Below are 274,097 nucleotides of genomic sequence, written 5' to 3' on the forward strand. Positions count from 1 at the left end.
ATCTGTTTCCTCATTTACATGTAAGTAATATTTATATATATAAGTAACTGGAATGTAGATTGAATTTATAAATAAACTAAATGTAGCTCTACTTCCTCATTTTGAAATGCATCATGGTTTTGGATCGTGATTAAGTTCGACATTTCTATGGTGGAGCATTCCTTCATTCGACAAATTACTAACCATTCATTAAATCTTCTTCTTTTCGTTGGGTATTCAATATAGAAAACGTAACTTGACCAGTTGTATCTCAAAAATGAAGGGTTCAAACTTGTTAAGTCTCTTGTTTGTATGAATTTCAACTAAATTGTAATTTGAATATAGTATAGTACTTATTCTTGGAGTCGAATCATACCATGAATATTTGAATAATACACATATCTTTATGGATAAAATAGGATATTTACCTCAATGATTTTCATCAAATTTACCATGCGCACTCGATGACCCGAACATCGCTGCATGTGTGGTTGACTGCTCGGCCATGGCTACAGTACATGTGGTCGACCACCCAACCATGCCCGCAAGCGCTCGACCTGCTGGCAAGGACTCCTAGCAGCCTACGATTGCACGACCAGCTGCCTAGCTGCACAACCTCCCTGCAAGAGCAGCGTAATGATCGCAACTAGCCTCGCGAGCTTAACGCGAGGCCATGGCCGACCCGTGAGCTCAATGTGAGGCCTTGCGAGCTCATGGTTGCAGTCGGAAAGGAAGGGGAGAGGAGAGGAGGGAGGGATTACCCACTGAAGAAGATGCGAAGAGAGCTGACAATTGATCGAGATTGGGAGGGAAAGAAAAAAAATGATCGGGAACCTTAATTTTATTCAAATTTAGTGACTAAAATAATTTTTCGTCGCTAATTCAGGATAAAAATAAATTTTGAGACTCATTAAATAAATACAATTTAATTTTTTGTATTAATAACGACTGATATAGAGACCAAATTAAAATTTCGTCACTAAATTAGCAATTGAAATAAACTTTGATCACTAAATAACGATCGAAATAAAATTCGATTGTTAATTAATGATAGAATTAAAATTTTATCATTAATTTCATCGTTAATATATGATTCTCCTGTTGTGGTAGTCTAATTGGACTGTCATCCATGTAGTAGTTTTTGAATCCTTATAGCTCTTAGTTTTGAAATCAAGAGAGTTGCAAAGTAAGTGTAAATTTGAATTTTAATTATTTTTTCCCTCAACAATGATCATGAATGTGAGTAATTTATTTTTGATTTATGTAGTTTATTTTATTTAGGGATGTAAAAGTGGAATCAAGCAGTGTAATATTCAAGCTTATTTGATAAGATAGTCAAGTCAAGTAAGTTAAATTTAAAATGAACCAAGCCGCAGAAATAATTGTTCAAGCTTAATTTGATTTTATTTTTATGAGTTTAAACTTGATTCAAACTTAGTTTAAGCCTAATTTATTTAAATGCTATCGAGTTCTTAATATTTGAAATTTTTATATTTTAAATTTATTTGATTGATTATTATACTTAATAATATAAACTTATTTATTCATTTTAAAAACATTTTATTTATTTAGTATGCTAAGAATTTTATTGATGAACATGATATATGAACATTATTCATCAATATTATTCATGAATATTGTTATAAAGATTAACGAGCTAACACGTATATATTAAAGTTTATTTATTTAATTTAATAAATTATTTAAAAATATTTATTTAATTGATTGGTATGTATTGAACCAAACATAATTAAATTTTTATTAAATTTAACATCGAACTTATTTAAGAATGTTGGATCCCTTTAGTATTCTAATTTTATTTATGAAAACTTAGTTTCTTCAAACAACATGATGTTATTGTTGGATATTGGGGCCTTATTGGACCAATACGATTTTGTAGAAAAATCGAAATGCCATCAATTGATGAAAATCGTAATTGACTTCAAAATCGAAATCTACGTTTCGCGTAAATAGATTTAGACTATTAATTTGCTCAAAATCGATTAAGGGTGAATGAGAAATTAATTGTTTAGAGTTAGTCGAATAACATTAATTATTAATTAATGTTATATATAAGGAAATTCATGGGGAATAGTCCCACATCAGAAATTTTTGATGTGTTTTCTTTCCTTATTAATGATGTTGTGTTAATGAAGTTAGCACAAAAAGACCAAGTGCTCTCTTCTCAAGGGCGTGTGCCCGCCACTCGCCACGCGTGCAATGGGCACTTTGTAAGCGCACTTTGCACTTCACCTTTCAGATCTGATGGATGAGATTAAAGTTGTTATGTGAAGGGTTACAACCCTTCAGATTGTACGATCCAGATCGATCCAGTCCAAAGAACACATCCTCTCATCCAAAGGACATTCAACCTCTTCATTTGGTATAAATATATCCCTCCAGATTGGAAATTTCATCCTACGAGACGTTCGTCATTGTATCTTGGAAACGAATACGATCCATATCAGTTTATTTACAAATGCTAGTGTTCAATTTTACCTACACAATACACAATGAAGCATGAACACTCATGTCTCATCGGTTAACATTTTCATGTAGGACTAAATCAATCTTTTTCTTTTGTTTGAAAAATTAGGACTTTCTTTTTTTTTTTGTCGAAGATTGACCAAATCCTTCGGTGGATTTTGACCAAAACCATTCTCCATCCTAAAGTTTTTTTAAAAAATAATTAATTTCAAATCTCCACTTGATTATTTATATTCTAATCTGAATTTTAAAAAATAGGGAAAAATTAAATCGAATAATAAATAAATAGATTAGTCGCGTTCAAATTTTATAAATAATTTACTAAATTTAAAAAATATATTTACACCCGTTTGTTACTTACCCACACGTATACCCATCTGCAGCCCCGACCCGCCGGCCCATTTATTACTCGCCTAAACCACCGCATACGCAGCCCAGCTCCAGACTTACCCAAGTGTCATGCATCGGATGAAGCATAGGGCCCCGAAGCTCCTTTAGATGACCACCGCGTTGATGCCGTGACTAAATCGGGTATATTAAGAGATGCGAAGCGTCTCCTTGCCCGACCATTTTAATTGCCTTTGCCGTCGCATCCTTCCATCTCTCTCTCTCTCTCTCTCTCTCTCTCTGGAAGCGAGCGATCAGGTCGCCGTTAATGGCGGACAACCACCCCGATCTCTTCCTGCTGCTTCCCCACTTCGCCGGCGACGCCGATCCCGCTCCTCCGCCGCCGCCCTTCTGGTCTCCCCCTTTCGCTTCCCTTTCCTCCTCCTCCGCCGACCTCGACACCGCCTCCGACTACTCCGACGACGACCACGCCTCTCTCTCCCTGGACCTCTTCCGACGCCGCCCAAGATCCCCTTCCCGCCATCGCCCCTTCATCCCTCCCGTGTTTTGGTCCCACAACGACCTCGAAGAGCTCGAGCGCCCTGGGTGCCTTGGCCTCGATTCCGTGTTCGACGGGGAAGAGGACGAGAGCGAAGCGGCGGACGTCGTGGATCGGGGAATGTTCGTCCCGGATTGGGCCTCCGACGACTCCTTCGTTGGGCGGAGACGCTGCCCTTCCGAGTCGACCGAGTTCTCCAGGGCCCGGCTTATGGGTGAAGGTGGCCTTAGGGTTACTGGAATCGACTCCGATTCAGATTCCGATGAACAAATCGTCGCCATGTTCGACGAGCAAATGGTGGCTGAAATGGGCATGGACTCCGATGATGGCGTGGGGCAGTACGGGCTCACCGATGAGTTCGATGTTCCTCTCCGTTGGGACAGCCTCCAACTGGGCGACGGCCGGAGGGACGTCAACGAGGGATTTGAGTGGGAGGAGATCGACGGCCAGGACGAAGAAAGAGATACTATTGATGTAATGGTTCTTGGCCACGACGTGAGGTCGGATGAGAGCGGAGTGTTGACGGTTACTGAGGTTGAAGATGAAGCGGTGGTCAGAAACGTCGATTGGCAGATTCTCTTGGCCATGAACGATCTGGGGAGGAGTCCACTCGATCCTGACGAAGTCGGAGCCTACTTTGAGGACCAGGATGGTCTCGCCTATGCCTCCGATTACGAGCCCTATGAGGTACTATTCGGGCAACTGTTCGAGCAAAATAGCAACTCCAAGGGCAGTCCTCCGGCGGCTAAGTCAGTGGTCGAGAACCTCCCTTCAGTGGTGTTAAGGAAAGAAGATACCACTGAGATCGATGCTGTTTGTGCTGTTTGCAAGGATGGAATTCAAGCGGAGGAGCAAGTCAAGAGGCTGCCTTGCCTTCACCATTACCACGAGGACTGCATCCTGCCATGGCTGGGTATCCGAAATACCTGTCCCCTTTGTAGATTCGAATTGCCAACGGATGATCCTGAATATGAGAAGCGGAAAGCCAGGAGGGCAAATGGTGTCATCTCCCTTGATGAATCACAGCTCAGGTATGATTTTGAAATGTTACCTGAAGCTTCGATCCTGTAAGGCCAAAGGTTCTGCTCTAAGATGCACACAAGATTGTGGTAAGCTTCTTTTCTGATGTTGCCATGTGGAGCTATGGCCTTTGATCTTATGCTTTATGTCGACTTTAGGGAATGATAAGCTACTTATTATAGTTCATCAATTGTTCTTGTGACAATTGGTTTTTTAAGCAGCTACCACATATACCAATAACCATCCAAATAACTGGTGGCTTCTGTTTTAGCTTCTGAATTGTCATGTTCCAGTCACTGAATTGGCTGCTTGCTTATGCTAATGTTTCATGTCACATACTGTTCTAGTTCGATTAAGGAACATTTGATCTTAGTATATCATCCGGAGCTTAGACAACAGTGTGCTTCAGGAAGTGTTGAACAGCGAAATTGCTAATTTGTTGGTATTGTAGTATCCATTGATTTGTAGTTGCACACAGCAAAAAAATGCTTGATCTATTCACCAAGTGTTTGCATTTCATGCGTGCTACATAACCTGCGGCTGTTTGTGGAAATGCAGAATTCATTTCTTCTGTATTTTATGTGTTTCCCTTTCTCAGTGTTGTTAATAAAAGCAAACGGGCATAATTCTGCGCTTTGATTTTATCTTTTCTGAGTTCTTCAATGATAGTTTTTCATGGGTTGATTGCTGCTCGTCACTGGACATAAATTGATAGATCATACTCCACGGTCCATAGAGTTTCTTCATGTGACTTGAAATTGAGTTCTGTGTTGATCATATATGTATCAGATGATGCCTCCATCAATTGTTGATCTGTTTTATCATGTTTCCCTGAGTTAGTGTTTTTTTTTAATTGTTTGCCAGAGATAACTTTGTTGCCATTTGTTGCCATCTTTAGATGGCATGTAAAAGAGAAGACGATGTTTCACTGTCTGCTTGTAGTTCCTCTTCTGTTTTCTACAAAATCTCCAGAGTTCTTTAAAGACTTTTGTTCTTCGCAAGCTAAACTCATATTCAACGATTCATTCTGTTTTTTTTAATATAAACCTGCTTTACTTTTTCTTCTGAAATAGATAAAGTAGCTTTGGTTAACACTGCAGATGCAAATCCTTCAATATTGTTGAAACATCAACTAATGATCTGGTTGAACATGATGTTTGTTTACTAGAATAACTTGCCCCGATTGTTCTAGTTTCTGATTCGATCAAAATAACAAAAATATATAGATATTCATCGTAATGAGAAAAACCATTAAGATTATTTTTTCTCCAGGTTCTTTATCAAGTTGGCATGCGCCCTGCTTATCTGATAAGTTCATACTTTTTCTGACTTGATTTTGTGGAATTGTGTTGTTTCTTTTATCCCACTCCACTTAGATTGCACTCATGGAGAATCATTTTAAAGAATGTTTTATTTATTTATTTTTTAGATCAGGCTTGTCATGTTGAAATACACAGCAACGCATTTCTTTACAATGTTATTCTATATGCAATCTGTCAATAGTATTATTATAAGCGAAGGAAATTCCAACTCCTTGAAGATTCTTTTTCTTGCTTTTTTTTTTTATAATAATAATTCAATCGTATAATTACTTTTGGGGCTTTTGACTGTGCATACAAAATGAGAAGCCCATCCAATGGTAATACGAGTGGGCCTTGACACCTTAGATACCGATATAATAACTGATATGAATGGCTACTCGTTATTCAAGCAAACTTGAATCTGATCATAGCACAAGTTGAAAGTAGCCTATCAAGTTTATTAATTAAGTAGAAAATGAGTTCGATCAAGGTGCCTTATGAGGTTGTTGAGTCTAGCCAGAGTGGAATGTGCTTGGAGCAAGGTATATACAGGCCATCTAGAGTGAATCTTTTGTGGTCGTTCAACACGTGAGAGCAACAACCCCAGGTCACATGTTAAGTTGCCGACATCCAACAGGGGCGGCCATCAGCACACATTTAATGGTAAAGTGGCACGCTACTAGTTATAATCCCTGCAGCAGCACCTTCTGGCCATTCGAGATCAACAATGCTTGTGGGTTAGCATCATCCTTCGCTCGCCCACTACATATCAATCGTTAATTTTGACTGGAAACGCAGTTCAAGTATTGTGAAACAGTGACGCGTAATTGATTCAATTTTGGGCACACTGACCAGCCAAAGTAGCGGCCAATTTGTTTGGCCGAGGCAACTCCAACCTTAGCTGTTAAGCTGCATGTTTAAGGAGCTCAAATTGATCTCTACTGTACGGTCATGAAGCAGTTTCATCTTAAACCTACAAAATGCAAACGACTTGGAGATGGAGTGAGGGAAGTGACTGGAGGTGTGCCGGCTAAGGCACTTGCAATGGAAGGGTCCATCGCATCATCTTGATGTCCCTCTCCTATATGGCAGACACTACGCCTCTGTCCAATCAAAACCTTCTCATCCCTTCATTAACACATTAATTGACCCCTTGTTTGCTGCGCTGGTACCTTATTGAACGCAGATGAATTACTTCTTGGCCATGTCAGGGAAATGGTAAGGTCACCGACCTTTTGAACAAACGCAAACTTCAATCTCTCTATGTATGTGACTTACGCTAATTTGATAACACAATCTTAGTGGAACCAAGCAACTAAATGAATGCCTTGTTGATCAGGAAGGAAGAAGGCTCAAAAAGGAGGATCCTTGCTTCTGAACAATTAGACATCATTAAACCTCCAAAAAGGAGAACCAATTTATGAAATTCATTACCGGAGGTTCTCTGACATCCTTTTTTGCTGCACAAGATCAATAATTAATGGCCTCCGAAAGATTGTTATTCAGTCTCCTAACGAATGATTCCATTGAATGCGTTGGCCACTACCTTTGGAAGACCAAGGGAATGGAGTCAAAAGTTAGTGTCTGTCGTTCCAAAGCATCCACCAAAGAGTAAAAGTTAGGAGTAAATGTGTCAACCTCTGAAGCCAAAAAAAAAACATCATGTTCTCCTAGCTCCAGCCCTTTTGGCCAATTCCACATAGCCCGATCAGGTTAAGATGCAAGAACAATGTTAGCAAATGAAGTTGACATTAACCTAAAGCCAAAGCCATCACAAAGATTTGCTTGTCTCCCGTTCAAACACCGGATTGAGAGTGCTTAGAAAGATTTACTGCTAAATTACACCTTTACACGCCCCCCAAAATGACAGGAATTGGTTGTGGCATAAATCTTTGTCAACCAGTAAAAACTAGATTCAAGGTTGTAGAAAGAAACAATTGTAAGACAAGACAAAGAGACAGATAAATAGATGAGCTCATAATGACCAGGAGAGTCAAAATTTTAAGAAGTGAGGTATTTATACCGGGCATTCTTATTTTGAATAAATCCAGTCTCCTAACCCAACAGAAAGAGGGGGAAAAAAATTGTCTTCTTTCCAGGGAGGATTAAGGAAATTATATTCACTGTTGCTTTCTCTAATCTCCTAGAAAAGCATGAAAAAAAAAGCTTGAATTGTATTTTGGTTCCACTAAGAATTGATACAAATAAACGTAACTTACCTCTCTAACACCCACCAATGGCAAATCCATCAATATTTTTACTGTTTACTTCCGGATACCATTGTAGCAATTTGGAAGATATAGAATCCCTCTTGCTCTTTTGGCTTAAGCTAACTACTACCTTTTGCTCAGAACCCTCTGTTAATTCGAATTCAATCCTTGCGATCAAGTCTTTGATTATCTCTGCAATCTGACTCATATATTGGCAAAATACTTGTATTTTTGTTGTCATTTTCAAGTACAAACTGCTGCAAAATATTTTTCAAGTAAAGCCAACAAGAAAAGCAAATGTTCCACCCAATCTGCATAAACTAACTTTTCAGTGAGAGGTACCCTTGCTAGAATCAAAAGAAATCTTGCTAACAAAAAGCTGCAAATGGATATTTTGTATAAATGCCTTTGCTTCATGTATAATTGCCCCAAAGGCATGTTGACAATAATATAATCAGTGATGCAAGAAAGACATGCATTTTATTGGAGATCATCGTCAGACACAGAAAAGGAGGAAGACTGGCAATGCCATTATCTCTGTATTTTACTTTAATTTTACCTTTCCATATACTTGCATACAGTTCAACAGCGGACTCATATAGCTGATCTAAACTAGTTGGAAAACAAAGAAAGAGCTTGTAGTCAGATATGGAGAATATATCTAATACTGAGTGTTGGAGTATTGTGCCGGATATACATGGGTACAGTGATAGATGAGGAATGTGAGAATCAAAAGGTGAATTCGATATGTGACATGATTAGTGAATCATAGCACTAAAAAAAGTCATAATCCACCAAATCAGATTCACAGTAATCAGAATCAGCGGCAAGATACTTTTGTATGGATACCATACACAGTCGTAGAATAAGTAGAATTTGCAAGTGCAATAAATTGTGGATAAACTGAACCAATGGATAAGTGAAATTAGAAGAAACTTCACTATAAGCAGGTACTGAACAAAGCATAACACAAGAATTTAGGCTTCAGCAAAAGATTTTTCAAAAATAAATAAATACAAAGCACTTGTACTGTATGAGCATATCTTGCTTGCTTTGGGAAAAGTTATTTTTTAATAAAAAAATGATTGTCCTACTCTAAGCAATAGAACCTCCTTTATGAAGGACTGAATAATTCTACAATTGTTCAAGAGAATTGGTAGCACTTGTTTCCTACTTCTTCATTCTCTTCCAATCGAGAGGGGTCCATAATGATGCACTCAAATGACTGATACTGTTTCTTCACTTTATGAATACTGACTCCCATTGCACTGTCATGCAAATTAAATCCATGTTCGCCATGTCAAATAACACAACTCTTCTCAAAAAATTTAGCTTCTTTCCAAAATTGAACATTCTTGGAGTACTGATACCATCCCTAATGCGGGTCTAATATGGGTTCAATCTTTCAAAAACCTCAAACATCAACTGATGAACTCCACACGTAACACATAGAATTACAATGAGACAGCAAGATAATCTATGGTAATAAACTGAAGACAACGAATAAGTCTATAGAAGAGGAGCTCTCCAATAATTGAAAAAAAAAAATCCTTCTTCAAAAGCTTTTTAAGCCTATGCACAACCTCGCCTTAAGCTTTCCACAGCCTTTTCAGAGTATTGGCAGTTTTAACAGCTTGCAGCCAAAAGGAAAGGACAAAGGATGAGCCTCACGATCCTATTCTCATTCAAAACTAAGTTATACCAAGTGCTCTACTGCACCTCGTACAAACCTACCTCATCCCATCTTCATTTAGTGGGGCTGAACTACATCCTACTTGATAAGTTAGAGTCCACCTCAACCCAACATCATCTAGGACATGTACTTCCCATCTCAGACAAACTCAATCCAGACCCTGCATGACTCTGGGCCAAGTTGCTTCCCATGGGTAGATCTGACCAAGACAAAAACCCCTTCGAGCCAAATTGCAACCAACTCGGCAAAGCAAACTGAATTCCGAATTGCTGTCAGATGGAAACAAACTATATTCAACTCAGATAAGCACAGTTAATTCTCAAGCAACATCTACCAAATCCAACCTTCTTGAAGCTACCATCCCAAATTACAGTCCGAGCTAAATGAATATAACTAGCTGAACAGTCTAATACGTTATAAAATCACATAACACCACATAAAATTTAACCACTCTACTGAAGCATGACCTTACTAATGCATTAAAATTACCATGATCCATTAATCACTAATAATCCATAATTAAATCATAAAACACCATGATATTATTATCCTGGTACTCCCACTTATGGCAAATGCCTGTCCCTATTAGCCAATCAGAAATTGTCTTAATGGTGGTAGCACCGTGTAATTGTTATGAGAAGGTCATCACTGCTTGAAGACCTTCAGACAGTTCATAATGGTGAGCACATAATTTTTTCTTCAAAAAAAAATCACTATAAAGGCATTCATTACCTGCATCATATCTCCATCAGGCAGTAGGCTGATCTCATGGAAGTGTTTTCAGTTTCCACCGCAAATTAGTCACCAACCTTCAAAATTTTCTCCCATTTCCCTTGAACATCTCTTTGTATCATCTTCTTTCTGTTCTTGTTCAGATATCATAATCCATCATGAAATCTGGAGAGGTTGCCAGCTTTAGCTACCTTTCACCTTCGTACTCCAATATGCCTCATATTTCAAAACACTCGGAGATCATTCCGGTGATGTGTGGCGTGATCATTTCAGATGAAGTATTTCATCGTGAGCAAGTAGTCAGCCAAGCTGAAGAAAGGAGGAAGAGGAGGATGATATCAAACCGAGAATCAGCACGCCGGTCACGGATGAGGAAGCAGAACCATATCAGTGAGTTGTACTCGCAGGTCGTCCATCTCCGGTCAGCAAACTGCCAGCTTCTCAATGAGCTGAACCGAGTGATTAGAAAGTATGATCAGATGGTTGACAAGAATAGCCAGCTCAAGAATGAAGAAGCTGAGCTGCAAAAGAAACTTGAAAAGTGTGATGCAGAGAGATCTAAATGAGTGCACGAGAGATGTTGTTGACATGTTACACTATCCTTGCTCTTCGCATCAACTATGTGCGACTTCAACACTAGTCTGCTTTTGTTGCATTCAAACCTAATTTGGCTGCACCGAGATATTTAAGCAATGATATCAAATGGACGAACTTCAGTATTGAGCCTTCCAACTAAAGCAATATAAATTTATTTTGACCATCAAGACAGATGTGTTCTCATTCCACCTCATCAAAGCCAGGCAGCTCAAAAATCAAAAGAGAGAATATGAAATTTGTAGTCATTGGTTACCACTAGAGTCAAATAACAAGAGATGAAAGGAAGAATCAGAATCAATAACTTGAATTTAGATTGAATCAAGATAGTATTTACTTCAAGTGGAAGCTTTTATAAATCTAAACATAAATGGACGAGGGCCATGTCTACGGCTCAGGTAGCTACAAAGCAAACATGGGCTAATCTATGCAGCAGTATATCCAGCATCAGTATTGATCATTCAATTAATTCCAACTAAATGTTACTCTATTTCAATTGCCATTCTATTCTATCAAATATAGTATGGCAACTCGAGTACCCTTTTCCAACTTTACAAACTCTGCAACAGCAAAAATTTCCTTTGATGTTATGTATTCAAGTATATGATGTTTGACTTGTACATAAACATGACACAAGATGACTACATTTGGATTTAGTTATACACTTGCAGGATTATGAATAATTTGACAAATATATCGTGCTATGCAACCAAGACTTGGAAACTCCCGTCCCTTACCTTAGAAGATTACATTCTGCAAGTTCTAATCTTAACTTTTGATCTTTCTTTATTGTAGAATAGCTTGAGCAATGCAACAAAAACGGCAGTGCTTTTCTACAGTAGTGAATTTAGACAATCCTCTATGATCATGAAGATGGGGTTGTCATTCGATGCATTCGACGCACTTTCAAATAGAATGCCATCAATTCTAGCTTGAACTCCATTCAAGTAGTTTAGACCCAACAATGCTTCCTTCACTGTCTTGTCCAGCCCTAGGAGAGTGTTTCCAATCCCAGTTATTATTTCGGGTATTGTCGGTGAAGGTCTTGACACCTCAACTAGCTTAACCTGGTGGTGTCACAAACACGTTATCATCTGAACTCTAAAGATTATGCACAAAATAACTGTATATGCATATATAGTTGCAATCAACACTTAAGAAATTTTGCTAGTGCAATTATGGGGGCTTAAGAGTACAAAAATCCAATGTCAACGAAAATCAAGAATAGAATAGAAAAGGAATGAAACAACTATTTCAAAGGAATGTAAAAGATAATGAATAGAGTACACTAAGCATTGATTACTTGGGTTTATAGATAAGATATCCTACTTGAAATGTACCCAGTATGGTGTGAATAGTCTACCTATTCGACTCAGCATTCAGCTCAACCAACTTGTTCTACCTAATTGGCCTAATTGATCTACGTCAAATCCATCGAACCACTCTCCCTAACTCACTTGACCATCTGCCTTGTTGCTCCATACCCTAACAGCCCGTCTACTAACTTAATCAACTAGATCGACCCAACCAATTCAACCAACCCGATCAGCTCAACATGTTCAATCGATCAATTGATTTATTTAGCTAGCATAACTCACTCCCCCAACTTGCATGTTTGACCCATTAAGTCTAATTGGCCTAGACTAGTCGACTAATCAACTAACCCACCGAACCCTAACCCAAATTAGTCCTAACACTCCATCTGTCCAGTGTAATCCAATTGTTTGAACCACTAAGCCCAATCACATCGAACTCTCTCCGCTTGATCAACACAATCAACTGATAAGGCTCGGCCTACCAACTCAACCTAGTTGACTCAATCAGCCTGATGAGCATAACCGCCCCAATCAAAACAAGGTTCCTCACAAATGGTTCGACCAACTATTTTAACCCCATAGACACATTTGACACAAATGGTTAAATATAGTAAGAAATATTTCACAAGTAAATATTTTTAAAATGGAATAGATAAGAAATAATTATTCTTGAAATATAGAAAACAATAGCTACTCATTATGAATTAGGAATCACAATTTGTGGAATTGTTATTATGAGCTAATTTTTTGCAACTAAATATAAAAATATTTATTCCATATAAACTTGTATGTTAACGAATAGTTGTTCCTATGAGCCAAATGCACCATATTTGCATCAAGCATTTTTTTACGGATGCATTACCACTGTGACTTGTTTATTAGAGAGAGATGGAAGGAAAGAGTTCTATAAATAACCTCACTATTTTCTACATTGTTTTTTTTTTATTTTCTTTTGGTGCAAATTTGTATAAGATTCACTTTTCATGCTGTGTCATGCACAACATGAGTAGAAAACAGATACAAACCTGCCTCTCTTGTGGTATTTTTGCCTTGTGTTTTGCAATGGCAAGAGCTTGGGAGAACCCACCAATTGCATCAACCAATCCACGAGATGCAGCATCTTTTCCACTCCATACCCGTCCTTGAGCAACCTCCTCCATTCTTTCCACCTTTTCACAAGTGATATATCAAGAGGACTATCTTAGGAAGATATAGTACAGCTTATTAAAGCATATATAAGATCTTACAGGCATTGACCGTGAGAATGCTGCTTTATCTCGAAATAGACGGTAAGCATTCTGTGCTGACTTTTCGAAGAGTTCTGCTTCATCTGGTCTGGATGAATAACAATAAATATATGTCATAATATATACTGCAAACAAAATTATACTTTCCCGGGAGAGGAAATAAGTAATGATATGAAAGGCAAATATATCTCTGTCTGGAAGGAGATGTTCAGTAACATCCGAGACCTTTTGCCTCAGAGAGTCCTCAAATCTACAAATGTTACTTGAAGAAAGCATATATGTTTACCGGAAAGGCCGCTGGTCAGCAGCAATGAGCTCCGCATATCTTCCCCGTGAAATAATCTCCTTGTTGAAGCCAATCCTCTCATACAGCTTGTTTAAGCTAAACCTACCTATGATTTGTTTTAAGTGATGTTAAACAAGTTCCAGCAACCCAAATTGCCTTGGTACCATAAGAAGTTTGATTAATTAACCATTAACCCAAAAGTATAAGATATTAGAAAATTGTCAAATCTATACTTAGATAACCTTAACAAATAGAATAATAACTCTGATTTTTCTTTTACATGGCGGTTCAACAAATCAACCATTTAGCTAATAAATAATTTATCAGATAAAGATAAGCATGTCAAGCAAAGTTGTAGACTAGCAGTTTAAGTTCTTCCAGTGGTAAGTAAAAGAATCAAGAAGGGAAGAGAGTGCAGGTAAGTTTTATGTAGTTACGTAACCAGACATATTAACCAGTTTCAATAGAGTCAAAACCAGTAAAAGCTAGAATCGTTTTGTCATAGTTAGTGTTTTTAGTAAGTCATTAGGGTTTTTTTCTACAATTTTTTTGTTAATTTTAAATATGTTATTACCTTTTAAAAGTTTGTTACAACTTAGAGATAAGTTAAGAGTTTTTTTCACGACCCAGTCATATTATGAGTATATAAAAAGAGGTTAGGATCCCTTGTACATTCTATCTTAAGTTTATAATATTATTCGCTTCCTTGTTTGTTTGTCGAGAGTTGAGTTGCTTTAGTGGCACAATTAATTCATGCAACATCTAGTATACTTTGTATATGTATATATTGCAAATAATTACCTTTAGTAGGAGAAAAGTGAATCGTAAATTTCATGCTATAGATAGATCATTTTGTCATGCATTGTTAGGATGAGAATATAATTACAGTTGGTAAGAAAAAAATAATGAATCATAAATTTCATGCTATAGATAAAACCATTTGTCATGGCATTATTAGGATGAGAATTCTAAGTCACAATTTAGAGATCAACGCTAAAACCAAATTAAGAGTTTTTTCTCGAGATGTGCTCTTTTGGATCCCCAACTTAAGAGAGAAAATAAAAGATTAATGTGCTTCACCATCATGTTGAAGTAGAAAAATGAGAGAAGAGGAGGTTTAAAGTTAAACCTAAGATGGACAACAGGAATGTTGAACCAAAGATGGTAATGTTATAATTATTATCAAAAAGAATATTCATATAACACTCGAGAACTTTTACTTTATGTATTTTTTTGAGACTAAAGCTTTGCACATCTTAATAACATTATAAACTTTTCAAAAGGACAACAATCAACAATAATCAATTTAACTACCTGTGACAACTCCAATAGAACCTGTCAAAGTAAGCTTTTCAGCCACAATAGCATCAGCAGCCATAGCCATGTAGTAACCTCCACTTGCAGCAACATCAGACATTGTTGCAATCACAGGCTTAGAAGCAGCAAGAAGCTTTATCTCCCTCCACATGCTAAATCATGGATGCAATGTTTATTATGTTGCAACAGAAACAATAACAAACATTAGATCATAGAAATGAAAAATAACATGAAAATAACACAACAGTGAAACCTGCAGTCTTAATCATCAAAAGGGAAGAAGAAATGTGCCACTGGAGCATTTTTGGCAGTCTTAATCATCTCCTAGATGTCAAATGTGCACGTACAACACTTGGACAGATGCAGTTATTCTTACTATTCAAGTGCAAATGATGCATAATATGGTTAATGTTCTCATTTGAAAAGTAATCATCCAACGGATATGATTGTCATGAAAGATGGTTTTGCCAAATAATTTTTCTAAAGCATTACGCTCACAGATCAATGTGACTATTGGAGGATGCACTGACACAAAACATAGGCAACCTCCTTTAGCATTGCTAGAGCTTCTAATGAGATCAGACCAATGTTTGAAGTTAGAATAATTATCAACACGTGCATAGGTAGTTTACATTCACTGCAAATTTTTAAACACATAGGTAACTTGAATGCACTCCCACCAGCTTGCATCCCCCCTATTGTTGCATAATTTATAAAAGATACACTATGACATCAAGATGTGACCATACTTGATAAGATTTGAAATATGTAAACCACTTAGATGCCAATTCTTTGCTCCGATCAGCTGTCATAAAAAGGCAACCCGGTGCATGAAGCTCCTGCAATGCGGGGTCCCGGAGAAGAGTCTATTGTACACAGTCTTACCCTGCTTTGCAAGAGGCTGTTTTCGAGACTCAAATCCGTGACCTTCATGTCACACAGCAGCAACTTTACCATTGCACCAAAGTTCCCTTTCATCGATCAGCTGCCATCTTAAATAATATCAATGTCCAGGATTTATAGCACTTACAGGTCAGAAGCAAGAGCATCGCCACCAGGGCTGTCAATTCGCAAAATGACAGCTTTATACCTTTTTGATTCTGTGGCAAAAGAATCGAACAATTTCAACTCTTAAACAGTCAAAAAGCATAGGGAAAAAACTGAAATTAAAGAAATCCAATGTTAAATTTTACAAGAGTTAAATATCAGCAGAAAACTTAAAACCAATTCAACTGGCATGAACAGGCACAGAAAATACAAAATTGTTAAGTATTTCTATCATTGTCTATCTGGGAGAGTCCAGCCCTACTTGATTAGACATCTATGAATTGACAGATCTTAAAAGTCCATTTTCTATTTGGAAGAGTTCGATGTCTTTTTGACACAATTAACACCAGAATAGACTTTCTTGCCATGGACCTCTTCTAAGGATTCTCCATCAATCATTTTCTTAGTCCCTAGCACCTACAGTACAATTTTGTTCTGTTCAAACATGAAAAGGATTAACATATTCATGCTCAAATGCAAATGCTTTGGTATTACTAGAAGACCTAATTACAAAAACTATGAGACTCACCTATTCTAAGCTTGAACTGGATAAGAACATAAAGTATGGCCATGGAACTTTATAGAATATGTTCAATTTGAACATCCCAAACCTCTGTAAACCTTCTAAGGATATACAGAAGTTTGCATTTATATACAAATTGAGTTCATGGATTTCCACCCAACAATCAAAAATAAAAAATTTCAGAACAAACCTCTAGCTCCCTGAATCTTCTCAATTAGTTGCTCACTAACAATGCCAGAACCAGAGACACTCAAAGGGCTACGAACGCGACTTATGCTTCCAGAGGCTCTAATAATAGCAATTTGCTCTTTGCCTCCTTCCAACCCAAGGGTCCATTTTCGTACTTTAGAATACTTCCTGTTGAAAGTAAAAGAATTTAGTATCTTGTTACGTACTCCAAATGAAACAAGTAAAACAGTTGCAATATGATGAGCACTCAAAGGACATTCAAATATGGGCTTCAGATTAAGCGACAACTGAATGCAATCTCCCCTGTGATATCAGTAATTATCGACCTAAGATAATAATTACCTATAATCAACCATCAAAAGATCCTTTTCATCCTTTTGACCCAATCTTTTCTTTAGCATTGACTTAACCTGCAGCAAGAAGGCATGGAGAAGGGATAAGAGTATGAAAGAAATGATAGTATACCAACTGATTGTAAGTTGAAACAAATGATTTCCACTTTCATATAGCTAAAGAAAATTAGTTGCCATGTGAAGGACAACACCAAATAAAAGGGGAGAAAAAGATGCACTCTAACTAGACGCATGATTATATCTTTGAAAATATGTACATCAAAGCCCAAACTAGATGCATGGATATATCTTCAAGTTTTATTTCAAGACAAGAAATTGAAGGATCTCAGAACTTCAGGTTCTTAAGGGAACAAATATAATGTGTAGCATTCACAAGTAATATATTGATTCTGATGAAACAAGGCTAAAAAAATTGAAGTACTTTCTATGTTAGATTTGTTTCTAACACATGAAACAAACAGAAGTTTGCACCTCATCATCATATGATATATTTGTTATATAACCTTCTTCTTTAAGCCTCTCAACTTGGTAAACTCCTGAGTTCAGGAAGTCCTCAATTTCCTCCCTTCTCTTTCCTGTAACAAAGCAAAATCGTGATTGTAAGAGGCAGACATGTTGAATTTGAAATTATACGATTTAATTCAAAAGACGCAACACCTAGAGTTGAAGAAATGGTTTCTAGCCAATTCTCATATATATTATCAAGCAAAGTTGTAAGCATCTCACAAACTTCCTTTGACATGCTTTTCTGAGATAATTGGTCCCCAGCACTTTTATATCTTCCAATTCGCTGAATTTCTGGTTGAATTCCTATTTTGTCAAGCACACCTGGGAATTAAAATAATGGTTAGTTCAAGTCAAGCTGAAGCGAATCTGATATCAGATACCATACAAAACTATTTAATCTAATAATAAGTGGTTGAATTTCGGTTTTGGCAGATTATCTCCCCTTATCAAACAACATATATTTCTTGCTAATAGAATTACCCCCAAGGAATGATGATTGAACAGTCAAACCATATAATGCAACATAAGCACTAGGTGGGACATAGCATTCTCCGCAGGAAGATGCAAGATAGTACTCTTTCTCCCCACATATGGGTATGTAGCTCACAATGAACTTACCTGGAGAGAGAAAATATCAACGTTAAGTATCCAACTGTATAGAAAAACTACAGACTGAAGTCAACTTTCAATCATTGTATCAAATGAAGTTGCATTCCATGCATATTAAAAGGTATACCAAGCAAAAGAGCTCCATTGGTATATGAAGCAAAAGAGCAGACAATCTTAATGGATCCATAATCATCTTTAACAAGAAGAGCTTAAACAATGCAAATCAATCCATAAAGCATGCAATCAAGTTGTCTTCGTGAGACATGCAATGTCACTCAAGTTCATCTCCTTAATCAACCATATTTTTGTTCTTGTTTTCACCAGTTTAGGTTCATATTGGTTCATTTGTCAACATTAAGGTCTTATTCATAAATCAGACTGTTACATAGCCCACTATACGCATTTTCACAATAATAAGATGATTTTTCCTTTACATTTTCAGAACACATGTAATAAAGGAATGTTGATAGATAACAGCTCAGCATGATTCTCACCTACTAGTGGTATGGTTATGCAAGCACTAATACACTTATTAGTTGGTTGGTATGCTTCCAAAGTTCTTTTATTCATGCACATTAAGTAATCCTGATAACATAACAAATTGGTACCATTCACCATGCTTCCTCTATTTTCTTAATAAAAGAAACCACTTGAGAGTCAAAACTATGAAAAGCAAAGGTGTGCTTGAAACCAATTGTAGAAGGTGCAAAGTCTAAAGTTGTTTTCATCATTTGCAGCAAGCCACTAGATCTCATCAACTGAGTTGGACAATTAAGTAAATTATTCAATATACTATAGCAGTGAGAATATAAGGTCAGGATGAATACAAAAAGATAGAGGGATGGGATCATAAGATCCCAACTACCAGTTGGCTTGGCAAAGAGAATGAAATGGCTCTCAGCATAGCCCAAGCTTAAGGCCAAGCTATGTCCATCACAGATTTACAGCTAGACTTGTGGATCTATGTCAGGAAAGGGATTCCCAACCTCATGTCATGGCCGGCGTGACCAATCATGTGTTGAGTTGCGGCATGATCTAAGCACAAGTCCATTCGAAATTCTCCCAAAAAAATGAATTCAAACTCTAGCAACAACAAGTTTACCCCTCAAATGGTCAAAAAATTTAAAATCCTCACAACATAATGATCATTTGGCTGTAAAAAATGATACCCAACCCTTAAAAAAACCTTAATAAATTACATTTCTCTATAACTATCCTCTTACCCCAACCATCATCCTCCATCCAAAACAATCTTCTCATCTCAAGCTCTCAACTCTTGTTCTCTCATGATTACCTGTATATGAATGAGCAAGGAATGAATTTCTGCTCATTCTAAGGAATCATCTGGGAGAAAAAATAAACAAAAAAATATAATTATCTTAGACTCACAAAATCATTTTTCATACCATTTTTATCACCACTACTTTTCAAGAATTAACAAGATTGACTTCACTGCAGTAATTTTCATTACCTGACTTCTTGAAATTCAATATATGTCGTCGTATTTCATCAATCTTGGCCCATCCACAGCTTAATGGTTCAATTTCAAGATAAATTCCAGATACCCGAGGATCATATGCTGCTTTTATGAAATTCTCACAAATTTGAGGTAGAGATAACCCAGAAGAGAAGCGTGATTTTAGCTGATCAGATATCTGCACTAAAACAAAGTAAATGCAACATGGTGGTGCATTTAATCTGTCTAATATCTACTTATGCATAACAACCAGTTGTGAATCTCAGCCAATGTCATAAAAGGTGCAAGAGGCCAAAGGTCCCATATTGTCTGAGGCCAAGTCATTTGTGGCGCTTATAAATATTACTATTGATTAAACCAAAAATAGCAATGAAGGCTCAAGTTTTAGATGTTAGAAGTTCACCATAGTTGGAACACACGTTGGTAGACTGGGTTCAAACTAGTATGTACACTCGCCAACTTTTGTGGTAACATTCCATGTATTTTTGCCCCATTTTCATCCCAATTTGTCTATTTAATTAGAGAAAGTAAAGTAAGGCAACAAAGGTTAAATGTCTACATTATGTCAAATAGTTTTTCGAATCATGGGTTTAGGCATTGTATCATGGTCTGGCAAAGCAGGGCAAGGTGTTTCAGTAGGCAAATTCTACTGTGGTCGAACTTAAAAATGGCGCACAGGCAACAACAGTTGGGCACTTATTAAGCCGCATATTTTGATGAATTCAAGTCTAGGAGGCAACAAAATACCCCACGTCTATGGGCACACTCATGACTCATTTATCGGCATCAGGACTCGACTCACGATCCTAATGAACAAATCGGAGGAGTCCCTGGTACTCGACTTTTTTTCATCAGGAATGCAAATCCCTACAAAAACAAAGAAAAGAAAGCAGGAGAACCAGTAAGACCCACCTGGCCGCGAAGTTTCATGCAGAGCACACTCCCTTTCTTGACGCGCTCCCAGGGAAGCGCGAAGAGCATCCTCGTCTTCACCACGAAGCGCCGCCACCAATCGAACTCCTCCATCTCGAACTCCTCTTCCACGGGGAACTCCCCACCCTCCGCCTCCCCGACGGCGCCGGTTGCCTTCCCCGCCACGGATCCATCGGAATCGAAACCCTCCCCATTCTTTGACGCCTCCTCCTCGTTCTCGTCTTCGGTCTTGTGGGCCGCAGAGGAGGATTCGAGGGCTCGGACACGGTATCGGCAGAGAATGGGACGGGAGGCGAGGCGGAGGAGAGGACGGCGGCAGGAAACGGACGAGGAGCGGAGGCTGGCGAAGCGGAGGAGGGAGAGGGAGGAGGGTGGTGGATTGACGAGAATCGCGGCCATGGAAACCCTCTTCCTCCTCCTCCGCATCTTCACCCCGTATTTATAGGCGCGAGGAGGAAGAAGGAGATAGAGAACTGGAAAAAGTGGAGACAAGGTTGCTCCACAGCCACGTCATCACTATGGAAATTTTCATTTCCCCACCTGAAGTTTGTATCTGATGTTTTTATGATTTTTTAGGTGTTGTATCAGAATTTGTACTTATATTTAGCACGAAATCTCTCAGTTGCACTGAATCAGAAAATCCTTCACTTTCATTCCTTCAGAGAAAAAAAAAAAGGCTACATACAACAAAAATCCATTGAAACAGCAAATTGTTCTTGAGTTCCTTCATCACTCACTGAACAATCATCAAAGATCAAACTTTTTAACAATCTCACAACTATTTTATCCATCTCATCCTGCTCCAAGTCTGAGCTTGCTGTTTTTATGGGATGCCCACATCCGACTTGGCACGCCCACAGGTTCAGGATCAAGCATGGTGTTCGCTTTGCGATTACTGTTTTCACTAGCTGTCACCTTGGCCCGGAGAGTTCGATCGCTTGGACAAGCAACGACGAATCATCGGTAAGGTTAGAGTAGCATCTCTCCGCGAAACTGAATTCAGGCATCTTGAAGCTCTGGGAGTTGACTCTCTGTGAGGCTTCCCATCTCTCCACCAGGCCATCGCCTTCGAGCATTCGGACGACTTCAGACATTTTGGGCCTGTGGCCAGGGAGGAACTGTGTGCACAAGAGCGCAACTTGCACAATCTCTTCAAGCTCAATCAGATCGTAGTTGCTCTTCAAGTTCTTATCGATGAGCATATCGAGCTTCTTCTCTTGATGGATCATCTTCACCTGAATTCATGGTGAAGCAAGCATAAGCGACTAATCTATATGATTAATCTAACAATTGAGATTCTCATCATTCTTTACCCAATCGAGCATGGTGCCTTTCTGGTTCACAGACTTGCCGAATTCTAAAGCTGTCCTGCCAGTGATGAGCTCGAGTAGGAGTATTCCGAACCCAAAAACATCTGTTTTTTCGGACGACTGTCCAGTAGAGAGATACTCCGGAGCAATGTGTCCAACGGTGCCTCGAACAGCAGTAGTTACATGTGAGTCCCGGTGATCCAAGAGCTTTGCTAGTCCAAAGTCACCTACGATGGCTTCGCAATAATCGTCTAGCAAAATGTTACCAGCCTTTACGTCTCTGTGAATTATCTTCGGATCACACTGCTCGTGAAGGTAGAGTAGACCTCTTCCAGCTCCCAGTGCTATCCTCTTTCGAGTAGTCCAATCCAATGGGGGTTTTCCTATATCAACAAGAAATGGATTAAAGGATTTACCAGATTTATGTATCAGGAAGTGAATGTTGACCGACTAAATAATCACTTTTTAAATTTCCTCATAACTTCAACTGCGTGAATCATTTGAAGCAACTATAAATCTAATTATAGTAACCATTAGGTTTTGTTCTTCAGTGGTTACCTTTGAGTCGAGAAGCAACACTTCCATTTGACATATATGGGTATACAAGCAGCCTCTCGGTCCCAGTCATACAGAATCCACAGAGTCTCAGGAGGTTCCGGTGAACAGCCAGACTAATCATCTCAACTTCAGTCTGAAACTGGATCTCACCACCGACGGCGCTTCCATCCTTGAGCCTTTTGACAGCTACTAGAGTCCCGTCTTTTAGATGACCTTTATAAACTATTCCGAAGCCACCTTTACCGAGTATGTTCTTGCTGCTGAAGTTATCTGTCGCAATCTGAAGTTCCCGAAATTGAAACCGCTTTAGATTTCCAAGGCAGACTTCCTCATCATGTTGTTCTGTGCCAATTGATAAGATGATGTTCTTGAGTCAGCACTGATGTAGTATTTAAATGATCATGATGCTAATACATCTTACTCATTACTCACCATCGACATGGTAAAGAATTTGCTGGGTATGTCTTTGCTTCCACCAAAGAAGTATTCCGACACCAAGAACTACTAAACCGAAGAAACCAAAGCTGAATCCAACTGCCATAGCAACTTTATGGTTTCTTGGTTTTGCTACAGTCGTAGTGCCTTCATGATATATGAATGGAAGTTAAAATTGAAAGCCAGAAGACAAAAAACACAAATTAAGAAGCAAAAACATACTATAACATCTATAAACACCAAGTACACTATGTCAAAGATCAAAATCTGAATTAAATCTGTCACATGATCTTGTTTTTGATACATTTAAACAAAATATTCCCTAAAACAAAGAAAAAGAAATCACAAGATTCAAGTTTGACTAACTCTCTGAATTATTCAAGTCGTAGGACATCGGTATGGGGGTCATCCCGAAGCACTCTTTCTCCGAATCAATAGAACAAATTAAAGGATTTCCAACAATGCTGCAAAATTCAAAATATTGAGGTTATATAACAATCAAACAAGAGGGAACATTACTATTCTATCGAATACTGAAGTACCATTCTCAGTAGAAAATCAAAATTTTACACTGTTGAGTAGCAACAGTTCATATATTTGCCAACCTTATATAAATCTTAATTATCACATACAAAAGAGACATCAATTTCCAATGATAGTAGTATTCACAACATTGAGGTTATGAACGATACAAATTTTTAGAAACTGAGGGTCTACTCAATTGAATGCTCACTGACTATTCCATATGAGCAGACACAGCTCAAACAGTATACCACGTTTCAAATGATAAAACTAAAGACAAAGATGGAGAAGAGAAGCCAAATTTTCTTACTTGAATGTCTTTGCCGGAAAACTTGGCACAGGCCCACTCAAGTTGTTGTAAGACAAGTCCCTGAATCATGAAACAGAAAGTTCTCAGCCAAACAGTTCTTGTAGGGTAGTTCATCGAATAACAAGCTCATGTGATGGCTTACAAGAAAGCAAGTTGTGTCAGATTGGTCAAAGACATAGGGAATGCTCCTGAGAGACTGTTATTATTAAGCCTCCTGGTTTCATTTCACAAAGTATATAATCAAATCATGGATCCATAGCCTAAAAGGGCAAAATTAGGGCACACTACACCACTTTGTTCTTACAAGTACTGTAGATCTTTCAGCAGGCTTATGGAAGAAGGGATTTCACCAGTGAAGTAATTGTTGGAGAGGTCAAGCGTTTTGAGCTTTGAGAGCCTTCCAATCTCTTTAGGCATGGGTCCTGATATGTTGTTGTTTTGGAGGAGCCTGCAAAGTAACATGTCCAAGATGAGCAATGAAGAAAATATTCCCTAAACCAGTTCTAGTTATCCAAATCAGAACTCACACAATCTCAAGATTTGTCAGATTGCCAATGCTTGGAGAGAGTGTGCCGGATAAATTTTGGCTTGGAGTTCCTCTGAGAAGATGAAACTAGGAATCACTTGTAAAAACAAAGCAAGAACAAGAGAAAGGAGGAAAGAATGTGTGTAAGGCACTCACAGGCCGATGACTAAGTTCTCAGACGAACAGGTAACCATGGTCCAGCTACAAGGATCCACAGAGTTCTGATCCCAGTTCTCAAGAACACTGTGGGGGTCCTTCAAAGAGGCTTTGATTCCCATCAGCGCTTGAACTGTGAAAGCAAAACCCGAAGAAGAACACATCAAAGGGGAAGAAGGAACTGAAACCAAAACAGGTCGGCGCGTTACCTTCATAGTTGACGCCTTTAGGGGAGAGAAGCCCAGCAGAGGGAGCCCAAGAGAAGAGGAAAGCCACAAGAAACAGCTCGTGTGCATATTTACTCCTCCTTGGTCTCATTGAACCACCAGACTTCAGTAAGAAGCTTCCCATGATGAAGTGCTGAGTCCTGGATCAAATCATTAATGGCCTCTTCTTGTGGATTCTAGTCTTCTTCTCATGAATTGGAAGAAGAAGACTGCAGGCTTTGGTAGCCCTCTCTTTCTTCTTCCTCCTGATGCAGTCAGTGGTGAGTAAAGGAAGAGGAAAAGCAAGGGACACACATGCCTGCCACCTTATGATGCTGGAATGCTAGAATCTGGAAATGAGTGTATAAATAAACCAAAAAAATGAGGAAAATCCTTGCTTTATGGGAATGAGTGAGATATATACTTGGTCGAATGACTGCTATAAAGAGCAAATACCATGCGGATGCAAGCTGACAATTGCTGTGCAAGTGTGTTGAAGGGGAATTGTTCTGGCAGAGTAAACAATTGGATAAGAACTTGGACTGGGATGGGATACAGTTCATAAACAAATTGTTTGAAAAACAAAAATGGCATAAAGATAGGATTTTGGCAGTTGGGAGCGAGCAAACGGCGGATTTAGTTGGATATTAAAAAACTATACGAAATTCCAGAGCTGGTTTGTACGAGACCGAATCTAGAAGCAACAAAATATCACAAGAAAACTTAGAACAGAAAAGAAATAGGGCCAGAATAAAAGTTACAATTTATTGATAAAAGTGAAGCCATCTGCATGAGAAGAGGACAAAAGAGAGCAAGAGTGAAGATGGACAAGGCAACTTTGTTCAGTACCTTTCTCTCGAGCTGTCACAACTCGAAGACAAAATAGATGGATTGTGAAGCACCGTTGGATCTTGATCATGTCATTTTGGGATTCCTCAAACGAGGGAGGATACAGATGGAAAATGGCACGAGAACGGACTTTAATAATGTGTGTCATAGCTCATCTGAGAGCTCCACTCCACTGACTGGAAAATGGGAAACGCTATCTACAAACTGTGAAATGAGAGAGATCGATCATTCAGTATTTTAAATTGACAAATAGAAATCAGTAGTTAGTTTTGGTCAGTTTTAGAAAAAAAAATAACATGCAAACTGCAGTTGGAACTACACTTCAGGGATCTAAAATTCTAATAAACAATAATTTCTCTCGATCATGGTTAACAGTCAGTTAGAATGTTCACTTGTATGGTATAGTTTTGTTCTCTTTCTAAACCTTGATTGACTTTATGAAAATGGTGGAGACCAACAAACTTCTTTCAGGATGTGATGAACTTGTTCAATCTTTTGAAGCTCACACAATTGTGAACGAGATTATGGTTCACCTGGCTGACTTGGTGTCAGGTAAAGCTTTGCCTAGCATGTAGAAAGTAAGAAAGATTGATTTATATTGGTCCAAAGCATTAGAGCATCCAATTCACTAAATCATTTTATCATTTCATTTTAATAATGTTTCCAGCAGCATGTGATCACAAGAACAGTATAAACTATCCTTCTTTGATTTGATAGCCTAAGCAAACCTAGGCATTGTTTAAAACATTAGTTCATCCCAATGGCATTGTTTAATCCATCCCATTCAAGGCTCGCACGCCACTATGATTCCATAATTCCTTCCTGTGTGTCGAGCTGTTGGTGGGGCAAACTCACTCCAAAAGAATGGCGAGAAGCTCAAGAAGAATGGGCGAAGGCAGCATCTTTGTTGGGCTCTCTTTCCATCATTTCCATCCATAAAATATCGCCAAAGTGCTGCCTTCAAGCTCGCCAGAGCTGAGTGCGTCCATCTACTGTTTTCTTTTGGTTTATTTATTCTCCCGATGAAAGTTTCTCCTCAAACATGCACAGAACACTTGCCTCGGCGCACAGGGGCAAGCCAGCAGACTGTCAATCAGCGTGAAAGAGACAGCAAAAGCAGAGTAAGAGAGAGGGAAAAAGAACAACGGGAAAAAAAGAGAGAAAAGGACCAAGTGGGAGACCATGCAGATTGCAAGGAAAAAAAAAGATAATTGGACAAGAAATTTAGCATTTTAATTGGATTTTTTTCATAGTTTTTTACGCGTAGACATTTTTTACGGCTTGAGAAAAATTTCCTTGCAAGTTTAAAGAGCATGAAATTTTCATAGTTTTTAGCGAAGGTTGAAGAGTATGAACAGCTTCTGTTCCCTGGATTTTATAGCAGAGCATTTGTATCCGTGTTACTTTAAATTACTGTGATTTGTTGTATATTATTTTCGTTGAAAGCTTCAGATGTGTCATCGGCTTCTTAACACCAAAATGAAACAGAATCGATTAAAGGAGGATCGTGAAGCCAAATGAACCTGCAAACACTACTCTCGTGAGAAGGAAGGTCATGGGTGTCATAGTGCGACCACTCCAATACTTAAGTCAGCGAGCGAAGAAGAAGAAGACCAATAGAAATGGATTGTTTGTATGTACACGTACCTAACCTTGAAGAGAGATCTTTCCTATATATGCGAGAGGGATGTCATATCCCATCCTAATTACGGAGAATGTTACATTATCAGTGATTACCTTGTCAGAAGAAATGAAGTGGTCAGAGTGGAAGTTTCATCGTTGGCATGCAATTGAAGGGTCATTTCGAGCGTGCTTGTTAGAGTATGGACTATGATTGATGGCAAAGGCATGTCAAGGGGAATGATGATCTTTATGTATGATAAGAATAATAATGTTTAATGAAACAGGGCGCCAAGAGTTGAAGATTGTCTGAATCGAATCTGAGCCGAGTCCGTGTAGGGATGATGCAACCAAATTGACTGAGAAAAATCGGTCCTCACGAGGAGTCGGCTCGGGTCTAGGAGTCTGTCTCCACGAGGATTCGACTCGGGCTTAGGAGTCTGTTTTCACGAGGATTCGACTTGGGTCAGGGAGCCTGTCTCCATGAGGATTCGGCTCGGGTCTAAGAGCCTATCTCCATGAGGATTCGGCTCGGGTCTAGGAGCCAAGTCGAGTTCGGGGATGCAAGAGACTCGGTGGTTGAAATCGTGGACCAAGGATTTACTCTAATTATCCGTCAAGTCGACTGCTGAGGGCCGACACGAGGATCGGGCCGATAAATTGCCGAATCCTATGTCTCCCACTCAATCTACTCCTCACGGCCGTAACATATATGTTAGCGAAAGTGTTGCACACGGTTGCTAAATTAGCGTGAGGGACAAAAAAAAAAGAAGAAAATTATGAAACTAACCTTCTTTCACTTTTTGATCTTTAACTTCTTCAATCTCTATCTGACTTTGCTGAGATGCAACGACCATCAGCAGACCTTTCCAGCCTCCATCGTCAATCTCGTAGATGACGGACCTTGTTCGACCTCATTGACAGGAAGATCGCTACTGAACTATACACAGTTTCTCTTGAACTTTTTAGTGTCGTCATCTATCTACAGATCCTGAAAACAAAGGATATGTTCATCAATAAACAAACTTCCCAGCACAAAATAGCCCCAGCCTTCGTATTTCATTGAATGAGATAGTCCAAACTCCATAGATTATCACAGATATGATGCGGTACAATGACCAGCGGAATCACAGCTGTCTCCTTGCAGCAATCATGCAGTACAGTGATAGCCACCATTCCGAGATTCTGCTACGGCCAAACGTCTGCAAGAATCCAGCGACACTCTGGATGTTTCCTCAAGTATGGCCACGGCTATTCATGGACGTTGCCAAATCTTGCCATGAACAGAGGAGAAAGAGCAGAACAGGTAGATTCATATTTTTTTTTAGAATTTTAAAAAATGCTGAAGATTTCAGTTTTTTTTTTTGGGAAAAAAAGGAGTAAATTTTAGCATGTGAAAAAATTTCTTGACGTTTTATTCTTTAATTAATTCCAAACGAGTAAGATAAAGTCGCGAAGATCTTGGAACCTCTCCTTAATGGCGATGGTGATTGATCCCAGCACGCCATCGCAGACGCCAAAGTCGCCTTCGTTGCCATCGCAGACTCTCTCTCTCTCTCTCTTTCGTCCCTGTCGTCGCCGGCTCCACCGCCCTCGTCTCCTCTCTCGCCGGCTTCTTCCAGGTTGGTCGTCCCCTCTCCGCTCCCTTTTACCACATGAACGATCCATCACTCATTAGGGTATCCCTGTCGAGTTCCTTTAACTTGTCGATCTCAGATACTGTTTCCAGTTCCCATTTTACGATCTTCTTTGGTTATGATGTTTTACTTGATGGTTATCTTGCGGGTTTTGCTGTTGAAAAAGATCAGAAGAGAAGTAATTGTTGCTAGAATTTTAATTTGCACAAATATTCTCAAATCTGGCCTTGAATCTTGAGAAATCATTAACACTATACTTTTTTATGTTTAATCTTTATTTTAAAAAAAGTAATAATGCATTCTCTTTGCAGTGTTTAAACATTGAAGAGCAGGTCGAAGAGATAAACGCACACTATAGCAGCCTTCACATCATTTTGGAATAGCCCTATGGGACCAAGAACAAGTCACTTTTGGGGACCAGGCGCAAATTAGGGCTCCGTTGTTTCTGTATGTTCCCTACCTTTTTCGATGTGCTATTTCTCATATAGTTGTAGAAAAATATCTGCTCTGAATCTGCATTGAGTCACTAGATAGAATTGATGAGAAACGATAATAGCGAATTGGTTAAATAACTTAATCCTTTCATGTTGTGGCATCCGTACGTGTATAAATTATTTGATTTGATCATAGTTGTGATCGACATCATCGAGGGATGAGTGATTACAGACAGAGTGCTCTATAGAATTTCTGTCCGTTAATGTGCATCTTTGTGTTGTTCAACTTTGTTTAATGATTGAGGGTGAAAAATTATTTGCACATGTATTTATCAATTGATTGTTGATGGTGTCCTTTTTCTCTCGCTCGGGCTCCTCCTCTCCCTTTGCCTTTGGGGCAGCCACTTAGATCCTCCAATGTGCTCTCGGTGGCCTCCAAGTCAAAATGGATTGATGGGGAGCAACGTTGCCGGCATGGCCCTTTTGATGGTTAAGTTAGCCTTGAACTGAAAGACGAAACTTGTAGCAATGCGAGGGAAAGAAATGCTCAAAAGAAAGAGAAGAGAGATTGGTGGTGGAGAAGAGTTGCCTCCGTGTACAATAAGAAAACCATCATCCCTTTTACTTCCGTTGATCCTTATAGAGTCAACGGAAGGAAATCTCCACGTAGTACCTAATATTGTAGGGTCGTTGAAGGATCAAGGGTGATAGCCGTTAGACCGTATACTGACATTGTCGGACCATTGGTAGACAAATTGTTAGAGGTTGTCAGGTTGTTCAGAGTTGTCGGAGGTTGAGGTCGAGTTTCTGAATTTCCTGAGTCCAAATGGTAAATCGTTGGATGAATACCGAGTGCTCTGGAGAACATACTCTAAATGACTTTCTCGAGCATTGTAACTTTGTGAATACTGTAACATCTCAAGAACTGTAGCTCTGGTGGTACCGTAGCATCCCGAGAACTATAATTTCGCGGGTACTGTAGCATCCTGAGAACTATAGCAACGCCCTGAGTAATATAGCTTCGTAGGTTTTGTAGCATCCCGAGAACTATAGCTCCCGAGTCCAAGTAGGAAGCCATAGGATGAAGGCAGAATACTCGGGTGAGCAGATTGACTAGTCGATAGTGCTTGGGAAATGAGATTGACCTATTGAGAAGTGAGGCTAAGTGCTCAGGAATAACTCCGAATACCATCAATTGTGTTACAAAATCAATTCTTTTTTCTTCATTCATTGAGCTGGGCTATGTAGCCCGGCTGCATGCATCTTTTTAATATGATTTCTAGACGCAAGTTCTGTTTTCTTGAAAACTACATGCTTCCTATTTTTCTTGAATAAGTTGGTGGACTCCAAATCATTTGACTGCTTGGATAATTATTTTTGTTTAGAATAAATAATTTCAAGTTCTTTAAAGAAGCTCCGATTCAAGGTTATCTTATTCTTTCCACTGATCTTTGTCGTTTTCTCCTTATACTTGTTAGTCACCATTCAAAGACTTGAATCCAGTATGCTTTTAGCAATTCCTTCATTTACTATCACAGTCCATATTTTTCATCAAAAGTTCATTATACAATTTTCTTGATTTTCGAAAATTGTTGAGGCTCTTGAAGATTAAGGGCTTAAGGGCTGAATGACAATTAAATCAGAAATAACAATTATGTGTTTGCTCTTGCCCTGAACTGAAAATTTATTCTATTGTGCTGCAGAGCCATGTGTGTACTTTGCATGAGATTTGCATGGATGATAGGATGTTGTAGCTACCTGCTTCTCGCCTGGTGCAAGGGTGAGTTCCTTGTTCCTTGTCAAACTTATTCTATGCCTGAGAAAAACCAATCAGGAAAACTCAAGTTATTATATTTACTATTCGAAGGTAATGATGCTTCCTAGTATTTTTATAGTTATCAAGGATAACTTGTTTATTGAATTTAGAACTACTGCTTTGTTCATCTTAACTTTCAGATTACTCGAGTTTTTCATTTTAGCATCTCGCTTAGTATCAGTAAAAATAAATTTTGCTTCCTGTGGATCAATGATCGCTTAGTATCAGTAAAAGCTAATGTATATTCAGCAACTTGCAGGAAAATGTTATACTTGTTTATTATTTATGTATTCTGTCATTAATGACTGCATCCTTGATGGATAGAGGAGCCTTCCTTCCTTCCTTCCTTCCTTTTTAATAACAATTAATTCTGCAAAATTATTAAGCGGTTTGTATTTTTTTAGTGCAACTTCTGGAGCCTTTCCCTATTTCCCTTCACCCAACGCAATAAGTAGACAAAAAAAGGGGGCCTTTTATTTTAAAAAATTTTGGTCGGCGACTTAAAATTAAATGAATCTGTTGTGGACGATCACCCATTTTGATATTTGTTTGACATCCAAATAAATAACTCTGAAAATCCAACCACGAGCTGTTCGCTACCTCTACCCATCATGATTCTTTAAACATATGATTTTCTTTTCGTTGGAGATATAAAGTCTTTATTATTTTGTGTTATTATTAAAAATATAGTTCTAAAAATTGGAAGCAATCCAGTAAATAAATCGAGAGTTTATAGATTTCGTCTCATGTATCATCTTTTAAACAGTTTGGAACGGAAATCTTAACACGATGATACAGTGGTAGAAATCTACTTCGGATTACGGAGTGATAACGTCAAAGTCTTTTCTTCATTTTTTTTCGTGATGTGGTGTAGTTGATCTTGTGGAGAATAACATACATCATAATGCTCATCGAGAGTTATTCCGGTGAAATTCCTTCGATACTTAAGTCATCACGGAATCTCAAAAGAGTATAATAAAAAGACAATAAATAAAGAATGAAATAAAAGTAAATGAGATCATACCTCTTTAGACAATCCTCTTTGTATTACACAGAGAAAAACTTATTTTATAGAGAAAAGCTTAAAGGGCATATTCATTGAGAAAAATCCAAAAGACGCAGGAGGGCTCTATTGACTATTGTAACCGCTGTATCCCTTTGCGTATTATGATAACTATCGCGTCTCTTTGCATGGCGTGAGGTCAGATCGGCGATAAGTCAGGAGATTGACTCAGCTCAACGGGTCGAGAGATCAACTTTGCTTAACAAGTCATAAAATCAGACTAACTCGACAACTCAAGATGGGACCCGTAAATATATTCTGTTGATCTAGAATTAACTAGATAACTATAACCTCCTCAATTCATTACACTTGAATGCCAATGATCAGGAATTCAATTTTTTTTTAGTATTTGATTTATACGACAAACAAAAAAGAGGTTAAAATTGTGGTTTGCTAATTAAACTCTGTCCCGCGTAGAGACCACCACTCCCCGTCTGCCACGTGTCTCAATTATTTCCAATACTGTTGTTATCATATTTCCATGACAACGATAATACCTTACTAACTTCTGTATTAGGATCCGGATGTCATCATTCAGACACAATTTTTTTCCCTTCTGAACTAGATCTCTACACGCGCTCGTACCGAGCACCTGTAAGTTTACCATTGGAGTCTAACGTGGCTGGTGTTGTAGAGACAACAGCAAGGGTTCGCCACTGTCGGCCGCGATTAAAGAAACACGAAGGGGTTGATCCAATAGGCCACGTGTCCGGAGCCGTCCGCGCCTACACGGGTGACGGTACCCTTGCACCCACCTAAAATAATACTAAACTGCGCGGGCACGTGTCCCTCTTCTTCTTGTGATATCCGCTCGTCGACCGACACGTGTTGTTCCGCAGCCTCCTCGCTTTCTATATATATATATATATGGATCTCGAATGGCAAAGAGGGCTACTAGATTTGTTTCTTCTTAAGTCAATTTCAGCATCGCGATGTCAGTCGCGACTACAGGTAGCCGGAAGATCTTCAGCCTTCCGGCGGTGACTCCCAGCACGTCCGTCGACCCCGTGTCTCTCATTGACGTCCTGTCCCTGCTCGCCGACGACGTTCTCGCCCTCCGCGGCGCCGCCTTCCCCGTACACCGCAAGTGCGCCCGCGAGGCGCTCCGCCAGGTCGTCGTGATCCGCGAGTTCCTTGCCGACGTCGTCGCCGAGGGCCTCCCTGCCTCCGCCTCTGTTGGGCTGGCGGAGCTCTACGTCGCGCTGCAGAAGCTCGGGCATCTCCTTCGCGACCTCGTCCGCCCCGGTGCCCGTCTCTGGGTGCTGGTTCACTCGGATCGGGCGTCGAACGACTTCCGAGCGCTGTTCAGATCCGTGGCCACCGCCCTCGACGTCCTTCCTGTCGACGCTGCGTCGCCGGAAGTGATGGAGCTGGTTCAGCTCGTGTCCGAGCAAGCGTGGAAGGCGGAGGGCGGGACCTTGCCGTCTGACGCGCTCGCCGCGCGGAGTGTGTGGTCAGCGCTTGCCCTTTTCAAGAATGGCATTGAGCCCGATCCGATCGATCTCAATGATCTCATGGAACACTTGCAAATCCGAAGCTGGTCGGATTGCAGTGAGGAGATCGCCTTCCTCGAGGATTTATTCTTCGATTGCGAAGAAAAGGAAGCAGCTTTAATAGGTAGCTTGGAGGCGCTCATGGCCTACTGCCGGGCGACTTTATTTGAAGCCGGAGACGACAAGAAGAGTATTGGTGGAAACCAATTCAAGGCTCTGCATAGACCAGTGAATCATGTGAACTTGGACGACCTCCGCTGCCCGATCTCTCTGGAGCTCATGTTCGACCCCGTGACGATCGCCACGGGGCAGACCTACGACCGCGCCTCCATATCCAAGTGGCTCAAGTCCGGCTGCCTTACCTGCCCCGTCACCGGCAAGAAGCTCGCCGACACCACTCTCGTCTCCAATTACGCCGTCCAGCATTTGGTCGAACAGCTCTGCGCCAGCAAGAACCTCTCCTTCCCCGATCCCAATTCAAAGCAAAAGCGTGATGGGAGCAAAACTGCGACGCCGCCGAGCCCCGCTGCGGCTGGGGCGATGAAGATGGCTGCGGCTTTCCTCGTCCGCAAGCTCGCGTCCCCGACGAATCTGGAACAAAGCAGGGCTGCGTTCGAGATCAGGAAGCTCTCGAAATCCAACGTATTCAACAGGGCTTGTTTGGTGGAGGCCGGCGCCGTGCCGTGGCTCCTCCATCTCTCCTCCTCGCCGGACTCGTCAACGCAGGACAACGCGGTGGCGGCGCTGCTGAATCTCTCGAAGCACCAAAGCGGCGCGAGGGCAATCATGGAGGTCGGTGGACTCAGCCTCGTTGTGGACATCATCAGACTAGCTTTCAAGGTGGAGGCGCAGCAGAACGCCGCGGGCATCCTATTCTACCTCTCGTCGGTAGAGGAATACCGCGCCGAAATCGGGAGTTTGCCAGAGGCGATTCCCTTGCTGGTGGAGTTGATGAGGGAAGGATCTTACCGTGGAAAGAAGAACGCCGTCGTTACAATCTTCGGTCTCTCACTCTGTTCAAGCAACAAAGTTAAGATTTTGGAAGCAGGGGCAGTGCCAGCACTAATGGCTCTTCTCTCTGGCCAAGAAAGGGGGGACCTTGCTAACGACTCGATGGCGGTGCTCGCAAAGATCGCCGAGCATCCGGACGGAACGGCGAAGATCCTAAGCTGCGACGGGGCAATCTCTCGCCTAGTGGAGTTCTTCCGGTCTACGGGGACGTCGCGGTCAGGGAGGGAAAGCTGCGTGTCGGCGTTGTTATCGCTGTGCGTGAATGGCGGGGCGGAGGTGGTGGAATTGCTGAGGCGGATGCCGGTGGTGATGCCGCCGTTGTACTCGATGGTGACCGAGGGGTCGCCGCAGGCAGGGAAGAAGGCGAGATCGCTGCTCAACAGAATACACGAGGCGTGACGCCAATAGATTCCACAATTTGGAGATTTTTTTTCTTTAAATTTATCAGATTTAAATCACTGCTCGTATTTTAAAAGAGCTGTGAATTTGAGAGATTAGTTAGAAATACATTCCTGTATATAATTTATACGAATATATTAATTGTATAGATATTCTGTATTTATATACTTGATTGTAATTTGATGTATAATATGGATGCAATAAAAGAGAAATTTATGCATTTTCTCTTTTCACTCATTTTTAAAATATTTCATTTCACTGAAAATAAAAATCAAAGAATAATTTATGGGAAAGAAGATCACTGGCATGCACGGCACGTGATCTGGGAGGGCTTGAAATTGGGCCGACTCAGCAATTAGACCAGGCCCAATAAGAGTGCCATGGCGGTTTGGTTTGTTTATTAGGGATCCTGCGATCGAATCGGAGTACAGCAAGGCGAACCCCATGGAAGGAAGCGTCGGCGAGGAGCTTGCCGTGGGCTGCGTGCTTTCCCTCAGAACCACCCTCAACGATGAAATCGAAGGCCAAATCGTCGCCTACGATCGCCCCTCCAACATTCTCGTCATCCATATCCGCCTCCTACCTTCATCTATTACTTTACTTCTTCGATTTTGCTTTAGATTTGTATCCTTGACTGCTTGTTGGTGAAGCGCACAAGAGGGAAGTTCTAAGGCGGGGGCTCGAAGGAATGTCCGGCTTCTTAAAGCCAACTATGTCAAGGACTTCACGTTTCTGAAGAAGGCGGAGGATCCACTTGACGTCGGCAAGTGCTTCATCGACCTCGCGGGCCTCCAGGCCAGGGAAGATGCCGCCTTGAGGTGCTATTTATTCTTTTAATATTTGTATCAATTTAGGTTCTATTGCTTGAGTCTCTTCAACCTTTGGTTATCTGTTTGTTGACGAATTAATTATTCACAACGTGCAAGGGAAAATTTTGGATAAGTTTTGTTAGGTAAATTTGTCAACGAATGAAATTATGCTGCGAAATTTTGTTTCCGGTTGAAGGGACGCCTTCATCGGTGTATTTTCTTACTCATGATCTTCTGTGTGATGTGGTGCAGACAAGCAGAGATTGAAGCTGAGAGGATTGGAGTCGGGGTGACTAGTGAGGCGCAGAACATTTTTGATGCATTATCTAAGACGTAAGTAAAAAAGTTGTTTATTCATTCATCTCTTTAACGTCTGTATTTGCAAATTTGGCTGTGAACGGATATCCAGACTGCATTTCTTCCAAGAATGGAACAATTACATTTTCTTTTTAGTAGAAGTAAAACCTTGTTTTACTATGTAAAGTATGATTATTGGTATAAAGTAAAGAAGCTCTAGCAATACTCGTGGGGAAAAGATTTAGAAGCTAATTGATTAATAAAATAGGGATAAACAGGGGAGGTTAGACAAATTGCTATCTTTTTTTTTAACTTTTCCCACATTGGCATTGAAGCATCTCTTGTCAACAAGCAAGCGATGTCGCTTGCACAATATTGTCGCACACAGGCAACACCTTAGCCGAGCACAATATTGCAAGCACTCTAACACTCAAACTAAGGTTGCCTGTGCTTAAGCCACCTTGTTTGTGCCACACTCTACTATTTATCCAGTGCTTATGCTGCCCATATTTGCATCCTCTTGATTTCCTATGCATGTTACCTCATCACTGGCTTGGTCACCCGTCCTTTGTAGTTATAGCTTGATGATTGTATCTTTATAATTTGTAGGTTAATTGGTATGCTGTATGTGATTAATGTGAGTTCACTTAGCATCCTAGAAGCATGTATTCTCTAAGTGAATATCAAAGGGAAAAGAGTCCTAATGTTGTTTGTATAAATGTTTAGGAACTATGTTGCTTAAGTTAGTTAATGGCCATCAGTGGTTTGTTAGATTTGTTAACAGATTAAGTATGGCTATTAGAATCGTATTTCCTAGTATCTTATAGCTGACTACTTTAATGAGTTCCACAAGATTGTTGGCGCACAATTTGCTGCTATAGTCAAAGTAATTAGATTTGTTAATGAAATCTAGTATAGCAATTAGAATTATTATAAACATCTTGTTCTCATGATATCTTACAGCTGAGTACTTTTATGTGTTGATCCTCTTGCACAAATGATGTTGCCATATACCTGTTAGAACTTCAAAGTCACTTGGTCTTTGTTTTTTTTCAAGGTTTTAAAAGGGGTTTCAAGTGATAGACAGTTTGCCCACTATATAGCACCTAGGTGATAGGTGGAGGCCTAGGTGGATGACTTTAAATATTCTAAAATAAAATAGATTGATATTAACATTAAAAATACTAACATATTTACTTAACAGAGTTTGTTAATGATTAAATTTAAGTGTACAATCACATGAAAAAAGTGACAATTGATAAGTAAACTCATACAACAACAAAACTTGTCATATTCCATATTGCTACGAAGAATACACACAATAAACATAGAAGTACATAACACATAGGCACATTGTAACAAAAAAAGCATGACAATATAACATAACAACCAAGTCCCATAATCAGTATTTTGTTACAATACCAAGTAATGAACGACTAGTATGATGCTACAATTAAGTCATCACAATTAAATTATATGTAGAGTCTAATCCTCTAGAAAAACTATTTAAAAGGTCCTCATTAGATTCCTCCTCATTCACTTTGTTAAAGTCAACTAAGGTTAGTCGGTTGGATAACTAAGGTTTTACTGTTGTGTTCAAGTGAATCAAACTTTTTTATTTCTAGTGAATTGTCTAGGCCGCCTAAACTCTAAACCCTAAAGTGAACTAGGGTTTTACTATTCTATTCAAGTAAACCAATTGATAAAAAAAAATTCTAGCAAACCTCCTAGGCTGCCTAGGAATGTTGTTTGGACTGTTTTTCGACAGACACAAAATAGTGAGTGCTTAAACACTAAATGAAGAGGTCTCTTTTCAACTTCCTAGGCATAGACTGTCTTTAGAATAATGCTTTCTCAATAAATATGCAAATTGTTAGGAGCTGAATCTCTTTTTTACTTCTACTTCATTAATGGAGTACCGTCTCAAACTTTTGACTTTAAATCCTTTGTGGTGCCTCCTAAAGTGTTCAGGCACGCATATTTTCATGTTCATCTGCCATCTTTTAGTAAGTTGGATCCTTGCTTATCTATTTTTGTTGGTAGTTCTGCTTGTTAAAACAAGCTCTGTACTTTTATCCTCCAGAATAAAAGGCAATTGTCATTTCTATGTGCAATTTTTCCCCATTGGACCTGATAATATTTTTTGTTCTCTATCATGTATCCTATTAATGCTTGTCTACAAGGGGAGATATATTGACGTAATGATATTTCTCTAGTTAATATCCTAAGGGAGACAGATTGAGGGCATGATGTTGATACCCTTCATATAATTGATAGTTACGGCCAATTCATTTAGCTAATTGCCTTGAGATGTTGCAGACACTTCAATTCGTATAATTGATAGCCAGGAGGCATCAACATCCATGAGGCTTCTCGAGATGCTGTTGGTGTTGAGAAGACCTTTATGCATTCAAGATTCCCTTATCTTGAGTATTTTCTTTCTGTGGGTCTTCTTAATTTACATGCTAATTACCATGAAACTAATTGATATGACAAATGGACGAAAATTTTAGCTAAGAATCAGACTGGATCTCGAACACTCCTAGAGAACATTTTGTAGCTGGCAAATGGGTGTACTTTAGATGGAAAAGTGGATTTTGATGAAACATTTACTCCAGTTGCAAATTGCCAATTCTATAAGGGTCCTTGTTTCTTGTACAACCATCTTTAACCAGAGACTAAAGCAATTAGATGCAAAGTAGGCATTTTTCTTGATGATTACGTGAGGCAATTTGCATGGAAATATCTGATGGATTTAATAGAGAAACAACAACTGGAAAAGTTTTTCATTTGAGGCAGTCATTATATGGGTTAAGGGTTGATCTATTTTATAGAGATGTGAATTCCTAGCGGCTGCAAACAGTTACTTCTTATCACACTATTTTTCAAGCCTAATCAAGATAAGATTGTTATCTTCAGTTTATTATATGAATGATATCATTTTCAAAGGAGATGATATGGAAGAAATTAACCTTAACTCTCAATTTGTAGGAAAGTTGATTTATCTTTTTATACTCACCTTGATTTTGCTTCTGCTTTATGATTAGTAGGTACATGGAATCATGCATGATCCTCACGAGGGTCGTATCGAAGCCACTTACACAATTTTGAGATATTGGAATAGTTGTCCTGGACAAAGTCTTATTTTCTCTCAATATTATGGTTTTGAATATAGAATGCTATTTTCTGATGCTAACTAACTGAGCAAGAATTTTTTTTATTATTATCCCTCTGCCATTGGCTAACTGACCTTTGTTGGTGATAATTTGATAACTTGGTGAAATGAGAAACAAGTAGTGCTTGCAAGTTCTAGTGGCATAGTAGAATTAGAGCTATTATCCAATGTTTTTTGGGAGTTTTTGTGGTTAAAATGCTTTTATTTTCTACTGAGGAAAAAATCCTTTCTAATTCATTGGATAAATTGAAATGAGAAATATGTTAGTGTCATTTTATATGATTTCAGTATAGCTTATTTTCATTTTCCCCCTCATTTTACTGAATCAACTTTGGTTACATGTCAGGCTCCCTGTCCATTGGGATAAGACTGTTATTGTGGTTATGAATGAAGTCCGTGTTAGCAGCCCATACCTCCCAGAAAATGTCACTGGAGGAACACCAGCTGCCAATGATCGGGTGAAGAAAGTGGTATTTTTCTTACTTGGCCTTTGTGAAACCTTGGTGCTTTCATAAAATATTTCTGTTGATCTTATCTCTCTTATGTCTCTGCCCTTGTAGCTTGAGCTTGAAAGGAAAAGGCTACAGGCTCGGAGTTCCAGCCAGTTCTGATTTCTTCAGCCTGTGTAGAGTTGGCTTCTGGAATCTGGTATCCTAGGTTTAAGATAATAGAAAAGAACTTGTTTATTCATCATTCTGCGCAAAATGCACGTTATGAGAAAAATTGGAAGCGCTTACTGTTTGTATTACCTTGAAAATTTGAGTTGTAGTTGCTCAATTATAATACAGTAAATCAAATACTAGCAAGACTTCATTCCATTGTAACAACTCTCATATGGTTCCGTTTTAACAAATCTACGTTTGATATCGAGCCTTCTTTATTTTCATTTGTATCAGCTCAACTTCTCTGCATCTTTTCCCCCCTAACCAAGCCCCTAGAAAGGTCATAAGAATGCTACATGTTTGATCCATTCATCATCATTCGCAATTCTAGGTTGATAAACCTTTATTTGAATTAATCCTTAGAGTTGCTGTGTATTTCATTGTGAAGCTTTCAACGCAAATGTATGCTCTAGATTTGGATTTTTACCTCTCTGCTTGAGTCCAATAAAATACTCTGTATGTTTCTATTAGTACTGCTTTTCCATGAAGATGCAAATCATGTCAATCAAAATTTGAAATTTCATGAGAATGTTAAGACTGATTCGGAAATGTCAAAGATTAATTTGTCTATGGTACTTGAACTAGCTCCGCTTCCAACATCTTGCTTTCAGCCAAAGTAGTCAATTACTAGGGCATGGTTGCCGCCTTGGAACTTTCAAAAAAAAAATCATTATCTGTACCCTTTACCTCTCTATCTTTTTTCCATCAATCTTAAGCTGTCAACTCGCAATCTTGAATTCTCATTCTCACAAGGCTTCTGATCTAGAAACTAATACAATATTCATGTTCTAGTTAAATATAGCAACAGTTTTTCTTTTGTTAGGCAATGCATTTGCTTCCAAGAAAATCATACTTTATGATGATGGAAGATAAGGTGCCAACTCAGGTAGCAGCAGATTCATCCTCTTTGGTCAAAATTTATAGAGTGCAGATCTGATGGTGAAGGATGCCAATGTGCCACGAAGCTTCTCAAAATCCAACCTAAAGCCTCAATCATGCTTCCAAATTTTCCAGCATATTTTTTTTTTTTGGATTTATCAGCACTTTGTGATGAGTGATTGGTAGGTCACTTGTCGCATCACTTTCACAACTTGGCCATCTCATCCTGCCGCATCCCATCACCCAATGCAGTTACCCAGCTGTGTGATAATTGAGGAGAAGGTATCCCATGCAACTATTATTATGTTTCTTGGTGGAAGTTTCATTTTGCCACATTCTTTATAAAACTCTCATCATTTCATCTCCTAACTATTAACATCATTTATTCATCTAGCTGTATAAAAGGGTTGCAGGCACTCTACATGGGTGCCACATCACTTACCAGTCCAATAAATTATGACATTAACCATTAATAGTGTACTTTCTTTAATGTTCTATGCAGTTTCACTTTATCTTTCAATTAAAGGTAAGTGACATTTTGAAGTTAAGTATTGAAATGCCAATGTATGAGTTTGGCAGTTAGTTTTCTGAGTATTTTGTTGGTTTCAAATTGTGATGGATATTTTTGAAAAAAGAGATCAAATTTAGGAGAGCTGAATGAATAATGGGTTAAAGTAGGAGAGAGGTAAAGCTAGTTTTGAGATAGACGCCCTTGGCCCACCTTAAGGTGACAATGAAAAGGGTTTGGGGGCAAGAGTTGAATGGTAGGTATTAAAGTAAGAGCCTTCTTTTTCTAAACTCATTAACACCTAAACCGAGGTTTTTGTTTTATTTTTTTGGATAATATATATGTTTAAATTTAATGCAACTAATTAATGAATTTATTATCAATTTGCTAAATTGTATTATAGTAACTGCACCTTTATCTCAGTGCTGGCGGTTGAATGATAAAGCAAATGTTAACAACCATTGCGTTCACTTTTAGTTAGAAACTTAACTTAATTAATTAATTTAAGATGCAAAAAAATATTGGAACTTGGTTTATGAACGTTTCCACTCATTTAGTATTGTGTCATGTGGAATATGAAATTTATGAATATTTTGTCATTTGATATTTCTATATGCACTATAATGAAGTTTAGTTAAATATCATCAAATATCGAACATCTTAACTCTTATTTGTTTATATACCCTTTTTTTTGTATTTAATGAAGTTTCACAAAATTGTATTGCATAATTAATGCAATAATTTTTTTTATTGTATCATAAAAGTCCAACCTACATCCATAATAAAAACTTAGTGTGATATATATTTCTATAATAAAACATCTCTCTTCTTCTCTTCCATTCTGTTCATACTTAGGCTATGAAAGAAAAAAGAATGATTTTTCATTCCAACTATTTGCTCTAAACTGGTTATAGCAATCTAGATGATCTTTCTTCAATAATCGCTATCGGTATTGCATAACTTCGATTCAATGTTTCTCTCTAAATTTGCCATCGATGATCATTTGTTATTGGCTATGTATCAACCATCAAAATCAAATCTCGATTGAATGGGATGTTTAAAAGGAATCCATAAAAATAATTATTAGTCACTAAAGAACCCATCCATTGATCACCAATCAACCTTTATTCAAGCCTTGAAATCCTATTCTTCTTGTCTTCTTTCCTCGCACCTTTTACCACTAAATTGTCTGTTTCACTTTTATTTAAAAAAAAATCCCCCTTTTTTTAAGAATAAATAATTGTCTGCTACACATTTTTCTGGAAGAAACTAGAAAACTTTTCTTCTTTAAAAAAAATATATTGCGAGGGGAAATAAAATTAGTTGTTTTCTCAAGAATTTAACTCTTTAACATGTAAAAAATTGTAAAACAAAGGAGAATTAGCTACAATAAAATTAAGAGAAACCAAGTGTGGAATAAGATATGGAAATGCATCATTTATCGAAAAGATATTAAAATAAATTACCCAATGATTAAAAGATCAGATGAATATTGATTAATAAACATCTTTCCTTTAATAAAAATATTTTCCTAACCTTATTAATGTACTATTATCCTAGAGTATTCATGCATCTTTGGAATTTAGATGATTTTAATTTTGGCATAAAATAAAATGGAACTGAAAATAGAAAAATGGTTTAATTTAGTAATGTTAACAAAAGATTAATGTTCATTTTTTTTAAAGTCGTCCTAGAAAAACAAGAATAGTTCGCACAATGTTTTCTTACAATATTATTTGTTTTATTTTTCAGTTTTCAATTTTATAAAGAAATTTTGTTTTTTCAGTTGGAAAGATATTATATAATAAGAAATAAAATCTAAGCAACAAATTCTCTTTTACACCCTTAAAATTCGATATTCCATTTCAAATAAATACGATCTACAAATTATAAAGCAAAGTGCGGCTGCTCCAGAGCAGATCAAGAGCAGAGCTGAAGTTTGGAGTGCGATCTACCCAAACCCTACTGGATTTTAGCTTCGTTGATCCTTTTCTCTTTGGTTTTTGTTGCTGTTCTCGAGATATTCCAGGTTTGTTTCTGAATCTTCGTCGCCGTTTAATCTGTCTGTCCCACTTTTTTGAGCAATACTCGTCGCAGTTGGTGTGCACAATAAATGCAGTGGAAGAACGGGCTTTTGTGTTTCGTTTTGGTTTGCAGAATTAGGGTTCTCGAGTTAAGTGGTGGGTGGAAGTAGAGGAGCGGAGAAATGGCCGGAGGTGGTGCGGCGCCGGCGCCGAAGCAGGACGAGTTGCAGCCCCACCCGGTGAGGGAGCAGCTCCCCAATGTGTCATTCTGCATCACCAGCCCTCCTCCCTGGCGTGAGTGCTTCCTCATCTTCTTAGCTTCCTAAGAGATCTGATGCCTTTTGATCACCTTTTGAACTTTTCTGCTTCTTAGTCTTCTAGCTGTTATTTCAGTGTCCTTGATCTAGTTTTCTTCACCTTTGGGTTGCAGCCGAGGCCGTACTTCTTGGTTTCCAACATTTTCTTGTCATGCTGGGAACTACTGTTATTATCCCCACTGCACTTGTTCCTCAAATGGGCGGAGGAAATGTAAGAGTAGATCAGTTTGTGGGGGAAATCTTATTATTTTCCCCCCATTCAAACACATTATATTGATTATGTTCATTGCTGTGTTTGATTTTTTAGCTTGTAATGACTTGACAAAAATTTCATCATAAACAAAACAGGACGACAAAGCCAGGGTAGTCCAAACAATATTGTTTGTGTCTGGCCTCAACACTCTTTTTCAAACTTTCTTTGGGACACGCCTGCCCGCTGTGATCGGAGGTTCATATACTTTTGTTGTGCCGACCATCTCTATCATCTTGGCTGGTCGTTATAGTGACATTGTGGATCCTCATGAGGTTGGTAGAAAGATTAAACTATGGTTCATACTTGCATTCTTTGAACATGCTCACGTGATTTCTTTTCTACGCAGAAATTTTTACATATAATGCGTGGAACCCAAGGTGCTCTAATTGTTGCTTCGACATTTCAGATTATTGTTGGTTTCAGTGGTCTTTGGCGAAATGTCACTCGGTTAGTAAGCTTTTATCCTGTCTATGCTAGTTGTTGTCTGCCATTTTTGTTGTTGTTGATCTTCTTAAATTTATTGCGCCTCATGTCAGATTCTTAAGTCCATTGGCTGCTGTACCCCTTGTTGCACTTTCTGGTTTTGGGCTTTATGAGTTTGGCTTCCCAGGGGTAACATTTTACCATTTTATGGAAATTTAAGTTTTAAAGTTCTAAAGTCCTATCGTGGTTCTGGTTATTTGTCATTCCACGATCTATTTTATATCTATGATCCTAACTTGGTACATTTTGGATGATAGGTTGCCAAATGCATTGAAATTGGGCTTCCACAGATAATTCTTTTGGTCTTATTCTCACAGGTATAGTTGATACATGAAGAAAAAAAAAAAATTTCAGCTGCTTTGGCATTGTTGTATCTGTACCTTCATTGAGGTTTAATGAATCATTTCTTAGCATCCATGTTCAACTGCTTTATGTGCTCTATGACAGTATCTTCCTCATGCTCTTCACTCGGACAAGCCTGTTTTTCACAGATTCTCTGTCATATTTTCAATTACAATTGTATGGTTTTATGCATACTTGCTTACTGTTGGAGGGGCATATAGACATTCGCCACCAAAGACACAATTACATTGTCGTACAGACCGTTCAGGACTCATTGGTGGCGCTCCTTGGTAGGGTGTATATATATATATATATATATAACATTCTTATGTTGCTATGTTTGTAATTTTTGATATCCTGATTGTAACAAAAATAGGATAAGAGTTCCATATCCTTTTCAATGGGGTGCACCAACATTTGATGCTGGTGAAGCTTTTGCAATGATGGCCGCATCATTTGTTGCTCTTGTCGAGGTAAATTCTCTTTATCTTGAATCTTATGCTAGAATTGACTGGAACTGTTCTTATAGTGATTTAATTATTCAAGTTGTCTTAGCCAATTTGAATATCTTTATGATTTTGTATCTTGTTACTCTGGACAGTCTACTGGAACTTTTATTGCAGTAACAAGATATGCAAGTGCAACGCCATGCCCGCCTTCTGTTCTCAGCCGTGGTATTGGGTGGCAGGTATATGATCATCAATTGCTTTTAACTGATTTCTAACAGAAACTATCTTCTTAGTATCTCAATTCCCATGAAGCATATAACAATAGTCCAAACTTCAGGGCATAGGCATCTTACTGGATGGAATTTTTGGAACTGCGAATGGCTCTTCAGTGTCAGTGTAAGTTTCATGGCATGACTTGCCTTTCTGTTGTTTCCTGGTTTATCTCGAATGTATAATTCTTCCCTTGTTATATAATATTTTTTAATCATTTATGTGCAGCGAGAATGCTGGTTTACTAGCCTTGACACGCATTGGCAGCAGAAGAGTTGTGCAGATATCTGCCGGATTCATGATATTCTTTTCCATTCTTGGTAAGCTTCTTTTTTCTCTAAGTTTTGGTTTCCAACTTATTTGCTACTTGTTTCTGTCTTTTCTCTAATTAAATAACTTATTTATTAAATATGTGGTATGTCTATGATGATTAGCATGGTTTCTTTGAAATGTGTTGCATTATGTCTTTAAAAAAAGGACCAGAGTCACCTTTTATTCTGTTCTCGTTTTTTTACTTAAACGAATGATCTCTTAACATTGAAATGCAGCTCCTTTACTCGTTGTCTACTCAATGAAGGTTCAAATGAAATCGTATATTTCTTTTATCATTTGATATGCGTATCTCGTTGCATCATCTAATTCCCTGTTTTTGTGTTGAGTAATCATTCAGGAGAATTGATGTATTTCATTACAGAATAACTTGTTTACGTGAACTTGATTTTCATAATAGTTAGATCGACTAATCAACTGATTTTCTTTGCCAACTAGGAAAATTTGGAGCTGTTTTCGCCTCAATTCCCGCACCAATTTTTGCAGCTCTCTACTGCATTTTTTTCGCATATGTCGGTATGTCTTCTGATGCAATACAACTTCTCAGTTTCCTCATTCGAGATTATACGTTGCATTCAATTTTGTATTTGTCCTCAAACAGGTTCAGTTGGCCTTAGCTTTCTTCAATTCTGCAATCTCAACAGCTTCAGAACTTTGTTCATCATAGGATTCTCAATTTTTATGGGTCTGTCAGTTCCACAATACTTCAACGAGTACACTTCGGTCGCCGGCTATGGTCCAGTTCACGTCGGAGCCAGATGGGTCAGTCAAGAACTAAGTGAATTCCTAATTCCTTGAGATTGTCCATCCATTGCTTCATTTTTCTTTCTTTTCTTTTCCTTTTGCAGTTTAACGATATGGTCAATGTGATATTCTCTTCAAAGCCATTTGTCGCGGGTTTAGTGGCATTCTTCTTGGACAACACATTGCATAGGCACGATCCTACCACGAAAAGGGACAGAGGTTATTATTGGTGGAAGAAGTTTCGAAGCTTCAAAGCCGATATGAGAACTGCGGAATTCTACGAATTGCCATTTAACCTCAATAAGTTTTTCCCATCCGTTTGAGACTCCAGGAATAGAGGTAACTGCCGAATCTACTACTAGTAGTTGAATTAGAGAGTTCTTCTGTCAGAGTCGGTTGTAGTTCATTTTGCTTATTCGCCCAAGTTACTGTGGAGTGAATCCTGAGTCGATTAATAGTTTACAGTTTTATCTCGTGTATAAGTTTTATTCACTCGATGGAATTGCCTGTGTTACCACTAAGCTTATAATTTCCCCTAGTGACCAGTCCTTTTTAATGATGCTTGATCAATTGCCAACAGACCTTTTCTCTCTGGGCGACGGCGGTTCATTCAACTACTTTGTAGTATAATTTATCTAATGAAATTAAAATTAATATTCTATTTTAATAATAATGATGTGAGATTGAGCACACGTCTCAATTAGGTTCAAGCATGTATTGTTTTGCCGATCATATTGCCCATGATCTCTCTCTAATATCTTCCATGAGAAAGATCCGTGGAATCTACAGGTAAATTCGAACTGTTAAAATTAATAATTAAATGATTTAAAAGTAAATCGAGAAATTATAATTAGTCGTTGTGAAAGAGGGTATTACTTAATTTTATCAAAGATTTAACGTTTTATTCTCTTCTACAAATTTATTCTATCATAATCAATTCAGTTATAGAGGTAAATGATTAAACTTTTTCGTTTCTTATCTATGTAACGTCGCCTGTTGCCCATGAACTCATTGATCTAGTGGGAATACAATATAAAATATAAATATATCAAATCTAAGTTAAATGAATACAATGTAATTTCCTTTCCACCGAAATAAATAAGTGGGCATTTATAGTAATTTTTTCCGACATTTTATTGAACCAAATATATAGATTCGTAATATTAAAATTACACAATGCATTTTCCATTATACCCTCTTTTCCATTGTCCTAATTTCTCTTTCTTCTTTAAATTTTGATTCTAGTCATTTAAAAATTTATTACTTATAATTTATTTATACTATCGAATTCAGATTGAAGACATAAATTAATTAATAATCTAAAAAATTTTAAATTATTTTAAATTAAAATTAATATACTTTGAGAAATTTTTTTAATGTATCTATATTTTTAAATTTGAATTTGACGAAGTAAATTGAGAAAGTAAATTTTTAAATTTGTAAAGGTTTGATAAAATTTATCATAAATTTATTATAAGACTAATTAATCAACATCACCAACTTAAGACTCGTTCGAAAAATATCAAACTTTTAAATTTTTAAATGGTGTATGTCGAGACTAACTGATGGATCTAAAAAATTCGGAATTCTTTCAAATCAAAATTAATGAACTCTTGAAAACTATTGAATATATCTATGCTCCTAAATTTGAGTTCCATAGCTTGAATTGAGTATAATGAAATTTTAAATTAGGTTAGATAAAAATTATCACAAGTTTATTATAAAATTTAAGATAATGATATTCACTAACCAACACATCATTGAGTTTCTAAGACTCCATTAGTTTAAATAATAATAAATTTTTAAAATTTTGAATAGTATATGTCTATTAGTCAATTTTCAAAATTGATTAATGGAATTTGAGAATTTCAAATCACTTAAAAGTAAAATTAATGTACTCTTAAAAATTTTCTTAATGTATATATATGTTTTTAGATTTAAATTTGACCGTGTAAATTAAAAATGATAAATATTTAAATGGATAAAATAAAAATTTATAAAAGAAAAAAAACTTTTGAAAATAATGGAAGGAGGAGTACAATGGAAATACGATTTTGATATTATAAAAGTTATCCGAAATGAAAATTTTCTAAATCTGCATCAACGGTTCGCCTTTTTGTTTTTCTATCCACCTCTTGATATCATGGGTACGGAATTCAGACCGGGCAACGAAACGGTTCGATCTACTGGTTCAATAGAGACAATCTAGAACAGTCAAACTCAGAGCGGAAACCACTTGATCTCCTACAGCATCGCCCGCAACTTCTCTATAAATTCTCTCCCGGTCTCAGAAACCCTACCAGCATGATCTGAGTTAGATCGGAGGATGATTCGCAACGGCCTCTCTCGAATATCGCTTCCCGCCATCGTATCGTCGTCGTCGACGGCAGTTTCTTCTCTGCTGGATTCCACTTTTCCGTCGTACCGTACGCCGACCCGGTTCGAGCCTGCCAGCGTGGTCGACGCCTTGGATGTCGACTGCCAACCGCCTTCCAAGGTTGCCGCGGAGCCGACCGTCCTCCAGCCGCGCGTCGTGATCTACGACGGCGTCTGCCATCTCTGCCATCGAGGTGAAAAAAATGTTTTCCTTTGGTGGAATTGGGATGGGATTTATGTTGGTTGTCGTTGATCGTTTTGTCTTGCGGAATTTCTCGCTGTCTCGACATTGTAGTTATGAAGACAATAATCCTAATAATCTTAATTAATTCAGTGCAATGAAGCAAGAAATTTGGGAAGCACAATAATCCCAATTAATTGACTGTCTAAAATAAATATAGCAAACCAAAGATAAAAAAAAACCAAACAGTCAAGTAATTTCCAGATATTTGGAAATTGAAAATTCAATCAAATTATTTGTTGATTTTTGTCAGGTGATTTTTGTAATATAATTTGAGAAATAGGAATCAACAAGGAGAATAATCATGTTAGGCTTGTAGTTCACCATCCAACAACTGTCTTGAGCCTCAATTTTTTTCAGAGTTCATCCAGAGAATCATGCAAAAGGAGAAGAGATCTTTCAATACTCATGCTTTTTGATACCATGTTGTACAATGTAACTAAAATGACCAAGTTTATTGCTGTTCGATCATCAGTTCGTAGTCACTTGTGTGAATTTGTCAGTCCAGCTCAATTCCTTTTGCATTTTGCTGTTCAATAGTTTATGGGATTTCTCCCTAGATTTTAGGAGTTAAACAAATGACATCTCTCTCTCTCTCTCTCATGCCTTAAGAACTTATATCATAAACTCCAAAAAACATCACTATGCAATTTATACATTCACAAAAGCTGAAAACCAATATCTTTGTTGTGGATATTGGATTACAGGGGTAAAGTGGATCATCAAGAAAGACAAGGATAAGAAGATTAAATTCTGTTGTGTCCAATCAAAGACTGCTGAACCATACTTGAGATTATGCCATGTGGATCGAGAGGATGTATTAAAACGTTTTCTGTTTGTTGAAGGACCAGGAGCATATTATGAAGGATCCACAGGTTAGCATGCTTGAAGCTGGTTGATTGGTTACTTGTTCACTTGTGACTCTTGTTTCTTGTTGACTTAGTTAAAGATTATTTCGATCCTGCATTGCTTGATGCTAGAAGTTACACAAGTTGATTACTTTATGTAGTTTTTTACTATGAACTTTCATTTTCAATAAATAACTATAGTAGATGAAGCCCACCATCATTTTTCCTGAAATTTGGTTATTCTTCTCAAATTCTCAACAGAAACATTCAGCATCATACATGCATTAGAGCTTCCAAACTGTAGTTTTTATTTGCCAAAGTTAACAAAAAGTTTTGTAAATTTGTTTATCTGCTACCATGTAGGTCTATGTAATTGCTTACTTGTTCTTCATGTCACAGTTTTAAATCGAGACAGAACACCCATAAGACTGGCCATTGCCCTTTACTGTGTACTTACGTTAAGTTTGCTTCATGCAATTGCATGGAATTTAATTGTATTGTTCATTAGGGATTTGAACTGATAGGGAAGTCCTTAGGAAATAAACCAAGAATATGCATTTCCTTAATTTGGTTCATGGAATGAAGTTGATAGATCAAATTTGTTCCTAGTTTGATTCGTAGAAATGCCATAAGTATTTGTTAAGGAATAAGTCTCCACAATGATAATGTATCTTTCCAAGCAATGGTTCGTTCAATCATCGGTCTCTGCCAACCAGGAGAAGACTCAACTGGCAAGTCATGTCTGCTCACTCTGCTTGACTGGTTTGCTCGACTTGATAGACTCTTGGCCTGTGTTGCCCACTTTGCCCCCATTGATCATCTTGTCTTACCCCATTTATTATATGGATTTGTTGGAAAATTAAGAAAGTAGATTTGGGTATTCTTTGGCTAATAAACTCGAATAAGAATAAACATTCTTTAAAGAATGAAACATAATAAGAATAGATATTCCTTAAAATGGAGTATAAGGAATAGCTGAGAAAAATGATCAAAGACTACCAATTCCATGAGCTGTGGTGTTATGAGTTTATTTTTGTAACTAAATATAACAATATTTATTCCGTAAAATTTCAGAAAGAATAAAAGAATTACTTCTTTGAATGTAATTTGCCATTGATAGTGTAAACACTTACAGTTGAACAAGATGAATATGACAAAAATCTGAATATGCATCAGTAACGTGGCATGCAGAGGTCTCATCAAAATCACACAGATTAATATGTAGCATAATAAATGATTATTTCTATGAACGAAACTACTCTTAATAGTGTAAGCTTATAGTTGAACATGCTGAATTTGAAATAATTGGAATAGCCACTAACAACGTTCTGAGGGCTCAGTAAAATCAAGCTTTTAATGTATAAAATACAATTATGTGCAGTTAACAAAGCATGATTACTTGCATATAATCTCCCAAGTTTTTTCATCTTCCACTACCTAAACTCTCCCTTTTACTCTCTTTTCAGCTGCACTCAAAGTTGCTTCTTATTTGCCATTCCCATACTCAGCGCTGAGTGCTATGCTGATTCTCCCTGCACCTCTAAGAGATGCAGCTTATGATTATGTCGCCAAGCATCGATACAATTGGTTCGGGAAGGAGGATGAGTGCATTGTGATGCAGGAGAAGGATTTGCTTGAGCGTTTCATCGACATGCATGAGTTGCTCGACAATGGTGGTGGTGCTAGCGACTAATTCTTCTGACCTCACGCAACATACACTTGTTTTGTGGTTCTGCTACTGTGGCGAGATCGGCTCTTCTGTCCAAATTGACTGAACGACCTCAAAACTTTTGGATTTTTAGATGAGAGAACACAGTTTTGTTCATTATCTATTGCTTCTGCTGCTATAGATCTTGAATTGGTTGAGAGTGCTGTTATATATATCTATAGTGCTCCAACAAACCTCAACTTGATTTTTGGGCTAGTTTGAAAATATACGATTTAATATGATCAGATTTATGCATCTTGTTTGGTTCCTAGAAATGTTTGTATTTCCTAATTTAGTTTTGTAAACAATAAAATTAATTTGTTTTTAGATAGGTGCCAATTTACAAGTGAGGGGAATATAGAACAAACTGAGTTAAAGGATGAGTTAATTGTGTTTATTTATTTTTATTTTTAATTATAAAATATTCTCGTGTCACATATTAAACATGAGATTAACCTTCTCCTCTCCTCTTCCTTTCAAACTGCTGGTAAACGGTGCTTTATATCCTCTTTTACACATTTAACGGTTCCGATTTGATCAAGGGGATCCAATCCGGACGGTCCGTACTGTCAAACTAAAGCATAAATATGCGCCTTGGGCACCGCCTCACTCCTTGCGTTCTCCCTCGCTCATCGCCTGTCCTTTGTCGTCGAATCCCTCCGCTTCCATTAACACTTTTCCTTGGAAATTTGCAGATCTAGGTTTCCAGATCGCTGATCTCACACCGCTCGGCGCGGTCGCTTACGATGCCGCTCTTCCTCTCGGAGGAGGAGTTCCGACTCATCTCAGATGACGCCGCCGCTGTCGCAGAGCGCGCTGACGCCGCCATCCGCGACCTCCACCGCCAGCTAGACACCTTGAAGGCAGAGTCCGATGCCTCTTCCATCTCAACCGAGCAGAACTGCGCCCTCCTTGAGCAACGCTACGAGACCCTTTCGTCTGACTTTGCGCGGGTTCGAGCGGAGAACGCTCAGCTATCTGCATCCCTTGAGAAGAGATTATTAGAGATTGCTGATGCGCAAGCTGAGAAGCACCAGCTTCATCTCAAGGCTGTGAGACCTTTTTCGCCTATCCTTGCCATATTCCTTTTATCTGTATCGTTTCCTTTTCTACTCTGAACATTTCCACCTCTTTATTTATTTATTTATTTTTTATGTTCTCAGATTGCAAAGGACGGAGAGACTGAAAGGCTCTCATTAGAAGTAGGTGAACTCAACAAGTCTAAACGGCATTTGCTGGAATTGCTGGAACAGAAAGATGCAGAGGTCAGAGAGAAAAACACCACACTTCAGAGCTATTTAGACAAGACTGTAAGTCTATATGCTCCATCGTTCTGATTGTTTAATGAAAAGAATGTGTCCTTCGGTCTTGAATTTTGAGGATACATCTTCGGAACATGAGTACACATTTTTCATTTTCAAAGAGCAAATAGTTTTTTATTTATTCCATCTATTTATGTTCAGCATTTATAGGTCAGATAGTCTGTATATGAAACTTGGCTAATGCAGTCAGACATGTAGCCTAGCTTATACTATAATTGAAATTGAACCACTGGGACATTCTCCTCCCCTGAGTTTACTGTGATATTAAAATGCAATTGCTATGCAAAATTTCCAATATTGCAAAAATATGGGTGAACATTGATCGAGTTACTATGTCAAGAAAGTCACCTTTGAAGAGCATGTGTATTAATGTTTACCTGTTAAACATGTCCTTATTGGCAGGTAAAAGCTCATTTTATTAATACTTTTCTTTTTTTTGCTTTCTCTTTTTTTGGTTATTTATAAGAACACGTGCAGGTGCATGACTTCTTAGTGGAATCATTTACAAGACCTAACCCTAATAAAATCATATGATGGTGTTGAACTTGAATCAAAAGCATCTGTATCTTGTGACTATGTTAGTATTCAATAATTGCTGCATCTAACTAGTAACCTCAGGTGGCTAATAAGCAGGTGGAATTAGTTTGTTTTTAGCTTTATGCAGTGGCCTGAAGCTGTTGCTAGATCGTGAGGTAGCACTATACTTTGTTAGAATTGCAGTTCCATAGCAGCAAACAAAGCCTTTTCTGCTGGCTAACTAGCCTTGACTTTATCAGTACTTTGCCTCATGTCAATTAGAACGAAACAGAGAGGAAACACATGTAGTCTTATTTCCGAAAGGAAATTGTATGTCTATTGATATGTCTTGTAGCAATGCATTCTATTACTTTCATTTTTGTCTCTAGGTGAGGTTGATGACATGTTTTGATTTATAAACTGTCAAAGTTTGCCTGTGTGGTCAAATGGTTGTGTATGCATTCTGGATTAACTATCTTGTTTTAGTTTGTGATTTATGAGTTGATAATGTAGAATTTGTTTGTATCAAATTTGTACCATTAGAGAAAATTTAGCTATATTTTGGTGTTTGTGTTATGTCACCCAATCAAGCTAACTTCAATCTTTCTGCAGTACTGAGTTTTGATCTTACTTGCACTAGCATTGATTTTTGTTTGTGACCTTTTTGCTGTATTTTTATGTCACAGTGCATTTGGCTCACACATACTGGACCTAACTAAGTTTATATTTTTTCCCTGAGGAACTCTCATTATCCGTTGGCAGCCTACTGCCTATGTCAATGATATTGATCAATATGTGTTAAATCTGTTCTTGGACACATTTTGTTCCATTCAGCTTATCTATGCTGATTGCGTTCCAGCTGAGGGTCATTGATGGCCATAGATTGAGAAAATTAAAATTTTGGTAGAATTGGTTGTGTTAATTTTTTTTTTTGTTTCTGGTATATTAATTTGAATGGTCATAAATCGAGTAAATCAGGATTTTGCTTGAATTATTTTGTGTTTTTTTTGGTAGAATAATCTCGTCGAAAGTGCTGCTGAAAAGAAAGCAAGACTGTTAGATCTAGAAGCGGAATGTGCACGCACTCGTTTTACTTGTAATCATGTCAATCAGGTTTGTTTTCCATATTCCAATTATTATGGTTGACTGTACAGATAATCTATTTTCTTGTAAATGTGTTATATTTCTCTGTTACATGTCTGTGATTTGAGATTCTATCGTGTGTTAGCCGTTGCTACCTTGTTTTCTCATTGCATATACGGTCACTGATGTTGATGACCTATTACATATTTGAATTAATTGCAATAATAATGTTTATATAACTAAATATTTTAGTTTATGACATTTTTAGTGCTGTGACTTCTTCTATCTTATATATCTTGGGTAAAACTTCAGGTTGGGCTTATTGTGTTAGTGGCTTAATGTTAGATAGGCTGATAGTCTGTTTTTTAATTTCCAGTTAGTTTAATGTCGAAACCATGTAGCCTTGTTGCAATACATTTGTTTTTAGATCTACTCATTTTATCACTTTCCTATTTATGGTAAACAGACCACATATTGTGTTTTATAATGCTCGTCCATTAGTTGTTCAAGGATGTACTTTTTCTAATGACTATCTATGCAACAATAAAGTCACTTCACTTTAGGTAGTCCTCCTGCGTTGGAACCTTTACATTAATGGACTTCTCAACATAGTCATGTGTTTCTCTTTAATTGTTGTTCAAGGGGAGAGTTTCATGTTAGAGGTATTCATCGACATAAAGTACTTGTGTCATGCTTTATAACATGCCATCTAAGCATGCAATCTTCTTAAAGAATAACTTAACAACCCTGTTGTTTCACTACTTCTGTTTATTGCTTATTTACTCTGATGTCAAAACTCTAGGACCACATTTGATGTCAAAAGTATGTATAATTTCTTTTGATTTATGGTTCTCACAAATTTCCACCTGATTTCTTTTGATGATCATCATACAATACTACCTAATCATTTGTTCAATTTTGTATTTTTAGGAGAAGGAACTTCTTGAAAAGCACAACATATGGCTTAATGAGGAATTGTCCATGAAAGTTAACTGTCTGATTGAAGAACGAAAGACACATATGGAAGTTGTAGCAGATTTATCTGCCAAACTTTCTGAGGCAAGCATTTTTGGCTGAAAAATGTTTCAGTGTTCTAGCTTCATAAGTTTACTATGATTTTTTCTACATTATCCACAGTCTGAGAGGCAGATTAATGACTATTCTAGTTCACTTAAACACAGTACTGAAAGGGTGGATGAGTTGGAGCTCAAAAATGCTTCCTTGGAAAAGGTAATCTATTCTTTTGCAAGAGTTTCTTTAATTCATGACTCTCCTGACAGATTACTGACAGTTAACTCATGTCTTGCCTGAAATTATGCAGGAACTTTATTCATCCAAGGATGCTGCAGCAGCCAATGAAGTTCAACTCACATCTGAACTCTCAACTGTCAGTATTTTCTTTGATTCAGTTTGGTACTATATTGTGGATGCTATTCTGATGTTTGGGAAATATCATGAGAAAATTCGTCTGCTTTTTCTAAGTTTTAGCCTTTATTGTTTATGTATATATATACATTGAGTTGATTTACAGTGGAAACTAGGAATGATGATCATGATGTCAACTGAGCTAAACAAAGTTTAGGTTCAGGGCATGAAAATACACTAAAAAAATTTATGCAACCTATGACCACTCAAGCTATTTCATAGATTGGAAATGTGCATTATGTGGTCAATATTAAGAAAATATTTAAAATTGTTTTTTCTTAATAGAAGTGCATGACATGACATTGCAAGGTTTAGTTAGGACTAATTAGGGATAATTAGATGTATTTGTGTTATAATTATGTGCGAACTGGGATGTTTAAAGGCAGATTTTAAGTAATTAAGTTCCACTTATGTCTAATTTGGGTTTAAAATGGCTGATCAAGGAATAGGCATGAATCAATTTGGTTAATTTAGGATTGGAACCAGTTTGAACAGGTCTGATTCAGGCAAGCTCAAGTTCAGTTAGGGATTTTTTGGGTATTAAAAATTTTCCTCTCTTCCTCCTAATCTCACTAGTCCCCTCCTCACTCCTTGTATGGCATGACACAAGCTTTCTCTAGGTCCTCCTTGCTTGTGAGTTCTCCCACCCCTCCCTCCCTTTTCCCAAACTAGTGCAGGAACTTGCTTGCCCTTGCACTATTGTTTGTCTATGCTCACACTTTTTGCTTGTGGCCAATGCTCCACCTCATGCAACCGTCGTACATGTCCTGCTTTGCAGCCTTTATTGTGGTTCTGCTCTCATCCATCTCATTGCTAACATTACTTGTGCAACGTGTGCTCAATGCCGATGCTAACAACTGAGTTCTTTTCCTCACGTGAGCAGACCCCAATTGTCTTGTCTTCTCTATTGAGATAAGGCAATCTGACTCTCTCCTTCCCTTTCTTGTAGCAACCTGATCCCTCTCCTCCAGGAAGCAGCAACCCCTCCAACCATTTTCTCCAGGTGCAGCCGTAGGCCCTTTGCCTCTGACAGTCACAAAAAAGGTGGTACACCATTGGAGTCATAATTGTTGCTCTTGTTGTGACCTTGCAACATCTCATCTCGTCAGTATGTCACCAGGTTTATGTTTTCAGTAATATAAGTATTTGTCTTTTAATAGCAGGTCTCATCTGATCTTGTCTATCAATCATATCTTTTTGTTTGATAGGCTGAATCTTATAAGAATTATTGGAAACCAGTTGAGCTAATGTGCTTTGGCAAGTGAGCTAATGGCTCAAGGTAGACTCTTTGTGCTTCGTAGTTGTGGGCAATCTTTGCAATGGCTGTGTTATAGATTGTGGCATTTATTTTCATATTTATATTTGATTAATTAGAGTCTTTACATTCAAATTAGGTATTTGAAGTTAACCTAGGAGTGAGAACAAATGTTTCTAATTGTGCATTGATCCTATTGAGTTGGTTGTCCAGGCACATAGATGGAGCTGATGATGTAGAGATGGATGATCTGGTTGTGACGACAATCTATTAAGCTTGATGATAACATTAAGGTTATAATAGTCGGTCATTCTATTGGGAAAATGATTGAGGTTATGGTGGGAAGCATGGGAAATATTTCGATGATTTTGGTGGGAATTGTAGGTAATATTAGAATTGACATTGAATCGAGATGAATTATTTTTGCAGAGTGTTATCTAATATTATGGAGCCATGATGGTGCATAGATTTGAGCTTAAGGGAGAATTGTTTTAATTTTATAAATGACTGATTATGACAAGGTCGAATTGTGAGGTCATTGAGTTGGACCTGTATTGGAGAAATTAACTTTGATGGTGCGTTATTCGTCGAGGTTATGCTATTTGAGAATATGTTGATTCAAATTGGGAATCAAATCAGTAATTAAGGTTTAAATTGTCTTAATTAAGAAGTATGAATGATGTGGTAACTTGGGGATTTGAGGCAAGGAAAATATTAGGATGATTATGATGGAAGTTTGAGGTGATATAGTAATAATTTATCAAATCAAAATGATTTATCTTGGAGCATTATCTAATATTATGGAATCATGAATTTATAGATTCTGATTTTATGGGACAATTGCTTTAATATTTAAATGATTGATTATGACAATGTTGAATTGTGAGATCATTGATGTTACTCAGGATTGGAGAGTTAACTATGATGGTGAGTTAGTTGATCTACTTGTCAAGTATATGCTACTTGAGAATAGATTGGTTCAAATTCAAAATCAAATTAGTAATTAAGGTCATAATTATCTTTACTGAGAAGTATGAATGATGTGGTACCTAAAAGATTTGAGGTGGCATATGGGTGTATAAATTTGATGTTAGTGGAGAGGTGATAATAGATAGTCTCTTGGGGTTGATCTCAACATATTGGATCTTAGTGAGAGTCCAATTTACTGTATTAGTCTGTTAACTTGGGTTGTTTGGTGGCTTTGTATTCTTATTTTTTTGTTGTTCATATTATTATTGATGTTCAATGATTTGCACATATGTGAGATCTCATGATGTATGTTTATGTAATAGATTAGTGGCAACATGTGGTATTTTATATCATACCAGACCATTATTTGTTAGGCCATTCATGCGAATGTTTTATACGATTGGTTTTATATGACATTGTTTTAGGTGGTTTAGCAAGTAGGAATGTAGACTAATTAAGTTGTTTTTGGATGAATAATGCAATGTAGTTGTTTATTGTTTTTGTAAGTGCAGGTGCATATTTACAAGGTCAGGTAGCTAGAGTTATAGGTTAGGACGTGGACATATGACATAAGATAATATTAGATAATTTATTGGCAGATAAGGATCTACTAGCGGATGATGAGTCTATTGTAGATAAGTGCTTCAGTGGATGATGACTATTAAGGATAGGATGAGGCCTTTACGGATGATTACTCTATTGCGGATGAGGCTTGTGGCCTATAGGATGACTTTTTTTTTGAGCATTTTAGCAATTATACCACTTTCTAGCACCTTGGCCATATGTTGTCCATTTTATTGACTGATGGATGCAGGATGATTATGCTAAATTTGGTAGTTATGAACATGGTAGAGCATATATAGACACCATTCTTTGTTGTAGAGTGGGAAATTACAATGATTCACCTAATGGGTTTGACTGTGCTTACAACTTAGAAAATGTATATCCCTTTAGTAGATGTGGAACTCATGGAGTTAGTCATTGCATGGTCTGCTTTTGTGCGGTGTGATTTTTTGTAGTAGATTATGTTGGAGTTAACATTGGGTAATCATGATAGATGTTCAGTGCAGTGATCTAATTTCTTCTTGTCATTTATGCCTACAATGCATCATTGATGAATCATTGCTGTGACTTATTCATACCTATAGTCACACTGCTCCTTTATGTCTACTGATCACTTGCCTTATGTTCCCTTCATTTCCAAATTTTTCTATCAAGCTGGTTTCGCTATATTCTTGAGGGTAGCAGTTGCTTCTTGATTTTGTTATATTTCTTGTTCTGACATTGCTCTAGATCACGCACATTGAAGGAAGTTAGCTATTTGGCTGATTAACCTTGGGTAAAGTGCGACAAGATGCATGTAAGGGGTTAACTCTAAAAAAATTAATCCCTAGATATCTCCCTAGATACATGTATTAGGTCATAGCATATAATCTCTACTAGACCCTCAATCCTTCGTCTTACGTTGTTTCAAAAATATATTATAGAGCTTTAGATTTCAATTTATTATAAAGTTAAATTCTTGGGCCTCTTAAAAGCTTGATCATGAAATCCATTGGTCATGGGAACAAAGATAGAATGATCGTTTTAAATTGCACTTTTTTACAAAATAACAGTCTATTTAATGAATTTCATTCTTTTATTAAAGCTCAATTTGAAAGCAGTGTGTCTAATAGTTTTGCTTAAAGTTTTGTTCTCTGCTAAATATTTTGTTGCACCCATTCATCTACATGCAAAATAGTCCAAACTCTCTTGGATGACTTATTTAGCTCCTTGGCTTCTCCTCCATGCTGTATGAAATTGACATGCGCACCGGCACCTCATTTGCACCACATGGAATGAACCAAACTAAGCTCTCTTTGCACAGAATGAACCAAACTAAGCTCTTCTTCCTCTGCACAGTAGTTCCTTCTCATCACATGGAACACACTCCTCTGCCACTTCATCCCTTCTTCGCACGAAACAAAAGCGCAAGCCAACACCTTCTTCCTCTTCCACTGTTCTCCTCCCCCTCTGCATTGACTCTACATTGAAACCCTAGGTATGCTAGGCAAGTTTCTTATCTCTACTCTTCGACCTTCTTCCTCCTCTCCTTCCCTCTTCTCCTACATTGGCGTATCTTTACATTGATACCGGCATTGACGACACCATTTTGACACTGATGGCACCATTTTGAGCTGGCCAGGGACAAAGCTTCGGCTCAACTTGAGATTTCAAATCATGCATAGTAGCCTTGATTATCATAATATATCTTCATTGGATCAACAAGAACATTGCATAGTTTATTTGTTAGTTGTTATGCCAAACAAGCTTGTATTGATCAAGGGCCATACACACACATATCAGATCTCCTTCCCAGATAGCAAAGTAACTTAGTATGTATGGAAACCTTTCCAATCTGAATTAGTATGTGTTTGAATTTGAACTTCGATCATTTGAAGAATTCTCAAATCTATCTCCTAATGCTACTCACTTGAAGACTCAAGAATGTGACTAGAGATGCTTATAATAAAGTAGTTGTCTGGTTCAATTGTAATTTGTCAACTATTCTGCTTACTTTCTTGGATTAGATAATGTTCCTGTATCTTGATATTAGTGTGATATTGGGATACATAGAAATGCTAACTTTTCTAGCATCTAACATTCCATCATTTTCAAGCATATCAAGAGTATATTTTTGCCTAGAGTGCCTACATGAAACATTAATGTTTTTGTATATTCTTTGGGGGTGCATAAGAACAAGATGACTGATGGATGGTGTTTACTAGAGAGGAGAGATTGAAAAGTACTTGAGAAATACTCTTTCTTGTTTTTGCATTGTAATACCCAGATGGAAACATCAAATCATGTTTTTATATCAACACAGAAAGAAGAAAGATGGAGACAATTTCAGAATGTTGTATTGTTAAGAAAAACCATGTCATTTTCGAATAAACACCATCAAAGGTCAAAGGATACTCAAAAAATTTAATCAAATTCTGGAGATTCACATATAAAAAACCCAAAAATTAGAATTTATTTTACAGAGAATGTGCATTAGCGAGTTTATTGAGGTGATTAAGAAACGGGGATTGAGAATGATTTCCTAGTTGACAGGACTCACATTTGAGGCGGACTATATAACTAAAAATCAACTTCTGTAATTTGGAGTCTGAGGTTTCCTGAGTCTGCATATTTGAAGAGGAGATATCTCAATCACTAGAGCAGACAAAGTTGGAGCCACAATCAATTAATTCAATGCTAGAGAGTTTTGCCATGTGCTAATCACCCTCCTAGTCTATCGATCTTAAATAAAACAAAGTCAGTACTGAATGATACAGAACAGTGCAATAACATAGTAAGTTTATTTACAAATATTAAACATAGGTATACAAATCAAGGAAAGTGATGAAATAGAGTGAGAATGTTTTGGCCATGCCTTTGAATAAGTGTGCTTCACCATGAGAGTTACATTGCTATTCTAGGATGTTGATGTAATGATATAAAGAAATTTTTTTACTAGATATGTGCACAAAGGGCAGAGGACCTTGAATTTGGAATCCAATAATTTGATCTAAAATTGTCTGTTAGATAAGCTGTGGGAGTACTTCTATTGACTAAGGAGGTCACAAGCTGAGATATTATCCTCCGTGAAGTTTGTAAACCAAATTAACCATAAATATTCCTTGATTGTGACAGTCATAGTCTTGCTAGTGTTGGGGTTCTGATTGGACAAAGATACCATCCTATAAACATTGCTCAGGTTGAGCCATATTAGCAAAATGTGTGGGGTGTACTAGTGAGAAGCCATTTAGAATGTTGCATGTCTCTTCTACATGTCCCAGCTTCCACAATTAGTGCGCTCCCTTTCCCATGGTCTCCATGAGCAATTTGACTGCCTTCACTACCTCAACTTCATCATCTAGTAGAAACAGATCATATCTAAACTTCAAGAGTTGATCTCAGTCCAGGTTCAGAAGGTGAGATGGTTTGTGATAGTCTCACAACATGCCCATGTATGCATCATGTAGAGGGTATAAAAGTGCTTCCTTGAAATTTTAGTTTTGACCAAGGATTAAAATACCGAGCCGTATCGTGCGATACGGACGAAATTTTTCGTTCCGCCGCGGTATCGGCACCGGCACCACGGTTCCGGCATGAAAACGCCACCTGAGGCGCCGCGCGGGGCCAGGAGTTGCCTCCGCGCGCGGGCAGCGCACGATTGCGATGGTTTTTGATTTTTTTCGGGATAATTTAAATAGTCTTTAATAAAATCCATAAAATTAATTTATTATTTTTAAAAAATATTTTATATTTTATTTTTAATTATTTAGATTAAATTTTTTATTTTAGTTAATATATTATATATTTTAAAAATACTGAAATTATACCGGCACGGTACGATACGGTACCGAAACTGTATCGTTCCGGTCCGGGACCGAAACTCCGGCACGGCTCGATATTTTAAACCTTGGTTTTGACCAACATAAATTCATGTGAAACTGTGTGCTGAAACCTAATAACAATCAGCTTATTGGTGTTACAACTTAATTTTAACATTTGCTATGATCTGCTACAACTCTCTAGAAGCAATGACAAAGTTGTGAAATTGATTGAAATGAGTGGTTATCTCTCAGATTCAGAAAAAGTTCTAAGTTGTCTTATATGCAGACCACTTAAGTATGGATCCCTAGCTTGTTTCCATGTCCCATAGCATATGAAAAAACATCAATAAATGCACATGAGAGTAGAAAAAGATATTATGTAGTTTTCGAAGAACTTGATATTATTTGGTTCAAAGATAAGCCTTATAATACCATGTGCATACGGAGAATAAACAAAAAAAGAGGAACAATGTATAGCACCAAACTATGTATTACCATTGAACAAGAAGACCTGACTATGACAATGGTGACGAGAAGAGGACCATGTTACTTCTGTTACTGATGACCTGCACTTGTCTAGATGAAATATCTAATCTGCCTTTTTTGATAGCACATAATGGAGAATGTGACAGACCTAGAGGAGGTGAAGTCTATTGCGAAGTGTTAGTGTTTGATTTATAAAAAATTAAATCAGTGCCAAAAATATAGTAATCTGTTTCAGATCAATGAGTGGGGTTGTTGTTGAATAGGAAAGTTGTTGACCAAACTAGGGGATGGTAATGCAGCTCACTTGGGTTTGACTGAGGTGTAGCCAAAGTGGATACTGACATTAGAACTGTCAAACGGATCAATCCACCAGAAATCCGTCATATGGCGGGGCAGGGCATGCCGGTCCACTAATTTGGCGGGTTGGGAAATCTCCAACCTAACCTAACCCAACCCAAGGCGGGTTGAGGGTTAGGCGGCCAACTCACGGGCCCGTCAAAAAATAAAAAATATTAAAAATATTAAAAATTTTATGTTTGGATTACCGTTTAAATTGGTAAAGTTGAAATTTTTAAGTTTGAATTGCGCTTTAGATGGATCAAATCCACTAGTCCATTGAGTTTTCTATTTTAATTTTAAATTTTGAAAAAAAAATTCTCAACCTCCGGGCCAACTAAAGCCCGCCACGGGCCAACCCACGCGGGTCGCGGGCTTAGACGGGTCGGCCCATCTGAATCCATCTTAAAATGGGTTGATAAAATTTCAACCCAACCCGCCTAAATTGTTTGGCAGGGCGGGCCAACCGACCGGCCCAACCCAATTTGACAGCTATAATTGGCATGCTCAGGTTTGACCGGGATGGAAACACTTTGATTGAGGAACTTGGCTGGGGTCGTAGTGGATGTTTACTGTTAGAGGTGTTCAGTGGCTGCCTGATGATCCGGGCAAGGCTAAGGTGGTCTAGGCTTGGTCGAAGTTGTTGAGACATGGCTGTGATGATTGACCTTAAAGATGGTTGGCTTTCTTTGTCTTTTTCTACCGTTGGAAGTTGGTTAGGCTGCTCTGGCAGAGGATGTCAGAGGAATAACATTGCAAAAACTGTCAAAACATTCTTCTACCGCTGTTTCAAATCTTACTCGTAGGCACTAGGAAAAGGCACCTCCAATTCTGTGCCACCATGTGTCGAGATCCTGTCAATGATGGTGTTTCACTCTTACTGTTGGACTGTTCGCCTTCCTTTCTCCCTACTTGCACACATGATATTAATTTGAGGTACTTCAAGCTTTAGTGGCGGTGGTTAATTTCCCTACTATCACAAAGAAACCCTATTTATGTCAATTGGCTGTGATGGAAACACTTGACATTCTTTGCACTGAAGTTAGCCCTTACAGTACCACTTGCAGTCAGGGCAAACAAAAGACTGGAACACTAGTATACTAAAACCAAACTATATATTTACCATGAAGAAGGCAACCTGACTGACAATGGCAACCAGAACATGACCATGTGGCTCCTGCAACAGAGGTCTATCTTGGTCTAGAAAATGTACTAAATCTGCCTTCACAGACATGCTGAACTGCAATGGAGAAGAAGATATCAGATGTGGTAGAGATGAAGTCTGTTGTGAAGAAGCAGATCTGTGAGATTAATTCAAATCTACTGCTTGGCTGTTTTGGATTTTGACATGATGATTATCTCGTTCCTGATAAGTTGAAATTCTTTTCATCTTTTTTTATGTATAGGATCAGTCAACAAATGTTTAATGAAGTCATTGTTCTTTCCTTTAATAATCCAGAAAGTTTTTGCCTTCTTAAAAGGTTAGAAAAATTGCTGATCTTTATAAAGAAAGATCTGAGGAATGGTCCAAAAAGTCTGGAGAGCTTGAAGGTGTTATCAAAGCCTTAGAGGTGCTTATTACTGTCTAACAAATTTGATAATTTATTATTAGTATTATTATTTTTCGAACTCATCCTGTGATGTGAAATTTGAGATGTATATATTTCATGCAGACACATCTTTGTCAAGTTGAAAATGAATACAAAGATAAACTGGAAAAGGAATCATCACAACGGAAAAATCTTGAGAAGGTATGAATTTCTTGCTGATGCTGGATTACACTAAGGTTGCTGTTTTAAATTGACAATTACCTGCCCTTGTATTATATTTGGGTTCATGATTCCTGCATTAGCTACATGTTCCATTGGTCTTGTAGGCCATGTAGCAATTAGTGCCAATCTTCTTAAGATTGTCTCTGATGTAAATAGTCGACTGACTGTTTTCCATTCTTGTGCACCAATGGATATACCCATGGATGATGTGACAGATACATTTTTGTATTCTAACGTTTTACAGGCATGTCATGACTCCCTGTGGCACACATGTTACAGATGGGTGCCATAAATTTGCTTAAAGATAGTTCCTTTTGAAGTTCTGTTATACTGCATGGCAGTGACTTTTCTTGTCATGCAGGATGCTGCAGACCTGAAAGGGAAATTAGAGAAATATGAAGCTGAACTTGAGAATGCTAGAAAATCTAGTGAAATAAGTCTTGTTCCAGTGCCCAATTTTCATGCAGATTCAAGTTTACATGATCTGTATGTCCCTCTTCTTCTGCTTTCAACTTTTGTTTTAAATAATAATTTTCTAATATTATAATTGTAGGGATAGGATTTCCTATAGAAGGCAAAAAAAATCCCATTTGATTAACATGAAATAGATTAGTTATGATGCCAATGTGAATTTTTGATTGGAAAGAAAAATCTTATGTGTATCCGATATGGGTGTGGATTTGAGTCTTCTACATGGCTATTTGTAAAGGCTTTACATGTGAACAGAGATATTAAGTGCCAACCCGTAGTGACGGCAAATTGTGGGCGCCTCTACAAATCTTATATTTCTTTTTCCAACAATTATATCAATCTGATTTAGGGATTATACAAACTAGAATATTGGCTCCTTGATGGAAGTGGAAGGCTGTGGTATGCAAGATAAATATATGCAATCTAGTTCAACAATGAATGCATCAACAAAACTGGCTTATACAGTAGTTGCATTTCACTTATATTATTTGTTTGCTTGTTTCCAGTACTTTTTGATATGTTCTTAAAGAGTTGCTTTCCTTGAAAGATAATTCTTTATACATGTTTGCGGAGATTCCTTCAGATGTTACAGGTCCTCAACATAACTGGTAATCTGAGGGCTGGACCCTACTTAACTTGGAAGTTTGGTTAGTCGTGGGTTTCCTTATCCCATACTCAAACTTAACCAAAGCATGATTTTAGAAATCAACCAGTTTGAAATTTTGAATTAATCTTTTCTAACCCTTATAATCTGTATTTCGTCCTGAAAAATTATTTGACTCACCTGAATTTGGAAGATACTCAAGAATATTTAGGTTATGCAAATGCCAACGCTACTTATGTTCTACCAATATTTAAGTAGCATATTGGTTTTGGCAGAAATTAAGTAGCATGGTTGTTTCTTTTGGTCCTAAACTTGATCTCACCTCTGACCACCCTACTTTACTAAATTCTCTTGAAGGTAGGGGTGAGCAAAAATTCGGTTAAACCGAATAAACTGATCAAACCGAACCGAATTTTTAATTCGGTTCGGTTATTTCGGAAGTTCGGTTATTTTTTTTTTAAATCGGTTAATTCGGTTCGGTTTCGGTTTTAAATTTTCTTATTCGGTTAAACCGAATAAACCGAATTAATTAAATTAAAAAAATAATTTATAAATTTTAAGTAAATAAATTTATCAATCTCTAATTTATTAATAAAATTTTTATAATATTTAAAAAAATCGGTTAATTCGGTTAATTCGGTCGAAAACCAAATTAACCGATAAAATATTGGTTCGGTTTGTTCGGTTTTTATTGAGAAATTCGGTCGGTTCGGTTGGTTCGAAAAAAATTGGTTTATTCGGTTTTCGGTTAATTCGGTTCGGTTCGATTCGGTTTTAACCGAATACTCACCCTTACTTTAAGGCACCTTTTTTCAACAGTGTTATTGGATCCTCTAGTGTTGATTTTGAAGGTTCACAAGCTTGCTTTTTTTCTTGCTACAACCTAACTAGTGCTAAGGATCTCCACCCACAGTGGAAAACTTGCTTCAGTACTCAGTTGTACCTATTTCTAGTTCCGTTAAAGAAATTGCCTTGCATGTAGTGGAATAGGAGAGACAATCATGTGGCCAACTAAATATTAAAAAATCTAGCTTGTTTTTTCCCCTCCTATTGTCATTGAAAGTGTGCGATGGACTTGATCATATATTCCTCTAGTAAAGAGAAACGTAGTTTATTTTATATAAACTAAGCTTCTATTTTACTGTTTTAACAGAACAGTTGCAGAAATCACCAACATTGAGATCAATCAGATTCTTGTCCCTAAGATACCGCTTGGTGTTTCTGGCACAGCATTAGCGGCTTCCCTTCTACGTGATGGCTGGAGTGTAAGGCTGAACTTTCATCATTTCTTTTCTGTTTGTTTTTTAGTCAAGCTTACTCGCTCTTGAATGTTTGTCTTTTTCTTCTGTGTAGCTTGCTAAGATGTATGAGAAATACCAAGAAGCTGCTGATGCTTTGCGGCATGAGAAGTGGGGTCGGAAAAATGCAGAAGCTGTTTTGGCACGGGTACTGGTTCTGGCTGCTAGTACATGTTATACCATTTATTAAATTTTCTGCATTGCCAAATTCTATCTTTCCTTTTTAAAGAATCCTTGTTGATTCTTTTTGCATAAGCTTCTAGCGTATAAATTGTTCTATTACAATTCTTCTACATGGTTGCTATAGATGCCCGTGTAACATACATATGACTGTTTTTGCATTATGACTATTCAAAAAAATCTACTAAATTACCTGAAAGGAGCAGAAATATATGATGTTTACTTTATATGGTTTTGTAATTATTGTTTTTTAATGTGTAGGTTCTACATGAAATAGAAGAGAAGGCTGAACTAATTCTCGATGAACGAGGTAACTCTTATGATCTTATCTGATGCTAAATTCATTTTTTTGTTTTTTTTAAAAATTTCTTATGCTGTCCTTTTTCCTTTATGTACAATATGGGGAAGGAAACATTGTATTACTTCAATGAGATAACCATTATTACATAACTTTAGACATAAAATATCAATATGGGACTAAACCTACTTCACCAATGACTCTATTAGTACTAAAACCTCTAAAACTCCTCAAGCTGAATTTTAGACACTGTGTACATCTTTGTTTCATGAACTGGCAAAACTCTCATAACATAAAAATAATAACATTAACCAAGACCATGACTATGAAATGGCAAAGCTTTGGAAATTATTGACAAAGCATGCAATCTATAGTTCCTTCAACTTTCAATCAATGCATAGCCATATTGTCACCTTAGACCTTAATTAGCACCATTGACAAAGAGAGAATAAAGAGAAAGGATGAAGTGAAAAGAGGATAAAGAGAAATTTCAGGAACTAGTCTTTTAAGTGATCTCCTTCATGAAGTGGGGAATAGAGAAATGGAGAACACTCAAGTGTCTTATAGGAAAGAAGGACTGCTTAGCTCAATGGTTTGCTAGATATAGCGAAATGAAAACATAATATTTTCTCTTTTCAAGTGTACATTGGAGTGAGAACATGACAATTCCTTTGTTTAGCTTTCACTAGATTTTGGGCAGTGCATATCCAACAGGCAAGTAAGAAAGAATAGGAGGTGTTGAAAGAAGGAAGACAAAGAAGCAACAAAGGAAACAGTGAGAACATGAGAGAAATCTGTGGTTTGGGCAGAAGGACCAAGGAATCATTCTCTTTGAACTGCTGGAACAAAATAAAGTTAGAGCCAAAGGACGACTATATAAATCTCGACTCCAAGCAAAAACATCAGTAGGCAAAGAAGTCACCACAATAGGCTCTAAAGGAGATCATCAACATCTTTTGGTTTGCCTCATGCATGTTCAACAGAAATCTCTAGAACCAGCAAAGAAGGCAGAAGCTCAATAACAAAAGAGGAACCAGCACACAAGCTCATTGATCTCAAGAACGAGCTTTTCCTTTGATCTGGAGGAGAGGAACTTTGGCGGTGCTGAGGTGTCAAGCTGTGTCCCAAATGTGAGAAGGATTATGGAGGAGCAGGTTAGTTGTGAGAGGTTGGCGGTTCACAGAGGCATTCTCTGCTTTGTAGGGGTTTACTGCAATGTTAGCAAGGGGACACATGGTCAGTGGTTGAGGTGTAATAGTCAGCAGTGATTGATGAGAGTGAAAACTATGCCCTAGACTGTGGATCTGGAAATGGGAGGAAGTTTTTTTGTTGGATAAGTTCAATGAAGAAGTTGAATCTCGTGCAATCTTGCTTGCATGCAGGAGATGACACTGGCTAATGTCTCCACTCAGATAAGAAAACATGGAAAAGGTGTGTGACATTGCATGGATTGCTCACTATTGCTGTGGTGAAGGCGATTAATGCTTGAGGCTTTGTACGATGTCACAGGTTGAGATGGAGGAGTGTAACCTCATGGTAAGTGGCATGGGTGGTCAAGTATCAAAGGCAATTCATGTTAGAAGAGGCTGCCATATTCTAGTGTGTGAGCTCTTGTACTGCCACTCAAGGTTAGAGGTGTCGACTTGTGCTGTTCTAAACGGATGGTTTTTACTGTTTTGATGCGAGACCAACATCGGTACCATCATAGCACGTGCGAGAATCCAATGCTCGTGTGCGTTGTTGCCAACACAATGCGCGGTAGAAGGAATTGATTTGGTTCTTTTTGTCGATCACAAGAAATCAAAAGAAATAGCCTATAAATGCTTGAAGACTCAGGGCGACGACCACTCTTTGGACATGTAAGCTCTTGTATATCGCAATTTAAGGAGAGGAGATCGGCTGGCTAGTGATACAAATGACACCAAAACAAGGATCGTATGATCTAACTTGGAGACACGCACGTCGATTTGACAATGTTTGCATTTGGAACATGATTGGATGCGACGGTCGGGTTACATCCCTAAAATAATATTTTGCTAGTGGATATTTGGATGTTTCTAAGTATCCAAAAGTTTCTCAAAAAATTTGTCATTCAAAAAGAGGAACTTAATGGCAAAAAAGGATTAAAGTATAAACAATAATGTGAAATTTTTGGTAGGCCAGCCTTTGGAGAACCAGTCTATAATAAATTTGAAGGTCGTGGTGAAGGTCTAAATGACGAAGAACTTTTGGCAGCTCTTAGTGCTTTTCAAACTCAATATGAATATAAGCAACATATGCAATATAGTGGTAATATAGGTGACGCTAGTGGAAGTGACTCGACTACTATAATATTGGGGAGGAGTGCAATTGTTCATGCTACTTCAACACAAGGTGGTATTGGTCCTCTCTTTTATGGAATGAGGGCGTGCAATTAATATTCTAATATTGATCCACTGACATTCTCAGACAAAGTTAGCAAACATACTAGAATTGATAATGCCTATATAAGAGAGAAGAAATTAATCTATCAAAGTATTGCTATTTTTTTTTTCATTTTAATCGAATTTCCCCAATGCAATAAACAACACATGCTATTGCAACATAGGTATCCAACATCCAAAAATTTTGTTTTGGTATTAAACCTTTGACAATATATGACATTACTAGTTTGTATTTAGACGAACAAGTGGAGATCGTGACTTGGATCCTATCATGCAAGAAGTAATGAGGCTTATATGAGATTATATTGATGTGTGACAACTGCACATACCTATACGGTTGAGCATTATCAACTTTCTACTATACTGCAATAGAAAGGTGATATTTCATAAATTTGTTGATGCAATTACAGAATATCATAATGTATCTTACATATATCGTTTGATGGATAATGTAATTCAAGAGATAGTGTAGACCATATAATGTAAGTGATTTCAAATAATGGTGCCAACTTCAAGAGAGTTGGAGAGTTATTGGAGCAAGAGTATCAAATATTATTTTGGATACTCTACGCAACACACTGTTTCGATTTGATGATGCTAGATATCAGTAAACTCGATATAAAGAAGGTAGTGAAAAGAGATCAGTTGTTAACAAAATTCTTCTATAATCATCACTGGATTCACGGATTAATGAGAAAATTTATTGACAAGGAGATTCTGTGACCAGCAACAACTAGGTTTGTGGCTTATTTTTTTCTGTTAATTCATTTCAGAAAAAATTAAGATTCAAGGTTTTGTTCACGTCTGAGGATCGGGAAGCCTCTCGATACTCTAGCATTATTGAAGGTAGGGAGGTGCAAAAAATTATTATATTTGTTATATTTTGGGACTATATTGTAGATATTGTTATGATAGTAGAGTCCTTGTATGTTGTTATACGCAAAGTTGACATTGATAAGAAGCCATAAATAGGCAATGTTTACCACCTAATTCTTTAAGCAAAAGAGGAAATTAAAAAATGTTTACAATCACCAAATGGGACAGCCAAATGGGAAAATATATTGATTTGGTAGGTGCATATTTTTTTAATAATAAAGAATTTTTAATATTTATATTAATAATTATATGTATTTAATTATTTTAGACTATTATCTCAATCTAACATGTCAATACCATTATAGTCTTGCCACAAATGATGATATTGTTAGTAGCTCTCAGAAATGTAATATTAAGACTACAAATAAATAGAGAATTAGTTGTTGAGGTTATTAATGAAAGTCGATTATTTCGAGAGATATATGGTTCTTTTAGCGATCCTTTTGCTGTGCCATGTAGATATAAAATTGATACAGGTAAATATAACATAAATTGTTACTAATTGTTGTTAACAAATAGAAATATTATTTTAACTTTATTCTTATTTATCTTAAAGCTTAGTGGTGGTTACAATACGGAGGATCAATCTTAAATTTGTAAAAGATTGCAATATGAAATCTCTTGCAGACGTCTTTAAGTAGTTGCGAAAGATATTTGTCAACTTTCTCTTTCATTGATACAAAAGTATGAAATCGTCTTTCTTATCGTCGCTTGGAAAAAATGGTCTATGTTGATTATACATGTCTTCAACTAAGAGCAATAATAGAAGAGAAGGAAAATAAGAGTTCAATGATGTAAACCCATTTGATATTGGATTTGTCTAAACTGAGGATGATTTAATGATGGATTAGTGGTGCGCTATTGAGGTTGAGAACTTGTTACTTGATGAAGTTGGAGATCCACGACGACCATCTCAATTTCTTGCCCAACAGATTGAAAAAGCACAAGCTAGAGGAGATGTCGGTGAGGAAGATGAAGATGATGAAGCTTTTGATTGAGAATTTTGATTTTTTTAGATTTCGACCTAGATGTTTTGAAGCACCCCAACCCCAAACCTAGCCAAAGTCTGTAAATAAAGGCAAAAGCAAAACTCCTATAATTTTTCCTAAAGAGAAAGAAAAAAAAAAGGCAAAACTTTGCTTTTAAGGGAAGGGGTTAGGGTCAATTGAGAATTGGTGAAAATTCAATCAATTCAATTGATGAGCAAGAACATGATGATAGTGATGAAACATCATGACCTTTTGACACTGTTGTTTGATGAGAAGTTCGAAATGATAATTGTGATGTCGATGATAGTGTAAATATTCATGAAAGTGATGACAATGGTGATGCACTTTGTGGTTGTGAAACTTATGTTTCCTTGACTCTGGTATTAGAGCCTTGGATATGTGAGTAAGGTTATACACATGCAATTCAAGATGATGATCATAGAACTAGAACTATTAAAAGTCAGTATTAACTTTGATATAAAGGTGACAGACAAAGGGAATCTCATGATTGTCTTTATATGCGGAAGAGTTTAGCTGATATTGATTTTGATCGAAGTTTATCATATTCTCATGATCGTCTTATTATAGCTCTAATGCATCATATGTTGAGACATATTTTCCCTTATCCTGTGCATGTACTAGTTTCGATTCCAGTGGTGTCAAGTTCTTCTAGTGGTGAAGACATGCTGACAGATAATTAGAGAAATCACTATTAATATTGCATGTTATGAGATAATTATTTAATTAGAGAACTATAGGGTTGATCTAACTAGGATGTTGCAAGAACCAATGCTTCCATCCAATTCAGGACACTCCTTTGGGTATTAGCAAGATAAGATGTTATGATGTATTAATTTTAATTCGAGTTAATGACATATTAATTTTCTTTAAAGAGAAATATATTTATTTGCTTTTGTCTAGTAATCTTAAGTTATTCAATAGTTGAAAACTTATTTAAAATCAATAAAAAAATTATTTTTAAATAAAAATATACAGAGTAAACACATATATCTGATAATTGCTATATATATAAATACAATATACATTATATTAATAAGTTAACAATCATACTATCTTCTCTTTACTGCATAATATAAAATTCCATGTTATCTTCATTCGTAAATCAAATTGACTATTTTATATATTTTTGAAATACAACAAATATATTAAAAATTACATTAAATTATAAGAATAATTTGAAATTGTAAGATTTTATTGCATCTACATAAATATAACAGAAATAATATCCATAATCATCAATCTAACAATTTGAAGCTAAAAACCCATTTTCATGACATGCAAGTTCTTAGACTCCATGTCTCTGCAATAAAATTGAAGTGACTAAGACTATTTTATTATATGCAGTAATAATAAAAATATAAAGTTTGAATTTATAGCTTCCTATTTCTGTTGTAAAATTTAATAGATATCAAACATGTCAAGAGAAAATATCTAAATATGAACTCAACATTAAACATCTGAAATAAAATCAATAGCGAGCATTTATAACAAACAAATATTAATAAAGATAATTTTTTAATTAATATACACTAATATTTAAAAATTAGAAAAAATATCAAAACCGTATCATTCCCGTCTTAGATCGAAACCTCAGCACGGTTTGAAATTTTAAACTATGTTGCCACTTGTGGTTCTATGGAATAGAGGGATTGGGAGGTAATTGGCCATGGCTCAGCTTGTAGTGCAAGGAGACCTGAAACTTGTTTCGGATGTTGCAGGCAAGCTGTAGGCTTGGTGTTGCATGTTTGAGGGAGTTGCTAGCGTGAAAAGTTTTGTTGGATTAGAGCCTCACAAAGAGGTCAAACAGAAGAGCTTGTGAGGTCACCCACAAAGAGATTATGGAAAAGTTAATTGTATGAGTTGAGGCCATTGTAACAGTGGAAGCAACACCCCCTAAGGGATTTTTTTCTTTTTTTGTGGAAAATCTAACTCGCGAGGAGAGTGGTTCTGATATCATTTAGAATTTGGGAAAAGGAAATATTATATTGCTTTGGTAAGATAACAATTACAAGGTATATACCTAATAACCCAAACCTATATCTAAAATACCTATGCGGATTAAACCCACTACACCAATGACCCTATTAGTACTAATAGCTTTGCAATTTTCTTTGCCATAGGTATTTTTTTTCTTGCTCTAGTGGGTTTTCAGTTGCTATATATTGTTTATAATCTCAAGACTCACTGGAGGGAAGAATACTTCTTAACTCTTTGAGGAGCTTCCATGTGTTTGCATGCTGATCAGTGCATTACATTATGTTTCCTTGGTGATGAACGCATGCCTATAGAAAACGATGGACATACATAAGTGACTGAATTGAGCTCAATGGTTCTTGGTGAAAGCTACAGTTCTATCTCATTTTTAAATTACTCTTTAAGACTTGATCGCTTATAGAGGAAGATTTCATCTTGCTGCTATTTTCATGATTATCTGTATTAGGCTGTTTATTTCTTCGAATATGGGGCGAGCCTATGTTTGCTTCATTTGTTTGTTATATTCAGTTTTTTGTTTACTTTTTTCTCCCTCTTTATCAGTCCAATTGAGATATGAAGTTCCAAAATGATCTTCTTTTTCATTATTGTCATTTTTATGTTATATTTATTAGATGAATTCTGAAGTTGCTCCTGGTTTTGAAACATGTAACCTCTTTATTTCTCCTTTTGATTTGACTGGGGTTCAGAAATCTCTTTGTTGAAAGTTCTGTAGTCTATTATTTTGTTTTTGTTCTTGATTGTGGCGTTTTCCCTCCACTCTCAAAGCCGACAAACTGCATCCCTGTTGTATTTGAAATGGTTCCATTCTTAGTTATCAACGATTTGAATTGTTGTCCAATAACTATACTAGTTATGGTGGTTTAATATATCATTGTTGTTTCCCGCTGGCTGTGTTAATACATGATACTTACTAATATAAATATATGGAATTATATAAAACGTACAATATATGAGAGTTGTTTTTTTGTAAGTTTTGTTGTTATGCTAGTTGATGAAGGGGAGCCTTGGCGCAACGGTAAGGTTGCTGCCTTGTGACCTAGAGGTCACGGGTTCAAATCCTGGAAACAGCCTCTTGCCAAAGGCAAGGTAAGGCTGCGTACAATGGATCCTTTCCCCGACCCCGCAAGGCGGGAGCCTCGTGCACCGGGCTGCCCTTTTTTTTGTTGTTATGCTAGTTGATAAAAGCCTTCCTGCTTTATATCAGATGAACACGCAAGGATGATAGAAGCCTATAATTTGATGAACAAAAAATTGCAGCAGTCATTGGAGAACCATGAAAATTTTGAGAATACAATTATGCATCTGAAGGTATGTTGTATTTCAATATGGAGCATTATGATACCCTTCTGGTTGTTTAAAATGACTCTTTCTTAGGCTGAGTCGAGAAAGTGGGAACGTGAATGTACAATTGCCCAGAAGGAAATAACTGATCTAGAGAAACAGGTTTGTTATTTACCTATACTCGTCAATTATTGAGTTTGATTCTGTTTCTGGATCTTAAGGTTGTCAGTTTTAGGTGTCAAATTAATTCCGAGAAAAGAGATTGTAGTTTCTTAAGAATGAAAACTATTAGATAATTAATTTTGATCATGAAATGACTTTGCTGTAGGTAACACTACTCTTGAAAGAATGCCAGGAAATTCAAGTTCGCTGTGGTGTTGCCCAGTCATACAATAACAATCCTCTTGCAAGTACAGTTAATATTGATGATGTTAATGAAGGAAGGTCAACTTCTGAACATCTTGTATGCCATCTATCTTACCTTCTATGGTGATTGTGAATTTTTTTGTCCTTGGTCTCTTCTAAGATATAGCACATGGTTGTTGGATATTGATGTTCTGTGATTTGTATTAACAGATTTCTTTCAAGGACATAAATGAACTAGTAGAGCAAAATGTCCAACTTAGAGGTCATGTTGCCCGACTTTCCACTGAAATGGAAAATAAGGAAACAGAATTAAAGGTAAAATCTGAAAGTAAAATTTTCTTTTGTGTGTCCTGTGGAGCTCATTTGTTTCCTCACTAATTTATAGTTTATGATTTACTTGGTTTATATTTTCTCTTCAAGGATGCTTTCCAAATTCAGCTCCAAAAGATCACTGCTGAGGCAACAAGCAAGGTTGAAGCAGTGCTTAAAAGGTCTGAAGAACAAGGGCAGATGATTGAATCTCTTCACAGTTCTGTAAGTCTTTGCAACATTGTGTTGTTCATATTTGATCCTATGAAAAGTATGCACAGTCAATTGCTTGTTGTCCTATCACTTGTAGGTTGCTATGTATAGAAGGTTGTATGAAGAAGAGCGGAAGATATCAGCATCTACTCATCCAAACACTGGTGATCTTGCAGGTATTTTTGTCTATTTTTCCACACTTTTTACCAATTCCTTTAAGAAGGAAACACTTGATTTCATGGATCGTTCATGACCTTTACTATTAGGGTTGTACTCTGGAAACAACCGCTTTGCCTTTTGGTGTGCTATTGTATGGATGCTGACCTCTTTGTTGATTAGATTTGGTGCTCACTTTTGTGAGGATGATCCTCCCATGTTATTGATTTGCTGTTTTGACACTGTTACAATTTTCAGATTTCCATTCCTTTGGTCAAAAGTAATAAGAGTTTGAGCATATAGTTGTCATCCTTCAAATCTTCTGATGCTAATTACTAGCACTATGGGCTTCCCCAAACATGAGGTTGTGTGAACAATGAACTAACTCGCATTCATGGAATATGCACTATGTGTAAATTATTGAAGAACTAAATGGTTTTATTGCCTTTTGCATAAAGTCTGAAGAACTAGAGGTTGGTTATATGTGCATGTGGTGTAATCGCTTTGCAAGAAATACATAAAAACCTATCTAATTGGTATTAAACACTCTTTTCCTTTCCCTTTCTTGCCACTCTATCTCCTCTGCATCACCCTCCCTTCATTTGATTTCATCTCTTCACATGTTCATGATCCTTAATTCCATCTTACTCTAGAGGCCACTCACCTATGTCCGTGATGCTTCCCTTTGCTTGCATATTTTCCCTTTTGGTGATGAACCTTTCAACCTTTGCACAACATCATTCCAACCAGCAATTGCAATCTTTCCCAACTCCCCCCACAAATAAGTATGAGCTGGATGTGAATCACCTGATCCATTCTTGGAGGCCAAAGAACTATCCAAATATACCAAGAGAATCTTGAATATGGTGTTTCACACATTTAGCACTTCTGCTTACAAAGGCTGCCACCTGTATGGTCAGATCAACCAACAATCCACCATTGTTTAGTTTCACTTTGCACCGATCTGGTGATTGTTGATCCATCTTGTTATTCCATGCCTCTTTGTTTTGTCTGGAGATAAAAAAGATTCCAAGCTTGCCTTCATGAATCTGAAAGTTTCCTTATTGAACATTCTGACATTCCTGCATTCAATATTTTTATAGAAGATCGAAACAAGGAGCTAATGATTATGTTTGAGGGTTCTCAGGTAATATTTTTTTTATGTATCAACTGAGTGATCATCCCTTTTTGTCTCTTGATTTTAATTTTTAGATTCACATGGTCTTTCTTGCACTCCCATCAGGATGTTTCAAAAAAGGCCTATGATCGACTTGCTGAACGCTCTAAAGGTCTTGAGGAGGATTTGGCAAAATTGAGGTATTGCTGATTCTCTTTGGTGCACTATATCTAGTTGTTGAAGCAGAATATTTTGGTCTATGACACAATACTTCCAGTTGGTAAAACACTTGTATTGTTGCAATCTAATGTTTGGAGAATATGCATTAAGCATATTGCTTGGGCATTTATTATGGGCACTGCATTGTTCATTAATTTTTTTAAAGATCTATGTAATGTTTACTTGTATCCTAGTATTAGCCTCACCATTAATCTCTTCCTACTGTTTTTCCTTATTTTATTATTTGGCTAGAACACAAGTTATTTGTAAGCCTGTCGTAGCCTTCATTGGTCAGTTTTATGGCTAATAACTCATTATTGTGTTTAATTCTTGATGGAGTGTATGCCCAAGGATTTGTAGCTTACTATTCTCCAGATCATCAACCAACACTTTTAATTTGCTTATAAAAATGGTAGAAGTAGTTCCTCATGAAACTGATCCAAACATCCTTGTGTGATTGTGTGCTTTGTGTATTATAATAAACCCCACTTACAACCAAAGAAATTACACTTTTTACTTATTCAGAGAGTTTGCTCCATTATCTTCTATCTCCCTGTAGTAATTTGGATAAAAGATATTTTTATCTCAAGTTGATTCATATAGTAGTTTTGCATGCAAATATGTAAGAATTCTTCTTTGATTTTGAAGTGTATATTTTGGCACATATGCATTCTAAACTTTCGACTTGTCAAGAGGTGCCACTTAGCAGTGTTTGCAAGCATTTTTTTTCTCTGAACATTATATGCTTCAGAATTTAAGGTTTTCTAGTTCAACACTTTGTAATATTCATTACTGAATCCCGTAGGGGAATTGTTCAATTAAAACTTTCTGTAGATGGCTTCATGAAACCTTTTACTTGCACAAAATTACAATGCCTGTCATGTGCAAGTTTCAGTAACCAGTTGATGGCATGTGCCAGTTGTCTGGCACTCCTTATGAAATATTTTGGTTTTCTTGTACAAGAATATCCATGTGAACAGGGCTTGTATGGCTATTCTTGGTCAATCAAGAGTTTTTGAGAACTATGCCATATTGCAACTTAAGTTTCTAGGAGTGGTTCTATCCATCCTGGAAATGATGTTATTCATTGCAATTGCATTCAAAATGATAAACATAAATATTTTTGTAATATGGAAATTGTAAACACACTTTGATCATGACTATTCATCTTGCTTATTTGTGTTATTTTGTTTTCTAAACTGTGTGATTCATGTTTTCCTTCTTCGTAAAAGGGGTGAAGTCACACTATTACGATCAGAACGTGATAAAAAGGTTCTGGAAGCAAACTTTGCTAAAGATCAACTGGGTGGGCTGAAGAAGGAAATCGAACACCAGGTAGGATTTTTTCTAAAACCAGCACCATAATGTGTCTTATTAACTGTCTGTCATTGTATAGCTAATTGCCAGACTACTTAGTTTACTGTCCTTTTGGCTACCTGCTTTAACAGAATTTTCTTATCTTGTTTCTTGGATAAGTTATTTATCATCAATGCTTGTAAGTTTGTGAAACCCTGAATATTTCCTAAGATACATTTGTGCAGCATTTGCAAAACTGTTGTGCACCATCTCTTGTTATGTCTACTTCTGTGATGCTTGCCTGTTTCATAACCACAGTAAAATTGACCCTTTAATCAGTGAGTTTCTGGTGAAATCAGTACAAGTTGCTGGTTTCTCATCTGCCAAGGTGCTAGGCAATCATCTGATCCAAGTGACTCTTAATTTCATAAAGAAGTAGGCACTTCTATATATGATCACTGGAACACAAACTATTCGCACAATATTGAAGACTTGTTATCTTTGAAATGTGTTTTTTTTGGCTGCATTTCCTTGAAAAAATAACAAGGTAAGGCAACACCCAGTTAGTTGATCTACTGATGTATGCTTGCAAATGTAATGATCTAGTAATATTGAAGGTTATTAACTAACCAATCATGTTTACAAATCTAATTGTATTCTTGCTTTCTCTTTTGATTCTGTAAACTTTGGTTTTCTGTTGTATAACTTCTTTTCTTATTTCCTAAAAAGTAATGTGACTTAGAAGAATGGGTAGAGGGAGCAAGGTTTAAAGTCTTGATCCGGGCTAATGTATTGGTTTTCAGTTGGAACAAGGTCTGATGACCATGCCAAGCCATGTGCTGGTCCCTATGTTGAGTCCTAAAAGCAGGAGGAGAAGATTACCTGGAGAAAGAAACTACTGGCTAGCCCTAGGAAGAGAATACCTGGAAGAAGAAGCTTCTGTTGAGCCCTGGGAAGGAGGAGAAAGAGGAAGAGATTACCTAGAGGAAGAAGAAGCTACTGCCTAGCCCTAGGAAGAGAATACCTGGAAGAAGAAGAAGCTTCTGCTGAGCCCTGGGAAGGAGGAGAAAGAGGAAGAGATTACCTAGAGGAAGTAGAAGCCTCCTTCGAGATCTTGCTTCATGGAATTTGAACAGAGGAAGAAGAATTATCCCTACACTGGGCCCTAGCTTTGCTGGGCAGAGGAAGATGTCTATGTAACTAAGAAGCAGCAGCCCTTGCTGCAGCAGAAGAAGCAGCAGCCTAGTTGCTCAGGAAGGAGGAACAATATGTTTTGGGTTGAGGATGAGAAGGTTAGTTGGGGTACAGGTCTTGGAAGGTTATGCATGCTAGCTGATATGCAGAAGGATATGTTTCACCTTTGCCCACCATCATGGAACAATCTTTCATACCTTGAGAAGGAATAAGAAGAATGACTATCCAGTTTTATTTCACTGTTATTTGTTTTTGTTGCCATAAAGAAATGACTCTTGAAGATCCAAGTTGTTGGAGGGATGGGCTAGGAAGACTTTGCCATCTCAAATGTAGTTAGGTTAATCTTGCATAATCCTAGGCTGTGTATTCAATGTAACCCTTGACACTTGGAGGATTACTCAAGTTGCTCTTAACAATTGTGTCTCAAGCTGGTCACAATGAATTTTGACTGAACTCATCTAACCTTAAACTGATAGAATAAATAATTGAACTGAATGTGTTGGTATGAGTGTTGAATCTTAAATCAACAAGGAAAAGGCTCCATCATCCTTGTTTCCTATTTTTTCAAGATACATGCAGCATAAACATTTACATTTTATCCAATGAATGATTTGACTAAGTGTACTGATGCAAGCTGGAAAGGGTTATTCTGGTGGAAATTGGATTTGCAAATAGATTCAGAATTTTCTGAATCTACTGACAATGTAACTTAGCAGATTCTTGCTGCACTTGTGATCTTTAACTTTATTTATTATGCCTTTTTCTTCACAGATGATTCATTTTCATCATTAATAAAATTGCTACTGAATTTACAATTGATGTGGCCATTTGTTAACTTTGGGACCATTATATTTTTTGCAATCCTAATTCCAAAATCAGTTATGAGCAACTGTCTCTTTAAGATAATGGTTGGCAGGTTTTACTATCAAAAACTCTAGTTCCAATTATTTATTCAGCTCAAGCAGTTGTCAGTTTTTTTTCCTTTTGAATGATCTGAAATATTCTCGCAGTTACATTGTGACGTTGATATGAATTACACACATACTATCATTCTATTAACTAATTTTGATGACATAGACCAATTTAGTAAATAGGTGAATTCTTGAATTTTTAATGTGTTGTTTTTTATGATACTTTTCTTTTGATTAAAACCATTTTTAATTTTGGAAGTTGTGTCTCTAGTTAACTTCTTGTTTATAATCTTGGGGTTTTTTTCTCTTCAAAATATCTGCAGAGGAAGGAAGCTAATGCTGTCTCAGCTAGAAATGTGGAATTTACTCAGTTGGTAGTTGATTTTCAGAAGAGGCTCCGAGAATCTTCTAATTCTGTACAAGAAGCTGAGGAGATTATAAGAAAACTATCCATGGAGGTTGGTTAATTATGTGTTACATTTCTTGTTTAGAGCCTGGGTGCACAAGATCAATAGGCCTTTTCCCCAGGTGTCTATTCTGAAGCATGAAAAGGAGATTATGACTAATTCAGAAAGGAGAGCCACCGATGAAATTCACAACTTATCTGAGAGAGTACATCGTCTTCAGGTGATGTTTGCGATTAATCTTCATATTCATAATTTATAGTTGTTTTGTTATTCTAATCATCTTGTCATTTTGTTGTTCTAGTTGTTTTGCATGTCTTCTTTCAATTCAGTTGGGTAGCATTCTATGCTTGTCTTTCTTTAATGCTAGAATGTAGTCATGAATATTATGCCAAGTTTAATTGTGAACTATTGTGTCAAAATTTGATACATGAGTTCATTTTATAAGCTATTGAGATATTCATTTGCTTTTGATACAGTCAACCTTGGACACCATTCAAAGTGCCGATGAGGTTCGGGAGGTATGTTTTTTTTTCCTTGTGTAGTTCTTTTGACATTGTTTCTAGGGACTTCATTGTATATTGTAACATTTTTCTGTTTATTCAGAATTCAAGGACAGTTGAAATTAAAAAACTTGAGGAATACTCAAAACGGGTAGAGGTATGGCAGTATTGTTTTTTTTACTTGATTATGCATTCTGCTGCCATTTTTTTTGTCATTTGTTTTATTTTGTTTGTCTATATCTTTTAGCATTTTTTTCTCCCTTTCTCTTGCTTTGGATCAGCAATGGGGATGGTGGGTTTGTGTTCTCTATAATTGCTGATTCGATTTTGAGATGCATGAAATACCATTTCAGTGTCTATTTCTTGAGTTTGGGTTGTGCTCTATATCAGTTTTTGAATCATTTGCTTTGCAGTTATATTTGGTACATGCGTATGTCACCTATAAATATGGCATCTCATTTTCTGATTGCAATTCAGCATCTGATTTTGTGAATGGAATAACTCATTTGCATTTGGTCAAATTGGCAAAGCTTATTTGTGGCTGTCATGTTACCATGAATGAAGTGTTGAATTTTTTTTTTTGTATCAGTTTTCATTAAACTGTCTTTGATGCTCTTTTTCTCTCTTTTTGATATCTAGCTGCTTTATAAATTCCAAAAAAAAAACTTCTTTCTGACAACTTTTTCATGCTGTAATATAAAATTCTGTCATGTCTTTGTATAGCTATAATCTTCATTTTATGGACTGTTGACTGGAGTTTATTCATCAATTAGTCTATTGAATTGGCTTGTTAAGGTGCTTTCATCATGGATTTGTTGTTCTCTATTCATTTTTTCCCTTTTTTTTTTTTAACATTGCTGTCTCATGTATTTCCCTCCCCTTTGCTGATTCTTTCAAATGCTATTTATTTGGCCCTTAACAAATTGAGACTATGTTATGAGTTTATATTGAAGTTTGATTCATGTTTAATGAGTTCAGTTTGAGTTTGGGCTTTTGATTCAGGCAAGGGCCAGTTAAATCAGGTTCAAATGCTGATCTACTTATCTTCTAGCTGCAGCTTATCTGGCTTCAACTGAGCTTCTTGACAATTTTGGATTTAATGTTTTTGGTTGCAAATTTTTTTGTATTTGTCACTCCCGAGTGGTTATGTCCAATCCATCTTACAGAGAGAATGGGCAGAAGCTAAGAGAGAGCTACAAGAAGAACGAGATCGTGTTCATGTTTTAACAAATGATAAGGATAATGCACATGAGACTTCTATAAAACAACTTCAGGAAATGAAGAAAGAATTAACTGATGCTTGGGCTGCTGTTACTTCTGCTGAATCTAGGGCTGCAGTAGCTGAGGTTTTCCTTTAAAAAGTTTAGCTAGTTAGTTCTTGTACTCATTGTTCAGATGAATTCTCATGTGACCATATCTTTTAGGCCCGATGTTCTGAGATTGAAACAAGGGTGAAGAGTGATGAACAAAAGGTAGATATGAAACCTTCATCTTTTTAGTTTATCTGGTCCCTTTTATGTCTTCTATCATTTATAAGCATAATAGTTGTATTTTAAGCTAAACCTTGGTTGCACAAATGATGATCTAAGATAGTTCATTTTCAGATGTTAAAGGACGAGCATTATTTTATGTGTGCAATTAGCTGTTTTATCTTGATTCAAAAATGACTAAGCAAACAAGAAATCCAAATGGATTATTGCAAAACCCAACAAATCTTTGATAGGAAAAAATTTAATGGCCTGTTTTGGGCTTAGAAAGTGATTTTTCTTGCAAATGAAAAAATTAATCCTGTTTATTTTTGGACTAAGTTAAAAACTTCTTCAAAAGCCTTGTTTAGTTATCGTTTCAGATGAACAAATTCTACCATGTCCTAAGTGTAAGTATGTTTCATGTTCAGAAGGAAACTAACTTGGTGAACAAATTGACACTTGTCAGTTGTGACTTGCATGTTTACTGCTGGAACTAATATCATTTGAAGTGGTTCCCTGAGCAAATAGAATTGGTGTCTGTAGTCAAAACTATGATGAACTTACCCATTATAACTGAAATTTATCCCCTGAGAATTTTTTTGATGATATCTAATAGCAAATAATTTTCGACTAACATCAAAATATATTTATGCTATTCATGTCATTTATCTAATCCATACAGGATGGCAAGGGTGATCCCAGATATGACCATCTAATGTTTTCTACCAATGAGGTATGTGCTGGCTTTCATTTGTTTACAGTTTGGCATTAATATCTCATTTCTATTTCATTCTACCGCTACTATAATTTCATTGACTTGTATATAATATAAATTGGTACGTCTGATAGTCCACAGCTTCGTACTTATTTAGTATTTTTTTAAGTTGATACAAATTTTGTGTTATGTTTACATCCTGAAACGAATCCACATGAATGTATTTGTTGTGCTCATGCTAGATCTCTCATCTTTCTTTTACAACAATATTATGCACTATATAAAGCATTCTCGTACATGTATAATTTCAGGGTGAAGATGATTGACTACATTAATTCTATTTCTTCTTATTGTTCTAATAGGATTCTGGAGAATTGTGGAGGGTGAGAGAGGAATTAGAAAGACTAAGAGAGGAGTCACGGGCCGACAAGGATTATATGGTTCAGGTACTTCAATCCTTTGTATTTTAGGATTATGGTATTTCTTTCATTCTTGTATAATTATTTGGGTGTGTTTCTTTTGGCACAGTACAAAGAAATAGCACATGCGAATGAGATGGCATTGAAGCAAATTGAATCTGCCCATGAGGCATACAAATTAGAGGTGATTTAGTGTTTGGTTAAGAAGATTAGAAGCTGTTTTTTTCTTTTTTATATCATCTGCTAATCACTCTTAAATTAAGAGTTTGCTGCTTTGTTTTTGATTGCTATAGGCAGAAAAAGTCAAAAGGGCATTAGATGATGATGTCTCTGCCCTCAGAAATAAGGTATCTGAGATGGAGAAAAAATACACATTGAAGTGTGAAGAAGTTGCTTCACTTAGTGAGGACAAAGATAGGGAAATCTCTGCTCTTTTTGCTGAAACTTCCAGTCTAAGGGTGGAAATTGCTCAGAAATTGTATGTTTTTATTTTTATATTAGGGTCTATGCTCCTCTTCAGCATACTGTACATGCTCATAGTATTTAGTCAATCTCATCATAGGGCTCAAATAGAATCGTTGGAAACACAAGTATCTTCCTTGAAAGAAGATCTAGATAGGGAACACAAGCGATGGCAAATTGCCCAACACAACTATGAGAGACAGGTAAAGTGACAAATTAAGAGACAAGTTTTTTAGTTCTTCTGATGATTTTTTTCTTTTGATGGCTGAAAAGTTTATATGGGTTGAAAATTTGTTTGAAAATTCATGAAATATTAATGTGACTTCATGTATAGTTCAAAACTCTAGGTTTATATTGGTAGTCTAATAGTATGTTTTTTACATAATCCACTTGCATTGAGCAAAGTTCTGATGTCAGCTGACTTTTAGCACCTACTCTGATAGCTATCATTACATCAGGTCCTTGTTTTGATTCCCATGCTCAGCTCTTCACACTGACATCAGTTTCGAGCCCAGTAACCTGGATATTGGTTCTGCAGAAAACTTTTTTATGTGGAATACATTTCAAGTTGGATTTAGGCGGCCTCAATATTTTGGATGGTATTGAACTGGTTGGCTAGGTTGGACTCTTCCAATATAAGCTAGAGTGAATATGTTCTTGGCGAATTATGTTTATTGTCCTAGGAAGAAGGCACGGAGTATGAAGGGTAGGCTGGAGACAAGCACAAGTATATCTGTGTATGGCTCGTTCTGTCATTCCCAACTGGTATGAAAATGAGAGATTTCTAGGGAATCATGCTTTTTATATTGCAAGTTCCACTCATCTTGTGGAAGGGTCTTTTGTGAGTGCATCCACATTACAAAATTAAGTGAAAATATGTTTTAAATTTATTGTAGATCCTTTAAAATTCATCATTTGAAGATTATATCAGTGATTTAATGTGCCACTCATGTTTTATAAGGATTTATTGAGTTTGAGATTCCTCTCTTTTGTGTCATCTTAAAGAATATAAAGATGAACATTTATAGTGAGTTTTATATATTAGTGTCAAAATTGATCATGATTTATGAATGCCAATATACTTTTTTTTTTGTCATTAACAGAGTTTATTTTTTTCTTTGGAATCTATTTTTTTCAGTTCTACAATGAATGCCACAACAAAATTTGGTACTAATTCCTAGTTATGTGCACTTATTGAATTGAATGAGCTTAATATTTTTGTTATTGAGATGCCAAAATTAGTAATATTTTTATAGTTAGTTCAGTAGAGTTTTTCTAAATCCTTTTTATGTTTATTTAATTTTTAATCCAATTAAATTTTGTATTTCTTCTATAAATTTAAAATTTTTTGACTTGCAATTACTTCTACTAGCTTTTTACTGTAATAAAATTTGTGAGTGAATTTTGTTTCTCTTAGTTGTTTTCTGATGCTTGCAGGTTATGCTTCAATCTGAGACAATACAGGAGTTGACTAAAACATCTCATGAGGTGTCTTCTCTGCAATGTGAAGTTGTAAAACTTAGGGAGGTTTCAGATATGCTGAAAAATGAAAATGTATACCTTTTTGGCCTTTAATGTGTAAAGTTTTTCAGCACCAGTTGGGATTATTTCAGTTTCACTTTGTTGGCATTTATGTTACTTTGACAGTAATACAAATTAGGAATTTAATTTTTAAAGTTGTAAGCTTTCTAAATGTATATATATCTTTTATTTAGGAGAATAAGTGAATTTAAGATAATTTTTGTTTTGGCTATTATGTTACTTAGAGTATAGGGGGTGATTCCAAATTTGATAAATTCTTTTAGTTATAGGATTATTCTTTTCTAGATAGTTTGTTTCTTTTTTGTTTGGGTTAGAGGCTGTAAAAAGGATTTCAATCTCTCATGTTAATAATTATTTTCTTCATAATAAAATTTGAATTCCGAGAGTTTGGTTTTGGAATTACATTAATTTCATTTTTATGATAGTTTATTTGTTTTCAGGAGATCCTAAAGTCATCTTGGGAACATGAAAAGACAACATTACATGCTATGAAGGATGAATCTGACAAGAAGTACAATGAAGTGAATGAACAAGTATGTGTTTCTTATTTATTTTTAAAAACACTACATAGAAGGGATTCAGGGTCTGTCAGGCCTTGCTTTCCAATGACTTAGATCTAGCTCATTATTATGTGCAATAAAATGTCATTCTGGGTACTCTTCATTTTGCAGCACTGTAGTATTTATTATTAATTAAAATTATGTTCATGCGTGAGAGTAGTTGTGATTGGTAATTAACACAGTTAAAATTAGCAGTGTATGCTAATGAGCATAAATAAGAAAGGAGATAAAATTGAAACTGTAATAGTACTGAATTCTATTATCCTTGCTGAGATATTGATCACATGTATGACACTCTTGTTGGAGAGATTATTTTTGCTTGAACTATCATGGCCAAAAATGGCATGTCTAAAATGGCTTGGAATGGCTTCTCCAACAGCCTCACTCCAATCCCTTACGAGCCTGCTATGCAGGTAACAAAATTTTGTTGGAGCAACACTATATGCAAGCTCATGCTATTAATAGTATAACCCACAAGAGAGACACAAAAAGAATAATATGGATATATCTCATTGCAAATACTAACTTTATCACATTTGAAAGGTTACAAGATAAATTTGCAAATTAAAATGCAAATTGGATATATAGATATGAAGTTTCTTAAACAACTTTGAATAGAGAAATTTAAAGTAACTTTGATGCCTATATCTATCCAAACCCATGAAAGAAATAAAGATATTAACTCAGCTTGTTTTCTGAAAGATCAAAAAAATTAGGAAAAAAACTTTTTTAGGGAAGAGACATTATTTTCTACTATTCGAATGTGATATTAAAATATATTTTTCTGAATTTGGCACACCAAGCAAAAATATTCCTCCTTCAGGTCATTATGGTTGGGCAGGCTTGGGCTAGGTGTCTTGTGTCTTTCCCGATAGGACAACATAGCCCTTTCGACTTGGTTGATCCGCCATGATTGATTGAGTTGCCTAGATCAACTTAATTGATTGACCAAGAGGTCCAATTGGCCAAGCCAAATCAACTTGCCTCACTTGGTTGACCAAACTGACTGAGCCACTTGGTTCACGCAAATTCAATTGACCCACCTTGTCCCATCAGACCAATGGGCCTACGTGGACTGATCAATCTACTTGGACCCTTGATTTGACCAGATCATTTTGGCTCAACCGACCCAATTGGATTCCCTTGCTTGACCAATCCATTCTGCTCGCCTGGCTCTAGAGTTGTCAAACGGACCAATCCATGGTGGGGTGGGCCAACTCACTAGAAATCCATCATATGGCAGGGCGGGCCTGGCCGACCCACCAACTTGGCGGGTTGAAAAATCTCCAACCCAATCCAAAGTTTGGATTGCAGTTTAGACGGGTCAAGCCTATTAGTCCATTGAGTTTTTTACTTTAATTTTAAATTTTGAAAAAAAAAATTTCTCAACCCGCAGGCCAACCCAAGCCCACCATGGGTTGACCCACGCGGGTTGCAGGCCTAGGTGGGTCGGCTCACCTAAACTAACCTTAAAATGGTTAATAAAATTTCAATCCAACCCGCTTAAATTGTTTAGCGGGGCGGGCCAATCCAACGGGCCTAACCCAAATTGACGGCTCTAGCATGGCTCCAACAAAACCAATTTTCTTAAAAAAATTGTTTACATTTTTTGTTGACTAAAAGAATATTTTCATTGACCATGATTTTCCTTTGCAGTAAATATCAAAAAAATTAAAAAAATATATTTTTCTGAAGTGTATCTTCTGTGTAATATATGGAGCCAAAAGCTAAATTGAATATCAAGATTTTCTGAAGAATGTCATGTATTCTTAGACCAATCCCTCGCAACTGATTAGACCTCAACCAATTAAAATTCTAAGCTATCTTTTCTCATGGACCTACAGGAAAGAGAAGGGAATCACATGAGAAAATTTACTTCCACATTTAAGGTTACTAACTTGAGATCATACCATCAAAATCCATGAATACCTCAATGCAATCTAAATTCTAACTGTTAAACTGCTAAGTTACATTCAAGATGGTAACACAGACATGGGTATTACTCCCTGCAGTCCAAGATAATTATAATATGGAGCATACTATTATAATCAAGATTGTGTCTAGTTTGACACGAAAATTGATACCTAGTTGGTGGCTTCTGGCAATGCAAACAAAACTGTGATGATCAATGATCATCAAATAGGCCAATAGCTTATCCAGAATCAAATTCTTATAGCTATGTCATTTTGTATCAGTACTATGTCCTTGCACAATGGAATTTATCTATTTGCCTATTAATATATACATAGGTATCGAGTTATGATAATGACATGTAAGATGATATATAACATAATAGTCAATATGAATTATATATTATATAAAATAACTGAATGAATAATATGAGCACATCAAGGAAAAGAATTACCCTAACACCACCATTTTTCTGTTCAATCCATAACATGCCTATATTTGAACTTACCATTTACCACACAATCTCTCTCACCTCTAACCTGTGTGAACTCTCTTTCCTTTTAAACTTATTAAGTACCAAAGAACTAATCACAACAAACCTCCATTGAAGCCCCTTTATTTATCTGTCAACACTAACCTTTCTGAACCTTAACCCAACCCCACCTATGCCTCTCACCCTAATTCCTTGACAATCTACACAAGTTATTCCACAGCAACAGCAAGACTTGAACTTAGGTTGACTCTTTCCTCCCTTGATGATTTCTACCGATTTGTCCGGAGCAGTCATTTCATTACAGACTCATCCAAGTTGGTAATCATGCTAAATCTTACTTGTTAATCACAACCCTTGCTTAATTCAATGGCTTCCTTACTGTGGATACCTACAATATCAAGTCAATGTCTCCCTACGCCTACAAATACCTTGCAGATTTGCCTGCTTCATTATCGTATGTTGGGAAGGTGTGTCGTTCAGGTACATGTGCAGGCAAGCTGGTGAAAGGGAACAGGAGCACAACTTTAGATCGGAATGGAAAACCATCCACAGAAAAGATATTGGGTTCTTCTTATTGCTAATTGGAATCACAATGTCCCTTGTGGTGGAGGTTTTATGCTGCTCCTGTGTTGATGAGTTGTTTGTACTATTGCTGGAGATCCTCATGACTAGTTGGTGTCAGCCATGTGCAATGGTCAAGAGTGGAGGGGAGGTGTCAGCTTAGGGCGATGGAGGGATTGAATAATTTGTCAAAAAAGAGGACTTTTAATAACCAACACACTTGGTTTATCATTTCTGCTGCACCAGTTCCTTTTGGTTTGACCTGATTCAACACCACTTCAATCGTAAAATTTTCCCACCCTATATATGCTTAGTTAACTTTAAATGATTAATTCCAAATTACCCACTAAACTCACAGGTTCAGCCTTATTTGATCCTAATTATACCTAATTAGCCCTTGTAATCAACAATTAATTGTTTGTAAAATATCAGAGTATATCTTAAGGATTTTAGTTTTTCTGGGGCCAGAATTATGTCTGTGAAATAGAAATATCACAGTAAAATTTATATCTGCAATTGTGATTTAACAAAAAAAAAAAAAGAAAAAACATAATTATCATATTCAAGTCTTCTTCATGATATCATCTTTTCCCCATCTTCATTTATCAGTTTGAACTTTGATGCTCAGATTCTTCTATTACCCTCCAATACCCATGTTGACACGACACAGGGTGTGGGATGTGAATTTGACACATGAAGAGAGGGTCAAACTCTGTCTGTGAACTCTGTGGACATACACAAAAATCTGTATATTTTTACAACATATGTTTGCAGTTGTATCTCCTCAAAAACATTTAAAAAAAGAACTAATGGTAAACTAAAATGGAAAAAGAAAAACCTGAAATCATGAAGAAAAGAGTAGATCTTCAACCTTTATTTCTTATGGTGTGTGTATGTAGCTATTCACACCAAACTTCCCAAATGTGGTTGGTATATCACTAAAGAAGCTAGAAGATATGCTGAAGGTAACAGGTTGGAGCAAGAAGAAAAGATTTGTTATGTATGAAGATGAAGAGGAAGAAGGTAATGAGCTGGAAAAAAGGATGGGATGGAGCATGAAAATGAAAAGTTTATTTTGCTTAATAGAGGGAGCAGTGTATCTTTGTAAGAGAGAAAGAAGCAATCTCTCATTTTTAATGCTCTATTAATGATTTTGATAAATAGGAATAGATATGATGCATTGAATATGTATCCTATTTTTAAGGCATTAGGTAACAAACCCATTGACTGTTGTTACAGTATAATATCATTAACTATTTAAGTGTAGCTGATTTATTTTATTATCATTTTTCATAATTATAAGTCTTTATTATAATGATTAAAATATGTCATAATTAATTCTAAGGTTTACAATATCCCTGTATCTGTGTCCAAAATTAGACACTTTTTCTAGTGAGTCCCCATGCCCTTATTTTGGAAAAAATATATATTTCTCACAGATTCATGCCCATATCGGATATCCAAGTTCGAGTAACATAGAATTAAATATCATTCCCTATTTTATTGAAATATCTTATTGCTGATAGTTTTGATGCATTTACCCTTTTCTATCAGAACAAAATATTACACAGTCAGCTGGAGTCTCTATATGCCAGATTTGGTGAAAAGGGGAATAATTCTGCTGGAATTGTCTCCCAAACTGTAGATTCAAAAGCAGAGAGTGATTTGCATAGCGTTATCAGCTATCTTCGCCGATCAAAAGAAATAGTAAGTGGACTTTTGGCTAATACATTTAATTATGATTTTAGTTTTGTATTATGATAAAAAAAAAATGTTATGCAGGCAGAGACTGAGATAATCCTGTTAAAGCAGGAAAAATTGCGTCATCAAACTCAAGTATGTCGTGTTCACTGTTCCTTTTGTTTGGTTCTACCTTCAAATTTTGTTTATATATATATATATATATATATATATATAAATCTGAACTCTTTAAAAGATGATAGTATTGTCTAATAATTCTTTGAATATAAATATTGTTTTTTAGGTTATTTTTGTATTCATTAAGTGTTTTTATGATAGTGTTAATTTTACATTTGTCATTTTTTATTGTTAAAAGTTATGAGTGGCTTCTAAAACCTCTATTTGTTAGAGGTGTATATATATTCTATGGATCTGTTTCCATGTAGCAATATTGCAGTTTAATCATTTAAACTCAACATTTAGAACACTTTCTGATTATAAACAAAATTGGTTTCAGTGTCTCAGCAAGTTGCTACCATTACTATGGTATTCAGTTTTACATTGGAAGAGAGGGGAGATTCAGTATGCTAAGGCAATATGATGGGAAAAATGAGATGAGCATTATGATCCAGGCCTCCTGTGCCTCAATTGATTTAAGTTTGTTAGAAATCTGACATCCTGCAGAATAATCAACATTTGGAAATAATGGGTATTAGCTTAAAGAAGATCTTTTAATCATAGATTTTCAACCATTTTAACATTCTCATTCTAGAGTAGCTGGTATCAGAATTATGAATTTGTTTGAACTCTTACTTTGTTTTATCAAATATTTTAAAGAACTTTGGCAACTTTTTTCCCATCTATGATTGGATTTGGATTCAGCTTTTCTGTTTTTAATTGTAGAAATAAAAGCCCTCTGCCTCGACTCAATAGCATTCACCTTATCATTTAACAATAACTATTTTTTAACAGCTTATTTGGTTCATAAAATTGTTGGATATATAAGACCAAGTGTATCCATCTTAGAATTTTATTTACTATTGGCATACTCCAAATCTTGTAGGTTTATGATTTTTGTTTTTGTTCTCGTTATGCTCATAATATTGAATGCTTTCAATAAAAATAAGTTCTTTATTTGTCTAAATTGCTATTTTAATTCCCTAGCTTGAAACTGCACTTAAGGCTTCTGAGACAGCTAAAGAGTTGCTTCAATCTAAACGGGAGAATGATATAACACTATTGTTAAAAGATGAAGAATTGAAGGCTCTGCTGATTCAGGTAGCAATTTTAAACTTTGGTATCCTGTTACCATATTTAGTTTGTAGGTGGATTTAGCATTGGTTGCTTGTTAATCTCATTTTCAATGATATGATCTACTCCATGCAGGTAAGAGAAATAAATTTGCTTCGTGAAAGCAATGTGCAGCTTCGTGAAGAGAATAAGCACAACTTTGAGGAATGCCAGGTTCGGAAAAACATATGTTGCAATTGGTGTTGGGCATTGTGTTTTTGTCATCTTGATTTCTGTACATCTAAGCAAAGTCTTCAGGTTCATGATGGCTGAAATAAAATCATGATTTCTCTGCTAAGAATCTTTTACATGAAAGTTAATCATGATTTTGCACAGAGATATCTCAATGAAGCACAAAAAGCTAGAGTAGATGCTGAAAAGTTTGAAAATCTTTTAAGGGAGAAGCAGTTTCAGTGCGATGCTTCCCAGAAAGAGGTTGATGTGTTGAGGACAGAGATGGACCATTTAAATATTAGAATTTCTGAGGTGCTGTATATCCCAAAACATTAATTATGAGAAAATGTGAGAAATATTTGGGTATGGAATCTTCTTTTCATGTTGCAGTTAGCTGAATGTTATAAGAATATTGATCTCGTGGAGTATGAAAAGATGAAAGATGAACGAGAGCAGATGAAGGCAAGTTGTTTTTTGTCTATGTTGCTACTTTTGCGTCAATCATGTTGTTAGATGATTCTTTTAAGGTTGTTATTAACAATATAAATATATAAATTACTCCATTTTTCTAATAGCTTGACCTTTTGAGAATAGTGGTTAGCCAATCAATTTAACATGGTATCAGAGGGTGGTTGGGGTGTCAATCCACTTGTGAAAAAAATCTAATCATTTCATGTGTCGTGGTTGGGTCAATCAAAGTCAAATATCCCATTCACACATAATTGCAAAGTGTTTATAATATAAATATATAAATTGGTCTCTTAATATTCAAGATTTTAAGAATAGTGAATGAACTTTAACAGGCCTTTTAGTGTTTTTTCATTAATTCTGTCGCTGTTTATGTGTGCATATGCATACATTTTCAGGAGTAAAAATGGGTAGTATAATGTGCATATCGCTGTCATAATGCTGCTTATTGCTGGGCTAACATTTATTTTGTTACTTGAATCTATTGTTCAATTTGCTTTTTGATCTGGTGCAGATTTAAGGATTGACTAAGAACTGTCAAGTTGGAATCCCTTTGTCCCTAAAGTCAAGTACAGGATATGAGAGTATATGATACAACAACAATTACTACTAAGTTTTTATCCCACTAAGTGGGGCGGGGGGTCGGCTATATGAATTCTCCACACTATTAGGCTTGATTTCCTACTATATTATCATCTATATTTAAATGCAATTTATCCTGTTTTATTGTTGTTAAGAGTATATGACATGGTAAATAATTTTGATTAGCACCTGACTATGAGGACAAATGATGCACTCTCCAGACTTACAGATTGATGATTGATCTTTTACAACTGTATTCATCTGTGCAAATTTTCACCATTGGATGATCTGCTCATTCGGGATGCTGTTAACTTTATCTAAATAATTTTATTTTCATCCATTTTACCTTCTGTTTTTTCTGGTTAGGTGTTTTTGAGGAAATCTGAGACAGAGATTGAACTGACAAAGAAGCTTGTGTTAGAGAAAGAAGAAACCATAGCCAACTTGGACCAAAGTCTTGCTAAATGTCAACTTGATTTAGCTGAACAAGAGAAGCGAGTTAATAATATCGTTCAAGCCGAAGTAAATCGCCAAATATCCTTCTGTCATCATGTGTGGTTCACGTCTGTCTGAATACTAATGCTGTGTAGTTATGAATATTTCAGGGAACTATCAAGCTAGAAAATGAAAAACAAAAGAAAATTATATCTGCTCTGAAGGTTATACGCTGTGTTAATATTTTACCACTGTTCTATGGTTATTTTCTGGAATCTTTATTCTTTAATTGTAGTCATGCTATAATTATTATATTTCTTCCTTCAGAAGAGAAATGATAATTTAATGAAGGAGAAGGAGGAACTGAACCAGGAAAAAATAGTTTTTCTAAAAGAGATAGATGACTTTAAATCAGGTAAACGCCATATCAATTTTTCTTGTTAACTTAACTCAGCATGCTAATTTGGTTAATCTTTTGATAGGTCAAAAAACCTCAGTTGAGACATCAATTAAACAGGCTACTAAGGAAAAGGACACTAGAATACAGGTTTGTGATTTATTCTGAAGATTGAGATTTCTCATTGATGATATGACTCTGACTTCAATTATCAGATCTTAGAGAGAACATTGGAAAGAGAGAGGGACGAGAACAAGAAGCAGAAACAAAAACGGGAAAGCACAGAGAAGACAATTTTTGAACTTATTCAGAAAATCAGTAAGGTGAATTCTGATGATTCATCCTTTGCCATAAATGACATCTATTTTTCTATTTTAAATTAGTGGGCTGCTAGCTCTGATATCTGACACTCAATTTAGTCACATAGGGAGTTGTTAGCTAACAAAAAAAACTTTATACGCTTAGACGAGTGAAGTACTATTACTTTGGATTCAAGCATTTTGAGCTGCTGGTTGGGCTAACAAGTGTCTCATATAAGTGGGTCATAGATTAGTATCAAAGTAGAGGTAATCTTAGACATAGATGTTGGGAAGGATTGCCAACGTGATCAAGGTTGTCAAACTCGCGATTCCAGTGTCGACTCGGTTATGGGTGCACAAACTCGTATCGTAAATTTGTATCGTAAACTCGTACGAGTTTATAGATAATCCAAAAAAGAGTTATAAAATGTCAAATAATATATATTTGATCATAACTTCATAAGAACAATCACTATTTCACATATCTAATAAAAAAGCATAAACATAGTTATCAACAACATGTTTTCACATATAAAGAAAGACTAAACATGAAAATTTAACATGAAAAGATATGAAATTTTCAAAATTTATGTTTCAACATCAAGTTACAAAATGATAAATTTAAAATTTCATACAAAAATAGTCTAATAGATACACCAAATAAGCTTCCATTGTCCAAATTTGATAAAAGGAAATATCAAACAAAGATTTCCTTTGTTTATCGAGTTTACTGAGTTTGACCGAGTTGACTCGCGAGTTTACCGAGTTTACCGAGTTGACTCGCGAGTTTACAAGGGGGGCCCGATTTTAAGCTGATTCAACACGGAATTAAAATAATAGTTCATAAACTCGTAAACTCGCCGAGTTGACTCGCGATTTTGACAACCTTGAACGTGATAGTGTGACCAACATTGTGTCTCACATGCCACTAATTAGGGATGCTTTTGGGCTAGAAGTTTGACTTTGTATTTTGACGAAGACATCAAACTGAGGAAATTGTGGCACTTAAGCTTAGATGTGCCACTTTCTATTAATTTGAGCTTAAGCATTCTGAACTAGTAGGTAAGTTTCATGAGTTAATGAGTCGAATTTCTCATCCAAGTGAGATATATTCCACTTGATATATTACCTCCAATCTCCTGTATTCTTTTCATCAAGCGATCACCAATGATTTTCATGACAAATTGCAGGAAAAGAAAGCATTATCTGAGGAATTTTCAAGGCACAAACTTGCTGCCGAGGCATTGAAGGTACAGTTCATAAGCCTCTTCTATAGCCAATATGTGAACAAAACTTGAATGGAGTCAGCCTTCACAACATTTTTTAAGGCCTCATTCCAAGTCATCCAATCAAAGCACAAATCAAATTTATGACTCCTTTTACCCAAGTTTTGTCCAAGCTTTACCTTATTGACTTTGGAACACTTGTATGATTTTCATGCGCATAGAGATGAGAAAGCTTGTATGATATGAGTTCTAAATTTATGCATTACTTTTGATATTTGCCATTGATTATCTTCCAGTCTAGTGGAGGAACTACTTCTCAACTTCCGTCAGAGACCACATTGAACGAACAGTTTAATCGATACATTCAAGCTACCGTTCAGCTTGAAACTGCCCCAGGTTCCATTGCTCATGTGGGGCTTGGGAGTCACACTGCCACAGAAACAGATACAGCGTTTGTGGATCCATCAATTGCTACTGCAGGTTCTGTCTAAAATTTAACATTTCCTCTGAAAGACTGTTGCTGATTAGGGTTATATATTCATAGGACGACAAGTTGCTACTCAGCCAACCAGGCCCTTGATACCTCAAGTTAAGCCTGCTGTGGAAAAGGAGAAAGATCCTGCTGTGGTCCAACCGAGTTCTGGTGCTCGAAGGATAGTAGGAAGAAGGATAGTTCGCCCTCGTCTTGCACGGCCGCCCGAAGAGCCTCAACCTGATGGTGGAACATCTGGAGTGGAGGGTTCTACACTAACAGAAGATGAGAAAGCTGGTACATCCCGTGAGCATGAATCTTCTGGTGACAATTTGTTTGGGCACCCTGCATCTTCTGGCTGCAAAAATATTGCCTCGGCATCCAATGAGAATGAAGTTGTTGCTCCTAGAGATCTCGGTGCTGATGCTGGAGCTCCACTAAAGAAAAATGACTTTGATGCAATGTGCGGTCCCACTTCATCAACACAAGTCGCACCTACTAATCGTAAACATCCAGCCTTAACAGTGCAAAAAGATGAACTTGGTGCTGAAGTGGTGCCACCTTTAAAGAAATCGAAATATACAGATGGGTTGCAAGACCTGACCTATGATATAAGCAATAAACAAGCCACCTTGCCCTCGGCAGTAGACATCGAAACAACTGAACCTTCCTTGTCATCTGCATTGCATCCAACCTCTGAGGAGGCGGAAATCGATCGGGTAATGGAAGAGATTTTTGATAGCATAGAGGAGGAATCTTTTGCCAGCAATCAGCAAAATCCATATCTAGATGAAGCAGCTGTTACCGGCGACTTCCCTGACAAGCCTAAAGAAACATGTGACTTGTTGGATGAAAGCCTAAGCAGCAAGGCGGTGAATGAAATCACGCAAATTCCTGCCGATGAAGATGATAGGGAAGAGGGAGAGCTACCAGATGAAATGGTACATACATGATCATATCTTGCCATTAAGATGTTCGGAACTCGTCCTTACAGAACCATTGTTGGAAGAATGCATGTCATTCACCTAACTTTTGTCTGCACAAACTCACACATGCGGAAGTAATCTGATCTTTCATTTATTAGATGATTGTGAAGGATCTTTCTCAAAGGGATAATATTAAATAGGTTTAATATATAAAGTTATCACAAGTATTGTTCGTTCGCTTTGGGATTTGGGTGTTCTTATTGATGTTTGTAATAAATTTCCCTCATCCTTTATCCGGTATTAATTTGTAGCACTGATGGATTTCACTTCATGCCAGTGCTAGTGGAGTATACTTCGAATGATTTGTTCTTGAAAAAGCTAAATAAACAAAACAAAAAAACAATGTGACACCCCCAAACTCAACGCAAACCATTGACTGAGTTTGGCTCCTTTGAGCTCGACCATTGCACTTTATGGTCATTAGCGTCGGATCTGATGCAAAATGCCCATAGGCATAGTCCTGTTGTTGATTGTTACCTTTTAGAGGATATTTAACTACATAATGCATAGTAGACTAATAACCAAGAAAGAAAATTGTCTACATTTTCTTCTTATCACTCTTTATTTTGCAATTTTTCAAACGTTTAAACAATTAGGCTCAAAATAAATAAATAAAAAGAAATAGCAACAACCATCCTACACATTATACAAACGAAGGAGACCAACGAGCCTATCTTAAAATGATTTTTTAAAAGAGAGAGAGATGAGAGAGAGAGAGAGAGAGAGAGGGGAGGTGAACGATTCGTCTTAACTTGGTTAGAATTCGGCCGAGTTCAATCGCGGTGCGTTGTTGTAGTGGTTGGGACGTCGGCGAATCGACATCATGCCCTCCGACACCACGCTGCTGTCTCCGCCCATCGGGAACGTCACCGCCGACGAAGACGCGGCGTACTCGTTGTCTTCCTCGCCCCGCATCGCCCTCAGCACCTTCTTCGCCATCTCCCGCCTCACGTCGCCGTCGCCGCTCTCCGCTATCTGCATCAGCACTCGCTCCGCCCCCACCGCCCTGGCCAGCCCGCGGAACCGGAGACTCCCGCGGCTCATCCCATAGAGGGCCGCCACGCAGTACTCCTCCTCTGCGGCCGCCGCGGGCGATCTCATAAGGGACACCACCGCCGCGACCGCCCCGCCATCCATCAGCGCTGCCCTCCCCTCGTTGCACCCTGCCAGATTGCACGCCATCATCAGCGCCAGCCTCGCAAGTCCCGGCCCCTGCGCCGAAGCTTCCGCATCCTTCTCCATGGCAACCGCGAGCAGCGAGCGCACCGCCCCCGGAGCTCGCGCGATCTTGGTCTGGTTGGCGATGTTGAGGGAGAGATAGTAAAGCGCCATCCCGGCGTCGCGACGGGCGGCCCCATCGGCAGTGGGGACGCAGAAGAGGTCAAGCAACGGCGGGATGACTCCAAGCACGGCGATCGCCGCCCGGTTGTCCTCCGCGAGGGAGAGACTAAATATCAAGCTGGCCGCATGGCCGCGAGCCTCCGGGTTGCCTCTCTTGAGTACCTCCACGAGCGGCGGCACCACGCCCGATCTAAAGATGAGGGCTCTGTTCTCACGCTCCAGCGAAAGATTGACCAGTGCAGCGGTGGCGTTGATCTGGACCGCGGCGCTGCTGGAGAGAAGCATGGAACGCAATGCGGCGAGGATTCGAGGTTTGCATAGTGCGGTCCGTTGTTCTCCGCTCTCCCTGGTAGCTTGTCGGAGCAACACCAATCCTGATTCCTGCTCCGACGGCTCCATACCCCCAAATTTGTTCAGCAAATCCTCTTCCGAGGTGATGGAATCGGAGGTCGAAGACGCAGGCGGATCAGGAGCCGGCGCCTGTGGTTGCGTTTCTTTGGGCGATTCCTTAACAGCGAACTCAGTGGCTGAGGAAGAATCATGCCGAAAGGGGGAAGCGGGAGCTTGCCTGGAAGTTGCGTTAGGGTTCGCCGACGCCCAAAAATCCTGGTTCGATCTAGTTGATCTGCCGCCAAAACTGTCGACTTTTGCGTCGTAGTACGCCGATGAACCTCGAAAATCCTCCCCTTCTTCATCGTATCTGCTGCCGCATGAATTCGAGGCAGCTCCCGTGACCTCCGGCGGCGACATAAAGGCAGCATCTTTTTCCTCCTCAGCTGCTTCTTCCACCGAGAGCGACGCGAATCGCCCGACGAATTCCCCTCTCAGATCTCTTCCTCCGGAAACATAAGAAGAGCGCGGCGGGTTACCTGAGGAGGAGGAAGGGGACATGAGGCGGCGGACGAGGGCGTAGGCGGCTTCAGGGGGGACGGGTTGCGGGGGCGGCACGCCGGAGCGGTGGCACCAGCCGAGGATCGTGGAGCGGAGGGCAACGTTGGGGATGAGATACAGCGCGTCGGGGTTGAGGTCGAGGGCGAAGCCTGGCGGGGACAAGGCGAGGTCAGCGCAGGCCTGGATGCAAGCTCGCTCGAAGGTGTGTCCGGCGGGGGGCACGATGACGGGGTCAGCCATAAGGGTTCGGGAGATGGGACATAGGAACTCCACAGGCATCGCCTCCGCCACCGTCGGGACGGCCGTCGGCGATTTGTCGGCGCGGGAAGGAGCTGAGCGATGGCTGTGGCCGGAGAACTTCCAGAAAGGCTTGCGGCTCCCCATTGACTGACTTCCCTATCGGTCCCCGCCCAATGCCAAGGTTGGATACCGTATAGCTCTTCTTCTACTGCTATATCTTTCAATTTTCTTTTCTTTTTTTTTCTCTTTTTCATTTTCAATATTGTGGCCCTCAAAGCATTGACATCAAATTTCCAATCACGAAAAAGAAAAAAAAAGAAACATCGATATTGAATATGTCTTATTATTATAATTTTTTTAAAAAAACCGATTGTGTGACCTCCGAGACATAACTGAGTTGGTTACGATGCGCAGCAGAGTCGTAGAAGAGGACAAGGATTCGAATCCTGACGAAATCAGGCAACATCCTCTTGCGTCGTGACTAATTATAATTTTTCGATTTACTTTTATAATAAAGAAAAAGTAAAAGTGATTGGAGTATAGAAATAATTTAAGCATGGTTCAGAGATGGCTTGCACATCCAGTAATATAGATATCAACCATTGACTTTCAAGCAAAGTCTTGTATGCTTATTCAAGCTCCTACCAAATTGCAACTACAATTCCTTCATCACTCATCATTTACCTACCAAAACTATTTCTTGTTCAATTTCCGATTCATCATAATGTTGACTGCCCAATCATTAAATTAAAAGTTGGCTACATAAATCGTAAGACAATTTGCTGTAACAAGCCTCACAAATTGTCAACGAGTGATCGCAGTCGCAGCCTTTTATGACTGTTTCTGCTCCAATATTGAACAGATCACTAAAGTTGACTTTGGCCAAGTACCATCCAATTGTATTCGAACCTATGAAGGTCAATTGCCTTTGCTACTTGTTCATGTTTAGAGAAAATTCTAATAAGATTAAACTAGTTGATAATTGAAAAAGAAAGTGACGACTAAAGGGAATCCTGAGAGACTGAGCACAGATGATGAATTAGTTCTCTGCTTTATAATTATTTATTGCACCAGGTATTTCTTTGTTCACTGGCGCATTTAAAGTGTATTAACTGGCTCGAGAAACACTATTCTTCCTCATTTGAGCATGTGTGAGACTAAAATTAAGAGGTTTTTATGACATGAGAAATCGAATGGATCTAATTCTAAATCAAATTGAGTTTTGAATTGAATCCAATGGGATCGATTTGAGATTCTAACCATTGGTCAAAAATCGGTTGCGGAACAAAAGCACATTGATTGTGGGTGAAAGAACGACGCTTGGTTGCGTAGCGTCGACAAGATCTTTGAGAATGACATTGTCCAAATCGAGCCTTGTACCTGTCCCTTGGATGACAAAAGAGAGAAACTATTGTTTCCCTCCTTTAAATATAAATATTTCATCCACAATGCATGTTTGTTTACAATAGATGTCCCATCCACCATCAGATGGTAATTTTCTTCTATTCGATTTTGATAGAGGATCTGATATTCGATCTGAAGGATATATAAGGATTTTTTTTAATTCGATTAAATAATTAGATAATCCGATTCGACGGGACGCCACCCAGTGCCTGTCGGAATCCTCGCTCACCTCCTCCACCACCTTCTTCTCGATCACCTCCTTCAGCGCCGCCTCCTTCCGCACCGTCCCCACGCACTTCGTCGCTGGCTGTCGCACCATGCACCCCACAATGACAAGTCCACGAGGAACGTTCAATGAATTCCTCGCCCGCTTTGTTTACTTTTGACTCGTACTCGCCTCCCCGGCTTTGTTTACTTTGACTTGTACTCGTGTTCGCTCTCTCTATCTGGACGTTTGAACCATCCCTAACAGAGGGCCTTTCAAGTCACTCTGATTGGTAGGTGACGAACGAGCTTCTTAGACCTTTGAAACACTGAACAGGATATTATCTTAACTCGACCATTCCGACGGGAGAAACGGAATCCATGTCCCCATGTTCTGATAGGACGCCACGTTTGGACAGAAGGGATATCACATTGCTCCATATCCTCTGCTTTTTATGAACCACGTTCTCCGACATTCTTTGCTTTCGTGGTGTTTGAGGTATTCAAACGTTTTGGATTCGAGATGCTATAGTCAGATATCAAGTGACAAGTGATAGAGATCTTGGAGTCGAGAGTCAAGACGTTGAACGGTAAAGATCCTAGAGTCAAAAGTTGGACACGAGTTATAGGGATCTCGTCGAGTGAGTTCAAGCATCGTGACTTAGTTGGTTTGTTAACTTTCACCTTCCCAAATTCTCCCCGTGATCCTTACTATCCTCAGATATAATAAGATATATATTTAGATGTTACAAACTAATTAATTTTTGAATGTATTTACCGTCCAATTTTATATATATTGAATTTTTTTTTATAAAAAAATGGAATCTGTCACTTCAGCAGTCCTATATAATCGGAATGACCATCTAAAAAAAAATAAATCAAAAAATTACAATTGAAAATGATACACGTATATCAAACTCCAGTTGTTAAAGAGTTGGGGAGAAATGCCCTTTATTACTATAGCACCGTGTCCTCGGGGGTTTACTTTGACTTGCACTCGCAACTACTCATCGACGACGAGACGAGGCAATTAATACATATATGTGTACACGCCAAGACATAATAATTCATGAATCCACTGGAAATTAAATGGACGAGCAGGTCACCTACATCGGCCTCCGCGGGGGTCGACGCCGCCGCCTCGTCGCCGTGGCCACAAGCACCGCCCTTGGCCTGAGCTCACGCTGGTGCCGCCGTGGCCGCTTCCTTGGAGGCATCTCTCTGCCGCGACTCAAGCTCTGCCTCCTCTTCCGCCGGTGCCTGCGGGTGGTTACACGAGGCTTCCTCGGGCGGCGTGGCGTCGACGACGACGACGCGGCCGGTGGCAGAAGGGCCAGAGGCCTGCGCCGAACTGCGGCGGAGCGCGGGTCCTGCAGCCGATCCAACTCGGATGCGATCGAGGAGTGCTTGGAGTTCATAAAGAGGTCGAATTCCGGACATAGACCGATTTGATTCTGATTTTCTACCATTTTCAATTTCTCGCTCGATCATGATTCAGATTGTGTCGTATTGTAAAATCGTAATTAACCATGTTAATATAAAAGTGCATAGAATCTGTCATATGTTTCCAAAAACTAATTAATTTTAGTGTAAAACTAATTGATTAGCCTACTCAAATATTTAAATTATGATTATCATGGAAACAAAGAACATGTTATTAGTGAGAAATATCCCTGTTTGACTCGTTTAATCATTAATTATCATTTCCCTGGTGGACTAGAAGTTGATAAATGATTAAATTTCTTAGCGGCCCAATACCTGCAGGATTTATTTCGGCCCAATACCCACAAGGCCCAACAAGGAAGTCGTTCTCTATCACACGAGAACCAAATGTAGTAAGAAAGAAAAGAAAAAGGGGAAAAAGAAAGTAAGAGAGGATACCCGCCGCCTGTCATCGTCCATTTCCCTAAATTGCCAACCCTAACCTCGATCCATCTCGGGAAGCGATCGAACCATTGCACGATCGCCGCCGGCGACGATGAAGGCGTCGCTCAAGATCCGCGACGACGGGAAGCCCTTGGCACGGGCCAAGGTTCCCCTCACTATCCTGGGCCTCCCTTTCGTCTCCGGCTTTGCCTCGGCGCTCGACGACGCCCGCCACCTCCGCCTCGACCTCTCCACCGCCTTCGCTTCAGGTCCCTCCCTCCGCCTCTCCTATCGCCCCAACGAACCTTGCGCCCCCTTCGCCCTCGTTCTCAAGACCGGCCTTGGCGCCCTCGGCTCCCCCGATAAAGGAGCCCCCTTTTCCATGGCCGCTGAGTTCGGCCTCCTCGCTTGCCCCGGAGGAGCCGGCCCAGTCTTCTCTGTGCGCTTCAAACCTCAGATCGGGGACTTCGCCGTCAAAAAGACCATCACTTCTGCGACAGCCGCCGCCATCCCGGCCAAGCCAACCCCGAACGGCGACGGATTCGAGGCGCCGATTGCGGAGAATCATTTCGATAAGAAATCGAACGGTTTTTTCTCTGCAGAGGGGATTCATGGACTCGTCTCCGGGTATGAAGTACCGCGAGCACCGTTCTTCCGATACGGACGCATACCGCCCTCAAGTTCAAGTGGAGGCTGACAATATCGCCGGAGCTCCGCTCCGCGATCGGCGGAAGAACGGCCGGCGGCATTTCGCTCAGCAAATTGCCGCTCCTGGTGATGAGCAAGATCTCCATCGAGCGCGGGAGCGCAAGTGGCCGTACCAGCGAAGAACAGGACATCGAATCGTCGGTGTCGGTGAGAGAGTTGGAGTCCATGCAGGCGGAGAACGTGGCACTGACGAAGACGGTGGAGGAGCTACGGAACGAGGTCCGGGGTTGGAAGGCAGTGGCGCCGGCTGCTGGAAGAGGAGGAGACAGCGGGAAGAACAGAACTAGGAATCCAAGTACGTCGGTTGAAAACGCGAGAGAGGAGTCGAAGAAGGCGTCGGCGATGGGATCCGCCGGCGCCGGGAGAAGCCCTTCGCCGTAGGTTGCAATAGCTTTGTGTAGTGACATAGTTTTGCCATTTTGTTCCCCCGGTGTACATAATAAATAATTGATGGAATTAATAAAAATAAAATAAAGAAAATGTTTTGTTATAGGGAGAAATCCATGACTCGTGTGCGACATCCGCGATCCACCGCCGTTGCCGCCGCCCTAAACCTTTCCCTTGGGCGCGATCGACGTGCAGCTTGTCGATGCTTCGTCCGGCGTCGGATTCCGATCGGATAGTGATCAGAATCTGACGAATTTCGATCAGAAATAGCGAAATCATGCGCGGGGCCATTGTCGGCCGCGATCGGCACGGATTCCAGTCGAGGAAGGATCGCCGTGCGATAGCGGCCTGTCCTTTGCTGTCCGGTGATCGTGATTCGGTCATAAATAGGGCTGATCGCGGTCGGTAGTGATGTGCGCCACTGCCTACCGCGATCGGTCCTGTTTCCGATCGAATTTGTCGGATTCCAGCTACTACCTCGTCGGAATCCGTCGCCGGAGGGAGCGCAGGCGAGCAGTGTGTCAATCGCGGTCGAGTCGGCGTTAGCTGGACGGGGGTGGCGACAGCGGTGATGGGTCAGGGCATCACGTACCGGAGTGTTGCGTATGATCGCAATCTCATTGTTATAGATTCTTGGAGGTAGATCGGGCAACGGAGGAGGAGGAGCAGAAGGAGAAGAAGAAGAGAAAGATTTTCCGGCGAAAGAGAACAGAAAGACTTTCCATTTGGTCGGATGAAAAAAAATTATAAAAAAATGATCCGTCGATGGATTTATGATTTATCCATCCATTATTTATTTATGAATAATGGAAAGGATGATTAATCCATCTTTATTTATGAAATAAACATGGGAAAGTTTTACACACAGAAGTTTTCCTCAGTCCTCTCAAATAAATAGAGCATTAGTGACGTAAATTTTGAGAGGTAAAATGAAAATGTCCCAAGACTCGCACATATTTTGGCATTGTTTTTCTTTTTAAAAAGGAAAAAAACTATTTGAATTATTAAATAACCTCCCTTTTATATTGTCATTATTTTCCTTTTTTAGAGAAAAATAATTTTTGTTTTAAACAACTTTCCTTTTCTGAACGCCATTGTGAATCGTGTAACCTGTGCATAGCCGTTATAAAGAAAGTTCACATGTAATTTAATTTCTTTCTACATTAAGCACGTTGATATATTTTTTTAGACAACTCGTATATCTAGACAATTTAATTCAATAATATTTAAAATAATTTAATTAACTATTATATAATAATTCAATTAAATTTGACTTGCCGTAAACGTATTTTCGTTTAGTGCATAAATCGGCCACCTCTTGCGGCGGATCAGATTAACGGTCGCAATGGTGGAAAATGCGGCGACGGCGGCGGCGATATCGAGCAGGGGAGTCTCGACGCCGTGGGCGAGGCTGGAGGGCAAGGTCGTGATGGTGACCGGCGCGTCCTCCGGCATCGGGCGCGGCCTCTGCCTCGACCTCGCCCGGGCCGGCTGCCGGATCCTCGCGGCCGCGCGGCGCGTCGACCGTCTCGATTCCCTCTGCGAAGAGATCAATGGGTCCTCCGCGCCAGAGGATTTGAGATCCGTTGCGGTCGAGATCGACGTGAGCGCGGAGGAGTCGTCGATCGCGGCTGCCGTGCGGAGGGCGTGGGAGGCCTTCGGTCGGATCGATGGGTTGGTGAACAACGCTGGGATTCGAGGTACTCTTCGTTTGGATCTATCTTTATTCTAACAATTTGGTACTTTTTTGTCCTCTTTTGTTTTTTAACAGCATTCGCCTAGTAGTCACAAAATGCAGGCATCTAAAAAGAAAAAGCCAAAAGTTCTTTTTTCCCCAGTAATTTTTATGATGTTTAGGTGTTCACGAACGTAGATTCCAGTATCATCGATTTAACTATTGGTTAAATCAAACATTGGAGCATATTTCTGATGAACAAAGAGTGAACTTGGACTTGTATTCTGATAACAATTGAAGTGGGATTGAACAAAAAAGAAAACTGAATAATGGATGCTAAAGTGTGAACAATAGATATAAATTTTCTTAACAAACAAGTGGATTACTGTTTCTCAAAAGCACAAAGCAAGACCTTTTTTCTGCACTTATACATAACTATTTGATGGAAATGGTGTCAAATTGCAAACTGTATTCTGACAGTGATAATGGACTGCATGAACAAAAAACAATGCATTGTGAATTTTAGAAAGTTGTGTACAATAATGTTTTATTAACACTACTTAATTATCAATTTCTCCTTTCTCTTTCTTGTTATGCCCGTACGAGGTATATGTTGTTCTTCAAATGAGGCACAAATGTTTACTTCATAAATAACTTGCAAATTATTGTAGGGTATATGTTTCATTCTTACTCTCACTTGAACTGCATTGTTCTGTCTTTGTGATGCTCATTTGAAACAATTGGTTTGTATGCTTTCAAATCCTGACATGTTGGGTTGGTTCTTCTCTGTTGCCAATTTATGTGATCTATCTGCTTGGTACAATGCATGATCAATGCTTTCTTTCTTTCTCTCAGGTGGTGTGCATTCACCTTTAGATTGGTCTGAAGAGGATTGGAATAACAACATCAGAACAAATTTAACTGGACTGTGGCTAGTCTCAAAACATGTGTGCAAACTCATGCGTGATGCAAAAGTGAAAGGATCTGTAGTTAACATTTCATCTATTGGCGGTATTGATCGTGGCCACTTACCTGGAGGACTTGCCTATACTGCATCAAAGACTGGTGTCAATGGAATTACTAAGGTAATCTACCAACTAAAAACATAGCAAAACCTTCCCTAATAATAGCACTTTCAATCATGAAGCTTGAACACAACCAGTTTCAGGATTTTATAACTTATGCTTTCAATATTTTGATTCTTACTGCAAACTCTAGAAACTAAAGTTATTAGAGAGTATTTTTATTAATTATAAGCTTCATGTGCAATCTCATTCTTTTAATGGAATAGAATGAGATCAATAAATTATTTTGATTAGTCGAGAATTCACTAGGTCGAAATTAATATAATTGGGTCTAATCAAGTCCCTTTGGCAGCTCAAATAAGAACTCGAGTAAATTATAATTATCAGAATTATAGTGGAAAAATAAAACTTGTTGGGTTGATATTATCATTTGTATTATACACATGGCAAGACACTTGATAGTTAATTACAAAATTAAGTTGAGTAAATGCTGGAGAACATATTGGAGGTTTGAAGCGAAAAATTGTTAAAAGATGATTAAAGCACACTTCAAGGGTAATTTCTATTTCTTTGTGTGATGCATTATTCAATTCATGTTAAATGTGTAAAATAATCAAGATTTTGTTGTGAGACGTTGTTACAAAAAATCAATTTTTGTAATTTAACTTTCTCATCTTGGCTCAATATAATGGTAATTTGGATATTGGTTACATATTTCAAACTGATTTATACATGTATTAGTTAATAACAGTATTAGGAATATGTAGTTATGCTATGGTTAAATGATTTTGTTTTAAGAACAATTCATGACTAGAATTTTTATAGTACAATTGTATTTTATTTTTCAACTCCAGAACCAAGGGGTGAATTACATATCCATAATTTTCCTTTGTTAATTTTAAGATTATTATGAAATCTAAGGTCCAAAACGATTCTATTTTAGAAAAACAGAAAACCAAAGTACAGTTTTGCCACATGGCCTTGAGGACCAAAGTGCATCTTCAAGAATCTAAGGACCTGTTTGCAAATAACTCAAAACAATCATTGTAGAACCATATCCACATTGTAGATACCAATTACGACCTCATCCAGGCATGGGTCATTGGTGGTGATGTCTATAGGGTCTCCTTATGCGCCTAATCGACGACGATGGAGGGGAGAGCAAACAATGGTGGTCGCGCTAAACAAATAGGAAGGCACAGATCTAAAAATTTCAGAATGTGTTCGACAATTGCAAATGGTAATTAAAGAATTGGGTTGCCTTTTGGCTCAACTAAATCTTCAATTCTCATTTGCAGTTGTCCAATCCATTCACTCATTCTGAAATTTTCAGATTCAAGTTTTCTTGTTTCTTTGAGGCCATGATAAGTATCTGTGATCTGGATCTTTTTCTACAATGACTATTTTGAGTTATTGCAAACAAGGCCTTAGAATCTTAAAGAATATGCACTTTGGTCCAACAAAAGTAGTGAAAATAACTTGCTGAGAAAACTTGCATTTTAGTGATCAAAGAACCTCCTTTTGACTTCACTAGTTCATTTCCTTCATGATGTCTGCAGGCCAGAAATTGCAGAATTACTAATTTGATGTGTATAAGCTTCTCATTTCATTTTTCAATGGAGGTGGATCTCATGCTTTGTTCAATGGTCATAGATTCTACTTTGGGTTGAGGAATTCTTGTTGATCTGGTAGAATTTAGGAACAGACAATGTCATATTGCATTCTTATATTAGGATCTAACATAACCCTGAACCCAAAAAAAAAAAAACTAATGCTCCTTTTGCTTATCTTCACGTCTCAATGAGATTTGATAAACTTTTTTTTGCCTAACAGGCCATGGCATTGGAGCTGGGTCAGTTTAACATTCGTGTGAACTCGATCGCTCCAGGACTGTTCGCGTCTGAGATCACCTCAGGTCTAATAAAAAGAGATTGGCTGAACAAAGTGGCTGAAAGAACAGTTCCACTGAGAACTTATGGCACCTTGGATCCGGCAATGACATCGGTTGTTCGATTCTTGCTTCATGATTCATCAGAATATGTTTCTGGCAACATCTTCATCGTCGATGCTGGCGTCACCCTACCTGGAGTCCCTCTTTTTCTTCCCTTTGATCAAGTCAATTTAGTCATTTCATTTAGGAAATTGCTTTTGTTCAATAAAAGAACTTCACAGTTTCATATCATTGCTGTGAAAGCAATAATACAGTTGCTGTTAATTTGTAGTTGTGATACAGATTTTAAAGAGAAAAATACTGGAAAACTTGTATGTTTAATATATGTGAATACAGATTTGGGAGCAAAAATATGGTATCATTTTTATATTTTTGCTAAGTGTAGTGTCAAAAAACTTTCATAACCTAAAAAAAAATAGTGTCAGAGGTTTGTGGGAATCTCTGAAGAATATTTTTATATATTTTTTCCAATTTGAAAATATAATATTTTTAGATTAAAATATCCTTCAAGGTGTCTTTTAGTTAATTTTTTTTAAAAAGGGCACTTGTTTTACAAAATAAAATTGGATTAATTCTTTTAAGCATCACATTTACCACCTTTCTCTCCTTTATTCCCCACCATTTTTAGCTTCTTCATAAAAACTTAAAAGTTTATTTTATCTCTATTTATTGTAATTGTTCTTTGAAATAATTATTATTTTTTATATATTATCTTCCTTTCAGATGGCTTCGAGTGTTTTTTTAAATCATTAAATGGCCTTTTGAGGATTTCAAAATTTCAAGGGACGTTTTAAGAAACTAGATAAAATACTACAACTAATTTTCAAAAGGGCCCAATTAAAGTTTAAAAATGCCTTAAAAAGTACATATAATTTTTATTTTTCTTAAAAGATACATCTGATTCCAATTTACTCCTATGATAATTAGACTTTTCTTCTTCTTTTTCTCTCTCTCTCTTTTACATGTAACAATCCCTTTCTTCTATTTTCTCTCTCTTTTATATCCAATCTCTTTTCGTTCACTCCATCATGTGTCGTTATCTATGTATCTGAATTTATCTTCCTTCATATCTATGAGGCTGACTCTAAAGGAACCATTGAGACAACAAATCAACCTTTTTTATTTTCTTTTCTCTTAAATTAAATTAAATTTTTATTTAAATTTTAATCGACATAGATAATCTTCTAAATTTATTTATTTTTATTTTTAATTTTAAAACTATACTAAAAATTTAAAAATATAAAAGAAAGTTAATAAAAATTAAAAATATTTTTTAATTTTTAAATATCTTCTATTTTTTATATTTTACTGTAAAAGACTAAAAAATGAAAATGAAAATAATAATGAAAAATAATTTTATTAATAAAAATAATTTTAAAATGAATAAAAAATTACTCTGGTATTAATTTTTTAAAATCAATTTCATAATCAATATCGACGTGGTGTTGATTTATGAAGATCAACACCACAGTAGTACTATTGATCTTCAGAAATCAACATCATATTATTAGTTATGATCACACACTATGGTATTGATTTTCGAAGATCAAAATCAATGTAGTACTGGTCTTTTTGATACTGATATTCGAAAATCAACATCATAATATTCTAAAAATTTTAAATCATTTTGAACATTGTTGAGAGGAATTTAAAATAGCAAACGAGAGTTTATTTAGATTCAAAAGTGCACCTATTAAATTCACAAGAATTGAAATGTATTTGATTGGAACTTTCTAGGTTCATCAATAAGTTTTTGATCAAAATCTATTAATGAACTTAGCAGACTCAGATTTTCTGAAAACTTACAATGACATAAAAGAGGGTAGCGCAAATAAGTTAGATATGGTGTCCATTCTTAATTTTGATGTCCCTATAATAAATTAGGTGTATGTGTCAATTACCTTAAAATTTAAAATTTTGAAAATCTTTTGATCATTGTTGTCAATAACTTCAAATTAATATCTCTAGGCACATATAAACTCGGGAGAATTTCAAGAAACTGTAGCACTTGAAATATATTTAATTTGATCAGAACTTTGTAAGTGAGTTTTAGACTACCTAAAGATTTTAAATTTATGAAAATTTATTATTAAATTACTTTTCTTAAAAGACTCATTTGATTCTATTTTTACCACTCTAATCATTATTTTTTTTCCTTTCTCTCTACTTTGTATGTAATAATCTCTTCTTTGCATATAAGAATCTCTCTATTCTCTTTTTTTCTGATTGGAGACAAGAGACATATTCTCTTATCTGATTGGAGACAAGAGATGATTTTTTTTCATCTCTCCTTTGCATATAAGAATCTCTCTATTCTCTTTTTTTTTCTCTTATATAAGAGAATATAAGAGATTCTTATATGCAAAGGAGAGATTCTTATATGTCTCTTGTCTCCTTTTTACATTAAAAGATAGAAGAAAGAGAGGAAAAAAATCAATAGCTATTTTGAATTCGATATGTCTTTTGATAAAAATAAAAATTAAATATGTCTTTTAAATATTCTTAAATTTTAGCCTTTGGAAATTTAGATGAAGCGAATATTTTCCCTATTTACAATAATAATTAAATGTTACCCTTCCTTTACCTGTCAGTAGAGCAGATCCATTTGTCTCTCTCTTTCCATTTTCGTGCTCATTTTTTGAGGAAGAAGAACCAGGTTGGGGGCAGCGATGCCGCTTGAAATCTTGGATGCCGTCCTCTCCGATTTCGATCGAGTTTTCGAGGGGTTTGACAGCGCGCAGAGAGCCCAACCCGCGCTCAAGTTTCTACTCTTTTTGGCCGACAAGGACCCATCTACCAAGCTTAGCTGGTGCCCTGGTGCGTGCCTTGTGCTCATCCTCTCCTCTCTTCTTCGTTGCGATTTTGTATGAACTGAATCAGGAACAAAAAGAGTGCTCGTGATTCGACTGAGAACTGCCCGCCTAGAAGTTGAAAGCCTCATGTTCCTTTTTAGAAATTCTTAAAAAAGGGTTTTTTGGGGGTCCGATCAGGGACTTAGGCGTCCAGAGGATTTTTTTTCTCGTTGAACCATTTGGTTGTTAATATTGTTTTTCTCGTGATGTTTCCATCACCTTCTAATGGTAGAGGATAACGAAGGCACTCAAACTTTCTACAAAAATTGATTACCATTGGATCGTGAAACCCTATCTATGATCATGTAAAAGGTTTTGGGGGAGATATATCCATCTAGACTCCCACTCTGAATCAAGTAAGATGGTATAGGCTAATAGATCCATCTATCTTTAGATAGGAATAGAGAATCTAAACCCATAATTTCCAAACCACTTGATAGAAGCAACTATCCTTAATAATCTGATTATCTGTAGTAATTGACCTAGAGGCATCAAAGATGAGGGTGTGGAAATAGGTTAATTTTCAGAGACAGACATGGGTTTCTTGGCTCTAATAAGAAGCAAGTAGAAGCTCCCAAGAATTCAATCCCACATGATAATACAAACTGCAAGCTATTCAAAATGGACAATCTTGTACTGTAAATCTCTTGCCGAATGCTGAACCAGTCTTTAGATTATCAGAATATCCTTAATAATCTGATTGGCCATATCAATGGCCAAGAAGCAGCAAAGCTGAGGCTGTGAAAAGAGATTTGAAGAGAGGTATCAGAGCTTCATGATTCTATTCAGAAGCTAGTAGCAGCTCCTAAGGACTTGATCAAATATGATAATTCAAAATGGAATCTATTCAAAAAATGGCCAAACTTGTACTGGAAATCTCTTGCCAAATACTGAACTTGTCTTCAGAACAGTGGTTCCCAGCACTATTGCTTCTCTTTCTAGATGATTTTGTGCATAAACTCTTAGTGCATTTGTATCTGATTATAGTTTGCCTTATACTAGAAAAAATATATATAAAAAAATATTACTGTTAGGGAAAAGGTAGGTGTTACTTCAGTAGATGGTAAAATGTGAGAAAACATGTTAAGGTGGTATGAACAAGTTCAAAAACAATCAATAAGTTCTATAGCAAACAAGTTAAAGATGGTATGAAAAGGATACTTATAATGTAAAAAAAAAGAGGAAAAAGTTAAGAGGCTTGTATGTTACTAACATTATGACCTTTCACTAAGGAGGTAGGATCCAAATAGCCATCCGAGACTCACAGCTGTTGTTAGTATTGTTGTTTTCTATTATATCTACATGTAGAAGTAACAAAAAACAAGGCTCATCACTGTCATGATTCATAGTGCTAGAGGCTGACATTTTTGCTTAACAGGGTTTGTAATCACTCAGCAAAACACGTGCAATTTCTGCCTACACTTGGTCTTTGTTAGTTTTTGAAGAAACCAAGGGCTGATATTGATCAAAATTCATTTTGCTGTCCAGTAACTACAACAGTTGCCACCGTTAACAATTGGTCATTGTTAAGGTGTATTCTCAAATGACCTATATCTACAGCCGAAACTACTTTTTTAATGCCATTCACATGTCTTCCATCTATTTCTTTTCTGTTGGAGATACTCCATGCTTGGAGGTAAATCACCAGCATGTCACCTCTAATGCAAAAGAATCACTGGCTACTATCAACTTGATCTGCAGGTTATCCTGTGCACAAAATGACTTTGTATTTTCCCCTGTTTTTTGCTTATGTAACTTTGGTTCATTGGACTGAATTGTTTGTCTCTTTGTGTCCCAGTCCATCTTGACGACATCCTTGTCATGGGTGTTAAGAGTCAATTTTTGTGTCATCAGGAACCACCACTTGGTTGTCTGATCATTTTGGTGTCCTCAGTGCAATAAACAAAGATTTTTACTTGGTTCATCAGGACCTATATGACACATATGGTCAAGTGGTTTTTTTTACTGAATAGTACACTTAATATTCATCTAATCTACCAAGTAAAACTTTATAAGGAATAGAATCAAGTTTATGTTTCTGCAAGACTTAACTGCTTTGTGAACTGGACTTCCACTTTACAGATTGCAATGTTGCTGAGCCTGTAATATACAAAAAGCTGGAAGCATCAAATAGCAATGTGGTACTTCTGAGAGCATATGTTGGAGATAGACCTACATGGAGAAACCCTAGCCATCCATGGAGGGTGGACCCTCGATTCAAGGTCAAGGGTGTTCCTACACTCATTCGGTGGGAGAATGGTGAGGTCACCAAACGCCTAGAGGACTACGAGGCTCATGTCGAGGAGAAGATCGAATCCCTTTTGGCTACCAAATGAACTTCGTAACGGATGTTGGGGAGTCAGACTTACAAACTACCCTACTGAATAATGCTGTAGCATGCACTCTGGAGAAAGGGCAGTCTTGCAAAACTTTTCACTTTTATATTAATTTCGATTAAAATTACTTTTCGTCTGATCCACTAAATTTGTTAGTGAAGGCCACAAACAAATGAGCACAGCTTGGAAAAGGACTTCCTACCTTTCTCACGCCTTGTCTTGTGATCTACTCTTGTGCTGCCTTCGTTACCTGACAAATCTCCTTTGGCCTTCGCACATCTCTACCCCTCTAAATCCAAAATGCTAAATCGTCTTTTCAGATTCAAGGCTCGTTGGCAACGTGATTAAGCTTGTCTTTGCATGCAAACTTGGAATTCTATTGCATCGGTTAAGTTTTGGCTTCTTATGAAAACTTACCTTGAGCAAGAGTTTCATGGTAAGTTAGTTACACTCCTACAATAACTGAAGTGGCTATTCAAATAACTAACACTCCTGGTGAGTTCTCTCATTTTACAATAACTGAAGTGGCTATTCAAATAACTAACACTTCTGGTGAGTTCTCTTATTCTGGGGATCTGACTTGATCGTCGGAGTGGAATCCTACGAAGCTCATTTCTGACGCATCCTTGTGGATCTTCGACTGAACCCGACTTTTGATAGAGTCGAGCCGCCGAGGGCGATCGGGTCATGACCCACACCTACTCAACAGTGACACATGTGTTTAGCCTTAAAATAACATGGCGCACAGAGGCTGTGATGCAAACTGCGATCCATGTTCCTATCCTTCTTCGTTCGATGCACTCCATTCAAACACTACTGAAACGGAGCAGCGCCGGCTTCCCTCCTCCACTCCTACTCCGGCCGCGCATTTCTTCTCCATCTCTTCCGAAGCTTCCTCTTTGACGATTGCGGGCGCTCCTCCATGTCCGTTTGAGCCCGCTCCATGGCTTCTTCCGCCGCTTCCTCTCGCCGAACCGAGGACATCCACGCGGCCATCGCTAAGGCCGCGGAGCTGCGGTCGTTGCATGCGTCGCTGGTCCAAAGGATCCAACTTGGTAGCCCAGCGGCCCTCGGTCCGCCCGCCGGCGTTTCGCCTTCGCCTCTTCTCCGCCGTTCCAATCTGCTTCCCTCCGCCGGCGAAGATTACCCCATCTTCGCGGCCGTGAGCAATCTCGAACCCTAAACCCCCCTCCCCCTAATTTTTCAGAACGAATCAAGATTAATTCTTTCCTAATTTCCTCTTCAAAGGAACGCACGCATCTGGATTAATTTACACCGATTTTCCCCTATTTTCTTTCAGAAAAAGATCTCTCAAGTAGTATTTATTTATCTGCTATGAACTCTGTTTGTTGTGCTTTTAGTTGTGTTCCAAAGTTTCTATGGATTATCATGCCTTTGAAGATTTTCAGTGGATCACTTGTTGTGTTTGACAGAGTAACGAAGATGAATCGTCGCGGAGTTATCGATGCCTCGTCGGTCCTGAAAGCCGAAGCTTTTCGGAAACATGGAGATCCATCAAGCTCGGACAGGGGAAGATTGATGAAACAGTGAGTGCAGGCAGAAGCGAGCACTACTCCACTCCATGCAGCGAGCACAGCTTCCGAAATGAGCATTTGTCGAACAGGATCTCGTGTTCGAACGGTGTTTCGAGTGCTTCTCTCATCCTAAACACCCCCCTCAATTCTTGCAGAACCAGCCCAGGGCATGACATCCACACAGCTCGCAGGTCTGCCAACATCAGTGTAGAATCTGGAAGCGAACACAATCACACGAGGAAACTGAAAAACCTGAACATTTTGCATGATTCGGAACCGCAACCACGGGGGTGCTCGAAGCAACGAGGGCGCATTCTGTCATGGTTGTTTTCTCGGCAGAAAACGAAATCCAGGCCAGAGATGTCGCCGGATGCAATGCAATTCGACGAAATGGGGGTAGTTGTTGATGACTGGGGATCATTTTCGTTCGAGTCGCTTAAGAAGGAGGTGCATGAGGCCAACAGGAAGAGGGGCGCTGCGCATGATGATCAAGTATCGGAAATGAGATCTTCGATCGGCGATATGCAACAAAAGCTAGCCGACCTAGAAGCACATTGCGAAGAGCTTAAGCAAGCATTGAAGCAGGCAAAGCTTGGCAAGAAACAGCAGGTCTTCAGCACTCCTAGTTTGTCAGTGATACCGAAATGTAACAAATCGATGCCCGTGAGCCATGCAGCAATGGCGGAAGGCTTCATTCAGTTGCTATCCGAGTCGAGGCTCTCCGTCAATCAGCTTTGCAAGACGCTGATGCTCCAACTCGAAACGGATTGCGATTTGGCGGAGAGACTGAACGTGCTTCTCCAACCTCATCGAGTGGCGATCAGCAGTAGCCATTCCAAATTGTTGCTGCACCACGTCGAAGGCCTCGTGAACCAGTCTCTCTACCAGGACTTCGAGAACTGTGTGTTCCAGCGGAATGGATCTCCGAAGTTTCTCGACCCGCAGCGAAATCGTCAGGCGAACTTTGCGTCATTCATCGCGATGAGGAACTTGAGCTGGAACGAAGTGCTGCGGAAGGGGACCAAGTGCTACGACGAGGAGTTCAGCAGATTCTGTGACAGGAAAACGAGCAGCATTGCTGCTTTGCTGAATTGGCCAAGACCTTGGCCGGAGCAACTACTCCGATGCTTCTTCGTCGCTGCCAAGTGCGTCTGGTTGCTCCACCAGCTTGCATTCTCGTTCAGCCCGCCATTGGCGATCTTGCGAGTCGTCGAGGGCCAAAACTTCGATCCGCTTTACATGCACGACGTGTCGGTAGATCGAAAGGGAACGAGAACTGCAGTTCGTGTCAAGATCATGGTTATGCCAGGATTCTACATTCAGGATAGGGTCATCAAGTGTAGAGTTCTATGCAAGCACTAGTGGATCATTTGGGGGCTCAGATTTTGGTCTGCCATTGTTTGGTTTGTGCTTCTTCCGTTGTCCGTTGAAATTGTCGATCCGACATTCGAACTAGAATTTGTGTTGTTCTTCAGGAAACTTTCTTGACCAAATAAGCAACTGTAATTTCCATCTAACCATTGTAGAACTGCTGTTTATCAATGATTAAGTGAGGGATTTTAACTGTACTTTATAAAATAATTGATTGATGGAATTGAGTTGATGATAATTTTTAGAACTAATTTTAATAAAAATCATATAAAATAAAATTTGATGCTAATTTACAAAGGCGATCACGTGATCGTCACATGCAGTTTCCATAAGGTATATTTCTTTCGAACACCGATCCGTGTGCTCTTACTGAAATAAATCTTAACCGTTAATTTTGCAGATCGAACGGTACCTACTCTCCGTTTTTTTCTCACGTTCCCGCTTCCAACGGCGCCCTGCTCATCTCTATGTAACGCACCACCCTCTAGTTCTTGATTCGCATCCCATCGATCGGCTGGAAACCCTAGAACAACCCTATTCTTCTCTCTCTCTCTCTACCTTGTTTTGCGATGGCTCGCACGAAGCAGACGGCGAGGAAGTCCACCGGCGGGAAAGCACCGCGGAAGCAGCTGGCGACAAAAGCCGCGAGGAAGTCGGCGCCAGCAACTGGAGGCGTAAAGAAGCCTCACCGATTCCGTCCCGGCACGGTGGCGCTGCGTGAGATCCGAAAGTACCAGAAGAGCACCGAGCTGCTGATCCGGAAGCTTCCCTTCCAGCGCCTGGTCCGCGAGATCGCGCAGGACTTCAAGACCGACCTCCGCTTCCAGAGCTCCGCAGTCGCCGCTCTCCAGGAGGCCGCCGAGGCCTACCTCGTCGGCCTCTTTGAGGACACCAACCTGTGCGCCATCCACGCCAAGCGCGTCACCATCATGCCCAAGGACATCCAGCTCGCCCGCCGCATCCGCGGCGAGCGCGCCTAGGGCCGATACCGGAGACAAGAACCGATCGCTCCGTTCAAGTCCCTTCTCGTTCATGTGTACCTCGGTGGTTGTAAACTTGATCTCGTCGCAGCAATCTATTTGCTTCGATCTTTTCTGGCATTTTATAATGGTGAATTTTGCGTCAGATTCTCAGTAATTGTATGCAATTCTCCATGTTGCAATTGCAATTTCGAAATCGACGAGCAGTTGCTTGTGATGAAGAATTTTATCATTGAGAATAAAAGTGATAATTCAAAATGGAAAATCAAAGTTTCGTACTGATTCGATTTCTTAACTAATCTCAAAATTGCAGTAGGGATTGAATTTATCTATTTACATAATAAAATATCAGCATCGCCATTCTATTTCTAACTCAAAATGCAGTTGAGCAAACTTGCAGAAAAGTTGGAAGGGTAAAAAGTTCAGCAGATAAATGCATCCAGATATTGTAAAATATCGAATCAGTTCAGTCCCCTAACCACCAAGTTGAGAAATATCACCACAACTATACTTTGCAACAAAATAAATTTGTTTTGAAGACCTGCTCGTTCTTAACATCTCTTGTGCTGCTCTCCAACAATGCTTCATCTTCATCGAACATAAACAAAGTTTTGCCACGAGAATGATTCAAACATCAAAGATTGATTCAGATTGATGGAGAATTGATACATTTGCTTCTTTTTTTTTTGGGTAGTGGTTGTATTGGATTTTCATTTTATGATCTTGTAATTAACAGCCATAGTTTTAGGTGTCAAACACCAGTTAAGCTAAAGCAAAATGGCGTTCCTTGTACAAATAATTATGCCTTCTTATCCTCCTCCAGAATGGTAAACATTTCTGCAATGAAAATATTCCCTGTGAAACAGACAGGCAAATGGAAAAGTAATGAGGAATTTGAAAAAAAAAGAATGTAATTAATCACTGAAGAGAAAATAGCAAAAAAAAAGTTACTATTGCAAGGTTAGCAAGTTGATAGTAAAACAAAATTAAGAAATCTGTATAGTTGTTGAGAAGGACAGGAATGTCGATAATGGGACTATCGACTACTTCAGCGATAACCATATGGAAACTGGTAGATTTGTCACAAAGTTCTCCATGGCTAAAGAACAATGATGGAGAAGTTGATTGATACCGATCGTACAAATGATGGAAGGATGACATAATGAACACTTATATCGCATCCTGTATTTATACTGTTAGCATCTTACCAGCCATGGAAAGGTGTTGTTTGATCACTTTGATTCATAGTGTAAAATTTTTAGCCACACAGGTTGACACAGGCAAAATTTTTACCATTATGCCAATTGACATATGCAAACACATAATCCTAAACCATATAGTTCTTTTGTAATACTTGGCATTTGGCTGGATATAAAAAAAAAATGCAAATCATGGAAACAACTGTCAATTTAAATGGCATTTTGTACAAACAGCAAGAGATAAAATTGGAGAAGAAAAACTAGAAACAACTAAACTGGTGCAGAGAGAAGAATACCTCAATATCATTGTCTCAGTAGAATGATAAATTCATTTCATCGCATATAGAGGAGCCAGCACAGCAAATATTCTTGAAACAGTACGTTTCCTGCAGTTAGATGGAAAATTAATTCCAACGGAATTTACCAGAACAAACGCAGCAAAAACGGACAAGCAAATATTATTTCAACAATGCTATCATTCACTGCATCACCAAGAAAGTTACAAAGCATTAGAGAAAGATGAGTAATCCATTGCAATTTCATCAAAAGGATGGATGGATCAATTTTAGATTATGATTCTATCTGGAATCACTAGCTAATGAGAAGACATAGAATGGTCTCCATGCTTACGTTTTATTATACACAAGTGATATGAACCTACAGACGCAGTCCGCTGAAGAAGTCGGAAAGCCTGATAAAATAGTAGTCCAATTGAGTCAGCTATAAATACACTTGTTAGCAATATAGAATTGAAAAAAAAAATAACAATGAGACATCATTGCAGAACCTTATATCTTTGGCGATGACCGTACTTCCATCTTCAGCATCTAGATGGCGTAGCACGACTTCTTCCAAACGACCATCTCTATACGCATGCTGCAAAGGTTAATGTCATTTGTTAAATGAGAAACTCAAATTTTTCAAAAGACAGATCAATTAAAGATATTTATAGTCATTGATAATGAACAAATAAAGAAAATTGGTGATATCAATTTTTCTTAAAAGAATATGTTCATGACAATATAAAATAATTGCTGATGGTGATAACAACACACTTATTGATGGAAAAGATGATTTGCCAGAATTTCAACCATTTGGGATTGGGCATATGGACCTTATCCCATTCCAACCATTGAGCACTAGCAATTTCTAGTACCATCTTGGATCACTTTGATCATGTTAAGCAACATTTTATATGGCCACATTTATTCCTCACATCAACTATTATTGATTCAACTAATCTAACTACAAAGTCCACGAGAACATATCCATGGCAATCCACACCAAACATATATTTTTTTCATCACGGACATGACATAAGAAGATCTCTGACACTCTTAGAAATGGAGATTCCAAGCATGTTCTTTAGGACATAATAGTATGTGTGCATTGATCAGGTTAATTCATGTGAATTCAAAAGAATATATCCAGCATGTAGTATTTTGATTCCCAATCGCTATTTTAGAATTCAACTTACTTAACCAGAAACATAATTTCATAAGCTGTATTCTTAGCACTGTTCTTCACAATATTTGTAGTAAGCATGATTGGGGCGATTCTGTATGAGGAGATGTAAGCATAAATACATGTTTGTCTGATTGGAAAAATGAACTATTAACAACTGCAAAAAAAGAAAAACTACAAAATCCATATATAACCATGATAAGTCAAGCAATATGAAGAATGGAGATGCTCTTATACACACATATGCTTGTCTAATTGTAAAATGATATCTGCAATCAAAGGCTGAGAAAGAAGTATAACTAAAGGTCCCATATCTAAGCATGAAATGGTATGGCAGCGCAAAGAATCTTTAAGGAGTGGCATATAACCTTGTAGAAGCAGCTAGTTCCAAAGGGGCATGCACCATTTCCAAAGTCAAAGTATTTGCAATCAATTGATCTGACAAATTAGACAAGTCAGTGATCTAGCATAAATATACATTCTCTTGATATCATCTTAATGACACTAAGATGTGGTTCAAGAAAACTGCAAATGATGCAGTTGCTGCATGTAGCATAATCACAAGTCATAAGAGTAGCTTATTTATTGAAATCGTAGCTCAATAATAAAAGAGAGATTTTTCTTCAGCATTCAATCAAAGCCGATTGATAATTTGATAATTGGACTGCAAGGTTTCATTATTAGGTTTCAGATCAAAATTGTCAGAATTAGAATAACTCAATTAAACTAGATCAATCTACTAGCCTGAAATAAACACTTTTCATTGAGGATACTGAACATGGAAAGAGCAGTATAAGCAGCAAAAAAGAAGAATTCGACTATTTTTGCATCCAACATAAATAATTAGATTATATATCTTGCCCTATCTACTTAAAGCAACAGGTAATTATATATGGCATACTTGACAAATTAGCTAAGATAATTGAAAAAAAAATATGATACTTGAGTTTGGTTTTGTAGCTGTCAACGATCTCCTGCTTTTCCTCCTTTGTAGAATACCAGATGACACTAGGGATGACAAAGTATGATAGCTTTCGGCATATAGGGCAGGCCCTTAATGCGGAGTTGATATCCATGCCAGATGCTGGAGAATTGCCACGCCAGTTGCGTATACATGAGATACAAAATGGATGGTCACACTCTGAAAGCAACCCAAATTTCCTCTCGGCTGGATTGGGTTTAGAGTGTATTCGGTCAAGACAAACGCTGCACTCTATTTCTTGACTGTATTTCAGGGCTTCAAGGTGCTTGTTATTCTTTTGACACATCTTTATATGTTCCTCTCTTTCATCAGGACGGAATGGATGCAAGCAATGTTTTCCACAAATGGTACATAAATCACCATGGAGGCGAGGGCAACTTTGTCCATAAGGACATCTACCAGCGGCAGCAAATGAGCAGATGGGGCGGTCAGAATCTGTTAAATAGGTAGGTTGGTCTCCAAGCTCATCATTCAATGAAGTAGCAGCTTCAAAATTACTTGTGCATACAGATGTAGAAGGAAATTTGTGGGTCCAATTCATTGTTGATACATCTATGGATTTGCTTGGTTCCAAATCATGTTCTCTTATTGACGGAACTACAGAAGTGTGAGTGACTTGATAAGAACCTGACGATGAGTGAGGATGAGGGTTTGGTGATAAGGAGAATGATGGGCCTGAAGAATGGGTACGAGAAACTTTTACATGGTCATATCTGCAACGGCTACCATAAGAGCAGACACCTTTCTGGTAAAAGGTGCATATCTGTAACAAACACACATTAGAAACTAAAGCAATTCAGTATAACTAAAGAAGAAACAATTTTCAATCTGGACAACAAGATGAGATATTAAGTAAAGGTTACATTGTTGGCTTGATCTCGCCAATCATGGGAAAACTCACAGTGATCCCCCTTTAAGCAAGCTCCATGCATAAAAAACTTGCACAAAGTCCTAGATTAATCAAAGAAAAAAAAGCATCTAATTAACTTATAAACATATTATAAAACAGAGGAAATTATACGACAAATATACAAAATTCATCTTTTCATGAAACATACAAAACAGACTAATGAAATTTACAAGGGATAAAAAAAATCTACATACTCAGCAATAACATTGAGATATTAAGTAAAACTAAGCCACAAAGAATTGATGCAGAAGCAGTTTAATTGATTTTAATTATTTGAGCAATTGTTTTAATGAGATGAACTCGGCCCATGAAGAATAACCCGTCATGGCTGGTTGCAAATCCGGATAAAAGAGGAGGGTTGCGTTAGGTTGCCAGTCAGCGTCAAACTAAGGTGAAGGTTCAATGAATAGATCCATTAACTATTGTACTAATGCTAGATTGTTGCTCGGAAGGAACATGTTACAGGATCCGACTGTAACGTCTCGGCAAGAACCGTTACATCTCCAAAACTTAAGTGTGGTAATAAATATGTAAGAGTTTGCGTTGCAGGATCTAACTGTAACGTATCGACAAGGACTATTACATTTTCATGAGAACTTGGATGTAGTGTTAAATAGACAAAAATTCTCACCATAGGTTGGATAAGAACAAATATTATAGGAAAATTAATATTCTAAAATTTGAAACATGAAACATAGGAACCCTCACTGGTAAAACAATGGAGGTAATAGATACGATGACTAGAAGAAGAATTAGTATTTTGTGTTTACAAGAGACAAAATGGATATGTGAAAAGACAAAGATGATAAATAACTCGGATTTTAAGTTATGGTATACAGGAAAGAGTAAAATAAGAAATGGAGTGAATATTATTGTAGATAGTTTATTAAAGGATGAAGTTGTAGGAGTAGTTAGAAAGAGAGATAGAATTATATCGCTCAAGATAATAGTGAAGAAAGAAACTATGAACGTAATTAATATATATGTGTCTCAAACAGGATTAAGTGAAAATACCAAATCAAGGTTTTGGGACGATTTAGATAAAGTATTACAAAACATTCCACTAAATGAAATGATTTTAATAGGAGACAATCTAAATGAGCATGTTTGAGTGAAAAATGAGGAATATGGGAGGGTGCATGGGGGTTATGGGTTTGGAATAAGAAATGAAGAAGCGAAAACTATATTATATTTTGCGATAGACCTTATACTAACTAATATATTTTTTACGAAAAGAAAAAATATTTGATCATATTAAAAAATGGGAATAATAAATCGCAAATTGACTTTCTTATAATTAGGAAGATGGGTAGAAAGATTTGTAAAGATTGCAAGGTCATTCCTGAAGAAAGCTTAACTATCCAACATAGGTTAGTAGTGTTGGATATACACCTTAAGCATATTATCAATAGAAGGAAAATATGCATGACTCTTAAAATTAACTGGTGGAAGTTAAAATATGAGAAACAAAACATATTTAAGGAGAAAATATAAGTATAAATATTAGGTGTAATATACGGTGACTCTAATAAGACATGGGATAAGATAGTACCAAAGTTGAAAATAATAATCAAGAGTGTATTTGGTGAGTTAAAGGGGCATGCACCACTAAGTAAGAAATCTTGATGGTGGAATGAGAAAGTATAAGAGAAAGTGAAGGAAACATGAACAATCTATAAGGAATTATATATTTGTAAAAACAAAAAAAACTTCAAAAAAATATACAAGAGTCAAGAAAAAGGCTAAGAAAGTAATGGATGAAGCGACAAATGAAACTTTTGAACAGTGATATCGAAAATTAGATATAAAAGAAGGGGAAAGAAATATTTATAGAATAGATAAAGTGAGAGAGAAGAAGATAAAATATCTTATCCAAATAAGATGTATTAAAGATAAATATAATAGGATACTAATAAATGATGGAGAAATAAAAGAGCAGTGGAAGAGGTATTTTCATCAACTTTTTAATGAAGATTTAGGTAACCAACTTAACTTAGGTAATTTAAGTAGGTCAAATGAGTATAGAAATTTAAATTTTTATTGTAGATTTCAAACTTTAGAAGTAGAACAAACTTTAATTGGGATGCAAAATGGAAAAACGGTTAGATCAGATGATATTCTGATAGAAGTATGAAAATGTCCAGGGAAACAAGATATTGTATGCTTACAAAATTATTTAATATGATATTGAAAATGAAAAAAAGGCTAATCAATGGAGGGTAAGTACTCTAGTACCCTTATATAAGAATAAGAGAAACATACAAAATTGTGCAAACTATAGGGGTATTAAATTAATGAGTCATATCATGAAACTTTGAAAAAGAGTAACAGAAAAATGATTACGGAAGGAGACCACAGTGACTGAAAATCAATTTAGGTTTATGCCCAGAAGATCGACAATAGAACTTATACATCTTCTCAGACAACTAATTGAAAAGTATTGGAAGCAAAAGCAAGATCTACACATAGTATTCATTGACTTGAAAAAAGTTTATAATAGAGTCTCAAGAGAAATTATATGGAGAATCCTAGAAAAGAGAGATATTAGCGTAACATATATTGAACTAATTAAGGATATGTATGAGAATGTAACGACCAGAGTAAAGATTTCAGACGGATTAACTGAAGCATTTCCAATAAAGATAGGGTAACATCAAGGATCATTTATAAGTCTCTATCTTTTGACACTAATCATGAACAAACTCATTGGACACATTCAAGACACAGTACCGTGGTGCATGTTGTTTGCAGATAATATTGTTTTGGCAGATGAGACACATGAATGAGTAAATGCTAAACTAGAATTTTGACGGGAAACGCTAAAAGTGAAAGGTTTTAAACTTAGTAGAGTAAAGACATAATATATGAAATTTAAGTTTAACAATATTAAATGTAATGAGATAATTGTTAAGATAGAAGATGACGAATTATCTGGAACTGAGAGCTTTAAGTATTTAAGATCATTTTTGCAAAATGATAAAGGGATTGAAAAAGATGCCTTATATAGAATACAAACAGGATGGTTAAAATAATGAAGAGCGTCGAGTGTTTTGTGTGATGGTAAAGTATCTCTAAAACTTAAAGGGAACTTCTACAAAATGACCATTAGACCTGCTATGTCATATGGCGTTGAATGTTGGACTATGACTCGAGCACATGAGCAGAAGATGAGAGTTGCAGAGATGAGGATGTTAAGATGAAAGTGTAACACACAAAAATGGACAAAATAAGAAATGAGAACATTAGAGAAAAAGTCGAAGTTATATTTATTGTGGAAAAATTTTGAGAGACACGTTTAAGACGGTACGAATATGTACTTAAACGACCAATAAATGCTCCAGTTAGGCGATGTGGAACTATGACAAATATGTACATCAAACGAGGAAGAGGAAAACTAAAAAAGACTTGATTAGCAATAATAAAACAAGATAAAATTTATTTAAATATAGATGATGACATAGTAGGGGATAGAGCCTAATGATGTAGAAAGATCCAGATAGCCGACCCCACCTAGTCGGATAAGGCTTGGTTGTTGTTGTTATTGTTGTTTTGATGAGTTGTGTTTAAGTTTTAGTAGGATTAATGATAGTTTTTAGTTCTTTCCTAATGCCTATATAAGTAGTATCGCACAACATACAAAGGATTATATGGTATGAACTCATTTATTTACTCTCTTAATCTTATCTCTTTTCCCCTACTCCCTTCTCTTTCCTCTCTTCTGGTCTTCTTCCACTGATTAAATTCATCTAAAATTAAATTCATCTATTAAAATTAAATCTAACCTATTAGATACAACTCAATCCATTGGAAATTAAAGCCAAACTATTATTAAAAAAAGAATCTACTGTTAAAAAATAGAACTGGAAGATCAGGTATGGTAGAATCGCAACACTGCATTGTGATAGAAAATAGAAATGTTATGTCAAGACCTAGTACAATAAACAAGGGCGGAGTGTACATCTGATGATGCCTGGGAAGAAACAAGCTTGCTGCACCGAGATTGGAGTCGATGAGGTCCACGATAACCAATAAAAAAACTCTTGCCAGATCAAAGCCATCTTTTTCCCCTTTTCATATAAAGGCATCATGGCCAAGCTTCCTATCTTCATTTAATTTGATTTTTCATTTTGTTTAGTTGGCTAGTCAAACTATTTAGATTTAATTAATCACTTCTCAAAAACAATTTTTACTTTTCCACATACCTTATCAAAAAAAGGTAAGGTCCAGTGGATTTTCCCAACAAACATTTCATTCCATTTTCTTGTACTCCATTATTGCTCAGCTAGCAATTGTTTATGGTTTCTTTGTTTTTTGCTTGGACGTTTAGTCTTCCAACAATGGAGACAGTATGAGAGTTTTATTATGGATAAAAAAATAAAAATTCCTATAGATGGTCAAATGGTTGTTTGCAAGGAGGGTAAAATTAGTATGAGTAATAGGTTCAATTGTTCAAAAAAGCTTACTATTGGGTGCATTAGATTGGTTGGAAAAGATTTAAAATTACAAAAAAATCAAAATAAAAAAAGAAACAAAGAGACGTAACTACAAAAGCACAAAATATATGGATTTGCATTGCTCTGAATGGATTATGATTTCATATGAATTCCTTGCATGAAACTTTTATTTTACCTATCACTGTGATTAATTCAACATTTCTTTTTAGAAATTCTAATAATTACAATAATTTACAATGTACTAATGCAGAGAACAAGCTGTGAATCTAAAATATTTAGGGTTGGCTACATAAACCAATCTCATTTATTGAAGTGCATAAGGCTATAGCTAATTGACATCTCGCCCTTAGAGAGGGTTTACAGTACTAAAGTTAGTGCTCATAAAATTTTTGATATTGTTTCACATTGGCTGTTAGGATCTATGCAACCCTCAACCTTTTATATCCAAGCTTGAAACCAAGATGAACGGTTTTGTATCTCGTTATTACTAATTCAAATCCTTAAGCTGCAATCGTTTATTATTTTATATATAAATTTAGTATCTTGTGTACTTAAAATGTGAATTCCATGCTATATTACGGTATTTATTCTGCGGTATCAAATTTCTTTCTCAGAGTTATTAATCACAAAATAGCTACCCAATCCAACAAACGGTTCAAAAAGGAAACTTTTGTGTTAAATGGTAGTGAAAAGCCCAAAAACAAATTGGAGAATTGGGGCAATCTAAATATATGAAATTCAGGTGAATTATTCCCTATGCAATTCCATCCACAGAATTCAAGGATGATTATACTAGAAGCAAAACACTAAACGGAAACACAACAACAACAGCAGCAGCAAATAGTCCTGAGGTAGCAAAACGCCAGACCGAAGCACGATAGTCAAAATCAGTTCGAGGAAACAGATCAATCATAGATCCCTTAGAGTAATTCTAAAGCGAGACACGGAGAACGACCCTAAGTACCTCCTCATATCGGACGGACCGGAGGGAAATTTGGTGGAATGGGGCTAGAATCGGCAGGATCCGGCAGCAAAGTTCGAGGACGCGAATATCCGGAGGAGGAGCGCGGTCTACGGAGTCTCCGGACGAGGAGACGGAGACGATCGGCGGATGGCGGAGATCGACGGCGCGATAAAAGTTAGAGAGAGAATGGAAGATACCAGAGGAAACGGAGCCGCTTCGGTCGTATATATATATATAGGCATAAGAGACTACGGTAATAAGCTATCTTTGGCTTTTTCTTTCAGGGTATTAATTTTTTTTATTTTTGTTTTGAATATTAAAAAGTTATTTAGGTATCTTTATCCGTAACTACCCTTCACCACTCGTGTAATATATATAAAATGAGGGGAGGGGCAAAAATTATAAAGGCATCTCTGATAATCTTTTTCGAGTATTTTTTTAAAATAATATTTCATCCTATTTTTTATTCTAAAAATATTTTCATTACCTTACAGTATTATTATCCTAATAAATATAAAGCAAAATTAATTTAACTTATCAAAATTACTATCCAGAAAATATTCTTATATCAAAATATTATTTATTAAATTAATTAATTATTTTAACTTCCTGATTTAATCCCAATCCAAACAAGATTTAGATTACCTTCCTGATGTTTTGATGTATATATAAAACATAAAATGCTTATTACAATTATGAGGATAAGCTAAAGATCTTGAAACATAAAAGCAGAAAAAATGTTTGCTACTTGATACAACCCAGACTTCTAAAATCCAGGATCAAGTTTATGAAGACTAGCATAGCACGCAAATCCTTGGCTGGGATCTGCTCACCTAAGGAACTTGATTCATTCTCAGTTGAGGACAAAATAAATCAGATCTGCATAGGATAAAACTAAATTTTAGTGTAAAAAATGATGGAATCATCAAAAATGCAGAGCCAAGACATGCATAAGAAGAGAACCAAAAACATCCAAGACGTGATCACTAAATCTCCTCTTATATAACTTAAAATTGGCAAGCTTTTGGCACATTCGAAATTCACAGTTTGATGTTGGTCACTTAGTCACTCCTTTCTAACTGCGATTCCAATGGCATGCCAAAATGGTTGGGTTAGAAGACCATATGCATGTGCATCATTTAACAGAAGGCATAGTTTACCACAGCAAAGCAAGAAGACATCGCAAAGAAAGAAGTTTATATATATATATATATAGAATACATCGCAAAGAGAGAGAGGTACAATTTCTGCTATTGATGGTAAATCTTACTCTCATCAATTCAAAATTGATTATTTATTAGATAAACATCTTCAAGAGTTATCTGAGAATCATACAATGATTTTACTCCAACCTATTTCACTCTCAATCTTGAATGAGAGATCGCTTTAGCTAAGCTCATCAGCCAATGTTCTAATAAACTAATTACTTGAATCACAATTATGTCAATCAATGTATCTTATGACTAAAAATGGCTGTCTAAAGAGTATGTTTGTCCAACAAGAAAGACGAGTAGAATAGAGACCAACGAAAGTGCTAATCTCTACTCTTACCTTACGGCTAAATTCCATTTGTTAAACAGTTTTCTTTATGCAAAATCAACTATATAAACAAGAAAGCACAAATTCAATTGCTTTACAATTTAGTATAAACATATAGCCAGCACCCAGTACTTGGACTCATTAAATTGACAATTTAACTAGAGCAAAGCTTGTTGCATTTAAGTAGAGTTGAAATAAAACATTGAGATTCCATTTATTTGGCATTTTTGTCTCAGCATAATCCACTATCCAAACATGAAAGAACATACATAATGTATTTCCATTACCAACTCACTTTCTGTTGCAATTCAGTCTAAACTCTAGCCAGATCCTAATGTTCTAACTCATATTCGATTCATAATTTACCTATAGTAGAGCTTGTTCCATTTTGTGATAATAAGTTGCAGAGCTGAAATTGCCCTCCTTATTTTTCACATCCATTGGCTAATTCACTGACTGTAAATTGACCAAATATAAGCACCAATCGAGTAGCAAACCATATCAACTTATTACCCTCCACTTGAAGAAAGACATTAGGCTCTAATAGTATCAAAATTCCATTTCTTCAGCGTTTTTGTATATACATAATCCACTATATTAAATTCCCAAGTTCTCCATTACAATCTAGATTGAAGTCTATACCACCACCAAATGTTCTGACTCATGTTTGACTGACAATTATGTATAGTAGAACATGTTTCATTTTGTGATAACAAGTTAATTATGCCTTTTATTTTCACATCAACTGCCTATTTCACTGACATTAAAGTGATCAGATAGAAGCACCAATCAAGTATCAAACCAAATCAATTTATTACCCTCCACTTGTAGAAAGACATTAGGTAGCTACTATCAAAATTCCATTTGTTCGGAGATTTTTTCTAAGCACACTATATTTCCTTTACCAACTCACTCTCTATTATAATCGAATTTGAAATGTATAGTCAACATTCAATTTCATGACTCATATTAGATTCATTAATTACCTATAGTAGAGCTGTTTCATTTGAGATTATTAGTTGGAGAAGTATCATCTTTATTTTCACATGATTGGTTAATTCACTGATTGTAAGCTAATTGAGTGGCAAACCAAATTTTCTTCTTCCTCTTCATTTGTAGAAAGACATTAGGCTGCTAGTCCATGACAGAGATCCTAATTGTAAATTATGCAAGTTCTGTTACTCTTATAGAGCTAAATACTCCTCTAGAAAAGGATTAGACGCTCACTAAACAATCAACAGAACCTAACTAAAGCATGATTGTAGAAAGAGGATCAGATGAGGGATTGCACACTACAATTACCTAGCTTTATTTCTCAGAAGCGGCTGCTGCAGTGGTTCCTTCTGCAGCTTGGTTAGCATCCTTCTCCAGCGACTGAAATACACTCAATAAGGAGACAGCGGGAGTCTGCAAGCAACCGAGGAGGTAAGCGTACGATTCCATCCGCGTGGGCATGGTCTCAAGGGCTTGGAAGTCGTCGGGTCCATAGAGACGGCCCTCAAAGACGGCGCCAGTGAAGTCATTGAGGGCGAGCTTGAATTCCCGCTGGAAGTCACGGCAGGGCTTGATGGCGGGCGGGATCTCGTCGGAGTGCACGAAGAGCCAGGCGTTCATCCCCTTGGCGCAGGGCTGAAGGGGCTCCCACCGGGTGCCGGCGATGGCCTTCTCCACAAGCGTATTCTTGGCAACGATTAGCTTGGAAGTGGAAGGAAGGGATCCACGGAGCGCCTGCAGCTGGCGCACCGTGAGGCCGTGGCACCAGATCCCGGCGAGAAGTTGGCAGTTCTCCAGCTCCCGACGCACCGTCTCCTTCTTCATACGGGACACCGCCGCGCGGATCGGAGGGAGGGTGGTGGACAAGGCGGAGCGCACGGATGTCATGGCCGGAGGAGGAGGAGGAGGAGGCTCTCGTCGTCGCCGCCGCCGAAGCCCGAAGCCTATATGGTAGCACAAGCCTGGTTTAATTCTCGACTGATGATGACCGCAGATGCTTTAATTGGCGTGTTTATTGATCACAAAAGGCATCAACGGCGGATAGCTTTTCTTGGCTAAATTAAAATTTTTATATTGAAAATTGAAGCACTGAGATTTTTAAAAACACAAAATCTCCATTAAAAACACATCATAAAATTTTTTTAATTAACGTTAAAAGACCATACACATTACTTTATGTATATGTATTGAGATTTTTAAAAACACAAAATCTCCATTAAAAACACATCATAAAATTTTTTTAATTAACGTTAAAAGACCATACACAATAAATATTCGAAGATTTATTTAACAAAGGGGAGAGGAAATAAATTGATTTGATATGTTATTTAGATAATATTCTAAAGTATTTTTTATTTTTATTTTTAATCTTATTTATAGCAAGTTTTCGTTCCAACTAATTTCCAGTGAATATAGAAGCAAATAAATGTATGGAAAAGTATTTTAATTAGCGTAGGCTCTTTTAAACACAGAAGCATCTAGAACTCTTATCGGATTCGGATCCTGGGTTTTGTCGTTTGACCCGGTCTCATAGATCTATGATCTACAGAAGAATCTAGAACCACGCTTCCCTTCTGCTTCACTATATATTCCACTTCTTCCTTCAACCCTAATCCTCATTCTCGCCCACATCTCCGGCGCCGATCGCTTAGTGTTATACCTGCAGATCCTGCCATGGCTGCCGAGACAGAGACGTTTGCGTTTCAGGCCGAGATCAACCAGCTCCTCAGCCTCATCATCAACACTTTCTACTCCAACAAGGAGATCTTCCTTCGCGAGCTCATCAGTAACTCCTCCGATGTGAGTTCTCGTCCTCCCTAATCTCGATCATGAGCACAACGTTTTTGTTTTGTTTTTTGATGTAAAAATTCTTCTTTGTTTCTGTCATGGCTGTAATGAAGGCCTTGGACAAGATCCGGTTCGAGAGTCTCACGGACAAGAGCAAGCTCGACGCTCAGCCGGAGCTATTCATCCATATTGTTCCCGATAAGGCCACGAATACCTTGTCCATTATTGACAGCGGTATCGGTATGTCAAAGTCCGATCTTGTCAACAATCTCGGTACAATTGCCCGGTCCGGTACCAAGGAGTTCATGGAGGCCCTTGCTGCTGGAGCTGATGTTAGCATGATCGGTCAATTTGGAGTTGGGTTTTATTCTGCGTATCTGGTGGCTGAAAGGGTCGTGGTGACCACCAAGCACAACGATGACGAGCAGTACGTTTGGGAGTCGCAGGCTGGGGGTTCGTTTACGGTTACCCGGGATACCTCAGGGGAGAACCTTGGAAGGGGAACAAAAATCACTCTCTTCCTCAAGGAGGATCAGGTAACACCAAACTTTACTCAAACCATTATGTAGCTTGTCGTTTACAGGATTGCTTTATTCCGCTTGCCTGGAGAAGAAAAGTTTATTATTACTTTTCCATAGTTTTGAACTTGTTTAAAATCAATTATTGCTGCAAAATATTCCAATTGCATAATTCTATATTTCTTGAAAATTTCTCATTTTGTATTTAATATGTGGGGAGTTGTAAAGTATCTATATGCTGGTATTATACTACCACAGTTACTTTTCTCATAAATTTATGAGAATTCTTAAGTATATTTAATCATTTTTCATCCAAATCCTATTTTTGATTATATGTAATTTAAGTTTTAGTTTGTTTGTAAAATGCACGAATCTGAATTTGTTATGAAACAATTTCTAAATTTAACTCCATCAACGTTGGAACTAGCTGTCAACAAATACGTTATTTGAATATGTATGCAAGTAGAGTGGAATTAATTATGATATGAAACTTGATGGAGAAATGGTGTTTATACTCTAAACAAAATGTACAGTATATTTCTCTCTGCTAATCTCCTTGCATTCTCATGTGATATTAAACATACAAGTGTTTGACACATTAATCTTTTGGCAAAACTATATTGATGCCACTGATGTTGTGAATCATAATTCTCCTTGCTTCACTAGGCTGCTATTTGTAGTTGTAGATATCCCATTGTATAAATGAGGTGTGATTTTTCACAGATTATTTGCTTATCCTCCACTTTTTAAGCTGTATGTTTCGAGATAGAGTCATAGTGGTTACCTAGAATCAACTGTAGTAATTGCCATTTGGTTATCCATTGTACTTTTGTTGTTTGAACAACCATGTTTGATAATTAAGATTGTTGGTGATACTAGCTGATAAGATGAATGACTCTGGATGTTTTATTGCAGTTGGAATATCTTGAGGAACGCCGCCTCAAAGACTTGGTGAAGAAGCACTCTGAATTCATCAGCTATCCCATCTCCCTGTGGACTGAGAAAACCACTGAGAAAGAAATCTCAGATGATGAGGATGAAGAAGAAAAGAAAGACACCGAAGAGGGCAAGGTGGAAGATGTTGATGAGGAAAAGGATGAGAAAGAGAAGAAAAAGAAGAAGATCAAGGAGGTTTCCCATGAATGGTCATTGGTCAACAAACAGAAACCCATCTGGATGAGGAAGCCTGAAGAAATCACTAAGGAAGAGTATTCTGCTTTCTACAAGAGCCTCACAAATGACTGGGAAGAGCATTTGGCTGTGAAACACTTCTCGGTTGAAGGCCAACTCGAGTTCAAGGCAGTTTTGTTTGTGCCAAAAAGAGCTCCTTTTGATCTCTTTGACACTAGGAAGAAGCTCAACAACATCAAGCTCTATGTTCGTCGTGTTTTCATCATGGACAACTGTGAGGAATTGATTCCTGAGTACTTGAGCTTTATAAAGGGAATTGTGGACTCTGAGGACCTTCCACTCAATATATCAAGAGAGACGCTTCAGCAGAACAAGATCCTCAAGGTTATCCGCAAGAATCTGGTGAAGAAATGCATTGAGCTCTTCTTTGAGATTGCTGAGAACAAGGAGGATTACAACAAGTTCTATGAGTCATTCTCGAAAAATCTCAAGCTCGGAATCCATGAAGATTCCCAAAATAGGTCTAAGATTGCTGAGTTGTTGAGGTTCCACTCCACCAAGAGCGGCGATGAGATGACAAGCCTCAAGGACTATGTTACAAGAATGAAGGAGGGCCAGAATGACATTTACTATATCACCGGTGAGAGCAAAAAGGCTGTAGAGAACTCTCCCTTCCTTGAAAAGTTGAAGAAGAAGGGGTATGAGGTTCTCTTCATGGTTGATGCGATTGATGAATATGCTGTTGGCCAGCTGAAGGACTTTGAGGGCAAGAAGCTTGTATCTGCTACAAAGGAGGGACTGAAGCTGGACGAGAGTGAGGATGAGAAAAAGGCAAAGGAAACTCTAAAGGAGAAGTTTGAAGGGCTCTGCAAGGTCATCAAGGAAGTGCTTGGCGACAAGGTCGAAAAGGTTGTTGTCTCTGATCGCGTTGTTGACTCTCCCTGTTGTCTGGTCACTGGTGAGTATGGATGGACTGCTAACATGGAAAGGATCATGAAGGCTCAAGCTCTGAGGGACTCCTCCATGTCTGGTTACATGTCGAGCAAGAAAACCATGGAGATAAACCCAGAGAATCCGATCATGGAAGAGCTGAGGAAGCGGGCAGATGCTGACAAGAACGATAAGTCTGTCAAGGACCTGACATTGTTGCTCTATGAAACTGCCCTCTTAACTTCCGGTTTCAGTCTCGATGATCCCAACACTTTCGGCAACAGGATCCATCGCATGCTCAAGTTAGGCCTCAGCATTGATGAGGATGAGAAGGTGGAAGACACCGACATGCCTGCTCTTGAGGAAGGGGATGCAGAGGAGAGCAAGATGGAGGAAGTCGACTAAGCTTTTCAATGCTGCTTGTTTTGCTGGAGTTCGTGGTGCTAATTTAAATTTATGATTTTGCCAGTGTGGCATCTACTTATCGAACAAGTCTATTTTCCTTTAGTAATCTTTAGACTAATAGAAGCTCTAAGTGCTTTTTATTTTAATATCTACTTTGACATTTTGCTTAGTTCCAACTTAATTTGATATTTTAGTGAAATATCTGAGATCAAAGTGGAGCATGGGTTGGTTATCGGTATGGCAACTCTACAATCTGCCTTTTGGTTATTTTCTTTTCATTCTAGTTCTAAATCAATTGAAGTATCCAATAAAGTGGTTAGTTTTCTATAGAACAGGACATGTGAATGGTAGGATCTTCAAAAGGTATGCCTTCTAGTGTTCTTTTAGCTCCATGCAATTCTTTTTGTGCAATGATGAAACTGGTACTACATGGAGCATGTTTTAGCTCATCCTTGGGTGTCTTTCTTTGATGTCTAGCAACCATTGGCATGCTTAGAGAATCAAGACTTTTGATAGTTAGAATCATTCTTTGGCCTTTGATTATTCATCATGTACTTTTTTGCAGTGTTCTTTCATTCTATCAAGGTTCCTCGTGGAAGGAAGAAACAATAAAACCTGCAACAGGAACTTACAAAAGAGGAACGAGAGCTCTAACTATTTAATAGATACATAGTGATAACTTATTTCCACTTTGGTTAACAAAGCAGAAACCCTAGGAGACTTCCACACAAAAGCAAGGCCAAAGAAATAAGGCTCTGCTGGTTCTTGTGATCTGTGCTCGAACTGATCTGAGACTGTGGAGCACTAGCCGTGCAAGAAATCCCCAGCTTTCCACCATGGCATTCATTCGCGAATAGCCCTGGAGGGTAGTTCCCGTAGTTATGGATGTAACTGAACATGATTTGTGCACAATTGTTAGTCAAATCGTTTATTTCTACAGAATATGGGCATGCAAAATCCGCGAGAGCTCCGCAACATTGATCGGCCGGATACAGGGGACCCTTGCACCGGCTTGTGATGATTGTGTAGTTCATGAACTCGAAGCTCACAGGGCAACCTAGGCAGTCATGCAAAACGAGTTAAAACTGCAAATTCATGATAAATCAAATGGATGACCACAGAGAAGCTAGAAAATTCTACAAAGTAGTTTCTTCCAATACATGAGTTGTACATGAATTCTACTATTGAGTAGTTTCTACAGGTATGATTTGATCATTAGCGGAGCTGAAATGAGTGGGGACTAACACAGCTTTTGTTGTATTAAAAAAGGGGCAAAACGTGCGTTGGACAACGTCGACAAATAAGGCTTCAGTTCTAAATCGAACAAACGCAATGGATCTCGAGGATAAATCTAAGAAAAAGATGGTTAAGGAGGTAAAGAGCGAAACATAGAATGAAATCTTACTAGTTGTTGCTTGGAGCAAGCTCCGACCCCGAGCTCCATGAGACACCAACGCATCATCTAAAGCCAAAAACATTTCGTAAACTCACCAAATCCAGCTCGAAAGACCAAATTTCACCAAAAAGAGGGATCACCTGAGATAAAGCTCGAAGCAGCCGCCAATCCAGCGACCGCCGAAAGAACAGCAACCATTAAAGAGAGCATCGGATTCGAGTCCATTCGGCGTCTTCTTCGCCGCCTCCTTCGATCAAGAGAAGGTCTCCGAACCACGAAATCGTGGGAGAGAGGCGAATCGGTTAGCGCCTCCGATTCCGAAACTAGAACGACGAAGAATATTGGAACTAGAAAAGAAGATGTGCAATCGCCTGTCTCGTGTCAACCATACTCAGAAAAAAAAGTCTAGTTTTTATTAGTTTTAAAAGGAAGTTCCTTGTGGGTCCCATCTAACCTGAGTACATTTACAGGAACATACTAAAGATGGTGAATGAGACGAGACAGGTGATTCACCGCTCAGCCGAAGGTAAGCTTTTTGGTTATTACTTATTCAACCCAGATCGAACGGCGGAGATAGCTGAGACGGAGATCGAGTGATCGGACGGCTGGAAAGCGTGTTTCCGAGTTGGATATTGCTGGAGGATTTGATTGATTCCATGTGTCACAAACAAATTTCACTAAATTATTTAATTTGAAATATATATATATATATATATATATTAATTAATTTTTTATTTTAAGCCCATAAAAGGGTCGCCTCCCTGGCTCTCCGTCTCCTTTGCCTGGCTCTCCCTCTCCTTTGCCCATGCCTTCAATGGCAGAGAGGCAATTGCCTTTGCTGGATTCCGCAAAAGAGACGCCTCGTTTCTTCACCCCCTTTGCCTATTTCTAGATTTTGACGGGGGCAGTTTTGAAGGGCACCGCCGCGTTCATGAGGAGAGGGGATCGGAAGAGGAAGAGCAGAAGGCGGAGTGGCGGAGGAGTTTCCTGATGCCACGGCGAGGTCACCGCAGCAGCGATCGCGGCAGGACCAACGAGGATGAGCGATCGCGCGTACCGGGTGGAGAGCACAACGCGGCTCGCGCAATGGAGGATCGATTCCCTTTCCACTTTCTCCTATCGCAGATCCGACCTCTTCAAGCTCGGCCTCTGGAACTGGTATCAAAATCTCCCTTTTATTCTCATCTCTCCAGCTAGTATCGAAATCCCCAATTAACCTGTGTGCTCTCAATTGAAATCGATCTATGATTCAATTTGCTAGAAGTTTCTCCTTCATTGGATATCAAAGTTCAAATTTGTTAATGCAGGATATCTCTATCATCATCTTGTTCCTAGTGAATTATGCTTGCATTGCTATAGTTTTATAAGTTTTATTCTTAGGTATGCATTGGGGTATCTCTAATGTTCCCTGTAACGTGAATTGAATATCAAACTTCAAATTTGGTTTGCTAAACGTCTCTATCTTCATCTTGTTGTTCCTTGATTGTGTATCGAAATCCTAGGTTAACCTATGCGTCTTTCAATTGAACTCGATCTGAGACTCATTTTGGTAGATGTATCTCCATGATCGGTTATCAAAGTACAAATTTTACGCTTGCATTGTTATAGTTTATGCCTAGGTCTGCATTAGAGTATGATTGATTCTCTACTGTTTCTTACAATTCTGTTTTTTTTTGAAGTTATATTTAACAAATAAACTTTATCTGTACATGCAGTGAATTATGCTTCTTTCTAGTTTGGAATTTTTATTCATTTTCCCTGTAATTTTACAAATCTAACCACCCAAGACCATGCTTGGATTATGAAAAACAGGTATCTCGCAGTCGAGAAGAGCAAGCAATTCTATGTCAAACTATACCCTGAGGATTCTAGCTTCACAAGAGAAAATCCACCTATTGCCTCCTTCAACATCAAGATTGTGTTTCCATCTGTCCCAAACCGCCAAACTCTTATCCATCCAGGTCTGAGTTTTTCAAATTGGCAATTCATTTTGTTCCTTAGCAAAAGATAAGAGTTCCTACTTAGATCATCACAAGTTTGGAAACAGGTCTGAGTTTTCCAAATTGGCGATTCATTTTGTTTCTTAGCAAAAGATATAGAGAGTTTCTACTTAGATCATCACAAGTTTGGAGATGGATGCTAACATATATAATTAACATTTATGCGCAGGAATTTCTGACAAACAGCTGAAGAACAATAACGACTTTGTGTGGGCTATTGATATGTTACAAACTGGCAGATTCATCATCGACGTTGAATTCCTTGACCTAAAGATTTTAGCTCCATCAGTAAGCAGATTCATCATCTAATGATAACTCTAATCTTTCTCTAACTACTACAATGCCTAGTTTATGAAGTTTGCAAAAGGACCACAAAATGGTGCTCTCTGAAACATTTATCATTTCCTGATTTTTCTTCTTGTGTTTCAGGGTGGTGAGCCTACATCCATCTGGACTGGCCATCAGGCTGACAAGCAGAGAGGGGCCGCGACCCTCGACTCGTTTAGGAGGATGCTAATTGAGGGTGTCCACACAGACATCAGGATCAATGTCACTGATAATCTCACTGATGGCAGCATTGGCGCACACAGAGCTGTCCTGGCTACAAGATCTCCTGTTTTTCGCAGCATGTTTGCTCACGACCTCAAAGAGAAAGAACTTTCCACCATCAACATCTTTGACATGTCGTTCACCGCTTGCCAGGCCTTCGTCAACTACATTTATGGCAATTTCCAGTCCGATGAGTTCCTTGTTAATCGCATCGCGCTTCTACGAGCCGCCGACAAGTACGACGTATCCGACCTGAAGGAGTTGTGCGAAGAGAGCCTCGCGGATGACATTGATGCTAGCAATGTGCTCGAGAGGCTCCAAGTTGCCCACCTCCACAACTTGCCTAGGCTGAAGAGCAGCTGCTTGAGGTACCTTGTGAACTTTGGCAAAGATCTTTGGAAAGATCTATGAGATTACTGAAGACATCGGTGTCTTTATTCAGAATGCTGATAGAGAACTGATAGCTGAAGTGTTTAAGGAGGTTCTTGCTGCATGGAATGGCCTCTGAAAGGCATATCTCATAGTGCTTATTCTTATAGAAGGGGATGATTGTTTTTTTAAAATATATATATAATACTGTACATGATTTTTTTTATAATGTAAAATGGTGAAATTCGCCGTCCTAACAGTCCCATGACCATATATGAGGAGGTAAATCGAGAAATTACAGTTGATCACAATGACCTACTGCCGAAATAGCACCTCAGTTAACAGCTATATATTGCTAAGAGGACTCGAATCCGAAATCTCAGACAATATATGTCTTCATATTTACCACTTGGGATAAGACACTTGATAACTATGAGACTCTAACATCATAAATAGGTAAGATGATTAGGTCTATCAACTACAAATCAGGTAAAATCTGAAGTTCAAAATTTAACTGTGCGAATTTATGAAGATTTTCTCTCACATAAATAACAAATCCGAGAACATTTACTATTAGATTGGGCCACCATCTTCACTTTCCGATTATCAAGATAAATCGATGAAAAATTTTCATGGATCGTACCGATCACCTTAAGATTAATCGATCTAAAGAACTAGATACATAGTACCAATTAATATACATATATACAAAAGCTAATCTAAATATTCAGTTTTTACGATCTAATTAATCATGAAAACGACTGACTCAATCCTATAGAAGTTTTTTATTGATCTTCAAGAGTAAATCTTGAAAGTGCGAGCAACTTAACTCGGTAGCCAACCTTTGTAGTCTTCGTCATTCATGTAAGATCATTTCAATGCCGAATCGGTACTCCGCTTATGAAGACAAATTCATGGACTTTCCTCACAAGTAATTGTCACACCGATTGTCCAATTTAAATTTTCTTACTAAATTTAATACCAAATATATTCCAATAGAGGATCGAACTATGACACTCTAAACATCCCCATTATGCCTGGGCAAATTGAACAATTACGTCTTAACTGGACCCCAGTCAAGTGGTTAAATTGAACAGTGATGGGTTAAAGTATGGGTTAAACCTTAGTTGGTCCTTGTTAGCCTGGGCATTATGTCGAACGCCTTGATGGCGATCCTAATTGGAGGAGGTCAGGTCGCATGAGAAGGTTGGCATCGTCGGCCGCTCGCAGCGCCGGCGCATGCCAAGCTCCTCGCCGTCCTCTCCGCGTGGTCACTCATCCCCTCGAACCTCCGCGGAGTCTGAACAAGACTCTCGCCCATCTGATCCGGAGCGGCCGCCTCCGCGAGGCCCGGCGGCTCTTCGACGCCCTCCCTGGCCACCACAACGTTGTCACTTGGAACTCCATGATCGGCGGCTACGTACGCCACCGTGAACTCTCGGAGGCCCGGAGGCTGTTCGACGAAATGCCCGCAAGGGACGTCGTCTCCTGGAACTCCATCCTTGCCGGCTACGCGCTGTCGAGTGATTCGGCGGAGCTCGAGGAGGCTCGCCGCATCTTCGACCGGATGCCGGCCAGGGACATCGTCTCGTGGAACACTATGATCACTGGCTACGCTCGGAACGGCAGGATGGAGGAAGCCATGCATCTGTTTGGAAGAATGCCCGACGCCAATGTCGTCACATGGAACTCTGTGATCAACGGATTCCTTGGTGTTGGTGATGTCAAAAGGGCAGTGGAGCTGTTCGACAGAATGCCCGTTCGAGATTCCGCTTCCTTGAATTCATTGGTTTCGGGCTTCATTCGGAATAACAGATTGGAAGAAGCAGAAGAATGGCTGCTTGGAAATCGAAGAAAAGTAACAGAGATTGATGGCGTCATCGACTCGTACAACACTTTGATAGCTGGTTATGCACAACAGAGAAGGGTCGAAGAAGCAAGGAGATTGTTTGATTCAATTCCTTGTTCAAAAGCTGTCGGAGATACAAAAATGTCACGCGAAGGAGTGAGGTTTGAGAGGAATATTGTATCATGGAATTCTATGATCATGTGCTATGTGAGGATCAACGATCTTCCAGCTGCCCGGGCACTGTTCGAAGAAATGCCTGAGAGAGACTTGATATCATGGAACACTATGATTGCTGCCTATGTTCATCACTCATCCATGGAAAAAGCCAAAGCGCTTTTCGAAAAAATGCTCAATCCTGATGCATGGACATGGAACTCAATGATATGCGGATTCACTCAGACAGGACAGGTCGAGCGTGCAAGGGAATTTTTTGACAACATGCCCCAGAAGACCATCGTCTCCTGGAACACAATGATAGCCGGATATGAGCAGAACGGAGACTATCATGCAGCATTCCGGTTGTTTGCTAGTATGCGTGCCGCTGGTGAGAGGCCTGACCGGCATACACTTTCATCAGTGCTCAGTGCTTCTGCTGGCCTTGCCATGCTTCTCCTTGGACTCCAAGTGCATCAGCTGATTACAAAGACAATACGTCCAGACATTCCAATCAACAATGCCCTCGTTACGATGTATTCCCGGTGCGGTAATCTGATGCATGCCAAAAACATCTTCGATGGCATGGGGAAGGAAAGGGATGTAATCAGTTGGAATGCTATGATTGCAGGATACGCACAGCATGGACAGGCAAGAGAAGCTCTTGAGCATTTTGAAAAAATGAAACTGATGAGCATCAAGCCTACTCACATCACCTTCATTTCTGTCCTCAATGCTTGTGGCCATTCAGGACTAGTGAATGAAGGACGGAGACAATTTGACTCAATGGTCACTGATTTCGGTATCATCCCTAGAGTTGAGCATTATGCTTCACTCGTCGATCTCATAGGTCGCCATGGTCAGCTTGAGGATGCTATGGAGGTAATACATAACATGACAGTGAAGCCTGATAAAGCTGTTTGGGGTGCATTGCTTGGTGCTTGTAGAGTTCACAATAATGTTGCATTGGCTCGAGTAGCCGCAGAGGCTTTGGTGGAGATTGAACCCGATAGCTCTGCGCCGTATGTGTTGTTGCACAACATGCATGCAGATGAAGGGAAGTGGAGCAATGCCACTGAGATAAGGAAACTGATGGATGAGAACATGGTGGTGAAACAGCCTGGTTACAGTTGGATTGAGTTGCATGACAAAGTTCATATATTTGTTTCAGGGGACAGATCTCATCCACTCTCATATGAAATATTTTCCCTGCTAGAAAGTTTCAGCAAGACGATAACCGACCTACAAGTTGATTGAGTTATCAGTCGGCGGGTTTAGATCATAGAGGGATATCTGAGTTCATGTTGTGGATCGATCACTTGCTGTTCATTCTTTTCTTTTTGACAAAGTTTGATCGATTGTAGACTTGTAGTACTGGTTAATTTTATCTCAAAGATCGATCACTTGCTGTTCATTCTTTTCTTTTGACAAAGTTTGATCGATTGTAGTACTGGTTAATTTTATCTCAAAGAATACAAAAGTAAAGGTGGAAATTCAGATCAGAACATTTGTGTTCTTTCCTTGAATGCTCCTTCCCTAAACTATTTTGTGCTTTAATTTCAGATATGCAGCTTCTTCTGATTCACTCAGCTTGATAAGTTGATTGGTTGGCATAAATTATGAACAGGTAGTTTTCAAAAAACATAAATCAAAATTACATAATTTAAATTAAATTTTGATTAAAAAAGACAAAATAAATGATTTCTCCATATTTTTAGTAATTAAACATAACAATTATAAAATAGCTTTAAAAATCAGTTTCTACAAGTATAAAATATAATTAATTGAACCTTAATTTTTTAAAAATAACTTTGTAAATTAAGATTAAAATTTTCTTAAAAGTAAGATATACTCGTATAAAAGAAAAATAGAGAATGATTAAAACTAATTAGTACATTGGACATTTTAAATTGGAAATTAGCGAACGAGTAATGAAATATAAAATTAAAGAATAAATTAGTGTTTAATTATGAAATTCTTAATAAATTCCTACTACTTCTTCGTCACTCAATCTGCGGCCGTAAAATAAATCACGGTGAATTTTCAACGGTGCAAAATGCCTCGTGACCACTAAAGTGACGGCTTAATTTATTTATTTTTGGTCACGATCCGCGGCCGCAGCTGCGAATCACGTGTCGCAAATGGGCCTTCCTCTATAAAAGCCGTGGCTTCCCCTCGCCCTTCCGTAACAGAAACAACCATATCGCAGCATCGAAGAAACCCTAGCGAGGTAACCTGGATCGCCTTCCCTTTTGTTCGTTCTTGGCGCGATGGTTGTTCCTCTTTGCTGTTTGTTTGTATCCGATACTTTATTCCTTTTTCCACATAGTCTTGGATATCTCTGGGTTTTGATGATTAACCTAGTTTGTTGGTTTTGACTGCGAGTGATCGATCCGGTCCGATCGATGTTTTTTCGTTCGTTGCTTGAGATTTCAGTTTGATTTCGTATTCTGCAGATGGGTATCCATAATCTAATAAGTTGTGAATGTTTTCATGGTTGATCGCCGTTTAGAGTATTGTTTAGTTGTCCATGGCTTCCAAGAGGATACTGAAGGAGTTGAAGGACTTGGAGAAGGATCCGCCCGTGTCCTGCAGTGCAGGTAAATTCTACTCTTTTAAACTTTATACAGCTTATGGTTTTATGATTATTTTACATTATATTCTTATTTCTTGGCTGCATTGTTTTTATTTACTTTTCGCTTTGTGATTTTTCGTATTAGAAAAATTCATAAATTGATGTATTTGCTTGGACATTTCATAAATAAGGATTTTCTGTCTCAGAGGTTAAGGATATTAAGAATTATATATGATTCATTATGGTTCACATGTAGAACTCTGGTTACATTCACACAAGTGTTAATCGTTTGGATTTGAGTACCCTTCCTTTTGATGGATAACGTCAAGATACATGCCCGTTAGGTTTTTGGCAGTGTTTTACATTGTTTTTTTAGGACCTAACACCAGTCTCCACCTTTTTCATCCACAATGGGTTTTTGGTAAACATTGGATTAGTGTCTATGCAATTTAAATATGTGGACTTGATATGTTGTGGCATTCCTATCCATTCTAGTGATATAAGATAATGGATTTTATTTGTTCAATTAGTATTGTGCTCATGTTTTGTATGTAGCATTATATTCATTTCAGCAGAACAACCTATTGGTTTATGTACATGTTATCCTTCTAACCTTTCACTGGTTACGTTAAATAAAAATGTTTCCATTGCATTTGCTTCCTTTCGTACAATTAGGTCACTATCTTGATTGTTTATGAGATCTAGCTGGACCACTACCTGTTATATACATCACCTTGATTTTGTTCTGGAATAGTTGTTTGTTTTGTTTGACTTCATAAGTTGTTTATTGTATCTATGTTAAAGCCAAACTGATAATGGTAACTAGTGTTAAATTGTCCATACTACATACTGAAATAAAATTCATGCACATGCACACGTGTATCGATTCATGCATGTTCATTTCATCCCTTTGTTGTTGCTCGTTGACATTTATAGGACCTCTTGGCGATGACATGTTCCACTGGCAAGCAACCATTATGGGACCTGCTGAAAGCCCCTTCGCAGGTGGTGTGTTTTTAGTGAATATTCATTTTCCACCTGACTACCCTTTCAAGCCACCTAAGGTAACAAACAACTGTCTTTAGAGAATTTCCTAATTTGGCATGATCAAAGCTCTTGTGTGCAGTTCAATTTCTTATGAATCTAATTTCTTGTCATATACAATCTTTCGTGAATACAAGTTTTATTAGTACGTCACATACATGATCAATAGAATAACCCATAATAGATTCATTTGTCAGTATTAGATGTTGTTTGCTGCTTTGGTGTTTGTTAGGTTATAATTGTACAAAAGTACACCTTGTTATGCTCTGCAGGATATTTACATTTATGTGTCATGGTTTTTATAATCAAGGAATGGGTTCTTATCGATCTGCACTATTCACCAATTTATGGTTGCTGCCATGTTGAATCTTATTTCTATAAATTGTAGTTTTAATTAATTGTTCTACTCTTTCAAGTCAAAAGCAGTTGGTTCTTACCTTGTCATCTTGTAGTCGTGCTAACAAGCCTATTCTAAATTTTTTGTTATATTTGAGTCCCATTACCATCTCGTTTTTCCTGATGTTTCTACTAGATGCCTATGTTTCTGCTGCTTAATCTGTCTTAAGGTTGATCTCTTGTACCTGCCTGATATATGAATATATTGGTGGGCTCTTGCTCACTATTTTTTTTCTTCTGCGAAAAGAAAACTAGTCTCATTATCAGATTGAGAGCTACAACAGGCGTAGGTATATCTGTGGTGTGTTTATCCTTTCAAAAGAAACTTATTTTATCCCAACTAGGCATCTGGTTCTTTTTTGGATGATATTTCAAAGGCAAATTGATCTTGTAGGTTTCCTTTCGCACCAAAGTTTATCATCCAAATATTAACAGCAATGGTAGCATCTGCCTTGACATCCTCAAGGATCAGTGGAGCCCTGCTTTGACATTATCTAAGGTAACATCATCTGTTATTTTGCAGTTTTTTTTATTTCATCCTTTAATCCTAGAGCCAAACTTTGGAATAAATTTGTGCATCTTTAACTGTCTCCAAAAATTTGAACACTACAATTAGTTCAGTCAGTACATCTGAAGTGGATTAGGTAGAATGTACTCATACAGAGATCTTACAAGTCAATTGGTCATCCAAATTCAAAATGCAGGTGTTACTGTCGATATGCTCACTTCTAACAGACCCCAATCCCGATGATCCTCTTGTTCCTGAGATTGCCCACATTTACAAGACTGATAGAGCCAAGTATGAATTGACCGCAAGATCATGGACCCAGAAATATGCCATGGGTTAGTGGCAGTTATGCTTTTCCATCTTAGTAAATAATAATCTCAATAACCTTGTCTCCCGGCTTAAGACTATACTCATATTCCCTCTTTCCAAAGATCCTTGATGTCACTTGCTATTTCCATATGTACTTATGTTGGTAAGTTCAGTTAATTGCATATAATAACTTTGCGTCTTTAAACAAATTTATGCCTTCCATATTTTTAAAAAAATATATAATCTTTTATCCTTCAATCCTTGTGTCTCTTGTGAAAAATACAAGGGTTACAACACAAGTAGGCTTCTCCATAAGTATTCATCGACTTGTCTATTTGCTTAAAAGGACTATAAGTAACTTGTGGTGCGCCTCGCTCACTTTATCCCAGCATATTTAAGAGCTGTGGGTTGTCACCTTTTGATTGTGTACCTTTTCGTTTTATTTATCAACAATCCAAAAAAGTTCATTGTGAATGAACAAGGTGAAGTATAAGGAAAGGTGAAGGGGGAATGGAAAGATGGATGAGTGTCTTAACTTCTGAGCTCGTCTTGTAAGTCAGCATGTGTGCATCCCTCAACCTTGACCTCGAATTACCATTGTTGATGGACAAATAGTAGGCATTGATTGCTACAGTAGGCTAACAACACCTGAAAACCAGCCATACACCTCATCATTTTAGCAACAATGAAGTTTGGTCGCAATCAAGTTTAAAGAAACCCTTGTCGTCCTGCTCGTGCCTAAATCAAAACCACGACACAATGTTGGATGTCGCTAGCACGAGTCCTCAATGTAATAGGACTGTGTCACCATATGCTTCACCGAAAGGGCACATACCACTGTTGCAGCTCGAGACATCAGACTCAATGCCGTGTTAATTAATTGCACTTGAGTCTTGTTGTTGTTGTTGTTGTTGTTGTTGTTGTTGTTACTTAGTGATGGATGTCTCAAAGCAGTAAGTTTGTCCACGGTTACAACCCCATCAGAATGCCGTCATTGGATATCCAAAGACAGCATGTAAGAAGAGTTCCAAACTTGTTCATTAACTATAAACAAGATTTCACAGATCGATCCATGATAGTGACCTCACGAAACGATTGACAGAGAAATCTCATCATATAATCTGTATTCAAACACCATCCTGGTATTCTCAACCATTCTGCAAGTCCACATATTTCCAAATTATACTGAAGAGGACGATAGATTCTTACATTCTCAACCTTTCATGCAATAATTTTTGTTTGTTTTTTTCTACGTCGACAGACCAAAACCGGTGGAACACAGTGGAATGGTCCTTTACCTAATTTGTTGTTGTCTTCCACTGTATTATCAAATGAACGACCTAGCAGAAGAGTCACGCAGCTCATTATTATTATTATAAATTTCTCTGCTCCTATAAATTGTACATAAAATGAAAAATATCTATATTTGAGAAACATATTTTTTGATGCAAGCAAAAGGTTGGATGTTACTGAGCTTGGCTTGGTGGTTGGTTGGTCTCTTTTAACAAGGTGAGCTGGTGAGGTTTCTTATCATGTAGATAACTTTTAGAACTTGATTTTTCCAATTCAATCAAGTATGTGTGATCGGTTCGACCGGAAAAATAATCTTCACTCGTGCAACTTTGTATGCCACTCGATCACCAAAGATGTCGCCGAACTGAGGAGACATTTCAGACCAGCACCGAGGCAATCAAAGTAGTAAGTTATGGGTCTCTCGGTGTCTCCATCAACAAACAATGAACTTCAAGCAAACAATTTAATGAATGATGGTGTTGGATCATCACAATCCATGAATATCTCTTTGTGTTTCGAAGTTGAAACGATGTTCTCCGTTGTGATCAATTACAGTTTTATGATTTATCTTTTTATAAATAATCGTAGAAATCGATTACGTGAGACAGAATGACAGATTTTATTTTTTTTTTTTTTAAGAAATGAATATCTCTCTGCGCACTCTCGCCCATGACATGATTCAGGATCAATCAGCGACTCAAATTTTAAAGTAAATTTATTGGAGTAAATTAAATAAATAAAAGAGATAGCTCCTGCTGCTGCCGACAATATTTAGGATTTTTCAAAAATGTCCCCTGATATTTATTAGCCTTTTGAGAAAGCCCTTTAAAATTTATAAAATACGTTCTAATGTTTTATTGTTTTGCCAAAAGGCCCTCTTGCCATCTAGAAATGAATAATTTAGGCGATATTTAGAAAGATAAAATATATATTTTAATCTCAGATTGAGATATTTTTGTTAATAAAATAAAAAAACTTATATTCAAGGTGTGCCAATGTTTTTTAATATACTAAATGATAAAATATCATTTAATTGGGATATTAAACAAATAATATAACAAACTAAATGAGGGTTGGTAATTATTAATCATGTGTTAAATTATGAAAAATTTATGTTTTAGCTTCAACTCGAGTGTGTATAATTAGTATAATTGATGAGGGGTAAAATGATTGTTTTTTGCGATACAGTAGCGTATCCGTGCAAATTTATTCGCATAGAAATGTTCTATGCGTTCATCAAATATGGCGAGGCAAATGTGAAAAGCAAAAATGGAGACGATGCTATAATTAAACTCCTGCGACGATCACTCTTCTGTTATGTTGTTCTTGCGATCCTTCGATTCGCTCTGCTTCGAGCTGTAGAATCTTGGCTTTTCTTCTGCTTCCTGTCGTGTTCCCGATCCCAAAGAGGTGCGCGCCGATGTTCCTCTTGTTGTTGCGGCAAATCGAGTTCTTTCGATCAAAAATTACGTTCCTGGTCGTCGGATAAGAAGTGAGGAGTAGAAGGGTTCTTTTCTTCATTTGGTATCGGGTTTTGGGGCGGTTATTGTGTTTTGGTTTTTGAGCATTGCCTTTTTGGTCCTGTTGAGGATCTTCGACTGAGGGTTATGGTGATCTACGGCCGGCGAAGGTTACAGAATGGTGTTTAATTTGTTGGTTTTGGTAACTGATGGATGAATGCAGGTGCTGGGGATCTTGTTGGATACGAACACCGGTTTCCCAGCGACTGGATCTTGAGATATTGGAATAGTCGGCGAGGTGACTTTTGCTTCGGCTGCGCAATCCATCTCTAGATTCGATGGCATCTACTTTGTTGAGATGATATGCTAAAAGATGACTTCTTCTATTCTGGTTTTTGATGATTTTTATATGATGGTTGCAAAGTAATGTGCCTTTCTTCGCCTAATTTATTCCATTTTTTTAGTTTATTTCTTCATATAACACCATTTTTTGACCTTCGATTGATTGATTCTGACTAGAAGCATAAACTGCAGTTCAATACTTCTTAACCTCGTACACTGAGAAGGTTGTTCATTGATGGCTCGCGAGAAAATTTTAGGTGGGTAGTTCAAGGAATCTTAGTGTGACCACATCGATGGGCTTCTCAAAAGTGTACTTATCTTCCTTGCAGAATGTCCTGAGGGATCCACTTGTTTTTATCAGATAAAAGAAAGAATACCTGATGTAGGAAACTCTGAAAACGAGCTTGGGAGAAGAAAAATAGGATCTCTAAGGAAAAAAGCATCGCATGCTTCCACTAAACTTACTCATTCCCTCAAGAAGCGACGTAAGAGGAAAGTTGAATTCAGGGTTCCTTCATATTCAATTGAGGATGTGAGAGATGCTGAAGAGGAGCGAGCAGTCCAAGCATTCCAGCAAGAACTTATTGCCAATTATCTATTGCCTGATAAATTTGATGACTACTATACATTGCTCAGGTTAGACCATCTGTTCCTAATTGTTTGATCACTTAGGTTGGCATGTGCAGCCTTGCTGTGGCTTGTTGTATATGTGGGGGGCTTTATATATTATGTTATAAATTTGCGATCACATTAATCCAGAAGGAACTTTATCTAAGTTCTTCTTCTTATTATTATTATTCTTTTGTAGATTCCTTAAAGCCAGGAAATTTGATTTGGGGAAAGCAAAACAGATGTGGGTAGAGATGCTTCGATGGAGAAAACAATTTGGAACAGACTCGATTCTGGAGGTAAGACATTCTTCACTTACATGCACCCCTGACAATTGTGACTATCAAAGAGAGTATGTTTGCATAACCTTCTTCATTTTTTGAAAAAGCCCAGGTATTTGTTTATGTCTCCTATAATATTTTTCTCATTTTCAATGAGTATAGCAAAACCAAATTAGCCCATATGGATATACCAATCAATATCCAAGTAACCAAGTTCAAATAGTCTGTATTCAAGGGAATGGCTTGTTGTTCACAATAATAACCAGTTGCAATGTATTGCATGTAACAAATATCAGAAATGTTAATTACCAACTTTATTATGTAAACCTATTCACGATTTTTTATATGAAAAAAAGGAATTGACTGGGCCAGAGAAAAAACTATGCCTGAGATTTTTGCATTATTGTCTACTAGAAGAATTCTTTTGATTGTACTGAAGTCTGTTATTTTTAAACAATGTTTGGCATGTTGATCACACTTAATTTTTTAAATCAATTGAAGGACTTCGATTTTGAAGAGCTGGAGGATGTCTTGCAGTGTTATCCTCAGGGGTATCATGGAGTTGATAAGGAGGGAAGACCTGTCTATATCGAGAGGCTTGGAAGTGTTGAGCCTGACAAGCTTATGCGCATAACTACAGTGGAGCGCTACTTGAAATATCATGTTCAAGAGTTTGAGAGAACCCTGAATGAGAAATTTCCTGCTTGTTCTATTTCTGCCAAAAGACATATCGGTTCAACAACAACAATATTGGATGTACAGGGGCTAGTATGTTTCTATCATTTCTTCCTATGAGCTTTCTTTGTATGCTCTGTAGAAAAACTGTTTAAATATTTTTTTCTTCATCCTCTTGTATTTAACAACTAACAATACTTTTGGACAAAATGGAAAAGATTAATTATACTGGTGATACAATTTTCTGCTATATTAAGCACCATTAATGGCCCCTCAGCTTCATTTTATCTAAATTGGAATGGGTAATTTCTTTGACTTCTGAGTGTAATTTTGAACTACCCAATGCATTGTGGATTACAGGGACTGAAGAATTTCAGCAAAACAGCAAGGGATTTGTTGCTTAACATGAACAAGATAGACAGCGAGTACTATCCTGAGGTAGGTTTAATTTCTCTCTGCATCTTCTTTATGGAAGAAGGTTCTAACATGTTTAAGTTTGTACAGACGCTTCATCAAATGTTTGTGATAAATGCCGGGCATGGTTTTAAACTTCTGTGGGGCACTGTAAAAGGATTCCTTGATTCCAAAACAACTTCAAAGATACATGTAGGCTAAATTCTTCCACAGAATTAGTCCATTGTGTCATATTTCTTCTGTTCTGCATGACATCTATGGTAATTTTTCTTATATAGGTTCTTAGCACAAGGTACCAGAGTAAGCTTCTTGAAGCAATTGATTCAAGGTTGGTAGGTTTTGAGTTTCTGGCTTTGGGTGACTATTGTATACCTATGATCATTAGTTGACTTACAAGACTCAGGTAGAAGTGTTTGTTTTCTTACAGCCAATTGCCTGATTTTCTTGGTGGCACATGTACTTGCTACAATCAGGGAGGATGTCTCAAGTCTAATAAAGGACCCTGGAATGACCCAATTATAATGAAGGTAGGTATCTCCATCTTGTGACTTGCTACATTATGTCATCTTCTATTTACTGACAAACTGCCCCATTAGACTAATATTTTGATCAACTGAGAGATCTATGGCCCATTTTCCTTTATAGAATGTAAATTGCATTGGAACATCATGTACTTGGGAAATCAGGCACAGAGATGACAGTGAACAAACTAATGCCTCTTATCCCAGGCGATATCCATCAAAGGCAACATACTGAATTTGTGACTTCTGTCTCTCTTTTATTTTTTTATGTGTGCGTGTGCGTGTGTCCACTTTTTGTTGTCACTAAACCAACTTCATGTCCTTTGAACAACAGAAAAGTAAAAGAGGTAAGTCAGTTGCTGAATCAAGATCTGAGGTAGACTATCTTGATTCTCCAGTCACATCAACTTCTGAATATACATGTTTAGCTCTGGTGCGTGAAGACTTAACTTTGATGCATCTGATTAATAAATGCTTACTAGAAGTAATACAATTTGCAACATGTGTTTTTATTTGGGTTGTACGCATTTTGGGAAATCCTCTGAGAGACAGTGATTATTTGAATAATATTCTAACAATCAATGCTTATACTAAGAAATAATGTAACTATCTCTTAGTTGAGGTAATAAAACAGTTTATTACCTAGAAAAAAGGATAATTATCCTCATACGTATAGTACCACAATAATAGCAATAAAGATAAATTCATCAATTATATTCTCAACACTCCCTTCAAGTAAAATTGTTTATCAATGCCCACCTTGATATGCAAAATAGAACAAAATCTGTGTCCTATAAAATAGAGAATCATGCCGAAATTGAAGATGTCACACTGGTGATCGCATTGAGTCTTCTTGTTTTTTTATTATTTCCATATTAACTTAGACATATACAATAACAACCAAACCTTATCCCACTAGGTAGGGTTAACTTAGACATATACTTCGAAAAAAAAATTATATACATAAATATAGTCGTAGCTTAAGGTTTCTGCACAATTATAGTAACTACTACAAAATCTTAGTGCATCTCCTTGTCTTCATTGTCTTGACAGGTCAGAGCAGTAGATTCTACGTCTGCATATGGCTGTACTAACCATGTTGTGCCTGATGCTATACTTGTAGTATCTGGTGGTAAAATACCAGTATCAAGTGTGAACTGGTCCAATGAAGTCAAGGACCATAGTCCTTTTCCTGCTAGAACATCACCGTCATTAGGTATTATAGATTGATCTAAATTGCGTTCTTCTTACCAAATATTTTGGTTCTTAGATTTTTTTTTCCACAAAGAGAGAAAGATCATATATCACTTAAATTTGTCATATAAATCTGCACCAGACTGAAATGAACATTATACTAATTTTTCCCTAGACCAAAATCTTTGATACAAATGTGCCAAATTCTAACGACATAGCAGTATCCATAGGCAGGCACTTGTACAACCATTCATCTTCTTTATCTTCTATCTTACTTCTTGGAGATCACAAAATTATATTGTCATTGAAGCAATAACAAGAAAATTACCAGTTTCATCAGAACATTATGTGTGATTCATTCTTTCGGTATACATGGATGTGCTGCTTCTCATACTTCCTCTTTGATGTTCCTCGTATGAATTTGTATGTAATTTGCAACTTAAGCAACTTTACAAGTCTTGCATAGCCTCTTCTTAATAGTGGGTGAAGTTTTTACCTTTATTTTGATGTATCAGGCACCTTGTCCTTTGAAGGTCACAATACCACTGAGAATGTGTCAAGAGGAAGACTGCAATCTTTTGGTAGAAGATTGATCACTTTGTTGGTAAAAGTATTGTCCTTCCTTCTTATCCTTCGGTCTAGATCACACCAGAGACTTCACACATCAGATAGACTGAGCTTGATAACTGATAAACATTCAAACTTAGGATCTGCCAAGGAAGATGAGGTTGCTCTATGTATCCAACGTCTTGATAAGCTTGAGTCATTGTTTAATGAACTTAGCAGAAAACCTGCAGAAATTCCACAGGAGAAAGAACATGCAATCCTGGATTCAATGAACAGGATAAAAAATATTGAGTTGGATCTTCACAAGACAAACAAGGTAATACCATGTGTAGATATATTAGTCATGCTCATTTGATGAAGTTGGTGTGGATATTTCTCTTTTTTCCACATCTTAGTTGCATTATTTTGATTTGAAGTTCTTCATTCAGGTATTGCAAACAACTGTGATGAAGCAATTGGAGATTGAAGCATCTTTAGAAGCTCTAAATGGCACGATTTTTATGGTATGTCGAGAAAACTTTTCATATTCCCTCATCCATAGCCACATTCATTTATATGCTGATGAGTGAGAAAGCACTAATCTTTTCAGCTGCTTGTTGCTCTTATTTGTTAAATTCTGAAACAAGATTTTCTTTTGAATTTATCTGCTGGTTTAATTTAGTATCTTCAGTTGGAAAAGGAAGCAGGCAAAATAGCTAATCAATTGTCCAATGTAGTTTATTCCATTCCTTGTTCTGAATTCTGATTTACTCACTAAGCATCTAAATAAATGTTTGATCCATATAATTTATAATGTCTAGTGGTCTTCTAAGCAGGCTAAGAATTGCTCAAGAGAGTAAGCAAGAACTTTTGTGATATGTTAGGCAAAATTAAATCACCACTGGCAAGAATAGGTTCTTCAACTATTATAGACTCTCATATTGCGTTTGGTTTACCAATTACAATACACGAGGAATATAATAACCAATCCTAGGGAATGGAATTAGATAAAACATAAAATAGTGAATAAGTATTGAATAACTATTCTCATGTTTTATTCATAAAGAATATTATAAAAAAATAAGGAATAACTTTTATAAGTATAAGATATCCATATATAAAATATTTTGTTCAACTCATCTAGCTTACATGAACTATTCAATCCGGATTCGACTAATCTACCGTCCAATAAGTCCAACCAATCTGTTGGCCCACCCTCCCCAATATGATCAAAACACCCAACTTGATTGCTCTCCTGACTTATTGATACATTCAACTCACCCGTTTGACTAATTCTTTTGGTCCACTCGATTGACTCATAGAGCTTGGTCGGTCTAGCCAACCAGTCATCACTTCATATAATTAGCAAATTTGGTTTGCTAGGTCAGATGAATTCGCTTAATTTGACTAGCTCAACTAACTAGTCCACAGGATTGCCAACTTGCTTGACCCAACTCACTCATTCTATACGATCCAGTTGCCCATTCCAGCCTGATTGGATTGATTGGACTTGTCTAGTTCATCCAGCCAAATTGGTTTTCCATGTCTGATTCTTCTAGTTCACTTGACACACCTTCTCATTGGTCCACTTCTCCCCTTCGTAATATATATTTTTGAATAGTTGAATAAAGTTAGAATATGCATTATTACTGGAGCAAGGAATAGCTTACTTACAAATTAGAAACCACAACTCTAGAAAAATTAGTATTCCAAGTTCATCTTTACAACCGCACATAGAAATACTTATTCTATGAACCAAACAAACCATCAAGCTTCGTGGAATTTGATGCCACAGTACTGTGATTTTGATTGATAACTGTGCTAAGTGCTATTGATTTTGACAAATCTAGTGCTCAAATACACTAGTTCTATATAGGCTCCACAAGTGAGAAGAGACTTGCTGCTCTTAATTTGTCAAACATCTATCAAGGATTTCGGATAGAGTTCTTCAACGTGTTGATCTTCCAGTTCATGTACTTGGAAGAAGTTGTGTACGTAGCCAATCAGACATCGAAACAGAGTTCTTCTTTTCTACAAATTGAATTATTTTATGCTATTTCTACGATTTAAGGCTTAGTATTATTTATTCAAACATGGCACTGATTGTGGCTTATGTTCTGTTTTTCTTTTTGTGCAGAGGAGAAAATTTTGTTGATGCCTCAGTCCCCCATTTTTAAAAAAAAAAAAAAATATTTTGGCACGAGAAGAAAAGTAGAAGAAAGAAGTTGAGCGGGTTAATTAGGATGGTCACACTGCATCAAACATGCAATCAAACATGCATCTAGCAGATTGTTTGGAAAATGGAAAAAATACAAGAGTAAAGAAAGAGCCAAGTAGATGGATAAAAACATGAATTTTTAGGCTTTTTTCCCTCCATTTTATCTTAGTTTCCCACTTGTACTACTGTGGGTGTTTTTTTTTTCCCTGGATGAAATATATGTAAATAATTTTGTAATATGATGCTGTTATTTGATCCTCAAAGCAAGTGGTGGTGATTTTTGTGAAGTTGTATGGTACAATTCGCTTATTCTTAATAAATATTTGATTACAAGGGAAACAATCAAATAATAATTTGTTACATTTCATAGTTGTTTTTTATTTAAGTTTTTTTAAGTATTTGTTTTAATTTAAATTTTATTATCTTTTTTAAAAAACACATTTCTACATTATTTAATTCTCCAAGCAGTATGAATTTCGATGAGGTGAGCAAGTTAAATTGGCAAGGCTGATCAAATGAGTTAAGCTACTCGAGGATGTTAGATAGAAGAAGACATGAAAGAGGAGAAGATGAAGAAGAAGAAGGTAGCACATGATGAAGCATCCCCTGTGGATATGTAAACTCCAAAGCTGAAGCACGTAAATTCTTGTCTTTGATTGCTTGTATTGCGTCATTTGCTCTGTTTCAATCCTCCATTGGACTTTGATTTTCATTTCACCTAACAAATTCAATAAGGATTGCCTTTTCTTTATTCAAATGAAGCTGCAAGTGGAAGTTCGAAAGAGGGATGCACCAGGCAAACCAAAGGGGCGAAGAAGACAGATCGGAAGGAGAGAAAGCCACAAATCGATAGCAGGGAAGTTGCTTTGCCATGAGACATCTATCCTCAACTCACTCTCCTTGGCTATCCATCACGTCCATCAAGGCAACTGTGTAAACAAAACATATTAGCTTTGGGATATATGAACAAGAACTGTTTCAAAAATGATGGAATGCATATGAGTCATATCCTTTGAGTACTTTTAATGCGATGGCATACCTCTCCTATCATAATATTCTGATAATAAGATGGAATGCTCTATCCATGCATTACTACCTTTCATCCAAACTACCAATACATTTCGTTCCAGAAGCACAGGAGCAGTTTCTCTATGTTGAACTGAACAACTGCTGAAACAATATCACTTTCTTTAGTATTCAGTCGTAGGCCAAACTGCTGCATTGATAGTTAGATTTTGTCGCAGCAAAAGCTGCCACACCTTCCATTATCTATACTGCTTGATTTGCTTCCAACAATCAAATCTGCAACTAAAGTTCCCTTAAACTGGAATTTAACAAGACAAAAGCATCAAAACATTCATGAGTTAACTTGGAGAAAAGTCTTGTTCTCTTACATGAGCAAGTACACAAACAATTAGTTGAGTTAAACTCTGAATATAATAATTACTCAGTACCATGCTCTAAGATTTCATATATACAACTAGTACGCGTGATTTCTAGTCCGACGGTTAAGAATACACATAATTTCTAACTAAAGCAAATATCTTCTTTCAAATGCTAAACAAAAGGTTATATACATGAACTCTTTTGTTTTCAGAAAAAAAATATAATGCAACTTTATTACACTAAAATATCGGTACATCACTGCTTATCTAAAATTCATAAATGGAATGTACAATCTTTTTCATTGAACAAACAACATTGTTACAGAAACAAAAATCATAGCCTAAAGAAAAGCAACCACTCACAAAATGATTCATAAATATACCACACAGATAGGCCATTGAAGATCTGATGTACATCCCAAATGGTGCTACCCAGTCTATGCAATCTTACATGTACAAAAATATCTGATTTGGCTTTACTATGAAAACCTAACTGTTACCATCTTTCTTATCTGTAAGCACAAATTGTCCTTCATCTTCCTCTTTATCAGTGAGCACAAATTCCACATACAAATTCTTCAGAGCAATGACAACTGTCATTATAAGTGGACCCATAATGGCTCCCTGAAGAATGGAAAATGAAGTCAGAAATTGCTACATAAATTGATTATTCGAATTGAACAAAGAAGAAAGAATTTCCAATGTGAGAACACAAGAACCACAGTGGGATTATTAACAGTTGCAGCTTAAGGTTGAAAGGACATCAAAAGAAAGAAATTCTATGATCATATTTTATGCTTTTACAGGTAGCAAAATGAAAACAAGTGGATGCAGCATTCAACGCAACAGTTGAATGAGATGCATGATTGTGCCTTTGTTTGAGTTATATGTACGAATGTTATCATTATGGACACTCTGGAATACAGTCTTATCACATGATATCAAGGATGTCTCAGAGAAAGCTTAGGACTGCAATTACCTTGCACAAAATTCTGAGAAATAAGGTATAAAGATATTTTAGTAATCATAATCTCATGAAAGACTTCAAAAAAAGGATCCATAGAGGGAGAAACAACGATGGGGAAGTAAATTGAGTGTGCCACATAGTGAAAAGGTATGATAGAGTAGTACCTCTAGAGCATTAGGAAACAATGTCATGCCACCAATGATACTAAGGCCTGTTAGGTATGCATTATGTCCAGGTATATCCTTCTGAAGCACTGAAGTTCCATAATCCATCACCATAAGGTATATCAAAGTCAAAACAGCAGCCGATATGTATCTCCCTTCATAGAACAACTGCACTGTAGCAGGAATTGATGATAGCCAAAGTGGCAATATAGGCACCAATGAGCTAATAAATGCAAGGAGAGTCGATGTATATACAAAATGAACCGAGTACAATCGTAGTAGCAGCCATGTCAGGCAACCTTGGAAGATTGCAATCTTTGCAGTAGCCAAAAACACGCTACTGATAGCATGGTTGATCACCTCAACAGTACGAGTTCTAGCATACTTTGACATTGGCAGCATATCTACAACTTGCTCTGTTGCCCCACCCGACTCGGAAGCAATGAGATAATATAACACCCAAAGGAATACAGTTAACTGGGAAATAAAATTCACTAGTTCAGCTGCTCCCGAGGCTACGTTCAGGGCAAAAGAGGCAATCAAGCTAGCACTCCCACCGAGAACAGAAGTGCTGCTAGAAAGAACGCTTTTTGAGATTTCAATCCCTTGGAAAGCAAGTCCTTTTGCTTTCACTACCAAATCTTCTCGAGTTATTAGCAATTCCCTGAAAAAGGAATCCAGTTCTTTGTAGATCTCTCCCCACTCGTGGTTCCTGATAAGCACGCTAAAAGATTGGAGCTTTAAGCTGTAAGGATGCTGCGCTGAGGCTATCAAACCGGTGGAAGCGTCTACCGAACGATTACCAGATTGGCTGGTCAGGAAATGCCGAAAACCATTGGCGAAATCTGTGACATTGTACTCATCGGCCAAGCTATCAATCTGCTCCCAGATTGTGTCATACAGTTTCGCTGAGTACTGATCCACCAGGCCAGGGATATCGTTTTCGTCCATCCACTTTTTGAATCCGATCCTCTCAGCGTAATTGCTATTCTGGACATGAGATGTCAGCGATATCACAGCATCCTTCCCTTCCACTCCGACCTTATAGGAGAAGAATATGCCACCAGCTAAAGTTCCAATGATCATCCACACGATTAAACTGACGGCAATGATGGTGTTCAGGTGCTTCAGGATAGGACTAGTGAAGAATCCACCGCTACCAGTATCCGAGGAGGATTTGGAGGGACGGCAGGCAAAGCTGGCATTTTTAACAACAGAGGTGGCGGTAGGACTGGCGAGGAGAAAGCCGAGAGCGAATAGACCGAAGGCAGCGACGGGGCCAAGATTCTCATAGGAGATAACAAAGACCCAGAAGGATACGAGCCAGCGAATGAGGCGGGAGAAGCCGACCTTGCGCGAAGGTCGGATCTTGCGACGGAGGATGGCGGTGCGGAGGTCGGAGAGGGTGTCGGCGGAGGCGCCGAGGAGGGCTGAGGGGATGGCGAGGAGGGTGGGAGCAAGGCCAAGGCGGAGGGGCGGGGACCAGAAGGCAACGAGCGCGCTCTGGAGCTCGCAGAGGGGGATGGAGCAGAGGAGCGCCCACTGGAGGGGGCGCACGAAGTCGTGCAGGAGGCGGTAGAGGCCGTAGAGGAGCAGAAGGGAGAGGGCGAGTCCGGCGTGGGCCATGGCGATGTACAGCGCAAGGAGCGCCGGGTCAGCAGTCGGGTGATCGTCGCGGCGGCGGCTGGACGGGGTAGGGGAAGGGGCGCGGGAGGGAGGGAGGGAGTCCGGCGGGCGGCGGAGGGAGGCGGATCGGAACATCTCCGACCAGGGGACGTTGGAGTCGGGATTAGGGTTTGACGAATAAGGGACGAGCTCCATCAATGGCGATCGCCGTCCCGCCCTCTCTTTACCGCGTCGCGGAGGAAGGAAGGAGTGGCAATCGATTTTGTTCTAGAAATTTAGAATTAATATAATTTTTGTTTATCAATAATATATATATATATAATATATATATATATATATATATAATTTTAATTATCAAAAAAAAATATATATATATATATATACACACACTATATATAAGTGACATCCTGCGCGATTAAATTTATACGATTGTAGGCGTCACTGACATGGATGAGATTTCTCACCCAAGATTTCTCGCAACAAAACAAAAATAACAATCTCACCCTAACCCTAAAAAATTGCAATCATCGTCCCTTGTCGTCGCCCTTGTCGCCTCTTCCTCGTTGATTCTCTTCGTCGCCTCTCCCTCTCTCTCGTGGGCTCACACGATCCTAATCCTAAACCCCTAAAATCTCTTTGTTCTATATCGTCACCCTCATCACTGCCTCTCCCGCTCGTTGCCGTCGTCATCATCGATCTCACAAATCTATAAGAGAGCTCGTCGCCGCCATCACCTCTCCCCTGATCCGAGAGAGTTTGTCGTCACTGTCGCCTCCCCGTCCCGATCATCGCCGTCGTCATATCCCGTCGCCTTCATCTAGGTTTTAGAGTTTGCTAATCCTAAATCCCAAAATCGTCTCTTTGTCCCAAAATCGCAACGTTGCCATCAGAAAATGTTGGTTGCTCTCTCTGTCTGCCATGTCACTGAGGTTGCCGTCGCCATCAACTAGGCAAATTTGAACGCGCAGAAATCTCTGATGAGAAATCCCAGCCACATTAGAAGAGCGTATAGTTACGCAAATTTGATCACGTAGGATATCACTTCTTTATATATATATATATATATATATATATATACACACACACGTAACATATCCCATGTGTGTATATATATATATACATACTCACGTTGGTGATATCTTCCCATGTGTAGAACATTCGCGATTGAGTATATGTCATGGCAAGTCAAGATGTTTGAAAGTGATTCGGACGTCTCCAAACACTCAGTTGTGAAATTTTATTTTATAATTTTAAAATAATATATAATTTTATAAAATTTTATTTTATAATGTTTCATTTAATAAATTAATATACTATTAAAAGGCACATAACAATGTACATTTTATATCGTTTTTAAATTAAAAATAATTATGTCGGCAATTATGATAAATGGTTAAAATCTTTAAAATATATAATAATGATTTAGATTTTGAAATTCCAGTGTGCTTTCTGACACAGGTAAAATTTTCGGGGGCGAAATGAATATTTCACATTTTAGCTCGAATATTTCACCGCCGAGTATGAGGGTGGCATCCCTTCTTCCTCACTCCCCCAACCGCTCTTCTTTGCCTTCGATCGCGGTGCCAGATCCGAAAGATCAAGCCTTCTTCCATCCTCCGCGCGCATCCGTCGGTCTCCTCGCAGAAAGATAGGATATTTCGAGTCGGCTTGATGCTTTCTTGGCCTGGTAGATCGGAATGGGACTGTTGGAATCCATATTGGGCAAGGATGGGAGGAGGCTCATGAAGCGCAAAGACAGTGACGCCGGGGAGCAAGGTATGCTTTTCCTTTTGTTCTTTGATCGACGTCGGCGATTCACGATTTGGCATTGAATAAACCATGAAAATTTTGTTTTTTTTAAAAATTCGATCTTCGAATTGGGGCAAACTGGTTTTTTTAGTGTTTTAATTTGTTGCATTAGTTAATTTGGTTTTGATTTTTCTATTGCTTCGGATGGTTCGTCCCCAACTCGGATGACCTTTGTTATTTTTCCAAGGAATATGGATTTATATTTTCAAGGTTTAAGGGTTTCTTTCTTTGTCACTGCCTTTTCCTAGTGTTGACTATTGATAAACAAGGGATTGTGTTTATTTCATTTGGAAAACTGTGATTTACTATGTGTTCTTTGCTAATCGGCATCAGTTATCGTCTACAGTTCGCCATAGAGAGAGCTTTCGTTTTACCTACTTTGTTCTTTTGTGGACTTATTGTATGCTCTACAGTCTCCTCAAGAGCCTCTCTGTTAGACAATTACCTGATGTAGACCTTGCATCATAGTTTCCTGATGGATGCATTATTCCTAATTCCAGCTGCTTGTTGCTATAATATATGGCTACAACTATCTACATTTAAGGGAATCGAATTGTAAAGTTAGGTCTAGTTCTTCAAATTACCGCATCCTTTCTTTCTACTGCATTCAGTGCCTTTTGGGGAATCAAAATTAGTGGCGAATGGTATAGATTTTTTTGGATCTTATGCATTTGATCTTGTGCTAGTTTTTGGAATTAAACCAATATCTTGGAAGATCCCTGGAGATTTCATCAGTTACATCAATGTGAAGTTGCTAAAAAAGATAAAAAGAATTACTACTTGGAAGCAATTAAGCATGGCAGATAATAAATGGGAGAAAATAAATTAAGATGGTAGAAGTGTTCCTTGGCAATCCATATCTGCCATTTTTTAGATAAGTGAAATCAATTTAACCCGGAGGTTAATGAAGTAATGCTAGTGATGTTGTCATAGAGCTATAGGATTCAAGTAGCCGACCTCAAATTGTTGGGATTAACATGGTTTGATGATGGTAGCATATTCTTGGTGATTGGTAACAACACAAGTGTGTGTTCTAAGGGGGTAAAATGACTATTATAAGTTAATTTAAATTTCTATCCCAGTAAGTCTTTGTGGATAAAGGTATAATTCATTGTGCAAGTGGAATAGGAGATATCAAATTGCTCCATTTTGTTGATTTTTCTCAATCATATGGATTCCAGGTCGAGCATTGGAGGAGCTACGAAGTTCTTTATACGGTGATATTCATACTTTGGAAGGAGCAAAGCGCCAGCAACAAAAATTATGTGGCCCTGTTGTGGCATTGACCTTCAATTTCATTGTGGCTGTTGGAATAATCATGACCAACAAAGTGGTGGGTATCTCATATCTCCTAGACAAACCAATTTGGTGCTTCCATGTCTTTAAAAATCCTACTCCTGTGTGGAATAACTCCATGCATTCCTTTGGAATCATAATTGTCAATTCCTTCAGTATATGTTTCTTTTTGTCTGAAGAAACCAATGATCCTTTGTTTTGCAGGTGATGGGCAAGGTCGGATTTAATTTTCCAGTTGCCCTTTCTTTGATCCATTATGTGACTTCTTGGTTGCTCATGGCTATCTTCAAGGCGCTCTCACTGCTTCCTGCTTCACCTCCTTCTAAAACTACACCTTTTTCTTCTTTATTCGTCCTGGGTGCAGTGATGGCTATGGCCACTGGACTTGCTAATGCTAGCCTACAACATAACAGGTGACTCCCATCCGAGTAGTAACTTGATTTGTGCTAATTCTTACCTAATGCAAAAATGATCCCCTTTCTTATACTAATGCTTAAAACTTTCTTTATTCTATTGATTTCTGATTTTTATTGGCAGTGTGGGCTTCTATCAGATGGCTAAGATAGCTGTGACTCCAACAATTGTTCTTGCTGAGTTTATGATTTTTAGTAAGAGGGTGACTCTTCAAAAGGTTCCTACCTATGATGCAATTAGAAATTTATTTAACTGCAATTAATTGGTCTAGCATAAGCAAAAATATTTAGAAGTGAACTATTTGTTGTTGAAGTTGTACATGCTTGTATTCTTTTAGGACTTGCTCTAGTTGCCTTTTTTGCATGTATACCCTTACCAAGTTAAGCTTTGCATTACATGTATATTTAAATCTATGTAATACATTTTACACATATCCTTTCTTGGTATTGAACCTTTGCATAAAGCACCATATTTCTGCTAAGATCATTTAAGTTGGGGAGAGGGGAGACGGGAAATGATATCCAGCACCATATCTGACAGTGACTGAAAGATAAGACTATTATAGAGTTTCATATGGACATGCATGCAACAAAAGTTTCTTAGTGTATATGTTCATTATTTATGGATACATATGGACTATAAATGAATTGTTTTTGTTGGAATCTTTCCTAGATTTAGTTAAGATACCGTACTCATTTTCAGAAGAATCTCCAACACCTTTTCATTTTCATTGTCTAAATACAGGTTATCACACTGGCTTTTGTTTCAATTGGTGTGGCTGTTGCGACAGTTACTGATCTGCAATTTAATTTTTTCGGTGCTTGTGTCGCGTTGGCATGGATTGCACCGAGTGCTGTAAATAAAATTCTATGGTCAAATTTGCAACAAACAGGCAACTGGACTGCGCTTGCGTATGTGGAATAATAGCATCGTTGTATCTATTCACCACTTCTAAATGTGCTGCTAAATCAGTTCTTGTCTGACCAGGTTAATGTGGAAGACAAGCCCGATTACCATATTCTTCTTTGTGGTTTTAATGCCATTGCTAGATCCCCCGGGTGTATTATCATTTTATTGGACTTGGAACAATGCATCTGCCATCATAATATCAGCATTATTTGGATTTCTTCTCCAGTGGTCTGGGGCTTTGGCGCTTGGGTGAGTCTTTGGGCACATTTAATACAATTGCTTAAGAACAAGAAATTCTGAGTAATGATAATTTACATTTGCTAAATTGTACCTCAACTGCACTAGGTGACTAAATGTTTCCACTTGACACAATTCCTTGTTGTCAGATATTTGAATTTCATCATATTGTAGGGTAGTTATACTTCGACTGTGTTAGGATTTTATCCTATTTTGTAGAAGGTTGTTAATGTAAATGATTAAGCTTGCATTAGCCTATAAAGCATTTGATACTTCCAAAGTAGTAAAATACACGATCATTTCGATATCATTAGAGAAGAAAAAAAATCAATGAGATTACACTATAGTTTGTCCTAAAAGAATGAAGAGAGGGTGTAGCATTTAATCAATGACTAATAAAAGATTCTGGTCATGTAAGTTGGCATGTAAATGTTAAGATTGCCTGCTTTCTATCATTTTATTTTTTGTTGTATAGTGAATAATTAGATTGCCTTTTGCAGTTTTTACTGCCTTTAATCATTTTACTAGTAATAACTCTTTTGCCACGATTGATACTGCACAGTGCTACGTCTGCAGTCTCTCATGTTGTTCTTGGTCAGTTCAAGACTTGTGTTATCATGCTCGGTGGATATGTGTTCTTCAACTCTGACCCTGGAATGGTTAGCCTCAGCGGAGCACTTGTTGCTTTGTGCGGGATGTCATTCTACACTTACCTCAACTTGCAGGGAGGGAAGGAGACCTCGGGAGCGACTAAGCCACTACTCTCAAAGCAGAATTCTATTGCCGCAAAGCCAAAAACAATCATCGAAGAGGATGAAGTGGAAAAGATGGATTCTGCTTGAGTAAACAACACCGCGGAGCTACTAACCCAATATTTCTGAAGCACAGAATTCAATCGCTCCGCAACTGAAAACTCTCACCCAAGAGGACAAAATGAAAAAATAGATTCTATTTCAGCAAACAACTCCATGGCCTGATCTTGTTGTTCACTCGATTAACCGTTTCAACCTTTGTTTTAGTCTCTATTTTCTTCAACAAGAGGATAAATTTGCTTTTCTTTCCCCCCTTGTTTTAGTTAGTTTTGACAAGCAAAAGTTACTCTTGCTGCTGAAAGAATTAACTGTGTATATATATATTCATTCCTGGAAACTGAAGGCTTAGTGTCATCTTTGCGCAAAAGTGTTTTAAACAGACAATGCTAAACAAGTTTGAGACATGGCCAAACTTCCATGATCATGAGGGCTAGGGTTCTGTTGTGTTGCTCCTCTTTCTTTCTCCTCTTTGTTTCCTTCCTCTTTGTGTGGTGCCTCAAACATCATATATCATCATGCTGGATCAGCTAAGTTTGTCCAAACTAGATCGAATTTGATCTAACTATGTGAGATAGCTAGGTAGTGCTCGATAGAGTCGTGGCTAGATCGGCTAAGTTTGTCCAAACTTGATCGAATTTGATCAAAGTAGTTCGACTTTGTTGGGTTGAGTCAAGCACCAAAGCTCCTACTAAAGTTAAAGGATGCTTAAGTTAAGAAAAAAACATACTCTAGTGTTGCATCATCGTCGTAAAAATAATTTATTCGCTATTTACAACCAACCGGATCATATGTTTACTCTAAATTGATCGTAAATCTTGTTATATTTTACTAGTTGAATTACACTTATTATATTGCAATAAATAAATAATTTGTTTGTAATGTAGCTACTAATATTGTGCTACTAGTTTAATACTAGTGAGTCATCCAAGAGAGTTATGGGGAAATTCAAAATTAGGAATAAATATTAAAATTAAGGGTTATATAGCAAATATTTTTTGGGAGAGGGTGTTGCTGCATATAATATAGCAACATGGCCAATTTGGCTATTTCTCGAAAGAAAAAGAGGTTATTTGCATAATAGCATCCTCAAGTCCGCACCAGATTCCACGGGTTCGTGTCATGTTAACTCTGTTCTCATCTAACAGACGCAACTTATCCTATTGGCGGGTCCCTCGAGATTCGACTGTTAGTATCGCGACACGTTGCGAGTAAGCTGGTTGCTGTTGCGTATGATACATGACATCCCTTGTGATCTTCGGGTCCCGGTGACCGAAAGGGTCGTTCGAACTCACTCGTCGTGCGCACCCCTTCGTTTGCTTTGCCTCCTCCCCTTCCCGATCCAATCGAGTCCTCCTGCTCCTTTGCTTGTTTGAACGAGGCAGCGGGCGGAAAACCTAGACGTGGAGGAGGAGGGCGAGGGACGAGCTGGTCAACCCCCGCTCCATCGCGGTCTGAACTGCCGAAATGGCACAGCAGCTTCGGCAGCAGCTGGAGGAGGTGGGATCGAAGCTGGAGAGTCCTCCGGCGTCCAAGGACGCGCTAATTAAGCTACTCAAGGTTGGTGATCTGAACTCGGCTCTCAGAAAAAGCTCGCCTTTGCGTAGTTGTTTCTTTGAATTTCTAGCGTTTCGGTGTGGGGCAGTCATACTAGGTCACTGTTAGGGTTCGAGTGCGGGTGCACGTTGAATTGTGCTAAAAATGGAGTATTTTTGTGCTTTATCTAAGCAAAATGTTGGTTTGGCATGTATTGGATCCGGAAGTTGTCTTTTTTGTTTAAGGTTTTTAATTGTCGCCAAAAGATGTTCTTTCATTACTCTTCTTGATTTCCCATGCAGTTTTTTTTTGTCGGAATTAAAGTTGAAGTGTGGAGTTTAAATCACCTAAGGGTCACCAAAGATGGAAAGTTTGACGAGTTAACTTAAAGAAGGAATTTTGTTTAAACTGCGAGTCGTCTCTTGTTGGCAACTTCATATGAGACTTAACTCCCATAATCCTCGAGTAGATTTTGTAAAACCTCTCTTACGCAACATCTTTGTCATATGGGCCATATAAGATGCCGGTAGGCTGACTTCATCAAATATTTGTAAATGTTTATTATTTCCTGATAAAATTGCATCTGTGCACTTGAGCATATTGACAGCCACTATGTGCTGCTTCACGATTTTCATATCTTCTGCTGCATTATTTTTATCTCTGAATACTTGGTTCGTTGATTAAATTTCTTTAAAGAATAATTTGCTGAGCCTCAAGATATCTCCGCTTCATCTCTGTCCCATAACCATGGATATTATTTAACTCTGATCTAGCTTATGATTCTTGACAGAGTCTGATAGCTTTTATATTGGTTTTAAGTTTGTAGGTTGGAGTGCCTTGTTTTCAATGAACTTGTATCCCACATAGTATTTGCTCTATTTCATTGGAAATTCATCTTCAATCAATAACAATACAGCCTATAGGGGGGAGTGAGTATTCATGTAGCCAACCCCAAATAGTCGGGAGAAACACAAATGGTCTAATTTCTTATGTGTTTAACCAATTGAATGCAAAATCAAATCCACAAGAGCTTAATTGTCTTAGCAATCTTTTGTTTGATGATTTGATGTGGGAATATCTAATATGAATGTATTGAAATAAACTAGTGAATGGAGGACTTAGAAGTATGGGTTGGCTTCAAGTTGCAGTTGCTGGCTCATCTTTTCATTCATCTCTTGGTCTAACTCACATAATTGACAACCTACTTTTGTGATTTGTTACTGACATAACTTCACCTGAAACACATTGTTGATTCTTGTCGATATATTCTCTACAGCTGTAATTAATTCATTTATTTTGGCTGGTCCAACTTCCTTTGGTTTTGGACAATGATCATTCAAATACCTTAAATAACAGAATACATTGATTCTATTGCTGTCTTTGGTGTAGACATGTGGTAACAAATAAATAAACAATAACAGTATGTTATTTATTTTGAATAGTTGGTGTGGTGGTGGAGCTATTTGTTCTTCTTATCTGTTTTAACTGCAATAATTGAGGGATAGATTAGGTTGCCTATTGTTTATTTTATGCAACTTATTTTTAATTGATTTTGTAGAAAGCTGCAAACTGTCTATCTGAGATAGAGCAATCACCAGAACCTTCAGTCTCAGACTCAATGCAGTCTTGTCTTAATGCATTTGCCCAAAAAGAGCTGTTGACACATCAAGATCGCGATGTAAAAGTTCTCGTAGCAACCTGTGTATGTGAAATCACCAGAATAACTGCACCTGATGCTCCTTATAGTGATGATGTTCTGAGGGTTTGTATTTTCTTCTCTAGAGGAAGCTGCATTGAGATCTGAAAAGTATTAAGATATTTAGTGTGTAGACTGATTGGACCTCTCTCTCCTAGTTATAATTTGTCTGTTATTTGCAGGATATATTTCATTTGATTGTTGGTACCTTTGCGGGATTAGGTGATATTGACAGTCCATCATATGAGAGAAGGGTTGTCATCCTAGAGACTGTTGCCAAATACAGATCATGTGTTGTGATGTTGGATCTTGAATGCAATGATCTCATACTGGAAATGCTCAAAACCTTTGTTTCGGTTATCAGGTGACAATGCTATTGCAACCATTTTTCCATTGCAATTCAATCAAGTGAATTTTCTTTTCTATAATCAGTTGTTGATGAATAATGGGCAGCTTCAACGGTAGGTTACCACTAATTTAAGATGTTGCTAATCAAATGGTTGAACAATCATTAAATTTCAAGAGCAAGGGGTTGAGATTCCATGCGACATTGGCATCTCAGTTCATCTACTTTATGTGAAATACATATGGGATGGACAACGTGAAAGGAAATCTGTAGCTGACTAGATAGAGAGCTTAAAAAATCATCTGTAGATCGAAATCATCAATACAGAAGTTACTTAAAATAAAATAAAGAGTTTATCTGTTTATGTTGTCAATTGATGTAAAAGATCTAAAAGTTTATCTAGATTTTGTTTGCAATGAATTGGATTTTATATTGATATTTTATGTTGGTCTATGAAGCAAGAGAAAACAATTTTTGGAAGATATTCATGCTGTTGTTGAAATATTCTTATTGGTATCAACGAAATGGGGATTGCTGATTAACAAAGCTGGCATCCTTGCAACTTCAAAAACTGAATGGAACATTAACTGTGCTCTTTTCTTTATTTATTTATTAAAGATCACTTCCTATCATTGCTAAAGTTGTCTTTTAATTATTAAAGCTGAGTAGCATGGTAAGTTCTCTATTTTCTCACAGATTCTTAATTATTTAAAGCTAATAAGAAATATTAAAGACTGAGAACGTCACAAGATGGTAAGCTTCACCAGAGTATGCACCTTAAATTATTTTGATGCATGGCTGCATAGTGCTCATTTATAGTCTTATACTAGCTCAATTTGTTTTAGTTCTTGCAGCTAAACACTTGTTCATTTGCATCACAAGGATGAATGCTATGAGATTTTTATATAATTTTCGTCTGTATTGTAATCATCAGTAGAGCTAAGCATTTGTCCTTTAGAGTATACTTGAATTGTGGTGACTTAATATGCAGTGATGGTCATCCCCAAAACATCCTTACGTTGATGCAGACTATCATAACACTTATTCTAGATGAAAGTGAGGAATTACAGGAAAATCTTGTTGTAATCCTGCTTTCAGTGTTGGGTCGTAAAAGAAATGTAAGTCTATCCATTTTACTCAGATTTTTTTTTCCTTTAGGTTGATTTTGTTTTTTATTTGTTTTTACATGTCATTTTCTCATCGTGAAAGTGTTGTTTTGTAATTGTGGAACTAGGGTTGCTCTATGGCTGCACGGAGGCTTGCTATGAATGTTATAGAACGTTGTGCAGGAAAACTTGAACCATTCATAAAGCAGTTTCTTGTTTCTTCACTGTCAGGCGATGGAAATTATTTGAATTATTCAATTGATCATCATGAAGTTATCTATGACTTGTACCAGTGCGCGCCGCAAATTCTGGCAAGAATAATTCCTTACGTAACAGGCGAATTGTTGGTAAGTTTCATACCCTTGACTATATGTTCCTATTCCTCTTAAATTACATACTCAAAGGATGGTTTTGAGGGTGACAATTGGCACCCTGTTTGTTTTGTTTCTTCAGTGACCTTTATTAGATAAATAGGTAGCCATATTGTACATTACATTGGTCTGGTACTATACTTTGATGCTGCCTTAGGAGGTAATGCGCCTTTGATGTTTATGTTTGTGTGGCAAGAATAATTCCTTACATAACAGAGAGTTGTTTGTAAGTTTCATACCCTTGACAATACGTTCCTAGTTCCACTTAAGTTAGATACTCAAAGAATGACTTTTAGGGTGACAATTAACACCCTATTTGTTGCTTTATTGAACTTTATAAGATAAATAGGTAGCCATATTGTACATCATTGCATTGGCCTGGCACTGTACTGTGAGGCTGCCTTGTTAGGCAATGCACCTTTGATGCTTGTTTTAGTGTGTGTGTGACAGAGAGATATGATATAGCCTAGTTTATTTCTTTATAATCAAGTTGAGAGTTGTAGTTGAATCTTGAGATGAATTTTTTACTAGTGGTTATGATTCTTTGACTTTGAAATTTGTAGACAGATAAGTTAGACATTCGGCTTAAAGCAGTTCAACTACTGGGAGAATTATTTTCTTTACCTGAGGTACCTGTCTCTGAAGCTTTTCAGCCTGTCTTTGACGAATTCCTGAAGAGATTGACTGACAGAGTAGTTGAAGTCCGTCTCTCTGTCATTGATCATTTGAAGAATTGCCTGATTACTAATCCTGAACGTCCTGAGGCTCCTCAGATTATAAGTATGGGGCTAGTAGCCAATCATTTTTATCATCTAATATATGTTTTGCTAACATTTGATGGTGTGAAATATGATCGTTATTTTTTCCAGAGGCACTTTCTGACAGAGTGTTGGATTATGATGAGAATGTTCGACAAAAAGTTGTTGCTGCAGTTTATGATTTGGCTTGTCACTCTTTCAAAGTAATTCCAATTGAGACTGCTAGTTTTGTGGCTGAGCGTCTGCGAGACAAATCTGTTTGTACTCCATCTCTTTGATACTTATTTACTCATTTGTTAATGTTGATTTCCTGATTTGTACTATTGTTTTGTAATCATCCCTTAGTTGAATGTAAAGAAGTATACCATGGAGAGGCTTGTTGATCTGCACCGACTATATTGCTCAAAAAGCTCTGATGGTTCAACAAATTTGGATGACTGTAAATGGATACCAGGGAAGATATTGAGATGTTTATATGACCGAGATTTTAGGTATGTAGCACACAAATAATTTCAGTGATAATTTTGGTTGCTCAGAGAGTGACCTTTATTTCACATGACAATTGCTATGATTTCGTTCTGTATATTAGCTTTCACATGCATAATCAGGTTTTATGGACAAAATTGCTTCCAATCATTCTGGCATTTCTCAAACTGCAACAAGTTGGAGTTCATAGTCATCAAGCCATTGTGTCGAACAATTTGTGGCATTTAAAGTTTTGAGCGTTTTTCTTATCTTTTTTATTATTTGACACAAATCAACATCATGCCTATGTAATATCATCATATTTTGTTATTATCCTTGTTCTTTGATATGCAAAGAATCTTAGTATAATTATTAACTGTGTAATTTCAAGCTGCTAGCATCCATCTTCAGTTTGCCATTATCAAAATAATGCTGTTTTGCTGAAACATAAATGATGCTTTAGTTAATAAATAAAATACTCTCTTGGTAAAATAAAGAAATATAACAATCTGTTAAAGTAAAGATTTTTAGCTGATATCATACTCATGAAGTGTATGCATTCTCTCTTTAGTTAGTTCAACTGATCACATGCATCATTTTCTTCTTGATTTTTACAGTATGCACAGAACCATCGAAGCTGCCACCAAATTCACCTATCTCAATAATATAAGAACCATTTATCAGAACCAAATTCACCCATCTCAATTTAGTTAGCTTTGTATAATATAAGATTCATTTATCCCTGACAAAGTTCTATATTCATTGGAAGCTTGTCGAAATTATGCACAAAATGACATTCATCAGACTAACTATTTAGATCTTTGGGTTGGTCTGAATCTAATGGTCGTTAGGTTGGGAAATAATAAAAAAGAATTCATGTACAATGGACAATGATCTGGGAAGTTACTAAATTGGCGTCAGCAGGACCAATAAAATTTTGAAACTGTGGGTCAGAACCAATAATCATACTCTTACGGTCTTACTCAATGACAACAATCATACAGGATATCATACTCAAGAAGTGTTTTAGTTAATTCAGTTGATCTTCAATAGATGCATCATTTGTATTTTGTTTCTTTTTTTTCTGGTCTTGGTGCAATCAATATGGTTGCAGAGGACCACAAATAGTACCACTAAAATCACCTATGTCAAAGGTTGGTGAGTATTGAGACTGAATAAGAGATAAAGTGAGACATAGTTCTTATTATTGAGAATTCATAATCAACCTGGAGGACGACCATCTTCTGGGTGACTAGCCACAAAGATTAATCACTAACTTATGTGGAAATGTAAAAAGTGGAGGACTCTTTAATTCTAAATAAAAATGATTCGTCGCCCAATAGCTTCTTTCTTGTTCTCAAGCTTAGAGGTTGATGAAATCTGCCTTAATTTTCTGAAGAAAGATACTGAAACAGGATTTATAATACGACTCCATTATAATCTTGGTGATCCGTTAGACGGTATATCATGTAATGTTGTATCAGTATGTAGCAACAATAAAATACAAAATGGTTAAAGCCTTTATTCGTGTTTACAGTGTACTACTGTACTTTATTGTACCAACTCAAAACATTGATCACTGCAAAAAAAAAAAAAAAAATTGCTGTCTAGTGGTCTTATTGGTCCTTGATTGAACCAGTAAATTTTGGTCACTAGGTGGTCTTGTACATAAACTCTGCTGGGATATTCTTATATGTAGAGCCAGATATATATTAGTTTTCTTTTTCAGATGTTCCTTGTTTTATTTTTTAAATTTGGTTGATTGACGGATTAGGATAGGTGCAATTCACTTGGCCTTGATTATAAGCAATGATTTGCAGGTTGGAAGCAGTTGAACTTATCATTTGTGGATCTTTGTTTCCACCTGAGTTATCACTCAAAAATAGGGTGAAACATTGGGTGTCAATTTTTTCAGTGCTTGATAAATTCGAGATTAAAGCCATTGAGCAGATTCTTTTGCAAAAGCAAAGGTTTGTAGTTCTGATACAATAGTGAGGGGATTTTCTATGTTCAGCTAGGAGTATCTTGTTTGTGATATATTCTCCACGGATTTTCAGGTGATTTCCTCTTGGATTGCAGGTTACAGCAAGAAATGCAGAAGTATCTGTCTCTTAGACAGACATATCAGGTTTGCCAAGATGGATGATCATACTGGTGATTGGTTGTTTTGTGTTGTTATTACAAATGGATCTTAAAATGCAGGAAGATGCATCTGAACTCCACAGAAGAATTTTTGTTTGCTTCAAGAGCATGTCTCGGTTGTTCAATGACCCTATGAAGGCTGAGGCGAATTTTCAGTTTCTCAATCAGTTGAAAGATGCTAATATTTGGAAAATCTTGACAACACTTCTTGATCCGTCCATTAGTTTGCAGGAATCATGGTCACGTCGGGTAGTTACTTGCATATTCCTTTATTGTTCTTCCAAATGTGTTCTTTTTTAGCTGTCAGCTTTTTAACAGTTAGAATATTATTAAACATCGAAATGATGAAAAGATCAGAGTTGCAAGTTTCTCCACAATTTAATTGGATATATTTACAGAAAATTTCATGCTTGCTATTTGGAGTCTGCCAAATGTGGTCCATAATTGAATCCTTATCTTTGTCACTGTTTGCAGGATGAGTTGCTTAAAATTCTTGGCGAGAAGCATCCACTTTATGATTTTATGAATACGCTTACTTTGAAGTGTTCATACATACTCTTCAACAAAGAGTTTGTCAAAGAGATACTATCAGAAGCTGATGCTCAACATTCTGCTGGAAAGACAAAGCTTATTTCCTCCTGCATGAATGTGCTTACGGTACATACATTTGCAGTTGCTTTAAATTGTAACTTTACATGTTGTATATTGTACAATACAATTCATACCAGTTTAAGCGCATGCATTTGATGTTTTTGCGCTGACAGAATCTACATTAATGGAATGCAACAGAAGCTATATTAGTTATTTGATTCTCAGTATTGGTAGCTGCAACTTAGTTTTCTAAAATGAAGTGATAATTTTCACATTGATCTCTGACTTTGCTCATTGTATCAATTGCCTTAATTCTACATATTGTAACATCTGGAAATATAGTTATCATACTACAGTTGTTTCCTAAACAAAGTACATCTTCGTTTGAATTTATGATAGTGATTTTACCTTTTCACTTTCAACCTTAGGTTCTTTAGTCTTTTCCTACAGAAACTGTTGATCCCTTATTTCAAATTATAAATATGCCTATTTCAGGTCATTTCAGGTTATTCTCCCTTGCTTTTAGCTGGGTGTGAAGAAGATATTCTTCTTCTTCTGAAAGTAGACAATGAATTAATTAAGGAAGGTATTGCTCATGTTCTAGCAAAGGCTGGTGGGTCCATTCGTGAACAACTGACAATGACTTCAAGGTAAAACCAGTTATCAGCATGCTATGAAACTACAATTGCATGCTTGTTTTTTCTTCCCTTTGTGACTCCCTGGTTTCCTTGTTAAAGCTGTGGACATATGTTTACAGAGACTTTATGCTTATTCATCATATTGCAGCTCGGTTGAACTTCTTTTAGAAAGGCTGTGTCTAGAGGGTACCAGGAAGCAGGCTAAATATTCTGTACAGGCCCTAGCAGCAATAACCAAAGATGATGGTCTCAAGTCACTCTCTGTTCTTTACAAGGTTGCTATTAGTTTAATTTTGTTAAACTTTCTTTGTGGTGATAGCTAGACTAAAAAACCTTTATGATTGATTTATCAGAGGCTTGTGGATATGTTGGCGGAGAAAACACATTTGCCATCTATTTTGCAATCACTTGGATGCATTGCTCAAATTGCTTTGCCAATTTTTGAAACTAGAGAGGATGAAATTACTGAGTTCATTACCAGTAAAATCTTGCAGAACAGTAATGTAAGCCTTCCAGTAAAATTTTATCTAGGTCTCTATAGATTCTTGACAATTCTTATGTTTGTGATTTTCGCTTTTTGCAGAAGGCTGATGAAGTTTCTTTAGATAATACTCAATGGAATGAAATATCTGAACTGTGTTTGATGAAGGTCCATGCATGAACTATAGTACTAGATTACTGGAAAACCATAGTGGTCAACATAAGACTTTCAAAAATCATACATTTCTATCTTTTGTGCAGGTGTTCGGTATCAAAACATTGGTAAAGAGCTACATGCCTGCCAGAGATGCTCACATGAGACCAGGAATTGAAAAGCTTCTGGAAATTCTTCAAAAAATACTTTCTTATGGGGAAATCTCAGATGAAATACGGTCAAGGTACTGAATATTTATTTTATTCAGGATAAACTTTGAGTGTTTTTTCCCCGCACATTTATGTTTGCTAAATTGCAATCCTTCTTGTAGTGATGTTGATAAAGCTCGTATGAGGCTTGCTTCTGCAAAAGCTGTTCTTCGGTTATCAAGATATTGGGACCAAAAAATAACTACTAGTTTGTTTTATTTGACTCTAAGAATTTCTCAGGTAATTTGTCAGATGTCAACATGCTCTTTCTTAGACAATGAAATTTCAATCTATTTATCTTTTGTGCATTCATTATGATGTTACTCTTTTATGTCTATCATTTAGGATGCTTATGCTGAATCTAAGAAATCATTCTTAAACAAAGTACATCAGTATATAAAGGAACGGTTGCTGGATGCAAAGTATGCTTGTGCCTTCTTACTTAGCTTTAATGATTTTCACTGCCCTGAATATGAAGAGGTTGGTCATTTGTTTAATTTTGACATAATACATCATTTTTTTAACATTCAATTATTTGGGACATAGTAATTTTACTTTTAACAAGACACTTATCTTGCATTCCTGTAGTGTAAACAGAGTCTACTTGAACTTGTACACATATGTCGGCAATTTAAAATGCGGCAACTATCTGCTCAATCTGACTTGAATACCACCCCAGCTTACCCAGAATATATTCTTGCCTACATGGTCCATGCTCTTGCTCATGACCCGTCATGTCCAAATATTGATGAGTGCGTGGATGTTCAGGCATTTGAGCCAATTTACTGGTACACTCTTTCCTTCTGAATTTGAACTCTTGTTCCTTGATTAGCTTTCTTATTTGATAAATTTGTATAGTCACACATTCCTACCCTGAGTAAGACAGTACTAACTGCATTTTTTTCCACTTATTTTTGTTACTGCCTTTAGTTCTAAATTACGAAGAAATAGAGATGATTATGTTGCTATTATCTTATTTCACTAAAATTCAGTGATTTTACTCTCATGTTTTGTTACAAACTGTTTTGAGAAATTGTGCTAATATTTTTGTAGCTTTCAGGCGGTTGCATTTATTTCTTTCCTTGCTGTTGCATGGTGACAATGGTAGCCAATCTGGTGCTTTTCCAATCCAGAGAAAGGAGAGCTATAACATAATCCTTTCCATCTTTCACAGTGTTAAAAGCGCCAGTGATGCAGTTGATGAAACAAAGTCAACTGTAAGTGATTACTTGATTCCTAAACAATTTCATATTTCAGCTCCATTTAATTGTTGCTTAGTCCTCTTCTTGTTGCTTAATCATGTTTCTTCTTCTATCCAATATTCATTTTGTTTTGGAGTGTCACTTACATTTTGTTAACTAACTGGGCTATGCATTTTGTTGGGGATATGCAGACTATACATGCTATATGTGAGCTTGGGCTCTCAATTTTGAAGAGACTAGTGCCTGATGTTCAGGTCTCAGGGATTGATGTAGTTCCCTTGCCTAGTATGTTATTCAAAGCCATCGACAGTAGCCCTAATGATAGCATGACGGTGAGTCATTCCTGATTAAACAGTCTTCATCCTTTCATGAAAGGATGAAGTTTACTCCATTCATATTTTCCCTTGAGTTCCCATGATTATTTGGAGATATCTTTTTTGTGTGTGTCTCTATAGCTGTATTGTTAACTGTCTCTCAAATTAACATTGTTCCATTCTCCTCAACATGGTTGAATGAACAGGCTCAACACCTTCAAACTGTTTTTATTAAAATTGTATTCTTCACATGGAGAGGGGAAAGGAAAATTAGCTTATGATGAAAATTGTGGAGACAAATATCTAATTGAACTAATATGTTATGGAACCAAATTGTAGATGTGGAGAACATGTCATTCCAGTGAGAAATTAAACTACATTTCAGTGATAGAAGTTTTTACAAATGTTGTTCAATGTGTTCTAAAAGTTTTTTTGAAATAGTACATTGTACCTGTGTTAATTCAAATGGGTATGATACCATCATAGTGCTTAGACTATTTGATGTTTTGTAATGAAGCATGATGTGTTGATCGTATGATGTCAAGTTACATCATTGTAAAACGACTAATTTGGTAAACTATTAGTTGTGAAGGATACTACCTTCAGTATCATAATAGGTATATATGAAAGAGAGCCAGATCCAATGTCTGAAATTTAGAGCTGAAAACAAGCCGAGCCAAGCTTTATGATGTTCAAGCTTGTTTGGTAGGTAATCGAGCCAAGTCAAATATAACAATTGTTCAAGCTTGGTTTAGTTTCTTTTTTATGATTTGAGCTTGGTTCAAGCTTAATTTAAACTTGGTTCGTTTAGATGTTATCGAACTCTCAATTCAAGCTTGTTTGATTGTTTGAAACTTTTACATTTTAAGTTTGTTGGTTAGTTATTGAGCTTATAATACAAATTTATTTGTTCATTTTGAAAGTATTTTTGTTTATTTAGCATAATAATAAGAGATTTATTGATGAACATGGTTCATGAATATTGTTCACGAACGTTGTTCACGAACATTAATGAGTTGAACACATATGTTCAAGCTTGTTCATTTAATTAATCTTGTATGTATTGAACGAACATAAACAAACTCTTATCAAGCTGAACATCAAACTTGTTTATAAACGTTTGGCTCATTAACAGGCCTATTGAAATTCTAGTTCCAGTGCGGTTTTGGCATCAGGAACTGTATTGTTTCTGTGTTTAACCTGCCAACAGTCAGCTTGCATCATCACCGGTTATTTCGTGCTGAGCTAGTTTTAGGTTCAATTTAGTGCATTTAGGTTAAATAAATGTAGTCCTAATTAGCTTCAACTTAGACCTAGATAGATATCTAATGGGCAGAATAAGATATGTGTTGGTAGGCTCAACCTAATTTGGGTCAAACTAGAGTCAAACCAAGTTATATCATATTATACAACTTGAATCCGATTTTGTATATTAAGGATATCTTATATAAATCTACTTTCTTTTGCTTCCTAACGTTCTGAGCTTTTGAGTTTAGTAATTAATCAATCAACTTTAGTCAACTTTAAGATGAAATCAAAGCAGGAAGTCCTATGTTCTGATCCACTTTTGGCATAAATGCTTAGCCAATTGTATTTCCCAATTCTTATCTGCTTTATATTTTTATTATTTTCTTTCTGAACTTATATTTGTGTTCCTTTTTTGACTGAACAGTGTTTTATCCCCTTTTTATAGGATGACAACAAACGGACGTGGTTGAGTAGTGATAGTGCCTTGGCCCATTTTGAAGCTCTTAGACTTAAGAATAAAAAAATGGTATCTACAGACAGGATCTAAGAAAATTTTTGGAATTGTAAATTTGATACATATGTAATCATCTGGTTCATCATATTCTAACTACACAATTTCTGTTCTTGTTATATTTTAGGGTGACTCAGCTGTTGCGGAGGATGGAATGATTATAGAAGAGAATGGAGATGACAATGAGGTTCCTCTTGGGAAGATGATGGAAATTCTCAGAAATCAAGGAGCCAAGAAGAAGAAAAAGAAGAAACAAGTGAAAAAGGACATGTTTGATGATCTGGAAACTATTGATAGCGAGTTTGACATTTTGGGTGTGGTGAGAGAAATAAATTTGGACAATTTTGAGCAAGCTCAAGACGCAGCAGCAATAGTTACAGATCAGAGCAGAAGTGAAAAGGTGGATGGTAAAATCAATACTGTGAAGGAAATATCATCACCAAAAAGAAAACAAGACGTAATTGGGTTTGAGGTGCTCGTACCTACCCCAAAACGCAAAAGATCGATTTCCACGAGTAGGCCCAATTCATCAAAGGGTTCGAAGGGAAACATAAAGATATCTCCCCTACATTCTTTGTTAGAACGGAGTTTGTTTGAGGAGGACAAGGCTGAAACTAAAACTGATCTCCTACTCTCATATGCATCTGACATCTCATCCAAGAAAGGAAGAAAAGTTTCCAATGAAGTGCATGTTAAAAAAGATGCGGATAGTTCTTCAGAGGTTAAAATAAAACCATTTCATTCATATAAGGTTGTGGCCTTTCTAATTTGCTCATCATTATGTGATATATTACAGAAATTGGCATTACCAGACAACAGAAAGAAAGGTGATCAATCGAGAAGTTCAACTAGTTCAACCAAAAAACGTAAAAGAAGAAGCATTGCTGGTTTAGAAAAGGTATGTTAACATAGTAACTTATTCATTATCTAGCTTTGTGATTGTTGCTTCCTTTATTTTTTACTGATTACCAGTTCTAGCTAAGTGATTCCATTCCATTTCTATCATTGGCATATGCTTGATACCAGATTAGGTCCTCAGTTGCAGTATACTGAAATCATTTGAATTGCTTAATGTATTGCATATCTTGCTCAGTTTGTCCTTCTAATGATTAATTTCTTGCAAGTCTAAGATAACTATGATAATTGGTGATGTGCCATTTCTTGGAAGAACTTAATAAACAAAAGAAATGTGTTTCTAGACTGAAATATAGATTGTTTGTCATGCTACTTGAGTTACCTAGCTAACTTACCACTAAAATTGAAGGGAATCCAAGAGGAATAATAGAACAAGGAAAATCCTAAACACCTGATTATTACAGAATACACGATTTCTGAATGGCTATATCTCTTGTACCATCTCACATGTGACATCTGTTTTGAATGTCAACCTATGATTATGACCTAACCATCTCCTTCACTCTGGTTAATAATGCTTCTAAACTTAACATTAGTCCTTGTTAAACTAGAACAATTGAACTGTTTCTCCATGAAGTAAAAAAACTGATTCAGTTGGGGGGTCAGGCATCACATTCCTAAATGCAGATAGAATATTTAAATTATGCTCCTTGATTCTCAAGTACCAAAATGCATTATAGTTTAGAAGTTAAGCTCCAACAACTTCAAGAAATAAAGTAATGATTGACTAGAGACAATAGGAGGGCATGAAGAATGCTGACGTCAATCTATCTAATAGATAAATGATTAATCCTATCTGTGTGATTTATTGAAAATTTTTCTGTGGTGCTGCATTGTCATGTCACTTTACTCCTTAACAAAGTTCATTTTTCTGAGAATATCTGTGAAAAAAGATTTAGCCAATTTAGTAGAAAGTTTATTTTCATTAAATCTAATGCATGAGTCATGCATACTCCAACATAATATATGTAAATACAGTTGCAGCTGTGGTAAAAAGATCTAGGCTTGGTTCTTCAATTCACGACTTTGTGTGTGTCCTGTTGCAACAACTGTTCTTACGCTTTGCTTGATTTTGTCTGGCTACTCTGTTTTATGCTTGAACATCTTACAATTGTATCAAATTATTGTTTTATGCTTCCTCCTTATCATTGATATGCTAATAATATATAGGAATTATTCTTAATGCATTTGCTAGCCTTTTATAAAGAAAATTCTTAATGTTGACAAATCATATATGCTTGCAGTGTACGTCACTAATAGATCAATCAAATGAATCCGAGTTAGTTGGTTCCAGAATAAAGATCTGGTGGCCATTGGATAAACGGTAAGAATATGTAGAAGCCTTTTACTTGGTGCCTTACTATGAAATTTGTTACTTTTGCCAATTAACTTACTGGCTATTAGTTATATGCAGAGGAAAACAGTATTATTCATTTGCATAAATGTGTTATCATCCACACTATATTACCCTTGAAACTTTAGTTGTTGATACTTAAGTTGTTTATCTCATTTGAATCGCGATGCTTCTTGTTTACAGATTCTATCAAGGTGTTGTGCAATCCTATGATCCAGAAAACAAGAAACACACGGTAAAAAAAAACTGTCTTAAAGTTGTTACTTCTTTTTGGATTTGTTTCCTGGTTTGCAGAAGCATTTGAACCAAAAACAAAAAAAGTATTGGTTCCTTATTGGTCAGCAGTTTCCAAGTGTTGTCTATTTTATTGGATTTTTTATTTATTGGTTATATACATTTCCAAGTGTTTTTCCCAAATGTCATGGACAAATCAACAAGTTATGATCTACATGCAACTGATGTATGTGCTGCATTTTTGTGACTACCAGTGTCGATTACCTAGACTATTGTCATCCTAATGAAGCTTAAAAATAAAATATTTTTATCAATGTTTTGTCAACACAATCTGAATTTAGAACTGCCTCAAATTATGTTGAAATTCATCTTACTACCATTTTTACCTATCTTGGATATGTATCTGCTTTCCAAACTTATGTATCTTGTGTCCTTTTGCTTCACCGTGTTAGATTCTTTATGATGATGGAGATGTGGAACTTCTTCTTTTAAGCAAAGAAAAATGGCAAATCATCGATAACTCTCATTCGCCGGCAAAGGTTGTATTCTTGCAGCTCTCTTTTGTTTGCTTGAACCTTTGTTAAATCGTTCAAGTATCAAAGTTTCTAATGCATGGCTACGCGTTACATTTTTTGCAGCAACTAAAATCCCATCCTCCATCAGTGTCTAAAGATATGTGAGTTCATTGTATCCTCTTGTTTGCTTTCATTGCATTAATGATACGACTTCGCGCAGAGGTGAGAAGGATAGAGGGAGGTCAAAGGAAATATTAGTCGATTTGAGTATTACTAGTGATACAACTTTTAGCTCAATGAACGGATAAAATTTATGTAGCCGATTTCAGATAATTGAGATAAACACAGCTTTATGTTTATGATCATCACAATGCATACCCTTATTCTAGAAGCTTGAAAACATTGTCGTGAACTGTAGGATGAAATTTAATCCATTCTTTAAAAAAGTGCAATGCGGACTTCTTCGTAGCTTCCACTTGATTCTTATTCAGTTCTATCTACAAATGACATTGCAGTTCACCGGAGTCTGTAAATAACAAGAATAACCATTCCGATCCTGGAAAAAATAAGGAGAGCAGGAATAAGTATGCAAAATCTAGTTGCTTTTCTTCTTTTACAGTTTTGTATTAAACGAAGCATCTAATTTACAAAATAGAGAACTCGACAGGTCTTCCTCTAAGGCAAAGAAAAAGGGTTCTACTAAAAAGAAAGCAGAGGAAAGCAGCAAACTGGTGTCAGTGAGCAACACCAATGCAGATCCTAGTCCAGGCAGTAACGACGAGTCCGAGGACACAGACATTCTTCAGTCTGAGTTCAATGATGCAAAATCAGGTACATATGATTCTTCGGCCTTTGGTATCCTTTCGTGCCAGTTCTATTATTATTGTTGTATTTTACTCTCATTTAGATGGTCCTAAAGATGAGGCAGCCTCACCAACATCCGAAACAGAAGAGAAAACGAAAGCCGAAGAGTTGGGTGTTGAGGACAGGTCACCAAAATTCTCAGACACCAAAGATAACTCAGACGACGAACCCATTGTATGTTCACCTTTCTTTCTTGATCTCCAGTATTACTTTCATGTTTGATCTTGTCGACAATAATCACTCTTACAATGTAAACAAAAATTACGCAGAATGTGTGGAGGCTACGGGCGATGAAGACCACTTGATCCTTCAAATCCAACCCTAACTCGAATATGCATCTGCGAAAATGCAGCTTCTATTGCCCGGCAACAGTTACTACTAGAATTTTCGACGACCGACATGTTGATAAGACTATGTAAAATAACAGATGCCATATAGTCCAGTGCAAAATTTTAGGAATCCATCAAGGCATGACTTGTTCATGTGAACAATCAAAAACTTGATTACCTTCTCTTGTGTTAGATTAGTTTAGATGTTTGTTATGGATTTGCAAATCCCATTCATTGCCTTCATGTGTTGTGTATCATGCAGCTACATAAACTTGCAAATAACCAACATGTCATTGAAGCTTCTTGTTGATGATTCCTGATGCTTGGTTTAGTTAACTCAATAAACGATATTTTGTATCAGAGTTTTGTGTAAATTGATCCAGAGGATATAAATCCAAACAGTCAGAATATCAAGGTAATTAGTTTTTGATCTGTTAAGTTATTTCACTGAAATTAATCAAGTTGATACTGATTATTGATCAGAATTTTTGGTAATAACATAATGATTAGGAAATGTAGAGATGCAAGATGTCGATCAGAGTCTACCCCCATTGATTTGATGCCAAAGCAGGCCATTACATGCTTCTTCCAAAGACTCCTAATGAAGTCAATTATTACGACAACCATCGCCGGCGATTACTTGTGATGAAATTGGTGGTCAAAACTGGGGAAATTGTAACCGGCGCCGCCGCTGGGCCCTGCTTCTCCGCCGCCTCCGTACATGTTGAAGAAGTAGCCCGCCATGCTCTCGCTCATGAGATTACTCGGTTGCGCCGGCGCCGGCGGCATGAGGAATCCCGGCAGAGGGGGAGCGGCGAAGTACTGGGGAGCAGGGGCGGAGATGTCGGGAACAGGGACGGCGGCGTTGCGGTGGTGCTTGGGGAGGTGGACTGTGGTGGGAGCGTTGTGGCCGGAGGAGGAGGAGTCGGAGGCGGCGCCGGCCTCGAGCTCGCGGTAGCGGTGGAGGAAGAGGGTTAGGGGGTCAAGGTAGTCGTCGAAGCCGAGCTTGCGCATGGCCCATAGGACGTCGTCGGCGGTGACGGTCTTGCGCTGCTCGCGCTGGCACCGCTCGTTGGCCTCGCTGGTGATGAAGCTGATGTACTCCGACACGCACTCCTGGATCATTTCCTTCGCGTCGTCGGAGATCTTTGCGTGCGCCGGCAGCACGCGGCGCATGATACGGATCACGTTCGCGATCGGCATGAACCGGTCCTGCTCCCGCACCGCCGGCGCCGGCGGCGGTAGTGGATGCGCTTGGAATCCGCCACCCGTGGCTGCATTGTCCTTTCCAGGGGTAGTGGTCCGGGCAGATCCTCCTCCTCCGGCGCCGGTCATAACTGCAAACAGTTCAAATGCATCACGGCACGAAGAAAGGAATCTTCACATTGAACACCCTATAATTTTCAATCTTTTCATTTTATTCCCTCTTTTTATTTTATAGTTAATCTCAAAATACCCCTTAATGTTTCTATTCAAGTAACAAAACACTCTCTATTAATAAATAAAAATATTTGGACCTATTTGACTATTAACAAACTTATTTCAGGGGTGCTTTAAAAATTATCCTAACTTTGCAGTCGTGACGACAATTTAATAACTTTGCATGCAGGCGAAAAGACCAAACAAGCGCCGTCGTGTCGCCACGTCCCGAGCGAACACGTGTCGACCTCAGGAGAGGCGGTTGACTTGACGCCTCGCGAATCTAAAAAAGACCGTAACGTAAGACGAAGCTCACGCGATTGGCGAGCGCCGACGGACGGCCGGATGGCGCGGAGCTCTGAATCCGACGATCCAGATTGAACACAAAATTCATACGCACGCGACAAGAGACGTTTGGTGTTTTCTATATGTATTCATGGAAGGTGAAGCCAACTCATTAATATCTCTTATTTTAAAAAAATTAACAAGAAAAAAAATCTAATTTCTTACAAATTTACACCACATTCACTGATAATAATAATTTTCATATGAACGAAACTAAAAAAAAAATTATATGAACACATAATGCACACACATATATAGTTGGAGAAGCATGCATGCAGAGCTCCTAATCATTGTACACTGTCAATATACACCATAAATGTACATACAAAATAAGAAAGAACTATTTTTTCTATTTTTTTATATATTTAAGTCGTATATTTTCACTGAAACAGAATAATCTCAATGCAAAATGAACAAACAAAATAACATTATTTTCACTGAATATATATATATATATAGAGAGAGAGAGAGAGAGAGAGAGAGAGATTGTTGGAGATTCAAATAAAAAAATCGATATAGAATAAGTGGATAATAAATGGTAAAAGAAAGGATTAGATATTGAGATTTCAAATTAAAATATAAATATAAAATATATATTAAAAAAAAGGACCTTGTAGTGAAGCCTGTTGGTTGCCAAGGAGGCCTGCACCACTTGCCATCTTCTCCCTAAATTTGCCTCTCTTTGTGAAAAGTGGAGGAGAATGGCATTGGGGAAGTAAAGACATGTATTTATACTAGTTTCTATACGGGGACAAAGGAGACCTTCCAAGTGGCAAAACCCTAACTGCATGGTGAACAGTGAACTCATTAATTGTGTTCTCATTTCGATTCCTCTACTTTCAATAATTGCTATTTTTGGGGGTATATTTTTATTATTTAAACGTATTTGTCAGAGTATAAAAACAAATATATTAGAATGCTTTTATTTCCTCATACTTTGTTATACACAGTATTTTAAATGTTTATTTATTATGTACACAACAAAAAACTACGATATAATAAATAAATTAAACAATTTTATTATTATTATTATTATTTTAAGTGAAAAAACTATTGGGCCGTCTCTCATGGACAGCTTTTAGAAGCCCACTAATAATGTTTTTTATGTTGGATAATACTTCCTGGCGGGCCCACCCACCACTTTGCTTGCGTAAGCATGGCGCATGGATGGCGTCATGATTCGAACGAGTTAATGGACCGAGGGGAGCCCATTTAGGTGAAGGCCCATTAACAATAATATACGTCGATTATATATATATATATATATATATATATATATATATATATATATATATATTATATATATATATATAGTAAGAACTGATATCCTGTGCAATGGATTCGTGCGCACCCGTGTGTGACATGTGATCTACCGTCCATCACACAATCGCGCGCCAGATCTGAATAGTCCAAATGTGGGAATACACAGTGCCACCGTCCCGTTCCTACTCGGCACGTCACCCCCGGCCTGATCGGAATCCGACGGCCGACTAGCAGGCGCCACCTTCCGCCTAGTCAGGACCCGGACTTCAGATCGGAATCAGGCTCGCAATCGGGCACGCGTGCACTGCCAACCGCTATCAGATCGAATTTTAGCCAAATCGTGGCCGGAGATCGGTTGAGGAAGGACCGCCGTGCGACGCTGGTCCTTCCTCGGCCGATCTCCGATCACGATTTGGTTAGAATTCGACCCGATCAAGGTTGGCAGTGGTCGTGCCATTGCTGGCCACATGATTTGGCTGGATTCTGGCCAAATTACGTCGGATTCCGACTACTATCCGATCAGAATCCGATGTCGAACGGAGCGTCGGTGAGGGGTGCGTCGATCGCGCCCGATGCGGTGGCTGACGCGGCATGGGCAGCAACAGCGACGGTGGGTCACAGGTGTCACACAGCACAGGTCGTGCAGTATATCATTTATATATATATATATTATAAAAATGAAATTTGTTGGGAGGCAAGGACATGAAATAATGTCAAGCCTTGCCCCAACTTTGGGCGACTCATGGCTAACAACCATGATTCCATTTAGAAGGGTACAAATTAGTAGTAATGTTGTAAGGACCAAAATAAGGAAGATGATGAGCACATTTTGTGTGATGATGGCGACAATGTGGCAACACAAGGTGGTGGTTGTGGGAGATGAGATAGGCATCAATGGCAGGCAAAAGGTGAAGAGGGTGAGGCAACATGCATGGGGGATTGGGTCGGGTCGTGTCCTTTAATTTGGCTGGTGCAGCTGCTCGTTTTTTGTGAGGAAATTAAAGAGTAGAGAGAGAACCAGTCACTGAGTTGGTAGTGGATCATACTGCCAAACCCTAACAATGGCAGAAGTGGGACCATGTCTGAGCAAATCTGATGAGGAGGAGGAGTAGAAAAGTAGATTGATTGAGGCTGAAACAATTCTACTTTCAGTTGGGAACATACAGTGGAATGAACAAAGTGATGTTAGGTTTAGATAAACTTCAGCACCATTTTCATTGGTAATAAGAAACAATGTGACTAAGTTACTGCACTTGATCATCATCAACTCTGTTCTAAGAATTTTGAATAAAGAAAAGGTTCAAAACCTAGCTAGTGGACCTGCATGAGTAATAATTTAGAGGATAGACTCCAATTTTTCTCATTGTAGCTATAGCAATGAGGCTAGTCTAGTCTAAACCTAATCCCTTGATTCAAGACAAAGAAATGCATAAATTATGTGGTGGAGCAGGAAATTAAACCAAGTAAACACTGTTTCTTTTCAAGTTCTAAACTTGTAATCGTATGAAAATAAAGGCAGAAAAGAAGAGAAGATAGTGATAGGATTCTTTGGTGATAGCAGTCAAATGATTTGGGTGAAGAGAGGACATAAAGGTAGGGAGGGACAAGAGATCGAAGAGACAAGGATCCAAGTACGTAACTTCCCAGTTTGCTGGTCGCACTCACTTTGCTCATTTTGACTTGTGGAATTAATGCTATTTGTTCAACCACACACCAAAACCCCTGGCCTGGCCTGGCCCTCATATGCTGCATCACAATCCAAAGAATTTAAACCTACCAGACTCTTTATCTCCTGTCGATCACATGTAGTAAGAATAAAAGAAGATATTGTTTCAACTTCGTCGAAATTTAAACTGTGCTTAGCTTCTCCTTGCAATAACTCAGAGATATGGAGGTTCCTTGTTACAGCAGTATAAATTATTTTTTTAGAAAAAAAAACATGTATCGTAATGCATGGATATTTATATTTATATATTTAATTTATTCTTCTAATCTATTATATGTGTGTGGTATATATACATATTGAAATTATATGAATAAAATGGTTAATAATTGCACCACGAACGTTCTTTCAGTGGCTTTTGTGAAGAAAGCGCATGAGGATGATGATCATTCGTATCGGAGAAGAAAACCCAGCGAAGAAAACGGTTTCGTGCTATTTTCGACGTATAAAACCAATATATACCGACAAAACAAGAGGAAGACGGGCAATGATAACGTAACGCGTACCGGTATATACATGAGAAGGAGAGAAGCGGGAAGGGCGCGACAAAAGCGGCGAGCGCCTCTTCTCTTCGACATCGTAATTTACCTCTCCAAATCCCTAATTTTAATCGATCAATCAGACGAAGAATGAATCCACGACGGATCCGCTTCGGCGCCGCCTCCCTTCCCGGCGATCTCCGAATTAACGTTTGTCTCTCGGATGACTAGTTCCGCCGCCGGCGCGGCCGACGACGAGAAGGACGGCTTGCAGCTGCCGGAGGCGCCGATGAGTGGTTGCGAAACACCGGCTCCGGAGAATTCTACGGTCGCCCAGCTGGAGGGGACAGGGTCGGGCAGCATGAGTGTGGCCTGCGGCGTCTGCGGGAGGGCGGCGAAGTCGTCGGAGGCGAAGAAGGTTGCTGGGGTCGGGGGTTGGAGGAGTGAGTGGAGGTCGGGAGTGAGTTGATTAGAGTTAGAGTTAGTTATGGCGGCCGTGACGGTGGCAGAGGGGCGGCTTGTTAGGGTTAGAGAAGGGGGAAGAGGAGGATTGTGAATGGGAATGGGGAAGGAGGGAGACGAGTGGGGCTTATGGGGGAAGGGGCCGAGGAGGAAGGGTGACGCCGCGGCGGCGGTAGCGGAGGAAGAAGAGTGGAGGAGTTGGTCGATGCGTGAGCGGAGGAACGGGGAGGAGGCAGCGGCGGGTACAGCGAAAGGGGCGGCAGGGATGCCGGTGAACTCCTGAACCATGGCGCGGAAGTTGGAGGTGTCCGTCGTGAGCACCATCGTCGGAGCGCGGCGCGTGGCGCGGGAGCGCTTCCTCGAACTCCGCGGGGCCGGCGCCGGTGCAGGCGGGGGATCTGTCTGCGGCCCCACCGCCGCCGCCGAAGGCTGGCTTCCGGAGGCGGAGGGGAGGAGCGTGGAGGGGGAGCAGGAGGAGGAGTCGAGGTAGAAGAGGGAGGAGGAGTAGTCGAAGAAGTGAGGAGCGATGGAGGAGAGAGGTGGCGGAGGCGGAAGGGTGACGCCGGAGGGGAAGGCGGACGTGTGGAAGAAGGCGGAGAGGGAGTCGACGTCATCACCGCCGCCGCCGGAGGAGGAGTGAAGACTGCTGGTGTCGCCGGAATCCATGGAAAGAGGTACGCAATTTATCTTGTTTTGGTAAAATTTATTCAAATTTTAGGCGATTTAAATCGATCCAGAAACGAAAAAGACATGGCATGGAATATTACCGATAATAATAATAAGAAGAAGAAGACGATTAAAGCAGTGGAAGAGAAAAAGTAGAAACTCTTTTCCCATTGGGATCGATAAATTCACGGCACAAAATTAAACAATTAAAGAATTGGGCAAAAGGGTGGTAGCTTCTATTACTTTTTTATTATTTATTTTTTCCTCTTTTAGATATAAAAGTAGCTGGGCTCCACACGTATCGCCGCTACGAATTTCTATAAAAAAACAGAGAAAACAATTGAGGAATTTTAAATTTTAAATTTGGCCCAATATTCAACGTCCGAAACTAAGAATCTAGATTCTAGGCCTACCTAACTTAATTCACAATAATTATAGGAAAATAATCTCTGAATTGGATTATAGAACATTGAAGAGAATCTTATGCGTCTTAATGATCTCATCATGAATATCTACCACTGTTTTCGGGATTTCAATCTGGTTTTTTTTTTTAGCTAATTCTGGAGATGAACAGGATGACCATTGGTGTATATCCTAATTGATCGTGTTCTTAAACGATTGCTTTTTTTTTAAGTATCTTGTGTCGAACTGTCAAGATTGAGGTGACTGATGAACATAATTTAGTGCAATCGGAATCTTTCTGTGTTATCTTTTTTTGAGCAAAAAAAAAAGCGTATGATACAAGGAGTTGAATGGTAGCTATATATAATGCAATGGACATCACATCTTGTCTGTGACGTGCCTGCCTTACAACCTTTACTGCGTGTTATTATTATTGCTATTATTATTATGATCTTAAACTAATTTTTTACGTTTCCCAGCTTATTAGAAATCGTGGTGGATCTTTTAACTGTAACAAATGCAAAAGTGCCAATGGTTTGATTAGAAAATTTATCTCCACGACTTAAATCCAAAACATCAAGATGTCCATTAAGTTTAAGATATTATTAAATTAATTCTCTGTTTGCTGAGTCCATATATCTCCTCTAGGAGTATACATAAATTCCTTCTGCAAAGCTCTAAATAAGAAATATCTCAATTGTACTCCTTTGCACAAGCATCTTTTGAATTCTGAGTTTGCTGTCAATGGGAGAGAAGCTTATTACCCATAGTCGTCGTCTTATTCAAACATTTCATCTAGCTTGTCTAGTTTCTGTCTGTAAAGAGCCAGACTCTGCGATCACAAGTGAGAGATTTGTGTCAGTCGATGTGAAGAGGAATAAAAGGAGTAGATATCTGGATGCCATGACAAAGAATGACAAGAATACTGTAGAGGAAGAATTAAAGTTTAAAGAAAATCTGACAAATCAAGATTTCATCTATCTTTTAGGTAGTGTTCTTGATTTGCATGTTGGGAGAAAACATCATAAAGGAAGAAAGCCAGATCTATAAACCCATACAATTTCCCTTCTATGGTAGCTCCACCTCTTTTTCTATCTTGAATTAAGTAATCTTAAGTAAACCTTTTTTTTTCTTCATCATTCATATAGCAGTTATGTTTTAGGTATACAGAGAGAACATAGCAACGTAAAAGCCAATAATAATCTATTAATGCAAGGAATAGAACTATAGGACTCAATTGTAAAAGATTTCATACTCTGCTATAAGCATAAACACCAGCTTCAGAAGGAGCGATTGGGCTGCCTCTCCGAATAAACTTTCCATTCTTGTATATGTAAAGCATTGGAATGCCAGTTGACAGTTCAAGTTTGATAACCTGAACACAAAGTAATAATTTTAATTACAAGCTGAAATCAGTTGAGTTCACAAAGCTTCAAATGATGGATGACCCATCTCATCACCTCTTGAGAAGTCAATTTGTCCAGGTACATAATGATGGACCTGAGGGAGTTTCCATGAGCAGCAATCATCACATTCTTCCCAGCCAGGAGTTGAGGAACAATCTATAATGAAATTTCAAAGGAAGGTAATCTTGTGGTTAAAGAATCAGAAATTCTTTGAAAAAAAAGCACTGATAAGAAATTGACAATAAGGAGAGAAAATAATTATGTTAAACAACCAATTCATTTAAATTGCCTTACTTGATCTCTGAAATAAGTCACAGATCTTTCAGCACACATCTCCAAACTCTCACCATTTGGGGGAGGAACATCATAGCTACGACGCCATTCATGAACCTTCTCTTTTCCATATAGTTCGGCTGTTTCATGCTTATTGAGACCTTGTAACTCACCGTACCTAATGAACAATGAGAAAAAGATGAAGTTATAATGCAGAAAATGAACATATCTAAGATAATGGTTAAGAATTGGTCATTACATTCTTTCATTCAGTTGCCAAGTTGTTATGACAGGGATGGACTGCTTTTTGGTCTCTTCGCTATATATCTGACTCCATCTCTGGGCCTGTTCAGTCTCATTGTGTATGATGATTGGCACCTAAGTCAAAGTGAAAACAAGATTAATTTTAAATTAAAAAAAAAAAAAAAAGAGTTGATTTTGTAAGTAGCTTGTTGAAGAAACAGGAGAATCAGAAACCTTTCTACGGCGGTGTTCGGACATCACAAGCATGGCAGTCATTTGGGCACGTATCAGGGATGATGTATAGATCATGTCAATAGGTATGTTCCTTATCCTTTTACCGGCTTCAACTGCCTCCTCCACCCCCTTTTTAGTCAATGGCACATCAACACAACCAGTAAAGAGGTTTTTCTCATTCCACAAAGACTCTCCATGTCTGATCAGAATTAGTGAAGCTTCAGCTGCGAAGCAAGCCAAAGAATAGTTTTCATTAGATGAAGGGACCCTTGCACAAGAGATATCTTTTCAATCGCTATAGTCACAATCTCTACAAAGCAGAAAGATAAATAACCACAGCAGTAAGAAGTAAGTTCTTACCCAAAAAAAAAACATTTCTTACTTGATTTTTTCTGGGAATCAGCAGAATTGCTGTTTGATGGTAGTTCAATTGGATCAGCAATGGAGGATTTCGAGCTGAATGCGCGAACCACATGCAAATTCAAGCTCCGAGGCCACTTGCCCTTTCTTGCAGGGAGAGGCATGTCGAGGCCGAATCCCTTGAGAACCATTCGCAGTGGGAAAACACCAACTTTATCCGGCAAGCCAGTTGAAGAACCCTGGAAACCCTGTGCTTGGATGGAACTGGCAGCATGAAGACATGCTACTGATGAAGCCATTCTGATATCAAATACAATTAGAAAGGAGGAAAATCTTGTCAGTGAACTGGAACTATAACATAATGAACTCCAGCGGAGTTTCGAAGAATTTCAAAGTGCCCAAAAGGAGAAAAAGACACGGAACTCAGAAACTAAACCCTAACATTTTGATCAAAAGCAGTAGCACCTTCAACATATTAGACAGATCGTCCTTAGAATGTATAAGAATTCAATGACTTCATTATGGAACCCAATTGCAAATGCATACGAGATTAAGCAGATTATGATCATCACAAATGGCGTCATATGATTTTTAAAGGAATCAATTTTGTTTCCCAAAAAAAAAATACTCAAAATAAAAAATTAACATCCGGGAACACATTGCAGAAAAAGAGAAGGAGAAGCAAGAATCAAGGCGCCACCTTATTCCGTAACGGAGCGAGATCGGTTCGGACACCCAGAGGGGGCAAGATTGCGCCCCTTTGTAGCGCGCTCGTGCAGCACCCACCAGCGGCGACGACTTCGATGAAACCGAGGCCGAAAGCGACGGATTTGAGCAGAGTTGATTGTTGAATCGCGGAAAACAAGGACGAAGAAGGCTGAGAAAGCAAAGCTCCCTGTTGGAGAAGGCGATCGAAGATCGGAGGGCAAAATCCAGAAGCTAACAGGAGGAAGAAGAAGGAGATGGTTTGGTGGGGCAAGTTACAGCGGCGTCGCCCAAAAAAAACCAACGGAATCATTAAATAAAGCAACAATATTAGCGATTGGAGGGTAAAATTATTTTTTAAAAAGTCCAAATTGTATGGCCATTTTGAAGATCTTGAAACTAACAGGTGCAATTTAGACAAAAGGAAACGCGCAGCGGTGAAGTGACATTTTACAAAAATAAAAACAATAAAATTAATCGAAAATGCAATTTTATTTACTCAGTTTACTTTCTATGTAATACCCCTAAAATTATAAAATTAACAAAATACTCTTCGAAGGATGCAATAGTAAACGGCCAATCTAATTTCATAGTCTACAATTTCAATTTTTTGACCTCCGCCCAAAAGCATAGCACGTGAAAGGGGAAGGAGTGAAAAGACCCTTTTGCCCTTCATGTAAATTTGGTTACCACATGCTAGCTAACAAATGAAATGTCAAACGTTGAATGTTAGAGAAAGGTCAACGACAAGTGAGAAGCCACGTGGGTCGTTGCAAAATTAATTTATATTTTTATTTAATTATTTTTATATATTAAAATCAAATTTATTTATAAATATTTAATTCATTTATAATTAAGAACGGAGTGGCATGTCCTCGATAATTAACACACGTGTTGTTACCATGGCTCAAGATCAAGTCGTGCCTAGCCTGACCTATGAGCTGAGCCACCCACAACTGGCTCGACCCGTGGACTAGATTGGGCTCAATACAACATGACCCAAATGTTGTCGTGTTGTATTGGGCACAATCTAGCCTAAGCTAGGGTGGCTTGGCCGCCACGTTTCTCCACAAACAGGGAGAAATTAGAAACCCTGAGAAACAAAGGGGCATTTTTAAAAAGAAATTAATCGTATATTCTAGGGTCTAAAATTAAATGGATCAATTTTTGATATCCAATGGAATATGCCATAATGTCGTACCTAATAGGAAAGGCATAATGGTCAACGCAAACGCCGTGGCTTTCATTCTATTTTGATAAGGGACATCTCGTTAAGTAACTTATGGCTTGACCTAACTCGTCACTATCGAAATCATGCTGAACAATGTCGGTCCAAGATTCGATCATTATTTTTATATGATATTTTATCATCTGAGTACCAACTTGATTATATCCGTAAAAATTATTATTATTCTTTAAACTCTTAATGAGTGTAGATTTTTTACTTCATCCCCTTCCGATGCCTCTTCCTTAGTTAACGCAAGCGTATCGATCATACCAAAAACCACCAATAATCTTTTATAATAAATGAAGCAATAAATTTTTATTTTGTTTATGTTAAAAATGTTGAGCTTTTGAATTTGGCAAATAATACGCAGTAATTGATCCTGAAAGTGTAAAATTCAATTTTGTTGCCGAATGAAAATGAAAAGACAAATATGAAAAATTAAATTGTTTGAAAATTAACTATAAAATAAGCGTGAAAAAACGATTTTTAATTCAATAAATTAAAATAAACAAAAAATTCCGACCTGCCGGATTCGAACCAGCGACCTAAGGATATCAGCCAACATACTACAGTCCTCCGCTCTACCAACTGAGCTAAGGTCGGCTTGTGAATTTCTCATCTGTTATTAATTATCTCTACATAATTTATTGGACGTTGGATAAACAGTAGTGCCAAATATGATAGCAAATCCAACCATAATATATAATTGAGGAGTTCCTCTTCCATAAACTACTTGGTTTACTTATACTATTACATGAACTCAAGTTCAAAACAAAATGTTGCATACTTAAAAATTATCGAAATCTCTAACCGATTTCACATGATAGAGCATGCATTAGGGTTGTCATCACTGAACATGGTGGAGAGTTTGTCCTCCTGCCTCACCACTTGGTTAGCCATTGTGATCACCTCTACATTCCTCACATGCCCTGCCGGTGCCTTTTTGTCATAGGTTTGGGGATTGTAAGGGTGAGTTACCAAGTTGTAGGGCACATAAGGCCATATTTCGGCTCTTTTTCCGGTCGATTGCACCCTCTTCACCACCTTACTTGGCTCGATGTACCCTATCACCGTCACCTTGTATTGCTTTCGATTGATGTCCACGGATTGAACCCCTTTAGAAGGCATAATTAAGGTCAAGTGAACAATCCTTTAGAGAATTGAATAGAGTTTGCAAAATGCTACAATGAAAAGATCTAATTAGTATGTTCTTTTAAGAACTCCACATGAGTTAACTACTTAATAACACAAACATAGCAAATGAATTATGAATAACAAGGAATGGCTCGAGCCCTCATTCTATTTGTGCTCATTTAGAAACTCGACATGAGTTAGCCGCTACTAACTCAGACGACTCGATCGAACCGCACCCAAAAAGGCAACACTAAAACTCTATGAGAAACACAAGAGGAGGAGAAGATGAAACCTTTCATACTAGCGAGAGCATTTCGAACTTTGAGTTCACATCCTTCACAATCCATCCTGACCTTGAGCTCCACAGTCTGGAACTGCCTCTTCCTCTTGTGGCTGTAGCCTCCCAACAAGTTGGAGAAGTAGTTCCCTGCCCCTCCCATGGCGAGAAGTAGGTTAGTTAATGTTGATCAACAGAGGAACCAGAAAGAAATGGCAGAGCCAAAAGCTGAAGCAATTAAAGAGTGATTCAATGTGAGATTTTGGAGGAATGTTTCTTTCAGCTGATCTCTTCGATCAGTAGTTTGGTGAAATGATGAGATGACAAAGAAAGGGAGGAGAAAGGACAAGAAAAACTGAGTGAGGGATCTCCAAATAAAGAGGAAGAATGAAGGAGGAGAGGAAGACCTCTGTGGCTCAACTCCGCCTCTGCAACTGTTCTTATATAGCCCTCACAAAAGGCATATGAAACCAATAGAAAACAAACAAGAAGAAAAAAAATGTTTTGTACACTCTCTTAGAAAAGAGGTTCTCATATTCTTTTTTGTTTGTCGGATTGAAGTTTGTAAGATTGTAGATATATCTCTGTCGTTAGTAAATCGTAAACAAAAAATTGTAATAATATGAAAATCACACACACACACAAAAACTTGTCTTTTTCAATTCTTTTGAGGAGACTATTATACATATTTCACTGATAGCTGTTCATGCGCGAGGAATATTTATGAAAACAACTGTGCCGCGATTAAAATTCCATTTTGTTTCGCACAAACTTATTTCAGTTGCGTGATCGACACATCACCATACTGCCTATTTGCATGATCAACACATTTAGTACTTGAAAACTTGCTCAGTTCATTTACATTTTGCAGAGTTTTTTTCATGTGGAGAATGAAGAACTGCAGTCAAAGGAGAGGAATGCTGATGATGTGATTCGAGGGATAAAAAGGAAAGGAAAAGGAAAGAAAAGAAAAGAGAGAAGAGTTTATAAGGAGACTGGTCTAAGATTACTTGTTCCAACTGATCATGATTAAGTCGCCAGTATCAATTCCTTCTTACCTCGATCGCTTCACTGTGTGCAGGTTCTTTGCTTGGTGCTCATGATTATCTACCTACACAAACGCATGCAAAGATTCTGAAAGCTGAGGCTAAGCACAAGCTCGGTGGCATATTCTTACAGTTTTGGAGGGGCCCTTAAGAATTGTTGCTTTGACTGGAAGTTCTCTGATCAGTTTAATTTCCTTCCTTCACATGCAAAAAGATTGCAGAAAGGTAGGTCTTTAATTTATTCTTCATATCGCAGATACTTCACTCAATCATTCAGTATTTCTATGTTCTGCGCATGCAGACTTAGTCATGAAGGAAGCACCGTACAGTTTGCAAAATTTGATTATTGGTAAAAAAGAAGGTTAATGGAATCTTATGAGGTCGATGAAGAAGGGACTACTAACTCAATGTCTGCATGTAAGAACAAAGAGAAGAAGACGGCAAATCTAACTAAAGGACTGGTCTAAATTAAAAATATATCTATTAAAGGCCCACTGAGCAAGGCTATAAAAGGGAACTTATACCAAACACGGCCGTCTTCGACTCCAATCATTGGCCGTGAATAGATTTTGTAGGAGGAATTCAAAAGGTCTTCATATCTAACTTCCATTAATATGTAATACGATAAGATTGCTTTAATTGCTTCCCTTAGGAAAGTGGATACTTTTAAGCAAAAGAATGGAAGGCAAGCCTCTAGTGCATGTGCTAGCTCATGAGATAGCTAAGAGCCTAAGGAATGCAATCATCCTCGTGTGGGGTCGACTTTGGTGTGATTTCAAATGAATGATTGGGAGTTGGGATCGAACATGAGTCGTATAGGTAGGTGCCTTCGCGAAGAAAACTTATTGTATTTAGATATCTTAGGTAATCTTGAGATAGACGATCCGATCCCACATTCACGTGGACAAGATATCTTAAGTTTAGTTGAATACAATGTTAACTTGTGGTAGAATTTTAGATAGCATCACCTAAAACTAGGCACTTTGAAATTTAAATTTGATGCTTTAGAATATGAAACAACTTCCACTACAATGATTCGTGATAAAATCTTTTATTCGGCTAATAAAATAGTTGAAAATTCCAAAGGGAATAATTTAATGTGGTTTGACATAAGCTTGTGTCTATGCATAAAAAGAATCTTAGTTTATAAAATACAATAATGTGTTTCATGTTTTTGTTATTGAAGATTGCATTTATTTTAATAAAAGGTGGGGAGATAAATTAAGAGATTATAGTTGACTACGATGGAGGAAAATATGAAACTTTAGTTCTTCGAGATTTAATCTTTGTCCACTTCAACACTTCAACAATTCTGTCTTATCGTAATCAAATCAATTATGTCACGTGAGATTACAAAATTGCATTCATGAATAATAATTTGGTGTTGTTCTCTGCGATTGCTTGAAGGGGATGAATGGAGTCCCCGGAGCAATGGTGCAACGGTAGAACATCCGGATTGTAACTCAGGGACTCGCATTCATGACGTATTTAAGAATTTTCTTTTTTGTTGTTGTTGTTGGTGGTTGTTCTTGTCCATGAGACTGCTTGAAGGGGATGAACGCGGCCAGAGCCTCTGTGATTAGATCCGATTTAGGGTTTGGGTTTGGAGATCGAGTTGGCTTCTGCTGTAACTTTGGATTCCTCGTCCATTCCTTTCGGCGGCGAATTTGAAGGTGGTACTGCAGGCAGTGATAGCGATTTCTTTTCCGTTCAACAAAAAGTTTGAAAATGATTATTCCTTCAAAAGGTTATTCGCGAGCAGTGGCTTCTGAGTTCTGACGCGATTTTTTTGATTTTTATTTTTCCCCCTTTGTTCTCGAAGCTAGTTTCCGTCGCATCTGCCGGCGGCTGTTCCTTTTTGGCGTAGCTTTTTTCCGTCCAGCGCCGGCACGGCAGGACCATGGCCGTCCAAGCACTGGTGGAGCCCTCGACCTTGCTCCGATACATCGCTGAAGTGCGCCAGCTTCGCTCAGGTGGTTTCTGCTCGCGGTATGAATTAGCTTCTCCTCGTTCCAAAGAGGTCCGCGGTCACTAGGCCATCTTTGCACGCTCTGTTCTGCTAATTTTTAAGCAGACCAATTGATGTTCAGGATTTATAAGACGGCTGGGGCCTTAGCAGCAGGAAGAGTGAGCGCTCGGAATAAGACGGCCGGGGAAGGGGATGGCGAGGGAGACGAAGACGAAGACTAAGATTTTGAAGGAGGAGAGGAGCACTCGGAGGAGGAAGACAATACCGGCCACAAAAACCCGAGCGATCGAGCGACATGAATGGCAATGTTGAAGCCTTGGGAAGTGATGGCGTTGACGGCGACGAAGAAGATGAAGATGTTCTAATGATCGATCTTGTCGTAGGGACGATCTTTGTTCACCACTTCACCTCAATAAATCTGTCCAAAGCATCTAAAATTTGAGACAATCTAGCTACTTTGTAATTATTTTTATTATTAGGCATACTTTTTAAAAATTATAGGATCTGTTTTCTAATAATTTTTTAAAAATATATATTTTTAGGTGCTATCTCTATTCATTTTTGAGCCTCATATTCCAATGTCAAAAGATTCTTTATCATCTTTGTAAATCAAGAATCTAGCTCCACAAACAAAATGAATTCCTTAGATTCATTCATTCGGTTAAGAAAAAAGAAATTAAAATATGAAATGAATGATCTTATCTGTCATGTTTCATTAAATAATTTATTATTATTATATATATATATATATATATATATTCAATTAAAGTTGATGACAAAAAGCTGTGAAGAAGACAAGGAGGCAGCAAACTGAGTCCGACATTAATGAGCTTCATTGATGCATGCCAAGCTCACCCTCTCTCCTCATTCACCATGAGTGAATTCATCTCTCTTTCTTTTTCTCTTTGAATTGGTCATGTTTTGAGTATAGGAATATTCATTGTGGTAGCAAGATTCCATGGCATTGATTGAGCATCTCAACCTCTGTCTCGTTTCGACTCCTAAACTCATTAGTATAGTTTCATAGAAAACCATATATATTTACAAATGGATAAGGAAGGGGACAAGTTCACTCGTCCTTCTAGCTATGTAAGTACTTTCTTGACTTATGAGACAGTTCACCAACCTCAATAGTGACGGAAGTTTAATTCGTCTAAGTTTCGAGTATTAGAACCATTTTGATAAATTCAAGTCTCGAGGATAATTTTTATTAATTATGAATTTGTATGAATATTAATTAACCACTTCGTCCAACTGAAAGCATTAATTCCTCCCTATTCCCCTCTCATGACTCCCACCTCTGCTACACACTCCTCTTCCAGTGACATCCATTAATGAAACCCCTGCTCTTCTCCCTCCTCTTTTACACCTTTATCATCCGAACACAAATTTTAAAACAAAAGACAGAGAGAAGAAGAAGAAAATTTAACAGTCGAATCAGATTTTCTCATGTGATCCTGGCCATGAATCATGTGAAGCGCTTCAAGATCATTAAATAACCTTCACACGCCCTTATATTATACACCTTGATTTAGTGTGTTTACCTTCACTTCCATTGCCGTTCGTTCTGTTGCAGAGAAGTAGCAGCAGCAGCAGCAGCAGCATGCGCAGCGCTTGGCTGATTAACCAGATGAACAAGCAGAACTGTTCCAGTACTCCTTATTCCCTTCTTCTCTTCCTTTTCGCCACACTCTTCCTCCTCACAGTCACAGCAACAATGGCTCAGGGTTTCAGATCAAGTCCAGGCAAGTTTAGTTTTTCCAGTACTGTTCGCACATCGATCATTGTCTATATGTAATATTAATTCTCTCGATCGTTTTACTGTCCAGATGCTGCCGATAGCAGCAGCAACTCCATCTCTAAGGTATTGGTCGACGATAAGTTTTAAAATTAATTTATATATATTTTTATATTGTTATATTTAAAAAGTATTGATTTTTTGGTTTTTGTTTGAGGAGATGAACGTGGCTTCGGGATCGAGCTTGCCCGACTGCACGCACGCATGCGGGCCGTGCTCCCCCTGCAAGAGGGTGATGGTGAGCTTCAAGTGCTCGATCGCGGACTCGTGCCCGGTCGTCTACCGGTGCATGTGCAATGGAAGATACTACCATGTGCCTTCCAAACTGGGGAGGAGATAATTGTGATGCATGGTAGATTATTTAATTTCAGTTTTGTTTTGTAGAAGAATCAATTAATTAATATTTACTACTGTACGTGCGTGCATGCGCATGCATGCATCTGAATATCTGATCGATGAGATTAATTATTCATCGTCGTCCGAGCTGTGTGGTGCGCTCGAGTGTTGTATGCACGGTCTGTTTCTTAATTAATTACTTACTATTTGATTTGTATCATACGTATATATATGTGATGATCTGAAGTAAATTAATATATATATATATATATCCAAACAAGATGGTCGATTCTTAGATTTGTCTGCGCTGCGCTGCGCCTCTATAAATGCGTATCTGAATCAATGTGGCAGATGGCAGCGATAGAACAGAGAAGTCGATGGATGTAACTTTGGACTTTGGAGAGAGAGCTATGACAGCGAACTGAGCCCACAGTTGTCACAAAGGTGAATCCGTCAGCCCACCGATCACCTACGATGGACCTCACCACTATATAAAAGTAAATTTAAAAATTATAATTGATTATTATTAAAAATATATTTTCCTTAATTTCTTTAAAATTCGATCTTTTATTCATTATAACAATATCTATATCTTAGTAGTCAACTTAATTATGTTGTGCACAAGCAAAAACTAACTACATTTGTATCATTCTTTTTTCTCCTCCTCCTCCTCCTCCATTTCTTCTTCGATTTTTTTTTTTGGTTAGGAAAGGCACCGTTTTGGCCCCGGACTACAATGCAGTAATAAATTCTTTAATGGATAATGAAACATCTAAGATTTGAATCTCAATTAAGATGCATTATTGGAAATTCCCTTGTAATGAGATGATAAGCTTAAGAATGTTCACCGCTTAGATGGACCATTTCAAACGCTTCTCAATTTATTCTATTGATCAGTGAAATTTTTTTTATAAGATCGGACTGATCACCTCCAAGATTAATCGGATTATAAGAGATAGATACTTGAATAGTTGAATTAAAAAAAAAGAAAGATATAACCTTTAGGGTGCGTTTGGTTCAAGTTATGATATATAACCTTGGTTATGTGATTACCAGGTAATCACATAACCAAGGTTATGAGGCATAAAACATAACCTAATGTTGTTTGGTTTACTTTATTTATTTAGAGGAAATAAAACATAACCAGTTTTATATTTACTATATTAACTTTCATTCAATTATATTTTAATATAATTCATAAATAAGTATAATTTGTTAATTTTATTTTAATAAAATAATTCATTAAAAATAATTATTTTAATAAAAAAATTCATTAAAATAATAAATATAATTTGTTAATTTTATTTTTTAAATTTTAAAATAAATATATATATTAATAAAATAATTTATTAAAATAATTATTTTAATAAAATAATTCATTAAATTAATAAATATAATTCCTTAATTTTATATTTTTAAATTTAAAATAAATTTATATTTCTTTTAATAAAATAATTTATTAAAATGATTATTTTAATAAAATAATTTATTAAATTAATAAAGATAATATGATAATTTTATTTTAATAAAATAATTTATTAAAAATAATTATTTTAATAAAATAATTTAATAAATTAATAAATATAATTTGTTAATTTTATTTTTTTTTAAAATTTAAAAAATATATTTTTAATAAAATAATTTATTAAAATAATTATTTTAATAAAATAATTCATTAAATTAATAAATATAATTCATTAATTTTTTTTAAAAAATTTAAAATAAATTATTTTTTAATTTATAAATATTTAAATTAAAATTTATTGAATTAAATAATTTAATTTTAATTAGATTTCATAGTACCTTTTAATTGACTTAGTTTTAAAATCGGGAGGGTAATCATGGAAAAAATTTCGTTAACCTCAGGAATCGTAGAAAATCTTAGGCTGCCAAGGTAATCACATTACCGGATTATAACCCATTTGCTGATGTGGCGGTAATGTTGTATTACTTGGGAATCAATCATAACCTGAACCAAACAAGGTTATCGTTGATAACCTTGGACAGATAACCAAGGTTATCAATGATAACCCCCAACCAAACACCCCCTTAGAGCTATGGTGTGATAATAAAAAATAAGACAAACTTCTTAAACAAGTAAAGTTTAAATCTCAACCAAGGTACGTCTATTTACACTATCCGACTAATAAACTAATAAATCATATAAAATTTAATTATAAATGTATTTTTTAAAAAATATTTAAAAAATAGTAATATATAAAGTATCCATAATGTAGAAAAGTATTTTATTTTACTGAAGCTAATAATATTAATATATAGTTGAGTTTGACCAAAAAAAATTTATTCAGCTCTGCTCGTCTATATGAGGTTTTGAATTTTAGAGTGATATTATTGGGAGGAATTTAACATTATCGCTCGCTCTTGTTGATGATAAAAATATCACATTTTATTCCTTAGAGCATCCGCAACACGCTGTTAATCGAGCGTTAATAGCAGACGTGGAGGAACGAAGGAAGGACGTGGAATGAGAGAGAAGTGAGGTATTGAACGCGTTCAGAGTTCTGAACGCGTTAATAGGTGGGCATGTGTTTTTTATTTTTATTTTTTTAATGTTAACGCGTTCGTAGAGACTGCATAGTGTGAGTGGTGGTCGACCACCATATGGTGATCGACCACTGGTCGACCACCACTCAACCACGTGTTAGTGGACCCAATCGACCACTGGTTAAAGGCATTATAACGCCACGAACATTGCGGATGCTCTTACGCAAGAGAATTAGAATCGAAACAACGACATCTCTATGGTATTGTCATATCCTTTTGGATCAAGTTATTCCTTTAAATTTAAAGAGATTTATAGTGAAAGTAAAAAAAAAACAAATCTATTTTTTCCTTAAGATATTATTTTATTCATATGTCTTGATAAACTTTTGAAACTCTAATTTTGAACATTAAATTGATTTTTACGATTTAACCATAAATAATCAATCGTTTATATCTCATTCCAACTAATTATATAACGATTTATAGTGTGGAAATACAATGGAGTGAAATGAAAGTTTCCAAAAATAATAAACATCATAATAAATCACAATAATCACCCTTTTAATTTAATTGACTAAATTAAAACGCCCTGCGACTCGATGACTAAAGCCACTCAATTGCGAGGCTAAACCCTCGGCCTCACCGGTCTCGTTAGGGTTTTTGGGGCTGCCGTCGCGCCAACGCAACGCACCGCACCCTCGCAGCCTCCTCCTCCTCCTCCTCCTCCTGGACCTCCACCACTTCGTTCCTTCTCTGCATATCCATCCAAACGGCGCCTAGCAACCGTGGTTGCTTGAACCTGGCGCGGACAGCGGGAGCTATGGTAATAGGGGTTTCCACCCACGTTGGCGTTCGGGGGCGCTTCTATCCCTCCCCCTCCTATCTCTGGTTATCATCTCGCCTCCAGCACGCCGCCTCTGTCTCGCGGCCGTTCTTGCGCATCCCTCCCGTCTCGTGCTGCCCTGGGTATTTTTCTTTTTCATGCCTGTTCGCTTATGTATCTTATTTTTGGCTGTGTACTCCAAGGTGCATTGTATGGAATTCTGCTTTCGTGCGTGTTTTTCAACCCATCCCCAAAAAAATCGTTTTTTTTTTCACTTGGTACTGGAGTTAAGTATTTATGTTTATTATTGTGTTTTAATGCGAATCAGAATTTTTCCCGCGGCTAATGTTGATTTTTTACCCGTAAAGAACTTTTCTTTCTCCTGATTTTGTCGACGGCATCAGCCCAATTTACCAAGGAAACGTTGTTCGGTTGCTTATTCAGAAATTAGCTAAAGGTATTAGAGCTCTGCAATAGGCTTTGGTGTACGCTTTTTAACCCAACCCCACAAAATATATTTTTCTGTTGGGTACTTGAGTTGAATATTTATGCTTATCATTGTGTTTTGATGAGAATTGAAACTTCAAACTGGAATGAAATTATTATTTTGTGGAGAAAAGAACTTTTCTTCTTCCTGTTTTTTGTTGTGGGCATCAACCTCATTTCCTTATACCTAAATTAGCCAAAGAAATTAGAACTTGCACACTTCATCTAACAAATGTTTATTTGAGCATGATTTTGCTGGTTGATAGGGTCTTTCATGAATAATTGAATTCCATGCCACTACATTTGTGGTAAAAAGTGTGGCTTTCACGAGGACATTTGTTTTATTCTTTTGCCTTTGAAAGCCCTAATTGTTTGGATCATTCATAAATAATTAAGATATAAGAGGAGTCAAACATTGGCAGACCAGATTACCTATATCGGTGGGAAACTTACCTTTTAATGTATGGGAAAAAAAATCAAAAGAGTGCCCCTCTTTTACAGAATTATCAAAGGAGTGCTCCCTTTTTGATTTATCATAAAAAATGACGCTTGTGCCTAAGCAACTATTGTAGCAGTTCATGTAGTGGTCAAAACTGTTATATGAGATAAATTAAAAACAAATAAAAAATATCATATATATATATATATATACATATATTAACAATAATATTGAGCAAAGTGACGAATTCTTCCATAATTTTGTAAAAATTGCCATATGAATTCTATTTATTTTTTAAAAAATAAATTATAAAAAATAGTAGTTTTGGTTAAAATTGCTACATAGTCATTTTTCATATCAAATTTTAATTTGAATATAGAAATGCTCTCTAGGAGGCAATTGGAGTCCAACTATCAGAATGACCATGCAAATTGGCACTTTTAGCTAAAAGTGCTATGTGATCATTTTTTAATCATTTTGTCAATTTGAAAGTATGGTTGGACTCCAATGACCTCCTAAATTACATTTATATAATCAGCATTAAATTTTGAGCAGAAAATGACAAATAGTATGGTTATTTTTGGTCGTTTGATCAACAAATCGTCTCTTAGAATGCATCTATATATTCAGATTCAAATTTTGAGCCACATAATAGGCTTGGCCAAAATTGCTACATGACTATTTTTGATAAATTTTTTAGTTATATATTTTTAATTTATAATTCATATACTAATTTTTAAAAATTTATGACAGAATTTGTCACTTTGCTCTATTATGTTTTTAAAAAAATCTATAATTTATAATTCACGTAACACTTTTGACCAAAAAGTTACATGAATTGCCGAGGCACATGCATTAAACATGTAACACTTTTGACCAAAAAGTTACATGAATTGCCGAGGCACATGCATTAAACATGTCATCATCGCTCTTGTTTTTTTTAAACATGCGTATGACAATGCAGTGGTTTAGAAGGGCAAATTATATAGAAGACATGAATTGATGGACGTATTCGATAGAAAACATGAGATGGGATATATTCTTTTGATGATGAATAAAAAAAGGAGCTATTTTGATGAATCTGTCAAAGAGAGGCTCTCTTTTGATTTTTGTCATTAATGTATTGCTTAAAGCCAAATAATAAAAATTCTTATGCCATGTTCATAATAGTTGGTTGATAAAATCTAATGTATTCCCTGCATTAGAACCATTTTTTTTACTGTGGTTTTTTTTTATTGATATGCCATTTCTTAATGCCTGTTTTATTGTCAAGAGGAATGTATACAAATCTTTTTGTTATCTAAAGCATATTTTCATAATCTGGTTGGACAATATCAGTCGAAGTTTCTTAATGAATGTATGTGAATCCTTCAACCTCTTTTTTCTCATATGAATTAAATTGTCATAGACTATAAGTTCATGTCTGATATACTAAAGTAGGATGGAAACATACTTTAGGAGCAGGGTGAGGGTGCCATTAACTCTTGGAGGCAAACTAGGGTTTGGCTGGTACTTACAATCCTTATCTTTATTTACCACCCATAATCCAAGAAAGGTAAGATGTTATTTCTATTAAGGGACCATATCCCTTGGATTACATAATCTGTATGTACAATTGAAATCATGTAATCATGAGAATTAGCTTTTTCAGGTGGGCAACGTGAGAATTAGGCACTTGCACAAAAAATTAGGTACTTTCACTTTTTGTGCTGGCTGTTAATGTCTTAATGGCATTATACTCATACGATATCCTTGGAAAGAGATGACCAATGAGACGGATGAACTTTTTAGTAGCAAGGAGTGAACATTTGGAGTGGATTCTACCCTCACCTTGCCCTGATTCCAGTGTCTCCTTGGCAATGTTTTCCTTGATTAATTATTCTTCAACAGAATATGTTGGAGCTGCAGAAGTAGGTTTTACTAAAGTGAATGTTTCTACTCTTTGATCTTCTTTTTTTAATGAGGTAACTTTGGTGCTGTTACCTAACTATGGAGACAACCATAAAGCTAATTCAATTGTAACTCATAAATGGATACCTATGACTGTTTTCCAAATTGTCTTGCTAGGACAGAAATAGCAGATTATATGGCTTAAACATGTTCTTTAATCTATTTGACATCGCATGGCATTTCAAGGTTAGGACTCAAGCAGAGAGGAAGAAGAATTAAGAAAGAAATGTTAGTTTGGCCTGTGTACATCTTTGGTTTATATTGATTTACTTACTGACTGGTCTCTTTAGTAGTTTAATACAAATATGATAGCGCTTTGCTTGATATTATAGTAACTAGCTTTCTGCTCTCTCTGGTGCTGATGCCACATCTTTTTCCTGATAGAACTACGCAAGAAATGAACGAAAGAAATTCCAAGGACTTGTGGCTTGCAGAAACGAACAAACTAAGGTGGAAGAAAAAAGCTCAATTTTTTTTGACAAATATTAAAGGAGGGGGTTGCACTGATTTATTACCCCAATATGCTGATTCTAAAATTGGAAAGGAAGCTGTTGAATTAGGAAATGCTGAAAACGGAAGAGTTCACATTCTTACTAATCATTGTCAAGACGTAATTCACCAAGTTCGTGCTCATACTGTAAGACATAATTCACCAAGTATGAATGAGAGTGCCGTTGATACTAAACACCGACAATCATTGAGACCAGAAAGCAGGTTCAAATTCCAGAACCCTCAGCTGGAGAATCTCCAACTGCATCAGTATGATCGTGCTGAAGAAGTTGTTAATGATGTTTCTTGTGGAACCGTGCACTCTGAAAAATGTTTTATCAATGGCCAACATATCAAGACATCTACAACAGGACCACCTGCCAAGGATTTGCAAAAGGTGGTACACCAGGAAAAAACTACTGATGTTGATTCTAAAATTGGAAAGGAAGCTGTTGAATTAGGAAATGTTGAAAATGGAAGAGTTCACATTCTTACTAATCATCGTCAAGACATAATTCACCAAGTTCGTTTTCATACTGTAAGACATAATTCACCAAGTATGAATGAGAGTGCCGTTGATAATAAACACCAACAATCATTGAGACCAGAAAGCAGGTTCACATTCCAGAACTCTCAGCTGGAGAATCTCCAATTGCCTCAGTATGATCGTGTTGAAGAAGTTGTTAATGATGTTTCTGGTGGAGCCATGCACTCTGAAAAATGTTTTTTCAATGGCCAACATATCAAGACATCTACAACAGGACCACCTGCCAAGGATTTGCAAAAGGTGGTACACCAGGAAAAAACTACTGATGTGTATGACAAAGTAATTATTGTTGATAATGTCTCAACGGCTAAAGAAGTAGCTAGGCTACTTATTACAAAATACAAAGGTCTCATTCATGCTTGTGATACTGAGGTAAGTTATCAAGAGCGCATGATCTAACTAATAGTTAAGTATCACAATTGCTTGACTCATTCATTATGTTGCTATTGCTTTGATGTCTACTTAATGTGGATATAATGGGTGAATATACATCCTGATTTTACCTGAATGTGGACACTATTGCTTTTATTTTACCTGATATTTAAGCAATTTTATGACTTAATAAGTAGAAATTGATATCCTGAAATCAAGTCTCTAATTAAACTGAGTTATCAGTAACTACTAACCCCAGATTATTGGGCTTTGCTATGTGTATCCCTCCTCATCATTGAAATTTTGTTAAGGGCAATTTATGGTTAATTAAGTTCATCTGTTCCCTATATTATAGGGCACCATCCTTAGTGTTTAATATACAGGGCATTTATTTAGTGTTTAATATATTTGACAGTTCTAAAGCAATCCAAGTATATCAATTCTTTTATGATGCTTACAAATGAATACCTTTTACAAATTTTTTTTTTCTGATTGCAGTTTTTAGCTTCGTATCATCCCTCTCTTTTTTAAAAAAAGATAAATTTGACCTTTTCTCTCATAGGTAACCAATATTGATGTGAAGTCTGACACACCGGTTGGACATGGGGAGGTTATATGCTTCAGTATCTACTCGGGTCCACTGGCAGACTTTGGAAATGGAAAGTCTTGTGTTTGGGTTGATGTTCTTGATGGTGGAGTGGAAGTGTTAATGGAGTTTGCTCCATTTTTTGAAGATCCTTCTATCAAAAAGGTGTAGTTCATTGTTGGTTTATCCATTTCAATATGCTAAAATTTTACTCTTGTCTGATGTTTTCACTATTGACCAGTTACTAAAGCTATGATTTTTGGAAATGGTAGAATAGGTATCCTATATGTCTAATGATGTGTATTTTAGAAGTATTGTGTGGTTCTTCTGACATTCTCTAGATTGGTTTCCTTAGTGCTGCATGTGAATGTAGATTTTTGACATCATCAAATGTTTTGATTGCATCTTCTTGGTATTGTACCTTATTTTTGTTTGTGCTGCATTGCTCAAGCACCTTCTTTTCCTTTAGGCATATTGTTTGTTTTCTATGTGACTCTAGCAATCGTGGATATGTAATCTTTCATTCTTAGTCTAAGCAAGCTTTTGAGCTTGGTCTGGAGACAGTGATATACCTTTATCCACATTGTTTCTAAATTAAATTATGAAAGATAGTTGTTCGTCACTGTCATTTCTTATTCATTCAATAATGCTACCTAGATCGTTGATCTGAGTTTGAGGATTACTACTTCCTAGATTAAGATCTTTATTTGTTTTATGATAATCTTATCTGTACTAGTGCTTCTTCCTGACAGTCGGAATAAGGCATGCTCGTATTCAATGTTATGTGATACTAAATGTATTTTCTCTTCAATACCGTGTAGGTTTGGCATAATTATAGCTTTGATAGTCATGTAATAGGAAACCATGGGATCAAGCTTGCTGGGTTCCATGCGGATACCATGCATCTTGCACGACTTTTTGATTCTTCTAGGAAAATCAGTGGGGGTTATTCACTTGAAGCACTTACAAGTGATCCAAAGATCATGTCTCAAGGAAACTCAGATGATGATGTTGAATTAATCAGTGGAAAGATGTCAATGAAATCCATCTTTGGTAAGAAAAAATTAAAGAAAGATGGAACTGAAGGAAAAATGATCACACTTCCTCCTGTTGATGTTCTACAAAGAGAAGAACGACAATCGTGGATCAGATATTCTGCTTTAGATGCAATGAATACACTAAAACTTTTTAATTGCTTGAAAGAAAAACTTATGCATGTATCTTGGTCTGATAATGACAGTCAAGAAGGAACAATGTATGGCTTCTATGAAAAGTATTGGCGCCCTTTTGGTGTTCTATTAGTAAAGATGGAATCTGAAGGAATACTGGTCGATAAAGTCTATCTATCAAAGATGGAAAAGCTCGCTGTTGGTGATAAGCAGATAGTTGCAGATAAATTCAGGCAGTGGGCATCCAAGTACTGTCATGATGCCAAGTATATGAATGTGGGAAGTGATACTCAAATAAGGCAGCTGCTATTTGATGACACATCAAGGAGGTACTTATATTTTTTTTAGTTATAGTTGTTTCTAACATTTTTACATTGTCATATGGCCACACCAAAGTAGTAGCTAAGTTGATTAGTAGACTTTTCAAAATTTTCCGATGAAGTTTATAGCATTTTGACAGATTGTTTTTAGCTCCCAGTTTGTTGACTGTCAATTTGTATTAAGATTGGTATAAGCCCCCAGATTTGAACATTTACTTGTTTGAATATTTCATCTATAATTGCTTTATATATTGCTTGCCCACTAGTACTTGGAAGGCCAAATTGACCTTGTTGGTTATCAAGTTGTATGTTGCAGTGATGGAAGACGGTAGAAGTATTGTGAAAAAAATCTTGAGTATGTTTTGTTCTGATTTGCTTGATAAAGCTTTTCTATGTTTGTGCAAGTGGTCTATGTGTGCACCAATCAAGGTTGCTCGATGCTATGATTGTTACACATCAAGTTAATCACACTGTTTATGAACTGCTCTACCTGTTTACCAGATGAGTTCACCTCAATTATTGAATCAACAGTTCCTTTTTCCCTTTTGTCATTATGTTTTGCAGAGGTCTAAATGATATGGATTTTGAGTCAAAGCCAGAGTCAAAGTCATTTAAGGTCCCTAATACTGAGAAAATTGTTGAACAAGGGAAGAAGGCTCCTCTCAAGTATCGTACAATTCATCTACATAAGATTTGTGAAGGTTTGCAAACTGATATGTATACAGCTAGTGGGTTGCCGTCTGTAAGGGCTGATGCTCTAAAAGCATTTGCTGGAAACATCCCCAGCAATCAGATTTATCGGATCAATAAGGCATGTAATGATGAGAATGTCACCGAAGAAGGGATAATGGACGACCACAATCTGACAGATACACGGACAGATTATGATGACTGCTCTTATGGTACTGCATTTGAGGCATTTGGAGGAGGCAAGGAAGGAAGGGAGGCCTGTGAAGCTATTGCTGCTCTTTGTGAAATTTCTGCCATTGATTCACTGATAACAAACTTCATTATTCCCTTGCAGGTAAATTGATGAAACATATGTTCTCTCATGCAAATCTTTGTATGAAGTGAAGAAATGTTGCCTGGTTTCAATATACCAACTAAAGAAATGGTGTGTTAACAATAGTAATTTTTCCTGGTCATTTAATTCTGCATTTAAGTATGTAAAATATTTGCAACACAATTTAAATATTGCTTGTTAAGGTCTTTTGGGGTGTCAGTCATAACATTTTGAATTTAATTTTAAAACACTTAGACAAATGCTGTTCCTGACATTTTTAAGGAACCAGACCTGCAAGTGTATCAGTAGTCCTACAGGTTTGTAGTTTTTCTCATTTAACTGTCCCAAAAGCTGGTGCAACTGGAATTCCCACAATCCAACTATACTGACTTTGCCTTTGATTCCTAGGTTAATGATTGAATTGACTGGTCCTGTTTTTGAAACTCTGGCTGATGATCTGTTTTTATGTTTTCCATGTTGGTTTTATTAGTTGACATTGATCCCTGTGTTGGTTTTTTATGATTTTAGGAAAATCATATTTCATGTGCCCATGGGAGAATTCATTGTTCTCTGAACATCAACACTGAAACTGGGCGCTTATCCGCTAGGAGGCCAAGCTTGCAGGTTAGTTATTCTCCCTGGCATGTTGTGGTTACTTGGTAGTTGCAACACTTTGTAATCAGTGTGTTGTGATCGTGTTAATACTTCCATCATTTCTCTATTCTCTTCGTGGCTCCTCATCTATTTGGTACTTGCTTTGCTGCAAATTTTGTTGATAATTTTTTAATCTTTATCAATATAAAATCATTGTTTAATATAATTTTATATGATTGTAGCTAAAGGTGTTCATGTGAGTTCCTAGGTGCTCAAACCAAGTGAGATATTTCTCTAGATAGGCTTGGTTTGAAGTATTTTAAGGACACAAGGTATTTGTACACATCCACACTGACCTGCCAAGTGTAGGGGTGTTTTTCAATCCTTCATTGGTAAATATTTTAACCTGAAAAAACTGTAAATTGGTATTTGGTAAAATAAGGGCATGAGACATTCATTCTGTAACTTCGCTTCACTAGCTTGGATTGACTAATTTTATGTCTGACTGCTATCCTACCATCCTGTTTACCCCACATAGGGTGGAGCAGGAAGGTCTTGTTAATCAACTTCTTTTTGTCTGATCGTTTTATGATAAAAATAAATAGGTAACTATAGGAAATTAAGAGTAAAGTAGTAATATATATACCGAAAAGCTAGTTCGCCTCTTTTTTATATTAGGTAGATAGTCTTCCCCCTAGTTCGCATACCGGATAAATCCGGAGCATAGCTGATGTACAGTCACAAGCTAAGCTGATCTCTGGAATATTTGTCCCTAGTCAAAAAAGCTAGTTAGCTCTTTTGGCTTTATTGACCATGTCAGTGTTAATAACCTGCTTGGAATTCTTTTATTTTTTACTACATGTAGTTGAAATTGTGAACGGTAATAACAAATTATTGACTTGCCGTTTGAATGTTATTTGTCAAAATAAAATATGCTTCTGAACCATCTAGATGCTATAAAGGACTGCAAGATTTCTAACAAATTAAGTGGATTGTTGATTTAGTTATTTACACTATTCTCTCTTCAATATTCAATAGCACTAAAATGAAGTCTATCTCCATTTTGTAGAAACTGGGGAATTTGCATGTATGGACAATTATTATGTGCTCAGTTCTGCATTGAATTTGCATTTTTTTGCCTGAATGCCTGGTATTAGGTTTTTTTTATAGTGACCTGTGTGTTAGCAAGGGCCTTACAGCAAAATCTAATGAGGTGCCCTTTTTTTTGTCTAACCAGAACCAACCTGCACTGGAGAAGGATAGGTACAAAATTCGGCAGGCTTTTATTGCTGAACCAGGAAAATCGCTTATAGTTGCTGATTATGGGCAGGTTAGCTAGGTCAATGTTTATCTGTAACTTCTTTTGTCTTTGTGAGGAATTATCTCATGTTGTTTTTGTTGTTAATTAAAATAATTAAAGCTGGAGCTCAGGATCTTAGCACATCTTGCGGACTGCAAAAGCATGTTGGAGGCCTTTAAAGCTGGTGGAGATTTCCATTCTAGAACAGCTATGAATATGTATACGCATGTGCGTGAGGCTGTCAAAAATAAGAGAGTTCTTCTTGAGTGGGATCGTCAACCTGGAGAAGACAAGCCTCCAGTTCCTTTATTGAAAGTAAGCTTCCAATAATATTTCAAAAGACTCATTTCTGCAAGCTAGCTAGTTGTGGAGACTTGAAGTTTAATCATGAATTTTTAGAAGCATTGTTATGAGATAATATGTCAGCATTGAGTGTTGAGCACTTCTCTTATATTTATTCCCTTTCATTTACTTTGCTGGTGCCCTATAGTATGCATATTTTTTCTGCAATCCGTCAGCTTCTCTTGTCCTGTTTATTTGCTTTTCATTGTGTGACAACTATGAGCTTATTTCAGGATATCAAATAGGATTACAACCACCCATAGATATCTAACCACTAAGCCTAACAAGTTTACTTAAAAATTAGGTAAATGGATTATTTAGAAATCTCAAGGTACATATTATTGATGTGGAAAATCTGGCTAGGCCATCTGAGTTGGTAAATTTTGTGTGCTGGTTAAATTTGGATATCTGACTTTGGCAACGATCAATGTGTGCCAAATACTATTATTCAAGCCTTACATATCTATGAAATTCTTACTTTTTCTGATAACAAACTTTTATCTGCCTTACATTTACAAGGTTCATTTTCCTTTATCTTCTTTGACATATATTTTCACCATCTTATTGTTGGGTGGATAGTCATTTTTCCATTGACTTTTTTGCTTACTAATATAAATGAACAGGAAATGTAATTAGAGTACTTTATTGTGTTGGTTTTTAATAGATGGAACAATCTGAAAGATATATTTACTATCTAGTTGATCTTACTATCTCTGTCATCAATACAAGATGTTAGGCCAGGTTTGCTCGAGCGACCAGCTGGACCAACCTTAACCTACCAAACTGCTGTGTTTCTGATATTCGTACCAATTAGTTATAATTACTAATTTGCATTGAGGGACCAACCGTAACCTACCAAACTGCTCTGTGTTTCTGATATTTATTCTATTTAGTTATAGTTACTAATTTGCCTGGAAATTTGCTGTGCTAATGAACTATGTACTCGGTAGTTGTCGCTATGACTACTAATATATTATTAGTGTTCAATAGCTGCAACACCATGCTAAATATCTTCATGCCTATTATCTGTGTTCATTATCATAATTTTGAAGGGATCTCTTTGATAGCCTTGCAGAGTTTAGTATAAACCTAATTTTATAATTCTAGGATGGCAAATTCCCACACACTCCTTAGTTTTATCTTGTCTGTCATAAGAAAGTCAAATATATGATTGCTAAGATTTATTTACTTATCACTCTAAACTTTGTCAAATTGTTTTTCCTGTCTAGGATGCTTTTGCTTCTGAGAGAAGGAAGGCTAAGATGCTTAATTTTTCTATCGCATATGGAAAAACTCCAGTAGGCCTTGCTCGTGATTGGAAGGTAATTTCATGATAACTTGTAAGATCTAACTTCGATGACAATTTTTCAATGTAGCAATAATAAACATATGTATGTATTGGTCCTTCCATGTCTTATTTTATTCTGTGATATAGTCGAAGTTAGATAACATCTGTGTAACATTTTATGCTCATGATCAAATTTGAATTTCCAAATTATTTCATTCCATGATTAACCTCAGCCATTAGTCTGAAAGAACAAATATATATGAATCATGTATTGTTACTGTATTGCAATGTTGTGGTATCTTACGGGATACCAATGACAATATCCTTGGTAAAATTTGGCATAGAAGTTATCTTGCAAGTTATCTGATATCTGATGACCCGTTTCTATTTTTTGTTTATTCTTTACTTGGTCATGTGAGTGACTGCATTTCTAAATTTAATAAACACAGGATATCTAAAAGGTCACGACTGTACCTTCTTTAAATGTCTACTCATTCAGTTGCAGAGTCCTAACAGTTGTGTTAATACATGTGCCACTTCAACAGAATCTGGTGCTTGTGTTGCTAACATGGCCATTAATTCAATTGTCAGTTACATTATAATCACATTTGTTTGCTGCTGCTCATTTCCTGACATTAATATGTCATCCATTTGGTGTCTGTGGCCTAAACATGGCTCCTATATAATGGCTATGTGAAATAAATACTGAGATGTGCAATGGTGAAGCCTTTTTTTCAATAGTCCATGGAGAAAGTGTTTGGTAGATTTATCATTGCATTCCCAGTCAAGGTTGACAAAATGAAGAGTCTAAAACAACAAACATTCACAAACATTTTCTCATTAACTCTTGCACTCAGGTTTCTTTGGAGGAAGCCACCGAAACCGTTGAGCTTTGGTACAAGGAAAGAAAAGAAGTAAGGAAGTGGCAGCAAAGACAGAAAAAGGAGGTCTGGGAAACTGGTTGTGTGAAGACATTGCTTGGACGGTCGAGACATTTTTCTTCAATGATAAATGCCAGAAGTCAGAGGGGTCGCATTGAACGAGCTGCAATAAATACACCAGTCCAGGTATGGTGTAGAATTTTCTGTTTATCCTAAAACTTTAGTTATAAATGCATCTCTTAGTTATCTATTACAAAGGAGAAGAGGGAAATCAAAGCACCACGGAAATGGTGAGATTTTTGAGAGAAATTCAATTCATTAAAAATTAATCATCACCTTGCAGCTTATGCTTTTATACAGGATTTACAAAAAAAAAAAAAACAAGGAATAAATTTATAATAAAATTTTTGACTAGTGGAGAATCATGAGGACCATGTAGTAGGTGACTCATTCTACTCTTTTTATTTTTTTGAAAAAGGATTTGAGTGATTATATGTCACTGCATTTTATTGATGTCCCAAAATATACAAGAGGTTGGTTAAGACTAAAATTACATATGTAATTAATTTCGACATAGCTTATTAGACAATGTTCATACATCTAGTTGATGACATATAAAATGCAGAATCAATCATTGATTTAAACAGAAATTAATATACTGTTCAACAAAATTTTAGTAAGATGATGTGATGCGGTTTGATGACTTTTCAACAGATGACTCATTCCATCCTTTTTCCTTGAGTGGTTGAGTAAATCTTCTTTTTGAAAGATGTCTTATATCAATTTGTCGTGTAATAGACCATTGAACATTAGATGCACCGCCTCATCTTGGTGAGCAAGCAATTTCCTATAAACATGTGATGAATTATGATTATTTTTCTGCTAGGAAGCACACCTTCATGCTGTAACTTGTTAGTTCAGCTAGAAACTTGTATAACCACCAAACCAAAATGTAAGATTCAGTAATTACAAGTGTGTGCATGTACACGTGCTCATACACGAGTGTGGGATTATTTTTCTATTTCAACTTGATTTTTACATTCTTCGTTTCAGTAGAAGCTTTGAACATCTTGATTGCCTCTATATCATGGCTTCGTTACTGTTCTTTCTCAGCATAACCTACCTGATGGGTGTTGGTGCTGCTGTTGTTATATAAGTTGGTTCTCTGTATTTTCAAGTTTCGCAGCTTATGTACTGAAATCAATTAACAGGGAAGTGCAGCAGATGTCGCCATGTGTGCTATGCTCGAAATAGATAGAAATGCTCGTCTGGAGGAGCTTGGATGGAAACTTCTGTTGCAGGTGAGTTGCTGTCTTAGTTCTAGCCAAATATTCTAGATTTATAACCTCTTCTCCATTAAGAAAAATGAACTTGTTGGATGCTAGGATTGACACAGACTTTCTCCCCTTGTTCCCAACAGTGAGTATAGCAAAAAGTAAACAAAGATTTTGTTTATTATGCAAAAGGTTTTTCCCAATTTTTTTCTCTATTTGCATTATGGCACTTGTTATCTTAAGATTCTTCAAAATTCTAGCAACTGAACAGTTTGGCCCCAAATGCTAGATATATAAACCTTTTTTTTAAGGAAAAATGATTGATGCAAAGACTTGCCTTTTTCCCTTTCTTTTTTCTCCTGTTAATTGCCAAGATTTTCCCAAAAGAACTGAAAACAAGGATACAAATAGTGACTGTAGCAAGAAGTTAGAAATATTTTATTGGTTATGCTGAAATACCTTTCCAAGTTTTCCCCCCTCCCATTTGCATTACATGCTTGCTATGCTAGGATTCTTTGAAAGTTATTGCGTAATTGCTGATGTCTTTAGTAAAGCAGCTAGACAGCCGTCAATTGACAGTTATTTACTCAGATATGAGTATCCCAATAAATATTTTCAAAGTTCTTACTCATGACCCATAGGAGTATATATATCTATCTTGGTGTATCCGTGTTGGAATTTTGGGTGTCTAGCTCAGATACTGTAGGGGTAGATGAAATGTTTGGTTAGAAAATCTAGTTGTTACCTTCGTGTAACGGAAAGATGCCTGCTCAGCAGTTCACTTGTTTATAGAATTTTGTTCTTTACACACGCTGCTTGATGGATAAATTGGAGTTTGCTAAGCTGGCCATCTTGATCTTTTCTTTTATTTTCTTTCCAACTTTGTGTCTGGCTCAAGCACTACTCATCAAAGGTAAAAAAAATTAACCATTTTACTTTCTGAGTTCTGGTTTTTCAGACTTAATGGGTAGTTCCTTTTTTTCTTATAACTGGGGGTTCAGTAGAAAGGGAAAACCTGTACATAACTAGTTGTGCATATACAAATTATGTCCTTTGCCCTTGATGATTCCATTCTTCACGTGTCTCTGAATTTGTTTTGTTGTAATGGTTTTTTTTTGTAGTTTGTTTCGCCCAATAATTGTATAGTGGAAATGGGTTCTACGGTTTTACAAAAGTTGCTAACAATATACCCTAACCAGGTGCACGATGAAGTTATACTAGAAGGACCAACAGAATCCGCAGAGCTTGCAAAGTCCATAGTCGTCGAGTGCATGTCCAAACCCTTCTGGGGCGAAAACTACCTTAAGGTTGACCTCGTTGTCGATGCAAAATGTGCCCAGAGCTGGTATGCTGCCAAGTAGCAAACAGAAGCCGCGAATTCAAGACCTCAATTTTGTTTTTCTTTTGCTTAGTAATTGTCACGCAAACAAACATGCACACGAGGTGTCAAAACATGCTTGCCTGCTTGCTCAGGAAAGAAGCTACTGTTGATGTTGCCTTTGGCAGCTTACGAGCAAACTTGTATTGTATTATTCGTGTATTAGTGTTGGTTATCAAGCATGAAAGTAGAAGCTGCTAAAACGGCTTCATCCCCATTGTGTATTATATTCGTACCGATGTCTTAGATATGCCCATGTATCCTCTACTATGTTCTAAAGCATTCCTGGTTGAAGTGAATATTATTGTGAAAGTTTGCACACAACATTGTTCATTGTAAATATCGACTAGACTGACTAGTTTTGCGATTTGTCAAGGTTGATTGTATCTAGATGTATTTGCAATCCCTTTTGTGAACTAGAGTATTGGTGTATGTAGGTCAGCTATGTGATCAATGAGTGCCAGTTCGAGTGGGTTTCTGGTTCAAATCAACTGGTTCAGTTAACCATCGCTGTGAATAAACCGTTCTGACCTAAACAATCAACTAGTCGAACCGGCCTTCCACAATTTCACGTTCAACGAAAAGAAAATTGTATAGCATCTAAGAAAATCTGATCTTAATTCACTCCATATTATTAGTGATCCTAAAACAAATAACAAGCAATATTCATATTGGAGTAATTAATTCTTTGGTCTGCAGAGTGGTAATGGTTAAAAATCAAATTCTACCACCAACCTAATCATAAATTCATCAAATCAATATACTTTAAAAATGAGCAGGTAAAGTTAACGAAGCTAAAGAACATACAGAGATCACCAACCCAGCAGAGAACTATAGACAAGCACATACTGGAAAACGTAGGAGTAATCATTACCACGTCAGTCAGTGATCATTACATGTGCCTAAACAGCAAAAGAAGATGATATAGATTTTCATTTATGCTTATGAAACAAATGACATAATTTAACAATGTATAGCAGTCACGAAGAGAATAACAAATGATCAAACAAGTTCATTCAATAACTAAAAAGGTATAAAACAGGTAACAAAAAAAACATAGCTACTAACAGAATTAAAGATAACATGCATACAAACTACCATCGTGTTCCTTGTAGATATCTCAAACTACCAAATTTTTCTCTATCATTATTTGATCCAGTCGTGCCAATGTCTTCGTGTTTTAAGTTTGACAGGTCTTGCTTTTAGGAGAAGTTCAATCCAGTTTGACAGAGGAGAAGAGGTAGTGAACAAAACAAAAGGATGAAATGAATCCAACAGTACCAGTAGCAAGCATGATAGCAGTGACCATGAAGAGTGAGTAGCCGAGGTAGAGTGTGGCAGACACAGGTCCACTTAAACTCTTGAGATCAAAGATTAAATAGTTGATCGAGTATAAAAAGATGTAGATAGCTACGGATCCTGATGAGAAGAACGATTTCCACCACCATTTCCAATCTTCCACGCATAGATGCATGTAGGTGAGGACAAGAGAAACCTCCGCACAGACAACAACGAGGAGAATCAACACAATTAAGAGAAACCCGAAAACATAGTAGACTCGACCCATCCAAAGGCTAGACATTATGAAGAAGAGCTCAATGAATAGAGTACCAAAAGGTAAAGTCCCAGCTCCGATAACTAGTAACCATGGTGGGTACTTCTGCTGAGGGATCTCACGAGGGATTTGATTAGTCCGAACAGGGAACTCAATATGTGATGCCTTGGCACCAAGGAATCCACCAGCAAGAGTAAGTGGAAGTGAGATGCAGAACCACAAAAGCAGCAACACAATGAATAAGGAAATTGGGATTGCTCCAGTGCTATGGCTACCCCACAACAGGAAATTCAATGTTGTGAGGATCAGGAATGCAATGCCAGGAAAGAAGCAAGCTACACGCCAGGAAACAGCGACCCAACCAGAATGATCCCCTCCTTTGATCGTCTTCCACATCCTAACAGCAACATACCCAGCTGCGATTCCAAGAATCAAGTAGAAGAACAACATCCCTGTGACAAGGGTCCCCCGAGATGCAGGGGACATGAATCCAAGTGCTGCAAAAAAGATGGTCACCACTGCCATGCCAAGAATCTGCACTCCATCACCCACCATAACACAAAGCAACATTGGATGGCTTGGGGTCCTGAAGACATCTCCAACAACAAGTTTCCACCCAGAGAGTTCCTCGTTCATCTGCGCTTGTGCCTCCTTATCCAGCTCTTCATACCGGGTAAGGTCCCTTCTTACAGTTCTCAATAAGATCACAAGAACGATGCCAGCCAAGAAAGCAATCACCATTAGTGAATTAAGGATTGAGAACCAGTGAACCTTAGCTCCCTCCATCTTCAAATATGCATCCCAACGAGAAGGCCACTTGATATCACTCTCGATGAAGGTAACCTCATAGGTGAAGGTTATTGGTTGGTTCTCATTTACTTTCATGGCCACCGTAGTAGGATCACACTGGATTTTTGCCGGATATTTGTCGTACATCTTCAAGTTCTTGGTTTTATCGGGATTGTGCAGGACACTGCATGGCACAACCTCGAATCCGACCACCATCCAACCAGGTTTTCCAGATCTCGACTTTTCTGAGGTTTCGATCACATCGGCTGCGTCACCAGTGCTTCCCACCACCCTCGCCACATTGGTCTCCTCATACTTGTGAACCAAAACAGTGAACTTTAGGTGATTGAACACATAGTAGGCATTCTCACTGGTTTTGACTCCGATAGGATAACCCGTCCACCGGAGGACAAAATCATCCTTCTTCGTGTACCGAATCGCCGGTAGGTTCTCGAGGATGACGTTGACCTGGTACATTTCGTCGATCCGCTTCTTGAGGAGGTTGAAATCGTCGGTCGAGAGGGGATTCGTCTGGCAGACGAAGACGTCTGTCTCGTTGGTGAACATCTTGAACAGATAAGGAGAGTTCTCGATGCGGTCACCCATGAGGAGCTCCCCTAGGTTCTCGGCGCTGTCCTTGATGCCCTCTCGGGGGCGGCAGAAGGGCAGACTGTAGTAGCTGAAAGGGATCTCGGTCTCGATGGAGGTAAGCGAGTTGACCTTCACCGATAGATCGCTGCCGACGATATACTGGTGAGGGTAGCTTCCGGGAAGATAAAACCCGTCGCCAGATCTGAGGAAGGCAGCGCAGCAGAAGAAAACAAGGAACCAGAAACCAGATCCAAAGGAAGATCTCATCCCGGCTCTGGATCCGGAAGTGAAACCCATCTCCGATCGGCTTCTCTCGCAGATCTGAAGAAAATGAGATGGTAAACCGATAGAGACGAGAAAATTTAGATTTTTTTTTCCTTTGAAACAAAAGAAACCCAGATCTGCAATTCGACGTCGGTCTCGCGTATTAAAATGACAGAAAAATCAAGCAAACAGAGTTAGAGGGAGGATCTGACCTTAGCGCGCGCGGCTTCGATCTGAGATCCAAGAAGCCCGACGAAGACAAGAGGGAGGTCCAACGAGGAAAGTAGAGAAGCGAGGAGGCGAAGCCGCGATTTTATCTGAAACAACAAGGAGAGCAAATTACTAAAATGCCCATCATGTATAATTATACATTTATAATTTCAGTTTCCCCCAATTTCTTTCAAAATTTCAAGATTATTACTCATAGAATTTTCAATATTTCATCGATCCATCGTTTATTTACATTGTAATAAAAAAAACTCTCCATTCAACTTAATCTCTTAATTCAAAAGAAAGAGACTAAGTTATACCAATGCTAAATATTTTAATTAAGTTGGAGCAATTTTAACTAAGTTGAAAATTTAATATTTTGATCAAAGTAGATCAATCATAACAGTTAAAAGTTAAAGTGTTTGACAATGGTCGCTTAGGTGAGGTGGAACAACCATTTGACCTTCTTTCCAATCATAAACATTTACCAATTAGTTTTGATGGTTTGCACCTTAGTGTCATCATGAAGCTAAATAATTATGTAGATCGAGATGCAATAACACAAATTGACTCAACCCGAGGTTCAACGCTCAAACTACTAGCTATCTTAGGGTTCAAATATATGCTATCGGAGCTGAAATTAGTGTGGCTGAGGACTAGCCTAAAAGAATTCCAAAGGTAACTAATCTTCATGGTAATAGTTAATGCAAGTCTATTGGTAGAGGATGTGGTAGTTATAACCAACCCTCAGATATAGTTGAGTTGGTTATGACGAAACTGAGTTGTTGAAGTGGATAAAGATCGAATCTCGACAAAGCCGAGACAATGCCCTCCTCCATCGTGATCAACTGCAATTTTTCGATTTACCTCCTCGTAGATGGTCGTGAGATTGACCGTGTGGAACCGCTGGAATGACGAATTCCATCGAAAAAAAGTAGCTATAATCAAATCTAGGATATCGAATATCCTGAAGCTAAATAATTATATGCATTGAGATAGGAAACGAACACGCACACAGGATCATTCAAAAAACCTGAAACACTAAGTGGGAACGAAGGATATCCATTCAAGGATTACTTGAATTCCAAAAGAACTAATTTTGAAGAACTTTAGCAACAAAGTCATCGGAGGCAACATCGAAACCCTAGCTTGGTGCGGCTCCGATGCCTGCGCTTCGTGCTGTATCTGAGAAACAAGGCGAACACATTCCGTTAAGAGATCGGATGAGAGTGAAAAGGGGGCAAAATCCAATTGAAGTAAACGCACCTTCTGATGTCAGCCGTGCGCAGGCGGATCCAATGAGGAATCGGCCTGTTCTGCCTCAAGGAGGGCATTAACAAAACACGACGAAATTGAGATCTGAGAAATCGATTTTGAGCCTGCGGATCGAGCAATCGGAGAAATGGAGGAGATGAAGAGGAGATTCTTACCTTTTTTTTTTCCGCTCCGATTTAATTTAGAGTTCCTGCTGCCGCGAAGCAACCATGGCGGCTTGGATGAGAGTAAGCTTGAAAAAAAAAAAAGGTTTTTATAGACGCTGATAGAAAGGGCCTTTCCCACGGCCCAATTAGGCCCATTTTAAAAGGGTCCGCGAGAGTCCCAAATAAATTATTCATTTTAGTTTCCAACAAATAATAACATTTTAATTTGTAAGAAAATTCTTTTTTACTATTGCCTACCACAATGCAAGATTGTTGTAGGTACATTTTCAATTAAGAAAAAAACATTAAACCTAAAAAAAAAGAAATTAAGTTCATGTTAATTATTGGGTCAAACATTAAAAGGTTATTAGTAAGAAAGCAATAGAAGACTTGGTCGTTGATGCCTCCTTCAAAATGTCAACATTCTCTCCACCAAGTTTGACCATCTTTCTTCCTTCCTACTTTTCTAGATTCCAACTTTAGATTTTTCTCAACAATTTATTCCAAAGTAAACGCCATTAGACATTAAGTAACAAGTCACTATCATTTTAAATAAATTTAATAAATTCAATTAATTTTCAAATTAAGTGATTAAGTTGTCATCAAAGTATCAGAAATTGAAGTTGTCACCCAAGCATCTGCGGTTCGATCCCTAACTACGACGTATTTGTAGAAAATTTCCTCTAAATAGAGAACGCAATCATAGGATGCTTGGTGTCTGGGCTGGCCGTTACGTGCACTTTCTGATTTACTTTGGTGACCGGTGGGAAACTTCCGTGGAGTCGGACCGATCACCTCTAAGGATAATCAATAAGGTTAACTAGGATTTATTATTTTTCAGAAATTGAAAATAAAGAGCTAAAGGGTACGATCACCGACTCGGTGAGAGTTCTCGGCCAAGGTTTACAGGGTTTATATTGCGACCCTTGCTCGCGCTTCGATCTCCAGTTACGACGTATTTATAAAAATTTTCTTCTAAATAGAGAACGCAATCATAGGATACTGGGTGTCTGGGCTGGCCGTTACATGCACTTCCCGATTTACTTTGGTGATCGATAGGAAACTTCCGTGGAGTCGGACCGATCACCTCTAGAGATAATCAATCAGGTTAATTAGGATTTATCATTTTTCAGAAATTGAAAATAAAGAGCTAAAGAGTACGGTCACCGACTCGGTGAGAGTTCTCCGCCAAGGTTTACTGGGTTTATATTGCGACCCTTGCTCGCGCTTCCTCTCTTCGAAATCGTCTCGTTCGTCTTCGATCGACCGATCGCTCGATCATAATCAGGTTTCTCATCTGTTTCGACTCTGATTTGGGGCGGAAAGTGTTCGATTTGGAGTCGGAGAGCATGCCGGATCGCATCCTGGGGTGTTTCCAGGGCCGGGAGGCTGCGGGGCCGCCGCCGACGGCGGCAGCGACGCCGAGCCTGACGACGTCTGTGTTCGAGACTCGTTTCGGGGTCGCCTGTCTCACCTGGACCCGTACCACCTTCGGCGTCTCCCTCCGCTCCGTGCTCCGCTTCTATGCCGAGGAGGAGGAGGAGGAGGAGGTGGTTTCGTTTCACATCCGGCCGTGGTTGCTATGGAAGCGGCGGGGGAAGCGGGGGTTTCACCTCAAGGACCATCGCCACATCGACTTCGCTTGGGACCTCAAGCGCGCGAGCTTCCCTCCGGGAGGAGGCCCGGAGCCGGTCTCCGGGTACTTCGTCGCCGCATTCCTCGACGGCGCGATGTTCCTCGTCGCCGGGGATCTCGCCGACGCGGCCCACAGGAAGTTCAAAGCTGATCCGCCGCAAAACCCCCTGACTTCGCCACCGATCTCGAGGAGGGAGCAGGTGGCGTTGGTGGACCACGGCGGGCGGAGTTCCTACCGCACTAGGGCCAGGTTCGGCGGCCAGGACCATGAGATCTCGATCGATCTGGAGGCAAAGGAGAAGGGCCGGGAGGCCGCGATGTCTGTGGAGATCGACGGGGAGCGGATCCTGCTGGTGCGCCGCCTCCGGTGGAAGTTCCGGGGGAGCGAGAAGGTCGCACTTGGCGGCAGCAAGATCCAAGTCTCTTGGGACCTCCACAGCTGGTTCTTTCAGGCCAAGGACAAAGGGGCCGCCACTGGCGGCGCAGCGGAGATGGGGCATGCCGTGTTTCTGCTCCGCTTCGAGGAGGAGGAGGAGGAGGAAGAAGAGCAAATCGGAACCGAGGGCTATAATGGGAAGAACTGGAACACCGAACGGAGCAGAAGCAGCGGCGACGGCGACAGTTGGGAGAGGCGTAGAGGGAGGAGGATGCTGAGGAAGACAGACTCCTCTTCGTCGTCGTCAATGTCGTCGGCGTCAACGGCCAGCACTTTGACGGTGATGGAGTGGGCGAGCCCGGAGGAGGAGGAGCTACGGTGGGCGGAGGGCTTCTCGCTCTTGGTCGACGCATGGAAAAGCTGGTGACAACGTGGCAATTGGTTCTTGATTTTTTTTTACTTTTCTTTTATTTTACTTTGGTTGAATTTATATTAAAATTATTGTTTGAAATGGCAAAGTGGATTAATTAATTCTTTTTGTAATTACAAATTTGTGTATTCGTTTGGATCTGCTGAATAAGTTAGAGTGATATGTAATTGCGTATTAGTTTTGTAATTAGTCATAATTTTGTGTTTGGTTATGCTTATTTGACCGTTAGTTCATGGATTTCTTGAGTATTTTTATTATTATTTGGTTAAAGAAAAAAATATGTCAGAAAATAAATATAAAAGTTAATTAAGCGTTTTTGATATTTTTTTAAAGATGAATACGTGAAATGGAAAATTGTCTCTTTTTTTTTAGGTTTAAGTTATAAAAAAGTTGTTTGTCACAATAGACTCCCGTCACAAATTTGTGATGAGAATCTGTACCGTTCGATTTTAAAATTAAGATTAAATCTAGGTCGTAGATTGAATGAATGATTTGCTTTAAGATTTAGGGTTTAGAGTTTAGGGTTTAGGAGTTTAGCGATCAGCCGTTGATTTTAAAATCGAACGATCCATATTTTCGTCACAAATTTGTGACGGAAGTCTATTGCGACAAGGATCCCAACTGACAACCAAAGACAAGTCAAAGAAGTTGCGTTTAGCCGTGTCAACTGATAGACCGAATCAACTGGTTAATTGCACCTTTCTCACGTGTTGAATCAAAATTGAATCTAACGCAAAGATTCTCAAAGTGCCGAGAATTGAACGTAGTCGTCAAAGATGAGAAGCTTCCTAGGTGAGAAGCAAGGGCCGCCCGTGGTTACCTTGAGGTGGACTCTATTTACAATTCAAAGTCAACAAGGAGAAGCAAGAATTTTTTTTTTAACAAGAGATTTTGACTTAGAAAAGGTCAAACAAAATCCAATAAATTGATTAAGATTTCTATACGATAATCTTGAGAAGGAGCACATTGGATTCCCAACCCCTGTAAATTGTCTCTTTAAATCTTTCACATGTTTCAAATCTGCCTCAGATTGATTCACTATGATCTCGACAGGATTCTATCTCTAGATTTAAGCACTAACTCATCGATCTTCTTCCCTGGAATTCGCATAAAAATTAAGCGGAAAAAATTGTAAGATATTAAATCAAAACAATAGTGCTGAACAAGGGACCTGAACTATGATCTTCGCCGGCGTCTGTCTCCTCTTTCTCCTCCCTGGCTCCGATTCTGCCTGACGGTCGCAGCCCCATGGAACGAGAAGAGCAATTGAGGAGAATGACCAGAGGGAAGACCGCCGCCGCCGTCGCCGGTGGCAGAGGTAACGGAAACAGAGGAGGGATGCATGAAAGCGCGAGAAAAGCTCCCGTCTTTTCTCTCTCTCCTCGTTCTCTGGCGTCGCGGCGCAGAAGAAGAGCACTTCACCATGTTCCCGACCACAGAGAATATCACCACCTCCGTCGCCGGCGGCGGCACTGGAAACAGAGGAGGGACGCAAGCGCAAGATAATCTCTCCCGCATTTCTCTATCCTCTCGTTCTCCGCCGTCTCCACCTTCGTCGTCTTCGCCGCCGCCGCCGCGCAGAAGGAGAGGATGTATTGAACGGCGGGAGGAAGCGCAAGGGCGGCGTAGGCCGGAGAGAAGCCATCGACCAACGGTTTCCCTCGCTGGAAACTAGGGAATCTATTGATCGATTGAATAGTTAGATATCGAATCTCGTATTTTGATTTTTTTTAATAAAAAAGGCTGAATAATATTAAACGGGCAAACCAGACCCTCGTCCAATCTCACCTCGCCCGTCCATTCTTGCTAGGGTTTTTGGCGCGGGCGTCTCGCCAACGCCCTCTCTCAGCCTTCCTTCTTCTCCTCCTCCTCCCCTCGGCCTCCATCAGTTCCTTCCTTTCGACCGTGGTTGCTTGAACCCGGCGCGAACATCGGGAGCCATAGTGATAGGGTTTCCACCCACGTAGACGTTCGGGGGGCGCCTCTCTCCTTCCCCTTCCTGTCCCTGGCTATCATCTTGCCTCCGCCACGCCGTCTCCTGCCCGCTGCGGTCCTCGCACACTCGTCCCGACGCGTGCTGGGAACGGTATTTTGTGATTAGATGTTGGGATGAAACTATAGTTCCTATCATGATAGGAACCCGCGTTTTATCTTGTTATAAGGTTCACTCTACCATCTTTTGTGATTTTTAAATTGTGTTGTTTTGGCATTCCTTTAAGCAGAGTCACTGTCAATTGAAGCAGCGAATGCATTTACTTCTGATGCAATTGAACATTTCTAACATCCACATTCTTCAAAATTTTGGTTGGAGTTATTTTACCAATTTTATGAAGAAGGCTTTCCCTGTTGCTTGCCTGCTTACAAATCTTATTTATTTTTCTCCAAAATCTAATTAACATTTGAGTTTGTTGGTGCACATGATAGTTCTTTATAATAATTAACAGTTCAAAGGTGCTAGTTGCCAGATTGTCTTATGCTAGTTTGGTCTCCATACAAAAGGAGAGGCACCTGACAAAACAGCTATTTGTCAATTTAATTGAGAGCTTGCTGAAATCTGCATCCTTCTATAGTTATTTGATAGTTATTTTTTGTGTCAGTGTTATGAATTGTGAGTGATTTTGCTGAAGCTTGTTTAAGAGTCCTCTTTCTCGAGAATCTGCAATATAATTATGAGCTCTCTATCTGCAAAATTTTGCAAAGCATTATCATTATGATTTAGTGTCATTGTATTTGGTTATGAATTACAGTAAATTGAGTTATTTCTGAATAGTTATAAATATTTGCATAGCAATATCTTCTTGTTGTATCCTCATTATTCAAATTTATACATTTTGATTAACATTTTAAATACTCATTATTTTTTGCTCTTAGATAATTTGGATTTGTGGGAACATTTATCTACTGCAATTGCAAACCTGGGATTTGCTGGTTCTTTGATTGCTGAATCCTGTGTGAAATTTTTAGTTCCATGCATTCATGTTGCTACAGAGGCTAGGGATGCTTCTGCAAGAATGTTCAGCAAAGAAGGCTTTCAGACTTGGCGTTGCACTCCATGCTTCAGTCGTCAAGAATGGTGTGGAGTCTGACCTCTTTCTTTCAAACCATCTAATCAATATGTATGCCAAGTGCAAAGATTTTGAATCTTCAAATTGTATATTTGATCACATGCCAATTAGAAACATAGTATCATGGTCAGCTCTGATTGCCGGGTATGATCAAGCCAGTAACCCAACCATTGCTTTGAATCTGTTTGCTCAAATGCCATTTCAGCCCAATGAATATATCTATGGAAGCATTATTAGTGCTTGTGCAACCCTTTTTGCCCTGGCACAGGGTAGACAGGTGCATGGTCAATCATTAAAAAATGGGTATGAAGGCATATCCTTTGTCTATAACTCTTTGATGTCAATGTACGTAAAATGTGATTGCATTGATGATGCTCTATGCATCTTTAGAAGTATCTCGAAACCAAATTCTATCTCTTACAATGCAATGATCACAGGATTTGCTGAGAAGTTCAAACTAGAAAAGAGTTTGGAGCTATTCAGACTTATGAACCAGCAAGGTTTGCATCCAGATGAGTTTTCTTATGTGGCTCTGCTAGGAATATGCTCTTCTGTGGGTGATTTGGTAGTAGGCCTTGGATTGCACTGCCAGACACTCAAGCAGGGTCTTGACACCACAGCTTTTGTTGGAAATGTTATCTTAAAGATGTACTCAGTATGCAATTTATCTGAAGAGGTAGAGAAAGCTTTTATGTCAATCAATAATAAGGATATCATAACATATAACACTTATATTGATGCATGCTCCAATTGTCAGGAGCATATGAAGGGGTTGATGTTGTATAGAGAGATGACTGTAATGGAGAATAACTCTAGTTTAAGTCCTGACGCATTCACCACGGCTAGTGCTTTGGCTATATGTGCAGAACTTGCTTCATTTCACTCTGGAGGTCAGATTCATGCCCATTTAATAAGAACTTGGATGAATCTTGACATAGTCCTTTTTAATGCTCTCATTAACATGTATGCTAAGTGTGGCTGTAGCAGATATGCTAAGCACGTGTTTGATTTGATGCCAAATAAGAATGTGATATCTTATAACACAATCATTTCTGGGCTTGGGAACCATGGGTGTGCAATGACCACTTTGGAAATTTTTGAGCAGATGAAACGTGAAGGATTCATTCCCGAGTCTGTCACATTCATTGGACTTTTAACAGCTTGCAGCCATGCTGGCCTAGTTGATGAAGGTTTGACATTATTTAATTCAATGGAGGAAACATATGGAATATGTCCTGAAATTGAACACTTATCTTGCTTGATTGATATGTTGGGTCGATCTGGGAGATTGCTAGAGGCTGAGGATTACATTAAAATGTCTCCCTATCAGAATGACTATGTGATATGGGGCAACTTGCTTTCCTCATGCCGCCTTCATAAAGATGTTGCTGTTGGAGAACGGGTAGCTATTAAGCTATTGGAACTTCAACCGAGCACTAGTTCACCGTATGTTCTCTTGGCAAATTTATATGCATCAGATGGAAAGTGGGAGGGAGCTGCTGAAGCTAGAAAATTGTTAAGATATAGTAGGGTGAAGAAGGAGCCTGGTTATAGTTTGATAGAAGTAAAAGGAATGACAGAAAAGTTCACAGTTGGTGATTTTTCACACGACCAGATTGGAGAAATTGTAGCAACATTGGACAGCTTACACTGGATAACAGGAAAGGTTCATGAGTACAATAACTACATTCCTTTGATAACAAGGGACCTGCAGGTGCTTATCAAATAGACCATGGAATCAATGTTAATTATCATTCGGTCCAATTTCTGCAGAGCATGTTAATGTCAAAACCAGAGTCGAAGTCAATTAAGGTTCCTGATACTGAGAATATTGTTGAAAAGGGGAAGAGGCTCCCTTCAAAATCAGACAATTAATCTGCATAAGATTTGAGAAGGTTTGCAAACTGATATGTATCCCGCTAGTGGGTTGCTGTCTGCGAGTGTTGATGCTCTTAAAATTATTTGCTGGAAACATCCCCAGCAATCAGAATTATGGGATGGATAATGCATATCAGATGCAGTGACAGTCAATTAAGACTGTCCATATGGTGCTGCATAAGAGGCATTTGGAGGATGCAAGAAAGGAAGGGAGGCTAGTAAAGCTATTGCTGCTCTTTGTCAAGTTTGTGCCACTGATTAATTGATATCAAACTTCATTATTCCCCTGCAGGTAAATTGAGGAAACATATGTTTTTCTCATGCAAGATCTTTGTCTGTAATGAAGAAATGCTGCCCCTTTTTTTTAATATATCAACTGAAAAAAACATCGTATGTTAGCAATAATAATTTCTCGGTATGCAGCACAATTTAAATATTGCTTGTTATGGTCTTTTTGGGGGTCAACCATAGGATTTTGAAGTTCAATTGTAAAACACTTGGACAAATGCTGTTCCTTTATTTGTTTTAAGAATCAGATCTGCAAGTGATTCAGTAGCTTAACTGTCCCCAAAGCTGGTGCTACCTGAATTCCTCCACAATCCAACTGTACTGACTTTGTTTTTGATTCCTAGGTTAATGATTGAAATGACTGCTTCTGTTTTTGAAACTCTGGCTGATAATCTCTTCTTATATTTTCCCCATTGGTTTTATTAGTTGATGTTGATCACATGTTGGTTACTTGTGATTTCAGGAAAATCATATTTCGTGTGCCCATGGGAGAAAATTCATTGTTCTATCGGCTAGGAGACCAAACTTGCAGGTTAGTTTTATTCTCTCTGGGTTGTTGTGGTTACTTGTGTTCTGTAGCACTTTGTGATCAGTGTTCTGTGATCTTGTTAGGAGACCAAACTTCCATCATTCCTCAATTACATTTCAACATGGCTTCTCAACTATTAATACTTGTTGTTTTGATGCAAATTTTATTGATTATTGTTAATCTTTACTTATAAAATTATTGTCGAATGTAATTTTATATGATAATAGCTAGAGGTGTTCATGCAAGTTCCTTGGTGCTCTTCTGTAATTTTATATGATAATAGCTAGGATGGAATCCGCTATCCTAGCAGTCTCACACGGTCCGTCCCACGACCATTTGTGAGAAAGTAAATCGAAAAATTGTAGTTGATCATGACGGAGGATGGTATTGCTCGGCTTCGTCGAGATTCGAATCAAGTTCTTTGGTGCTCAAACCAAGCATAAGGGTGCTGTCAAAATTATCAAAATTCCTACAAAATTAAGTTGTAGAAGTGGGCATCCATTTGGAAAAATGAGACATCGAATTAATCATTTGTTCTTATTTTAAAACTATCTAGTAAGTTGATAAATTGTACAAACCTTTCCCACTCAGTTGAAAGATTCTTCCTGTCATTTTATTTTATTTTTTCTACTTTCTTTTTTCTTTGCAGAAACTTTCCTATTGTTTTTTTTTATTTTGAAGTTAAATATCATTTCAAAAATTTTGTGGCAGTAATGAATGTTATCGGCCTAATGATTTGAATTGAAGAAACTAAAAAGAAAAATTGAGAAATTAAATGAATAGCCACGATCAAGATTGGCTATATAACTTTATATTTAGTCGAAAGGCAGGCGATAAACCGTATTCGAAACTGGTTGTTTAATTTTATATTCATCTGAAAGTTGGAAATTTAAAAATTAATTTAAAATAAATAAAAAAACAGCCAAATGAAGCGGTCTTCCAAACAGAAAATTTTTCTGATCGATAAAAAGGTAGTTTCTAACTGCTTCATGATAGTGATAATAAATCTTCATGAACCGAAGCTTTAATTCATCTATTGTAATACATTGTTGTTTTACCAAAACATTAAAACGACAATGAATTCTAGCAAATGAATAAAAAAATCTATGACAATTTCTTCAAATACTAGTAGATCAAATATCATATACTAATAATAAACGACCAAATGCTACGAAACGGAGGTAAATAGCAACGATAGCATTACTAAAGAGTTCACAATAATAAATGTTAATGTTCAACGTAGTTATCAAAAACAGCCGAAGCAGCAGATAAAAAAAAATACACTTGAAGCTCTACTTGATGGCACATCTGTGCTTCTCTAGCTACTCTTCAGGGATTTCTCTAAGCGATAAGTCTCAAGAACAGGGGAGTACCAATTACACAAAAATGCAACTAAACAACCACAAAACAAGGGGGAATCGATCGGTGACCAACACATACAACAAAAAATTCATTGTCAACCTTGTCAACATATCCTGAAGGGTTGGTTCGCTGATTGTGCGGTCTCAAACTTTGCCTTGAAATTCTGTCGTGCTTTTTGGTTGGCAGTCTGTTGGAATAGGTTAGGTCCGTCGAAAGACTGTAGGGATTTTCTTAACTTCTTTCGTTTGCCACGGTCGTATTCCTCATCCCTGAGATAAGTTGTGAAAGTGAATTAGGAAAGGAAACAACAGAGTTGCTGCAGGTTTAATGTTAGAGGCTACAACTTAGCAACAGCAATTTTATCTAGGAATCTATTATTTGTTATGTCCTACTTACATGAAAACGTGTCAAGTTCAACCACCAACCAAAAATATTTAACCCAAATTAATAGTAACTCTCGTACCTAAGATTTAAAGCTTATTGATTACCTCACAACTTACAATATGAGAGTAAAATAGAGTGCCACAATATTCCTACTCAAGGTTTGATGGGACATCAACATCCAAAGTGCAATTATTGCCTAGAATCATCGCTAATCAGCAGCATATGAGGCCCAATGGTATCTATACCATCAAAGTAACCTTTTCCAGCACTTTACCATGCCTAAGATTAGGTTGCTTTGGTACAAATTGTCACGAATTGCTTAGATGGGAGAACTAATCCCATTCAAGTTCAACTAATGGCTTGCTCAAGAATAGTTCACACACCTAACCCAGTAAAGCTTCCTTTTTAGTCTACAACATACCATGTGAGATTTAATTGGGGTGCCACAGCATAATTTGTCTAATTATAACTGAACTTCTCAGATATAGTTCAATTGGTTAGATTATTACAAGAAAGAAAATTTGATTTAATAATCAGGATTAAGGAAAGATTTAAGATACACAAACTTCAACATTTTTGAATGAAATAACTACCAAAGAAAAAAATCCGGTTTTACTTCAACGTTCAGACTGAAGCAATGCACAAACGTATAACTAAACAAGTGTTGCAAGATCATCCTTTTGAATGAAAACACAACCAAAGAAATAAGCATGGAGCTAATGAGTAGGTCACTTTTTCTGTGGGAATAAATTATACTGCATAATCAAGGCAAAGAACCTTACCATTCATCTAATACATAGCCGATACTGGTACTTCTCGAACTTTCTAAACCACTCTGCCCTAATTTAGGCAATTTAGCATCATCCCATCTAGGAACTGCATGCCAAAAGGTAGCCAATAATTAATACATTGCAATGCGACCAAATTGCAAAAAACAAGCACAACCAGATTGCAGGATGTTGATACTCACCAGAAATCTCCAAACCCATCATAAGCATATTCCTAAAATCTTTCTGCGACCTTTCTTGGTCACCAGCAAAGGTGATTCTCGAGTTAACTGATTTTTCGGTGGGATTTGAGCTAATTCTTGGCAACTCGGGGGCAAAAATCACATCTTTCCCATTCACCTCTTCATTTTCAACACTGAACCTTGAATTAAGTGATTTTATGGCGGAATCTGAGCTAGCTATTGGCAACTCAGGGGCAAGCGTCTCATCTGTTTCAGTTACCTCTTCCTTTTTGTCTGCATGATCAAATGATTCATTGCAGTAGTCCCTGATCTTCATAGCATGGCCAGTACTTACATTGATCATTTCAGATTGAGAGCATTTTGATGAACCCTTAGATGCAGAAACATTATTAATGGCCTCAGACGTGGACAAAGCCTGATCTTTTTGACGGGCACACTTATATTTTTGTGAATCTTTTAATCTTAAATGGAATTTTTTGTTTTTCTTAGATCTTTGGATCACGGACAGGCTTAAAGAAGCAAGAAATGAATGATGGCGACCAAAAGGCAGGCCCTTCTGGGCATATTTAGCAAGCCTCCTCAGTTTCATGGGATTATGTAGTTTCTTCAACATTTTGACTGAAGCAGCAAGATTCTCCCGTTTAGCATTGCCATCTTCAGATTGCAGATTAGATGAGTGTCCATTTTGATGTGCACATTGGAGTGGACGACCAGAAGCATGGGATCTTTCATCTTCACCATCAACATGCTGGGGGAGATCAGAGAAGCTTTTTTCAACAGTATCTTGGAACAGACCCTTATCTGCCATGGAAACTTCATCCACCTCCTTCAAAACCTTTTCAACAGGAAGCTTCACTGGACTTTTAGACAATGATGCAGATGATGTTGTTTGCTGCAATCCTTTCTTAATGGAACTTCTGTCTTTCAAAGTGGAAATTTTCACTCCAATTACCTGGCTATTATTTTGTAGTTCAGGAATTTTATTTTTAGGAGTGCCACCATTCAGCAAGGGAGATATCGTTTGTGTTAAAAGTTCATTTGACGAAACTTTTATAGCTGAAGCAGATTGAGCAACAGCACTAGAAGTTTGCAATTGGGCAGAGGTGGGTTCCATAGGACTGTGGTATTTTTCTGTGAAACCATTTTGAACAACACCATTCAAAACCAAGGATGACTGGGGAATCAATTTCTTTCCATTTTGATTAACACTGTCTTTGCAGAACGAATTTTCAAATCCCTTGGGTATAGAACTTCTGTTCCGTACATAAAATAACATATATGCTTTCTGTGCCAAAACAGTCTTCTCACTTACCTGGCGTACCTGCAAATGAAAGCTTGACTAATGGATAGAGGAACTCATTTACCATGGGTATAAAAATATACAAACTGCATCTTACTCATGATTTAAAAAAAAAATGCAAAAACTATGCAAATTATTGTGGTCATGTGTTGTACTTTTTCCCATTTTCCACATTATCCTCTCAATTCAAACAGTTTGAACATCCAACTTTCAAATATGTTCCCAAGACATGTAACTTCATCCTCCTACCCCCTAAAAGGATAGAACAGATAGATCTTTATAGATTCCACTGCTTTGCTTCCACTTAGATGCCTCTTACTATGACGAACTGTACATGTTTTCCACATTTACAAGTAGAAGCAGGGGAATTTTTTTTGTTAGTTTCTTTTAATTTTTCGTAAGTAGCATGGAAATTTAGAATTCAATCACATAAGTGTATTTTCAGAAACTTTAATTATCCTAGATTGCAAATTACGCCACATTGGTGGAATGAGAAGTTGTAAAACCTGATTATCATCCAGAGAATGCCACAAGCCACTTGAGGTACGAACATAACAATAATAGTGTCCAGAGCGGGTACTCCACCCTGCATGTACTAATACACCATAAAGTGTATATTTTAGATTTCCACCCTGAAATTTTCAATAGGGCAACAGATTAGAAAAGAAAGCACTAGCCTCTTAAATATGTAGTTAATAGACAATTTCTTTATATTTTGACTACCTGTTGATCGCTGACAAAAGGTTTTAAATCCAAACTTGGTTCAAATTCCACTTTTTTGTCAATCTTTTGACCAGGATCATGAGAATAAAAACGCTTGAGATGAATGCTAAGAACATGAGGAGCCTTGTAAATGGTAAGTTGCTTGAGGGCCCTGACTTTCTCCTTGCAGTTTTGGCACTGGTATTGCTTCTGACCTCCATCTAATTGCTCCACCTTGGTGTAATGGGCAAGTGCCTTCAGCAAAGAGTCAGCCTTCACTATTTCAAGACTCAAGTCTAAGAAGGGATCAAACTTATTAGAAGAGTAGCTACACTGCATGCATTTAACCTGCAACATGTTGTAGATGAATGCAGTTACGTATATCAGGTACACAAGAACCAAATTATTGCATTAGAATTTTGTATAATTAAAGACATACGAGAAAAAGCATTAAAAGAAACACTTATCATTTGAATTTACCATAATGTTTGACAAGTATGGAAGATATGCATACTAAAATTACACATTTATACATCTTTTTACTCAGCTCAAAATTTTGGAACAAGTACACAGCCAGAGAATTAGATATTCTATATATGCGATAATATGTGCCCTTATTCAATAGATTTCATGTGCTTGGTTTGAAAACCCAAATCTAGTTGTGTATGCACACCTACACACTCACACATGGAGTGTTAAAAATATGATAAATGTATAAATCCATTTTTCCTAATATCGTGAGCTTATGGGATAAGTGATCAACCAATCAAATGAAATAAAAAGCAACGAGGATAATTCTAAATTAACTCATTAATCCACAGTTCAACATATCAAGGCTAGTCTAACCTGAGTGCTAAAAGAGGAAAAAAGTATTGTATATTATTTGCAAAGTGAAAGGATTTCTCATGTATATAAAAAGCTTTACAAGGATCAAACTCATATCCATCAAAAAGTATTACACTACGGCCTTCCCATGCCCATGAAGTATGCAAAATACATGTTTGACGACTCCACAAGTATCGGACCATCTCAAATAAGATTTTGCTCACATAATATTTCAGATCCAAAAAATGCATAAGCATTTAGATTTTGGCTCAAACATAAATATGCCTTCAGATTGGTTCTCTAAGATAAATTTCTCCTTTAGTGAGGTATTTCCTAAGATTTACCATATACTCAAGATTGCAAAGATATCATCAAGAGTGCTGATATATAGTTACCTGACTCTGCAATCGACCACCAAATATCTTATGAACCAAGCTTTTTTCATAGGCACTGGGGGACTCACTTGGTACTCCAGATGGTAAACAGCACTTATGCATTGATTCTAGTAAGTTAACCATATACTCATGAGCATCTTCTTGTCTTGAATTTCGAAAACTGCGTGATACACCTGATTATTAATAGTTAAGGTTTTTGATTTAAAGCAAACACAAGCAATCCTATCAAACATGATGGTTTCAGCATTTACAGTCATTAAGTAGAGAGTTTAATCAACATATGAATTCAACAAAAAGCTACATATGAGAAATATACATAAACATGTAACAAACGAAGGATACAACGCAAGTTCTTAACAAGATGTGAAGGTGAAACTATCTTTCCACTTGATTGCAAAGCAGTAATGACATGATTCTGAAGGGCACACATAGCACAAAATCCAGCAGTATGACCTGCAGTAAGGAATATCAAAACTTTAGGACAAAATAGTTTCAAAAGTACTCCAAAAACAAGATAGTTGCATAATGTGTTACCGAGCAAACAATACATGAATTCGTCTATACATATAAGTCAACAGTACAACGGTTGTATGAAAATATGCCCGAAGAGAGGCACTTTCTTGGTTTATGGAAATATGCACAAAACAAACAAAACGCATTTCCGAAGAGAGTCACTTTCTTGGTTTACATTTTCCACTGAATGGAAAGCACTTTCTTGGTTTTGTGAAAATATGCACAAAACAAACAACTGAATGGAAACTTACAAGAAGATTTATGCTTTCCACTTTGCAAATAAGCTGCAAAAGGCTCAGTGTATGTAAGGCACTGAAGAACCGAATTAAGAAAACAAGTATTGCCGAGATTGGCCAGACCAGCACCCTGTAAGATAATCCAAATGAAATAGTTAGGTAATTCAGAAACTAGGAAAATGTACAGCTTAATGAACTATACTCTTAAAACGCTAACTAAACCAACACTCAACCTGCCCTAGTAAAATTAATGTAGAATGATTAAGGAGAAAAATATAGTGATAGAAGTGTTTTCAACGAATGTGGAAAGAGGTTAAGATCAAATAACACAAAACCATCTATCACAGTTGGTACCGGTCAGAACTTTGAAAGAAAACTTACTAGAACATGTAGAGTAAAAGGAATATTTTTGACGATGAGAGAAATTTTCCATATTTACTCCCAGATGATAAAAGATCTATCAGCCAAATTCCACGGGAATCAAACTTACTATCCTCCGGAAGGTGATCCTACAGCTAAGCTCTGGATCGAATCCAAACTCGTAAAACTCCGCCTCCACCGATCGATTCCCCTTCGACGGCATGGAATCTCCTCCGATTCTCTCCGCAGATGTACCGAGACCCGAGCTGGGGTTCAGGGTCACGATGCGGAAATCCCCGTCGGGGAAAGAACACAACGGCTTCCGGGCGGGATGGAACTCGATCCTCCTATGGAACAAGGCTTCCACTTGAGCCGTGACGGAGATGGCGGCTCCTTCCTGCATATTGTCCGGCAAGGACGTCTCCTCCACCATCGCGAGAAGAGATGGAGCCTGAGATCGCGGAAGCCGAGGAAGGGGAAGGAGAGAAGGATAGGAGAGGAGATGAAAGCGAGGAGGGAAGGGATCAGGTTTTCTAAGATCTTTTTGAGCTTCGCCGCCCTCGTCGTCCCTGCTCTTTTCTTCGTTATCGCCTCCCCGCCGCCGTCCCCGCTAGGTGCGTCGGGTATAAAACCCTCCTCTTGGGTGTCAATTCGCAGGGTGAGTCGGATGGGTTCAGATCGGTCAATCGCAGGGTGCGTCGGATGGATTCTGGTTGGGTCAAATCGGATCGAAATAAAATTATTATAAAAAAATTCGAATCTGAATTCAACTCAGAAATCTTACATCCGAATTCGAACCTATATAATCAAACCAATTCGAATAAATCTAATTTTTTTAAATTTTTTTTGATAATTTTTCATTTTAATCTTAATATTTTATCATTATCATACTATCATTATATAAAATATCTTAATTTTTAAAATAAAATTTAATTTATCTCTAAAAAATCCTCTAAACCTTAAATTCGAATCAACCCAAATCCAACTTGAATCCAAATCCGAAAATCCTTAATCCTAACTTGATATTTTTCGGATCAATTTGGCTCGGATTGTCAGATCGGGTACAATTTTTTGACCTCTCCTACTCCTACGTAAGGATTGGATGGTCATTGCTTTTCTGTGTGTCCGTTTATGTGATGAAAGATGGATGTAGATAGAGTTGAGTATTCGGTTAAAATCGAATTAAACTGAATTAATTAAAATTAAACAAACTAAATTTTTTTGAACTAATGAAATCGATCAAATTTTCTAATAAAAATCAAACAAAGTGAACCAATAAAATATCAGACAAAATTGAATTAATCAAAATTTTTAAGTAATATGAGAAATTTATCAATTAATTAGAGATTTTTAAATTCACTTATTTAAAAATTTACTGATTAATTTTCCATTTTAGATTATTCAGTTTAACTGCACAATAAAATCAAAACCAAATTAACCTATATAATTCAATTTATAAGAAAAAATAAAATTCTGAAATAACCAAACTCAATTTTTTAATTCGATCTGTTCGATTAATTTGTTCAATTTAATTGAACTTTTACTCACCCCCCACACATAAAGATTTAACGGTTGTTACTTGAGCAAATGCAATGGAAGATTGTTACTGTCCGTTTTCTTGATGAGAAAAGGGCGCACACCCAGCTTAAGGATTGGGGAGGGTTTTCTTGAACGATATGGCTCGCCACCCCTCATCATCTTTGCTCTCTTCTTCATTTCTTTGCCTCCTATAACCGTCTAACACTCGGTGTGTGGGGTATAAACTCTACACCCAGGGCCGGCTTTAGGCATAGGCCACTAAGGCCTATGCCTAGGGCCCCAATAAAAATTAGGGCCCATTTTTAATATATTAATTATTATATTTGAGAGAATAAAAAATTATTAAAATAGTTTTATTGGAGTTTGTAGAAGTTTGGATTGGTCATTGATTTTTAAAGATTTTGATATGATTATAATATATTTAATATTTCTCAATTCTCAAAATTCTAATTTATTAGTTTCTTTATATTCCTTTTCTTCCTTCCCTATTAACTTAATAACCTATGTTGCCCAACTTCAAATAGCTTACTCATTTGATAACTTATTTTCTCTCCTCAAGACATTTCCGAGGTCATCACAAGGGGTGCAAAGAAAAAAACGATCAGAATTAAGATCCTTTATTACAAATTTTTCGATGATCTTAAGACCTAAAAGTATCACCTTCCTCATTTCCTTATCAAATCTTATTTTTATGCTTTTGTTAATTTCTCATTTTCTTATCAATGATTTATGTTATAAACTTGACAGTTCACATTAGAAAAATTAAAAATTTTAAATTTGTTATGTCACTTGTGATTTATCTTTATATTTCATCTTTATTCTGAATATTTCATCTTTATTCTTAAAATTTTAGATTTTTTATTCTGAATATTTCATCTTTATTACTAAATTACTCTCATATTTTAATTACGGTGAAATTTCATCAATATAATAATTCTAGTTTCAAATTTCGCAGATCATTTGTCGAATTTTGAAATATCATCGGATTAAAATTATAAGATATAAATTAGATTTTATTATTATTTAATTTTAAAATATTTTTATTTTCATAAAATAGTAGGGACTTATATTATTATTATTATCATTTGAATATAAATATGTTTGTTAAAAATATGATTTTAAATATATAAAAAATTTAAAAAAAATATTATTAAAATTTATTATTTTGCCTAGGGCCCCTTATAGGCTTGAGCCGCCCCTGTCTACACCATGTAAGGATTGGACGGTCATTGCTTTTATGTGAGGGTTATAAATTCACTTACTTAGAAATTTATTAATTATTTTCTTTATTTTGAATTATTCAATTTGAGGTTTTGGCTTTTGTATATTGAACTTGGATGTAATAGATTATTACTACAACTTTTGTAAACTTAACTTGACTGTAATGGATTATTACTACAACTTTTGTAGACTTAAATTGGATGTAATGGATTATGTACTTTCATGGTAAATATAGACAATGATTTTGTATATGAAAAATATAATAATTTTATTTATTACTAAAAATATGTATTTCATTTCAAAAGACAATGATTTTTTAACTATGATATAAAAAAAATAAGAAAACACTTTTTAAACGTCCTGGAATTTAAGTACTAGTTTGGAACAAAATTATAATGTTTTTTAAACGTTGCAAAATGTATTGTCGTACCCATAAAAAATAACGTTTGTTAATCATTGTCATTGCTATCATAGACAACGCTTTTTATTCGTTGCAAAAGTGTTGTCGATGTTAACAAAAATAACGCTTAAAAAACTTTGTCTTTGAGAGGTCTTTTTTACAATAGTAGATTTTACAATGTTTTTTTAGCTAGATAGATAACGTATTAAAAACGTTGTTTATTAGCTTTTTTTTTTTTCTGGTAGTGTTGGTACGTGCATTTGCTAGTTTTGAGTGGATTTGTTTTTTCTTATTCTAAATTCCAGTGGGTCTTCAAGTGAACTTTTGTTCTATTTTTATGCGCAACCGTTGACTGATCAGTTCAACGTAACTGGTTGCAATATTGTAGGGACATTTAAGACTGATTAGGGTTTCTGTTGCAGACTTTTTTTAGTTTAATGTTTTTGGTTGGTTTACACTCGTTAATATATCCAATGTTCTGTCATCTGTTAACTCTTTAGTGCTCCATTTCGTAAGATAATAATGATGCATTTTATTACCTTGATTTTTCAGGAGTTTGTGAAAGCCAATTAAGCATCCTCAACTTCATTATGCATCAAACTTGTATATGCTTCTTCAAGGAGGAAGTTAGTTTATATACAATCCTGAAATGGTTTGATATTGAAGGAGAATACAATGGCACGGCAATTGATCTTCTTGGGCCTAGCCTTGAGGACTTGTCCAATTACCGTAACAGGAAGTTCTCATCCAAAACAATGCTAATGCTTGCTGACCAAATGGTAAGCTAGTTTCTTTGTTGGTTTATTTTTGTCACAGCAGCCAAAATAATTATACTGTTTTGTATTTAATGGGAAGGATTTACATTAATTATATTTATCCTTGTTCTTTCTTTTAGGTTAACGGAATTGAGCATATGCAATGCCAGGGGATTTCTTATGGGCCTCTGCATGTCATAAAGCAAATCAGGTAGGTATCTGTATTATGTTTTTTCTTTACTTCAGCCAGATGTTTATGAATTGCTGCGATTAAGTTAAATCATCATGCTTGTTTTCTGGGCTTCAATTCATTGTTATAATTTTTTTTCATAAACTAATTAATTGCATCATGGTGATCATGTAATGCACTTCCATTTGCAGAGAAGATGATGGTTAAAGTAAATGGATTCTTGTAATAATTTAATCTTTACATAACTATTCTACCTAAAACACTTGGCAGAATTACATTAATTAGTTGTTTGGCTGCTAGATTTACAATGTTCAGAGGAGTTTCTGAGCAATTTGTTCAAATATGTATGGATTCAACGAGCATGGGATATTGGGGAACTTCAGATTTGAAATAAATTTTCACTTACAAAAAGTTAGGAGCTAGGAAATGACTACATACAGAACTCTGAAGGACTTCCATTCCTATTATCACAGATATATATAGCTAGAGTGATACCAAAATTGGAGGAGACCAAAGAGAAACACTGCTTAATATCACAAATTAAAGACGATTTAAAGATTGGATATTACTTAATGATACTCTGGCATAGAGTTCTGCTTGGGATGAGATTTATATAGCTGAGTGCAAATAGTAACATATATAAATTCTTGTATCTTATTTCTTGTTAGTGATCCCAGCTTGCTTCAACATCTCTACTTTAAGTATGCATCATATATATATACTGTAATACAAGGCACAAGGTATATTCATTAAGACTGTAAATGCCAAATGGAAGTACTTATGCAAACATTGAAGGTGCTTGCACTTTCATGGTGGTAAGCATTAATGGCTTTAGAGCAAATGAGAGAGATTGAGAAGGGGATGCACCACCTTGTGTGTGTATTCATATTTAATTTGTCTCAAATGCTATTGCTTCAACTTTTGAAATTTCAAATATTTATTATATATATATATAGTATGCAATTATTGATGTTGTCATTATTTGAAATCTTTATTAATCAAGCGCTTACACAAAACTTAAAAATAACCCTCATCTCATTCTTGTTTCCTATATACAAAGTCTATATTGAAAATATTCTTAATTTGCCATGTGCGTATATACAGTGCACAATTTCACATTGTGCCATATACATTTATTACTATATTAATCGATCCATGCATCTCCTTGTAATAGGATTATAGTTCATCCTTTAATATTTGTTTAATTTCCTAATTAACAAATGGTATTTTTATCAGTGATGTGGTAGATTCTGATTAACCTTACGTGACTGATAGTCAAGTTAAAAGTCTATAGTTAATATCGAATAGACTGTCACCTTAAGACTCGGCAACTAGGTTACTCATCCATTCAATTTCTCGGTCACTCAGCCACTTGGTCATTCGACCATTCAGTCTCTCGGTCACTCGGCCGCTTGGCTACTTGGCCATACGACCACTCAACCACTTGGCCATTCGACCACCCGATCACTTAGCCATTCGGTCATTCAGTCTCTCGGCCACTCAACCATTGGGTTATTCGGTCTCTTGGCCACTCAAAGCACTCTAATCCTTCGGCCACTCGTCCATTCAAGCACTCCAATCCTTCGGCCACCCAACAACTCAATAACTTGGGCCACCTCACTCCAAACCGAACCGAATTAATCAATTTTTTAGAAAAAATAATCAAAATTTTGAAATAATCAAACCGAATTTTTAAATTAAGTCGGTTTATCGATTTATTCGGTTTAACTGAATTTTTGTTCACCCCTATTTATTACCCATATTTATTATATGATCTTGATCCATATAGTCCCTTCTCCACTTGTCTGATGCCTCTTCATTGATGATGACAGTTAACATTGAGTTCTCGACTAACACCAATTAATTAAGATCATATATAATTAAGAACCTTATAAAACAGAAGAGAACAAAACTTCATAAGATTATCGTATGATGAATTATATTTTATATGCGTGCCCTATATATTTTGGATTGTTAAACTAAGGGGGCGTTTGGTTTGAAAAATATTTTTCATTTTCTGTTTTCCATTTTCTATTTCTAGTTTTCCATTTTCTGATCTAGTTTCAGAAAACAGAAAATGTGTTTGGTATGATATGCTGTTTTCTATTTTCTAGAAAAGAAAATTGGAAAATGCGTTTAGTTCCATAATCTAGAATTAACTGTTTTTATTAATTATATTTTTTTATTTTTTAATTAAAAATAAAGCCTATCCCAAACTAGGAATTAATTATTAAACTTTCATTAAATCCTAACTTAAAAAATAAAAAAACAAAAAATCACGACGGAGAGGAGAGAAAATCGCGATCGAAGTCACGCGAGGGCCGCGCGCGGAGGTGTCGTCGGGCCTGCGCGGCGCCTCCGGTAGCGTCGCTGGGCTCGGGCGGTGCCTCCGGTGGCATCGCCGGGCCCGAGCGGCGCCTCCGATGGCGTCGCCGGGCCCGGCCATCGCCGGATTTGAAGTGTTTTCCAGCAATTCCAATCCAGCCACGACGCACAGCGGGAGGAGAAGAGGATCAGGGCGTCGGCTCGGGGAAGAAATCCGCAGAAGGCGTCACGGATCAGAAGGCTTGCTGTCTCCAGAGGAACCAAAGGAAAAACGCCCGCTGTGCTCGTCGTCGTGGAATCGAAGGAAAAAAAATCGAAGGGAAAACGCACTACTGTAGCCGCGTTTTCCCATTTTCCATTCCCAACTGAGTTTTTAGAAAACGATGATTTATCGTTTTCTATTTTTCTGGAAAATGAATTTTCATTCTCCAGGAAATGAAATTAGAAAACACAAACCATTCAACGTTTTCTACAAAATTGGAAAAGGAAAACGGAAAACGTTGGAAAACACTCAAACCAAACGCCCCCAAATATTTCATATTTATCCTCACAAATATCTTGCAACGTTCTCTCTCTCTCTTTTCCAATAATTTTGGTTACTTTCATAATTTTCTCGTGCCAATAATTTTGACTCAAAATTGGAGATATTATCATTCCACGTCATCTCATCCACTTTATATCTCGAATGCTCATCATCTACTTGCCCCCGGTTATTTTACTGTGGATAGTAAAACATTGAAACAGACTTCCTAAATAATCACGATTTAAACCTCATTTAGAATATATTATATCTAAAGAATTTAAAGGTTAGACCGTGCGTTAAAATTTATTTGTATTTTATTCTGATAATTAATTTAAAAAAATAGTGGGACGGAATTATCACTTCTAGTCGTAAGATTTCCACATGATTGGTGAGATGTCCCCTTCTCTATTAATCTTGTCCGTGTAAGAAGATCTAGGACGTATCGACTCCTGATTCGCCAAGTACATTAAATCGAGAATGACACTTCATTAAGAGGGGCATCACATCGGCGTCAAGATTCGTGCAATGGCGGATCGAACTAATAGGAGAGAGACAGCGTTGCGGAATCCGCAGAAACATCTCCTCCTTCCCTCTCCTTCCGTGCGGTCCAACGTCTACTCGCACTGTGCGCACATGGAACCATGGTCCGCGTTCGATTTATTTATTATTTATTATTTACTTTTTACTTTTTGCCCCTCGAAGTGAGTTGAAATTGAAATTTCGTACGGGACGGAGGCGCCACACGTGCGAACGGTCAATAAAAGGAGGCGGCGAGGGAACCCTAGAATTGGGCGAGGAAGAGGATCATGGAGGAGGGGAAACCATCGGAATGGAGGCGAAGGATCGGAGGAGGATGCCAGAGATCAAGATGCTGTATACTGGTTAATTCGTCTTGCATTTGTTTGTGAATTGTTTTTTTTTTTTACTTGTTTTGCAGAGTTTGATCGAGAGGTATATTTGGGTTGACAGAAGAGAGTGAGCACGCAGCGGGGAGGGCATCATCGGCGTCGGTGCTGTCGTTGTTGCGTGCTCACTGCTCTCGCTGTCATCCCGATGATCTCTACGACGTCTACTCACCAACCCAGATCCGCAATTGATGAAAGGACGAGGAGTGTGTGTCGGTCGATCGACACGAGTTCGATCCGTTAAGATTTTATTGTATTTTAATTTTCTCTGCTCTTCCTTCGTCCTGGAGCTCCGGTGGAAGGACTGTCTTTTCTCTCAACTTGTCTTTTGTCGGGCATCTCATCATCCGATGCCATGTGAGAAGTCGCAGAGTGTGTTTCCGAGGTGCGTTCAGCATGTGATTGCATGGTGTACTTGTTTTCTAAATGTGGACTCTTTTATTTCGCCTCTTTCAGAACGAGAACTGAACTTGGGCGTCCCAGCGTGACTTTTAAGGTGAGCAGGACACATCGGGGAATGGAATTTGATGAGCTACACGTCTCTTCTAGCTACTGGCAGTGGTACGAGTTTAAAGCAGATTACTCTTCTTTGTTCCCTTTGTTATTCTGCAAAATAATCTCTCTTCGTCCGACCAAAAGAAAAACCTCTTTCCTTATGCATCCTTAAGACGGCTAACCTTATTTTGTTTTATTATATTTCTCCGTGCAGAAAGATGATGTAGTGGTCCGTAGGATTCCCCACAGGCACAGTGCTCTACAATGTCTCCAACTTGGTAACCCATCATTGTCCTTGTTTTTTTTTTCTCGTTTTTTTCGTTTTATGATTCAAAAGCACCCTCTTGTTTGTTCCTAATAGTTCTATCTTTTGATCCATGTAGCTGAGAGATATCCATCACGAGTTGGGTATAAATTCCCAGTTGTTTGTTGGAAATATTTATTCACCTGGTTGTTCATTTGCTTCTCGGTTAGATCTCTGTGGCTCTGAGAAACATCCATGAAACTTTGGTGAGGAGGGCCATTGCTACGGCAGTGGATATTCGAGCTAGAAAAATTATTAATAGAGCAGCTCAGAGGACATATATATTTTCTCATTGGGGGTAAGGATCAAACTTCTTGTGGCTCCTTTAGTCATGCATGCTTATAATAAATAACTGTATTGCTATATATAATGATGTTGTTCTTAATAGATCTGGATTCAAATCTTTATTCCTTGCATGACTGGTACATTTAACTTTTAGTTACAGTTATCTATCTAAAATCTTACACATTTTACAATTATGTAAGGTTGACGTACATTCCTATTATATGGTGGATTGGTCGTACGTAGACGAGACAAAAATTTGAGCTTCTCCAGTCAAACGCAGCATGCATGAATCCTGACAATGTGCAATTTTAGGCTGCATATATCATTTGGTCTTAAGCTACATCAGAAACGGTCTAGAATATTATTCTGTGTAAATATGGTGAACGGGAAAATTCATAGCTGTTATGATTATATAAATATAGCATTTGTTCAAAATTTTATTTTATTTTTATTGATATTCAAGCCATTGCTATGCTCATTAATTTTCTGAAAGAACATAATTTTTGTGCACCACCACTTCACTAAACGCATGGAATAATGTGTGTTTTTCTATTGCTTTGCTCTTTTACCAACCTTTTTCTAACATCTCATGATTACACACCAAAAATTGCTTCATTGTCTGGAGATCTCACTTGTCCTTTTATTTCCTTCAATTTAAGACTTTTTTTTTTCAAATAATCTTTACTACCCTTCATCGATCATTAACAGATTTTATGGATAATGCTGGATTCTTATTCTGTGGTGAATTTTGAAGCTACATTACTGAAGAAAACTGAGGAAAAACTCTTATCGATTACTTCAGGGTAAGCTCTTTAATTTTTTGATCGTGTTATTGGTAACATGTTATTCCTTGTTACTACGCTTAGTACATAGATTTGCTTTCTTTTTGAAGTCATTATCTGATCGGTTGAGTGGAAATAATTTTTGGTATATATATATATATATCCTGTTTATTAATGACGCTCCTGACCAAAAAGTTGGCCAACTAATTATATTGCTCTTTCTAAATCATATCTGATAGTGTCCTTAAAAGCTGGAGATCTAAATCATTGTTTCTTCTTTATCTTTTCAAAATAAATATATTATATTGGAGTTGTAGGTAACATATATAAAGTGAAAATTAAATTAAATCCGATGTTCGGTTGGATGCGCGCAGATGCATAAATATGCCTGCCTTCTCAACCAATCGACATGGGTTGGGTACTTCATTTATTTTTTTTCGTTAGGTATCAGGTTTCAACCAAACACCACCGATATATCTGTTTTATGTTTTTCTGTGTGCGACACTCTTCCGTGATTAAATGGGCGAAACGTCCGAATATATATATATATATATATATATATATGCGCATGGTTTGAGAGATATTCTCGAACACTGTTCTACATGAAACAAAGAAAGAAAAATGAGAAGGCTATACTATGATTAGGTCTATAAAATAAGGTCTACCAATGGTTTTAACTAATATGTAATCAACATATTCATACGGTGATTTTCTACCAAGAGAGATGCATTGCTTGTTAGGACCACTCTACATTGGTCTTTTGATTTAGTTATCCTATGCCATATGGCAGTAACCGAAATGGAAATGGAATTCCAGATCACATGTTAACTAATTGAGCTTGTGGTGCCTAACATCTGGTTCTCTTAATCTGTTAGGATTTTTTTCATCAAACATCTAGTCAATCTTAATCTGTTTGAATTTTCATTTACTAGTCATCCGATCAATTTTGATCTGATTGGATTTTTTTTTCTTTATTTAAGTTAATCCTCAAGACTTCTTAATTACTTGACTATCAAGTATTTGATCAATATTGATCTATTTGGACTTTTCACTTATTAATTTTCATGCATTCGGTCAATTTTAATGTGCTTGGATTCTCTCAGTAACTTAGTCAACAGTTTCGACTAAAAACTTAACCTAATTTTTCAGATTTTATACAAAAAAAAAGTAGGGTTTCTAACTTAAACTCTTCTTCTCTTTTCGACATACATAAAAAATAATCCTATAAGATTTTGAAATAATTTTCAAAAATATCTCCTAGTATCTCACTTATTCTATCTCTTTCAATATACAATAATACACGGTTACCTTACTAGTATTTCACTCAATTTTAATTTTTCTAATGTACTATCAATTCATTCTGTCATGATATTATGTTGATAAGATCAAAAATCTTTTGCCCTATCTAACTATTCAATGATAAGTGATTAATTGATAGAATGCATGACATGTGAGACATGACATCTTGCAATAAAGAAAATATGCATGATCATGTCAATTATCATGATAAACATGTGAGCACACCAATCAAGGAAATTTTAAAAATATTAATTTTTAATAATATATTAAATTCTTGATTTGATATTTGATATTTTATTTAATATTATTATTTTCTTTGGATATGATTTTATAGATTAGTTTCAGTTGATGAAGGGTACTTTATTATAATTATATTTATAAATTTCAAATTCTTGATTTTGATTTGACTTAGACTTATAAGCTAAGTCGGGGTTTGTAAAATTATTAAAATTTTTTTTCTAATTTATTAGTTTTATTTTTAAAAGATTATTTTATTTTTTAAATTTTCTAAAAGTTGAAACTTTATCCAAAGATTTACTTTTTGAATTTTTAAAAATTTAAAATTTATCAAGATATTTAAGCTTTGGTTTTTAAAATTTGAAAACTTATTTCTTGATTTTGGCTTTTAAAATTTAAAAATTTATTTTCATGATTTTTAAAATTTAAATTCGGTTTTTAAAATTCAAATTTGACTTTTTAAAATATGAAAATTTATCTTCATAATTTTAAATTCAAATTTTTAAAATTCAAATTTGGCTTTTTAAAATACGAAAGCATATCTTCATAATTTTTGAAATTTTATTTTTGAGACTTGATTTCTGATTTTTAAAATTTTAAAAAATTTATTTTTCTTTTTGAATAATTCTATTTTAAAATTTCCTTTAGATTTGAATTAATTATATTTAATTTAATTAATTTTAAATTATATTGATTAATTAAATTGTTGAATAAATTTGAATTATTATGATGTCACTTTGATCAAAATTCGTGTCGACTTAATCAAAGTCATAATTGATTTGATCAAAATCTTGATTAAGTTTTAGATTACTATTTAAATTATCTGATCATAATCTTTAATTAAATTATCATCTAAATTAATTAATTTTTTTATTAATAACATTATTTGAATTAACCACATTATTAGAGTTATCAAATATCTAATTTGCCATGATCAAGAAGAATAATAATTAACTGCTTCATTTCTATTAGCATGCGAATCAAAAATTAAATTTTCATAAACTTTGAAATTACTTATGAAACGGATCCTACTTTTCATAAAATTAAATTTTCTATTAGCATTCAAAATCTTGATTAAGTTTTAGATTACTATTTAAATTATCTGATCATAATCTTTAATTAAATTATCATCTAAATTAAATTAAATTTTTTCATAAACTTTGAAATTACTTACTTGAAGGGGAGCCTTGGCGCAACGATAAGGTTGCTGCCATGTGACCTAGAGGTCATGAGTTCAAATCCTGAAAATAGCCTCTTGCCAAAGGCAAGGTAAGGCTGTGTACAATGGATCCTTTCCCTAGACCCCGCATGGCGGGAGCATCGTGCACCGGACTACCTTTTTTGAAATTACTTATTTGGAATGCTCCGACTGAATCAATTACTTTTTTTTCCCTCTGATACTGATTCTTGTAGTGTAGGTTAGATCAAGTAATCTTCTAAAAGAATAATCTTACTAATAATATAAATATAATATTACTCTCCATGTTAGACCAAAGTGGAGGCCGCGGAAGTAGAACATATCCGGATTAGAAAAATATATAGAAATTTTATAAAAGAATTTATTTGATATTTTGATATATATTGATACCGATATCGAAAAGTTCCGTATGGTATTATATCTTATCAAAATTTCAAAATTTCTATATGAATGATATATATCGGTATGGTACGCGCGGTATATTATAAAAATTTAGATATTTTCACCATCCTTTACGTAGTAATGACTGTCCAGTAAGAGAAGTAAGGAACGTAACAGAGCTTCCTTTAATTAAAATTCTTAGCCAAACTCTCCCTAGAAAACAAATATTTTCTTTTAATATTTCAGGACTTCGAATAAATGCTTGAAGCAGACAAACAACTTAAAAACGAGGTTAACAATCACAAAACATTATTAGTAATGCAATAGTGAGTCCATTTATTCTTTTTCTTTTTCTTTTTAACAATTAATAGTCTTCAAGCTTATAAACATTTTAAATGAACCATAAAGAAATAATGATTACCAAAAAAAAAAAAAGAAATATAAACACAGCAGAGACAGCTTGGCTCAGTGATATATAAAGACAAAGAAGGGAGAGTCATCATTATTAAAGCTCTGGAATTAACCGAATAAATTAAATCATAATGTATCGATAAATAATATTTTAAAAAGTAGTTAAAGGTCGTTATTAAACTTATCCTTAATTAGCCATCATACCACTTGGTTGTTTCTTTAACAAATTAGGATAATATATATTATATACGTATATTATTTTGAGTAACAAACATTTTATTTGAGTAATACTATTAGACAATATATAATTTTAAATGATATAGATATTTATTGGCTTGAATTCTCAAAGTTCAATAAATTTTCAGTATTATACTGAATGGCGTAAGAAAATTTTGATATTATCAAATCCCCAATTTTCCTATATTTAAATTATATATCATATTCTCGAAAAGCGCCTCCTCTCTTTTTTTTTTTTTTACATCATCAATCAGTTTTATCCAAAATTAATTGACAAATTTAGAAAACTTCAAATTATTTCAAATCAAAATCAATATTTTTAAAAAATACATCATTTAGCGATTGAAATTTCGATAATTAAATGTATGTATTTTTGTAGTGGCTAATCGTTAGTTGACAGAGTATTATGGTCAGACTCAATGTCATTAACAGGTTGGGAGTGCGAATTGAAACTATTAGAGTGAATTTTAAAATTAAAAAATGCGGTGAGCGTGGATCGAATATGCAACCTTCAGATCTTCAGTCTGAAGCTCTCCCAACTGAACTATCCCCGCTTGATAAAATTAAAAAAATAATTGAAAATATTCGAGTGTAAGATGTAATAGTTTAAAATCATTTCAATAAATTGGAAGTGTGAATTGAAATTTTTGGAGTGAATTTTAAATTATAAACAAGGTTTGCAGTGAGCGTGGATCAAACGCGACCTTCAGATCGACTCTCCCAACTGAGCTATCCCAGCTTGACAAAATAAAATTGATTGAAAATATTCTAGATGTAATAGTTGAAAATTATTTAAGCAAATTGGGAGTGTGAACTGAAACTTTTGGAGTGAATTTTAAAATTATGAACGAGCTTGCGGTGAACGTGGATCAAGCACGCAATCTTCGTATCTTCGATGCTCTTCCAATTGAGCTATCTTTGCTTGATGAAAAAAATATATATTAATTGAATATATTCTAGTGTAATAGTTTAAAATCATTTCAATAAGTTGGGAGTGCTAACTAAAACTTTTGGTGTGAATTTTAAAAATTTAAACAAACTTGTGGTGATCTTGGATTGAACATGCCATGTTCAGACTGATGCTCTCCCAACTGAGCTATCCCCGCTTTACAAGGTTATAAATTTGATTGAAAATATTCTAGTGGAAGATGTAATAGTTTAAAATCATTTAAGCAAATTGGGAGTGAATTGAAACTTTTGGAGTAAATTTTAAAATTATAAACGAGCTTGCGGTGAGCAAATCTAAATAAATGACTACTCGAATCAGGGTTTTGGGCATAAAGATTCCATTGACCTGTAAAAAGTGGTCTCAACCTTTGGGGATGGGATAATACGTCAAAAAAATTATTTTATTTAACGAATTATCCCCTGGATTCGAGAATAGCTACATGAACTAAATGTCATGTCCAAATCATACTTCCATTGCCCTACCCTTTTAGCTGTAGGCTCTACTGTGCCACCGCAAGTATATGCTCCTCTGGACATTGAGTCCAATGGTAATGCTCTACCCAGGGCCGGCTCTAGGCATAGGCCACTAAGGCCTATGCCTAGGGCCCCCTTTTAATTGGGGCCCAACTTTCAATACATCAATATATATATTAAAAAATAAAAATTATTAAAATAAATTTATTAATTGGTTTAATCGATTAGAGTCCCGAAAATCCCTTAAAATTATCAAAAAATTCTAAAAACCGTTCACCTTCCTTCCGCTCTGAAATATGAATCCCCGATTTGAACCGAAATTTCCAAGTCGTCGTTCACCTTCGCCTTCGCCCCGCCCTGTGGCCTGCGCGGCTGCGCCTTCGCCCAGCCCTGCCATACGAGCCCTTCGCCCGGCCTTGCGCCGTCGCCTTTGCCTTCACCCGGCCCTGCGCACCTTTCGCCCCGCCGGCCGGCCCTGCGCCTTCGCGACTTCGCAGCTTCGCCCGGCCCTGTGCACCCTTCGCTCGACGGCCCCGACCTTGTGCCAGTGCGCCTTCGCCTTCGGCCAGGCCTGCGCGCGCTTCGCCTTCGCGCCTACGGCCTACGCCTTCGCTTTCGCGCCCTAACCCTTCGGCCTTCTCGCCTTTGTCGGTGAGCAATGATTTTTTTTATTAAATGATCTTTATTATTTTATAAAATGACTTTTATTATTATGATTTATTTCATCATTAAATTGCTGGCATGTTTTGATGATTCAACAATCAGACCAATTACTTCATTTAATTTGATCAATGACGAGATAATTCTGATTGAAAAATGGAATGAAAATATAATTTTCATGTTCATAAACGAATTGAATTAAGAAATAAATATATATTGATAGAATATATAAATAAAATATTATAAATTGATCTTTCTTCTGCATATTAAATAATTTTTTAGGGTAAAAATTAATGTATCTGATTAATGATTAATGTATGTGTTTCTTCAAGGTGAAAAGTTTTTAGAAAGTTGAAAGTCTTGAGGGCTTATTTTTCAAAATTAAAATTAATAAAGTCTTATTTATGTTCAATTATGTCTCAAGAAAGATTAAATAATTTAGCAATGTTATCAATTGAAAAAAATTTATTATTAAAACTTGAATATGAAAATTTAATTAATAATTTTACTTCTAAAAAAGCAAGAAAATTTAATTTTATATAAAAAATTTATTTTTAAAATTAATATTTTAATTTATTTTTAAAAAATTTTAAACCCACCATTGTCGATCTCAAGTCCGAATAAAAAAGGGTGAGAAAATTTTTTTTTAAATAATAAGAATTATTTTAAAAAAAATTACCTAGGACCCCCTGTAGGCTTGAGCCGCCCCTTGTTGTCGGTCCTAAATCTGAATGAAAAAAGACGAGGAAAAATTTTATATTTAAAAAATATATTAAAGGTCTAAAAATAATTTTAGCCTAGGGCCCCATAAAACCTTGAGACGGCCCTGGCTCTACCAACCAACGCCCGACATGGCCAACACATGAAAGACTTGGCACTTCTTCTCCGTTTATCCCTCTATCCCACTGATGGAACTGCTCATTTCACATCTTGTCCTTTACAACCCCTCCTCATCGCAGTTTGCCTACTTCTCCGTCGGTCTCAACCTCGTGTGCAGTACTACTCGTTTTGATGGAAGACAAATACGGTGTATTGAGGTGGTTGTGGCCTCCTCGATCTTTGCCTACTTGCTTCGAATTCTACTCACTACAAAAATAACCTCAAACAACTACGGAATTAGTGATCAAATTATAATTCGGTCACTAATTTTACTACCGATATCATATTTCGGTCGCTAAATAGCGACAACAATAAAATAGATCGCTATTTAGCAACAGAATTATACTTCACTAAATATAAGAAAGAAGGTTGATTCAATTAGACATGATGTTTTGGTTTAACCATTTTTCTTCCTTAGACTCTTCCTCATTGAGACCAAGATTCGGTTGATGTAAACTAGATAAAAAAAAAAAAAGATGTTGACGAAATTTTTAAAAACTTAACGCAGAATTAACGATCGAATTAGGGTTCGATTGCTAATATTAGAATTCTAGTACTAGTGATCAAATTTCTATTCGGTCGCTAAATTAGCCACCGAATTAGAAATCGATCATTCAATCAAACTACGCCAAAATTATTTGCAATTTTTTTAGATCGCTTAATGGGTTTGACAGTCGATGTATTTTTGTAGTGGCTAATCGTTAGTTGGCAGAGTATTATGTCAGATTCAATGTCATCAACAAGTTGGGAGTGCGAATTGAAACTATTAGAGTGAATTTTAAAATTAAAATATGCGGTGAGTGTGGATCGAACACGCGACCTTCAGATCTTCAATCTGACGCTCTCCCAACTGAGCTATCCTTGCTTGATAAAATTTAAAAAATACTTGAACATATTCAAGTGCAAGATGTAATAGTTTAAAATCATTTCAACAAATTGGAAGTGTGAACTGAAATTTTTGGAGTGAATTTTAAATTATAAACAAGGTTTGCGGTGAGCGTGGATCAAACGTGACCTTCAGATTGACTCTCTCCCAATTAAGCTATCCCAGCTTGACAAAAAAATAAAATTGATTGAAAATATTTTAGTGTAAGATGTAATAGTTGAAAATTATTTAAGCAAATTGGGTGTGTGAACTGAAACTTTTGGAGTGAATTTTAAAATTATAAATGAGCTTGCGGTGAACGTGGATCAAACACGCAATCTTCGTATCTTCGATGCTCTTCCAATTGAGCTATCTTTGCTTGATGAAAAAAATATATATTAATTGAATATATTCTAGTGTAATAGTTTAAAATCATTTCAATAAGTTGGGAGTGCTAACTAAAACTTTTGGTGTGAATTTTAAAAATTTAAACAAGCTTGTGGTGATCGTGGATTGAACATGCCACGTTCAGACTGATGCTCTCCCAACTGAGCTATCCCCGCTTTACAAGGTTATAAATTTGATTGAAAATATTCTAGTGGAAGATGTAATAGTTTAAAATCATTTAAGCAAATTGGGAGTGAATTGAAACTTTTGGAGTAAATTTTAAAATTATAAACGAGCTTGCGGGTTGCAAATCTAAATAAATGACTACTCGAATCAGGGTTTTGGGCATAAAGATTCCATTGACCTATAAAAAGTGGTCCCAACCTTTGGGGATGGGATAATACGTCAAAAAAATTATTCTATCTAACGAATTATCCCCTGGATTCGAGAATAGTTATATGAACTAAATGTCATGTCCAAGCCATACTACCATTGCCCTACCCTTTTAGCTGTAGGCTCTACTATGCCACCGCAAGCATATGCTCCTCTGGACATTGAGTCCAACGGTAATGCTCTACCAACCAACGTCCGACATGGCCAACACATGAAAGACTTGGCGCTTCTTTTAACAATATGTTTCTCCGTTTATCCCTCGATCCCACTGATGGAACTGCTCATTTCACATCTTGTCCTTTACAACCCCTCCTCGTCGCAGTTTGCCTACTTCTCCGTCAGTCTCAACCTCATGTGCAGTACTACTCGTTTTGATGGAAGACAAATACGGTGTATTGAGGTGGTTGTGGCCTCCTCGATCTTTGCCTACCTACGTCGAATTCTACTCACTACAAAAATAACCTCAAACAACTATGGAATTAGTGATCAAATTATAATTCGATCACTTATTTTACTACCGATATCATATTTCGGTCGCTAAATAGTGACAACAATAAAATCGATCGCTATTTAGCGACAGAATTATACTTCACTAAATATAAGAAAGAAGGTTGATTCAATTAAGCATGATGTTTTGATTTAACCTTTTTTCTTTCTTAGACTCTTCCTCATTGAGACCAAGATTCGGTTGATTCAACTGAGCTATCCCCGCTTTACAAGGTTATAAATTTGATTGAAAATATTCTAGTGGAAGATGTAATAGTTTAAAATCATTTAAGCAAATTGGGAGTGAATTGAAACTTTTGGAGTAAATTTTAAAATTATAAACGAGCTTGCGGGTTGCAAATCTAAATAAATGACTACTCGAATCAGGGTTTTGGGCATAAAGATTCCATTGACCTATAAAAAGTGGTCCCAACCTTTGGGGATGGGATAATACGTCAAAAAAATTATTCTATCTAACGAATTATCCCCTGGATTCGAGAATAGTTATATGAACTAAATGTCATGTCCAAGCCATACTACCATTGCCCTACCCTTTTAGCTGTAGGCTCTACTATGCCACCGCAAGCATATGCTCCTCTGGACATTGAGTCCAACGGTAATGCTCTACCAACCAACGTCCGACATGGCCAACACATGAAAGACTTGGCGCTTCTTTTAACAATATGTTTCTCCGTTTATCCCTCGATCCCACTGATGGAACTGCTCATTTCACATCTTGTCCTTTACAACCCCTCCTCGTCGCAGTTTGCCTACTTCTCCGTCAGTCTCAACCTCATGTGCAGTACTACTCGTTTTGATGGAAGACAAATACGGTGTATTGAGGTGGTTGTGGCCTCCTCGATCTTTGCCTACCTACGTCGAATTCTACTCACTACAAAAATAACCTCAAACAACTATGGAATTAGTGATCAAATTATAATTCGATCACTTATTTTACTACCGATATCATATTTCGGTCGCTAAATAGTGACAACAATAAAATCGATCGCTATTTAGCGACAGAATTATACTTCACTAAATATAAGAAAGAAGGTTGATTCAATTAAGCATGATGTTTTGATTTAACCTTTTTTCTTTCTTAGACTCTTCCTCATTGAGACCAAGATTCGGTTGATGTAAACTAGATATAAAATAAAAAAAAGAAGATGTTGACGAAATTTTTAAAAATTTAGCGCAGAATTAACGATCAACAAGTTGGGAGTGCGAATTGAAACTATTAGAGTAAATTTTAAAATTAAAAAATGCGGTGAGCGTGGATCGAACACGCGACCTTCAGATCTTCAGTCTGACGCTCTCCCAACTGAGCTATCCCCGCTTGATAAAATTTAAAAAATAATTAAAAATATTCAAGTGCAAGATGTAATAGTTTAAAATCATTTCAACAAATTGGAAGTGTGAACTGAAATTTTTGGAGTGAATTTTAAATTATAAACAAGGTTTGCGGTGAGCGTGGATCAAACGTGACCTTCAGATCGACTCTCCCAACTAAGCTATCCCAGCTTGACAAAAAACTAAAATTGATTGAAAATATTTTAGTGTAAGATGTAATAGTTGAAAATTATTTAAGCAAATTGGGTGTGTGAACTGAAACTTTTGGAGTGAATTTTAAAATTATAAATGAGCTTGCGGTGAACGTGGATCAAACATGCAATCTTCGTATCTTCGATGCTCTTCCAATTGTGCTATCTTTGCTTGATGAAAAAAAATATTAATTGAATATATTCTAGTGTAATAGTTTAAAATCATTTCAATAAGTTGGGAGTGCTAACTAAAACTTTTGGTGTGAATTTTAAAATTTTAAACAAGCTTGTGGTGATCGTGGATTGAACATGCCACGTTCAGACTGATGCTCTCCCAACTGAGCTATCCCCGCTTTACAAGGTTATAAATTTGATTGAAAATATTCTAGTGGAAGATGTAATAGTTTAAAATCATTTAAGCAAATTGGGAGTGAATTGAAACTTTTGGAGTAAATTTTAAAATTATAAACGAGCTTGCGGTGAGCAAATCTAAATAAATGACTACTTGAATCAAGATTTTGGGCATAAAGATTCCATTGACCTGTAAAAAGTGGTCCCAACCTTTGGGGATGGCTACATGAACTAAATGTCATGTCCAAGCCATACTTCCATTGCCCTACCTTTTTAGCTGTAGGCTCTACTGTGCCACCGCAAGCATATGCTCCTCTAGACATTGAGTCCAACGGTAATGCTCTACCAACCAACGTCCGACATGGCCAATACATGAAAGACTTGGCGCTTCTTTTAACAATATGTTTCTCCGTTTATCCCTCGATCCCACTGATGGAACTGCTCATTTCACATCTTGTCCTTTACAACCCCTCCTCGTCGCAGTTTGCCTACTTCTCCATCGGTCTCAACCTCGTGTGCAGTACTACTCATTTTGATGGAAGACAAATACGGTGTATTGAGGTGGTTGTGGCCTCCTCGATCTTTGCCTACCTGCTTCGAATTCTACTCACTACAAAAATAACCTCAAACAACTATGGAATTAGTGATCAAATTATAATTCAGTCACTAATTTTACTACCGATATCATATTTCGGTCGCTAAATAGCGACAACAATAAAATTGATCGCTATTTAGCGACAGAATTATACTTCACTAAATATAAGAAAAGAAGGTTGATTCAATTAGGCATGATGTTTTGATTTAACCTTTTTTCTTCCTTAGCTTCCTCATTGAGACCAAGATTCGGTTGATGTAAATTGGATATAAAATAAAAAAGAAGAAGATGTTGACGAAATTTTTAAAAAATTAACGTAGAATTATCGATCGAATTAGGGTTCGATTGCTAATATTAGTGATCGAATGCTAATACTAGTGACCAAATTTCGATTCGATCCCTAAATTAACCACTGAATTAAAAATCAATCATTAAATCAAACTACGACATAATTATTTGCTATTTTTTAGATCGCTTAATGGGTTTAACGGTCGATTAGTGACCAAAATTTTGATAATTAAATATATGTATTTTTGTAGTGGCTAATCGTTAGTTGACAAAGCATTATCGTCGGACTCAATGTCCGGAGGTGCAGATGCTTGCGGCGGCATGGTGGAGCCTACAACTAAGAGGGGAGGGCAGAACCATGAAAATATGAGTAAAGAGAAAGGAAAAACGCAAACAGTACAGACATCTCTTATTCGTGCAAATGGTAATACTAAAGATGAACTAGAGTCTCGGCCTTGTGTCATTTTATACCGTGAGTCAATGGAGAGAGATGATGTCGCGACGGGATCATTATGTCTATCTAATTATTTTTTTAAATATATTTTTTTAAATCATGCAATATTTGTTTTTTCAAAAGGACTACTGGATTCTTTTAGATACGTTCAACATAATTAGTATATATGAATATATACTAAAATAAATACGCCAATTCATATTAAATGATAATAGATGAAGTATTAAGTCTCCATTCATAACTAATACACAATTAATAATTTACATATAATAATTGTCATTAAAAAAATTAAATCCTAAATAAGTGATTTAATGCTTGAAAGTATGAAGGGGGTTCAAGTTTTAGATGTAGATTATATGTGTAGATTCGATAATCTGGTAACATTAATAGGTTGTTAATGGATTATTAATTTTTTGGTGGATGGTCATGCAGAATGTGTTTGTTAGCATATAAGAAAAGAATGCTGATTTAATTGGGCGTGATATTTTGATTTAACTCTTTTTCTTCTTGGATTCTTCCCCATCATGACCAAAATTTGATTGTATATCAATAGGATATAAAATAGAAAAATGAGAAAACGATGACAAAATTTTTAAAAAATTAACAATGGAATTAGCGACCAAATTAGGGTTTAGTCTCAAATATTAGCGACCGAATTCCTATTTGGTCGCTAAATCAAATTCCGACGAAATTATTTGATTTTTTCGATTCTCTTCTAAGAAGTTCCAGGAGAAAAGAGTGTCTTTGGGGTCACTCGTTTCACCCACCCAAGGTCTCTTGCCCTTAACAGGATCCCTATGGGGCGTTCCTCCCGCTGCTGACTCCAAAGAGACATCACCCTCCCTGGCCCTTCGGATTGGAGTCACAGTGGGAGCTCGAATGCCTCCACTGGTCACTGCTGCTTTAAGACAGGAATCTGAGGCACCTCCGCCAATATGGAAGGTATTCGGGAGGATGATGAATCAACCATGGGTTGATTCTGCGAAGCCACCTGAACAACAGCCGCAATAATTTTTGTTGAACTCTTCATGGGTCATGGTGATGTTGCTTGATCTTTCAAGGTCATCCATCAGAACGTCCCAATTCAAGATCCTAGCTCAGTGTTCCCACAGACGACGCCATTTATATTCCTACTTGGAATCACCTCCGGATGAATAACGAGGTCGCACGAAGCCCACGAGCAACTGGAAGAAAGCGGTAGCCATGCAAGGCTTCAAAGAACAGACAAAGGGTTAGAGTGGAGGTTAGGAGGTGCCCTGACTCAGTCATTCCGATGCCTAAGTCAGTTTGTTGCCCGAAGAAGAGGAGGAAGAATAGTAGAAAGGATGATGAAAATAAACGAATGTGAGTTCATGTGCGTATATACCTGGGCCCGCGGGAAGCGAGCTCCTTTTATAGAGAGTCAACGGAGGAGGTATCACATCGGCAATGAGGAAAATATCCTATCATTGTAAGGAAGAGTCCCATCACCCATGCTTAGTGTTGTAGAATGTTATGCTACATTCATAACAAGTTAGGTTAGCTACTGTTCCGAGTACTCTATCAACCCACGTGTCGTTCAGGTAGGAAAAGTGGAAGACGTCAGGTTGATGGAGCGGAGCTACTTGGGTAGGAGTGTGGCCTCGGCTAAGCTGAGCCGATTAGGGGAACGACCTCTGTCAAGGAGACCGTGAAGCCCCTCAACTAGCACAGAGCCAGTCGAGCATGACTCCCACTTTCTCATCCAATGTATTATTTCCATCTGGACTAAACCTTGACTTTCTTGACCAAGGTATATCACCCAATGACAATGAGCATTATGATACAAGAGATGGAAAGAGAATGCATCAATTAGAAAGGTAAAAACTTCTTCACAAACCCACTTTATCAAACTTCCATTACATAGCAAAAGCATTGGACAACCTACCATTTTCTCAGAGTACAATGGTTGGATGGTGTGAGGACAGGAACTTGAGCATATAAAAAAAGGTGGAAGGTGTAAGTAAGTAGTCAGCCATATCAAATGTAAGCCTCTTACTAACAGTTCTCAAGAAGTTTGTCTAGCTCACATGACGCTTTCAAGTGACCTGCAGTGAAGATGGGAGGATGCTAAAGAGGAAGTAAGACCTAGCTAGACAAACAAGAGAAAAAGTGACCTAAATATTTGTGGTTACAGAAAAGTCAATCTTGCGGTAGTTTCTCTGAATCAAGGATAAGTTCTAAATGTGCAATAGGATAGCCAACAGTCCCCCATGAATGCTCTCCAACTCATATTAACTCAAACAAATGTATAATAATGGCATCGCATGCCTATGTTGCTCTCTCGATGAGATATATAATTAATATGCATCTATTACTAAAGCAATGTAAAAGAATTTAAACAAGGACAATATTCACGATCAAGGGCGAGTTATAAATGAGGTCGGCGTCAATGGCCAACCTCAAAAGTCGAGGCCAACCCCACTAGAAATGTTCAATTCAACTTCTCCAATCTCACCTGCTTAGCATAACAAACTATTCTTCTTTGATCATCAAATTCTTTCACACTCAAAACATAATAATAGAATATTAAAAATGAAAAAAAAAACAAAATTTTCCGTCCTATAATTCAATTCAAATAGTTTTACCACATAATTTGTTTACTAGTGCAAAAATAGATGAATGATTTCCAGATAACTTCTATCAGTTAGAAAAAATAATTTACATGGACTCAGACCTCCAACCCTTGCTTGAACTCAGTTCTTCTATGATATTGTGAGGTAGCTTGGATTGTGTGCCTCCAATCTGTGAGGTAGATTTGATGGAATCACGTAGGCAGGTAGTATTGTGAGAGGTAGAGCACACTCCATTAAAGAGCAGGTGACAGCTGATGGAGGCAGGGGTGGCTAGAAGATTATGTGCTGCAAAGACTTGCACACGAAACCACAAAAGTTCAGTTTGAAAAATTAGTTTTTTAAGCAATTAGTTCAGTTAAATAAAATAATAATTATGAACTTGTTTTATTATTTTTATTTGTAATTTCTTTGCAATCTTCATCTCCATTGTGATCTTAATCATCATCATTGTCAATCAACATTTTGATCATAATTTATATATATATATATATATATATATATATGAGTATTTAAGGTTGCTGCTATGTGATCTAGAGGTCACGGGTTCAAATCTTGGAAACAGCCTCTTGCCAAAGGCAAGGTAAAGCTGCGTACAATGGATCCTTTCTCCATTGTGCACCGAACTGCCCTTTTATATATATATATGAGTACCAAGATTTGTTTTGTCATATTATTCATTATGATCATAGTGTTCATCATTAACTACTCCATTCTAAAAATCATCCGGAGGCACTGAACATGATCTGTCGATTCCGTTCTCAGTCTTCACGCCATTCCTTCTCGCACTTGTCTACTTTCTTCCTCTTCGGTCCCTCTGTCACTGTTTGTTAGCACAATAGAATAGACACGAAATCTCAGAACGAGAGTTGAAACCTTAGCTCAAACGTCGCGGAGCTCTTCGATTCAAACTTACAGAATCCAACAAAATCACGGGGAGAATCCATCCCAAAAGAAGTACCGTGGTAATATTAACAAATCCAACAAACTCCAAGGGGAAAACATGTTGAAGAAGAAGAAGAAGAAGAAGAAGAAGAAGAAGAGAACTGATTGAGCCGCTTACGCCAACATCACAGCATCCGTGCGACCTCCTGCCCGCCTTCAACGATCGCCTTGGACGAATTGAATCGGCCGGCAACACTTCCTCCTCCTCTGCCGTCCCCACTCCCCCGTCGCCGTCTTCTCCATCACAGCGTCCGTGCGACCTCGCGCTGCTGATCTCGGTTTCTTCGTCTTCAGCTTGCACTTTCCACGCTCGCCGCGGCAACACTGCCTTACCTCCGACGACGCAGTTGCCGCCTTCTCCATCAAGAGATGAAGCGGAGGCGAAGATTGTGTGGGAGCAGTGATTTGCGTCATCAAATTTATAGGTCTCACAATGAAAGTTCATCCTACAAAAAATTTGTCTCCTTTTTCATTCAATCCATCTCTAACTGCACGTTTCGTACTGTTATAATCTCTATAAGTCCAGTAATTATTTGAATTTTGACGAGTGAAACAGCATTCAAAGCAAAACAGAATGGAGGCAGGCGAGAAAAGATGCAGTGATAAAAAAGGAGATGCAGCAGCAGGACCAGAGTAAGAAGGACCAAACAGAGCAGCAGCAACTTCCATGTGGGCTGGGGACCAAGAACAGAGCAAGGAAACAGAGTCCCTCACGGTGCTCCAATCTCCACCACTCTTTCCTCGCCTCACTGCGCAAAGCAAAACAGAGTGAGCAGAAGAGAGTGCTTGATTTGGGAGAGGTCAGAGCGCAGAGCTGCATCGCATTTGCTTGGCATCTCTGATCGCCTGGGAGTGTGATGTAATTGAATGAGCTCTGCGATATGCAGTGTTTAATCTGCAAAAAGGGAGCAACTGCAATGCTATACTGCACAGTATTACTTGGGAAGAGGATCTTTTTTTTCTTCTCATAAATCATCTAAAAACTGTGGTCACCTTCCTCTTTATTCATATATATCTCTGGCCAAAAAATCCTCTACATCGCCGTCGCCATCCTCGCTTTCTGACCATGAGCCTTTAACATTAGCTTTCTCTGTTTTGCCGGCATCGTCTGCCCACCAGTAACAACGGAGGGTGGATCTTGGTGGCATTACAGTGGCAGAGGTAGAAAATGACTGATAGATCAATAGACCACCCTCTGGTAGACCTTGCTCCACCGTACCGTTGCATTTGTAAGCGTCGAGGTTTATTTTCCGCCCCCAAGTGCCTGCCAGTCTTCGTCCCCACAAGATGGTCACCGCGAGTGAGAATTCAAAAGGACCAAAGCACCTAAGAACCCTCTCGACCAGGTTCTGATAAGTCAGGGAGATCGGATTGAAACCCATAGCATAGCGCGGGATCATGAATTCCGTTCATTGAGTATGATGTGGCGGAGCCTGAGAGGGCTTACGTGGCAAAGAGGGTCAAGAGTCAATTTGACATGGTAAGTCAAGGGGTCAACGGTCAAGCCACCTTTGACTAGCCCAACAGCAGTAATATTCAACCCGATCCAATCCTCATCACTCAGTCCGACTTCAACTTCACTCGACTCGGCCTCACTTTCGGCCACTCCACCTCCTTCTCGGCCACCACTCGATCATGTTCCCAGCCATTCCAATTTCGACCGGTTCAGCCGTTCGACCTTGTTCTTGGCTCCAGTTGGCTCGGCCACTCGGCCTTGCTCTGGGTTGGCTCAATCACTTGTCCACGGCCTCAATTGTCCCAATCACTCGGTCATTCAGTCTTGATCTCTCAACCTCAACAAACCTGGATACCCTACCTGACTTTGGCCCAGGTTCAGCCCCCCTGGACCACCATTTGGCCATGCTCTCAACTGGCTCAGCCTCACTCAACCTCGATCAGTCTAACCTCTTCAATCACTCGGCCTCGGCCAATCCGACCTCGATCGCTCTTGACCATCCGACCTCCTTGGTCTCTGCAAGCCTGATCGCTCGACCTCTCTCAGTCGTTTTCTGCACTAAAAGACAACCAAGCGTGTAAACTCTATCAAAGGATTAGGACAACTACTAGGTTATCAGGCCTGATCTCCTAGATCCTTTTGTGCTTGTACCTAGGGCTAAACAGCAAGAACAATCCGTACGACCAAGCCATAAGGCGGTTACAAGATTCACAGACATGGTTTCCTAGATGCTATATTATCTGCTCACTTGTCAGCAATATACATAATCTGTCTCTTCGGATACAATAACAGTCTACTCCTGTGTCAGCATGAATATTCCCTTAGGTGAGTATATAAGCTCCTCCGCAGGTATGAAAAGCTATTTAAACTCTCATCACTACACATACTTCTTATTCCTCTTCTTCATTCCATTAATTGACTTGAGTGTCGGAATGGTTTATCGGGAATCTCGGCATCCCGTTAATCCGTTAATCCGTTCGTTCAGCTTCTTTTCTCATGTCCTTGGAAGAAGAGGCCTGACCTTCCTCCTGTGAATTCTTGTACAAGACTGATGCTTGCTGTGTGTTCAATCCAGTCATGCACATTTCAAGGGTGACCATGGGGAGCTCAGGTTTCTCTGTGGCGTAGTACACGTGCCATCGGCGGTTTGAATTGGCAGAATCACTGATAACAGATGCATTACCACCCGATTTCTGGTCTCCGAAGAATTGGTCGAGAACAGCTACTTCCTCAGAGAAGCTCCGGTGGGGGGACGGCTGCGCATTGGGAAAATTGAAGGTGCTACAGGAATACTTTGCCGAAAGGACGGATAGCGAGAGCTCTTCTGCAAGTGCCAAGATTCTAGGAATAGACAGGAGCAGTTTTGTGGTTCCACATGTCTTGAAGATTATCTTGCAAACAAACTTGTTAGAGAGCTGAGAAACAATGGTGCAATGAGCCAAATCAAGGATGGGCTCAATTTGTGCCTGCGAAAGGGTTCGCAGTCCCCAGCCATGGAGGCTCAAATGGATGATGGATTCCCCTGAGAATGTGATTTCAAGGCGCTTCTCATAGCCCTCGAATCCAATTGACCAGGCAACAGAAGAAGGATTTGGAGAATGAACCAGTGAGATCCCCATTAATGAATCAAGCAATGGAAAATTTGAGAGACAGACAATTGGAGAGTGTGTGAAAAAAAAGGTTGGATTTTTTGGAAACAGCAAGCTTGAGATTGACAAAAGCAGAAGAATATAATCAAGTGGAATGTATGGGGAATTCTACACTACTGAAGAAGCGTTTTCGTATAAATCTCAAGATGGCTTCCTGGCGCACTGTCAAAACACCAAACAATTCGAAAACCACAAGTAATTTGAGGACCGTGATAACCAACATACATGTGCATGCTTCAAGAACAAAAACAAACACATTTAGTTGTGGTTTTGATTCTTACGTTGGAGTAGGCAGGAGATTGGAACTTCTCGATTCCGCCGTGTGGTCGAACGTCCTCAATGATGTAGCCGAGGGGAGCTTCGTAGTGCAATGAGCTACTACTACTGGATTTCTTTTTCCGGCCTTTGGATTCCATTAAAACTCGCTGTAAAAAATTGCAGAACAGGTCAATCAAGCCTTGAAATACCACATTCTTCTGAAAACCAAAAAAAAAAAAAAGAGGTAAAAATTGCATTAAGCTAATAGTTAAGAATTACCACAATCCTCCAAGACCAGCGAAGAAACTACATAATAATTCGAATTCAACAAGAACTAATACGAGAAAGAGTACACTTTAAAAAGTGTGTTTTATGCTTCTATGGGATCTCGCTAGGTTAGGGGGAAAATGCAAGAACAACAACAAACGAAAAAAAACTTTCCAACGAATCGAAACCATTCAATACCAAATCAAGAAAAAGTATTTGCAACATTTGAACAATTTTATCCCATGTTTGATACATTACGGCATTGAACACGGCAACCTGCATAAAATACGCGGATCCACAGCTCCCGTAAAGAAGAAATTACTTAGCGACGCGATCGACAACAATCAAAACTAGAAGAAAAGTATTACTTATAATCGAAGGGCGACCCGCTGCACCACAACGGCGATGAGAAGCCAGGGATCCGAGCAACTCAGAATGATCCGGGGAAACCCTAACGCGAGAGGATGAAGAGGAGTCGAGAGAAGGTAGCGGCGAGGAATTGATAAAAGAGAGCGGGTTCAATTCATACGCAGGTGCAAATGAGACGACGTCGAGACTCTCGGGGATCGCTGCTTAATAATCTGATGGCTGTTTTGAATGTATATAAAGTCCTATTAGGAACCAATAAAAACTGTCTGTTCAGTGACGTCAATCAAAAGATCCCATTTCGGTGGCCGAATAGATAGACCGTGTCCTCTCTACTCACGGAATCTTTATATGAACGTGAGTTTTTGTTAATTTTAACGAGTGAATCCGAATTTAATCTCTAATTTTGCCGATCGAATTAGATTCAATTATTAATAAAATTCCTTAAAAATAATCTCAATCTCTAAATCCTAATTTCATCAACATTCAAGGAGGCCACAATTTAGGGATAAACAGAGGAGATGATATCGCGAGGAGATCACTTCTAATCAATTAATTTTAAAAAATATATATTCCTTTCAAATCATCAATTATTTTTTAAAAATATATTCTTTCAAATCACTAAATATTTTTTTCAACAGGACCCTGAATTCTTTTAATTAAGTTCAACATAATTAATATATACTAAAATTATCCATTAATACTCCAGCTCATATTAAATGATAAAAGATGAAGTATTAAATCTCCATTCGTGACTAATACACAATTAATAAGATACATATAATAATTGTCATTAAAAAAAATTAAATCTTAAATAAGTGATGTAATGCTTGAAAGTACAAAGGGGGTTTAAATTTTAGATGTAGATTATACGTGTAGATAATTTGGTAATATTAATGGATTGTTAACGAGTTATGAATTTTATAGGATGGATGGTCCATGCAGAATGTGTTTGGTATATAAGAAAAGAAAGTTGATTCAAAGATATTTACATTATAATAGCTACAATTTCATAATTACTACAATATGTATTTAATCATATTCAGTTATCATTTACGTTATAGCAGCTACTGTTTCATAATTATTACAATATATATTCAATCTGCTTATCAAACATTTACGTTGTATCAATTATGAAATCGTAGTTACTACAACATGTATAGTAACTTCGATTTCATAGCTACTATAATGCGCCTTCTATTCAGGATTTAGATGGGAGATATAGACAGAAGATAATAATGAAACAATATATTAGAGGGCAGTTAAATAATTATACATGAGTTGTTGATGGGGTGAGGTGATAAAAAATAAAGATGAAATGCACTTTGATTGGAAAAAATGGAAGGCCTTTTTCATTTTTACCCTAAAATTTTAATTCGCATGATTCATCCAAAATAATTTTTTAGAATCATCATGATGTGCAAAACTTTAGTGTGAAATGACTTTTCTTGTGCATATCTCACAACTTGGCCACAGTGATTCTAACTCAAATAAAAGAAAATTCCATTTGGATGTCACTAACCTAAATATACTTTCAATGTGGTTCGATTTTTTTATTACATATATTGATATTCTTAAATATATTGATCAAATTTAACGTGTTTCCATACTCAATTTTTCTTAGTCTAAAATAAAGATAATTATATCTATATATATATAAGAATTTTAGATTGAGATGAACTCTATCTAATTCATCATGATAGTGTAACACTTTACACCTATTTGTCCCATAGTCTATTATAATTTTATATTATTGCCAATTTAAATCAAATAAAATAATAATAGACATGTGAATTTGTCTCTATAGTTCATGATGCACAAAAATGGGTCCACCCATCAATTAGATATTCCAAATCTTAATTAGGTACCACATCTTGTGTGATGTGCCCCTTTTATCAAATTGTTTGAATCTTTAATTTACTAGCCATTAGATTTGGCATCACGATATCTTTAATAATTCTCATTTATGTGAATATCATCGATCGTTTGTTTTTAGAGCATCTTAATGAGAGTCCATGACCATTTAGAGAGCCAAATATTCTTATTCTCATTATGTGAATATCATCGATCGTTTCTCATCTCATCCTTTATTGATTTATTTATATATACATCCACATATATTCGTACTGATAGTTAGGGATGACAATTCACTGCCCCCCTTCTTTTGTGGAGGATCCACGAGCAAGCTTCGAATCAGAGCTCGAACCAGCGCCTGAACCGGCACCAGACCCTGCCGCCGAGCCTGCACCGGATCCCGAAGCGCCTGCCCCGGAGCCTAACAGACCGGGCAAGGTGACTGAAGCTGAACGCGACTCCGACCGAGATTCCGACCTCGACTGCCCGAAGCCAGACTCAGATCCCGAACCGGAGCCCGAACCAGAGACAGACACACCGGCGCTACCATCCGACCCGACGCCGACCCCCGTGCCGGCGCCCAGTCCGAGTCCCGTGCCCAGTGCAAGGTCCATCCTTGTGACCCGGCTCTCGACCACCGAGGCCACGAACAGAGCAAGGAAAAGAGTAGCCAAGAACTGAACCTCCAAACGAGCCATGGATCGATCGCTAATTACTCACTTCTTTTGCAATTCCTTGAACTGAACAAACACTGCGATACTCTATTTATATACTCGAAAAAGAAGAAGATACAGTGGGAAGTGGAATGCAGTGCTGGCTCTCTCATCAAAAAATTTAAGAAAAAAACAAAACCTAAAGCAATTTGTTTGTAGTGGAGCTAGCAATAATTTCTACTTGATAGCTGACACGTTCCACCCACTAAATAAGCGTGCATTGTTGGGAGCCAAAACCCTTCCATTTGTCTTTTATCTTCAATCTAATTTATGTAACTGAGCATCACTGCATGTGTTCTATCTCTCTTTCTTCTTCGTCTTCTTCTCTATCTTTTCAACAGTGGTGATCTCCAGCTCCAGTATCCATCACGTTAAATAACTCTATCTCGTGTGGTCACTTGTCAGAAACATCCAAACATTATCATTAACGTGGTAACATGAAGATATGATGATGCAGTGCAGGGATTCTCTGTCCACTTGAATCATTACATCTAGCTCTACGCTGTGCATATCTCCCATCGCGTAGGCAGCTATAGGACAGTAACCCTAAAAGGCCATGGATGCATGTAAGAAATATATAAGCTCCACTGTGCTACTGTACTGGCTCGACTTGGCCGCAGTTGACTGAGGCCAAAGTTTTCATGTTAGATGTCTGATCTCTTGTGCATGCATGGGGCCATTGGCCATGGGCCATGCACCAATTTCAATTCGAACGATGAACAAGTTACCCTTCGTCTTGACCCATTTATGAGCTCCTGCCCCTGTAAGTAAGTTTCCAGTAAAACCCAGTCCCCCCAAAAGAAATGGCAGCTCTTTCCTCTGGCCTTGCCTCACCGTCACGTTGTTGCGTGAGGCAGCTGCCAAGAGATCGATGTGATATTACTGTTCTGTGAGTGATGCGGAAGTAAACCAGAGGCTCCACACAGATGCCTGGTACCACTTCCTCCACACAAGTTTTAACTTTTGGTTGCTCGTTTGTACCAGCTTTGACTTCATTTTTATATGATAAATATATATAGGGTTTTTAATCGTGTTTTTTCACAAAAATGGAAGTCTTAGGACATAATTCTCCTAGCTCATCACATTTAATCCTCTTAGTCATACCTTGGTGGTTTCCTATAAAAGGATCCCCTGATTCCTCTGTTTTCTACACTACTACTGCTCTGTTGCTTTTGCTTTCCCTTGCAGCTTCTCTTCTACCTCTGCAATGGACTTCTCATTGGAAGGGGCTCCTTGTCTCTGGTGTTTCAGGGAAAGAAAGACGGTTTGCTTAGGGAGAGTTTCATTGGAGGTGGCTTCTTGTTTCTGTTCTTATAAGAAAAGAATGATGGATGGAGTTGATAGAATTGATTTTTGATTTTGGTGCTATCTTTGCTGAGCTATCTTTCATTTTTATTTTAATTTTTTTTCTTGACCTTGCAAGACTTTTTAATTAAAAAATTAATTTTATCTTTGTATTCTTCATCTCTTTAAATTTGTAGTTAATTTTTCTCTTCTATTGCTCTACTTCTCTTCTCCATCTGTTGCTATCCCTTCTGAGCTGCTTTGATGTATTATCAGTTTTTGATATTTAAAATACATATTTCATTTTGTTTGAGAAGTTTTTTAGTTGTCAGAATTTATCATAATTATTTTTGTTGTCTACAAATTATGAACAATGTATGACTATTATTTGTGTACAATGGGCGTTTCAGTTACTGT

The 274,097-nt window shown here is 37.4% G+C and overlaps 33 protein-coding genes, 1 long non-coding RNA gene, 3 other non-coding genes and 3 pseudogenes across 43 annotated transcripts; 24 read left to right on the plus strand and 16 right to left on the minus strand.

Moving 5' to 3' along the window:
* The first annotated feature begins 3,041 nt into the window (after nt 1-3,041).
* LOC141846928 (uncharacterized) lies at nt 3,042-4,558 on the plus strand. The gene has a single exon (XM_074734952.1). It carries the CDS (start codon nt 3,122-3,124, stop codon nt 4,421-4,423), a length of 1,302 nt encoding a protein of 433 aa, XP_074591053.1. The 5' UTR covers nt 3,042-3,121; the 3' UTR covers nt 4,424-4,558.
* A 6,900-nt stretch (nt 4,559-11,458) lies between these two features.
* LOC141847958 (serine protease SPPA, chloroplastic-like) lies at nt 11,459-21,105 on the minus strand. Its single transcript, XM_074736065.1, has 13 exons — nt 20,686-21,105; nt 19,768-19,951; nt 18,168-18,305; nt 17,838-18,008; nt 17,652-17,755; nt 17,170-17,237; nt 16,829-16,995; nt 16,099-16,168; nt 15,066-15,220; nt 13,752-13,857; nt 13,466-13,553; nt 13,244-13,387; nt 11,459-11,969 (listed from the first exon to the last, which is right to left on the minus strand). Exons 1-13 carry the CDS (start codon nt 21,103-21,105, stop codon nt 11,736-11,738), a joined length of 2,049 nt encoding a protein of 682 aa, XP_074592166.1. The 3' UTR covers nt 11,459-11,735.
* Nucleotides 21,106-21,334: 229 nt separating this feature from the next.
* LOC141848112 (protein NSP-INTERACTING KINASE 1-like) lies at nt 21,335-25,407 on the minus strand. The gene is made up of 12 exons (XM_074736230.1): nt 25,186-25,407; nt 24,733-25,079; nt 24,524-24,656; nt 24,369-24,440; nt 24,146-24,289; nt 23,984-24,055; nt 23,842-23,901; nt 23,376-23,473; nt 23,007-23,156; nt 22,575-22,916; nt 22,020-22,399; nt 21,335-21,941 (listed from the first exon to the last, which is right to left on the minus strand). Exons 2-12 carry the CDS (start codon nt 24,872-24,874, stop codon nt 21,618-21,620), a joined length of 1,917 nt encoding a protein of 638 aa, XP_074592331.1. The 5' UTR covers nt 24,875-25,079; nt 25,186-25,407; the 3' UTR covers nt 21,335-21,617.
* Nucleotides 25,408-33,058: 7,651 nt separating this feature from the next.
* Nucleotides 33,059-35,243, plus strand: LOC141847852 (U-box domain-containing protein 18-like). The gene has a single exon (XM_074735938.1). It carries the CDS (start codon nt 33,081-33,083, stop codon nt 35,049-35,051), a length of 1,971 nt encoding a protein of 656 aa, XP_074592039.1. The 5' UTR covers nt 33,059-33,080; the 3' UTR covers nt 35,052-35,243.
* A 215-nt stretch (nt 35,244-35,458) lies between these two features.
* On the plus strand, nt 35,459-40,212 carry LOC141847480 (uncharacterized). The gene is made up of 5 exons (XM_074735534.1): nt 35,459-35,618; nt 35,706-35,869; nt 36,113-36,193; nt 39,679-39,802; nt 39,893-40,212. The coding sequence occupies exons 1-5, from the start codon at nt 35,496-35,498 to the stop codon at nt 39,941-39,943; spliced, it is 543 nt and encodes a 180-aa protein (XP_074591635.1). The 5' UTR covers nt 35,459-35,495; the 3' UTR covers nt 39,944-40,212.
* A 3,072-nt stretch (nt 40,213-43,284) lies between these two features.
* Nucleotides 43,285-47,149, plus strand: LOC141847186 (nucleobase-ascorbate transporter 6-like). Its single transcript, XM_074735170.1, has 15 exons — nt 43,285-43,410; nt 43,539-43,699; nt 43,836-43,933; nt 44,071-44,247; nt 44,322-44,422; nt 44,512-44,587; nt 44,716-44,775; nt 44,906-45,090; nt 45,177-45,273; nt 45,402-45,488; nt 45,587-45,645; nt 45,748-45,839; nt 46,288-46,365; nt 46,451-46,611; nt 46,698-47,149. The coding sequence occupies exons 2-15, from the start codon at nt 43,588-43,590 to the stop codon at nt 46,914-46,916; spliced, it is 1,602 nt and encodes a 533-aa protein (XP_074591271.1). The 5' UTR covers nt 43,285-43,410; nt 43,539-43,587; the 3' UTR covers nt 46,917-47,149.
* Nucleotides 47,150-48,861: 1,712 nt separating this feature from the next.
* LOC141848027 (uncharacterized) lies at nt 48,862-51,973 on the plus strand. Its single transcript, XM_074736139.1, has 3 exons — nt 48,862-49,163; nt 49,918-50,085; nt 51,525-51,973. The coding sequence occupies exons 1-3, from the start codon at nt 48,920-48,922 to the stop codon at nt 51,749-51,751; spliced, it is 639 nt and encodes a 212-aa protein (XP_074592240.1). The 5' UTR covers nt 48,862-48,919; the 3' UTR covers nt 51,752-51,973.
* Nucleotides 51,974-52,424: 451 nt separating this feature from the next.
* LOC141847461 (nuclear-pore anchor-like) lies at nt 52,425-98,760 on the plus strand. Of its 4 annotated transcripts, none has more exons than XM_074735507.1 (48): nt 52,425-52,818; nt 52,930-53,076; nt 54,619-54,717; nt 55,618-55,746; nt 55,825-55,917; nt 56,009-56,074; nt 65,004-65,093; nt 65,196-65,273; nt 65,656-65,780; nt 67,523-67,634; nt 67,723-67,815; nt 68,109-68,157; nt 75,654-75,757; nt 75,824-75,892; nt 76,059-76,193; nt 76,307-76,411; nt 76,517-76,630; nt 76,716-76,794; nt 77,878-77,921; nt 78,018-78,091; nt 79,343-79,445; nt 81,835-81,969; nt 82,040-82,138; nt 82,395-82,436; nt 82,522-82,575; nt 83,585-83,764; nt 83,843-83,890; nt 84,570-84,620; nt 84,965-85,048; nt 85,131-85,205; nt 85,315-85,499; nt 85,584-85,686; nt 86,921-87,037; nt 87,466-87,558; nt 92,105-92,257; nt 92,333-92,386; nt 93,395-93,508; nt 93,617-93,694; nt 93,857-94,006; nt 94,085-94,156; nt 95,111-95,266; nt 95,350-95,403; nt 95,507-95,594; nt 95,662-95,726; nt 95,792-95,899; nt 97,066-97,125; nt 97,398-97,581; nt 97,646-98,760. In XM_074735507.1, exons 1-48 carry the CDS (start codon nt 52,513-52,515, stop codon nt 98,524-98,526), a joined length of 5,697 nt encoding a protein of 1,898 aa, XP_074591608.1. In that variant the 5' UTR covers nt 52,425-52,512; the 3' UTR covers nt 98,527-98,760. The 4 variants fall into 4 exon arrangements, with proteins under 4 accessions (XP_074591608.1, XP_074591609.1, XP_074591610.1 ...); XM_074735508.1 differs by having other exon boundaries at nt 83,585-83,759; nt 83,841-83,890; XM_074735509.1 differs by having other exon boundaries at nt 77,881-77,921.
* LOC141847124 (uncharacterized) lies at nt 70,136-71,946 on the plus strand (annotated as a pseudogene).
* Nucleotides 98,761-99,125: 365 nt separating the features above from the next.
* Nucleotides 99,126-101,225, minus strand: LOC141847492 (U-box domain-containing protein 41-like). Its single transcript, XM_074735551.1, has one exon. The coding sequence runs from the start codon at nt 101,173-101,175 to the stop codon at nt 99,316-99,318; it is 1,860 nt and encodes a 619-aa protein (XP_074591652.1). The 5' UTR covers nt 101,176-101,225; the 3' UTR covers nt 99,126-99,315.
* A 3,197-nt stretch (nt 101,226-104,422) lies between these two features.
* Nucleotides 104,423-105,688, plus strand: LOC141847370 (uncharacterized; annotated as a pseudogene).
* Nucleotides 105,689-106,945: 1,257 nt separating this feature from the next.
* Nucleotides 106,946-110,655, plus strand: LOC141847039 (uncharacterized). Its single transcript, XM_074735029.1, has 3 exons — nt 106,946-107,300; nt 108,131-108,360; nt 110,134-110,655. The coding sequence occupies exons 1-3, from the start codon at nt 106,946-106,948 to the stop codon at nt 110,653-110,655; spliced, it is 1,107 nt and encodes a 368-aa protein (XP_074591130.1).
* Nucleotides 110,656-112,847: 2,192 nt separating this feature from the next.
* LOC141847778 (thioredoxin-like protein Clot) lies at nt 112,848-115,571 on the plus strand. The gene is made up of 2 exons (XM_074735862.1): nt 112,848-113,068; nt 115,186-115,571. Exons 1-2 carry the CDS (start codon nt 112,921-112,923, stop codon nt 115,437-115,439), a joined length of 402 nt encoding a protein of 133 aa, XP_074591963.1. The 5' UTR covers nt 112,848-112,920; the 3' UTR covers nt 115,440-115,571.
* Nucleotides 115,572-116,218: 647 nt separating this feature from the next.
* On the plus strand, nt 116,219-118,523 carry LOC141847880 (IRK-interacting protein-like). Its single transcript, XM_074735977.1, has 2 exons — nt 116,219-116,601; nt 116,873-118,523. The coding sequence occupies exons 1-2, from the start codon at nt 116,383-116,385 to the stop codon at nt 118,334-118,336; spliced, it is 1,683 nt and encodes a 560-aa protein (XP_074592078.1). The 5' UTR covers nt 116,219-116,382; the 3' UTR covers nt 118,337-118,523.
* A 339-nt stretch (nt 118,524-118,862) lies between these two features.
* LOC141847496 (histone H3.2) lies at nt 118,863-119,445 on the plus strand. The gene has a single exon (XM_074735556.1). The coding sequence runs from the start codon at nt 118,915-118,917 to the stop codon at nt 119,323-119,325; it is 411 nt and encodes a 136-aa protein (XP_074591657.1). The 5' UTR covers nt 118,863-118,914; the 3' UTR covers nt 119,326-119,445.
* Nucleotides 119,446-119,646: 201 nt separating this feature from the next.
* Nucleotides 119,647-129,482, minus strand: LOC141847495 (E3 ubiquitin-protein ligase makorin-like). 2 transcript variants are annotated; one of them, XM_074735555.1, is made up of 8 exons: nt 129,299-129,482; nt 123,834-123,921; nt 122,931-123,733; nt 122,357-122,426; nt 121,312-121,400; nt 121,155-121,215; nt 120,821-120,910; nt 119,647-120,162 (listed from the first exon to the last, which is right to left on the minus strand). In XM_074735555.1, exons 1-6 carry the CDS (start codon nt 129,304-129,306, stop codon nt 121,182-121,184), a joined length of 1,092 nt encoding a protein of 363 aa, XP_074591656.1. In that variant the 5' UTR covers nt 129,307-129,482; the 3' UTR covers nt 119,647-120,162; nt 120,821-120,910; nt 121,155-121,181. The 2 variants fall into 2 exon arrangements, with proteins under 2 accessions (XP_074591656.1, XP_074591655.1); XM_074735554.1 differs by having other exon boundaries at nt 119,647-120,180.
* Nucleotides 129,483-129,911: 429 nt separating this feature from the next.
* Nucleotides 129,912-132,797, minus strand: LOC141847885 (large ribosomal subunit protein uL10c-like). The gene is made up of 2 exons (XM_074735980.1): nt 132,140-132,797; nt 129,912-130,177 (listed from the first exon to the last, which is right to left on the minus strand). Exon 1 carries the CDS (start codon nt 132,716-132,718, stop codon nt 132,146-132,148), a length of 573 nt encoding a protein of 190 aa, XP_074592081.1. The 5' UTR covers nt 132,719-132,797; the 3' UTR covers nt 129,912-130,177; nt 132,140-132,145.
* Nucleotides 132,798-133,455: 658 nt separating this feature from the next.
* Nucleotides 133,456-136,748, plus strand: LOC141847193 (heat shock protein 81-1-like). Its single transcript, XM_074735175.1, has 3 exons — nt 133,456-133,630; nt 133,732-134,154; nt 135,052-136,748. The coding sequence occupies exons 1-3, from the start codon at nt 133,505-133,507 to the stop codon at nt 136,600-136,602; spliced, it is 2,100 nt and encodes a 699-aa protein (XP_074591276.1). The 5' UTR covers nt 133,456-133,504; the 3' UTR covers nt 136,603-136,748.
* A 392-nt stretch (nt 136,749-137,140) lies between these two features.
* LOC141847916 (GPI-anchored protein LLG1-like) lies at nt 137,141-138,364 on the minus strand. The gene is made up of 3 exons (XM_074736025.1): nt 138,139-138,364; nt 138,008-138,064; nt 137,141-137,659 (listed from the first exon to the last, which is right to left on the minus strand). Exons 1-3 carry the CDS (start codon nt 138,221-138,223, stop codon nt 137,298-137,300), a joined length of 504 nt encoding a protein of 167 aa, XP_074592126.1. The 5' UTR covers nt 138,224-138,364; the 3' UTR covers nt 137,141-137,297.
* A 449-nt stretch (nt 138,365-138,813) lies between these two features.
* On the plus strand, nt 138,814-141,063 carry LOC141847827 (BTB/POZ domain-containing protein At1g55760-like; annotated as a pseudogene).
* Nucleotides 141,064-142,114: 1,051 nt separating this feature from the next.
* LOC141847909 (uncharacterized) lies at nt 142,115-144,423 on the plus strand. The gene has a single exon (XM_074736017.1). It carries the CDS (start codon nt 142,115-142,117, stop codon nt 144,173-144,175), a length of 2,061 nt encoding a protein of 686 aa, XP_074592118.1. The 3' UTR covers nt 144,176-144,423.
* Nucleotides 144,424-145,101: 678 nt separating this feature from the next.
* On the plus strand, nt 145,102-147,959 carry LOC141847330 (ubiquitin-conjugating enzyme E2 8-like). Its single transcript, XM_074735346.1, has 5 exons — nt 145,102-145,148; nt 145,431-145,518; nt 146,430-146,557; nt 147,328-147,432; nt 147,638-147,959. The coding sequence occupies exons 2-5, from the start codon at nt 145,449-145,451 to the stop codon at nt 147,779-147,781; spliced, it is 447 nt and encodes a 148-aa protein (XP_074591447.1). The 5' UTR covers nt 145,102-145,148; nt 145,431-145,448; the 3' UTR covers nt 147,782-147,959.
* Nucleotides 147,960-151,045: 3,086 nt separating this feature from the next.
* On the plus strand, nt 151,046-157,253 carry LOC141847196 (phosphatidylinositol/phosphatidylcholine transfer protein SFH13-like). Its single transcript, XM_074735179.1, has 14 exons — nt 151,046-151,102; nt 151,175-151,481; nt 151,654-151,753; nt 152,237-152,503; nt 152,771-152,848; nt 152,915-153,016; nt 153,103-153,152; nt 153,252-153,351; nt 153,470-153,568; nt 153,680-153,790; nt 154,399-154,561; nt 155,055-155,422; nt 155,535-155,609; nt 157,223-157,253. Exons 1-14 carry the CDS (start codon nt 151,081-151,083, stop codon nt 157,238-157,240), a joined length of 1,860 nt encoding a protein of 619 aa, XP_074591280.1. The 5' UTR covers nt 151,046-151,080; the 3' UTR covers nt 157,241-157,253.
* A 1,646-nt stretch (nt 157,254-158,899) lies between these two features.
* On the minus strand, nt 158,900-161,676 carry LOC141847687 (uncharacterized). Its single transcript, XM_074735749.1, has 2 exons — nt 159,820-161,676; nt 158,900-159,312 (listed from the first exon to the last, which is right to left on the minus strand). The coding sequence occupies exons 1-2, from the start codon at nt 161,638-161,640 to the stop codon at nt 159,178-159,180; spliced, it is 1,956 nt and encodes a 651-aa protein (XP_074591850.1). The 5' UTR covers nt 161,641-161,676; the 3' UTR covers nt 158,900-159,177.
* A 1,321-nt stretch (nt 161,677-162,997) lies between these two features.
* Nucleotides 162,998-167,250, plus strand: LOC141847232 (nucleotide-sugar uncharacterized transporter 2-like). The gene is made up of 7 exons (XM_074735224.1): nt 162,998-163,221; nt 164,436-164,587; nt 164,755-164,963; nt 165,088-165,181; nt 165,709-165,875; nt 165,952-166,122; nt 166,673-167,250. Exons 1-7 carry the CDS (start codon nt 163,143-163,145, stop codon nt 166,950-166,952), a joined length of 1,152 nt encoding a protein of 383 aa, XP_074591325.1. The 5' UTR covers nt 162,998-163,142; the 3' UTR covers nt 166,953-167,250.
* Nucleotides 167,251-168,295: 1,045 nt separating this feature from the next.
* LOC141847231 (sister chromatid cohesion protein PDS5 homolog A-like) lies at nt 168,296-185,217 on the plus strand. 2 transcript variants are annotated; one of them, XM_074735222.1, is made up of 33 exons: nt 168,296-168,479; nt 170,014-170,217; nt 170,334-170,515; nt 171,489-171,615; nt 171,732-171,950; nt 172,538-172,754; nt 172,844-172,989; nt 173,078-173,223; nt 175,018-175,167; nt 175,277-175,325; nt 175,400-175,588; nt 175,814-175,996; nt 176,426-176,580; nt 176,717-176,843; nt 176,922-177,071; nt 177,152-177,217; nt 177,310-177,446; nt 177,534-177,651; nt 177,757-177,891; nt 178,000-178,199; nt 178,472-178,628; nt 178,805-178,945; nt 180,621-180,701; nt 180,814-181,407; nt 181,483-181,584; nt 182,846-182,925; nt 183,139-183,190; nt 183,642-183,728; nt 183,828-183,865; nt 184,220-184,288; nt 184,360-184,535; nt 184,612-184,742; nt 184,838-185,217. In XM_074735222.1, exons 1-33 carry the CDS (start codon nt 168,387-168,389, stop codon nt 184,871-184,873), a joined length of 4,737 nt encoding a protein of 1,578 aa, XP_074591323.1. In that variant the 5' UTR covers nt 168,296-168,386; the 3' UTR covers nt 184,874-185,217. The 2 variants fall into 2 exon arrangements, with proteins under 2 accessions (XP_074591323.1, XP_074591324.1); XM_074735223.1 differs by having other exon boundaries at nt 184,372-184,535.
* Nucleotides 185,218-190,157: 4,940 nt separating this feature from the next.
* LOC141847603 (uncharacterized) lies at nt 190,158-191,438 on the minus strand. The gene has a single exon (XM_074735659.1). It carries the CDS (start codon nt 191,252-191,254, stop codon nt 190,262-190,264), a length of 993 nt encoding a protein of 330 aa, XP_074591760.1. The 5' UTR covers nt 191,255-191,438; the 3' UTR covers nt 190,158-190,261.
* Nucleotides 191,439-192,244: 806 nt separating this feature from the next.
* Nucleotides 192,245-195,157, minus strand: LOC141847597 (2,3-bisphosphoglycerate-dependent phosphoglycerate mutase 1-like). The gene is made up of 8 exons (XM_074735652.1): nt 194,873-195,157; nt 194,195-194,472; nt 193,813-194,036; nt 193,595-193,713; nt 193,357-193,513; nt 193,117-193,218; nt 192,912-193,031; nt 192,245-192,488 (listed from the first exon to the last, which is right to left on the minus strand). Exons 2-8 carry the CDS (start codon nt 194,469-194,471, stop codon nt 192,435-192,437), a joined length of 1,053 nt encoding a protein of 350 aa, XP_074591753.1. The 5' UTR covers nt 194,472; nt 194,873-195,157; the 3' UTR covers nt 192,245-192,434.
* Nucleotides 195,158-196,622: 1,465 nt separating this feature from the next.
* Nucleotides 196,623-196,708, minus strand: TRNAY-GUA (transfer RNA tyrosine (anticodon GUA)). Its single transcript is given in 2 exon segments — nt 196,623-196,658; nt 196,672-196,708. It is a non-coding gene; the product is annotated as a tRNA-Tyr (tRNA).
* A 75-nt stretch (nt 196,709-196,783) lies between these two features.
* Nucleotides 196,784-197,917, minus strand: LOC141847663 (heavy metal-associated isoprenylated plant protein 23-like). The gene is made up of 2 exons (XM_074735726.1): nt 197,532-197,917; nt 196,784-197,220 (listed from the first exon to the last, which is right to left on the minus strand). Exons 1-2 carry the CDS (start codon nt 197,677-197,679, stop codon nt 196,922-196,924), a joined length of 447 nt encoding a protein of 148 aa, XP_074591827.1. The 5' UTR covers nt 197,680-197,917; the 3' UTR covers nt 196,784-196,921.
* Nucleotides 197,918-202,161: 4,244 nt separating this feature from the next.
* LOC141847125 (protein EPIDERMAL PATTERNING FACTOR 2-like) lies at nt 202,162-202,669 on the plus strand. Its single transcript, XM_074735105.1, has 3 exons — nt 202,162-202,276; nt 202,361-202,395; nt 202,487-202,669. Exons 1-3 carry the CDS (start codon nt 202,162-202,164, stop codon nt 202,667-202,669), a joined length of 333 nt encoding a protein of 110 aa, XP_074591206.1.
* Nucleotides 202,670-205,874: 3,205 nt separating this feature from the next.
* On the plus strand, nt 205,875-220,638 carry LOC141847264 (DNA polymerase I A, chloroplastic-like). The gene is made up of 12 exons (XM_074735259.1): nt 205,875-206,136; nt 209,253-210,276; nt 210,839-211,027; nt 211,684-212,360; nt 212,916-213,375; nt 213,883-213,978; nt 215,186-215,278; nt 215,369-215,563; nt 216,820-216,912; nt 217,736-217,945; nt 218,971-219,060; nt 220,233-220,638. Exons 1-12 carry the CDS (start codon nt 205,991-205,993, stop codon nt 220,392-220,394), a joined length of 3,435 nt encoding a protein of 1,144 aa, XP_074591360.1. The 5' UTR covers nt 205,875-205,990; the 3' UTR covers nt 220,395-220,638.
* Nucleotides 220,639-221,410: 772 nt separating this feature from the next.
* On the minus strand, nt 221,411-223,916 carry LOC141847632 (transmembrane 9 superfamily member 11-like). Its single transcript, XM_074735685.1, has 2 exons — nt 223,823-223,916; nt 221,411-223,667 (listed from the first exon to the last, which is right to left on the minus strand). The coding sequence occupies exon 2, from the start codon at nt 223,641-223,643 to the stop codon at nt 221,625-221,627; it is 2,019 nt and encodes a 672-aa protein (XP_074591786.1). The 5' UTR covers nt 223,644-223,667; nt 223,823-223,916; the 3' UTR covers nt 221,411-221,624.
* A 2,587-nt stretch (nt 223,917-226,503) lies between these two features.
* On the plus strand, nt 226,504-227,681 carry LOC141848109 (uncharacterized). Its single transcript, XM_074736227.1, has one exon. The coding sequence runs from the start codon at nt 226,591-226,593 to the stop codon at nt 227,677-227,679; it is 1,089 nt and encodes a 362-aa protein (XP_074592328.1). The 5' UTR covers nt 226,504-226,590; the 3' UTR covers nt 227,680-227,681.
* A 2,894-nt stretch (nt 227,682-230,575) lies between these two features.
* Nucleotides 230,576-233,666, plus strand: LOC141847265 (pentatricopeptide repeat-containing protein At3g53360, mitochondrial-like). The gene is made up of 3 exons (XM_074735261.1): nt 230,576-232,917; nt 233,377-233,445; nt 233,526-233,666. Exon 1 carries the CDS (start codon nt 230,659-230,661, stop codon nt 232,474-232,476), a length of 1,818 nt encoding a protein of 605 aa, XP_074591362.1. The 5' UTR covers nt 230,576-230,658; the 3' UTR covers nt 232,477-232,917; nt 233,377-233,445; nt 233,526-233,666.
* A 958-nt stretch (nt 233,667-234,624) lies between these two features.
* Nucleotides 234,625-241,074, minus strand: LOC141847902 (uncharacterized). Its single transcript, XM_074736009.1, has 9 exons — nt 240,620-241,074; nt 240,145-240,259; nt 239,723-239,833; nt 239,381-239,553; nt 238,182-238,508; nt 237,965-238,090; nt 236,159-237,479; nt 235,971-236,064; nt 234,625-235,073 (listed from the first exon to the last, which is right to left on the minus strand). The coding sequence occupies exons 1-9, from the start codon at nt 240,920-240,922 to the stop codon at nt 234,908-234,910; spliced, it is 2,736 nt and encodes a 911-aa protein (XP_074592110.1). The 5' UTR covers nt 240,923-241,074; the 3' UTR covers nt 234,625-234,907.
* A 7,130-nt stretch (nt 241,075-248,204) lies between these two features.
* LOC141847874 (uncharacterized) lies at nt 248,205-250,463 on the plus strand. 2 transcript variants are annotated; one of them, XR_012603436.1, is made up of 5 exons: nt 248,205-248,732; nt 248,804-248,908; nt 249,057-249,120; nt 249,226-249,444; nt 250,140-250,463. It is a non-coding gene; the product is annotated as an uncharacterized LOC141847874 (long non-coding RNA). The 2 variants fall into 2 exon arrangements; XR_012603435.1 differs by having other exon boundaries at nt 248,205-248,908.
* Nucleotides 250,464-257,729: 7,266 nt separating this feature from the next.
* On the minus strand, nt 257,730-257,802 carry TRNAF-GAA (transfer RNA phenylalanine (anticodon GAA)). Its single transcript has one exon. It is a non-coding gene; the product is annotated as a tRNA-Phe (tRNA).
* Nucleotides 257,803-260,331: 2,529 nt separating this feature from the next.
* On the minus strand, nt 260,332-260,404 carry TRNAF-GAA (transfer RNA phenylalanine (anticodon GAA)). Its single transcript has one exon. It is a non-coding gene; the product is annotated as a tRNA-Phe (tRNA).
* A 7,853-nt stretch (nt 260,405-268,257) lies between these two features.
* Nucleotides 268,258-269,718, minus strand: LOC141847040 (S-adenosylmethionine decarboxylase proenzyme-like). The gene is made up of 3 exons (XM_074735030.1): nt 269,662-269,718; nt 269,220-269,363; nt 268,258-268,845 (listed from the first exon to the last, which is right to left on the minus strand). The coding sequence occupies exons 1-3, from the start codon at nt 269,716-269,718 to the stop codon at nt 268,258-268,260; spliced, it is 789 nt and encodes a 262-aa protein (XP_074591131.1).
* Nucleotides 269,719-274,097: the final 4,379 nt, after the last annotated feature.

The sequence above is a fragment of the Curcuma longa genome, chromosome 16 (genome assembly GCF_044706935.1).
Source record: "Curcuma longa cultivar G26 ecotype Majalengka, Jawa Barat chromosome 16, ITB_CL_G26_1.1, whole genome shotgun sequence".
In the NCBI taxonomy this organism is placed as follows: domain Eukaryota; kingdom Viridiplantae; phylum Streptophyta; class Magnoliopsida; order Zingiberales; family Zingiberaceae; genus Curcuma; species Curcuma longa.

Bases quoted from the DNA above. Each gene is read 5' to 3' on its own strand.
- LOC141847265 (XM_074735261.1), top strand. From the start codon at position 230,659: ATGTTGCTACAGAGGCTAGGGATGCTTCTGCAAGAATGTTCAGCAAAG.
- LOC141847603 (XM_074735659.1), bottom strand. From the start codon at position 191,254: ATGGATTCCGGCGACACCAGCAGTCTTCACTCCTCCTCCGGCGGCGGC.
- LOC141847495 (XM_074735555.1), bottom strand. The intron at 122,427-122,930 runs GTATCATATTTT...CTAATTTGTCAG, and splicing joins AGCTACAAAACCAAACTCAA to ATCAATTGATTGCAAATACT. The intron at 121,216-121,311 runs GTTCTGCAATGA...CTATTTTATCAG, and splicing joins GTCATCGCCAAAGATATAAG to GCTTTCCGACTTCTTCAGCG.
- LOC141847125 (XM_074735105.1), top strand. From the start codon at position 202,162: ATGAACAAGCAGAACTGTTCCAGTACTCCTTATTCCCTTCTTCTCTTC. The intron at 202,277-202,360 runs GCAAGTTTAGTT...TTTACTGTCCAG, and splicing joins GGGTTTCAGATCAAGTCCAG to ATGCTGCCGATAGCAGCAGC. The intron at 202,396-202,486 runs GTATTGGTCGAC...TTTTTGTTTGAG, and splicing joins GCAGCAACTCCATCTCTAAG to GAGATGAACGTGGCTTCGGG.
- LOC141847958 (XM_074736065.1), bottom strand. From the start codon at position 21,105: ATGGCCGCGATTCTCGTCAATCCACCACCCTCCTCCCTCTCCCTCCTC. The intron at 17,756-17,837 runs GTGTTGCGTCTT...GCTTTGTTACAG, and splicing joins AACCATTTCTTCAACTCTAG to GAAAGAGAAGGGAGGAAATT. The intron at 16,169-16,828 runs GTTTGTTCTGAA...CTTTTGCCACAG, and splicing joins GAAGATTCAGGGAGCTAGAG to AATCAAAAAGGTATAAAGCT.
- LOC141847916 (XM_074736025.1), bottom strand. From the start codon at position 138,223: ATGGACTCGAATCCGATGCTCTCTTTAATGGTTGCTGTTCTTTCGGCG. The intron at 138,065-138,138 runs GTGATCCCTCTT...TTTTGGCTTTAG, and splicing joins TGCTTCGAGCTTTATCTCAG to ATGATGCGTTGGTGTCTCAT. The intron at 137,660-138,007 runs GTAAGATTTCAT...ATGACTGCCTAG, and splicing joins CTTGCTCCAAGCAACAACTA to GTTGCCCTGTGAGCTTCGAG.
- LOC141847040 (XM_074735030.1), bottom strand. From the start codon at position 269,718: ATGTATCAAACATGGGATAAAATTGTTCAAATGTTGCAAATACTTTTT. The intron at 269,364-269,661 runs GTATTGAATGGT...AATTTTTTACAG, and splicing joins AAATACTTTTTCTTGATTTG to CGAGTTTTAATGGAATCCAA. The intron at 268,846-269,219 runs GTAAGAATCAAA...ATTGGATTCGAG, and splicing joins AATCTCCTGCCTACTCCAAC to GGCTATGAGAAGCGCCTTGA.
- LOC141847186 (XM_074735170.1), top strand. From the start codon at position 43,588: ATGGCCGGAGGTGGTGCGGCGCCGGCGCCGAAGCAGGACGAGTTGCAG. The intron at 44,423-44,511 runs GTTAGTAAGCTT...GCCTCATGTCAG, and splicing joins CTTTGGCGAAATGTCACTCG to ATTCTTAAGTCCATTGGCTG. The intron at 45,646-45,747 runs GTAAGTTTCATG...ATTTATGTGCAG, and splicing joins AATGGCTCTTCAGTGTCAGT to CGAGAATGCTGGTTTACTAG.
- LOC141848112 (XM_074736230.1), bottom strand. From the start codon at position 24,874: ATGGGAAGCTTCTTACTGAAGTCTGGTGGTTCAATGAGACCAAGGAGG. The intron at 24,290-24,368 runs GTGAGTTCTGAT...GTTACTTTGCAG, and splicing joins CTGACAAATCTTGAGATTGT to GCTCCTCCAAAACAACAACA. The intron at 24,056-24,145 runs GTAAGAACAAAG...AAATGAAACCAG, and splicing joins CTGAAAGATCTACAGTACTT to GAGGCTTAATAATAACAGTC.
- LOC141847492 (XM_074735551.1), bottom strand. From the start codon at position 101,175: ATGGGGAGCCGCAAGCCTTTCTGGAAGTTCTCCGGCCACAGCCATCGC.
- LOC141848027 (XM_074736139.1), top strand. From the start codon at position 48,920: ATGATTCGCAACGGCCTCTCTCGAATATCGCTTCCCGCCATCGTATCG. The intron at 49,164-49,917 runs GTGAAAAAAATG...ATTGGATTACAG, and splicing joins CTGCCATCTCTGCCATCGAG to GGGTAAAGTGGATCATCAAG. The intron at 50,086-51,524 runs GTTAGCATGCTT...CTCTCTTTTCAG, and splicing joins ATATTATGAAGGATCCACAG to CTGCACTCAAAGTTGCTTCT.
- LOC141847196 (XM_074735179.1), top strand. From the start codon at position 151,081: ATGGCTCGCGAGAAAATTTTAG. The intron at 151,754-152,236 runs GTAAGACATTCT...AATCAATTGAAG, and splicing joins GAACAGACTCGATTCTGGAG to GACTTCGATTTTGAAGAGCT. The intron at 153,017-153,102 runs GTAGGCTAAATT...TTTCTTATATAG, and splicing joins AAACAACTTCAAAGATACAT to GTTCTTAGCACAAGGTACCA.
- LOC141847480 (XM_074735534.1), top strand. From the start codon at position 35,496: ATGGAAGGAAGCGTCGGCGAGGAGCTTGCCGTGGGCTGCGTGCTTTCC. The intron at 35,619-35,705 runs CATATCCGCCTC...TGGTGAAGCGCA, and splicing joins CCTCCAACATTCTCGTCATC to CAAGAGGGAAGTTCTAAGGC. The intron at 39,803-39,892 runs GTATTTTTCTTA...CTGCCCTTGTAG, and splicing joins ATGATCGGGTGAAGAAAGTG to CTTGAGCTTGAAAGGAAAAG.
- LOC141847231 (XM_074735222.1), top strand. From the start codon at position 168,387: ATGGCACAGCAGCTTCGGCAGCAGCTGGAGGAGGTGGGATCGAAGCTG. The intron at 175,326-175,399 runs GTTTGCCAAGAT...CTTAAAATGCAG, and splicing joins CTCTTAGACAGACATATCAG to GAAGATGCATCTGAACTCCA. The intron at 180,702-180,813 runs GTATCTACAGAC...GTTATATTTTAG, and splicing joins GACTTAAGAATAAAAAAATG to GGTGACTCAGCTGTTGCGGA.
- LOC141847880 (XM_074735977.1), top strand. From the start codon at position 116,383: ATGGCTTCTTCCGCCGCTTCCTCTCGCCGAACCGAGGACATCCACGCG. The intron at 116,602-116,872 runs GTGAGCAATCTC...TGTGTTTGACAG, and splicing joins ATTACCCCATCTTCGCGGCC to AGTAACGAAGATGAATCGTC.
- LOC141847461 (XM_074735507.1), top strand. From the start codon at position 52,513: ATGCCGCTCTTCCTCTCGGAGGAGGAGTTCCGACTCATCTCAGATGAC. The intron at 79,446-81,834 runs GTAGGATTTTTT...AAATATCTGCAG, and splicing joins AGAAGGAAATCGAACACCAG to AGGAAGGAAGCTAATGCTGT. The intron at 95,727-95,791 runs GTTTGTGATTTA...TTCAATTATCAG, and splicing joins AAAAGGACACTAGAATACAG to ATCTTAGAGAGAACATTGGA.
- LOC141847852 (XM_074735938.1), top strand. From the start codon at position 33,081: ATGTCAGTCGCGACTACAGGTAGCCGGAAGATCTTCAGCCTTCCGGCG.
- LOC141847232 (XM_074735224.1), top strand. From the start codon at position 163,143: ATGGGACTGTTGGAATCCATATTGGGCAAGGATGGGAGGAGGCTCATG. The intron at 165,876-165,951 runs GTATGTGGAATA...TTGTCTGACCAG, and splicing joins GGCAACTGGACTGCGCTTGC to GTTAATGTGGAAGACAAGCC. The intron at 166,123-166,672 runs GTGAGTCTTTGG...GATACTGCACAG, and splicing joins TCTGGGGCTTTGGCGCTTGG to TGCTACGTCTGCAGTCTCTC.
- LOC141847663 (XM_074735726.1), bottom strand. From the start codon at position 197,679: ATGGGAGGGGCAGGGAACTACTTCTCCAACTTGTTGGGAGGCTACAGC. The intron at 197,221-197,531 runs GTTTCATCTTCT...TGCCTTCTAAAG, and splicing joins TGCTCTCGCTAGTATGAAAG to GGGTTCAATCCGTGGACATC.
- LOC141847193 (XM_074735175.1), top strand. From the start codon at position 133,505: ATGGCTGCCGAGACAGAGACGTTTGCGTTTCAGGCCGAGATCAACCAG. The intron at 133,631-133,731 runs GTGAGTTCTCGT...GCTGTAATGAAG, and splicing joins TCATCAGTAACTCCTCCGAT to GCCTTGGACAAGATCCGGTT. The intron at 134,155-135,051 runs GTAACACCAAAC...GTTTTATTGCAG, and splicing joins TCTTCCTCAAGGAGGATCAG to TTGGAATATCTTGAGGAACG.
- LOC141847687 (XM_074735749.1), bottom strand. From the start codon at position 161,640: ATGGAGCTCGTCCCTTATTCGTCAAACCCTAATCCCGACTCCAACGTC. The intron at 159,313-159,819 runs GTACTACTCTAT...TCCATTCTTCAG, and splicing joins TGTTTCCTAATGCTCTAGAG to GGAGCCATTATGGGTCCACT.
- LOC141847885 (XM_074735980.1), bottom strand. From the start codon at position 132,718: ATGACATCCGTGCGCTCCGCCTTGTCCACCACCCTCCCTCCGATCCGC.
- LOC141847778 (XM_074735862.1), top strand. From the start codon at position 112,921: ATGCCGCTTGAAATCTTGGATGCCGTCCTCTCCGATTTCGATCGAGTT. The intron at 113,069-115,185 runs GTGCGTGCCTTG...TCCACTTTACAG, and splicing joins CAAGCTTAGCTGGTGCCCTG to ATTGCAATGTTGCTGAGCCT.
- LOC141847039 (XM_074735029.1), top strand. From the start codon at position 106,946: ATGGTGGAAAATGCGGCGACGGCGGCGGCGATATCGAGCAGGGGAGTC. The intron at 107,301-108,130 runs GTACTCTTCGTT...TCTTTCTCTCAG, and splicing joins GAACAACGCTGGGATTCGAG to GTGGTGTGCATTCACCTTTA. The intron at 108,361-110,133 runs GTAATCTACCAA...TTTGCCTAACAG, and splicing joins GTGTCAATGGAATTACTAAG to GCCATGGCATTGGAGCTGGG.
- LOC141847264 (XM_074735259.1), top strand. From the start codon at position 205,991: ATGGTAATAGGGGTTTCCACCCACGTTGGCGTTCGGGGGCGCTTCTAT. The intron at 211,028-211,683 runs GTGTAGTTCATT...AATACCGTGTAG, and splicing joins AAGATCCTTCTATCAAAAAG to GTTTGGCATAATTATAGCTT. The intron at 215,564-216,819 runs GTAAGCTTCCAA...TTTCCTGTCTAG, and splicing joins CTCCAGTTCCTTTATTGAAA to GATGCTTTTGCTTCTGAGAG.
- LOC141847496 (XM_074735556.1), top strand. From the start codon at position 118,915: ATGGCTCGCACGAAGCAGACGGCGAGGAAGTCCACCGGCGGGAAAGCA.
- LOC141847632 (XM_074735685.1), bottom strand. From the start codon at position 223,643: ATGGGTTTCACTTCCGGATCCAGAGCCGGGATGAGATCTTCCTTTGGA.
- LOC141847597 (XM_074735652.1), bottom strand. From the start codon at position 194,471: ATGGCTTCATCAGTAGCATGTCTTCATGCTGCCAGTTCCATCCAAGCA. The intron at 194,037-194,194 runs GTAAGAAATGTT...CTTGCTTCGCAG, and splicing joins TGATTCCCAGAAAAAATCAA to CTGAAGCTTCACTAATTCTG. The intron at 192,489-192,911 runs GTATGAAATCTT...TTGTGATCGCAG, and splicing joins GTGTTTATGCTTATAGCAGA to AGTCTGGCTCTTTACAGACA.
- LOC141847330 (XM_074735346.1), top strand. From the start codon at position 145,449: ATGGCTTCCAAGAGGATACTGAAGGAGTTGAAGGACTTGGAGAAGGAT. The intron at 145,519-146,429 runs GTAAATTCTACT...TGACATTTATAG, and splicing joins GCCCGTGTCCTGCAGTGCAG to GACCTCTTGGCGATGACATG. The intron at 147,433-147,637 runs GTAACATCATCT...TTCAAAATGCAG, and splicing joins CTGCTTTGACATTATCTAAG to GTGTTACTGTCGATATGCTC.
- LOC141846928 (XM_074734952.1), top strand. From the start codon at position 3,122: ATGGCGGACAACCACCCCGATCTCTTCCTGCTGCTTCCCCACTTCGCC.
- LOC141847909 (XM_074736017.1), top strand. From the start codon at position 142,115: ATGAGAAGGTTGGCATCGTCGGCCGCTCGCAGCGCCGGCGCATGCCAA.
- LOC141847902 (XM_074736009.1), bottom strand. From the start codon at position 240,922: ATGGTGGAGGAGACGTCCTTGCCGGACAATATGCAGGAAGGAGCCGCC. The intron at 238,509-239,380 runs GTAACTATATAT...AACATGTTGCAG, and splicing joins GTGGTCGATTGCAGAGTCAG to GTTAAATGCATGCAGTGTAG. The intron at 237,480-237,964 runs GTTTTACAACTT...TTTCATTTGCAG, and splicing joins ATTCTCTGGATGATAATCAG to GTACGCCAGGTAAGTGAGAA.
- LOC141848109 (XM_074736227.1), top strand. From the start codon at position 226,591: ATGCCGGATCGCATCCTGGGGTGTTTCCAGGGCCGGGAGGCTGCGGGG.